This window comes from Maylandia zebra, linkage group LG12 (genome assembly GCF_041146795.1).
Source record: "Maylandia zebra isolate NMK-2024a linkage group LG12, Mzebra_GT3a, whole genome shotgun sequence".
In the NCBI taxonomy this organism is placed as follows: Eukaryota; Metazoa; Chordata; class Actinopteri; order Cichliformes; family Cichlidae; genus Maylandia; species Maylandia zebra.
In genome coordinates this window covers 28407912-28680878 of record NC_135178.1, presented here as the reverse complement: position 1 = coordinate 28680878, position 272967 = coordinate 28407912, and the positions used below count along the sequence as shown (strand labels likewise).

Genomic DNA, 272967 nt, shown 5'->3' with positions numbered 1-272967 from the left:
CAAGAAGTCGAGCACTCATTATATTTATAGGTCCAACAAACGATGCTGCTCAAACTTTCTGATCTCTGGAGGCTTGGTGGCTCTGACATGGGTTAAGTGACGTTTTTGAACTTACTTACTTACTTTGTGGAATCGATAAGATAGGCCTAATCACAAGAATAATTTTATATTTTGTGTTAAAAAAATAGAAATGGATCCTTAGCTTTTGGTCAAATTTGTAGCTTTTGCTGTTTGGGGCTTGCTGCCATAACCTTTCATCTCGGTGATCCATAAATAAAATATTTTATCTCCTTTGTTCAAAAGGCCAACTTAACATTTCACAATACTCAGCTATGTTTGTTCATAATATTTCTGAAAAAAATGTATTTATTATCATTTATATTAACTTCGCCTGAACTTTTTAGCATTCTGCAGCACTTTTTTAGTTGGTACTCATTGTGTTTAAACCTAAAGTATGCCAAAAAGTGGCTTCCTGTATTTAAGCTGTTGTAAATTTCTTGTTGGCATTTAATTGGTCAAACACTTATGATATAAAGTCCTCTTCAAGCAGAAAGAACATTCCTGTCATAAGGTATAGAAGCTGCACTTTTGAGCAAGTCTCGTTTACATTAAAAATGTCTTTTTCAAGATCAGTCTCAGAGGGCAGCAGAAACAGCAACAAACACAACACAGTCTGTTATGGCCCTAGCTGGGCCTCCTGAAACTGCCCTTGTGTGGTTATGGTGTTTTCTCTCCTTCTCTTCCTCTCTTGCTCCTCTCCCCAGGACACAGCTGCTGCTCATTGGCCTCATTTACCATCTGGGCCCAGTCAGCAATGGCCTCTCTGAGGTCATATAAGCTGGGGATGAACTGTATGTAGGAGGGTGGTTTTCTCTGGTGTCTCCGCTTTGTGTTCTAGGTGTGTGATTGTCCTGCCTGTGGTGTGGAGTTGTGGAAGAAGTGTGCAGTGTAGCTGCTACATATGAGTAGTGTGGGCTTGTGGGCCTCGGCAGCAGTAAAGCTAGCTGCTGCTAGTGACAGGGTGAGCTTGTGGGCCCCTGGAAGTGCCTCCTCGTGGTGTGGAGCTTTTTGTTTGGTTGTTGTGTTCTTTGTTGTTGCAACCTTTTTCTTTTTCTAGTGTTATTGGTAAAACGGCGTTGCTGGCTCTTTATGTTAAGTTTATCTATAATAAAAACTATTTTATTTACTAAACACCTCTGTCTGTTCTCCTTTCATTCTGTTCTGGACCCATTTGTTACCAGTCCCCACACACACCCCTAGACCTTCATCGTGGGGATGTAACACAGTCTGTTCTGCAAAAATCTTTTAAGTGGCTAATCTGATTATAATGTAGAACACTGAGTGGGTACGACGACGTCATAAAGATACTTAAAAACAAGTCATATCTTGCACACCTTCGTCAATCTTGTTTACTACAGCTTGTGTACCAGCAAAAGGAAACATTAGACATCACTTTTTTGGCATGCAAACGGAAACCCCCGCAAAGTGGTGGTTCCCCGCAGTTCAAACTGAGCCCATTTCCACCTGCCAACATCTTCAAGCACTATACAAAGTAGACTTAAGTACAGTACAGTTACATAGATGCATATCCTGATAATGCCTCCACTCTCAGAAGATAAGTTCTAGATGGAGAATGAGTCGCCACAGTAGTGTGGGCTTAAAGGAATAAATGAAGCCTCACAGATTCAGTCTCAGATTAGGAAGAGTTTATGCGACAAAAAATATACATCCTTCTCTCTGATATCTACTAATTATATGCAGTTGTTAAAGAACGGGCACACTTCTCTTGCCCACGACTTCCACCCACATGCTGCCAGTGTTCAATAAACTCAGCTCCCGAAAGAATCATTTAAATCTCTGGTGCTTATAATGATAATGAAATCCTGAGTACCCTGGATAGCTCCCGCAGTTATCGCCATAACACACTAGCAGGGACTTATAGCTTGTAGTCTGTGGCTTCGACAATAGAAAAAGCACTACCTGGTGTTCAAATGTGGCCTGGTAAATTTTGTTCAATCTGTCAGAAATACTTTATGTTATTCTTTTATTTGCCTACTCCATGCTGGCACACTACAGGGGCCTCCAACGGTCACCTGTTGGGAGCCCCTGGAGATTTGTTACATGCTTTTCACTGCAATTAACCCAGACGTTTTGACTAGCGACAAAACAATACTCCTAGTTTATAGAGTACAACATGGACGCAAAAACTGGAAGAAACTTTGTAATTGCTTTTAATCCAAACTTTTAAAAGTTGGAGTTTAGGGGAGACCGGGGATTGTTGTAACATTTTTGACATTTCTGTCTGTAGCTTGGAGCTCTTTTAAGGTAGTGGATTTAAAATGTAATGCAAAGTATTTACATGTCTCTGCTATTAAATAGTACAGTATTTTCTCTGCAGCACAGTTACTCATTGCATGGTATGGTCTCAAACACAAAGAGTGAAATGTTACAACTAACCCCATAGTCTGGGTTAGTTGTAACATATCCTGGGGTGAAATGTAACACAATGAAATAAGGATACTGACAAAATTTTAACATGTAATCTTTTTTATTCAACACAATCATGCACTTAGAACTATTTACGTAGCTATGTGTGTGTGTGTGACTGCAGAAATCTAACTTTTGAACATATTCCAACCCCCAAAAAAAGACTAATTATGGAATTTTCAGAAACTGAATATCTCATAAATTTTGGTTGGTCTTTCTTGAGTTTGGCCTCATTGGCTCAGTGGGCATTGTAACCTACAACTCTTGCACCAACGTTTGAACATAACAGTGAAGCTGAAAAAATGTAGTTGTGCACCAGCATCGCAATTCCACTGCGATGTCCATGATGTCCAATTACTTTTTTTTCATGGCTGACCTTGGTGTGGTTTGCAAAGTGCTTCAGAAAAATCAGGAAGTCTATTTCTTGCACCCATCATGATTTATTTCCACTACCAATACTTCCTACTGGCCCATCTCTGACAAAGTGGTCTGCATAACGTATGCGTCGGAACACAAACATTGGAAGAATTGTGTTGCCAATGGCATCAAACGCATATACAAAATGACCAGTGAACCTCTCTCTGCTGATGTCGTTGCCCCAACTTGTTTAATAAGTTAAAGTAATAGTGTGGTAAGTAGTAACATTTGCATTATTGTTACAACTAACCCAGACTGTTGCTGTTACAACTGACCCAGACTCCTATAGCCATGACCTAGCAAACATTACAGCCAACGGCTAAAACATTAGCACTAAAGACCTACACGGAATAAATCCCCATAGACATACAAATAACATAATGCAGATAATGCTATTAGAAATTGCAAATAAAGTAAAAAAAACAAAACAAAAAACAACTTACTTTTTGGCATGCAAATTACTTTCTTTCTTCTTAAATTGTCTTTGTTTGCCAAAATGTGCTCATTTTTCACATGTGATAGAAGACCTGAATTGGGCATGTACAGGATGAATCACATCATCTGAAACTTAGCCCTGATTGCAGAAATTGGAAGTGCTACAACTGACCCACATTACAACTATCCCCGGTCTCCCTACATAAAATCTGTTTTTATTTGTTTTTATTTTTAATTATTTGCTAACTTTTAGTCTTTATGTAGGCATAAGCCTATGACGTCTGTCGTCTGCGGCTGCATCATCCGACCAAGAAACACCAGCCTGTAATATCGGACTTTTAGCCACAAGGGGGAGCAATAAACATGTTGCTGTATTAACCTTTGAACCACCACACTTTTCTTTGAAACCATCAGCTGGTAAGGTAATCTTTAAAACATCAGTTTGAGTTCTTATCAGTGTCTTTGTTTCAGATGCACTGATAAGTAAGCAGGAATGCGCTTTTAGGGCCTTTCTTTAGAGAGGATAGTTGTAGCTGAGATAAGAGCAAGAGAGATTCTTTTTATTACAACTAACAATTTTAAAAAATATATATCATTTTTTCCCCCCGGTTGACCCATGGTTGCAAAGCAGAAGATTTAACATTGGAAGAGTTCACTATGTTGCTTTCTAGTTTCTGTTCTGTGCCCTGGAATATAAACCTAAAGAAACAGACGTAGATTTACAGACAAATTTACAGCTACAGCTGAAGTTCCAGTAAAGAAAGACGACGTAAAAATAAGAATTATATCACTAAATATTTAGTGGACGTACTACTAGTTTTTTTTTTTAAACCTCTCTAATCTTAAAGTTGCACTCAGGAAATGCAAAAAGGCCTTACATCTTACTTGTATATAAATATATACATCTATGTATTTATAGAATATGTATTTATATATCTATAAAATGTAGGATCAGCTGTTCATGAACTGTTCTGTAAAAGGGTGGTTTGCTAAATTTGATTATTTATTTCTCTTTTACATAACCTATAATATCTATCTATTTTTCATGAAAGCCTTGTGGGCTTGCTCTCCTTGGGAGTTGAAGTCACTCAGGTTGACGTCTTCTTCTTAGACTGACTGTGCTTGCTACATAAATCGGGCTTGAAGTAACCCCACTGTGCTGTTCGGGCACAGCTGCAATACTGCCAGCATTTGTCATCCGCCCTGATGAGAAACACCAGCCGCCCTTTGACTCTCGCGCTGCCCCTCACGAACTTTGGCAACGTGTTGATGTTCCTTTTCAGCGTTTTCTTGGCTGCAACCATCATTTTCCTCAACGTGTCTGTGTTTCTCTCCATCCTGCTGAACACAGCTTTGCGCAGCGAGAACCGCTTCATGTACATGCTGAGCACTTGCCTCAGTGACATTTGTACGGGAGTGTCTTATTATTATGTTGGTGTTCTCGATGTGAGGGATGTCTATGACTCCCCCACGAGAACCTTTTACATTGCTCCCACATTTCTAGGACTGTCTTTCATGGCTATCCTGGCCGCGCAGGCGGACAGATACCACGCCATCTTGTCCCCCTTTAAATACTCCCAGCGCATGACCCGAAACAGGACCGTGATGGTCATCGTTGCCTACTGGGCCTACGCTTTCTTAATCGTCGCTGTGCAGAACCTGGTCACTGTCGGTGTTGCCAAACAGGTCACAGGCTTTGGCACTTTTGTCGCGAACATATTCCTAGTTATCATAATGATAGTGCTCAATATCCGATTGTTCATCATTGCCAGGTTTCAGCTGGAGAGGGAGCAGCCCTCCGAGGAGAGAGACAGCAAGCGTTCGTCGGTGTATCTCATACTGGTGGTTGTGGTGTTCTTCTTGGGGACTTGGCTTCCTATATTTTGTCATATTATCATTTGTAATTTCATTGGCACGACCTGTTATACCTTTAAAAATGAGGGCACTGACCCTATTCGCATTTTGCCCCGAGTTAATGCTGCCCTGACCCCCATTCTGTACATTAGAGGGTGCTCTGCGCTCAGGGCAACGCTGCTCGGCAAAGTGTGGAGACCCTGCCGTGGGAAAAGGTGAGAGGCCGGTTGTGTTTCACGAGTCAGCTCATTAAGAAATTATACAGTGCCATTCAAATATGCTTTTCGCGATAGGGCTCACACCTGAGGCCAGAAAGGATGCACATAAAACCAGTTTTATTTGAATTGTTGTTTGCTGTCAATATGTAAGCCGTTACTTTGAATGCTCCTCTAATTATCTATCACTTTTCAGGGCTTACTGGTATAAATGTATGAACTGTGACATTTTATGTTTTAGACATGTTTTTCTTCTTCTTGTTGGCTCTTGATTGAAAGTCCTCATCATGTTTATAGAGTGAAAAAAAATTCTAGTTCCTCCTCTGTTAATAACAAGTAAAATTTAGTCCTTCTGTACACCGAGTTCCTCCTAAGAGTTGGATCATTTCTAAATGGATGGATGTCAACATGCCACGGCAGGCAAACTGTTAAAAATGTATTATTTTCTCCACTGTGAAAGGAAATCAACTGTAAAATGCGACACATTCTTGGAAGATGTTGTTTTATCATGGACTTCACAATGAAAATGGTCTTCCAGTGCAAGTAATGTGTTTCGACTCTAGTTTTTTAATAGCCCAACTGAATAAACAATTACAAAGTAAAGTGTGGCAGAATCTTGTAAGTTTATTTAAATTATCAACAAAGTTTTAATTTAATTTTCAAACAATAATTAGTAATTTCTACATTTCTTAGATTACAAACATAGCTGGGCAAACGATCCAACACCGCATAACACAAACTGTAGTCCGCCTGATAAATGATTTCTTATGTACATTTCCAGTGAACGTAGGCTGGGATAGAAGAGTTCTAGCAGATTTTAAACAGTTTTCACACACACACACACACACACACACACACACACACACACACACACACACACACACACACACACACACACACACACACTTGCTGGGAATCTTCTACCTGTGTTTACGTGGAGCACGTAAGAGCACCTTGATTACGTAACCCCTCGCGCTGAGTATGCAGTTTCCGCGGCAACCACACAGTGTCAGAAGTGGCCTTTGGCACGCCGCCATAATGCCGACTTCCACGGAATGTGACCGGCTCAATTTAAGCACATAAACACAAAAGGTTTTACTTGGGAAACGGCGAATGATTCCGAGAGGATGCAACCCCTTGCAGCTAATGCGGTTTTAAGATTTTCATTATTAACATCTGCATACTCTTCAACTATTCTGAATAAGTCGTGTTTCAGTGAAATCTATCAGTGAGGCAATAAGAAGCCTGGTTCTCTTTGCTAAGAGGAGGAGCCTGCGTATCGCAACACTTCCGCACATCTGGTCTAGTTTCTGAACCTCTCTTTCTGCTTTTCACTTGCTTTCATATATATATATTTTGAAATCATTAAGCCAGTTCTGTCACCAGGCATCACAGTCCCATTAAACAAAACAATAAATAAATGAATTAAGATAACTGCAAAAACGGGTATTTACACAAATTTAAGCTACGTTGTCTTTATTTAAAAATATGAAAAACAGACAGAAAGTCAATGGGTTCCCCTTATCATTATTTAGATACTGAGGCTTGAGGTTTTGAAGGCAATGCAGCCGTCTTAAGTCCAGCTGATAAAGAGATTTATCAAGTCTAATGCTGTTTTCTGTGGTGGTTGTGGTATGTATTATCACCAGTGCATTGCGCACCGAACTGGCATATTTTAGGAGTGAAGGCCTTTGCAGATAAAAGAGGATACACTCAACAGTCCGCTTTAAAACATACTACAGCTTTTCGTGTACAATCCCTTATGCCACATATAAAAATACCCCTCAAGTCTTAGTAAATCGATTCTAAAACTGCACATCACTTAACTCCCTTCTTCTATTTCTTTCCCCGTCACAGTCCCTTCATAGATTACACATATTACAAAATTAGTTTTAAAGTCAGGCATCTCACGGAGCATTTACCTGCACACAGCAGGATGGTAGGACTATAACTGGGTCGGTTTGCTCGGAGGAGAAGGCCTTAAGATGTTTGAACACAATGAAAGAAAATAGCACTCTTTGTTTCCTTCTGTGCCATCTTGCAGGTAAAGTTAGTAAGATTCCTGATGTAAAAAAGTGAAAACCCTCCCACATTAGGATGTTTTCACTGCTGCACTTTGGGGCTGGTTTCTATTCAAATGTGGGTCAGGGGTGAGGAAGCTAACGTCATAAGCTTGCAACATGGCGTCCCGAAGGCTGTGAGATGAGCAAGAGGATGGTAAAGACCGCTTGAGAACGACCATACCGATGTAAGAAGGTATTTAAAATGAATTCTTTCCTTTTGCCGCGGCGTGTAAATGTTTGTCGGAGCCGTATTTCTGTCGTTTTTTGATCGGATCGTTTCCTACCACCCACTGCAAGAATCGCAGAGGTTTTCGCTGTTACGCTGGTGTTTTTTTCCACGGCGTGCCAACAAAAAGGGGCTCTACCAGCCTGCTTGGCAAGCCGAGGATTCCCACATTATTTGTTCGAACATATCGCGGTCTCTGCCCAAACCTGTAACAATGCGCCGTTTGCGAACGATGTGCTCCTTTTATATTTTTAATTAGGCGTCGTGAGCTTACGAGAGATGTCCCACAGGACGAGTGTGTACCAAAGAATTACCAGGTTGGCAAAGCACATCAGGGGGACAGAAAGGGTCCACGGACGGCACGTCGCTACGTGGTATATGAACGCTAAAACGTTTCTACTCTTCACCTCATTTTCTCAGTTTTGCAGTCCAACGTGTTCAGTGAGTTGTTTACAAAATTGCAAGCTGATTAGTTGAATCTTTCTTTAAAACCAATCGCTTTCGCGTAAGCAGAGCAGATCTCTTCAGCTGGTATTGAATTGCACTTTGTGTGGTAAATGGAGCGGGGCAGATTCTGTGGATTTTGCGCATGTTTTTTTTTTGCGCAATCAGCTGATAGTCTTTGAGATGTTTGTAGATAGTATGGTACCACTTGTTTATTGTTTATATGTAGGTTAAGCCACTTTGGTCTTATGTGAGGCACATTAAAATCATTTAACTGGAGTGTCTTGCAAATATACCCATTAAAATGTTGGATGCATGCAGAGCCTGGTTTGAAACGTTGCTTTTTAAACGTCGATTCTAGCGATGCAGTGGGGTGTACGTTTTAGAAGCACTATAGGTGCGCTGGTGCTACCAGAGCTACCATCTTTGTAATCAGCTACAGCGTTGGTGTCACGTTACACTCTGACCTATAACTGCACTGTTTTATAGAAACACTGTTACACTGTCGTTGATTTCTGTCAGTAAATAAGCATCCTCATTTTTTTTTTAAAAAGGCGGAAAAAAATCACACCAGTACGTTAATTACTTCATCATTAACTTAAAGTAAGCCAATAAAACAATGCATGTACTCGGGTGTGAAGGCGGCTCTGCTCCTCATGATTACTGCTGTTAAAGTACCAAGGGGCATGGCGATAAGAAGGCATAAGAATGCCAGTAATGTGCGTTTCCTCGACTGGCTGCTGTTAACCAAAGTGTAGTTCTGTGGAAACATTTCCACTTTAATTAACAGTTGACGAAATGTACTTACCCCCTTGTAAAACGGCTGTAGAAAAATGGTCAGTTGTCTCATATTTTGCCAGTTGGTAGGGAAACGAATGTTCTTCATTTTACACATGATAAAATTATTTTGCACACATTTCCAGTAGCTCAGCTGCACATTAACTGTTTGTTTCTGCGATCATTGGTGTGAATTCATTTCAAGTTGGCATTGTTATCATTTTTTTCAAGCTCTTGCTTTGATAGTAGAGTAAAGGTAAGATAAAATCCAACTGTTTTCATGGCTTCTTTTTCTGGTTAGAGTTGCAGGGGACTGCAGCCTGTAATAAAAAGATTACAAGATGTTATTTTGGCAGACTACACCCAGCCCAACATATAGGTGTAGCGCTCAGCTGCTCTGTCTGCCAACCTCAAAATTTGGCTGGAGGGGTAGCTTAGGTGTGTTTTTCAACAACACACCTAAAAGCTGTATTGTTAAGAACGGGACACATGCAAATGTGTATTGCACTTTATAATCCAATTTGGAAAAGCCTCTAAAGGAGAAATGGGACTCCTGGCTGTTATGCCTGAAGCACTTGATGATATCAGCACAGTAAAAGCACAGTGCTTTGATGAGCGAACTGCTTAATCCATTGTGTTTAAACCAGTCCATCTCATAAACCTTGAAGAAACTGAGTGAGACTATTGATCGCTTTACTTTTATAGAGTTGATCAAGTTTTACGCTGAAAATGGATTATGTGGGCAAGCTGGTCTCTCCAGTAAATCCTGTAAAATATTGTACAGTAACCGCTGTACTTTTTGATGCTTTTGTCAAATGAACATTTTAGGTCAGAGATCAAGTAGCAAGGGTCAAACAAATAAAAAATGACCAAGTCAAGTGGTCAGTGTGACTAGTTTCATTGATTACTATGGACTGCAGAGTGTGGCCTGGAGGGTAATTTGAGGTCTGTGTGTGTGCCTCATGATCGGCCAGTTGGTCTTGTCCTTTCTCTTTCTCAGCACACACATAGTGTATTGGATGCAGGCTTACAGCAGCATGTATGGGCAGTGCAATACAGTAAGAAGGCTACTTAGGCTATATGTGCTGACATGTTGGATGGGGACTTATAGATTGTTCTGGGCTATTGTATCTATGTGTAGCTGTCTGTTCTATTTGGTGGTTGCCTGTTCAGAGGCTGTTTGGTTTGTTCAGTGGATAAAGCACCTCGGGACAGGGTTGTTGTTGTTCTTTAAGAAGAAGAATGTGGAATGTAGTGCTGATAGCCAGAAGGTTGCGCAGTGTTTAACGGCTGAAGGAGGGGGGGGGGGGGGGCTGGCAGGTCTGTAAAACCTTGGACCATACAAGATCTCTTACTCGCCCAACATGATGTCCTCAGTCAAAGCATTAGATATCAGGTCATGTGGGTTGGGGGTTGTTGTCTCGCAAGACAGAGGTCACTTTATCATACCAATCATATGTTCAGTTGTCGGTGAAGTGGCTGATTACTGCGCTTTTAGTGAGGGCACGCACTGTGATGTATGTGGGCACCAGTTACTAAACAGGATTGCTGGTGAAGGTCTCAGTGTTTATTTAGTTTTTTTCCTGAGGACATTCTAGATGAACACGATACTCAAGACACAGCAGAGATGCAAAGTTATTCATATAAAATCCATGGCAGCAGGAGAAAATGGTAGTTGGAACTCTTTCAGTGCATAAAGCAGATTCAGGTTTCATGTTTCAAATGAGAGTTTAACAAAGTCCTTTTTCAGCAATGAAAACTGTTACATATAGCCTCATCTTAAATTCCATTACCTCCAACTGCCAGATACTAAATGAACTAGTACTTTTCTGGTGTTTCTGACCACTCACAGCAGCGTTCCCATTATAAGCTATAGCCTCTCATTCACACAGATTCATATGGCACTCGATCCAATGCATACAGACACACACACTCACAAAACTGGGGATCGACTCACAGACCTGATTAGCAGACAGTAAGTGTTACCTCCTGGTAAAGAAATGAGTTAATACTGCATGTAAAGAAATTTAGACATAACCAATAGATACATCAGCTAGTTTGAATTTTTTTTTTTTTTATAAGACTATCATCTTAGTCAAAATCAGTCCCTTACAGTTACAAAGAAATAAACCACTTATATGTAGACTTTAAATCTCTCTTTTTAATCTGTGTTTTTGCGTTTTAACCCGTACTAACAAGAGAAACATCAAGTTTAATAACAAACGAATGTCTCTATAAATATAAGAGAAATGTACTATGCAAAATCTACTCATGACATTTTTCTTCTAGCGCTGTATTTTTAGTCTTGCACTTGCATCTACACCCCACGTTTACAAAACAGCTGAAAAACTAGAGTTACTAAATCATCTCATTAAATGAGTTGATGACAATTTATAAAATAAAAATTAATCTGGCACTGGTTGCTGTTGTTTTATTAGCTAAGATTACCTCCAGATATCATTCATACCACAGAATAAATTGATTCATTTCCCATTTTAAAGGTATGTGGTAAGGAAAAAAGGATTTAATCTCATTTTTTTTCAAAAAATCAGCAAACTTCTCCTCCTCCTTTTCCCTGGTGTTACACGACAATCTATGGTCTGAATGCCAGCATAGCTGTGTAAGGTTTTAGGATGTACACATGTGGCCACAGCTTTCTGATCGGTGATAAACAGAATGAGGTTCTTGTCATTCCACTGCACTGTGGGCAGGACTTGTTTATCTTGCTTAACTATTGAACTCCTCACTGGAAGTGTTCACCCAAACTGTCAGGGTACTGTAGTTCACATACATACTATAATCATGCACCTGTTCACCCAGCAGTCCAGCAGTTCTGAAAAACGGAATGTTCCAAAAACAGGACAGAACCGATTTGACCTATTGAGCTTTTTCTAATAGCAGGATATGTCCTCTGCAGCTTTTCTGAAAAGATTACATCCAGAATGGATCCAGCACTAGATGCACTTAAAAATCTACCACTGAGCCTGCAAGTTTAGGCAGGCTATTTCAAGAAATGACTGAAGCTAGTGACTTTATATGTCATCTTTACCTTCTATATTCTGTCTTATGCCTGCATTGCCAACTTGCCTAAAAGACTTGATCTTACTACAAGTGAATGATTTTATTTTATTTTTTAATTAAACTGTAAAAAGGTTTTAGATTGAAGGTTGTGGGGTTTTTTTTTTTCGTTGTTTATTGTGTAAATCTGAAGCTTTTTCTGAATCTAACCAAGTTGAGTTTTGTGGAGCCTTTGCTGTAATGTGATTTCTGAAACTTTATGGAAACAGGAGAGACCTGATTTTTGGATCATGTATATGCCTAACAGATGTTCTAAATGAAGTTTTAAATGTGTGTGCGTGATAGAGTAATGCAGTGTAAAGGCCGTGTAGCAGGATGAAAAAACAAAACAACGTGCGTCTTTGTAACCAATCAAATGAGACTAAAATGGAAATGATTATGTTAATTTGCATGACTAACTAGCATTACATATCACCTGTAATAAAATACTGTGAGCTGCCCTGCTGCACAGCTCTGCTAAGAAAAGAATTTAATTCATTGTCAGAAATGGTTTAGAGCAACCTGATAAATCTTCAATGTGTTTCGTATGTAGCTCACATGTAATGTCTGTTAAGAGCATACATAGTAGTTAGCTTTTTTTTTCCTTTTTTTTTTTTTTTAAATTAACTGTTTACTTTAATCTCATTTTATTATGAGCTGTCCTTCCACAGCTGGTCCTTGCTGTACCCATGAGTCCTGCATGGACCAGCCTTACCCATGCAGCAGTGTCAGCCATGTTGAAATGGCTCAGAGGTGGTTGCTTGGTGTTTGTATTTCAAACTGGCTTTGTACCATCCCCCCCAACCCCTCCCCCACTCTCTCTGCCCACCAGCATACTCTGTTTGTGTGTGTGCACACACAACACATGCACACATCTAACACACACACACACACACACACACACACACACACACACAGTGAGGCCTTTTGCTCCTGCCCTTGATTGCCTCTCATTCTGTGTCTACTTCAATCGTTCCTACCTATCTGTCTCTACCACTGATCCTTTTATGCAGGTTCTGATGTTGTGTGATGGCAGTTCTACAAACCCAGTACTATCTCTTGCTTAAATGAATCTCTGTGAAAGAAGCCCCAATTAAACAAAAGTTGCATGTAAAATCCTGGTCAATCCTGATTTCTATTGGTTGTTAGCAGATGACCTTTCACAGCAGTAGGGTGTGTTTTGTTATTGCACCACAGGACTTTGGCTCACCTCTGCCTTCTCTTGGCTTTTTTACTCTGTGTTCAGGAGATTAGTGCCACAGCTCTCTGTCACCTTTGCTACATGAACACCGACTTGCTGTTGGATCTATATGCGCTGGAAAATTGTAAGCAGAAACAGGGGTGGTAAATAAAGTCAAACCTGATCATCCAAATTTCAGGTGTAACCAGTTTTAATTCAAAGGTTGACATTAATTCAGTGCCCAGGGCTCTTTGACTCGTTCTACTTTACAATCTGCACACGCGTGCATGAGCCTTGCCGTGTTTGTGAGTTGTGTGTAAACCTCTCTTCTCATCTCCTGATCATCAGGCTCCTGACACAAGTCAAGGTTGAGGATAAGTAGCAGGGCGCTTTGTTTCTTCTCTTTTTTTTTTTTTAAGATGAGTTTGCCCCTATCATTATGTCATAGTTTTTGAAGAGGTTACACTGCAGGGAATGGTAAGCTGATCCACTGTGTGTGCTCAAAGACAACAACCTCCCTGGGCTGAATTTAGTTGGTATGTTGTAGGGTGTTCAGCCAGAGAGAGAAGTCTTTCTTACAGCCCTTCTAAACCAGCTATCATGCTTTCTCTCCAATGAGCTACCAGCCTTTTTGTGTAGGGCTTAAAACTATGGTGATCGAACCCTGCAGACTGCTTTCTAACTTACTAATATTATCCATAGAAACTAGTCTTTTGGCATGCTGGAAATAGTATTATTTTTTTGCTGTTTTTGTCAGTTGATACATCATCCCTGACTCTAACTGCGGAGTTAAACGGGAACAATGGTGTGGTTTGTAGTATTGAAATGTTTCTAGGTGGAAAGGGTGCCATGCAGTCACACTTGGAGCTACATTCATGGTGCAGGCCTCTCTGTCCCCTGTGGTATCATGCCTCTTTTTCCTGGGCAGCATCGTTGGAAGGTGAGCCGGGCCTACACGTGTCCTACCCTAGCTGCATATAGATCAGCCATAATCCATTAGCGGCTCCCTGGAATCCAGCCGGCACAGCACAGCAATGGAGGGGCCAGGGGGAGAGGGTAGCTGGGTGGGTGATGGAGGGGAGGAAAGGGAGACAACGAGGGATGAGAGGTGGAGGGTGATGGGGGAGGGCTTTTTTTTTTTTCTTTCTTTCTTTTTTTTTTTTCTCTCCTGAACTGGCTTCTCTACTGTGAGCCCAGCCCCCTTTTATGTTGGTCCGCTGGAAAAGCCTCTTGAATCCCCCCATAAAGCCTGCAGAGGTGTGCGTGCGTGTGTGTGTATGTTAAGAGAGAGACTTGATATATGGCTTCCTGGCTGGCATCACAGTAGAGGCCCTTCTTTCTCTAGTAGCCCTCTTCTCCATTACCGCCTGCAGGGCTGAGTGCCGTAAACTCCCCTAGCTTGTTGTACGATTAACACATCTGGGTTGTGCTTTTCAGAATAGCTCATTATGATTTACATTGGGGACAGGACAGTGAGCTGTTCCTGGGATGTGTCTGCATGCCCGGTGAAAGGCTGGTGAGGGCTGGAAGATAAAGAGAAAGGAGAGGTACAGAGGAGAAACGGGGGAGGGGAAGAAGATCGTGAGTAGAAGTGTCAAAGCAGAGGAGGCAAGCCCAGGCCTGGACCTGGGGGTAATGATCACTTCAGCTGATTGTATCAGCTAGTCTGTGACAGAGTCAGCTTGGCTACATACCGGATACACTCAGCACTCTTTACCAGGTTAAAATTTTAACCTTCTTGTTCTTTGATGGTGTTTAATTTTGACTATAATAATGGGTGGTCATTACCATCCTTAACAAGTCTCTTATGTCTAGTGTGCCATCTTCTTTAGTGATACTTTGTTTTTCTCTGTAGTATTTGAAGGGATACTGGAGGGCCTTAGCCAGGATATGTATGTCTTTGTTTAACGCTGTGATGGACTCCTTAGTTGTGCTTACTTACTGTGCAGTTAAAACTATTTTAAACAGATACAGTTACTTGAATTTTAACTTATGCTTTTGCCCTGATGGCGTTTTGAGGACAATTGAGGATAATTCACATCTATTACAAACTGAAATATTCTTTAAAAGCTTTGCTTTGATCTAAGACCAGGTCAAATGCCAGTAGTAATGTGTCGTTATCAGTACCTGATATTTAGTTTGTTGCTTTCAGCTGTTCGTTGCCGTTTTTCCTGCTACTGCATATCTCATACCTACAGCATTATACAGAAGCTGTATGATTGTTGAAGTTAGGTTAAGGAGATGGTATACACAAGGAGAGAAATTCAGAATTTTTTTTGATAATGTGTGCTTTAATTTTACTAAAAGGTATCTAAGGGCATCATGCTTAAGATATATTAACCTAGAATAAGTTCAAGTTAAACTATAGAGCTAATGTAACTACCTCTGTCGATAGTTACTACGTATGTCATTAATATAGTTCGTTTTGGTCAATTCATATTATTGAATCAATATTAATATTGTCTCCTCTTTTACTGGTGTCTTAACTCTAGAATGTTTTTTTTAATCTGGTGATCTGTGCACAATATTGATATCAGCTGGTATTTTTGCCCATAGAGTCAGGATTTTGAGCACAAATTAAACCATGTTATTGTTTATTTACAGTAAAAATGATTTTTTTTTTTTTTTTAATTCAAATGTTGATTCATCCACTGTTTGAGATGTGCACACTGCAATCACTAAACAACATGCAGATCCATTTCAACCCTTGGTGCTGGGTGTTTTTAAATGTGATTTCAAAGCTCTTGCTTGGCACTTAAAATGGCAATTTCTACATGTGTTTGACTTGAATTAAACATTTCTTTGTCTTAGATTGTAATCTCTTGTAGTATGGCATACCCTGTTGTGGTTATTGAAAATTTGTGTTGTCTAAGCTTGCCTGTGGCTTTGAGGGAACGTTAAACATGGACAGACTGCTGCCTCAACCAAATCATACCACTGATATTGCCCTCAGAAGTTTTGCATCTATTGCATTAACACAAAATGTGTGTTTGTAGAGAAAACTAGAAATAGAAGTACTGTGGTGTGTACCATTAGGCCATCAGTATGTTGTTTAGCAGTGAATTGGATTCACTCGTCCTATTTCCATAAATAAGGGCCCCTCTGGAGGATCGAGTGGTGCTGTCCTTGCCTTGGGGCCACACCCTCCCCCTACTCTCTTGCCCAAGCGCCTGTGTAGTTTTTCTTGCTCAGGTGTCACCTAATCCCCCCCCCCCAGCCCTGCTCTTCCACAGATCTCCAACCCCCAGACAATAGGGCAGGGCTGACATTACCATGACCTAATGGAGACTAGAGTTAGCTGAGTTTCCAGAGAGGGCATCCCATCGAAACTAGTTACTCTGGTGAGATAGTGGAATGAGGCAACTTAGGAAAGAAGTTACTTTACCCATTCTTGTCCTCCACCCCTACGACCTTTGTGCCAGATAAGTGGTAATGTGTACAGTCAGAACTTGATCCATGTAGGGTTACAGTTTGTTTAAAAAGAAAAGTCGGACACAGAGAAGGTTCCAGTTTCTAAGCAGCTGTGTGATTATATGGCATGCACTGCTAACAGTTTGCTAATTTCCCAGTGAGCTCAATTTTGCCATTAGAGAAGCGTTAGCTAAGCCTTTACAGCACATTGCTTATTCAGCCTTTTTTTTCCCCCTCATCCACCGCCAATGCCACTAAATATTGATTTTTGCGTTATCTGTTAAGAAACACCACTCTTTATTTCTTTTCTCAATAACCCATTATTTTTATGTGGTTTCAGTGTAATAAAACTATTTTTTTTAATGTAATACTGATCATGTCCTTGTTTTGTTTCTTTCAGCTTGAGGTGGTGCACGTGTAGGAAGAGAGAGACGAGAGAGAGGGGAAAGAAGGGCGGAGGAAATGGAACTGCCAAATCATGCCAAACAACTGCTGCTGCAACTCAACCAACAGAGAGCCAAGGGCTTCCTGTGTGATGTTATCATTGTGGTGGAGAATGCTCTCTTCCGTGCCCACAAGAACATCCTGGCGGCAAGCAGCATCTACTTTAAATCTTTGGTCCTCCATGACAACCTCATCAACCTCGACACAGAGATGGTTAACCCCTCGGTATTCAGACAAGTTCTTGACTTCATCTACACTGGGAAGCTACTGTCCTCATCAGACCAGAGCAATGAGCAGAACTTCAGTGCCCTCTTAACTGCAGCCAGCTACCTCCAGCTCCACGACCTTGCTGCTCTGTGCAGAAAGAAGCTTAAGCGCAATGGTGGGAAACCCCTGCCAGGTAAACCCTCCACTCCAGGTCCCCTTAGCCGCTTGCGTCTAAACAACCAGCGGCTTTCCTCTTCTACCCCTACTGGCCACAATAACCACTATCCTCCAACCCTTTCCGATGCCGACCAGCCACAGCCAGATGAAGGCCTTCGGGACAAGCTCTCAGATGACGAGATGTTTGTTGGCACCTCTGGGAAGAACGGGAATGGGGGGAATGGAAGCAGTAATGGTAACCTCAGCAGCGGAGGAAGTGCGGGGGAACCGGACCTTGGACTAGACCTCTCCAAGAAGAGTCCACCCTCTGCGGGCACAGCCACAGATGCCCTCAGCCCACACAGCAACTCCCAAGGATCCCCTCAATCTGCCTCAGTATCGACAACCAACAGTGCCTCACTGGATGATTCGTCTACCACCTTGCCGGGTGCAGACACCTGCATCTCAGAGACCATGGACCTCAACTCCTCCTCTAAAACCTCAGAGGAAATCCAAAACCAGCCAGAGGGTCCTCCACCACAGAAAAAGTCCCGACAGGGAGCTCGAAAGAATGAATGGCCTAAGAGAGAGGCTTCAGGGTTGAAGTCTGAAGATCACAGCAGGCCCCTGGTTAATGGGGTAATTGTTGGTCCTAAAGATAGCCGCTCATCTGGGATTGGAGGTGGCAGTGGGAACAGCTTCACATCTGACCAGTCCTTCCAGTGTAAGGACGAGGAAGAAGGAGGAGAGAATGGCCAGGATCACAGTGAGGAAAGTGGTCAGAGTGATGGAGAGACTGCAGGAGGTGGAGGGGGAACAGCAGGGGGGCACCACAGCGCCAACTATGTGTACAGGCAGGAAGGTTTTGAGCCAGCATTTGGAGACAACCTCTATGTGTGTATTCCCTGTGGTAAGGGTTTCCCCAGTTCTGAACAGCTCAATGCTCATGTGGAGACGCATACTGAGGATGAGCTCTACATCAAAGAGGAGGGAGGAACCTTTGTGAAAGAGGAAGATGAGGAGGAGGCCGAGGACCTTTCTGCCACTGTAGGTCCTTCTACCTTTGGTTCTGAAACGCGCCCGTTCAAGTGTACAGTGTGCAGTAAGAGCTACAAAGACCCAGCAACCCTGAGACAACATGAAAAGAGCCACTGGCTGACCAGGCCTTTCCCCTGCAACATCTGTGGCAAAATGTTCACCCAGAGGGGAACCATGACACGCCACATGCGTAGCCACCTCGGCCTGAAGCCATTTGCATGTGAAGAGTGTGGCATGCGCTTTACACGCCAGTACCGTCTGACAGAGCACATGCGTGTCCACTCTGGAGAGAAGCCGTATGAATGCCAGCTATGTGGGGGGAAGTTTACCCAGCAGCGCAACCTCATCAGTCACCTGAGAATGCACACCTCACCCTCTTAGAAATGCATCAAGCCAAAGAACTCTGGGAATAGAAAATACAAACCTTTTCTCCATCGCAAAAGCAAAGAAATGCACACATACACATAGTTCTACATATTAATCCAGTTTATGATGCCCTGGCTAAGTGAATGATGTAGCCGTTAGCCACAGTGTGCTCTTGGTGATGGTGGGATCTTGTTGATGCAAGGATTCAGTTGTTGTTTATATCGAACAACGTCTGCTCACCTCTCAGGAGCTCTAAAGGGACAGTTTACTGCTGTCTCTCTCCAAAGTCACAAAGCAATGGTGGAGTTGCATAACGTCTGGTCTGTTAAATGTGAATGTGGGTACTGATATAATGTCAAGCCTCTCACTTCATACCCTTCAGCAGCTTTTCTCTCTTCTACCTTTGAGTCTCTGAAGTTTTCAGATGACTCAAGAGTCCCCTGTGTACTCCAGTGCTACTTTGACCAAAAAAAACCACGTGCAAACAATACTGGCAATAATTCAGCAAAAAGATTATTTTAACCCTGACAGCTTTATATGCTTCGTTGTGTTGGTTGGTGATGGGTATCTGTATATAAAGCCCTTTTCAGACATGGGATATGTAACATTGCTCGCTACCCCAATCTGTTAAAGTGATGGCCTTCTGGCATACAGACATGATGACTTCTACATCCATATTTCTCACAGTTATACCGTCATAGATGTGAAGGTGATGAAGAGAGTTGCTAGATTTGGCAAAAAATCCCAATCATGATTATTTTGGTCAGTATTAAAAAATTTATTTATTTTGCACAGTTGTTTCCAAACGATTGTGTAAAATAAATCAAACTATACACAGTTTTTACAGAGGATTTCATTTAAATCGGAATATAATGTAAAATAATAAGGCTTGAAAAGAGTTGAGGTGGTGGGCCATTAGGAATAAAGAGCTCGAACTTTTGGCAAGGAGCAAAACTGTACTACTGTAAAGGAAAGCAGTGCACTCAGGAACACAATGTAAAATCTTAGAAACAAAAACAAACACAGAAAAGTAATTTTTTTTTCTTTGCCAATTTTGTTTTTGTAGTTCTCTTTGCCACTGACACTAAGTGTGCCTGCTAAATAGTGCTGCTGCATGGGCTGTACGCCACCGCTTTCCCCCAGAAAGATCTCTCCTCAGGATTGGGAACAGCAAAACTGTATTAGAGAGTAATTGTTTTCATCTTACTACCACAAAGAAGCAGATCTGGTGGGATAAAATGCAGTTATGTGCATGTTATTGTTTTTCTTATGGGCTAAGCAACTCACATCTACGCAGGTGTTCAGTCACAATCTCATGTCTGCATGCATTCAGACTTCTGCTGTGTTAAAAGCTACACATAAACGGTATCTAATGCGAATTCTGTCACTACTTTTACAGAGAAGTAACTTGGTGTGCTCATTGAGGCACTCAGAAAACATGTCTGAAAGGGGCTTAAGAGGAGGGGTAACTGGGTTTGGGACCATCTCCATGCTTTAACTGGAAGTTCTTGAAAGAAGGTTCACGTTGGAGGACACTGATTTAAGTTTTTGTTTCACAGATGACAAACACTCAGTCTTCTCTACAGCTGTTTGCATTAATATAGAGAAGATTTTCATTGTTTTCAGATTTGCCTGCTAGTGCTCCCAGGAATGAAACCTGGTTGGACAGATGAACCCTTGAGGTACTTGTTTTTTGCTTAAACAACTTGTCATGTTTCAGTGAATGTTTAAACTGGAAGGTCTTGGGACTTTTCTTGTGGAGGGGAGGGATCTGGGTTGGGTTGGGGCAGGGCAGGGCGGGGCGGGTGGTTTCATGGGGATAAGGTGAAGAGGGTGTTTTTAGACTGAGCGTTATGTTCAGTGGGTACGTTTATTTTTCTGTCTGTATAGCTTTCCTCCCCTCAGAAAAAAGAAAAGTCTATTTATGTAGGCTTGTGACCTCTCTACCTCTGATTACTCTTACAAACTCTATGTTGATTAGTTGAAAGTTCCTATGTAATTAATTGTAAAAAGTGTGTAGATTATGGTAAGTTTTTATCTAATGCTTTAACCTGCCCATCTCTCAACACAGGTTTTTAATGCTTATAGATTTTACACATTAATATTGTTTTTAGCTGTTGTTTGTACTTGTCAGATATAGCTTTTGGGTGCCCTGTTCATTGTGGCTCCACTTCAAAGTGTACTGTAGCTTCCAGCCTGGAGCAACTAGTGCTTAGTTGGTTAGTTTAGATATATAGAGTTCCAAAGATCTTATGAATGTTGAGGAGAACAGAGCTAACTAACAAACTTTGCTAGACAAGTTCATAACCAAAGTTTTTAAAAAGATGTACTTAAGATATATAGCATACTAAATTATTTCACTTTTGATTTCTTTTTGCTGTATAAAACAAATTATGAATTATATTCAAAGTCCAGAGAAAGAAATCCACTCTTTTGATGGAGTTTTTGGCCAATGACTGACAAAGGGTCTTGTGGATTGCAAGGAAAGCTTGTGCTGATTGGTGGGCTGGTATGACGTAAACTTTACCACCCAAAAAAATTGGTAAAGTTTATTTTAAAAAAAACAAAACAAAAACATGTGCCCTGAACATGTTTCCTGTTTCCTTTTCATTTATATCCAGAGTCCTTATCACTTTATATTCCATGACTTTAAAAACAGGACTTGATGACATTTTATGTGTTCTGTTCAGACCAAAAAAGAAAAAAGAAAAAAAAAAGAGAAAATATAATCAGAATTTTAATGTGAAGTTCAACTTAATTGTTTTGGTTTTGTTTTTTTGTGAGCCAGACATGTGAAAACTTGTAATAAGAAGGGAGAAGCAGAGATGCACTGGACAGCTGGACAACTCGCTGGTCTCTTGCGGCATCCTTTTGTTCCTGATTGTATTCCATTATATCACAGAATTAGTTTTAACTTATTTTTAAACTATTTCAAGCTTTACCTCATTGTAAACAATGACAAGTTGAGAATGGCCCCCCGTTGTCTCTTCTGTTTCACTCAAACCTGTCCAGTGTATCGCCTCTTAACAGTTAATGTAGAGTATGAACCCTCACTACAAGTTTGGTTTATTTTTTTATTTTTTTATAGGCATTCCTCTGTTATGTTGGTTTACCTGTCCTCATGATTATTTTTTTTGTAATTCCTTTTCGTCCTCATGTTATGGTCTGTGAAATGTTTGATTATTATAGGGATGCAGCTACAGTTACACAAACATCACTACCGTTTTAAGGTACCTGCGTCTTGGGCTCCCAGACTTGTTACTTATGTTGGATGTTGGTGTCTTGTTGTTAGGCAGTTGCTGTTTAGTGATTGCATGGTACATCTGAATTTTTCACACTCCTCGATCCCCACCCACCCATTCCTAGATCCACAAACGTGTTATTTATCGCCTGATACATTGTTGCTTGTGACCTCTTCTAGCCGAAGAGGGAGTCCACAATGCATTGCCTTCAAACGTTGTTGTACTCGCAGCCCTTACTGCAGTACAGTGTAATGTCTGTAATGCAAAAGGTGTTTTGTACTACACGATCTCTAGCCATCTCTGCAAAGGTTTTTGCAGCTGCATTTGAATGCTTGCTTGTTCGACGTAACGAAGAAAAAAAAAAAAAGGAAAAAAAAAACATACTACGAACTCCAAACTGTGACCATGCTACTATTACTACTATTATTACTACTATTACTACTACTATTCAAATACTTCAGGGATTGTTCTGCATCTGTGAATGCAGACTCTCAGCTACATTTGTAAAATATAGCATTGTATCAATTTCTCTGTATTTTGATCATGGGAAAAGCAAAACACTAGTTTCATATTTAAGACAAACAGGGGGCTACTTTTTTTCAACTAACACAAAAAGCCTTGACAAAGGTGAGGCAGCTCAAAACAAGTCTACGTTTTAGTTAGTAACACACTATGTTCAGAAATAGTTGCAACGTTGTACAAAGAACTAAGAAGAAAAGGAGAGAAAAAAAAAAGCTCATACCCAAATCCACAAACTATTTTTTAAACCAAAGCACATTTGAATGATTATGGAACCATGTGTGGCTCTAAAAAGAAACATATGTATTTATCTCATTGTTTACATAAACTTTTACAGTTTTACAGACCTCAGTCGAGGCTCGGCCAGTTAGGGAGATGGTTTTGTGTGCGTTATCATTTTTTCTTTTCTTTTTTTTTTGTGAAAGATGCTTTTCCATAGAGGTTGCTGCCAAAACAAAAGCATAGCGTTAAACATGGAGTGAACTACTGCATATTCAATTAAGGGGAGGGTGTGTGGTTTTAGGGGCACTCCCCACCCCTCCCCTCCCTGCCAGCTGGCTTTGGGATGACCCTGCGCCCCAATCCTCCTGCCCTCTGGCCTGTCTTCAGATGGGACCACAGAAAGTGTGTTTGGGGGGGGGGGGCTGTGCATCCTTGACGTATTAATCAAAAGGCATTGTTAGTCAGGGTCTTTAGCTCAATGTTTGTCTCTTTGTTTACCCAAATACACTCGAGGAATACCTCTGCTGCTTGGGTCTCTTAATATGTAGGTGTGGGTGAATGATGCTTGAATATTTTGGGTTGTTTTCGTAGTCCGACGTGGTACATCTCTTATGCTGGCGGTTCTTGAAACCTATCTGGAGAATGTAGCTTTGATTTGTTCACTGCATGTAAACAAGCCTATCTGGTAGTCTTAACTGTGAATGTTATTGTCAGTTTTCTGCTTTTATGATGTTGTTTTGAAACTTTTTTTTAAAGCTGCCTGTGTTCTGTGGGTAAAAGCAGCACAAAACTCTGGCTGGCTGAGCCTCAAAGAAAGTTGGTGCAAACACTTATTGACAGTGTTCTTATTTTTTTTTTTTTTTTTTTTTAATCAAATGTCTATTGTCAGTGATGAATGTATTTATTTCTGGGCCTGCCCTCACCTTTTTCAAAGAATTTGCTCAGTGTGTGAGACTGAGGTGGAGGCAGGACCCCCCCCTTTTTTTTTTTTGTTTTGTTTTTTTGTTTTGAGGATTTCAAGCTGAGAATCAAAACTAAGACACAAGACATAGCCATTAACCACAATCTGTGAAGCTGACCTTATTTGTGGGAGAATCGAATTTCTTTTCTTTGTTTCGCTTCCTTTTTTTATTTTTTATTTTTTTTAACTCAAAAACAAAATGGTCTATGGCATTAATTATCTGCTCTGTAATACCTGACAGTCTGTAGGGTTTTTAGTTCAAGTAAGTCACTATGGGTGTTTTATTTTATTTTTATTACATTTCTTTTGCCCATTTGTTCTTGAGGTCTCACTGAATGACTGCACACCAGTGGAAGTAAACCCTGTGTGTGCGTGTGTGTGTGTGTGTGTGTGTGTGTGTGTGTTTCTGTGGACACAGGACGCTGTCCCTGCCTGTGCAGCGCAGAGGCTACTGTATCTTTTCGAGCTTGCTTTCCCTGGGTGTTGCCATCCTGCTGACATTTTATGTATATTTTAAACAAACAAACAAACACACAGCAGAAATGTGCACGTAACCCACAGATCTCTCCTCTCAGCCGTCGTTTTCCTCTCAACCATTGTTACATTTCTTCTATTAAACCACTTGCCGCTACTCCTTTTTTTTTTTTTTTTTTTTTTTAAATCTAACTACATAATGTTTTTAGTATCTGTAAGTTTAACATCAGAGGATTTTTAGAAACGTTGAATACGATAGCTTTACTAAGTGCACTTTGTATGTTTTTCAAGGTCTTTGGGAAAACCCAGATGCTCTCCCATCAGTTCCGATTTAACTGACGGTTTATTCTTTCTTTCTCTTCTTACCTCATCTATGTTGCTGTGTTTGTTGAGCTACCATATCAATATGCAGTTGCTTTTGTTTTAAAAAAAAAAAAAAGCTTTAAAGTGACATATTCAAAGCGGGAAACTCACCAGAGAGACCGTACTTGGCTTTAAACTTCCAAGTTTCCATCTCATTTTTCGTCGTCATTAACTTCTGCCATCCTCTCCAGGCATTTTCTCTAGTAGAGGGGCTGGTCTGTCTAGATATTATGGAGATTCTTCTTCTTACCTTGACAGACTTAACCAAAGCCACTTTTAAAATGGCCTCCAGTGCCATTAAACCCTGTTTATTAGCTTTATTGTCCCTTGCTTTATCTCACACGCACACGAGACCCTGGCTTTAGCCTGTTGACCCTGTGTTATTTCGGTTACCACACAGTGGACTTTATCTCGCTCCTTGCTGAATTTTTCAGTATTTACTGTACTTTCTGTGACTAATAAACTGAACACACCAAATTACCTCAAAGCTTGTGTTTACAGAAATGCACTCTCTTGCCATTACCTTTAGACTTCTTGTTTTTCTGCCGTCCTTCTGTAACAAGAATATCCTGTTTTTGAAGTAAAGTTTCCAGCAGCGTATTTTCATCCATAACTGTTAATTTATGTTTATTAATTTTTAAAGGCACGTTGTCACCTTCATGTGCACTACATTAATGGAAAGACATAATTAGCTGCTAAGAAATACTGAAGAGTCGATTAGTGGAGTTGCCCATAAAGCGGGCGTATTGACCCTTTCTCTTAGGTTTTCTTCGGGAACAGCCTCTCAATAATGGATCAGGATCCATGGCCTGAGAGGCTCGCGACTGGACATGTAGGGACTTTGGTCATAAATAATTAAAGGGCAAGAAGGCCTCCCCCTTGGCAAACACACTTCACATGCAAAAGTGTATATGCCCAGGTACACTTCAGCAAGCATGTGCATAAACCTTCACCAATGTAAACACACGTTCTACCGTCTGGACTTCTAACATGCTCATACACTAGTGTTTAACGTGAGATTCTCTCACCTTTTGTGGCTTTTGGCAGCACCCAGGCTGGGCTCTCTTTCTCTCTGTCTTTATCTCCACTCCTCAGAGAGCTCTTATTCAGGTCAGAGCCACAACCGTGTGCAGCGGCGTGGCTCGCAAACTCAAAGTGTCATAAAGTGTAATACAGCTGACCTCAGCACTCATAACCTTGCAGTCTTAATGTACAGCAGTGAGGAAAAATAAACTGTTATTTTATGATCTTTTCATTAAAAGCTTGATTGAAAACCAAGACTGTGTTTGAGTTATACTTCATCTTTTTTGGCTTCCTCTCTTAAGAAGTTTCTGCTGCCGTGTTGGCGTAAGTGATCCTGTTCATAGATCATAATCTCCCAGGCTAACATCTCCCTTCAGGTATTCCTACACCGTTCGCTTTACCTTAGATAAATTATGTATATTCGACAGACATGTCGAAGTCAGTGAATGATGTGAGGTCTAGCTTATTCCTTCGAAATGAAAACCTGTTGGCAGCTTCCCTCTCAGATTATAGTTAGAAACCCAGAACCGGTAAAGTGAAGAAGAGAACGGAGTGAAAAAAGCCCCACTATAATTATTAATTAATTGCAGTTCACAACATTAATTGGTGGACATCTTTTCACTTGAAATTCCTACCTTTTCTCACCATTTTCTTGCATCTGTGAACCTTTCATTTTGGTGACAGAGATTGTCAGACCTCTTGTGTAGCTGATACATTGCTATCTGCATTTGTAGTTTTCTGCTGCCTCAGTTGTTTCTGGTGGAGCACTGAGAGGAAAGAAGGGTGTTATGTGGTAACAGGAAATGTCTCTTGAGGAGAAATGCCAACCACAGGAAGACTCTAGTTTCAGCATGTGGTCACAGGAAAACTTTCCTGATCACCAACTCAAAGATATAAATAACAGTTGTTAACAACTTAACAGGTACTCTCTAAAGCCCCAGGTCAGGGTTCACTTTCTTGCCAATACTTCACATGAAAAGACTGACCATGATGCCTGTGCAACACTAACAATGCAATATTAATATCAGTAAGCAAAAAATATATAAACATAGTATTGAGGAATTAGGGTTTAATTTCCTGCCAGGACCGCATTGTGACCTGTAGGCACCCTACCCCTCCATTCTTTCATGGGTGTTTCCCCATCATGTCGAGCTTCTGCATTTAGGACACACCCAGCCTTGATAAACTGGGTGAGTCTTGTTCAGCCTGTTTACAGCCCCTTTAACAATGTCTCTTTCTCATATTACTTTCATGCAATGAACATTCCTGGCACCAAAGGTCTTCTAGCCTGCCCATCACTTACACTGGAAGTGTGATAGATCACACATTCTCACTGACCCACCCTCTTCAGGTATGCAGATGAGCTCCTCAAAGTGCTTTGTCTATGTGGTTTTTCCCACTACCTTCCTTCTGTTCTCTTTCCCCTTGTTCCCAATAGCAAGTCCATAATCTCACTTTCCCCTTATCTATTTTGCCTTAGTGTTTCTTGTGATCTGGGCTCAGGTCAGAGTAGGGAGCTGGCACATTTATTTATCCTCTGTGCCATTAGTATTGCACTGTGCCCCTCGAGGTGTCACATGCTAAATGACCCTGAATGGGGGTCGCTGAGAAACAATGGCCCTGGTGTCGATAGCCCTACCCAGCCCTCCCCCATCAGAGCCCCTCTCTCCACTAACATCAGCGCCAAGCTAACACAATAGTGATATCAGAGGGGGGTTGATGGGTACAGAGTGGACCTTACCCACAGAAAAGATTGGATGGAGGGCTTGTCTGCCAGCCAGGGGTCATTCATGTTGAGTGCAGTTTTGGCTCCTTGAAAACAGTCTGGCACCTCTGCTGAATACAATGCTTTTTTAGTTGGTTTATTTACTGGGGAACAGCAAAGAGAGACATTCACAAAAATGCCCCCCACTTCTCCCCAGTTTTTCTTATCTAGTGGGTCTGCGAGCATGAGTGGAATTTACCAGGGTCTGCCCAGGTGGGTCCAGACTTGCCTCTGCTTGTCTGGGATGGCTTTCTATAATCTGAGGAATGTGGATGAGAGTTGACTGGCTTGCCCATGTTGAGCCATGGAAATGGACAATGTCTGTTATAAATTGTATACACACTAAGCCACACACAAAACCTACGCCTAACTCTATCTCCACTGCCAGATGACCTTCTGGTCTGAATGCTGATACTAAGCAGATGAATGGACTGTAGTCCTGCCCCAGTCCCTAGCTTTGTTTAAAGTTCAATGTCCAGAATAGATTAGCTTTTTTGAGAACTTATTCAATCATATATTGGTGATCTTGCTGAAAGTCATATGAGAACACCATAGACTGCATATGTAAGAAAGGCATAACCATTGTTACGTGACCTTTGGCTGTTGCCATGTTTGCTTTCTGGAGCCAAAAGTGACCATAATAAGATGGGAGGGTGCAGTGCTCAGTTATCAGCTTAAGGCTGGTGAGCTTGGTTAGCAAGCTGTAACCATAAACTGTGTGGGTGTGGCGCATAGATATGAAACCTGCTAATCAGTGCTAAGTAACAGGCTAAACAGTTGAATCTAACTGTAGCTCATACGTTCAACTATAAAAAGGTTAAAACGATCAGTTCAGTGTTTGTTTGTTCTTTGCACTTTTACCTTATCTTATTTTTTTCAGACCCAGAGGTTGCTGCTTTTACCACCAGTGTATCTGCAAAGTACGTATAAGGTAACTGTGAGGAGTTATAACCACTCCTACATCTACTTTATTCACCTCCTGCTGCAGTCTGAGGTCGATCCCAGAACTTAATGGTAAAAGGTTTAGAAACTTCACACACTGCCTAATTTCTTTCACCATGTTTCATGTCTGCACCTTTTTTTTTTCAAATTTAATTTTATTTATTTATTTATTTTTTACAAAAAGTTGGATGTATTCAGTCAAGCAAAGGTCAAAGTCCCCCATGAAACCAATTTCCACTCATTGGATTTCCACTTCAAACATTTTTCGTTGGTCACAATTTGTCCAGATTTTTGCTAAATTTGGCACTGATGATCTACAGACATGTCACAATATTGTCAAGTGGATATTCAGTGTTTGAAATTGTCCATTAAACAGTTGAAATCGTCTTCATAGGAAGTGAGATCATATCTCATCAATCCATCTCCTGTATAAAGATATATTAAGATTTGTGCAGTTTTGTGAACTTCTGCAGTACAGTTTAAAGAAAAGGTGAACTTTGTGTTGGCGCCGAGATTTATGAAACTGTATGCAAAGCATTTTCTATAAAGTTCATGTGATGAATGAATAAATACACCAGCTACCTAGAGACTAGACCAATAAAACTCACCCATGAAAGCGCATGAATCCGCCCCAGGTAAAATGTATGAATTCTCAACATGTGCATATATCTTCAATGTTTTGATGCACATCAAATATTAATAATATGTTGAATTAATGCTGCACAGCCCCAGGTTGTCTGAAGAGCCTTTCTAAGATGCTCCTGGTAGAGCTGGGGGGAGATCTGGGGAAATGTTGATTCAGTGCTGCTTTCCTTTCTCATACAAAGCTCTGTCCTGTTTATCCTCTGCTTGAATCGCTTCTTCTCTTTTTCATAGTTGCATCTTTTCATCTCCCAGCATGTGCCTGTGGGGCTGTTCCCTCCATCCCTGCAGTTAACTATGCCTTCCTTCTTCCTCAGGGAACTGGGTAGAGGGTCACGTCCCACTGGGAAGACAGGGGTCTTGGCACAAAAGTGCAAGGCTCCAGGCAATGTATACTATATCTCCATTTTGTGGGATTTCATTGATTTTTGCTGCGTGATTGTGGACACGTATTTATGACAACACCTTGCTGTAGCTCTGTCTCATTATTTCATCACACACACAGATGTCTCCCTGCCAGTACAGGTCTCATGACGGTGTGGTGCAAGGATTCACTCACTCCCTCATCAATAACCCATCAGTATTGATGGGAGCTGAGCACACTCTGAGCATCAATACCTGATCTTAAATTCAGTGTGTCTGCTTATATAGCATTGGGAGTATATCCAAGGTCTGTGTTGCAGCTGTGGCAGGAGCACAAGGCCAAAGCAGGGGTGGAAAAGGTGAACTGTATAAGATATACTAACTTAAAGTAGCATGTTGGGTTAGTACGCTCTTGAAAGTGCATATTTTTGCAGCATAGTTAGATAAATCTTTTCCACTTTTAACAGTTGTGAAAATCACTCCCAAATCCTGAGCCAGGTGCAGCTTAGGTATCCCTTTTAATGCATAAAAGAAAAACAGTACCTATGTATCTGCCTACCTCTTTTCTCTCGCTTTCACTCTCCCACTCAAGAAATTAATCTTCTCTCTCTGTTTTTGTGCCCTTCTCTTTTTTTTTTCTTCTCTTGTGAGGCCTCACAAGAGAATTGAACCTGGACTGCTGAGTCACCAAGCGGTTGATGGTGAAAGGCAGAGAAAGAGAGCAGAGAGCCAGGGAGAGATGAAGGAGAAAGAGCTCGGCAGGTGGTGGGCACCGCCGCAGCTTCAGCCCGCGGAGTCTTTTCAGCTGGCACACAACTGCTAGGCTGCCACAGAGGCCCTGCTTTCCATCAGAATATTCCCCCTCTCTTCCCCCTCTTTAAACGATAAATGAGGAGAACAGGCTTGGGCCGGAATAATAGGCTCCTTTCTTTCTGCCTCTGCCATGTGTGAGGACAGGAACAATGGCAGGGACCGGGAGGGGAAATGATTCAAAGTGAGATTTTCACCTGCTCCCTTCAACCCCAGTGCTACCCCTTTCAGTTGATGCTAATGCCAGTTCATTTACAGTGTAGTACTGTAAGCTGTAACACACAGACCCGTGCAAAAAATGCTCAGAACCCTTTTTTCTCTTTGTGATGGACAGTTTAGATAATTGTGCTCCAAGACGTCCATTTTGGTAATCATACTCATTATCATTATTATCCCATTTTCAGAGCTAAATAAGAATTAGCGGCTGGCTGACCTGCTTCGTGGTACATTCTGTGTTTGGGGTCTTGTTCTATCAGAGTGGCAGTTGTTGAGTCTCTTTATTTGTTGCAAGTCTTTTAGTAGACTTTCTGTAGATTTTTCTTCACACCCTAGAACGTGGAAATTTCAAAATATAGGATGAAACAAGTCCACTCTTTTATACCCAAATCACTCTTCCTCAGCCTCAGTCTATCCAAAAAATAGCACCCTCCCAAAATACTTTAGAGTCCTCTAAAGTAGCTTCGGTGGATGTAGCTCAACAGGCTTAAACGTTTCAATTTCCTCATTCACACTCAATCAAGTGTTGACTAAATAATCCCTGAAAATATTATAATTTCAATTTAATGTAGTTCATGAACAAAACCAAAGCCAACTGATTGTATTCGTGCAAGAACAGATACCCCATTACTTGCAATTTAATCTAAAATGTGGGCAATGGCATATGAATAAAGATAATAGAAACAAAACTATGAAATTAAACTGAATTGAAATTGAATGGAAAAGTTCTATTTTTCATTCAATTTCTGTCCAGCTTTTGTACCTGACCATTTTAGAGGAATATTCTTTTTTTGTTTTTGTTCATTCACTTAATACCGATCCATTAATCATTGAAACATAAAAAAAGCACTTAATTCAAGGAATGAACCAGTGTTGTGTCAACACAAAACAGGCAACTTGACAAAAGTATAGCAGTGACTGTGTATAGCCATCTGTAAAACACGGTGGAGGCTTGGTCATGGTTGGGGCTGCATTGTTGCTAGCAGTGCTGGAGATCTAGTCAGAAGTGATGGTATTATGAACACAACAAAAATATCAGATTTTGGTCCACCATGCAGGACCACCTGGAAAGCTGGTAATACTTATTTACTGTCAATACAGTAAAAACATATCTGGACAGAAAAACACACAGTGGAACACTATCAGTCATGGATTGGCCTCCCCTGAGCCCAGACCTCAACATCACTGAAGCAGTGTGGCAACATCCAAAGACGAGTTTCGGATGTTCTTCAAGAAGCATTGAAAACTATTCCTGAAAACTAATAGACAGAAAAAGAAAATGTCCAAGATAGTTCAGTTCACTTTATGCAAACCTGAGTCTGACTGGCTTCCCATGACAAAGTTCGAACAGTAGGTGGGTGAGGCTTCTGTGCTGACAGCCAAAAGTTGTCCCCAATGTGACCATCTAAGTCCTTCCACTGTCATTGACCTCATACAGAGTCTGGAGAGGAAAAAACTTTGAAACCAGCAGTCTAAAATACACGTGAATTAGATTCTGCATCAGATCTATATTGTAACTCCAAACAACTCAAACTCCTCCACATGATAGTGCCTCCTAAGTACAAGGCCATCCACTGTATTTCAGTGATTTAACCCCTACTATATGATGTACAATATATTCAAGTCATGAACTGTCACGAGGGGGCGAACATATTTGTCTCAAAGAGTAATCAGTGTCATGGTGTGTGAGTAAACTCATTTCTTCTCTAATCTCCTCCCCTTTGTAATAATTTGTTTATATCTCTCCCTTTTTCTCATTCTGTGTGTGCGTGTGTGTGCGTGTGTGCGTGCGTGCGTATTTGATTGTAATTTCCTTTGGTGGCCAGTGAATTAAAACTTGCCCCTAATTTGTCATTCACTGCCCGACTTTCATTCTTAATCAAAGTGTGTGCATAAACACACTTATCGCACACATGCGCAGCCACAATCACACAGATAAGTCCGTGTTGAAAAACACCCCAATTAAATTACCTCCTGCTGCTTATATACAGTTAAACATAAATGTACATTTACTAATGAGATCATGAGACATTTTTTGTTTCTGTGTCTCAAAACGACTACACAGAGAAACTACAAAAGGATCTCTGCATTTACTAAAGATTTTACATAAGAAGCTGTATGTATTAATCTCTTGCACGTCAGTTCTCTTTCACTCTAGTTTCTAATCACTTCTGAGGATATGCCAAAGTACAAACAGAGAAAGAAAAAAGGGAATATGCTGAAAGGATGAACCCTGCCAAGCCATGAAAGAGCCTCAGAAGATCTACCAGCGATACTGTCAAGACACACACTTCTGTTTCTGAGGAATTCTTCTTCTGTCCTTTTTTTTATCCCTAATTAAAGGCGAACAGGATGTTGAGTATAGGAATCCTTTATACGAAGCTGTTATAATTTTGAGACTTTGTAAAATTAAAAAAGAGGAATCGCACACTGCACATTCATTTGGAGAAGTTCGACAATTAATTCTTGTTCTTCGCTCTTCTCATGCTTCGATCCTGTCAAAATATCGTTATATCTCACCATCACAGAAACATATTATTTCCTATGAATTTTCAAATATTTTCTCCTTTGCAGCACAACACTCTGTTTTTTTGAATAGCAAAAGGATGTCATACACCCAAACCGCTTCTCATCATTACTGGGAGTCTTTGTCCCTTGTCTGTCTTGTTACTTTTGTCACCCCTTTATCTCCATCCTTCAATGACCTTTTCTTTTCTCACATTTCTAGGTCCAAATGCCTCAGTCCTCCTCTCCTCTCTATCTGGTTACATTAGGTTACTGAGAATACCTCCTCCATCGCCAAACCATTTCACTTTACGCCTCAGCTCCTGCTGTAATTGGACAGGATTTGATCGGCTTCCCTTTCTCTTTATTTCTTTCCCTTTTTTTTTTGCTTCTTACCCATTTTTATTTCTCTCTCTTTTTCTCTAGAATGCGGTATATTCAGTTTTTTGCTTTTTCCCTCTCAATCCTTTGTCCATTTTTTTTCATATGATCTCATTGAACATTTTCCTCTACTCCCCTTGGTGTCTTTACTTTGCATTCAAAGACAGAGGAGGTGCAGGAAAAAAAGAAGAAAGGAGGACCAAGATAAAGCTAAGGGCTGTGTGTTATAGGGTAGAAGGAAAGCTTTCTGGCTGCAGAGAACTACACCCTTTGCCCTGAAGCAGTAAGAGTGCACTGTGAGAAGGAGGTAAATGGTAGCCTCAGTTACACTGTTTGTCCAGTTTCTCAATCAACCACTCAACAGTATGTATTTATCCAATGAAACTATCATGTAGTTATTATGTTTGTTATTTATTACAGTATAATTACAATGTCTTCTCATTAAATGTTAAATTAAAACCATTAATTTACAGTAATAAGGGACCTAATTTAACCAGGCTAAAGCATGAGCATGGTCAGTGGTTAGTGCAATGATATATGACTCACTGGGCCCTTTTTAAAATACAGATGACAAGTGGTTTGTATGTGTGGCAGACATGTATTTTGTCCTTTTGAAATATTCCTCATAATCATGATAAGGATTGCAGTTGGGATTGCACCCACTCATAAAACTCAACCAGTAACTAAAAGTATTTCTTGCCCAAAACTCCACCTTTAATGCAGATAGAATGAATACAATACTAAAGGAAATGGAGCCTAAATTTTCTACTTACCAATGCATTCAAGCCATTTGCCAAATAAAGAAATACTGTAAATCTCTTGGTTGGCCTCCCATTTTTTTCTGTCCAAGCAAGAATCATAAATAATCCTCTCACGCTGGAGAACATCTGCACTCTTGTGCATTCTTTATACACAATTAGATGAACTTCGTTAATATCAGTAATCCCTAAAAGAAAAACGCTGCACTGACACATAAAGCCTGAAGTCACAGCTGAATAGGGTCATTTTTAGATGGAAGGCACCTGGAATGAGTCTAATAATGTAAGAGCAGTGCCTAGCCCTGTATTCAAGACACCATTACTATGCTAATGCTTACACCGCAGTTGTGGCCGCATTGTTCACCGAAGGATTCCTTGAGTGCGAGTGCATTAGAGAAGTGGGGAGAAAGAAAAGGTGCTGCATGGAATAAGTGTGCATGTGCACATCTGTGTGCTTACCATCCACAGTTTGTGCTTGTGGAATTAGATATTCCCATATCTGGTACTTTACAGGATATAATGGAGTCCACGGTGGGTGAGTGAGTGGCAGCTTCTTGCAGAGTCCATGGATTCATCAGCTCTTTCTTCTCTCCCAAGTTTCTCCATGCCCTCCCCCAAGCGAAGGGGGGTGTGATGATTGGCTGGGAGCAGGAAAGGATGTTATAGTGTATGAATAATTGAGGGGGGAGAGAGCAGGAGAGAAGGGGAGATATGTGTAAACTGACCCTTAGCTTTCCTCACCCACAGCCAGCACTGCTCAGGAATCCACCTTCAAATGTACATAACAAATCAAAACAGAATATACCTTGTAGTTATAGGAAAGTGTTAAAGATAGAAAAGATGGTGTTGCTAGATTTCCCATTGGAAACATGGTGCTTGATAATTTTAGTGTGTATATGTGCGTGGGTGCGCACAAATGCATGCACCGTCATTCACCAAGGGTCAGTCTGAGGTTGCATTGCACTTCTTCTATTCCCACGAGATCACCACATTCTGCGGCTGTACATGTTGGTTTCTGTGCATATGTGTTTGTGTGTGTGCAAGAAACAGAGAGGGAGTGTGTGTCTGTGTCCTTGTGTGTGTGTGAGAGAGAGTGAGTGGGTGAGACAGTGAATGAGTTTTATGCCCTCCTGGTTTCTTTTAAGAAGCCCAGAGATCCACAATGGAAGAAGAGATTGTTGCCATGCAGGCTTGACCCTATTCAACTGCTGAAAGATGTGGAGTGGCTCGAGCAAGGGCAGGACTGTGTCAGACTATGTGAAGCTGATGGGTATTGGAGACCCTTAAAGGCAAGTAAACACACCACACACACGCTCTTGCTATACCTTGTGAGGTTGCCATGGTTTCTGGGGAATGTCTATGGGCAAGTTGAAGCAAATCTCTGGCAATTCCACCCTCCTGGCGGCAGCGCGTATATATGTGGCAGGATGGTAAATATGCTGTGGCTCGCAACCTGTGAGCAGTTTTTAGATTTCACACGAGTGAAAGACGAGGAGCTTATCTATTTTGTACTAATATGTGCTTCCGCAGCAATATCAATTTTCCTCAGATGAGCACAAAGAGCAGATGATACAATAAGTCATAGAAAGGACTTCATGTAATTGATTAGAGCAAACATTTCAGTTTCTCCATAATGTATAACCCCATGTTTGGAGTTAACATTACATAGACCCAGTGTTATTGATTATTGATTTACTGTGGGAGGGAATCTGCTGGTCATAAGACGCTCTGCTGTCATACTTCTTCATTGTCGTGATATTGGTCAGTTCTCTTTCAATGGTGCCACATGACTCAGAAAAATCAGCTTCTCTGGCCTCTCATTTCTTTGCAACTGCAGTTTTTAAAGAAGCTGTTTTTGGGAGCTTGTGAAAAATTAGGTACGAGGCTCTCGTAACTCTTGAAACAATGGAATCAATTACTAGAAGCAAAAGGATTTGATAACGTGACAATATAACTGTGAAGTCAGCAACATTTCAAACCACTCTCCACTACACAAGGGATTAACTACAATACAGCAGAGCAAACTGATAACAGTGCAGGTAACTTAATTAGATTTATGTTCTCAGAAGACAAAAACGTCAGTTGGATTCTTTCAGAATTATGTCACAGTTTCTTTAGTGAACACACAGACTTCGCTTTTTGTTAAAAGTTTGATTTGAAAAAATCTTTGTACCAATGAAAAACACAGAAAAATGGTTGACAGCAGTAATTCTGCAAGTGTATTGTTGTTGTTGATGTTTTGATAATATTGGTCCTTTTGGTTTTATTATTTATTTCTGTCAACTGGGATGTAAAAAGAAAAAAGAAAAGGTAGGCAGCACAATATTTCTTTTGTAAGTTGGCTGGCACACCTCTCTAAAGTGCATTAACATGACTGACTTTATGAAAAACTTGCTGGTTTCAGGACTTTGCTTTATGTTGTTGACATAAAAGGTGAATGTGACCAGATCGTGTTCTCATAATTTATCATCTACATACAAATACCTGATAATTGGAGCAAAGTAACAGACGAATTAAATCCTTGAATTTTAATCACCAAAAGTGAAGCAAAGACTTTCAGTACAGTTTACCATGAAGCAAGTCACTTTATTTGTAGCATGATTCTATTAATATGTTCCAAAAGGAAGAAAAAGCATACAGTACAATACTGTTGAGAGGTCTGAATTAGCTGGAAGTGCCAGAATGCATGTAAATTAAATTAGTCACATCCTTACTTTTAACACCTTACCAGTATCGAAATGAATGAAGTTATGAAAGAACTCCCCCATACAGCTACAGAGTCCAAGTTTACCAATTGTTTTCTTTAAATATGATATTTTTATTGTTGAGGTTTTGCATATTACCATGGGGGTGTTTTAGTCTGCTAGTCTTTAGGTGACCGCTCAAGGAACTGCTTGTTTAGTATTGGTGTCATTTCTCATCCCTTGAGATTGGATTAACTGTTGCCACTTGATTACGATCCAATCATTAGATAACTTAGAACAAAAAATATGTTAATTTTATGGGATAATAGCATCATAGTCTTAACATTTGCATTAATGCAGTTTTGTGGCTCTATTTGTTAGCATTGCTAGTTTTCTAACTTTTGGAAAGGCAAAGTTGTTCTTAGAAGTTTAGCATTTTTAACCAAACTGCCACTTGTACTAACCCAGAACTAGCACCTAAGTTAGTTGCTAAATTTCAGAGAAAGCATAGACTGTATATAAAAGAGGGGGGGGGGGGGATAATCTTGATATTTTTCTTTAGAAATGTTAAGTGACCGTAATTTGGTAGAGGGTTAGCTAGATAATGCTAGCTTGGTTACCTGCAACTGTTAACTGCTTTTAAAAATGCAAAAAAAATAAATGCAAACACACCCGAGAGATCGCTTTAGTGACTAGAACTGGCTGAGGTGAGACATAACTGATGGCTATCAGTTACAGACAGATGTGTTGGTACCCATTTAAAAGTCAAAGTGATCACACAAGCTGTAAGTTATAAGCCGTGGTTTAAACTGCTTATATAAAAAAGCCACCCTGTGGAGTTCTCACCAGGACAAGAATAACTATAAATACCAGAAATGTTTGTAAACATGTTTTGTCTGTTTCTGTATTTTGACTCGTTCGTTTTTCAAGCTGCCATTTAGTGGCCGTAGAAGGATCCGCCGTTTTTAGCACTTCGGTGTTAAAAACCATTTTTTTTTTGCCATGGAGTTTGACACTTACCAGAGAGTCAGCCTCACAAATGTAACGAAACAGGCGTACACTGATGAACAATCTGATTATTATATCAGTAATTTGGCCCAGATAGAAAGAACCTCAATAACCACATTAATGTGAAATATGTCCAAATGAAATAAACTGGAAGTATCCTATAAAATCTTTTTTTTTGTCATGGCAATGTAGCAAATTTCAGGTCATGTATGAATAGAAATCTCTGAGTCACTGGAAAGCATGGAAAAGTACTGAATAAAAATCAGACAGAAAAGCCATTTTAAAGCACTTAAAGGCTTTCAGCATAAAAAGTGTACATGATAGTTTGGAAACCTTGTGGTCTTTAAACACTTGTCGGGGGTAATTAAGTGTGTTTGCACAAGGGTACACCTGCAAGCCTATAATCTCCCAACAAATATGTTCCAGCATGTAAAAGTTAAGTGGCACTCATTTAATCTCTATCTTACTATCCCAAACGCACACACACGCACACACACATCTATGCAAAAATCTGTGTGACTATCCTGGCCTCTTGACTTCGAACATTGAGCTAATAAAAGACAACTTCATTATGGTCTCACCTCCAGCAGTTGGACAGTTACACCGTGGCAATAAGTCGAAAGGCAATAAAATCATGAGCTACCTCAAGGGAGCAAATGAAGACATGCACGTACACCCTGTGTGAACACACACACACACACACACACACACACACACACACACACACACACACACACACACACACACACACATTAGATTAAAGCTAAACTCAGCATCTTTTGTGGTTACTGTGCCAAACCACATTTTCTTTTTGGATTTCCTCAGTAGTGTGGTGAACCTCCTCCCCTCAAGACCAGACTCCACAGCTGTACACAAACTGATAGGATTTGCTCCAGGCTTTCAGTGCGGCCCTTTTCTCCCCTAGTGTTTAAAAGGGGTCGAGGTCTAAAGCTGTGATGGGCACTTTTAATGCTGAGTCTCCCAAGCAGCGCTTCAAACCCTGAAGTTACATAACATCGACAGGATTTTATGTTGTGTTTTCTTTGGATGTGAACATTCACCAAATGCAGAGAGAATGGGGATGTTGCCTGTAACCGCTTCACTCGGCCACACCTCAGCAGCTCGTCCTCTTGGTGGGGTCTCACTGGCCCTGTCCCCCTTTCGCTCTACAATCCACAGCGCCCAACACCCACCCTCTCTTTCCTTAATCATAGTGACCCAACCCACCTTGAGCCTATGTGCTTCAGCATACTCAGCAGTACTGTGGTAATCAGTAATCAGCCTAGGAGTCTTAAGCTTCTCTCTACACCTCTAGCACATCAGCGTGGGCTCTTCACTCATCTTATCCCAGACAGAAGGTGAGAGCTAAAATATTACTTGCCTTTTCTTCACATAGGCTACAATTTTTTTTCTTCTGGATTAAAAACGCTTATTTCCAAACTACTAAAGACAATTGTTTTCTTTTACGCCCTCCAGATAAACATAGAACACAGACAGCACAGTGTTTGCAGTGTGACACCAGATGCATCTGCATATTTATGCAAATGTAAACACACATTCAGCAAACGAAAAACAAAAAAGAAGTACACGTAAATACTGAATATGACACTTGCATAAACGTGGCATAAACACACCAGTGGAAAAAACACACCCCTGCCGCTCTGCTCCTTTCTGCGCCTGAAACAAGATGCTTTTTAAACTTAAAATGCACTCAGAAAATTACAGCTAACAATAACAATACACATTTCTTCAACTGATTATCCTTTTTTGTTTGTATAAAATAAGCAAACCATCAAAGGAACATAGATAAAAGTAAGAAACTTCCTTATTGTGTGTTTGTTTTAGCATTTCAGTCTGGTTGAATTGCTTTTATAGCTGCACATACTTTCAGTCAGATAATGAGACCATGTTCCATGTGAAGGCCTTTGGTGTTTTGTTTGCGTTTTGCTTATGCTGCAATAGCCATGCTGTTGTTACACCTAATTAAATCAAATATATCAAAGTCTTGGCACTGCCATCTTAAGCCTGTGGCTGTCTCTTACTGGGGAAATTCCTTATCAAACATAGGCATACTTGCCAGGTTAAACCAGTTATTTGTTTTAATAGGGCTTTGTACTACCAACCTCAGCATAGCTGCAGTTACATGTACGTTGAGGAAAGAGTCCGCACACAAAGACAGTGGGGGTGGGTGTCGTTAGTGTTGCCACAGCAACCCCCCTTTCTCATTTTATGAATTTCTCCCTCTAATCTAGTTCAGATACAGCGAAGAGCCAGAAAATGATTTATTAACAAGCTGATGGAATTATTTTTGATCATCATTCATGGACGTTACATTTCAAAGTCCTCAAATGTGACACTGTACATGCAAACATTTGCTGTACAAATAGCCATTTACATCTTGGGCATTTACAAAGGTCATCATCATCCTCTTACCTTGGCTCACTTTCATTTAACACGCAGAATAAAGGAGCAGAACATCTGCAGGGTTGTCAGAGTTAATAATCTTGTCATCACTGTCTCGCTCCAGTCTCACTGCAGCACTGTGCAGTCTGTGAGGTATGTGGTCGGCTTTAAAGGGGGAAAAGGCAACTACTGCAGCTGTTTATTATGTATTTATATAAGTAAGTGGTTTTTGGGGGTTTCTAGGTAAATGGGGTTTAGTGAAATTCGGTCATCAGGTCTGAACAGCTTGTCACTCAGAAAATGACACCAGTGATTGATGTACTGTATTTTTAAGTGATGCTTATGCCACAGCTCTCTTTTCTTCCTGCAGTCGTTACAGTCATGAAGGATCAAAAGTAATTAAGCCTAATGCCTCTTTTTCATTATGTTTATCCACTAACATCAGATAAACCACCATATCAGCATATAAATTAGGCTAATCTTAATGCTCCAATGTCTCTTTACGTATCAAACCAGGAACAAATTACTGAAAAACCATCGCATCGCAGTTTGATGTGATTTGCTTCAGACCCAGAGAAGAACTTCTTTGTTTGGTAAAAAGAAACTTAACACTGTTACTGTTTTCTGAATAAACCCAATTTAGTTTTTTGGTTTATCCACCTGTTATATACTTATTATGTATAATAATAGTTATATTTGCTCATTGTACTAAATTTCTGAAACAGTACATTAAACGAAGCCAAAAATTTTTTGGCTTCGTTTAATGTAACTTTTCTCCTATATTAGATCAAGCTAAGATTTTCCCCTTTTCTCCCCTCTTTTCATTCCTTCATTAATATCCATCCACATATCTGGCAATCTTCCTCTTATTCTGTATCTTTCTTGACCACCCCCCACTCTGTTTTTCCTCCCACTCTTTTCTCCTTCTTTGCTTTCTCGCATGTTCATTAGCCTGACAGGAGAGTGTTTTTAATCGTGGCGAGCGGAGGACGGAGATGAGAGAGCCCCAGGTCCATAATGGGAACCAGCGTGGTACATGTGCTACATAAACACATCAATGCTGCCACCTCAGACGATCGACAGAAAGGGAACAAGAAAGTGTTTGTGTGCACGTCCAGTGCAAAATAGTCATTATAATGACCATAACAGGCACTGGGTACACACATGACTGAGAGCTGATCCACCAGATATCTGGGGAAGGAAGACCAATGATCAGCACTGTGCCCACACAGACAAACAGCCATAGTGTACATTATAGTGAACGTGTATTTTTATTAAGTGTTGTGTTTTATTCTCCAGCTCATCCAGCTGTACTTATTAAATCCTGCTGGATAATCACATCAGATGGATGTTAATGGAAGTCACTGTGATCTTGAAGTGCTACCACTCTGTATAAAAAACCTTTCATCTGCTGCCGTTCTGTCTCAACTATTTTTTTACACAACTATTCCTAAACAAATTTGTCACCTAGAGTGTTTTACCAAATGTTATTTGCTAACTATGTCACGAGTGGCTTTGTGCGTTTACAAAGCAAACACAGTAAGAACTGTGTCAAGCCAAAAATGACACCAGCTCCACAGCAAACTGTGATCCAGTTAGACCTTTTCCTAAAAAGCATAAAATGTTAATCATGTTATTGATTAAAAAAAGAAGAAGAAGTGAACGTGTTCTTGTTTCTTATACAATAACATCTGACAGGCTGCTTCTTTGCTAATGAAATGATCGTGACCAGAGAGCCACACAATGTTCATTCTAGTTACATATTTTATACTCGATACGTATAAAATTCACTTTACAGCCTCACACAGTGACACGAAATACTTTCCTAATAATAACACACACGTGATCTTTCTGTCATGATGCTCAGCTTTTTATCTTGTTTTGAAGTTTATTTAGATTATGTGTTGGTATTTTCCTGTTTTCGTGGTTTACTTTTATTTTTAAATACTTTGGTTTCTGTGTTCTATGTAGAGACAGTTTTGTTTTCATTTACTATTTTAACCCCCCAAGTGTCCATGTGTACAAGTGTGTATTCTTTTGGGTCATGAGTTGATGGTTTGATTATGTTTTCTGTTTGGTTTTATTGTGAGTCTATTTTCTTTGTTTGTGTTTCTTTTTTCCCCAATTGCATTTTACAACTTTTAGTTCTTGTATGTGAGGTCTGGTTATTGCTCCTGCAGTCTGCTATTTGTGGTTAGTTTCCTTGGTTCCATTTTTTCAGTATAGTTTGCTTATCTACTGAAGTGATTATCCTTTGCATTAGTTATTGTTAGGCAGTTGGTTTACGCCTGTGCCTAGTTTTCCCCAGCTGTTTCTATTTCTGTGATCACCCCATGTGCATAAATAATCTTCTCATCACTGTTTGTCGCAGTGTCTGTTAGCCTCCCAGTGTGTCCCCTGCCTGATTTGACTCCAGTCTGCCATTTGACTTTGAACTGTGGTGTTTTTGTTGGCTCGCTTTTTTGTTATTTGGTTTATTTTGGAGTTTGCATTTGGGTCCTCAGTCTCTAACTCATGATGCTTGCTTTTAGTATTAAAATATTAACACAACGCCTGGCTGAAAACCAGCCCGTAGACCCCTTAACAATAGAAGGAAAGGCTGCAAGCACAACTTCATTGCTTTTGTTACTTGTTGAAGATCAAGCTTTGGCTGCTTGGCATGGATGGGCAGGTTTAACCTCATCCTTGTTACCACCTTTGTGTTAGCATGCTGCCTTCTCAGTTGCTTTCATGTTAGCATCAGTTAATAGCTGTTTCTGACGTGGGCACCGTTTGCACTTCATGCCTCGTATTTTGCTGATTTGTGAAATAAATTAAAAGTATTGTCCATATTCTTGCTCCACAAAAATTGTTAATTTCGCTACCCTTTTTCTCATTGCGCCACACAAACTGAAATCAGCAAATTTAGTTTTTATTTGTGGATTTAGCACAATGGTTGTTTAAATTACAGAAAACTGTAATTAATTCAGTACTGGAAAATACACTGCATACTTCAAATACACACTTCAAATGCTTTCACACCACTGGAAATATTCCATGTGATTTAAAGCAAGGAAACCCTGGGAGAGCACGAAGGAGGCACAAAACTCGAGTTTTCCAAACATTGGGATATTAATTGCACTATTTGCACATCACACAAACTTTGTGCATTTAGCTCGGCTGTTTTTATTTTTACAAAACCCTGAATCCAAATTGTAAAATTACAAGGCATTGCATTCTTTTTTAGCACTCTACATTTTAGTGCCAATGATTATTGCTTTAAATTGGTAGATGAAAATCAAAAACAAAAACAGGCTCTGTTAGTCAGAGAGACAAAGATCTTAGAATATGTGTAAAGGTGTTTTTCTGCCTTTTTGCATGTTTTTTTAAGGTTATCATTTGCACTTGATTTTTTTGTTATGTCATGTGGTAGTAAAGGCTACAGTTACCAGCAGCCCAGCAAGCAACCAAAACTGATCATGCTTTCTTATTTTATTTATTTTTTAAATTAAATATTACTCCTTCAATTGCACAAATTAACCAAGGGCACCAAAGATGAATACTTTTGTTCTTACCTCTCTGACATGGATATGTGACACTGAGCACATGAGGAGAAATCATGAATAAACCTTCTTATGAAACCTTCATTAGGACCCGTCAGGGCTGTTTTGATTAACATTAATAGGACCAGCACCCATTTCTCTGCTTGCCCTTTCTCCTGTTTTTCCTTCTTCCTCCTCTGCAAAACCCTGTCCTGTTCATCACTATCAACTCTCCCTTCATGGTCCTTTTGCTATACCTCTGAAATATTTTTGTCTATCTTTAGTCATTCTCTTGTATTCACCACTCTCTTACCTAAATGATCTATTCCATCCTCGCCTCCAGTGGAGATGCAGTGCCAATTAGGAACTGGTTGCACAGGGTGGGGGTGCAACCAGCCTAGTCTAGACTGAGACCAGCACCTGCATCCTCCCCCTTTCAGTCCTTTATTCACCTGATGTTATCTTTCTTCTTCTCTTCCCTCCTCCCACCCTTGCAGTCTCTCCTTTTTCTCCCTTTCTTCTGTCCTCACCTACGCGTTCTCCATTCCTTCCCACTTTTTGCTTCATGCAGATAACTCCCCTCACGCTGGAACACTCGTTGCTGAAAACCGTGTGGTCCAGGTCCATTCATCTCTGTCAGACTGCATTAGCACCATGAGGAGCACGTACACACACAGGTCCCTGGTTTGGCTTGTCATGGGGGGTGGGGAGGCCATGACAGCAGGCCTCACCAAAGCTGGCCAATGAATATAGATCACCTAGCTATTCTCAACCACTGGGGCCCTGAGACCCTCGTTGGCCCTGCGGGATTCCAAGCCTTAAGACTGGATCAGACCTGTTCAATGTGGTCATGCAGATAGTTTTACCAACGCAGCACCACCAGTCTTTGTGTGTGTGCATGTATGACTTATATAAACCCTTTGCTTGCGATACATGTTTAGTTGCACAATCTATTCAAGAGCAGATTCAAGTTTTATATTCTCATTGAAAACAGTTGCATTACACCTCTGTTTGGACACAATGTTCTTGGGTATAATGAAGAGGAACCATGAGCTCTGTGTTTGCAGATAGGAAAGGAGCGTTTACCTCCATATCAGTCATGTATCAGTGATTGCCACAGAGGACACTGAATTCAGGTTGTCTACATTACATGATGCAGTGTTTCTACATCACAACTGTTATTGAGACTTCTTATAGCTTTGGTACATACAAATCTCCCATGACTGTGTTTTAAACATTTATTACTTTCATCACTTTTTTTTTTTTTATCACTGCTTAGTTTCCTTTGTTGTGGTGTTTCTGTTTATAGTAAGTCGTTTATAACAGTAAAGAGCATTGGTGGCATAATCCCTTAAACAAAAAGTGATCCTGTCATCTTCTAACAGCAGTTACTGAGAAATACATTCATCGGTTTTCTATATGCACTGCGTACACTTCTGTATCATTAAAAGCAAAAAACAAGGATTTAGTATTTAGAGCGTAAAAGGACACATGTTTATCTACTGAAAATGTAAATGTAAAATATCCTTAAAACATTCTGAAGTTAATTTATCTTGCGCTCCTGAGCCCATTTTGTCATTTGCTTGTGTTCTGCCAGTTTCTCTCCATGTACTCAACAGTCATAAACAGAGAATTCATGCTGTATATAACTCTCCAGTGAGTGCAGGTGCAATAGACCAGCATACATTTGATCCACAGATGTTGTGACTTGAATAAGTGCCGCTGGCTCTCCATTCTCTGAGATGTATATTACCCCTATTTGCTGCTTTTAGCTGTTCTCTGCATGTACAGATGAATGGAACGGGGTCTCTGCAAAGCTCTAACATGTGTTTGTGGAAAAAGAAAACACACTCTCCAGAGAGCACTGTCGAAACCCAAGACTTATATTTCCCTTGGAATGACTGAAGCCAATAATCTCGGATGTGAAAACAAACACTGAATTAACTGTGCATGCTTATACAATTATTTTTATTGTTGAATGTAATTTGACCTCTGTTCATACAGAAGAAAGAAACACCAGGTGATCGGGCTCAAGTGCTCGGGTATTGGTGTGTGCTATAGGCGTGTCTTTGGGTGTATGTTCGCTTGTGCCACATATCTGAAAGGAGTTGCGTCATGGTTGCATGCTTGTGGAAATAAGAGGAAGAAAATCTGTAGCTGTGGCAGCCATGTGCCACTATGGATAGATAATCTGTCTTTCTGCATTGTTCGAGTCTGTGCTTGTTTGCTCAATCCTCTGCAAGCATGCAGTAGGTATCCTAATCTGCTTGGAGAATTGTTAAACCATTTTAAAGCTAAGTGTTGCTGTTTCTTGGAAAATGCTAAAGAAAAAGGGGATTTTGGACCTAGTGTTTAACCCACTGGTCATTGTATCTATTGCATGTTCACTATATTAAATATATATCGCAGTCTTAATCATCACATTTGTTTCATCATATTTTTCTTACTACTGCAAACAAAAAATACATTTATTTTGTGTCTTCATACAAAGAGAAATAAAAAGTGCTGCTGATGTGATGTTTTACTCAAAAACTGTCTTCAAAAGAAAAGATTTAAACATCTGAACCGAGAAAAAACTGCAAGACTGTTTCAAAAAGTAAGTAATCCAAGCTTACTTGAACTAGTTCAGTGTTTCCAGTAGTGAGGTCTACAGGGAAAGAGCAGGCAGAGCAAACAGAAACCTAACTTCAGTTCACTTTATCACATGATCTCAAACACCAATTGTTTCACAGCAGGAGCTTTGCTCTCGCTCTTTGTCACTAAACAATCTGAATGCATGTTGTGTTGTGTGCTTTATGTTGAGCGAAATTACAAATGTAATCTGGTGATCTCAGTTTGTCTTACTTGTTTTAAGCATGCCTGGACCAAAGAATCAATCAATGTTAACCAACTGTTTCCTTCTTTTAGATTATTGTTTAGTGTAAGACAAGAAAGAGCCATCAGATTTTTGCTTGTAGTTATGCACACCTTACATGTATCCAGATGCATACCGCAAACACATACTGGCAAAAAAATAAATAAAAAAAATAAATATAAAAAAAATAAAACACTAGAGGACTTACATCAGTTATTTATCAGGGTCCTGATTTAACGCTCTAATACAGTAAATCATAATTGTGTTTGGACAGGCCCCAAGGTAGTCAGTGCCATAGCTGAAAGTATTTTGTCGTTTCTTCAAGAGGCAGAATTGCCACCCAGTGATGACTAGTACATCCCAAGGCTATTTGACATTCAAATAGAGACAGCAAAACTGCTCACACACCCACTTTTAACATACAAATATAAAGGGAAGGGCCCTCATTCCCTCGGGCTTGCACAGGGTAGTTATTAGGGAGGGGGCGGGGGGATAACAGACTAAACAACGAAAACAGAGCAGAGCAGAAACAGCAAGGAGAATGTTTGCAGCAGAGATAAATAGATAACAGAGATACTTCCTTATACCAGCGATTGTAACCACTGCAAAACCACATATTAAAACCTGTGGTACATGTTAACCTGCTGACAGCTCCAAGCTTGTATTGCCAAAAAGACTTACAGACTTACAAATTAAGACTTACAGATGATTATAATGAGTGTAAAGCTGTTTACATGTACTTTTAACACACTTTAACGCATACTATGTGGTACAAGCTAATAGCTGGAAGTCGTTGACCTAGAAATAAACAGAGAGCAAACAAATAAATAAAAATGCTGAAAGTATTAATGCAGTTCATGTATCTTATATGCAGTCATGCAGATAACCTGTGGCGTTGGCATGTGCCATTTTAAATACCAGCCTGCTTTTGACATCAATAGAAATCTGACATGATAGATGATAATTACTGAAATCAAAAGTGAAAGAGTCTGCAAAATGATTAACATTTGCATCAAGTATTCTCTTTTAAATTCAGTTGACCCGCTGCTTTATCCCAAACCTGCATGATCATGTCGTTGCTTGTGGGGTTCTTTACTACTTGAAACATCTTTTGCACAGTGTTACCTTGTTGACATGCAGCTATCAGTTTCACAAAGAAAACTTAAGACATTGCCTTTCATGTACATGTTAGCAGTTAAGTTTGTGTTATATTACACCACAACTTTCATTCATTTGCAGCAGAATTAAGATTCTTAATATGGCAACAAACTAACTTTATGGTTTCTAAAACTAACTGACGCTAGATTATGTATGCCTTACACACAGTCTGACTTGAAAGACCTGAAAATACATGACATCACAATAAATTAATTGAATCACATAATAATTTTATGAGTTTTTGTAGTGCTACCAGTCCATCATCACCCAGAAAGACTAAGTAATAAACAAATTAACTGTGCAGGGCATAAAGCTGCACGGTTAATTTGTCAACACTTTATTAAAATCTTTAAAGGAAGCTAAAGTCATAGCATAATTTAAGAGTCCCTCTGTATGTCTTTATTACTTACTAGCCTCCAATCTTGTTTGTGTTCACAGTATTTCATGTACAAAACACATATATGTGTAAATAATTTGAAAAAGCATAATGAAAATCTCTGACTATCGACTATTGATTACTCATAAACATGAAGTGCCCTAAGGGGAAATAAATACTCACAGAGTATTTTTGATCTTTCAAAACCTTTAGATAATTATATTTTGTCTGATAAGATATTCTGATGCCATTAAAATGACATTCATTTCAGTAATTACACCATGGTAAGCAAACAAACAAAAATATGACACCGCAGCTACAATTTCATGAGGAGATAATTGTTGTATACAGTTTTTGTAAATTATACAAATTTCATAATTTACCATATTACATAATATTATGATTTTATGTAACAGCCTTCCATTTGTCCCTGTTTACCTTCTTTAAGGATGGCTTTTTCCCAGCCACCCTGCTGATGAGGCTGAGTAACAGGATCAGAACCAGATCTCTCAGGTTCAGGTTTGGGGGTTTTTTGTGTGGTTTTTCTTCTTAAGGATGTGACTTACAGATACTGTTCATCTATGTTTTGCTACTGGCTGCTACAATTTTCAAATTAGTTCTTTGTTAAGTTGTTTGTTATGTGTGGACACATCACTGGTTCATCCCTTTTTTATGCTTGAATGACTCACAGTCAGTGTTAAGTGGCTTAACAAACAAAAGAAGGTCAGTCACCATGAGTGGACTGAAAATAAGTGAAAAAGCAGACAAAAACATTTTTTTTCAAAGACCTTGAGAAAGCATGGTGAACTATTGCACGAGACCACTTTAAGAAATCACAACTGGCTGAATGTCACAGTAACCTCATTAAAATATCTTGTTCAAAAGCATGATGATGTTATACATGTTCTGGTGAATCTGACATTAAATTGCACCTATTGGGTTTGTTTCCTCGCATTTTTCTTTATCCTTGATGACTCAAATGTTCAAAATAATCCTTTTTTGAAAATATAGGTGTAGCTCCCCACTTCACCCAACTGTCCAGTCAGGCCATATTCCTAGAATAGCAACAACTACTGTATATGCCAGTAAAGTCAAGCTACACAGATTCAGCAACCATTTTCTTAGATATGTCAGTTCATTTGCTTATTAAGGCAAATATCTAATCAGCCAATCATATATCAGCGACTCAAAGCTTTAAGGCATGTAGACTTGGTCAAGATTGCCTGCTGAAGTTGGCATCAGAATGGGAAGGAAAGGGGTTTGAACGTGTCGTTATTGTTGATACCAGAGGGGCTAGTCAGAGTATTTCAGAACCTGCTGATCGCTGGGATTTCCCCACACAACCATCGCTTCGAGTTTACAGAGAAGAAGAGAAACTATCCAGTGGGCGACAGTTCTCTGGGCGAAAATACCTTGTTGATGTCAGAGGTCAGAGGCTGAATCATCAGATTGCTTCAAGCTGATAGGAAGACGACAGTAACTAAAATAACCACCTGTTACAACCAAGGTAGAAGAACAGAAGAGCCTCGCTGAACACATAAGCATCAAACTTTGATGCAGAGGGGCTGCTGTAGCCCACAGCAGCAGAAGGCCACAGCACCACCTCCGATGGATGGATGGATGGATGGATGGATGGATGGATGGATGGATGGATGGATGGATAGATAGATAGATAGATAGATAGATAGATAGATAGATAGATAGATAGATAGATAGATAGATATTGGGGGTTTGTACTTTCTCTGAGCATTGTATGGGGCACCTTTGCTGGAATGTCCACTCCACACAAACCTCTGGTCACACTTGCTGATGATCAGTTACACAAGTGCATTTGATTACTTACCCTCTTAATTCCTAAGGAAGCAGTAATGAAGTACTTTTCACAGGACTCTATGCACCCCTGTGATAAACCTTCTCTCTCTGATTGTATGTTAAAGCATGTGTCATGTGTCTTTCTTGTTTGTGCATAGTGTGTTCGCATGTTTGATGTGAAAGAGAGAGAGAAAGAGCTATTGCCTGCTCCATGACCCCTTTCGTGTAAACACGGACACACTCCAAAGAGGTGCTGAATGGCAGTGATTATGAGACAGAGCTTTATATCGCACACACACACACACACACACACACACACATACACACACACACACACACACACACACACACTGGGAGCTCTGCCAAGGAGGGAAGACCTGCAGAGTAAGGCTTCCCCTGGCTTGCTGCCAAAACTCCATTAACAGGCAGGGGAGGAATGGAGTGTGGAAGTGGGATAAGGAGGAGCTGAAGAGCAAGGACGAATGGAAGAAGAATAAGCAGAGGTGAGGCCAAGTGAGAGGGGAAAATTATTTACTGGAAAAATAAAGTACAGAATAAACTTCTATGTGTTTGTGTATGTCTGGGCTTATAGGATTAGAAGGATAATAGGGCTAATTACTTTAATATGATTAGTTTAAAATCAGTTCCTGGTTTCCATTTATCATAATTTATCACAACATATAATTGACTTTTTATCATTTCGATCTTGTGTACATTCTATTCGAAAGCCTGCCAGAGGGAGAAAATCTGAAAACTCACATCTTTTATGAACTAAACTTTTCTTTTGGCCACGTTGACTGAAAGTGGATAAACAAAACAAATGTACTCATGTGTGAATGTGTTTCCGACCAGGCACCATTGTTAGTGTGGACATGTCAGTTAAATGGAGCTGAATAGCTAAAAGTCTCTGGCTATAAAACCTTGAGAGAACTACAACACTACTAAGAGGAGCTGAGCATGACACACTTTAGAACTGAGATTTTTACAGACTATACAGGACAAACAAGAATAACTGAAGATCTTTGTCAGGATCACGTGTTGTTTGCCTGGTCATGCTTCGCCTTGTCCTTTGCCCGTCTGGTCTCTTATCAGAGAGCGGCTCAGCTTGTCAGCTGGCTACAGATGACCATGTGATGACCCCTAAAACCTCCAATCAAATCACGTATGGCTGCATTTGCCCCAGGACCACAGTCAGCGGCAGGCTCATCTTCCATTTATGAATCCCCTTAAAACAGCTGAGCTCAAGTGAATGAACGGCTATCACCAGGACACCTCAGGTTATGGTCTTACCAACAGATCATAGATAACTTTAAAAAAAAAAAACAGAACAATATTGTCTTTTATAATTGGTTCTATCATTTTTCGGCCACTTCGAAGCATATAGCTGTAAAGGAAAACACTGAAGGTATGTCCCTCACTAAACAGCACGTTCACTCTGGAGTCGTCTTCTGTCAAGGTGATCTGAACATGACAGTTTTATTAATAGAAAAGATCCTTTTTAGTGAAAATGTAATGATAAGTTGTTGGATCCGGAGTCCTTCCAAAGGGTTCAGTTAGAATATGTTCAGTAGGAGCAAAACATTAGCTCAGTTCATGCCAATTATATCCTCTAGACATGTTTATGTTTACCAATGTAGTGAATGTAGCCACCATGACATCAGGATTCCTTTCAAACAAAGTAATCATACCCGTAACTATAATCCTTATTAAACCCAAACGGACGATTTACACAGGTTTCTTGCACAATATCATGCACACATTGTTTGAGAGTTGTCTGCCATAGTGGTTGTGATGCAACCACTAATTGTAAGAGAAAAATATGTATTCCTCAGCTCCTGGGTGAGTGGTTCTTGGGGGTTGCTTAGGAAATGCTGGGTGACATCAATCACAAAGGAGATGAAAAAGCTACTTTCAGCATCATTTTCGACCTCATTCAATAGGTTTTCAATAGAGTTTTACACCTGATTCCTGATACTGTAATCTGATTACTTTTTTCGAGTAACGAGTAAAGTAAGGGATTACTATTGCAAAATGGGTAATTAGATTACCGTTACTTTCCCGTAGGAACGCTGCGTTACTGCGTTACTAAAACCGTAAGCGAGTGCGCCGTTAGTGACAACAGCTGTGTGCAGATCAACAATGGATCACATATCGATTGTGGGAGAGAGTATGAGCATGCAGCGTTTAAAGCGTGGAAGTACTGACCTTACTTTGAGTTTGATTCCATAAAAAGTGACAAAAACATTAGCGTCCATCGTGCGTGGGAAGAAAACTTCTTTTTACAGCGAAAAACCCCCCTAAACTTCCAAGCAAGCACCGAGTAGCTACGACATAATGGGAAACTCACAGAGAAACTCGCGGATTCTTCAACTGACCGCAGCACACCTGCACCAGGGTAAACCTCCGCCTACCGCAGTCCTGCTTTACAGGTGAAAATAGAGCAACAGGACCGCTGAGTCTTTGACTTTATTTATTTTCTGCTGTGTTTTACTTGCATCTATTTGAAAGAGTGAGTGTAAACACAAAAAATATTTTATTTTATGTGGTGGAATGTGCAGAAAATAGATTTAAATGTTAAACTAATTTATTCAAGTCAGAGAATGTTGCATATAATTAAATTTTTGCTTGATGCACAAAGTTAAAAGATTAAAACTGATAAAACAAGTTAAAAAAAGAGACTTTTCCATTTGATTACATTTTGTATGATAGATTATGCAGAAAAAGTAGAATTGGACTGAAAGATCTATCGCTTTATCACCTCTTCGGGTTGTAAATCGTGTTTTTAAAAGGTAACTAAGTAACTAAGTAACTAAGTAATTAATTACTTTTGAAAATAAGTAATCAGTAAAGTAACGGGATTACTTTTTTGGGGAAGTAATCAGTAATTAGTTACTGATTACTTTTTTCAAGTAACTTGACCAACACTGAAAGGGACACACACACACACACCTTGTGATTGCTTTAGTTGCTAGCAGATTTCTGCGGACACTTGTAGTTCCCATGAAAACACTGACTTGTCTGTGAATGCTCACTACAAGCTGTGCAGTAGTAAAATTTGTGCAACAGTTCCTGCAGACAAGTCAGTTTTTTCCATGCAAACTTCTGGCAATGAGCAATCAAAAGGAAATTCTCACCAACTAGCGACTAGTGGATATCATTGTCATTGGGACCCAGCCCATCTAGGCCTCTGTGACTGAGGTGTCATTGACATAACCTAAGTTAGCATCATGTGGTTAGTGGACATGCGATTGCAAAACCTCAATCAAGAAAACTTTTACTTTATTACAGCTGACACAAGGACTCTATGAGGACTGACTCCCTTGTAGCCATTAGAGGAACTGCAACTGTGGGACTTGATTTTCACAGGAAAAACACAGCTGACTATGAGAGTGGGGCTTTTTTCTATCATTGTTTTTGTTCTTTTTTACCCTTTAAAATAGTTCAGTGATTCGGTCATGGAGCAGGCACTGGTGCACAGAATTTTTATAGATTTACTTAATTAAAGCCTCAGTGTTGGGCAATTGTTTTGCAGAAACAATAATCTAGCTTGGGTAACAGTAATGTAATAAAATGAAATGTAATATCTAACTGTGTGTTTAAACCAATGACTGTAGAAAATGTTTTCTACAGTCATTGGTTTAAACAATTACAAGTAAACTGAAACTAGTACAGCAAACAGTCTGCAGGACAAGCAGATTCTGCAGGGGTAACAGAGGCTGAATAAATCAGACTAAATCACCCATCTAAAATCACAAGACCAATGAAGGAAACAGATAATAAGCTCAACTAACAATTACAAGACAGCACACAACAAATCACAGCTATGTCTGGATCCACAATCAAAATTTTCAAAGAAAAATGCCACATTTTAAATAAAGTTTAACCCTCTTAAGACCCGATGTGGAGGACACCGCCAGTTACTCCTCACGATGTCATAATCCATTGTTTACTGATGTCTATCAGAGTAGCTTCCTTTGAACGAGGACTGGAGCACAATAGCTTTATTGCAAGGTGTCCCATTCTGTTAAGTGAGAAAAGGATGACCAGATGCTCTTGGAAAAGCAGATGTCCGATAGGTATCTCCTAATTACCAGAATGAGTCCTTTCGTTTGACAGCTTGTGTATTTTGTTGGTTTTTTCCCCCACTTGACCGATGCCATAACCAGAGCCATCAGGGGTATTTGGGTGCCTCTCCTTGACTCACACAACAGGAAAATATTGCCCATCTTATAGGAAACAGCTCCCGAGGACATTGATCGATGTAAATGGTATAACTGGAAGAAGAATAAGGAAACGTTTGTTCTAGCTGTCACCCCAGATACACTATATGCTTATCACAGTGCTATGTAGAAAAATACAAGCTCTTTGGAGATGTTTAACCTGCACGCTGTTCTCTCACCATCCCTAGAAACCCGGGTGTCACTAAGCTTGCCTTGCAGGTTCCCAAGGGTATTTATATTTTATCAGCCATTTAAGTATAATGTCTTAGTCATAAACTGTAACCTTGCTTTTATCAACTCCATACCTCATGGGATTTAGTTGCTGTTGACTATAAATAAAAATGAGGCTCACTCATTTCCCCACTTCTTTTAAAAAAGATTTAAAAAAAAAAAAAAAAAGACAAACAGGACAATAAGTGTTTTCCTTTCATTGGTCCCCTGAACAGTACTCATGCAGTACAAGCCTTAACCACTCTTTCTCTGTGGTTGTGTTTGTATGTGAATGGATTTGAAGCTCAGGTTTATTTGATGCTGTTAATCTGCACTGACAGAGTGCAAAACAGAATTTGACCCATGTAATGTCCTTTTTAATCAGCGGTAATTGACATAGATACCCCTTCATCACATCTGCATATGCCCTTGTCAACCAAACATGAAGCTTGTAGTTTGATTCCTGTGTGTCTCCATGTTTCCCTACAACTGCACCTTCATTGTGAAATAGTTATGAAGAAAGAAATGTTTCAATTGGGAACAACATGGGCAAAACGAACCCTCTAACTCTTATAGAAATCTCGCAGAACTGCTCTCTAAACATCTTCTGTTGCATATTAAACTGTACTGCTCTCTTCAAGCTCCCTTTTTGGTTAGGCCTGCACAGTTATTTGAGAACTTTGTGCCACTGGATGGTTCAATTAATATACAGTAACCAGTTTCTCCTTTTACCCTCCAATCTCCTCCCTCCCCTGCTGAGGGGAAAAATGTGTCTCATTCCAATTTAATGCATGGCCAATTCCCACCTCGACAGAGGAGTAATTAAAATCTGAACGCAAAGCCCCATTCATCAGTGGAGATGACAGAGAGAAGAGAGGTGGGGGACCGAGGGCTCTGTGCTGTACCCTTGAATTTAGGAGTCCAAACTAGCTCGGGAAGAGTAGAGAAGTGAGCAGGAAGAAGCTGATGCTGATTTCTCCACACACGTGATTCATGTTGTTTTCAGTTCTGTACTCATTCCTGAAGCGACCACATGCCCAAAGCGTGCTTGTGCGTGAAAATGAATTTGTGCGCGCACATAAACATGTTATATTCCTCTGTAATTGGAGCTGTGCTTATGCTTCATCTTCCAGCACCTGCAGTGTTGTCGTCTCATTAGCGTAGCACCCAGGAGTTTAAAGCCCCGCCCATCATTTCAGTAATTTCTCCCCTTCCTTATTATGGATCCCCCACCTTTTTCACCCCATGGCAGATTTTCTGTTTTGACAGAAGCCCTGCTGGGCCTGCTTTACACACACACACACACAGACACATACAAACACTCAGAGCACAAGCACTGCATGACCGTGACCCTCAGGGAGACCTGTGCATATCCACAATGTCCTACATGGGTGTGGGGACACCAGTGTGTGTGTGTCATTGTTTGCTGTCTGTGATTGCGCGTGTCGCCACCCAGCAGCTGTTTGCATGTTTTATCCTGCTGTCTATCTGCTCAAGGTTGGGGCCAGCTCTGGCGCCTTGGTGACATCACAAATCTTAAAAAGAAACTGCACAACAAAAATCTCCGGTAGTAGATTTTTCCATCATTTTTAATAAGACATGAAAAATCAAAGAGGACTCTATTCAACAGGAATTAAATTATGGGGGGAAATGTGCACTGCAGCTTTTTGATCCGCACAAATGTTTCCAAAAGAAAGATTTTAGATGCAGCCATGCAGTGTCTTCAGTCCCAGTGGTGGTGGCATATGTCCAAGGCTTTTACGCCACCCTTTCTCCCCCCTTCTCTCTGTCTGCTCCTTTTCTCTCTATCCTGCAGTGGACTGCACTTGAGCTTGAATGGTCAGAGCAGGATAGGCAGCTGCCTGGTCCCTGTGCACCAGAGAGAGGACAGGAGGGGAGAAGGGGGTGCACAGATTTTAATGAGATGCACAGTGTCAATGGCCACTCTCTCTGAAGAGGGCAAGAAGAAAAGGGTGCTCTCTTTTTCTCTCCACTCCCCTCTCCTCTGTGCCCCTTCCTTCCCTCTCTCTGTATCTCCTGCCCTCCTCCCCAGCTGGCGAGGGGCTTTGTTAGGCGCCAGATGATACCCCAGATGCCCCAGCCCAGCCGCCCCTTTTTAGCTACATTCACCAGCCTCCCCTCAGGTCAGAGGTCACCACCGGGCATCTGAATGGGTCTCCGTGGCAACAGTGGCCATGGTGGTTGAGAGAGTGGCAGAGGCTTTTTGTTGTTGACTGGTTATGGACAGTGCTGAATTAATCTGATCCAGGCTCTATGGGGAAAACTGAAATATGATTTGGGGCACGAAAAACAAACAAACAAACAAACTAAAAGTCATTGTTTTGCTGCAAAGGCATCTTTATTCTTATTTAATGTGGAAATTTGTTTAGGTCGTAGCAGTTAAGTGGAAAAGGAGAGTAAGCTGAGTGTTTTGGAGAAGCCTTGCACATTTCATACCCAGCACCTAGCTGGTTGGGATGTACTAGAGTTTATATTCTGATGTTCCTATACACTGATCCTGTTCTAGCCCTCTGCTGGGTAAATATGCAACAGCATGATGCAGCTGCCCCAAGGCAACTAATAAAATGTAAAATGGGTCAATTAAAACCTAATTTTAATGACTGAAAAAATGCTGATTAATTCTGTTTTTACAGCCATGAAAGGTTTTTTTATTGCAGGGATCCCAGCTGACTGGAAATTCTTACAGATACTTGTGTGTGTGTGGTTTTGTTTTTGTTTTTGAACAAACCATACCATGACAGAAATTGCACAGAAATTTATTTTATGAGAAGAAAAGCTTCTGATAGGAGTTTTGCTTGTTTTGTGTTTTTTTGTTTTGTTTTAACAGTCAGAGGTAGGTTTACATCCTGAGTACAGTGAGTAGGTCGGTAGTATGTTTACGGCACAACTTATATGAAAGCACAAAGGCAAACTTTGATTTGCGAGTCATGGTTTGATATTTTGATATCAATACAGACCTCATAAAGAAGACAAACCTTTACATACCACAGATTTATTTATTTTTCTTTTTTATCTTCTTAAAGAAATGATTTAATCTGATTTTAAACTTTTACAGACAAAATGTGCCAGCTTCTCTCTGCTGTGACTCAAGTAGTTGTGCTGCAGTTCTTCTGTCGGTCACGCTGTCCAAACAGATCAAAGGTCACATGATAAGGAGTGGGTGAACACTGGTTTCCATTCAGCAGCCCAACAAATAGCGTTTAACACGTGGGCATCGAGAGAGAAAAAGAAGCTTTGGCTCCAGTGTGTGTCCTGACAGGCGTCTAGGTAGAGGAACTTTTTCAGCCACTGATTTGTTATGCAAATACGGTATTTTCTACTAAATACAGTGGAATATACCATTGTGATGGATTTAGTCTCACTGTGCGTGCTGGATGTGTGTGCATACACATGTATGTTTGTGTAAATGTTTGCTACCCACAGGGAAACAGTGACTCTGTGCTTTTCTTTAGTCATCACAACCTTAGATAACAAAACTGATCAGCGTCGGCAGCACAGACGAGAGGCTGCCCCTGCAAAATGCAGCCTCATAAAAAAAAAATGTGACCAATTACAAGGAGTTTTTTCCCCCTTCTGATAGTTTACTCAGCTGACAGTTTTAGTAGAAAGCTTAAGCACAAAAGTCTTTGCAATGAATGTTACCTTCAGGAAGGCTTTATAAATAAGTTCAGTTTTTTAAGAATGGCATTAAACAAACTGTAATTGTAGTTTGTTGTGTTTTTAGGAAGCTGTTCACTATTTTCCAAATATTCAGTTCTTGTATACTGCTGTACATGCAAGTGTAGGCGTGCAATCCAAAGATGGATTGGGAGGTTTGACATTAGCTTATTAATTGTAAACGGCAAAATTAGTGACTTAATATATATGCAAATTACAACATGTGCTATTAATAGACCAGCTGTCCATCATTGGGGAAACCTGCTTGCTGTCCTTTTAAACACCCATAATCTAAGCTAAGTCACGCAAACATCAGGGTGCAATGCATTTTGAAGTTGCACACAGAGATAATTATGAAAGCAGTTTTTCTCACCCCAGATAGATGGGAATAATATTGAAGTTTCTGACTAAACTCAATGGCTTTCATCTGTTTCTATTTCTTCTATTTCTTCAGTAATAATTTGGTCTCGAGGTCTGTGAAGTAGGTAATATGATCCAGTAATCCATTCGAAGCTACAACGAAGGGCAGATACTATAGTATTTATTGGAAATTTCAAGGATAAAAAAAAGTAATAATAAAAATTTAAAGAAATGTGACTTTAGTGTGGCACTGGTTTCACCCATGAAAAAAAAATGAATCAGCACTGCTATTCGCCACCCTGCAGCCACTATTCCTGATTAGCTCCAGCTTCTCATTAAAAGGCCTAACTGTCTGCTCTGGGCATTTGGAGAAATAGCCCTTTCTACTCAACTCCACTCCTCACATCTGTGATGGCTGGAACAATTGAGAGAAGAGTTAAATATTGCAGAGCACATGGCAGGCATGCAGGGCTGCTGACGTTCAGGAGGCACGAATATGTCACAAGGAAGCCTTCAGAGCGATACAGAGCCACATCATCTGTCTGTTTAGAGACAGACAAAGGAAAACACATCACAGGGTTTTCACCAGTTAGAGGCTCATCCAGAAAACCACAATGTGTGGTCAATTTCTAACACGTGCTGACATTTTTATACCAATCACTCCATCACAAGTAGCAACCTAATGGCATTTAGCATCCACAGACTAAGACATTAACTCAACTGCACTTCATACTGTCAGCATCAAAATACATCCAGTGTGAAATCCGTATCTAATGCTCAAAGCATCGTTCTCTTTTTGTGATTTTCCCCATTTGCACACATAAAACAAACAAAACATTATTTGAATGAAAGACAGGTTGTGGGAAACAGATATGTGCCAGTCTGGTGTCATTTAGACACTTGCACTGAGTAATAGATGGACATTATGATGGCTCTTAGGTGCAAAATGCAACAATATAACACCAAATAAAACACAAAACAAAAAGCTAAAGACAACTTTTCACTAGCTTTTCTAAAGGGTCATTGAACATTTTGAAATCTTGTCTTTTCTGTTTTGCATTTTGCGTTTGTTGTTTTTTCTGTCTTATTGTGTTTTCTATAATAATGTGTTAGGGCCACAATAAATGTGAAAAAAATAAATGAAAATAAACAAATGAATATAGATAGATAGATAGATAGATAGATAGATAGATAGATAGATAGATAGATAGATAGATAGATAGATAGATAGATAGATAGATAGATAGATAGATAGATAGATAGATAGATAGATAGATATACATATATACATATATACATATATACATATATATACGTACAAAGATCCTAACTTTGAATCTCTTGTATGGTCAAGGTGTGTTGCAGTGATGCAGCAACATCAAAATTACATCAGTGTGTTCCTCTCCTGTGAATCAGTACACAATAAAATTTTAACCAAACAGAGTGTGACGAGTACACCAACATGTAACCATCAGCATCTTTTTTCCCACATTGAAATATGTAGACGTTTGACGAAAATCACTGCAAAAAAGTAGAAGAAAAAACTAAGCAAGTGTGTTGTCATGGGATCTTTGCCACAATCACTCACTGCATCTGACTGGTTGGCTCCAGCGTGTGCTGACCCTGAGCTGGTTCGGCTCGATCACTCCCATCTGGTAATGCAACCAGCAGCCCACTCCAAATGTACTCTAAGCTGCAGTCTATAAAGGCTGCCCGTTTAAAAGTTACATAAATAAGTCACATAAGCAGACTTGGCTGAAACTTCATTTCTAAACAGAAAATTTAGATTATTTTTCCAACTTCATCTTTTATTAGCTGTCGGACTATTGTTTTTGACGCATGTGTCCGATTATTCACCTAGAGCTGCTGTATGAATCTGAAGTAAAACCTTGGTGTATTAGAGTATTTCATACGCTCCATACAGCAGAAACAGGAGTGTACAAGTTCACCTCCATTTAAAGTCAAGCTGCTGTCAGAGGGCACCATGTTCTCCAAAAGCAGAATCTGTCAGTGCATCTCTAAATGCTTGAAGCACACTTGAGGTCACTTTTATTAGAGGGAAAAGGTTTGGTAGCATTCTTGTTAGTGTGTTATGACAGAAATCAGCAGTATCTTTTTGAGCAGCTCGAGAACCTGGACACAGATTAAATGATGCCAGTATGTGCTGCCCTCTGGTGGATATACAACCAACTGTTAAATCAGGGCTTTTTAACAGAAACGAATCACAGATCGTCCCGTGATCACAGTACTATTTGTTGGCCACAAAAGTGATGGTTTCATGATAAAGTGATTATCCAATACTGGGTATATAGCACGCCTGTCATCTATGATACATTCACTACATGGTGGTTAGTGTGTATCTGTGATCAGTAATACAAGGTCGTGGTCTGGACTTTGGACATTGCAAAACCTTGATTATTTTCTTTTTCAGCCGTTGTGTTGCTGGATATTTGATATGAGGTGTTTGTGCTGATATGCTGTTTGGCTTTCACCAGTTGATGTGCTGTGCAAATGGCCAAATGTCTTAACTTTGTTCTCATCTGTCCTACAAGAGGAGAATTTCTCAGATGTAACTTTGCAAATCTACGCTGTTTGTTTTTAGAGATACAGCTTATTTGGTTCCCAGGAGAAAATGTATTTGCTCGATCTTTTCGTAATTGTACTTTAATGAACAAATAACAGCTGCAGCTCTTGGGGTTTATGCAGTTTATTTACTGGCCTTGGGACAAATCTGCTGGGACATCCACTCCTGGGAAGACTGTGGCATTGTGTAAGTACACCTCAATGTTCCAGACCAGCAAAATGCCAAAACATCTGGTTTAATAGAGGTGCTCACACTTACTTGTGATCAGTTAATTAAGTGCATTTTACCAGGAGCACCTAGCTGCTACTTACTCTCTTAATTCCCATGGAAGCAGTCAGTTTTTAACAGGACTGAATAGAGTTGTTTTCACACGACTGTATCACTCTGACTCACTTCCCCTGCTGTTGGCTTTGTCTGAATTATTTCTTCAGTGCAAGTTAATTAACTTCTGTTCACTTGATCCTCTCTTGCTTGATAAGTTCTACCTAAAGAAGTCATACTGTAGCAAATCTGAGCAGTCAAATTGCATGATAAATCAATTTAAATATAAATATTGGCATTTTGCACCAATATAATCATATACTGCTTAATATTTTGTTTCAACTTTACAGTACCACCAAGTGTAACGCCTTCTGTTCTGGTCAGTTTGTTTCACAAGGCATCAAGAAATACTGTGATAATTCTTTATTTGATTTCATATCTTATGCATTCTCATTCAAAAGGCATGACGATAGAAAAGGAGACAGAAAATGGGTCATGGCTATAAATATATAAAGAGGCAAAATCTTTACAACCAGTAACAATACATGAAGGCTTACGCTGACCGTACAGAAATGGGGCACGGCACTGTGGATTGCTAAAATATCTTTGAACAAAAGCCACATTGGACACAGGCTACATGGTAGTTAACATTTAACTTCATGCAACTGCCCAACAATGAAGCTGTGCCTTACCTTCACAGACAAACAATAGAAAAGACTGACTTATAACCATTTATTACCCCTCCCCATTTGGCAATGCTAAATATACAAATCTCAGCCCCAGTGTTTCCCAGAACATGTGAGCATCATTTCTTCTGTTGAAAGTGGAAATATGAAAAATACATACAGTGTAACTCACGTCTATACAGTCAAGTCTCACTGTAAATACAAGTACCATGCCACAGATCAAAGTACTCTGACTGGTCCATTAAAAAGAGAAGCACAGTAGTACAGTCAAGTACGAGATGACAGAATAGGCCACAATGGTCAGAACTGAAACTGGTCTACTTTAGCTACTTTAAGTATCCAATTACATTTCAAACCCCACCTTAAAATCAACAGAAAGCACATTCACGGACATTATAAATTATTTAAATTTGGCACAAATGCTAATAAAGTATTTTACTTAACGTGCAGATTAACAAGCATTTTTTTTTCTAAGTACACAGAAGTCAAGATGCCAGTGCAATAGAATAATAATTAATAATATAATTGATTTTCACATGACATAATAAATAAGAGAAAATGCAATGTAAATGTAAAGCAAAGACATTTTTATAATTAAACAAGACGCTGAAACAAACACAAGGGACAGCAGCCAACAATCAGCAAAAACAGTGAGCCACAATCTTCATTGGTGAACATCATCAAAGGCACACACGCAAACTCACGCACGCACACACTATGTACCAGCCAATATATGCACATGCTTAGGCACAAATGTTTAATATGGGATCTGGTTTTGGTAATACTGGAGCATGTCGTAGGTCCTACTCCTGTTTAACACAAAGGGAAAAAAAGAAGGATGCAATCAGAACTCTATATATACATATTTTTTTCTTAAACATAGAAATAAAATCTACCAACCTGTTGCTGAGGAAGCAATTCTGGATGACTTTGATGATGAAAGATGCTGCATCTTTTTCACTCAACCCTGGGTTGAATCGCTGCCTAGATGAGGAAACAAGATTTTTAACAACAACAGCAACTAGCATTGAAGGTTCTAATCAGCTTATTCATATCAGCACGAAATGCAAAAACATTCTCACTCACTTGAGCAATTTGATGGTCTGTCCTCTGAAGCAGGGAAGACCCGTGTCCAGCATGAGCGTGACCAAGGAGACGACTGCATCCATGTAGGGCCTGATTCACCACAGAAGCTCGTCTTAATGTTACATGTTACTATTCAAAGATCAGTTATTATTTTCTACAGCACTCACCTGACCGCCAGGTATCCCCTAACGCACATCTCCATGAACCACTTGAAGGGTGTCGCCTCCATTTTTCCACCCATGATCATCACCATTTCATCGGTTATCTTGATATCTGGCTCCCAGCCGAGGTTTCCACCGGGAGAACTTTCAAACATGAACCCAAAGTCTGGAAACAAATAAGCACACAGATGTAATTTCAATAAATTAATAGTTTTTTAAAAAAAAATAGGAGTTTGGTTGGGAAAAGATAATTTTATGTAAAATTTATACAACTATGAATATTCAGAAGAGTTTTCACAAACTGCAGTCAGAACTTTGGATGAAAGCCATCTTTTACATTTTTCTAAAGCATTTTTCTCTATGCCACACAGTAATTGCTTTTTATTGATGTATAAATGTTTGTAGAGCCTTAAAATTCTTTTAAGAATGATAAACTACTAAACAGCTGGACTTTCATCATAGATTAGTGAGACACAGTTCATGGGAAAAAACTGGCAATTTTACTTGAAAATCAAAAAAAGCAACCGAAATGACAGTTTCAATAAGAGAACCACACAGAGAAACACACTGAATACACACCAATGTGAATGAGGTGGCCCTGGCTGTCCAGCATGATGTTGCCATTGTGTCTGTCTTTTATTTGCAGCAGGAAGAGCAGCAAGCTGTAAGCTGCCATACTGCGAATGAAGTTGTACCGTGCCTGAAAGGACAAGAGTTGGAGGGAACATGAAAAAAATCTGTCAATAGGAAAATGGTCTTTTAACTGACAGATTACTAGAAAAAAAACTAAGATTCAGTATTTACCTTCTGGAAGGCTAGAGTGGATTCATCTCCGTACTGGTTCCTGAAATAGTCGTACATGCCAAAGTCTGTCTGTCGGCCCAGTTGGTCACGAGACTTGCAGTCAGGGATGCACTCAATCACTCCACACTGTGGCACAACATCGGAAAGAGGAGGAATAAGAGGAAGTATAGATTTGCACATTCAGTAGTTCATGTAAGGAAGGAGTTGGTGTGAACTTACTCCTGGAGCAGTGGCCACCACCCTGTACGGAAACACATAGAGGTCAAGGCCCACCATCTGGAAGATGTTCTTAAAGAGGCTGATGATCTGAAGGGCCAGCATGTCCTGTGAACACAAATCAGCAAATAGTAGAGAAAATTAAATCGGGCTAAAATAGAGATAGCAATGATAATTAGGGAGAGGTTAATTATCAGGAGTATGAAAGTGAGACCTGTCTGCAATCATCTCCAACTTTGAAGATGGCTGCCTGCCAACAGATCCTCTTTGCCTCCTCTTCACTCTTCCCCTCATCCACCGAATCGGAGCGACACAGTAGACCTGAGGGAGAAACGTTATGGCACACTTTTAATCTCAGCGCAACTTTAATAAATATTTGTACAGCAGTTTTAATGCACCTTAAAGATAAGCGTACATATCTAACAAACAAACACACAGTCAGACACATGATCGTACACTCATCCTTCAAACAGATTCACACACACACACACAAGAGGCAAAAGAATAATGGGCGAAAGATTAAGGAAGAGCTAATTCTTAGAAATTAGTTTTCAGCAGTCATTTAAAACAAAGCACAAATGTATCTGAATCTATTAGATTTAACAAATATTACAATTATGTATAAAGAAAAGAGATATGAATCAAGGATTAAGCCCTGGGTGATTCCACATACGGGTGGTGCTGATGACGACGACATACAGTTGTTAATATGAATTCTGATGTGTCTGTCAGATAAGTGTGACGAGAACCACATGACCAGTTTCAGAAGCATTAAAACTACTCCCTATCCCCTGTTCACTCAGAAATTGTGTTTTGGTCCTTACTGCGCTCGAGCTTCATCATACAGAATAATGCCTGTTTAGAGTTTGAGTCTAAGATTTGCATCAATAACACAAATTATCTGAAAGCCAATCCCAGTCCAATAGATCTAACTAAAGGAAAATTAAAACCCTGCATTACACACTGAAGAGAGACTTTAAGTGATGCAGGACTAATCTTGTAACCAGTAAACACTTTATGATTGGAGGAACTTCAGTTAATTTGTAACAAGTTAACTGAAACACACATTGTTGTGCACAGCAGAGCAGCACATGTTTGAAAGAGCCCTTTAACATAACCAGTACCTTCTTTTTCCAGCTCAATGACTCCACACCTCTTAACTTTGAATTTGGCCAGGTAGGGAGCCTTGGCAGCACTAAACAAAAACACAAAGAGTAGAAGAGCATATTTTTACACTTTAACATTTCACTGTTTTATTTTAATTCTAAAAAAAAATGTAAAAGTTGGTTAGTATGCCCACCTCTGCATAGGAGTACCAGATTTGTAATCTATATCCAAAACTATGGCCTCTGGGTTACTGGGCAGATAACAGCCAGGCTGGACTTTGATCTGTGACATGGCTTCCAGACAGGCCCTCTTCCTCTCCTCTCCTTTGGGAAAGGGTCTGACAAGGACAAACAAAACAACTTAAACTCACAGAGTTACAACACTTGTAGGTCTATTACCTCTGTTACTTAGAAAAGCATGCATGGGTATCTCCATGAATGACTCCAGATCATATGTGACAGCCAGGCTCTGCTGTTAACCACAGAGGGGAGCTGCCAGGATAGAGTTTTGAAGTCAGGGGACAGACCCTTCTCCCCTGGCTTGTTGCAATTAGTGCTGTAATAAGGGCAGAGGGGAATTTCCCAACCTCTAGTGGCCTGACAAAACACTCTCTGTATCAAGGTTGTCAGAAAACAGCTCATCAGCTGCAGAGTGTACACACTAGTGGACAGGCGGTCGGGGGCTGGGGAAACACAGCATAGCCTGTTTTCCAAAATTAAGTATGATGGGAGTGACAGCGAAGCAACAAATAGACAAATAAATGAACAACAAAGGGATTTAAAGAGCAGAACACTGGAGCCAGGGGAAGGAACAAAGCTTCTTGGCTCATGGGAATAAGTGTTATCACTTCATGAACACTTTGCAGATTACCAAGAGGGCTTGGATCTTTTTAAACAGAAAGGCTCAACTCCAGCAGTTACTTTGAAATCTCTGAAAAAAGTCAGAACATTAACTTGATATTTTTCATCTTTTGTCTCAGGTGTTCATGAGTTTTGAGATTGAGGAACATAGTTAAGGACAAAAGAAGAAAAAATAACTTGAGAAAGCAACACTGTAGCAAAAGTTCACTTTGGAAACTCCCTAAAACGTAAACAACTTAAAATTCATAAAAGCACAGTGAAATAAATAGTGTTTTCATACTTTATAATGGCTGACACATTGGTTATTTCATTGAAGAAGTCAAACTCCCTCTGGTAGAAGTCTTTGGCCGGGCCAGACAGTGAATTGATGATCTCCTCCACCATCTGTTCCAACAGTTCTCCTATGTCAGCTGCAGGACAGAAGATCTTGAGTTTTTGCAACTGTAACAACATATTGCAATATTTACACTGAACATTTCACATCTGGTAGTTGCAGCAACCAAATGGTCACCCAGAGGTTGAACATGCAATACTTTCAATGGCAGATTGCCTGGTGAAGGTTGCCCAACCTCCAGACAAACCGGTGAAGGTTTGCAAATAACTTCCATGCCAACTGGTTGTATTCTGGTTATAATCCTATATAAAAGAAAGGCTATGCATTTATGTCACTTTGCAGTTAAATCATAATCCTGCAGCAATCTGCGAGGTTCTGTAGTTAATACGATAGCAAAAGATTTGTGGTTTCTGAAGATGTAACATGGGTAACCACTGTATTCTCATAAAGAGATTGCATGTGATTTCCAAGTTGACCCAAACTGACAGAAGACCGTCTTTATTAATGTTTTATCGCCATCTTGAGGCACCAAGATGCTTTGGAGAAAACATCAGACTGTGAGTGGTCACAGATGTGGTCTGGTCCATTTCAAAAGGCAACAAGATTATTGGTCATTGCACATGTTCTAGACCCACTGCTTTTTTTAGTGTGAGTGTGGCATAGTGAAGAAATAATGAAGGTGAGCATCTCACGATCTTTTTGGTTTCCTTCCTCATCCAGGTATATGTTCGTCTTCATGTTCCAGATGAACTGGTGAGCCAGCAGCTGAGACTTCTGAGCAGCCCACAGGATGTACTCTCTCACATAACCCATCTGCACCAGGATGCAAACAGGGAAATTCGATCATTTATTCATGTTACGAGGGCTCTGAATGTATTTGCTGACTCAGAAAATATGATAATTACCTTGTCATAACGAAGAGCTTGTACAATTTGAGGAATGTAAAACAAAATGGCATCCTAAAAAGAGAATAAAAACAAAAAGTAATTAACACTACACCAACAATTTAGCTTATTACAGTAAACTTCACTCAAACGTCATTTCTAATCATGTTTAAAGGAAAGGAAATTTGTAAGGGGAAATGAAGGTACTTTCCCAACCCTTTTTCATCAGATAACCTAAAAACCGTCTATCATGCATATAAATCTTCTTTAATATCAACATTAGAAATAAAATAAAACTATAAATTTTCTGTAAACTGCATCTGGACAACCATTAGCCCACCACTACTCAATTGTAACTGTAGCTACTGTATTTAAACTGTTATTCTTGAGGTTTTTTCAAACTGATAACATCATTTGTCGATCTATAGCAGCCATTACCAAAGTCGAGCCGTGGCCCACTTAAATCCAGAAAACCCCATGGGGCCCACCCAATCTTAATCTTCACTCTAATCAAAATACAACAGAAAGTGATGTGTTTCCTTAAAAAGGAACACAGGCGGTTGGCTATAAATTGCTAATGCAACCGAGTTATCTGCAAAGTGTTATGGCTAATGTGTGACCCACCTGCCACAGGGAGGTGGGTCACACATTTCACGAACCTCAATGAAAGAGCAGTAAATTTAGGTAAGAGTAATATCACAAACTACCTCCTATTACCCAAAAAACAATTTTTATTCACTTTTTATATAAATAAATGAATAAATGTTTATAAATCTACATACTTGTAATTTCTTCCTGAATTTCTCTTATTAATTTGTCCCACCAGGAGACCTCACCCCACGGTTTGGGAATCATTGATCCATACAATTAACTTACATGATCAACTAGCTATACATTTGTTCATCCTCCATTTAAATGTACTGTTTTCCACTGGAAGTTCAACTTCTACCACCATGTTTGCAGATGTGGAATTGTTATTTGAAGGCCCTGTCTCTCTCCTATAATTTCTATGGTTAACCTACACTGTTATCCCACACTTTAATAACTTATTTTAACTGTTTATCCGACCGTATTAACTGTTTTCAAGTTTAATTGTTTGCCGACAGTATCAGATGTTATTTTCAACTGTTAAACCAGTCCCATGAGATTTATGGCTAACTATCCACTCACTTTTTAACCATCTAGTTAACAGTTATGAATTTCCTGTCGCTGCTCATTTCAACACTTTATCCATTTCTGGTAGTCAAATCTTAACTTTTCTTGAATTAACTGTAACAGCTGGGTTCATCTTTACACCCATGTGAAAAAAATGAAAATAATTGTATATCTCTACACACGGGAGGAAAGGAGCGGAGCACTTTGACCCCATACTGGGCTGTGAGGGGATGAGGAGGGTACATGGACGAGAAGTAGGATAGTCCAGTTGGTGGATCTGCTGGAGCCCAGCACAGGATATGACTCAGCTCTGGAGAATCAGCATCAATTGTGTGCCATGTCACCAGAAACTGCAGAAAAACATCAAAAAGTATTAAAATTGAATCCACCCAAAGGTGGATTACTATGATAGGTCCCATATAATGTATCACAGAATCAGCCCTGATTGTGTGCTAACTAGCCACCAGAGGAAACTGTGTTTATTAGTTACTAAATTAACTGGAATAAACAAGTATGATCTGTCAAAGAGCATTATCTGCAAAATCACAGTGGTCATTGGGGAAAGCTGTGTTTTTCCTCCACTGCTCCTTCTTTAAACAGGTACAAGACTCATTAAGAGTTCAATCACGCAAAACTAAACACAAAGGACTGAAGAGGGCTGGAGGGAAAACGATTACTCAATAACACAATTTCTCATGTGACACTATAGCCACTTAAAAAAAAAACACTAAGTGACAAACAAAAACTTTTTAGTTTGTTCATAAAATGTGTTAGTTTCATGATGACAGTTACTGTGTCAGTGGTACTTTGTTCTGGAGGTTTAAGCCTTTACTGAAAACCAGCTGAGTTACAGTACTTTAAACCATTCACTCTAAGTTTGTTCTTGCACACATGATGTTTGCTCGACACTAAAATAAAAGCATCATGAATTAAACCAAACAGACAATTGTCACAATCCACCTGGTGGTTTGTGAAGACAGGTGGTAGATCTCACCTTGACTGCCTCAGGAACGTCACACACAGCAGCTGGATCCATTCGCACTAAACGAGTCACCTCAGAGACAATAGCCTCTGTGTTTTTGAACCTGAAACAAAATAAATAAATAAAAATCAATAAATGGCTTATGTCTTTCCATAAATGACACATGACACTTACCTTATTTCAACAACAAAATTATTTAAGTTGCTAAACAAGCCAAAGTCAGCCATCTGTTGCTGTCTCATGTTATTTTAAAGCAGTTTCATGGCCAATGAGTTTTTTTCCCTTGATGTTTTATTCATATTTTGATATTTAATTACCAATAACTAGATTTTTAATTTAGCAATGGTGAAGATGAGTGTCAGAGGTGACTTGCGACAGCAAGAAGTGCAAGAATGAAAGGGAAGAATTTACAAAAAAAAAAAAAAAACTGTTAGTGAAAACTGCCATCATGTACGGTTTGGAAACGATGGCACTGACAAAAATACAGAAAGCCAAGGTGAACATGTGATGTTAACATTTTCAGTGGGAGACCAAGATGGACAAGACTAAAAATGAGTCTCTCAGAGGGACGGCTCAGTTTAAGCATTTTAGAGACAAAGTCAGAAAGGCGATGCTGAGATGGTTTGGACATGTGCAGAGGAAGGATGGTGGATACACCAAACATTATTTTATTATTTCAGAATTTAAAACAAGATTTTTTTTTTAATTTATGCTTTTTACTTTAACTGTTTTCTGTTGAACACAAGCATTCAAGTTTTTCAAATTTTCAAATTAGACAGAATGTATTACATTTATGAAACAGGATGCAAAGCACTTTGATGTTCTGTGTACCTGGCAGGCAGCTGGAGGGCAAGGTAGGGTGCTATGCTCCACGCTAGATTGACGTTGTCCTTCCACTGTTTCTCCGTCAGACTGATGTATCTGGATCTCCAGTTAGCAATACTTGTCTCCACTGACTGTTCTGTAGTAATGGCAAGCTCTTGAGTGGATAAGGGATTGTACCATATTGTCAGCCGCTCAATCTCACTGGCCTGGAAAGAAACATACAAGTTTAGATCAGTTGGATTTCATGTAATTTGCATTATGAAGATTGTGAAACATAAAGTAGCTAAAGTAGAAGCCCAAATTAAAAAGATGACCTATTATGCTTATTTACATTTGTTATTATTGATCTCCACTTGAATGATTTCCAGTTCAATTTAACCCTTATTTATGTCATTCAAGTTTATTGTCTCCCTGAAACAAGTTCCTCAATGTTCAAGCCACTCTCCCTGCAAGTCAACTACTTCTTACTGGCTGCCCAGTCAGAGAGTTTGAAGAGCAGACAAGTGGAACTGCTGTGCCTGAACTGACCATATTAAGGCTACCCGCTGTCAGTGACATCATGCAGAACCAAGAGTAGAAAAAAAAGTCTAAAACCTGAGCTTATGGCTCATAGAGAATACTTGTATATACTCTGACTTCAGGATTTTTACATTTTATTCATGTTTAATATAATCATGCAGCACTGTAACAGAAAAAGCATAATAGGTCAACTTGCAACTATCTATTCATAAAAAGAAAAATATACTAAAGCATGCGCTTCACTTTATTGCCACATATTTGTGAATAATAATACTTGTTGAAATACCAGTAAAGCCAGAAGAAGAGTCCTGCGTTTCATGTAATACTTGTGCAGCTGGGTGCCTCTATTGCTTTTTTTAGACAGTCCTGAAATGTATAAAGAAAGAGTGGTGAAAAAGAAGTCACTGCATATATAATTTTAACACACTGCGTGTTTTACCTGATTTCTTGGATATGGTGGACATCCCTGAGGACAGAGGGTATGTGTTGATCCATCCCTGAGCGACCTGCTGCCTCTGACCCACTGCTACATCGAGACTGCTTCGGCTGTCTGTCACTGCCACTACAGACAGGCTGTTCACAGACATGTCTTGGGGATCTGTGTAACAATAAATACCATCAGGCCCAGATCTAAACATCAAAACATAAACTTTAAGAAAATAATACTGATGACTGAAATCCTGTGACTGTTTTTTTCTGTTCAAAGCATCAGTATAACATCACAGAGTGATGACAATGGCTGTACAAAATAGTTATTCATTAATAATTACTGAAGTTATACCTGGAGGAACCAGCTGGTTGGCAGTCAGATATTTCTTGTCAGACTGCAGGCTGGCATAAAACTTGATCATTATACTGATGTCTTCTCTCAGCCTTTTATCTGTTTGAGTTGGAAATCTGGGAGCAACACTACACAGAAACAAACATAAAAATAAGTCATTAAACAGCTTTAAAGACACTAAACAGAGTTTTCTTTATCGCAAATAAAACTAGTTTAATTACCTGAAGTAATCAAAAGCTGTGGAATAGATTTTTTCTCGCAGTACGTTCCTGATGGTAGCATTTGTCACCACATCAGCATGCAGAAGATTAAGACCAAGAGTCAACAGCCTGAAATAAAGCAACAGTTTAGGATTATGCATATGGCGATGCTGCTGATAGATTAGAATAGAATAGAATTCAACTTCATTGTTATTGCACATGTTACAAGTACAAGCCAACGAAATGCAGTTTGCATCCATCCAGAAAGTGTTTTAGCAATAATATAGATTTAATACAGAATATAGATCTATTATAGGTATGTTACAACGTACACGGTATGAAGGTGTGTTCTGAGTATACTATAACTATAAGTATGTACAGGCTATAGCCGTAGTGAGTGTACAAGCTATGTACAGGCTATGAATAGGTTATACATGTAGTTAAAAATATGAAAACTATACAGATTGTAGATTACAATTGTCTATTTATACTCGCAATTGTATAACAGTTGTATTTGTAAACAAATACTATGATTGCCACAGTATTTCAAAGTAAACACCTGAATCTTGGTCCAATGGCAGCAACATGTTTGTTTATGCTGCTTTTGGATCCTCCTACATTCAAAGACAGAGATCGCTGTAAAATGGCGGTGAAAATCTCCACTTGGTCAGCACTGGAGTACTTGGCTATCTCGAACCTCTGCACCAGAAACTTGAAGAAAGAAAGAAAAAGAAAATGTTTATGTCTCCAACCTTTACCAGTTTGTAGAAACAAATAAGCTTTGTAGGTGATGAGATCCAAAATTCTTGGGCTGATCGACTCTTCCAGATGTAGCATATTAAAATAGATTTAAAAACTGATCAGTATTGACCTACAATATGCTGGACTCACTCAGCACCGTCTTTAATTAGATATCTATCCATTAAAAGTCAGGACAAGTGATGAAAAACATTCAGCAAAGAAACAGTTCAAAAGCAGCTAGATGGCCACATTACTTTTAAAAATGAACATTAAACAGCAAACAACACAATATTATTCTGTATAACTGACCTCTATCCAGAGGAAGTGAGGCACGACATCAGGAGCACAGGGTGTAGGTTGACTCTCCTCTGAGACAGCCAGAGGGCCAGCCTCGACCTTAGCCTCCAAGAATAAACCCATTTTCAGCTCTACTGTCATCTGCCAAGCTCCTGCCATTTCACGCATGAACTAAGAAGAAACATTAAACTTAAACTTAAACTAAACATGCATTCATGTAATTATTTAAACGATTTTAAGAGAAGTGACACATACTGGCACTTCCACCCCATTGTGCGCAGCCAGTAGCCATTCCCAGCAGGCAATGGCAGTTTCCATGCCATGTTCTGTAAACATCTTCAGAGGAGACCAACAAAGATGGTGCAAGAGCAGTGGATCGCAGTCTGAAAGCCAGACATAAAAACAAGAAAATTACTAATGAAAAGTGAACTTTATATAATAATTAAATGAATAAATAAATAACAGGCGTGATTTAAGAGAAGCAGAGCTGCTCACTTTTGGTAGTTATAAGGAGGGCAGCCATCTTGAACATGGCCTGGGTGAAGGCCTCGGGGTCTTTTTTATCTAGAGCACTGGTCATCTGATGGATCATCAACTTGTTGAGATCCGACTGGCTGTGAGTCGCCTCTGAGAACTGGATCATACCAGCCACCTAGACAGTACATAAAAAAGACAGGAGATAGCATCAGAGAGCAGAAGAGAATAGGAGTAGCTGTGCTTTTAAATATTCCCAGTATAGTTTACCTCTCCTGTGTACCGGTTTCGCAGATTGAGTGACGCCATGAAGTTGGAGTAGTCTTTTTTCACACATGCTGGTCTCTCTGTCAGCTGGGTGGTCTGAAGGGGGGAAAAAAACACAATGTAACTGCCAAATAACTGCATGGAAACTATGGAAGCATGAGCGACAGCTTTAATGTCACACTTGGATATACTGAGGGTGTCATGCCTGAGGCCTTTTTCTCTGTATTTAGTGATCAGACCAACCTGAGGGAAAGCAGCCTATGGTTGGGCACATGGTGGAGGACAGTACCGGCATAACCAGTAAGCCAAATGGGCAACCAGCCAGCCAGCCAACCAACCCACCAGTCCATTGCAGGTAAGTAACCAGGTAACCAGCAAATCCGTACACAGGCCAAGCAACCAGGTAGGTAGTTCGGTGCAGTTTAATAAAGACAAAATACAACAAATGAAGCAAATGAAAAGACAGATATAGCAGAATGCAGGCCCAAAGAAAATATAAGAAATGCCTAGCAAGCAAAATAATGTCACACAGACTAGTAAGCATGCACACATGAACATAGACATCTACAAATTGTTTAAAAAGCAACTAAATAAAACACACAAGCTATATGTGCACAACAAAAAAAATCAACAAGGACCTTTTTCTGAATACAAACAAAAAGCCGACGTCTTTGGCAAAGCTGCTAAATTGCACATGGCATGTTAAAAAGCACTTTATGTTGGACAGCTGTTAATGAGCATTCAATCAACAAACCTGGGAGGCCATTTAGAATTAAACATTCTTAGTTTGCAGTTTGCTCCAAGTACAGTGTGTTACTAAAATGCTCTTTCTCCTGTCATCTACTGTGCTCTAAGAATTCTGACTACACATATCTTTGGTAGAACTGTGTCTTTGCACTAATTTGCATCTAAACTATATATTAAAAAAAATACCGTATTGGTTTAGTGAATGTTATCTTTCTGCAGAATTGCTAAAATGCAGTAGATTCTATCTCACCATCAGTTTGGTTCATTTTGTCTACATTTATCTTGACATTTAGTTGGGGGTTAAATCCAATATTTACAGTATGATAACTGCGGTGATCAGAAGGATTTGTGTGAAGCCGTGGCTGTAAGTGTATCTGTGACTCACGCCTAGTGTAGTACTCTGTCTGTTGTAGCCTGCAAAGTGAAGTATGCTCTCTGTGGCCATTGCAAGGCCAGTGTGCTGTGACAGTCCTGACACCCAGATCTGATGCTTGTTCAGATACTCCTGCAAGAAAAATCGAAATAGCAGATATGACAAGAATCATTTACAGTCACTTATGCCTTGTTTACTCAAAGTAAACACTCCTTTTCAAAATGCAGAGGTAAAAGTTAATTGCTTGCTTAAAATAAATTAATAGTGGCCATCTATTAAATAAAAACTTAAAAGAAACTAACCTGTAGGTGGGACTTTGTGACCGAAGGAGCCCATTTCATTGCTTCTTTCAGGATCTCACCACAGCGAGCAGCAAAGTCTTTTACTATGCTCTAAAAGGAGTTGGGAAATAAAGGCATAGTGCTACTTTATTAAGAACAAGAGTGGCAATAATATTCAATATTTAGTATTTACTGTTATATTCACATAGATCATTGCAATGATGTTGTTTATTATATTGCTCTCTTTTTCTTTGCTTGTTTTCTCTTTTTTCTTTCTCAACAGGTGATCCAGGTGATTGATATGTGTATTTTTTGTCTGTTTGTTTTGTTGGTTTTTGTTTTTTTGCCCTTCATCACAGTTCCTCTTCCCCGCTGTTTTTCTTTCCCTACCTCTCTTTCTTTCTCCCTTTTCTTTCCCCCAGTCTGTCTGTCCCGTGTGTAGCAAGTGAAAATAAAATAAAATAAAATAAACAAAAATAAACAAAAGGTGAATCAAATAGACCGATACGGCAAGGCCGGGATGGTTCATTTGGTAAAGTAAATTCATTGGGCATCTTTCTTCTGATGGCAAAAAGAGTGGCGGACATTCACTGAGTAAAATAAATTCTAGCACAAACCAAATGCCACTTGTTTATTTAACTTCTACATTTTTTTAAGAGCCCAAACCTCAGTCCACCATTAAAATACAGTTTACACTTGATATGATAAAAAAGAACTCTCTCCCTACTATTGTTGAAGCCCATACTGTGCTGTCCTCTAGTGGTCAGAAGTGTAATAACAGCCCAAACTCACCTCTCTGGCTTCGTATGTGTCAGGAACAGTGATCCTGTATGGGGTGTCGGGAATGTCATAGTATGGCTGGTCCTTATGAATGTCCTAAAGTAAAGGAGAATACATTTTGTTCACATGAAGTCTATATTTGCATCTATTTAAACACTTCCATGAGATCTAACTTAAAACCTCTTTTATTCGACCACAGCACACCGACTTGCTGACTCTGCATTATGTTATCGGTACAGGGACCGAGAACCAGGCACTCAAACAGAGAACCTGGCACTCTGTCTATCACATCAACCCTCTCCTCATACTCACAGCACTTAGTGACAGAGAGAGTGTCTGCAGAATGTCCAACATGGTCTTTAACACACGACCGCTCCAGAGTAGATGAGGGAATCTGGTTCAGAAAGAAGGATGTAAAAATACTTAGAAAAAATGATAAGCGAGAAAAAAGCAGACAAGGTAACTAAATGATTTATACTCACGTCTCAGCCAAACCAGAGAGGTATTTGTCTGCTACTCTGCGGATCCTCTTGTGGGTATGATTAAAGTTCACCAACAAGAATTGGGCATGACGCTCTAATTCTTCTTCGTGTTCTTTGGTCTTTGCCTGAAAACATTAGAAACAAAATGATTTTTTAAAATCTGAACTTAATTAAATGTTGCAAGCTCCACATATTTTACTATTTAAATACCCCCTACCTTCTCAGCCATCATCTGAAGGAAAACATCAAATACCTTGTCGCCAACACAAATGATGCACTGCATCATGCCTGCAAAAAAGGAAAACTGAGAAAATGGGTTCCATATATTAAAAAGACAACAGGATGATTAAATTGATTCGGGCACAAAGCTCTCACCAGATTTGTCTTTCTGGATGGCTTTGTCTTCAAAGTATCGAAACATGACCTGGAACCTATCAGGATCATTGGATCGCAGCATCCTGAGAGAGATAACAGGAGGAAATTATATTTTTGCACATTTTGACCTCGCTTAAGCAATCAAAGTGAGAAAAGATAAGGAAATTAAGCTCATGCCAATAGAGCTGACCTCATGTATTCTAATCGGTAGACGGAGAGCAGGTATGTGGACATGGCAAAGTCTAGCTTGTTAATGAGGGCAGACCCTTCAGGAGGTGGGTCAAGGAGATTGCTGATGGTTGCCCGCAGTTCACTCAACTCCGCCTGGAGGAAAAAAAGATTTGAACACCTAAAGATTCATTCTGGTATTCCTTTAATTAAAAAAAAATAATCAAAACTATTTTGAACACTGTACCGGGGTGACTGTGTCGTTTTTCAGAGCCGAGTTGTACTGTAGCTCAGACCGCAGAGGTTCTCCACTGGGGAAGGTGAGAAGAGGAGACTTGGTAGCAATCTCACACACACCTTCATACCACTCCTCTGGCCAAAGCCCTAAAAAGACAAAATATATTTCAAGAAATACAGAAACATGTTGGTTTGCTGCTGTGAGCCTTTTTCATTCCACATATCAACACAGCTGTGGCAGATGTACCGGGACAAAAAAAAAAATAAGCTGAATCCATTTTGAACAGAATTTGGAACGTTTCTTTTATTTTTAGAATTTTACTTAATTTAACATCTATTACTGATCAGTTTCACTGATTTATCCTCAAAGTTTGTGCAACAACTTTGTTTTCAGAATCAGAATACTTTATTAATCTCTAAGGAAATTATACACAATCATGTTTAATAATTTTACTGTAAGCCAGCAATTTCATTCTAATTTATAACTGTTAATGTATTTCTTTTAATAACTTCTGACTACAATGTACTACTGACTATGCATCTATTACCTTTCCCTTCTAGATCTTGTTAAATTCTACTCAGTTCTTCACTCCACATACCCCTGGCTACTGCAGAAGCACCTCCTAGTACTTCTGGTTAGACACTGACACAGACCTATGAATCTTATGTTTATGGTGAATCTTAAAATTAAATTAAGTTTGTGACAATTGATCTATCTTTATATTTTTGGTATAAAATCTTCATGATTATTATATTTCTTGTAATTGTGCTTGTTTAAGTCTAAACCAACAACTACATGATCTATGTTTTATAAATGAAAGCTACAGATGCCTTGAGATTCCAAAACATCAGTGCTGAACAAGGCAAGGAGCCTCATCATGGGAGGAGCTTAACATATGAGCTTAGCATATGAAAATTACTTAATTCTTTGCTTACCTGATCCTTCCACAGCAAAACCCATGACCACTGAGTACAACCAGAAGTCCCTAAACAGCTTCTGGAGGCGGGGCTTGGCCTCTTTGATTGGTGGAAGCCTCCTGGTCAACTATGAGTCAAAAAAGCCAGACAAGACAGATAACAATGATTGATTTAGAGCAATTATCGCTTAAATCAATAATTTTATGCAAAAAGTGAATATAAAAAAAATCCCCCAAAATACTGGTACTTCCTTTGAGTACAAAAGGTTATTACACACTGGATATTATGCATACTAAAAAAGTGTAAGGCTTACAAATAAATTAACAGCTGCAAACAATGTGTTACTGAACTACAGGAGATTTAACTGTTAGTAAAATATATTCTTAACAAGTGAGCAGAATGGTGAAGAGTTAAAGGTTTGAGTCAGTCACAGGACGTTTTGGTCTGTTTGATCTGGTTTATTTGTTCAAGAGAAGCCCACATCAAAGTTCAGTGGTGTATTCAATTCTTTGCTCTTAGTCCTACAAACAGAAGCAACAGAAGACTTTACACCACGACTCGGTAAAGGTAAGACATTACCGTTATTATAGACAAACTGCTGTTATCATTAAAAAACTAGGTTAAATTTTTCAACAGCAAGCAAATTATTTCACATCTACAGATTTTTCAGCATCTAATTGAATCAAATCTATTTAAAGTGGTCGTGCTAAATATGCATTTCCTCTGCCTCAGCCATTAGGATGTGGGTCATCACTCTCATCTCAGCAGTCTGTCTGCTGGCTAGTCCATCTCGGGCTGGAATCAAAGATCTCAGCTCTCACTTCAGTGACCCCAAACCCGACCCCAGAGGCTTCGAAGCAGATGGCACAGTGGACATAGAGTCCCTACCCTTGGAGTACCACAAGGAAAACACTGTCACTAATGACCTATTTGATGGCTTTGAGGATGAAGATTATATTGATTTCGATAAGATCCTAGCAGCAGGCAGTGATGACTACATGTAAGTATTAGTGATTTTTTTTTTTACTAGGGTGGATTGTTTAAATATGTTTTTGTAAAAATACTTAAAGTGTATATTAACTGAAGTTAGTTTACAACATAAACACTTGTACACTTGTGATATTTTTCTTGGTAGTGTTGATGATGTAACTGTGTATACACATCACCTATGGGACACATGAACAAACCACAATAAACAGTTACTCATTATTCTACTTTTAAATGTTTAGATGATGACTCTAAGCATGTCTTTCAGTGAAGGGGATGAGGTCGATGAGATCGCCACACCAGCCCCCGACATTGACATCTTTGCCGAACCCTCTGACCCAAAGATTCGGCGTGCCAGACTTCTGCGACTGTTCCACGGTCGTTCTCGCCTTCAGCGCCTCAACATGGTGAATGGCCGCTTTGGCTTTAACCTCTATCGAAGTCTTCGAAACAACGTCAACCAAACTGACAACATCCTGCTAGCACCCGCTGGGATCTCCATTGCCATGGGGATGATGTCTTTAGGAGCGAGATCTGAAACCCATGATCAGATCTACAAAGTTCTGGGATTCGCTGAGTTTGTCAACGCCAGTCATCACTATGACAACACAACGGTGCACAAGCTATTCAGGAAGCTGACACACAGGCTCTTCAGGAGGAACTTTGGCTACACATTGCGCTCTGTAAATGACGTCTACGTCAAGAACAGCATCTCTGTGAAAGATACTTTCCGTGCAGAGACAAAGAATTACTATTTTGCAGAGCCTCAGTCAGTGGACTTCAGAGACCCTGCATTTCTGGCTAAGGCAAACCAACGCATACAAAAGCTGACCAAAGGGCTGATTCGGGAACCACTGAAGAGTGTGGACCCAAATATGGTGCTGATGCTACTCAACTACCTGTACTTCAAAGGTGAGAAAAAAAAATATGACATGCTTTCAAAAGACCCCTATGATTTCAACATGGCTATTTGACTTGATTTGTTTGACTAAACAGGAACTTGGGAGCAAAAATTCCCTAAAGAAATGACTCACTATCGCAACTTCAGAGTTAATGAAAAAACAAATGTACGTGTGCCAATGATGACAAACAAGGGGAACTATCTAGCTGCTGCCGATCACGATTTAGACTGTGATATCCTACAGGTGGGTGGCCAATCTTTAACAAAAATGTTCTCCCAAACAGGGACGCGTAAACAGCACCACAAAAAGATCAAATTTCCTTTTTTCAGCTCCCATACACAGGAAACATCAGCATGCTCATCGCCTTGCCAAGGAAGCTCACTGGCATGAGGTCTTTGGAGCAGGAAATCTCTCCCACGGTTGTCAATAAGTGGCTCAAAAACATGACAAACAGGTCAGCAGCTGAGACATTCAATAATGTTTTTCAGTAGAGGATCTTTTAAAGCTACTGGTTTATGTGGAAAAGTGGGGAAAAAAGTTCAGATATTGTTGCGATTTAAAACGATTCAACTATGACAAACTTCTATGTCCCCTTCAGGACACGTGAGATTGTGCTACCTCGGTTTAAACTGGAGCAAAACTATGACTTGATTGAAAACATGAAGAAGATGGGCCTCACTGGCATGTTTGAGGAGACTGCCGATTTCTCTGGCATGACCTCTGAAAGAGTTTCCATGAACTGGGTGAGCAACACTAAATCGCTGACAAATAATCTTGATCTGTGATCCATTCAGTCACTTGGACATCTTATTAACAGCACGCAATACTTCCTTTCAAAGTAATGTACAGATTCTGATTTCTCTCTGTAGCTGAAGCACCAAGGAATCATCACTGTGAACGAAGAGGGAACAGAAGCTGCTGCTCTGACTCAGGTGGGCTTCATGCCGCTCTCCTCTCAGATTCGCTTCGTCATCGATCACCCCTTCCTCTTCCTGATCTACGAGCACCGCACGAACTGCCTTGTGTTCATGGGCCGGGTGGCCAATCCCTCCCAGAGCTAAACAAAAAGTTGTGTTGCACAGCTAAACTATTCATGACAAGCCTGCTTAGAATGACCGACTAGATTTGGTTGATTCTAGAAGTTGACATCAAGTAAAGAATTTTTCATGCGAGTATAGCCTCTAGCTGAACATTTAAAGTTCTCCCTTATATAATTCAAAGCACAGAGTGTCTCTGAATAACTCAATAAATTCTTATCAGTCTGTTAACGTTTTATCTTCTGCAATGACACTAATGTAGAAGCGTGCTCAGAAAACAGAATTATGAAAATGTTCTTACTCTAAGGCTGAAGTGAAACAGTCAATTCTGTGAATAAAGCTTAATCTTGTAAAATTACTTTTTTTTTAACAAAAGGGGGGGTGCTCTAAAAAAGAAAATTTCAACTTTACTATTTAAATATTTAATATGTTAAGACCTAAAACTATTACTATTAATGGAAAGTACTAACTAGCACACAAGTGGAGGTCTATATATACACACTAAAAAAATACAAACTGAATAGATTGTATTATAATATTACAGTAGGCGCATAATGTTTGGGGGGGCTTAAAGCAGTAGCATTCAGCATTGAACTATAACACCGATGTCTGTACTGCAACTGACTTGGTAAATATTTGTTCATACAGTTAAAACCTAACTAGCTAACACTTTGTATTCCCTTGCAAGAACTCAAACATTGATGTAGCTACCTCAGCTAACCTACGTACGGGTATTTTAACACTTACAAAAAGAGCCGTTAAAGGGAAACCCCCTATAACGGCTACTCACCACAGCAATGACTGGAATGAGGACTCCAAGATTTCCAGCACTACTTGATGCCTAGGGTGATAGAGAGAGCTATTAGCATGCCATCAATGTGGCTGTTACCAATTTCCTGTGGTGTTTGGATGTTTATGTCAGGAACCACGTACCTTTAGTGCGGGGCCCTTGTCAGAGGCCCTCTCGCTGGCTCTCTTTCCTTCAAGGCCCAGTTGAACAAACAGTTCTAAAAGGTTCACCAACAGTTCGTCCACAAGCTGCTCCCCCTGCAGGTTGGCTGCAATGTTGGCAAGTGCATTTATCACTGCCAGAGAGCAGTGCCTTGATGGGGAAACAACAGCACAGATGGAGGAAAAAGTTAAACACAGCTGCAGTACATATAGCCATAAATGTAACCAAGATAAACAAGCCTGTAATAACTAATCAGGCAGAAGTATAACATAGAAGTCTAGAACTGTAAGAACAAAGAAGAAGAATTTTTAAACACTGTTGCAGCCGCTGGTCACTCGTTGAAAAATGTGAGAGCAGATGCTGACCTGTAGCCATGATCTCTGTAGTCTTTGGTGGCTGAGTAGACCACTGAACTTGCTTTCACACTGATCTGCTGGAACAGATTCCACACCTCCTGGTAGATGTATTGCTACAAACAAAGAGACAAATAAAGACATGGTTAAAAGCTGGAATGTAAGAACCAGTTTTTAATAGTGGGAGAATGACAAGATAACACGGTGCTGCTTACAAAAGTTACAATTTCCTCAACAATAAACATTAGTGGTAATAAAATGCAAAAGATCTATATCAGTTGGGCATTTTTGGTGAGATCTATTTTCAGTACTTTTTTTTTAAATGTTGTTTGTCAGAATGAGGGCGGGCTTTTTCCAGAGCACCTGGTTACACTCCAGTGGAGTGTCATTAGTAATCTTGGAATCCTTTCTTAAAGCTTAAGTGCACTGAAGAAATAAACACCAGCTGACAAGTTTACAATAATTACGATGTGTCAGCATCTTCAGCAAAAGGAGCTCGAATTAACGCCTCTGTATTCCTCTACCACCAAATCAAGCTGCAGTTTATATCAGGGTAACCTCAATCGCCACTTCATTAGGTATACTTGTTCAACTTCCTGATAACATAAATATCTAGTCAGCCAATCACATGCCAGGAATTCAGTTAACTTAAGCATGTAGACACTGTCAAGATGGCCTGTTGACTGAGCATCAGAAAGGTGATTTAAGTGATTCGAACATGAAAAGGTTGTTAGCGCCAGACAGACTGATCTTGTTTCAGAAACTTCTGATCTACTGGGATTTTCCCCACACAGCCACCTCTAGGGTTTATCGAGAATGGTTGGGGGGGGGGGGGGGGAGAATATATCCAGTGAGCAGCATTGCTCTGGGTGAAAATGTTTTATTCATGCCTGTGGTCAAAGGGGAATGGCCGGACTATTTTGAGCTGACAGGAAGGCAACAGTAATTCAAATAACCACTCTTCACCAACCAACGTATGCTGGAGACATTAAACCAGCACATTAAACCTTGAAGTAGGTGAGCTAAAACAGTAGAAGACCGCACAAGGTGCCATTTCTGTCAGTCACAAAGAGGACACTGAGGCTATAATTGGCACAGGCTAACTAAAGTTGGATACCAGAAGACTAGAAAAATGTTTCCTGATCTAAGGAGTCTCAGTTTCTGTTGTGATATTTGGATGATGTGATCAGAATATGGCACAAACAAAATGAAAGCTTCAGATCCTTCAGTCAGACTGGTGGTGGTGATGGCTTGTATCATAGATGTGCAGCCAACTAATCTTTTAATGGGTCAAAATCTCTGAGTAATGTTTTAAGCACCTTCTTGTATCTTTGCCACAAATAATTAAAGGCAGTTTTGAAGGTAAAAGGGGGACTAACCTGGTACTAGCATGGTGAACCTAATGAACGGGCTGATGAGTTTATATGTACTACACATTTTGTAGGCATTTAAGAGCGTGGGACCAAATATTATGTAAACAGCTCAGTAGCCCATCAAATAATAAGTATGGTCACAATCTCCTTTTCTGTCTGTGGTGTTGAATAAAGCCAAGTAAAGTGTCAAAAGTTGAATATTATAAAGCTGCAAAACAATCTTTGATCTTTTATGTAGAAATATTTACAGCTTAATCATTTTATCCTGACAGACATTGATTTGATATTTTGTGATAATTAGTATATGAATTCCTGAGTTGTCAGTCTTATGTTTAGTCCAAGTGTAAGGTTTGTGCCAATCTTAAAGGAATTCCCTCAAAGCGTTCCTGAGGTATAAATATGAAGGACAGGATGACATCAGGATAGACATACCAACCAAAAACATGTCCAACACCACCGCTGTCGTGGGTTGGCGTAGCAGCACAAAAAGGGTTACTTTTGTTAGTATTTATACTTTTGGTATATTTAAGCAATAGCAATTACCAGAAGCTAGCAGTATTGTTAGGGAACATAGATTTTGTTAGGGCAAGCAGTTCACCTATGGTTTAATTTGTTAGATAATTATTTACTCCTTTCCCTATATGCCCTGTCCACCATGAAGACATCTAAAAATTGGGAGCAAGTTTCTCTGCAATGTCTACATACATTTCCTGTAATGACCATACAGCCAAGCTGGTCTATGATGAGCACATCCAGCTGTGAAGGAGGCTGGCAGAACTTTTGCTGAAGGATCTGAAGAATGTGCTCCATGACTTTCGGAGTGTCTCTCAGAGCTACTGCAATGTGGCCAAGTGCTCGAATGGTGTGATCTGGAATTAGATGGGCATCCCTGGAAGAAATTAGATTATTTATTTTTAAAGCAGTTCATCAGGGTATCTGTGTCAAGGACTTGGATATCACTTGGGTGATTCTAAAGCCTAAAGTATTTTGTTTTTACTAGAAATGTTGCTCACTTGTCATTCTCCTGTGAAATGTATAGACGGTTTGAAAGACTAGCCAAGAAAGCCTCGACTATGACATTGTCCATTGTCAAACCAGCTTTCAGACATCTGAGAGAGAAAAGGACAAAAATGTAAAAACAGAAAGTTAAAAAAAAACAGTTGAATTATTTTTTAAATCTCAGAGGAGCAGTGCTAGGTGTGTTTGTATCCAACCTGCAGATGTTGTCAATGGAAATATCTCTGAGCTGTTCGTACATGGAAGGCTGGTCTTTCCTGTTTGACAGTAAGTTGAAGGTGGACTGAGAGTGCTCATTGGTCACATTTATCCTAATTTCTCCTGTGCCTGAAAGAAGTGTATCAGCAGCACAAACACATAAATATTAGCGCAAACAGAATACAAGTTATAACACTATGTAAAACCAAGCCAAGTGTAAAATCTAAAGAGCGCATTTTGTAATTTATAAATTAAATGACTTGTCTATAAAAACACAGCACTCTGTGGTCAGGCAAAAATCTATACCCTGAATTACATTTACAACTGTTCTGCGTCTGTAGCCACTCATCAATGAACATGTCTAGGCACGACAGGCGCTGTTAACAATGACATTGTTATTGATGCATATTTGTCATTGTGCTCTTAGCAATATGACTCATTGATCTTTGCACCAACTGTGCTGTTCTTTGAATAAGATAGATGTGTGCTGGATGCTGTTTTCAAAGTGGCAATTGAAATATTAATTTCACTGTACTTTCACGCAGAAGTTGCAGGTTTACCGCAGCACAGTCATAGGAAACTTTGGTGCTATTAACCCGTGTTCAACTTAGAAAACGTCCTTTCTGTGTGAAGACTTGGAAGAGACTATGCTCTTTAAATTAAACTATATATATTTGCTGTGAAAAAAAATCCTAATTATGCTTCATGGTGTTTTTAGAGCAAAATTCTTATGAGGATAGGAGTTTTGAGTCTTAGCTCAGACGTGGATTTGAAGAAACCATTTTACACAGTAAGCACCTGTGTTGTACTGGCTGTGGTACTTGTAGAGTTTTATAAGAACAGGAGAAGGAACCACCAGGAAATCCTTGAGAGAGGTTGTGGCAGAGTGAGCAACTACTGGAAACCTTTCACACAGGCGACCCAGGCCCTGAAATGAAGTAGAAGACAGTCATAAAACCATTAAACCAATGCCCAGCACAGAAACAAAATGTCCAGAACCTTCTGTAACACTGTACTTTTCTACATTTGTATTAATATTATTATACCTGTAGGCAACAGATGAGCAGAGGCATATGAGCAATGATGACTTTACTGGAGGTTTTTGACTGCAGTTTCTCTGACAGTTTGGTACACAAATTCTCAGCTCCTGAAGAAAAAAAATATAACAGCATCAGCACCAGCAAACACATCCAGATCCCTCTGATTATGATGTCTGAATACACACTGTTCACTTTCTGCTGCAATCCATTACCTTGCTCATCTTTAACGGCCCACACCATAAGGTCCACGCATGCAGCGTTGGCTTGGCAACGAAGCTTGAGGGGGCTTTGTTCCCCTGGCAGCCCTCCAGTGTCATGAAGAACCCTCTGCAGCTCCGACTGACTGCTGCTAAACTGTTCCAGTACAAAATCGTGCACTTCCCGCACAAACGTTGGCTGCAGAGCTTTAAAAACATAAAGAGAGAATGAGTATTTGTAAAATAGTGTTCAGCACAAAATTGGCTGGCAAACAGAACAATAGCAATGGCAGGGCTGCCTGCTGTCAATGCATAATAAATACGCTCTCTTTGTTGTTTTACCTTTCATGTAATATAGTGTGTCCCGCAGCATTTTGAACACACACACATAGAGAGGGTCACTGAAGGTTTTGTAATAGAGGTTGATTCCAGGATTACACTTAACAACAAACAGAGGAGACATTGACAGAACAGATTACTTAACTGATAAGATCCTGTGTCTAACTTTGAATTTACCATTTACAATTCTGCACCGACAGCGGTCATATGCTTACCTCTATGACTTCTGTCATTGTGGCATCCAGAGTTTTCAAAAAGGACTCGGACACAAACTTCTTCACCTGCAAGCCAACATTGCACACAACTACTGTAAAGGCTCAAGATACATATACTGGATAAGAAGCAAAAGTAAAAGATTTAAAGGGTTGTAAGCGGTGTACGGGTAGTAGGCTACTGCACCATGGCAAGGAGCTGTCGGAGCAGATCCACAGGCACCTCCACCTCATTTTCTCCTTCCCCCAGGAAGAGTGGAGATACCGAGAAACTGGAGCTGACTGTAGAGAAATAGTAGTCAGGGTCGACTGTGTTGCTGTCTGGAAAATAGGCACCTGAAATCAGTGGGAGCAGAAGAATTATTAACAAAAACAAGTAGGATGAAATATGACTGTTTCCATTAGATCTCAGTGGGTACTATTTCAATAATATAGAATTAGTTCACTTTGGAAAATAAGGGTTTTTTTGTTGCACATTATTCTACTGAATCTACATTCCATAGCAACAATTAAACCTTTCTGTGTAACAGATTATGGCTTGTAATACTGCAGATTATAAGTGTAGAATTACTGAAATAAAACACTTTTTGAGTCTGTCCCAGACAGTTTACAAAAAACACATTCCCTGAGTTTGGAATGCAACATAGTTAACAGGAAATCTGTGGAAATACAGCAAATGTTACAAAACTCTTAATCTGACCACAAACAACGAATGAATTGGCATTTCCAAAATTATAGAGTAATACAGGATTGGAAATACTACTTCAGGCATAAAGCAATTAAAGGCCAATCTGGCATAACGTAGCAGCTATAAAACTCGGCATGAACCCAAACAAAAAAAGGCTAACTACAGTTACAATGTTTTTATAGTCTGGCTTATTACAAAGTTACAATATGGGGGATATTGCAGTTCACCCTAACAAACCTAAAAAAAAGTGCCCAGTTGTTACATAATGTTGACAGCTGATAATAATAAGCTGAGCTGAATTGCCAGACTAAACTAAAAACTAAGACACAAATATTTTTAAAGTAACTTCTGTTTCTTCAGTTTTACCTTCCAAGTAATGTGGACTAGGAGTTGTAGGAGAGCAGGGTGAGTGGCCTCCTGGATCTGTACTGATCTGTTTGAAACGAAACATACCACCATTATCACTGAATAATATGAATTAACAAAGCAAATAAAACTATGATTGCTCTGGATTGTCCCCTAATTATCCTGAACAAGCAAAACACGTCTGGAATCCGGCAACATGTACCGACCTGTGCAGATGAATCTAGGTTGGTCCCGGTGCGTCTGCGCAGAGTATCACTCTGGCACACTGTAAGAAGTGAGGACGGCAGAATAGAACGAAAGTCATTGAAGGATCTGCGCCGTACACCCTCTGTTTCCTCTGTAACGCATCGTGCCTGCGGAGAATCTTTGGGGAACAACTTGGATAACAGAGCTTCATCTGTGTGGCTGTAGCGGCCAAATGCCCGAGTCATGCCAAGCAGGCTGGGAACAATATACTTGCACAGGAAGACTGCAGACAAAAAAGAGCAGCGTTAAGGTTCTTTTTTTGTTTTAAAAGCTAAAGTCAGAATGTTTGTTGCATTTCTATCTATACCTTTGTCATGATTATCCGGTGTTTGGCACATATCCTGTAACGCCTGCATGACCTCCATTATAGTGTTCAAGATCTATAGTGAAAACAGTGCAAAAACAGTGAGTTAGCACTTAAATGCAATGCACCCCAACCCTGTGAATAATATAACGATTTATCACCACTTTTTAAACAGACCTCTTGTCTTGAGTCTGGATCCTTCTGAGCCACATCTGACAGAAGAGTCACTAGACAGAAGCTGAAGTTGTCTGCTACGGGGAGAAATTCTGAGGAGCAGAAAGTTACACAGACACAGTTGAATTGAATGCCTCATAAGGTTGAACAAAAGAAAAGAAATAATGATAAGCAGATTTGCCAAAAATGTAAACATCAAAATTAGAGCAACAGAGCGTTATGCTGAACAGAAACAGCAGTTCACAATATGCAATTCAAGTATAAATTAACCCATCTGTCTAGTGTAATATATCTCAACACAGTACAATTAATTAATAAGAATTGCTAGAAATTCTACTGCCACAAGTAAAAGGAGTCTATTGTAAAACTAAAAGCTTCACTATAAGAGGATTCTTCTTACCCTTTCCTTTCTTTCCTGAGCTTTCCTCGATCCATTGGACCCGTGGCAGCCCTCTCAGTAGGCTCAGCAAGTAAGAAACAAGTATGTCTTTGTGCTGCAGGAGTAAAACAAATCATTACACACCACAAACAAGTGCACTCTGCAGCATAAAATCAGCACTTTTGCATGCCTGACAAGCACTGACGGATCAAAACAACGAGGTTATCTCACACAAGAAAATCTGGGTCAAAGAAAGTGTATCACAGCTTTAAAAATAAAAGTAAGGCATCCAGCACTATGCTGTCAAACAGAAGGGAAGCTTTCCCAACTGTGTCTAAGTGTGATGAGGTTAGAGGCTTACACGGCTAACTGCATGTCTAATCGCCAGATTAATCAGATTATGAGAATAAGCTTATCACAGGGATACATGTAGTCAGAGGAGAGCACAGGAGCAAACGTGGACTAATAGTTCTAATACAATATTACCATTGCTATACCTGTGAAACAGAGTTTGATAAGCAGTTAGGAAAATAGAAAATTAGTATTGTGTCAATATGCAATGCCAATACTTCACTATCTAATGAACTAAACTATGAAATCTTAAATCCACTGTATTACCAGAACAGCTTGAAGCGAAATGAAAACTGCTCAGCTTTTTACTGACATCCACCCACCTGTAAGCCAGATTCCACCAAAAACACAGCCAATGCAATAACAGCATCTCTGCGACGCACATCCAGAGTGAACACACCACGGACTTCCACTGGACACATACATTGCAGCTTCTGAACCTAAAAGGCCAAAAATAAATATTAAAGTAACAGTCCAGGCTGCTAATATTCACACATCAAGCTGATTTATCTCACTTGACAGCCCAGTGTGTTTGTGTCACACAGTATATGAAAACATAACACTACAGGATTAGACAATATGTCAAGTGTTAAAACCTGTTTGTATACTGAAAAACAAGCATGTGTTACCATCCATAAGTCAAAATTTTGGGGTTATTTTCTCAAGTATTAGCCTTAATGACTTGAAATTTCAAGTTATTTTCTAATACGTATAACTTACTAAGGAAAAGTTTTGAGATACCAAAAATTTAAAATTTTAGATAATTACCAAAGATTTGGACTTACAGATGGCAAAATACTTTTTTTCAGTGGCGGAAGCAAACTTCCAGATGTTTCAGAGTGAGTGTGTGGTTCAATGAGAGTAATATTTGTTAGTCTTACACTGTTCAATTAAGTTCTACTACACTAATAGAGAGAAATCCCCAACAATCAGACAACCCTCCTATGAGCAAGCAAAAGTAGCAAGGAAAAACTCCCTTTCAACAAAAATAAACCTCAAGAAGAACCAGACTCTGGGAAGGGCAGCCATCTGCCAAGACAGCTTGGAGTGGGGAGTGGGAAACAGGACAAAAGACACTGTGAAGGAGAGCCAGATATTAATAATAACTAAGGGTTAAAAGTAAAGGGAGATATAAACACAGGGAAAGTGAAAAGAAGAAGAAGAAGAAGAAACAGTGCATCACGAGAAGCCTCCATCACCTTACCCTATTGCAACTAAGGGATGGCTCAGGGTCACCTGATCATCTACCGGAAGACATCTGGAATCTGTACACTTCTATGCACACTGTATAACCCAGCAAGCAAGCAAGATACAAGCATTTATGATATCTGATAAAGTGCCAGGCAGTTTCCTCCCTACAGCTCAAACACACAGTGGAACTGGGCATTACATAACATAACCCATGATAAAGTTACAACTCTTGGTGACAGCTTTTTGATAATGGCTTCATTTGTTCCCTTCTAACCCTTTACTTTCATTTACAAAATTTACCCATTGTTTTTTTGTTTTTCAAAATTAAAAACCTTTCCTATATTGGTAAGACCCAACTATCAATCTGCAACAGGTTTCCAACTATATAACACATGTAGGCGGATTTTGGTAGCAGTAAAGACAAACAGAGCAGCCTGTGAATGAACTCCTGTCTCAAAGATTTCTCTGTAAACCTGTTTGACTGCAGTGCCGATCAAGCTTGACCGCTCTGTCCGTCTGATGCAGTAACAGGCACCACACAGCGACGCCACTTTCCTCTGCACTGCCCACTTTTCTGATTCAGTGTTTTGGAGACCACTGCTCGCGTTTTAGAGATTTCTAACCACGGAGACTCGCACACAAGCATACGAGCATAACTGTTAAATGTTAGCTTGGTTGTCATGTCGTTGATCAAAATAAGCCACCGCCTGTGCGGAAGCGCAGCTACACCCTGAACAACCCTGCCACTGCTTCTAATTACTAACATGGTTAATTATTGCGTGTTTTGGAGCTCACGCTTGTTTTCTCACCTTTTCGACCGGTGCGGGGCGGTGAGCGGCTAAAGAGCGGGCCAGCGACAGGACTGTGTTAAAATAAAACCCCCTCGTACCACCTCCCATTACGGACATGTTTACCCCTACATTAAACCAGCGCAATTCATCGCTGAGAGGAAACAAGCGAGCGGGGCTGCCTGGGAGAGCCGCAGTACGGCAACTCAGCAGGGACATTTCTAACAGGGGCTCTTCGTTACCGCAGCAACTCACTCACAAAGGGCTTGAAATAGATCAAATTAAGCAAATGTATGGATTGTAGTTTTATTATTTACATTACAACCTGCGTGGGTTTTTATCAGTGAGTAACCCCAATATCGCCCTGGTGTGCGTTTCCTTTACGCAAGATCAGCTGTCGCGAAAGTGTGTGTGCAACGTCATCAAACGTGATAGGAAGAGTTCAGTCAGCTGATAGAGCAACAACATCGTCTGCCGCGGCTCCTGTGGTCAAAGGTTTGTCTGTTAAGTTAATCGTTACTGTGTCTTTTTTTTATTATTTTACACTTTTAGACAGCATTTGTTCAATAAGAGAAAACTGCCTGTGGTGACTCTTGCGGATGTGGTCGTTTAGTTGACTGGCAGTTAAGCTAACGGTTGACTAGCAGACCAACACCCCGGCGATACATCAAACATTTCTTGACTTGCAATACTGTTTTATTTTTCTCCTCTTAATATAACACAGCAGGTATTGTTGCAGATGATTAATGTGAAATACGTTGACAAACCTAACTCTTGCTCGAATTACTTGTTGGACAACGTTGAAGTTAGCCGAAGCTAACACGCTGGAGCTTTCGTAATCGCACGAGTTCAGACAAGTTTCGAAATGAACAATTAACCTTCTTTTATCAACAAAAACGTACTGTTTTAATAAAACTAATTATTATCTAAATAGCAGATGTATTATGTTACGCATCGTTTAATTATTCAGCTATCCGATCCCAAAATATAATAAATAACGTTTCTTCCCGACGAGGTGCGATCTATCTATCGATCTATCCATTTTCCTCCGCCTATTCGGTTCATGGAATTCAACATGTTGTGCCAAAGAGTCTCCTATGTGTTAGCTCTGCATTTCTCCCTATGACTCCTGAGATGGGTTCCAGTCCACCGTATGACCCTGAATTGGATAACCAGAAGAAAATAGATGGAATGGCTAGATGTGTGTGCAGCTGATCTGCAGATGCCTGTCCTTAACTGAGCCTGGTTCTGCCGGAGGTCTCTTCCAGTAAAAATTGAGGGCAGGGGAGGGGAGGGGATCTCCTTTGGGTTATCTCTCTACTATTATAGGCTTTACCTTGCAATCCAAAGCACCTTGAGACAACTGTTGCTTTTGCGAATTTAGTTGAAGTCAAGATAAATAACACTCAGACTGTTTGAAGGATTTAATCAGTGAATAAGTGAACTTAAAAGATTATCAAGTTTTGGGAGACAATGTTTAAGAGGTGTAGTTGAGATGGTTTTGATATATGTGCAGAGGAGGGATATTAGATTCATTGGACAAAGCATGTTAAAGATGAAGCTGCCAGGCAAGAGGAAAAACAAGAAGACCATAGAGAAGATTCATAGATACAGCGAAGGAGGACATGCAGAGGGTTGGTGTGGCAGAAGAGGATGCCAGGGAGAGGGTCAGATTGTGGCAGATAATCTGTTTAGGGAACCCCTAAAGGGAGCAGCTGAAAAAAGCCAAAGATCATCAAGACTGGAACCAAATATATTATCTTTTATTAACCTGTTTATAGTTTGATTGTGTTCCAAGAAGTTGTTCCAGTTTTAAGCAATGTAAAATCCATTATTTACAGGTAACAAAAACTCCTTGTTGTGAAGAAAAGCTCATTCTTAAACTGCATGTAACTTGATGCTTATAGTCCTTTAGCTAAAATTACCAAAACATTTGTTTCTGCTCCACAGATGGCCTACCCTAAATCCCACAACCCGTTTGCAGATGATGATGATGAGGAGGATTTCAAGCCTAAAAGTAGGGGGTTTGATGACGAGCCAAGTGACAGTGGGTTGAGTGAAGCAGAGAGGAGGCAGAGATGCCTCCAGCAGGAAGTGATGCGTACAGCGCAGTCTGCTGTGGATAGCAGTTACCGCTCACTTGGCCTCATCTATGAATCGGAGAAGATGGGTGTGGAAACTGCAGAGGTATCTTAAATGAATAAGGTTCACACTACTATACAAAGAATTGACACTGTCTGTGAAAAGGTCATAGTCAACAAAGAGTTATTTTTAAAGGCCCCGTCTTCCCATACCTCATCCTGAATTAGTCTCTTCTTGTCTGCAGGAGCTGATGCGACAGGGTGAGGCTATAAAGAGGGCAGACAAGATGCTGGATAACATGGATCAAGACCTGAAGACCAGTCAAAGGCACATTAACAGTATTAAGAGTGTGTGGGGCGGCCTTGTCAATTATTTTAAGGGAACGCCAGAGACAAAGCCACCACCTGAGCAGCCAAAGGCCTACAAGGCCAGTGAAGGGTAAGTTTGTTTTTATTCTCTGTGTCAGTGAGGTGTGGTAGCATCATCCAGTTTCATTTCTGCATGTTTGAACTCCTAAACAAATCAAGGAGTTCTGTGATTTAGAGGACTTTCAATATATTAAAGATTGATATGCTGTTATGTGTAGGGACAAGTTATCATATTTTACAACAAAGCATGAAAACAGTTACTCTGAATTTGTGTTAAAGTAATGTTCACTTCTTTTAGAAGTTCAGGTAATTCATTTTTATTTTTTACTTTCATGCGTACAACTTGTTATTGACCGTCTCTCCCAAAATGTTTGAACAATTCTTATCTGACTTTCTCAGATTACAGACTGCCTTGTCCAGCAGCAGAGAAAATGAAGATAAGTACCAAGCTAGCCACCCCAACCTAAGAAAACTGGATACAGGAGGTAAGTGCTGGAACAAGAACCTCAGCATTACGGTATCTTCCCACCACTTACTGGCTCTCACTATTTCTTACTTCATTGTTTTAGGATTTGGAGCTACTGCATCAATAGATGATGGCTCATCTCAACAGAATGGATACCCTAAGAACAGATACCTGAAGGAGGCTCACCACACTCTTGACAAAAATTTGGGTAGGGAAATTCTGCACTTATTTAGTTACATACCACGTTTTTTATATAAAGTTTGTCTGCTGTAATTGAACTGATGTCTTTTGTGAATGTCTTAGATGAGATGTGTGTAGGCTTGGGTAGACTGAAGAATCTTGGGCTTGGTCTGCAGTCTGAAATTGATGCTCAGGACGACTCCATTGATGCTCTGCTAAATAAAGTGGACAAAATGGATACAAAGATCCACAACACAAACCAACAGATGAAAAAACTGTAATAAACACTTGGATTCAACTCAAGGAAACCAAAACTGACCGCAGATCATCCTCTCACCTGGGCCTTCATTTTTTTTCTCCACCTCCTTCTTTTAAAGGAAAGACTATTCACTGCTTGTTTTGGATGTCACTGTCTGTCTCTTTCTGCACTGGAGTTGTTTATTTTCTCTGTTAAGTTTCTCTCAAACTCTATCTGAATGTATGTAGTTGGACTTTCATTGATTCCATTCTGTTTTTATTGATCACCTTAGGTGTTTAATTGGCTGTTGGTTTGCTCATCATTCGTGCTGAACAAACAAATTCTGTTACAAATGAGGAAATTAATTTTAATGATTAAATATTCACTTAAAGGAGAGTAACTGGATCATTTTTTTGTGTGACATTCATATGTCAGTGCTAACTGTGATTCCTAGGCCTGCCACGCCACAATTATATTAAAAAAAAAAAAAAAATACAAGCAAGCAGCTAGCCTAGCTCAAGTCACATTTGCCTTATGTGTAATTTGTATGTACAGTAGACTAGCTTTTGAAGCTGTGCCAAGTCCATGTCACCACTGGCACCGCTCACCATGTGAAGCTTCCCTCTGACATTTCTGAAATTTGTTTTTGAAGTTTATTCTTGTTTTTGAAGGATTTGATTAGCCTTATATAAATCCTGTGTATTTATGGTTATTCATTGAATGCTGCATTATTGGACAAATAATGTGAACAAGCTCATGTTAATATAAAAACTGTCACAGAAGGAATATAGCCCTTATACTACTTATTGTTGTATCTTCCATTTCTGACTAAAAGAACCACTTTTTTTAAGTAAAACACAACGCTATTCTACTAAGATGATTAAAAATATGGTTTTATGGTTATAATGTCTTATTTTTGCCATGTTTATCATTTGTTGTAATCAAGTCTGCATAGCCAATAAAGCGTATAGAACAAGTCTGAGATGTCCTGTACATTGTTTGTTACAAGTGAAGCAGGAAGCCCAAAGCACCACAGAGGGGCGCCACATTCCCAGGAATTAATTTCTCTAGATTTTTGGGTAGTATGTGTCTTACTTTTGCATGGGCTGATAGCAAGAGAGAGATTTGGTTTGTTTTTTTGTTTTTCAGATCAAAGAAAGGATTTTGTTAGGAATTTACATACAATTCACAAATATAGTTATTTGTTTCCGTTTTCCTAATTTTGTCATTTGAGGATGTGTGAGAGTTTGTTGTATGGCTGTGTACCACTTGTGTCGTGCTCAGCCGTCTATTCATTATCATTCCTCTGTGTTAGACCAGCTGCTCCTACAGAGGCACCAAGCATTTATTAGGATAACTACTAATTACAGTACATGCATCCTGAAACCACATGCAGGCTATATACAAAGAAACAGAGGTACCAGCTACCCAAGGGCCCCAAGCTGACACTCTGCGCACATGTAGTGCACACATACAAACCAGTAAACAAAGCAAATGGAAGTGCTGGATAAATGTGGCATCATTAGCACAAGACATGGGGAAGAAATCAAGAAACAAGGCAAGGAAAACACTATGAAACTTTGCAATTAAATGGAATAAATATTTTTGCATGTGCAGGATGAAATGTTGAAACAAAGTTTTATTATCATCAGGGCAATGTCAAATGTGAAGTTAAGATGGTCGTGCAGTAGCAGAAGAAGGGGCCTCAGGCCAAGTCCAGCGATGCCACCAGTAAACGGAAGTCACCTTTGGGTTCTTTCCCTTTACGCCCTACGCTGGGGCCAGGAGGGCTTTGAACAGCTGTCTTGTCAAAAGTAAACAGTGGCCATGCTGTGACAAAAGCCACCAGTGCTGGAATGCCCCCCTTTTCAGTGGCTGTAATCCCAGAACACACTGCTGTCGGAGCCCATCAGGCACCGGGCCAGAGATGGGCCTTCCTGCCCTTTGCAAAGCAGGTTAGCAGCAGTGGCAGAGCAGCACAGGGGATGCACTGGTCAGGCAGACAGCACTGCCGCTGTTGTAGTACGAGAAAATAAAGAGTTGTGCTGACGAAGGGGAGTTTAGTAGTGAGCTAGGATGAGGAATCAGGGAGGAGAGCAGAGAAAGGGGGAGGAAGGCTGGAGAGATTGATGGAGGAGGTGAAGTTCAAGTACTTCTGACATGAAGTAGCCATGCACTAGTTTTTTTAAGGAATCGATGTGTTGGAGTCTGGTTGTTTCACATCATTGAGAGCCAAACCAGCCTGAGCTTTTGTACATAAAGATTTACCTGTACATATGATGGCACTCATAATATTGGTCATGTTATGAGCATTCACCCTTGTAACAGTGCTAATTCATGCTTAGGTGGAGGCTGGAGCCTATCTGAGCTTCTACAGCATAACAGGTCTATCACAGGACCTAACATGCATGTCTGGGGACTAGGAGGAAGTCAGAGTAACTGGACAAAATCCATGCAAGCAAAGGGAGACCAAGCAAACTCCACACAGAGGAAATGGTTACAAATAAAGTTAGAATTATGGGGAACAAAGAAGCCTCTGATAATGTGGTTTAATTGGTATTATTTATGTGACATATGGTTGGAAAAAAATTAAAAACTGCCAAGAGTGACAAAAAGCACAAGCTTTGTAAACATGAAGAGTTGCAGCCTTTCAGAGTGAATCTCAAGGTTCATCCATCCCAGCTGTCATAGGGCGAGTCTCAAGGTTCAAACATCCCTTTCTCCATATACACTTAACTAGTCTATATATCACCTAAATGAGGAGGCAAACTGGCTATCAGAATATGCAATCCGCAAAACCAAACCAAATACCAGTATGAAGATACTTTTACATATGACGTAAGCTGCCACATCTGTCATGTTTCGTCTACACATAATTACACATAGTATATATACATATACACAAAATTCCCAGAATTTACATGACAAGAACATACCCCAAATTTCAGTAGAGTGTAACAACAAAACATGATTATACACATTAGTTGTCATTTTGTTTGTCGTCATCCCGTTTACAGCCCACGCAAAAATGCCAAGAATGCCAGAAAATATGTTAATGGACATGTTTGCGTTGAAATGGTGTGAAATGCTGCTTGTAAACTCAGGAATATACTTATCAGTGTCATGCTGATGCTAGTAGTTACTGCACAGGGGAGAAGTCAGATATGTTGTAGGTGTGTAAAGGAAAACAGTGGCAAGGATTTGCAAACTGAATGCAATGATGCAGTGAAATCCACACATCAATAGAAATACAATAGAGGGAGATATGGCGGTATAGTTTTCTTTATTTCACTAATGGACAGTGTACAGAAAATGCTGTGCTGCACTTATAAAATTACCACATGGTTTATAATAAATAAACACACAAACACAGACATGGGGGATGTAAAGAGAAAGTAACAGGTTTCCATAACATGACTGCACCTGCCTTCTTCTTAACCCAACAGCAAAAGAGATGCAGGAATTTATGCTGTGTCGTTTAACTCAAGAAGGTAAAGCTGTAGTTAGTCTGTATTTTATTTGAGGGAAAACACAGAGTCAACAGAGACAACAAAAACAGAACTGAAAAAAGTAAAGGAACTGTAGGGAGCGCTGGGAGGAGATTCGGTTAATTAAAAATATAGGAGTTGGCTGTTCACGATATTTATCTTGGATCATACTCTTCTGATAAAACTCCCCCGTGAGCAGGGCGAGTAATCATGAAGCATTTTTTAAGTCTTGGACACAAGACAGACAGAACCACAGTGAATTCGCTTATATGGCTCTTTTTCCTCTCCAGCAATATTAAGTCTAAACAGATGTGATTGATCTCCGCTATGAGTCATGTTACTGAAAACATCTGTGACTGACCACCAGAAGAGGCAGACATGAATGAGACTTGAAATCTAAGCACCTGAGAATCAGTACCTGATATTCAACTTTGCCCTTTGGGATAAAAAAAGATACAACATCAAAATACTGAGCGAAGGATCCTAGTTTGGATATGACTTTGATGATCAGTTTTAGTATCTCCAAAACCACTGATGACTTAGGACTGTTTGGGGATAAATGACAGATGTCTGATGTTTACACTGTTGGATACAAATTATTGAAGCTATATAGACACATATACATTACATAAACCAATCATAAGTAGAAAATGTATAAAGCAAAATAATATATTTCTATATTTATACATTATGCATTAGAAAATGCACTTGTATTGATGGAGGTAGATAGCAAAGACTCAGAGGTAAAAAGGCAAATAGATGCTGTGCTTTAGAGGAGAATTACGTGGCTGTAAAATCAGATGTTAAATGCAAGAATTTATGTGTGCTTTAAGAGTTTATACAGTACAGAATATGAGGTGAAAGAAAAAAAGTGGCAGGATGCTGCTAATATCCTTGAGTTACCCATCCAGTAATCTGGATTGGAGGGTCTGGCTTGGCTGGCAGGGCTGTCCTGCACTTGGCAGGATGCTGAGAGTAGCGTGCCGCCTCAAACAAAGAGGAAAGAGTTGTCAGAACACTGGCAGCGCTCAGAAGAAAACTGTCGAATCCAGGAACCGTGACAGCCCGCGACTGAAGCTGCTGACCAGAAGGTCCTAAAGAACAGAGGAGCCCATCAGGCATGTAACAAATTCCTTTTAACTTAAGCTTGAGTTAGGAATGTAATGGATGAACATATCTTCAGTTATCTTTCAGTTAGCTTGTTTACCTGGTGCCCCTTACACCATCGCCTCCACAGCGATCTGACTTTGCCATGGCATCACTTTGACACTCCACACAGACAGCAGTCTCTCTCATCAGTCGAGCGGTCCACAGTTTGAGTCTACATGCCGCGCTAGCCTGTTTCACTTGCAGATGCACACAGTAACTGCAAGCAAGGGTAAAGAAAGGGAAAGAAGGTGTCAAAGTAGAAGACTCTGTTTACCTGCATTCATTATCAAGTCAAAAATATAATGCTCAAAGGCAAATAATATATTTGAGACTCAGAAACACATCAATGATCCAGTCAATCACATCATTCATGCTCACATATGAAACCAGAGCATTTCAAACAGAAAACACAGATGGAAAATGTTCAGATGAAGAAACAGGGGCATGTGCCAGTTTTAAGCTTTCCAGTTTCTGAAAAATATCCTGCTTTGTTTAAAGTTACACTAATGGTACAAACAAAGTATCTCTTCTTTGAATTAAGAGGTTTTACATATCAAGGCATAATAATCATCTGGTCCTTAGCTGGTCTTAAAATTAATTAAATACAACCTCAGGTGAATAAAATGTGACATATTACACTCTGTCTTTGTTTATTTAACAAAAATAAAAGCCAACATGCAGACGCACTGTGTGATAAACTTATAGCTTAACCCTTCACCCCAAGATCAGACTGTGCAATGCTCAGAGAAACTGCATCTCAGACTTTAAAGTTCTCAGTGCTCTCAATGCTAAATGTTAAAACTCGTGACAATACAATCAGAAAAAGTCTGAAGAAATATGGATGGTTTGTAATGATTGACAGGGAAAAGCCTCTTCTCTCTAAAAGGAACGTGGCAGCATGGCTTAGTTTTGCAGAGTTGAGATGTTTTGCACATCTAAATGCAGCAAATCAGCACAAACGCCTCATACCAACTCTCAAGATATTGCTGCTAAATATGCTTTCACAAGCTATAAAATCGTTGGGTGTGCTTATTTTTCACATTTTGCTTCTTCTTCTTTGTCTTTTCACTTGGTGCTTTTTAAATAAATAATGACATGGAGTAATATCTCATGCATTGCTGTTTATCTGACACTGTTTTATTCCCTGATACTTAAAAAATTAAAATTCAAAAAGGTGTACTTTACTTTTATCGTGACTGTATCTGGTGACCCAAGTTTAATACTTTAATTACTTAACAAAGTAAAAATTTGCTGATAAGTAACACAAGTGATTCACTTGTGTCTTGATCGCCTGGATTATCCCATCGTAATCACAGCTCAGTCTGCACAGTAAAAGGGACAAATAAAGCCTTGTTTTTCTGATAAATGGGTTAATTCCGCTATTTATTTTGCAGCTGATTCAGACAGGTGTGACAAAATATTACCCAAATTTGGGTGACTTGTCAAAGAAAACATGAAGTTTCCCTTTATTTCTTCCTCAGATTATTTCAGAAATATTTCAGAAAGTTGTAAATATGTATGAAATCCTTACTCTGTTTGCCTGTAAGACATATATATATGTCTGCATGTCTGTAGTGGGATGTCTCTGCTTTGTTTCCTTAACTTTTCCACAGTGAAACCTTCTGTTAAATACTTGTTTTTTTTGACTAAAATTTCTGTCTTAAAAATTGCAGACAGATATTATTTTCTTTTGCTGAGCTTTTACAAGCTAAATCTGCATAACAGCCTTGTGTTATGGTCCATCCTCCCTTATTTTATAATGACCTTGTCTTAATGTCCAGTCTCTAATATCCACTAATATCCAGATTTAAATATACATCCAAAGACAACTGATCATCATTTCACTGTTATCGCTGTTAACCCTCACTTCTTCAATTAATTTCAAAGACACCACTATTAATATACCAGATGTCTGTGTGAAATTGCTCTTACTCTGTAAAATTCATGCTGAATCAATGCCATTTATGAGTAATGCACTCCCAGTCCCCTGATGTTTTGTTTCAGTCAAAACAAAAGTATCCAATGTCCATTTTAATTACTGAGAAAAGCTGTAAGCTGTCAGGAAGCCAGCTCAGATTTTTTCCCAGAGAACATAATGAGAAGATTTGTAATCAGCTTAGATCAAAGATCAAATTTATACAGCGAAGGCTTTTCTTTTTAAATTGATTACGTCTGACTTATCAGGAAAGGTCAGCTCCTGATGCAAATATTCAATGACAGAGTTCATGTTACACACCCAAAGTAATTTTGAGGACGTGCTTGCTATAGCAACCTCAGTCTTTGCCAGTATTCCCTAATCTTTTGGTGCTCAGAGTTGACCTTTAAATAAAGGAAAAACTGGGGGAAAATATGGTATGAACCTGTTGTGAAATCCACCAGCCTTGGAGTTAGCGGAAGCAAGGAAAATGTTGAATAAGTGCCTTTATTCTTGAGTGAGATGCATCTGAAAGTTTGCTGGCAAGAAAAGAAAGGCTACTGTTTGTATAATTACGGTGATGGTATGAACTCAAATATGCATATTAAATATTTAATCAAAGGTTCTACAGCAGTGCTGACTGACCTGCCAACTATTTTGCAATTCACAAAAAAAACTGTTTAAAGAAGTTCCAGCTATAATCAATGCTGAAAAAATATTTCAGACACAACCAAAGCACTTGCAACTAAAATGTAGTTCAAGCTACTGAAAGTACATAAAAGATTTTATATTTTAATAAAATCTTTTATGTTATTTCTATGTAATAATTTCGCCAGACAAAGCCGTTAACCATGACTCACAGGCTAAAATAACTCAAGTAAATTACCAAACATTTAAAAAAGGGCATCTGTAATCACCTGCCACTGCCCCGACAAATCCTACACTAGAGACATGAAACAAAGCTGGTATCTTGCGGTTTGATATTAAGGACTTACCTGGCCTTCTCCTCCTTCATCAGCATGTGTGGTCTCCTCCAAGGGTCCTTGAAGTTCCTCTTGAAAGAATTAGGCAAGATTTTTGCGACTTCTGGAAGTCAGGTATAAGCACGGGCAGATGAGAATTAAAAAGAGGGCAAATAGGTCTAATAAGCTGTTGCATCCAGTAAAGATCATACTTATAAAGGCATCTACTGTTTAATCTGAGCAACTCAGCTCTAAGGTAAAGTGAGTTCAGCTTTCCTTGTAAGTTTTCAAAATGTTTTCCTGTCTTAAGGTTTTTTAATTACTTGGAAAAGTGCACAGCTGAAGACAGAATAGGAATATCCTTTATTATTCCTCAGTGGGGAAATTCAGTTGTTCCATCAGCAAAGTGACAGGCAGATGGAGCATGCAGACTCAAGATTTGTTTCTTACAGCAAAAGAAAGTTAACAGTTGTCCCAGATAATACCAAAGCGCTTGTTTAATTTGTAACAGTGCTAGTGAACTGAACTCTGTAACATACATAAATGCAGAAAAAGTCAGGCTGTCACCTTTCGCGGTGCTGCATATGGCGTTGTTTCCGAAGCATCCTCGACGTTGTTTGAGATCAGGACAGGGTGTACCTCCATTTCTAGGGGGAACAGATACTTGGCGACTCCTTTCCGTGCTACCAATTCCACATGAAGATGTGCATGATGACCAGGGACCCCATGATCCCACCACACAGTCAATGGCTGCTAGGGAATCAGAAAGCCATAGATTAGCTTAAGATTGCAGGAGTTAAATGGATTATAAAGTAATATTTCTTCATAGATTCTTCAGTGTTACTGGTTGTTTAATAAAGTTAGGGGATTCAAGGTGAGATTTACATTTATTTAAAAAGACTGAGGTGTTTAAGAAGAAAAATACCCTTCTTTCTGATATAGTAAAACAAGAGGTCTAATTATGAAAAAGAATTTATCTGTAGTCCAGAGGGAGCTGCAAACTTTCCCCTAATCTTTGCTGTCATGTACCATACAGCTTAAAGTGTAGCTGCAACAGATGCCCTGATATAGACTTTGATGCCAGTCCACTGAACATTTACTTGGGTAGGTAGGTGGCGAGTGACTGGGTCACTACCATGTACTTATTTCAGATCAGCCTAACCCCAGACTCAGGAAGTCTGCAACTGAGGTCAAATGTGGGGGGACCATTTAAATAAGAGGCTAATTTTGCATCCTGTTCTCTCTGGTTTCCCTCTACCCCACACTTACACGCAAACACACACACGGACGCCCGTGAACTCAGCACGCCACATAAACACAGCAGTTTTAGTAATCATACTTCCTGTTCAGTAGGCTGATTTAGTTAATTACATCAAGCAAAGAGGAAGCTGTATCACTTAGATGACTGCCTTGATCAAAGCCCCAAAACTCCAGCAGTAATCAAGAGCTTTTCAGCACAGAGATTAAATAGGAGCAGACATTTTAATAGTCTTGTTTTTACAAGGAAGGGCATACTTCACAAACACATAAACAAATCAGGTAAGTTCAACACAACAGTGAACAGCTGTAAGCATGTATACACCATAATATTTTTAGAAAGCCTGACATTTGTGGTTTAGAGCTTTTTCTGTTTTCATCCTTTAAAATAAAAGTTTGCGACAATAAGAGCAGGTGCACCCAGCTTGAAGCTTGTAGACGTTGGTGGTGAAATTACAGGGAATGGGCGGATAAATATACCATAACTGAATCTAATCCTCCCTCTTCATTTAATCTCCCTTACACTGTCTTTATAATAGACACTCACCCCACTATACAATGTCGTGAGTGAATAATTATGTGTGTGAACATGAGACAGAGAGAGAGAGAGGGAGAGAGTGCTTTCAAGATGCCGCCTGTTTGGTTCATTCCCATGGTCCTGTTGGGGGTTCGGAGAGGGGGGGGGGGGGGGGGGGGGGCAGCTGCCTCAGTGACACAGCCGATCCACAAAGCCACAGTGGAATCTCTGCATTCCTGCACATTAGTGCTGCCCACCTGACACTCGCCTTTCCCAGATCACCACACACAGCAAACAATTTCTGTCTGATAAATCATCCCACTTAAACCTCTTCTATCCTTTCCCTAAAATACACAGGCATGCTCATTTGCCTCTGTAAACGTGATGAGATACATGCACTTTCTTGAAAGATTACTCAGGGTGGGATGGCATTAGACACTACAACCCTATCAGCTTCCTACCCTTGCCTCCTCCACCTCTTCTTATCCTTGCTCCTGTCTTCTTGCCTTTCCTTCCCGCTGCTACATCCTCTGACGTTCACGGGCAGCTTTCATGCCGCTGTTTTCCTTTCTCATGGTGGGAAAAACACAAGCAAGGAGTCCAGTTGAGGTATTTGCTTCATAGCAGAGCGTGCAGTGAAATCAATAGGGTTGGCTAGTTCCCACACCCGGAGGAGAAACAGCTATTATCCCTGTGATCGACACCGACATACACATAAGCAGGACTAAGGCCCTGTCTGGGAGTCTCAGCCATTTGGGCTGATTTGCCAGAGGTCAGAAGGCAATTACCAAGCTGTGGTGGTCCCTCAGTCTGCTTCTGGCACAACCAGTGCAACAATTCCACCACCCACATGTCAACCCTGCTGACAGTCTGACAGCCTAACCCACATAGTCACTCTTGTCCCCTGTTTGCATTGTTAATGAGAAAGTCTTCAGTTCGAAAGCTTGCCACCACCTCTGACCTCTGACCCCAATACAGGAAACAAATGGCACTTGTTCCCAGCATGTTCAGCTTTTGTCTTTTGGAAAAGCTGATATTTTTAACAGAGTTTCTGAGATAGATTTTAGATGTGCGTTTTCTTATTTTTGGAGAGCAATTTAACTGCATTATTCTGTCCAGGTTAAATCTATTTTTGTAATTTAACTAATGATATTTCTCTATTTTCTGTTTTCATCAAGATTATTTTCACCAGTTTACCGTAAGTGTCATTAATATGGAAAACAGGGAAGTCGTCCGTTTCAGTGAACCAGCAGCACCACAGTACAAATCTGGTTGCTGTCAAAGTTTAAAGTGAAAGGACTTTGCTTGTCTATGACTAATTTTTCAGGCAGCAGGCAAAGCCTCAGACAGCATTAAACTAAACAGAACCAATGACCAATGATCCAACATAAGCACTTTTATCTCCCAACTTCTGCCAAACTCCAGTCACTCTTGTTTCAGTGGGATAATAGCCTTTTGGGATGGCATTCCTTTGCCTTTCCTTTTATTCTCCTTGAATTCTACCTCCATTTTAGGGTCTCAGACCTGCCTGCCCAATTTGCTTTATCTTCCACTCCTTTGATTACGTTGTCCCCCACTCTCCCTTGTTCTTCCCCCCCATCTGTCTCCTTTTTTTGGTTCTGAGCTTCACTCACTCACCCACCCCCTCCCTTTCCTTCCAGCCCCATCTCTTCTCTGATGAGACCCAGATGTCCAGCTGCTCTGGAGGACCACTGCACCTCAAAGCCTCCACGGTCACCCTCCCTTCCCTGTCTGGGCCTTGGTCCCATCAGACAAGCCTTATAATCTTCACCAAAACAGGAACCTCAAGCCTGTTAATAGGAGTTGAGAAGACTGGACTGAGCCCTAATAGCAGGTGAATGTTTCCTATATACAAGCAGGAAGGGCGGCCATCTGCTGCAAATGGCTGGGGTTGAGGGGAGAAAGACAGGACAAAGACATGCTGTGGAAAAGAGCCAGAGATTAATAATATCTAATGCTTAAATGCAGGAACTTGTATAAACACATAGTGTGTGAAAAAAAAAGGTAAGTGAAGAAGAAAAACTATAACAAGAAAGAAAAAGAAGAATTACAGTTAGAGGCTTCACAGATAAGGCGATCTTTGTCTGTCTGTGAAACACGATTAAATTTTTCCTTTCAGGAATGGAAGCATTAACAAAGTTGAGTAGATTACTCGTGTAGTTGCTTCAACTGAGCTTCGGATTTGACATACACTAAAAAAAATGGAAGTGCTGACAAAAAATAAAGATTATCTTTGTATTTTTCGTCAAACAAAAAGGTTCTCTGTGTGAAAATGCTCACTATTTGCTCACCAACACCATTAGTCTGACAAAAACCTTGAAGCTGCAGAGGAAAGAAGTCTAGAAAAAGGGAATAATGTACTGAAATTACCTTGACCTTTACCTGATGATAGGTGGACAGAGTCAAACACAGCAATCAAACACTACAGACAGCCAAGGCAGGAGTTTCCCTTTGCAAGCCCCCTTCGATTTAGTGATATGCATATGCACCTTCATTTGTGCGTACAGTAAGTGAGTGAAAACTGTTAATGCCCTTCAAGCTCAGCAGTGTTTTCCTGTCAAGAAGAAACCAGATGCTGCACATCAGATTTGCAAAATGTAGCATGTGAGTGCCAAGAGGTGTTTAACATATTTGTCCCAAAAAAAAAAAAATCCAACAGCTGGCCTGTTTAGTCTTCATTATGTAAAGACATTCCCTACTAGCAGAACAGAGAACATGTGGGATGCAAGGAAGAAAAAGAGGGAGTGAACTTAGGTGGAAAGAGGGAAACATTGTGGCATGACAACATACTGCACAGTGCCCTAGAGAAAATAAAGAGAAACAGAGAGGAGAGAGAGAGATGAATGATGAGCAAAAGTCTCATGTACCAAATGCAGAGGCTTTAATGTATTTTCCTGTTAGGGTGAGAACCACCAGAGGCTGCAGTAGAAGAGAGAAGCTGCCCCTTCTTGCTTCATACTGCCCCAAATGATCTCTAGAGTCAATGAAGAGGAATGGGAGCTTATCGTAATGGGAACCATAGAGTTAAGATTGAAACTGGTGTATGAAAATCACTTCTATAACAGGAGACAACATCAAAGTCCTTCTGGAAGCAAGTGTTACCACGCTTCAACCATCCTTTAATGCCTCTGAGACCTTATTTGGCAGTTGTTTGGGGGCATTATCCAGTTTAATTTCATACATGAATGGAATAAACAGAGAAATCTGACAAAACCAACTTAAAAGGTGTGCTGATTTTGACCAATACAAAGTATGTCTTTAAAAACTCATTTCCTCCTGGTAGTTAAATATCTATCACAATCTTTGCCAATGCAAAAACCTTTCAAAGATTTCAAATAAAGATTTGGCACGTCTCTATAAAATATAAGCAAATTTTCTGAGGTGCTGATGCCAGAAGCAAAAGCTCATTGTTCCTTGGTTCTTAATCTTACTGTGAGATGTTTTCCTTTCAGATAAACATTAATTAGTGAGAGGTTTAAACTTTTACTTTTGTTTGTGGCTAGAATAATAAAAAAAATGGTGGCCAACAGCTCGACCTGCTAAACCAGCCAAAAGATGCCTACAAGTAGTTTTTGCTGTGAGGTGTACATTTGGAAATTAATAGCCTGCAACTACTGAAGTTATATAAGCCAGACTGATGACCAAAACATGAAGTTCATAAAATAGAAAAATCATGTCAGCTTGCTATATGTTATAACAAGTTGATTTTGCTCAATCATTACTTTAACTTGTACAGTGTCCTTCTGTGTTTACACACAGTTCACACTCCTGTCAAATCCTTCATTTTAACAACATCTCTGAGTGTTTATATCCATGTTTTTTTCTGTGTCTGCTCTGATGTCACCCACTCAAAGCACTGTGTTGAGCTCCAGCAAACAGGAGGTAATTACAGCCTCCAATAGTGTCACACACAAACTGCTTGATGTGTTGCAGAGCTTCAGGATCAACTCTGAGTGTTAAGTGGGTGAGGACATATCAGGGGGCTAGGATGGAGCAGAGCCAAGCCTGACGATAAATGCTGTGTTTTTACTGTAAAGATTTTCAGATTGCATACAAAATGTTTATTGATCCATGTGGGTTCGTTCTTATGTTCAGACTGTGAAATAAAAATTAAAAAAAACTGCACAGGGCAGCTGTGAGCTGTGATAAGAGCTGAGATAAGAGGCTGTTACAATGATGGCTCCACACTAACCTGAGCTCATTTCCTGTTAACATTCAGCTTGTCAGACACATGGATCTGGTTTGTGAATGGCAAAATGATGTTTCTGAATGGCAATCTAGCTGATTGTTAAATTAAAAAGAAATCTGGGTCTGTTCACAAAGTGTTGCTTCCTCCCTTGCTTTCAAAAAGTCACATCTCTGGTTTTACAAACACTGTAGAGTTTATTTATTTAGTTAAAAAAAATCCACTTTCTAATGTTTCCATAACAATAAAAACAGCTTGGCATTGAGAGCAAAGCCAAAAGAAAAACTCATGTGTATGTTAATCTTAACTCTTTCATGTGCAATTTAAAGTAATATACTGATGTTTATGAATACTTTAGCTTATCTACCCCCATTTCAATTTCAGTCCAACATTTCCACCACACTGCAGTAAAGGACCACATCACTACAACAGTACTGTAAACAAAATAAAAGCAGACATGGCACTTACTGAGATGAATTGCTTCACTTGAGCATATTTAAAGACAAACAAACTCAAGTCTAATTCAGCCTAAATTTACAGAAACTCAATTGTTTAATTTAAAGTAAAGAATCCTGAAAATGCAAAAATGGCTTAAACCTAATGATGCAAAAGGACTAAAGATGAAATAGGGTAAATCAAAAAAGGAGAATTTTTTTTAAAGTAGAAGAAAAAAACCTCCCAATGTTTGGAAATAAGCAGTCCTCTCTTTTCTAAGCCCCTCCCACGTAACTAGAACCAGCATACGCAGGTGGCTGAAAAGGGGAGTTAATACTGACCTTTGGTTTCGCAATGCATTCAAAATTCTTCTCTCTACTTGTTTACTAATATGTCTTCATTCCTGAATAATCCTCTTCATCCTTCATGCTACTTTATGCCACCAGCCTGATCTGTTTTAAAGACATTGAGTGAAGTCTCCTGTCATGGCCTAGCTTTTCTAAAGCCTGACAATACAGCAAAGATGAAATGCTGGATCCTTATTCCATTTTAGATCCCTTGTATTACCATATGCTCCTTAGCTGAGCTTTAACCTGTACAAAAACTAGTGTAGCTCTGATAACGGCAGTATTACAGCTAAAATTGATTAGCAGGTGTTTATGGGCTCTTTATAGTAAACAGTGAGGTCTAATGAAGTGTATTACAACTGTCCTTGTGTTAGTTGTGTACACAGTTTTAAGTTAGTGATTGAAGTCTGGATGGGGCAGCCTATTCACATCACAGAACAGATAAAATACTCAAACCAGCTTGTATATAATAGTGGGATTGCTCCACAGTTTAAAAGCTCTTTTCCCTTTAGGACTGACCCCTCAAGTGTGCTTAAGAGGGTCACATTCTCAGGGTATTTATGCCAGAGAAATCTCTTTGTGAACTTGAGTAGTGCCAAATACTTCACTATAAGAGTTGCTTTTGTTACAGGTCAGAGTGTTTCCTGTCTGTCACATCTAAGACATAGCTCCACTGTAATTCTGACCATCTTTGGCAGTCTGTTTCCATGGTGTCTGTTCCCTCATTTGTCCATATATAGCAAAAGCCTGGTTGATGATGGGGGGTTGCCCACAAATACGTTTTAAGGAATAAGCAAATGAGTGTTTCTAATTTAAGGTCATTTTTCTGGCTTTAAGACGAAACTAATGTTGTTATGGTCTCTCAGACCACTTAATGTCCAGGCTGTGCAATGTGAAGCTGTGATGTGAAGGTCATGAGTCGAAGCTACAAATGTAAAACCACACAAGGCAGACAGTAGTCACCTCTCGCTGGTCACTTAAAACAAAGAGCCATATTGGGCATATTAAAAACAGCTACGTGTAGTATGTCTCACTCCCTACGTGTCACCTCAGTGGCAGCCATCCCTCCCCAAAACTAAACAACAATGAACAGCAGCAGTCATTGGATAGGATTCAAAACATATATACACTACATACCTTATTTCTTCCTCGCTCTTTGAGCTTTCAAACTTCAAATAGACAAAACTGCTGTTATCTGATATCAAATGTCAGCGAGCTCAACAGAGCAAACAACTCACCAGATATTTGGCAAACGCTCTGATAGTCCTCGCAACAGTCTCTTGTTTTCTGACAGTAGGTATCGCAGTAACACACTGTTTTCCTCCTGGAGTACTCAAAACATTCGTTGTTCCGGCCGGTGCAGCAGTTTGGGCTCTCTCGCTCCCTGCAGCCTGCTTCAGCCTGTGGGACAAATTCTCCGCAGAAAAATGCCAAAAATCCCCAAACGACAAAGCCAAGACGCGCTGAGCTCCATCCATACGCTCCCATGACGGAAATCTTTCTGGGACCACTTGCTCCACACACGCTGTTGCTGCTCTGTGCTGTTGTTGCCTTTTTAAAAAAAAAAAATAATAATCAAATAATGTTATTAAGGTGAAATTTGTATTTTCTATATAAAATCCAAGTGCAGCATGGTCCTGCTTGTGCAGAAAACGAGGTATCTTCTGTGTAAACGCCTGGACGAACAAGTGAGGCGTAAAATTTAAGTGGAGTCGTGCGCGCTCACTAACTCCTCTTTTAGTGAGCAGGACACCGCCCCCAAGCTACTGTTCGGTACTTACAGACTTACAGCACCAACCTTGCGCTCTCTCTCTAGCTTGTGTGTGAGGTTTCAGATACATAAATAAATATATGAGTTTCAAAATATTTTGGCCCTCTGCTGCTGCCAAGATTACAGTGGAAAAGTAAAGTAAGCCTCAACGAGGGCCTGTATAAGGTCTGGAATCAGACACATTTCAATAAAACAGCTGCATACACCTGAAATGAAAAATGCATGCTACGCGATTTCTGTTGCAGTGAGTGTAAATATTGTGTAACAGGTTTTTGTCCATATCAGCTCTTCCGATCACAAAATCGAATTCAGCACCACGGACAGCGGCCTGGTCATTTTAATGTTACGTTAAAACTAAACGAAAGAGAAATCAACATTCAGTCTGCAGCCACCGTGCAATTTGACGAGGTCCTTTTGAGCCGCAGCAACAAAATAATGTCCACTCATGCCGAAGAACTAAGTGCATCCATCCCGCTGAGAGAAAGACTGGAGAACAATGAAATTACTTTCTCTTCACTGGCTCTGGCTGGAGAAAAACAGCCATGGCGGATACTGTAAAAGCACAAATGCAAAGACAATAGCTTTCCTCCACTTTAGTTACGGTCACAAACGTATAGAAAATGCTGGATCTGCAACTCTTTGTCCTGCTTTTGAATCCAGCGGTATCTGATGTACAAATCTGTATGAAGTATTCTAAGGAGTTGCGAGTCCTTTTTGGAGCTTTGTTAATTATTCAAGCTCCATGTTCTAAAATTGCTTGTTTTAATGCATTGCTTTATAACCATGAAAAGATTCAAAAATGTTTGCCCTCGAGAAATATTTAAGTAAAAAGTTGTGTGGGGGGCTGGGGTTAGGGGGGCAGTAGAGTGAGACATAAACTTGCGCTAATTCTTTGGAAATGTTTTTCATTAAACATACTCAGTTCGTTTAACCGCCTACAAGCTGCAAGTTGGCAACACAATCAAGCTACTCTCAAGAAACAAATTTTTTTTTATTGTTTATTGCTCGTTGCCGAGCAGCAGAAAGGGAGAAGAAGAGGAAGACAGCGTTATGATGCCGCTCCTCATAAAGCCCTATTGTGCGCACTCGAAGGGGCTGGGAGGGGGGGAGGAGGGGGCGTTCTCGTCGGTGAAGTGTGTACGCGTGTTTGATAAACAGCGCCCCCTAGTGCTTAAAGCAGATGAAATGTGTAGTATACAGTACTTCAGTTCATTTCCTTTGAACTATATTCATGTATAATCACCAACTTGAATAATCTGTTTTTGTGATAAAGGTGCAAAGTTTAGTTTCTGTCAGGAAAAACAGCATTTGGCTGTCAATGTTTGTTTTAGGTTTGTTTTTGTTTTTTGTTTGTTTCTTTGTTGCCCTGAGAAAGAAATCAAATATCCACTGTGATTGAAAATGAGTGTGAATCTGTGTGGAGGCCATAAATGCAGGATGTGTAAGATAAACGTATACAATGATGAGAATGAATTACAGTAGAAACAGGAGAAAAAGAATTAATAAAATCAGAGAAAAATGTTTTTAGATCCTGAAATTAGGATAGCATTTAAAAGAAAAAAGAAAAAGGAAAAAGAAGGGAAAAACCAAAAAAAACATGAGACAGAAAATATCACAAGACTGCACAAATGACACAGGCTGTGTGTGAGAGAGAGACACATGAAACAAAACTAATCTTCAAAGTAACACAGGGAATAAACCAAAGACAAATACTAAACAGGGAGATCAGAAGGATCACAGTAGACATGAAAGAAACAGAGGAACAGTCATTAACAAGACATGAGAGAGAGAAAACTATCAGTAGACTAGTCATAAGGTAAAACCAGGAATCACAGACTCAAAAGCACATAAACTAACACTCACTCACAAAATACTGGAATAATAAAATAATAGTAGGTTTAACCTTGTTTTCTCAAGGATAAAGAAACAACTTAAAATTCTAACATAATAACAGAACTGAAACAAAAACCTAAAGTGAAGTTATTCACAAAATTTTCAAGTCCCAGAAACACAAAAACCCAGGACCATGACAACGAGCCCAGAATTGGATTGTACATCACATTTGTTTAAAGTCAGCATTTCACACGTGCTCCTCTATTACCGTAAAATTGTGAGTGTAAAGGAATATCCTCAAGATGTTTGCACACAGCATGCATTCCTTCCACCTACTGATACTGAACAACATCTCTGGAGACGCTGTTATCACACTCCAAGGAGACCTTCGGTGTTTGCGCACACCAGTTCCTAGGCCTTTCTAATGTCACCCACTAAAAGCTCTTTGTTGAGTTTCAGCTAAGATGAGTTAATTACAGAGTGAGACAGAACATTTACAAACACCTTGATGTGCTGAAGGACTGCAGGATCTGGATCAAGTGATGTCCGGGAGTAAAGCGTGTGAGAAAATGTCAGGGTGCTTCGATGGAACTGAGCCAAGCCACAAGAATCTTTATACTGTAAAGATGTTGAGGTTGCACAAGGGGGAAGTCAAGGAATTATATCACAAACATCACAAACGCAACATTATGACCCAATTAATGGATTTATTACAGTACTGCATTAGATAGCTTCAAGTTTAGCTGGACTCTCCCAAAGAAGAAGAATTCCCCACAGTGAGTACTTTTTTTTTTTACTTTGTTGCTTGAGTTTTACTTATGAGTCCTTCTACTTCCTCATTCAAACTAAAAATTTCAAGTCATCTTCTGCAGAGAGCTGTGCATTCCTGAACCAGTGTTTTGAATAATGCGTGAGAGAGAGAGTAACGAAATGAGTAAGAAAGAGAGAGAGAGAAAGCATGGATAGTTACAGTTCACTGTACAGGCACAAGAGCCAAAACTAGAAGAACGAGTTCCTTGTTCGATTCCTCCCCTACCTGCCTGCCCCCCCCCCTTTGTCCTGATGTTATCTGCAGTGAGGAAAAGGGCAGAATAACAGTTAACGAGTGAGGAGGGCAACAAAAACAACCAGACTGCATGCTTCAATGTTTCAGATGTTTATTTTGATTTGTTTTCAAATCCCCCTACAACAAACAACTTTACATTAAAGCACAGACATTAAGTAAGGGACATTTATTGCACAAGCTTCATCAACATGACCCACACACACACGCACACAAACACACAATTCCATATACACAGCATTGGAATACACTGATTTATTATCACAGTATAATGTTCTCTTGGTTGTCTGGCAGTGGTGAACATGAGTACTTTGTCTGGCTGCGCAGAAAATACAGAATAATAATAATAATATTTTCATGAATATTAAATAAAAGACAATTTTGAGAATTACAATACTCGAACAGTGGTAACAACTAGAACAAGCAGACCCCTTGTTGTTATTATAAAAACATGTCCGGACCACACAGTTTTCTTGTATGATGATTAAAGAGCAGGTTAATTAAACATGAAATAAGCTATTGTCACACCTAAAAGGACAGAACAGGGTGAATGCCAGTCAAAAAACAACATTCATGAGTGTTTACAGAAACGTTAAAAATTAGGGTTTCTGGATTTGATGGCATGATGTTGGTTATGTAAACGTTAACCGTTTTAACCACCACAGAAATTACTGTCACCCTGGTGAAGCTGGATAATGCATGAGGATACTGGTCAAGATGTTTTCGCCAACAAACACACCCGCAAAAGGCACATGGAGTTCAACTTTGAATGAAACATGGCACTGAAACAGAATGACGCTGGAAACTGAACAAACTGATTTCCAACAATCATCCAAAAATTTGTATAAGAAACAATTACTGCCCAGAAAAAAAAAAGTCACCACCTGGAATGAAGCAAATAGTTAGCATCCTTCCATTGGACAGATAGTGAAGTTTCAGATGGCAATAGATTGAACCCTAATTGATGCAGTGAGTAATTTCTCTTTCTTAAAGAATCGTGTGATATCCTGTGGTCGTGAACTTGATTTAATGCCACTTCAGGAGGATAACAATTTAACTCTGGAGCATTGTAAAAAATAAATAAATAAAAGGCATGTCGTCTGATGAGGTCCCTGTTCCAGAGTCATTGGTGCACTGGGGTAAGAAAAGAGGCGGATGAAGTGATGCATACATCATGGCGAATGCCTCGCACGGGGGCAGTGTTATGATCTGAGCAGTTTGAGTTTCAGCAGCATTACTTGCCCAAATAATGACGTCAGCACATGACCTGAACATCCTCCAGGTTTTTTCAGTAATGTTTGTTTCTTTCCTGATAGCACGGTCAGATTCCAAGATGACAATGCCAGGATTTGTCAGGCTCATATTGTGAAAGAGCAGGTCAGGGAACACAAATCATTGTTTTCACACATGACTTGGCCGCAGACTCATTGAGAATCTTTGTGATGTTCACAGTGGCCTGACACTGCTATCATCAAGATCCTGGCAAAAAAAAAATTAAAAATTAAACCAACCCTGGATAGAAATAAATGCTGTGATATTCCATAAGCTTATCAAAACCATGCCCTGATGATTGCATGCTGTTATCAAAGCTAAAGCTGGTCCAATAAAATATTAGAATTTGTAATTTTTTTTATTTATTTATTTTTTTTAATTTGGCCGAGCAGTGTATTTAGCAGGAAAAAATAAATAAATAAAATAAAAAGTAAAACTGTATCTAATGTAAACAGAACAAAAATCCACACTGGGTGGAGTCAGGTTGGTAAAATATGACCCAGTTAGAAGTGTTGTTTCCACTAAAAGCAAAATAGAAGCCCGATGTTACTTTGTCTAAACAACTCATTGTGTCTTGTAGACTCACAGTGATCTTAAAAAAAAAAAAAAAAAAAAAAAAAAAAAAACCCCAAACATTTATACACCCGATAAAGAAAAAAAAAAAAAACAACAACAGTGTGGCACAGATTAACAGCAAATATTCTCTTAATTCTCTATTTAATAATTCACTTCCAAAAATTATGTATCTCACAGTACATAGTCATAATATTTACTATTCTCTTAAGATAATTAGGTTACTTTTGCTTTCTTCTGAACAGACTTTCATAACACAATAGGTTTGACATTTGGCACAGGATTTAAAATATATAATATTCTGTAAGTTATCAATAAATTAAATTGAATCTACACTGTATAAAAATACATGGCAGGTTATAAACCAATTTTATTTAAGGCCCAACTATGGAAGTTGCTGCAGCTTGTGTGACTGCAAACTGCAACCAGTTGCACTCTGGCTCCTCTGGACTTTTAGAAGAGACAGAAAGCAACGCAAACTCAAGAAAATCCAGCCGGATATCTGCATATTTGCAGTAAAACAGCTGTGAATGACTACATATAATGCTCTTCCCTGACAGAGGCTTACAGAGAAAGTAAACCAGATAACTTAAAATAAAGGTGCTGCTGCTGGCGATGCTATTGGCCAGTATTTTTATATATATTTATAAACTGGTGATGCATCTTTAGAATAAAGGTTCTTTTTATTATTATTTAATTATCATTTATCTTTCTTTTTCTTCAATCTTGTCAGGGAATGTTGATGCTGAGCATCACTTACACCAGGTGTAGGTGACGCCAGGCCCCCTTTTCTTCTTTTGTCTCCGAGTATATTGACTTCCTGCTCTGCATACAACACTAATCTAAGTTCAGCTCTCTTTTTCACCCCTTCTGCTGTTGGTTTCATGACACAAAAGAGGCCTGCTGAAGTCAGATCTATGTCTGATGCTTGTGAAGGAGGAAGTTGCCACCTTCGTCGTATGTCCAACCACCTATTCTGTTTTCCAGACCATATTCAGAACCTTTACGACCTCCTCATAGATGATGAAAACTATGGCCACATCAAGACATACACGGCCAAGCCGGGGAACTGTTCCTTTATAGAACCTGTAGAGGGATAAAGAAAGAGGGAGGAGTATGTAAGACATTAATTGTTTAGGGTGGAGCCATATTCATCTGCGGTTAGGGTTATATTTTCCAGTATTTTGATTAGTTTTTGTTTTTTTTAATCATTTGGCACATTCTTATTCTTAAAGTGTTTAAGTTTAGATTTTTTCATTCAAGTTCTTTAGAGTAATAAACTAAAGCCAAAAAGCATTTCTTATACAGTGTTGACAGTAGAATCTGTGAAATAAAGAAAGACACATTGTTTTTTTAAAGCTGTGTTGTTTTAAATCAGCTGTGAAACCAACACTACAAGCCAAACCAAACGAAATAAAACATGGAGGTGTACTTACGCTGCCAACCCTTCATATCTCAAGATCTTCATGGCACAGTCCAGCGTGCTTTTATATTTATGTGCTTCTAGACCCTTTAGAAAAAGCAGAAGAGCATTAGTACATCTGTCCACGGGTTGCAAGTTCGTATTTAAAAACACAAGTAAGAAAAAGCGTGTGATTTGTAGCATCTGTTGCATTATGTACCTGCATCCTTGTCTTGATGACATCTAGTGGAGTGTTTCCAAATACACTGGCTGCTCCTGCTGTGGCTCCAAAGAGTCCAGTCACCAGTGGATTTATTGCTTTGTTGGGGTTATCACCTTATGAATGTGACAGAGCAGTATGAAGGGTGGGGTTAGCTCTAAATCAGAGTTAGTTCTAAACTCATTAACATGAAGGATACTAATGTGCTAATTAATTTCACATCATAAATATTAAAAGAAATACTCTATATATATATCAATCTCCACACACTGTATTATTACTATGCAAAACAGCCTTTGGAAACCCAACTGGGGTTCAAAGAACTGCACAATGACCTACAATAACCCTTCAGACCATTTGCAGAGTTGGTCTCTTTTTATTAAATATTGTTTATAGTAATAACAAACCAGCTGTACTCGTGTACACGCACCTTTGTACCAGTTCTTGAGAGAAGTCATCACGAAAAATCGAATAGCCTGGTTGGAGCCTTGCTTCAAGACTGTTGCAGTTAGACCCTGATATGTCCCTCTTAATCCTGTTCAACCCGGAAGCCAGAGGATAAGTTAATAAATCCTTCTTCAATTAAATTAGACAGCACATTGAATAGAAAAGAACCTGAATACCACAGTCCAATCCCAATTTCCAACTTAAGGGCTAAGAACTAAAAGCCTCACAATCTTAACTGACATCACATCTCAGGTGTTTCAGTATGAGAGGCTGTAAATGTTGTTGGAGGGGGAGGGCAGGGGGGCAGTCTGTCTGATGATTTACACAATGATATGAGAGTGAATATTGTTGTTGATGCTTGACCAGGGTCAGTGTTTCCCAGTGCATTACCCTAACCAACCAGCAGATGTCAGGTGAATGTCATGCATGAAGCCCACGTTTACCTTGAGCCCTGATCATCTCTCTGACTCCGTGGAAGAATCCCTTGTATTTGGGGTTGGCTGATGTCTGGTCATGAATGAATTTAACCTTGGGAGATTAAAGACACAAAAATACAGACGATACATTTTACAGATGTGGGAGTGAAAACTGAAGAGGTTTAGTGTAGTTCTCTTACAAAGAATATTTCTCTAAAAAGGTTGGTAACTTTAACCTTCAGTCAGTGGTTTTCAACTAGTTTTACTTCATAAGCCGAAGACACAATATGACAAAAATCATGATGAGAATAATTTATAAGTCATTCTTAACAATTCTTCATAGACTCTGATAAAATTGTTGCTATATCAAACTGTATACAAGCCACAGCCTGCACAGAATGTGGCACACATTATTTTATCTCAGTAATCTTTTAATAATCGCTGGAATCCAAAATTGCAGCCGAAATAGCCGCAGTCTCTCACAGGGCTAAAACAGTGAAGCAGAACACCGCACCCTCTCACATCCACACAACCAAACCTGTCTTTGAGCTGTGGGAGGAAATCCTCACAGACACAGCGACACACATGCACACTCCCCACAGAAAGGCCCCAGCAGACAAAAATTACAACCAGAAACCTTATTGAGGTTTTTCAGGTGATGTGAGCTCTAACTGCTGCACCATCATGCTGCCCACTTTCTGAAAACGGTCACATTTAACAAACGGTCCATTTAGACAACAGATTATGAACATCCCAAGATGTCCATCTTTGCACTGAAGTCCCTCTAACATGAAGTGATTTTAAAATGCACAAATATCTCTTATCCCATTTAGTAAAATTTCATTATTTGCAGTTCATAATTTATAGATTATAATTCACAGTGGACCTACAAAGGCACCAAACTATTGCACTTTATCTAAGTTTTTATACATTTTCATACATTGACACTGTTGCTCTCTCTATATTTGAGGGTCAGCTCAGATGAGCTTCAGTAACACACCTTGACTGTTTCCATTGGGCAGACCACCAGAACAGCCTCCATGACCCCGGCTCCAAGCCCACACAGCAGGCCTTTGGTGCTGTCCAGTCGACCGGACTCATCCTTGGCGTGGTTACTGAGGAACTCAAACACCCCAAACCTAACAAGTAGGAAAAAAGCCAGCAAAGAATTATGGGAAATGTAGACATAGGAGTGTCTGAGAAAAACAGACTGAATAACAAAGTTAATCTCATTTAATAATTACATGTGGGCAATCTTTGTGATTACACTGTGAACTGTGAAATAATTTCTTCTACAAATACTCAGATTATTTCAGTCTTTCACATGGCAACACTGCAAGTTCAAAGTTGATTTAAGAAATTAAACTACCCACTGTAGTCACGTTTGTTTTTACTAAAATTGAGTAAACTAAATAAATTCAAATAGATAGTAATACTGCAGGCAAAGGTAAGGGTTTTCATGTCTCAGTGAGCACAGATGAAATTAGAAAGCTTCTTCCAACTCAGATTTTTGGAGAAAGCAAACTGCTGTAACAGCCTAATGTGTTCAGGCGTTTTAATTTTATCGTCCTGCATCCTCATTAAAGATGAACCAATAAACTGCAGAGTCTCAGTAACCAATGTGTGACCAGCAACAGCTGCCATGGAAGCCAGCCCAGCTACAGAGAGGTGTGGTTTGTGTTTCTCTGCAAATGGTGTGCCAGCAAGTCCTTTGCAAGAAAGGTTATTTATAGATGGAATTGAATTGTGGCGGCGGGAGGACACTGCCTGGTACATTTAGCAAAGAGGAGGGGGAGCACAGACATTAGGTCTTGATGAATGCTTTGTTTTCCTCTCTTTTCTCAGTCTGCTTGAACCATTTACCTGCTGTTGTAACAGGTCTAAAAAATAAAAAAAACTAGACTCGCTTCATCGGATTTTAGTTTTCTTCTCCATCTGCCGTTCTAACCAAGACTTACTTCTGCTCATTAACTCTCCACATCTGTTCCTGTCTCACTACTCGCACTGATTCAGATTGTTTTGAAAGACAGGCTCCCCACAATAAACTGAATCCTTAGCAGCACCTAACAGTACATAAACATAAATTCCTGTCTTTTCTCACACCATTTGCTGACTACAAACACTGTTTTAGCTTAGGGCAAATTAAAAAATAAAGCTCTTCCGCACAGCATGCTAGAATGATGGCAGAGCACTTAATGACTAACCTTGTGAAACAAATGCTATTCATTAAAGTCTGCCGAGGAGAAATATGCTACTGTCAGGCTCTCTCCTTTGCCAATTTACTCTATAGCCTCTCCCCGACTCATTTAACAAGTGGACTAAACTTTACAGTCAGAATGTGACACATCGTTTGGCTGACATCCACAGTCACAGATGAGTCATCCTAGATAGTGGACTGCTGCCCAGTCTTCGTTAGGGGGTCGTTTTTATAGGGTCACTTTTTTCTGTCGAGAAGACGAAGGAAAGGAAAGGAAAGGAAAGGGAGAAGAAAGAATGCTGATGCTGATATGGATGAAGAGCTAAGGAGAGACAAAGGTCAAAAGCTCTCTTGCATGTCCCTCTCTTACCTCCCTGACAACCTTCCAGCATACTCCATGGCACATGAGGGTGCACAGGCAATCAGTTAATGGAATGAGCGGGCTGGAAGAAAAAGGAGTGATGGAAAAGACGAAGGGGAAAGAAGATGGAGGAAGTAAGGAAAAAAAAGGCAGGGGTAGAAAAACTAAGCAGACCAAGCAGTGCTTAATAGAAAAGTGTCAAGGTATTCTCCATTAATCAAAACTAACTTTCCAAATCTCAGCAGTTTTTAATTTCTCATATTCATTTTTATTTTTATTTTTTTAAACTCAAGTATTTATTTTCTGCAGTATTTTGAAGTCACTGGTTTTCCCTCTGATCCTTTTAAATATACAGCTTTTGCAGATTTAATTACAACTATAATAATCATTATTATTAGACATTTAAAGGGGTAAGAATCTTAAATGAAAAAGACCAAAAGACATGTAGACAATGGAGACAAAGGCATTTCATACACATTTCTGTATAAAATGTGACCACTTGTATGCAGTTTTAATTTTCAAAGTAGGCTGATCTCAAGAGCAGAAATAGAAGATGACCTTACCCATCACAAAAAGTCAAAATATCCTTATCAGTTTGTTTAGTCTCTTCTATTTCAGTATCAAGTAGAAAAAGCATTTTTGCAGGATCATTTATATGTTTCAAATCTGCTTTTAATTTTGTCCTTTTTGTGATTTTATTAAGAATTTTTAATATTTTTTCTTTAGGGCTGACAAAGTATAAAAAAAAGTTAAACAGCTGATTATAGTCAACAGCTAAATGGGTCACAAGCTTAAAAGATTCCTGGCCTAAATGTGTATACACCACAGAGAGCATGTTATACGAATGCTAATATGCAATGTGGCCATTTATAAAGATTTTTAAACTTCACTGCACAGTAGAAAGTGTCCAAAATCCATATATAAATGACATCATATTCCCTTATAACATTTCTATGGCAATAAACGGCTTTTCGCCACCCTGCCATATTCCCTCACAGAAAATTCTCCTTTGAGCTGAAACAAAACCATTCAGACTCACTCTTAAAATGATGCTAAAGGCTGATTGACACACACACAAACATATACACTGTGCATCAGCATAAACACACCCAAGTCTCCCTGTTTGTAACCCTATTGAGACCCTGTCGGAGTTTGAGTGGCATCTTTGCTCCGCCTGGCTGGGCCTGTCTCTCTATTGTACAGACACACGTTACCCTCCAGCATAACTAACACACACACACACACACACACACACACACACACACACACACACACACACACACACACACACACACACACACTTAGTTTTTTGTTCTTCATTTTAATCGTTTCCCCTCTCTCTTTTCTTTATTTTGTGTGTGTATACGTATGTATGTAGAACCAGGGGCGGAGCGTGGGGGTGGCTTACTGGGCTTAAGCCCGGGTTGTTTTGTCAGAAGCCCGGGGTCTTTTGGAGTGTAATTTTTTCATAGCTAGATGCCTGGCTGACAACTGTATAAAACAAAAAGTACACACAATATTCGAAGCACATAGTGCACACTGTGGGAATTTACGACTGTGCGTGAATCCCCCCTAATATTGGTATGATCCGAGCTCAGGCACTAAGCGACTGAGCGAGGGGGCGGGGCAGCTGCTGCCTGTGAGTGCGCTGTTGGAGAAACGGAGCCAGCCATACTAAGGAGAGCTTAAGTTTGACCAGGTACCAAAGCAAATCATTCGTACTGTACAAATAATGTAAATATGACGGTGTATCACAAAAGATTGATATCAAACTGATCACTTGACCAATATTACGTTACTTGCTCTTCAAGTGAATCAACAAATGGCGAAATGAAAAGCCGAACAAATGCTATTTTTTTAAGAGTCTTAGCTTAAGTGTGTTTATTTCATATTTTCAGTTCTTACCCTCCCCGACTAAATCGGTTTCAGTTATGTACTGAAATATAAGAATGGACATTAGAGGGCTCTTTCAAAGAAAAAACTCAGGTAAATGTTATTTTATATATTATGCTTTGTATGTTGTTCAGTATATTTCTATGCAAAACAAGAGGGATTTCAGTACACAGCAGGATATTCACATTTGTAACCAGATATTTACATACACTTTAGGGAGAAAACATAAAACATTTTTACTGTACAACATCAATTTAGAGTAAACTTTTGTTTTAGATAAATATTGAAATATCTTTTGAATTAGTTAAATGTCAGAATAAAGAGAGACAGAGCTGTCTATTTTTATCACTTTGATCAAATTTAGGAGTACATATACACTAAGTTTATTGTTAATTAATAAGAAAACTGCAGGCGATTCCATTCTGAGCTGAAGAAGCTTCTGATAGGTTAGTAGAGTCCATGTGAGTAAATTGGTGGCACACCTGTAGATGCATATAAGGCAAAACACAGAGCCTGTTTCTGTGACATGGGAACATCAAGAGATGTCAACCAAAACACCAAGAAAAGAACTGTGGAGCTCCATAAGTGTGGCTCAATTTTGAATACAATTTGGTGCCATTTGCAATTAAGAAATACAGATAGTTTCTCTCTTTACTCTTAAAGTTAACAAATATGTTTTTTATATTTATCAATCTAAAAAAATGAATATTTAGTCTGATTTGATGTTACAATTTAAAAAAGTGTTTGTGTTTTGATCTGAAGAGTACATAAATATGTGGTTTCAACTGTATATTTGATGATTGTCAGCACAAAGAGGGAGATGGAGGAGAATGAGGACAGAACAGAGATGGAACAAGAGCAGGTGAGACACACATGTTAGTCAAATGGTTGTTTACCAAAAGTATCACCGTATCATAGGTCCTCATGTATCTCGTACCTAGTGTTTCTTTTTAGGTTTGCTATTTTTCAAATTCTACATTTATTAAGTTATACAAGGCTAAATAATTATATAAACTTTTCTCAATCTAAATAGTGGACATTGGTAGAATTAAAAAAATAAGTGTAATACAGGTCTATGATGATTTTTAGTGCTACTATCATCTAGTTCTGATTCTGGTTCTGTCTTGGTTAAATCCTAAGTAGTCCTGATTTTGAACTGTTGTAGTCCTGTTTTAATTCCGGATCAGTTTTGGGTCTGGTTGAATTGGGGTTTAGTCCTCGTGTCTTGATACAGCCCTGACCTTGTTCTGCCTTGCTGCTTAATTAAAAAACTAGTTTAAGGTGTCCTGCACATGTGATATATATTTTTCCCTATATGAAGTCATTCTTTTTTGAACAAAACTCAAAACAGAGCCTATTAATCTTTCAGTCATTTCTACCCCCCCCCCCCCCAAAAAAAAAAAAAATCCCACATGCATACTACCCTTTAGGGCTAAGCCCCGGGTGTTTCAAATGTCTGGCTCCGCCTCTGTGTAGAACTATCTTTATGAGGATCAGTTTGAGTTTTAGAACAATGGAGTGAGGACACAGTGAGGAAGTGAAGATTTTTCATTTTCCCACACCCCTTCAAAGGGCTGTTTGAGGGTTAATACTTTCACTTTCAATCTCTGTCAGTCTGCCCCAGGGCAGCTGTGGCTACAACTGTAGCTTGCCTTCACCAGTGTGTGAATGTGAGAATGAATGAATAGTGGTATTGTAAAGCGCTTTGAGGGGTCCCGAAAAGCACTATGTAAAATGCAATCCATTATTATTATTATTATTATGATAAAAGGTAAGAGTTAGGTTTCTATTGGGTAAGGCACTAGGGAGTGTAATATGTCCATAAATGTTCTCACAAAAATAGCTACAAAAATATATGTGTGTGTGTGTGTGTGTGTGTGTGTGTGTGTGTGTGTGTGTGTGTGTGTTCACACTTGTCTGAAGATAAATGTCACTGCTACAAAAGAATAACATAATTATACTGAATGCTAGTGTGGCATTTATGCCTTGCCTTGTGGGTAATGGACTAGAATAATTGGAGTGTGTGAGTTAATGGTTTCAGGTAGAAGATCACAGCGGCTTTAGCTAAAAGGGTTCCTTTCATTCCACGTTCCTTCAGTGCATTTATATTTGTACATATGTACTCTCTACCAGTTTGTGATTATTAGAATATAAGCATGCGATCTAAGATTTTAATCAACAAAGTTAAAAGCAAAAACTTTTTTAGAAAGCTTTGAGTTCAAGTGTCATTTCTGTCTGATATCAAGAAAAATGTCAATGAGAAGAAAGATGGGAAAAAGCTTTAAAAAAATGACACATGGGTTAAATTAAAATGATTCTTATTTTATGTTCTTATTATTATTTATAGAATGATGCAAGCAATCTGAGGAAAGGGTGTATCCCATACATAGCATAAAAGCTGGGTGTAGCTTCTAGGTCTAAAAAAATGAAGCCACTGAGCAAGTAACTTAAACCTCCATTCTATCTAATAGACAGCAGGGGTGATTCCTCACGTTGCAGGTTACTGTTGTATAGAAGTCTATGGGAAAACAGCCCTCAGCTCAGTTGCTCTGTAACCTCAGTAAACACTTTCCTGATGAATTTATGAGCTCAGTCTTTTGTTTCAGAAATGAAGATAGTCTCACTATGCTGTCAATCCACCCTTTGCTCGTCAGGTACTTTCAAAACACCATGACGAAAATGCTCTACCCTAGACCTCAAAACAGGACTTTCATAACAAATGGTCACCATGGCTACCTCTGCCTTTAATGCTGTGTACATGCTCAGTTAATTAACAAAGTGAAGGTATCTAAAATGTGTCCTCTAAAACAATTCCTTCACACTAACTGCTGTGTCATGTGAAAATAGATCTGCTGACCACACATCCTCCTAAAGACAATCAAAAAAGTTTTTTTTAAAACAAACAAACAAAAAAACTGATTTTATACAATGATGATGAGGAAGAAAGGAGAACTAAGAGGGGCAGAAGGAGGAGGAGTATATACAGCATCACTGCGATTCCATTTTTGATTCCATTTTCTTACACCGTAACAAAGTAGAAGTGCAGTAAATCTGCAAGCAGCATTTACTGTGTTGTGACTGTGGACATTGCTCTTTACGTCAGCCATATTTTAACTTAATAAACTGAGAATATTACATCACAAATTATGCTCAAGCAAATGTATTTACCTTGCACATGACAGACCTCTGCTTTATAACATACCTGACAGCAGATTTGGGTATGGATCCATACAGCAGAGAGCTGAGACCTCTGTACAGCCCTTTGATACCGTGACTCTGTACTGTCTGTTTCACACAGTCACCTAAAGCAGGTACACAAGCAGCAAATATTATAGAATGAACATGATATGCATATTTGCATACAACACAGTTTGCTTTCTAATTTTCAAATATAAAAATTCTACAATTTGTCTGTTTTTCAGGCTGAGTGCATTAACCCTTTAGAGAATACACCAATACACTTGTCATTTACACCTCAATCATCAACATCACAAAAGAGCATGTAGCAACAGTAATTAAATATAACATATATATGCCGCAGATAGGCTGAACCTCAGCTGATATTTTCACAAAATCTGGTGTTTTACTTTAAGCTTTTTCCTGGCTCTTGGCTGCATCAGTCCAGCAATCAAAGTTCTCCAATGAAGCCAACTGAACAAGAAAAGCAGCAGCTGTCTTGAGTGCTCATTAGCACGGTCTCCAATCCTCAAATCCTCAAATGATATCCACAGATCCTGGGTGTGTTTGTGTACACTCGTATGCATGGATGGCGAGTGTGCATTGGTCTGATCTAAGTCATATAAACAAGCACAGTGACAGCCTGCCAGAATCACTAATGTACCTGGGGATGATGGGTAATTAGATAATGAGCTCCCGAGAGTGTTGCTTTTATTGGATTATTGTGTGTTTTTTTTATCATTGTTTATGCTCTCTTGCTGCAGAAATACTGTTTATTTTATTAGGTTTTGCTGAAAATTTGAATAAAAGTAATAAAGAATACCGTTTTTGAGCCTGTAGTAGATGTCTGCCACCAGATTAAATCCTGCACTCCCTGGTCACTTCATTAGGTACACCATGCTAGTGTTTTGACTTGCTCAAATGCCACGAATAGAGTTATGCTTCCAATTTTATAAATATTAACAAAAGCTTAACAGATTCAATAATAAACATAATGTCTGTAAGTACATATCATTGGTGTAAAGCAGTCCATTGATGGGTTGATGAAATGTGTTGCATGTAAAAAAACAAAAATTAAAATGATAACGCAACCAAAAAGAACCAGATAGGATGACATGGGCCGTGCATGCACTGCGTTCCATCATCTTTTGTCAACTACCCTAGATTAATCCCAGAAAGTTGATTTTGTGCATCTGGATGTTGAAACTGAAGAAGCCACTTGGATGACTGACGAAGAGTAACAGAATCAACTTTCTGGGATTTCCTTGCCTGGATGATTGAGCATGCATCGAGACATTTTTATCCCATATTAAATTCACATTGTAATTCGTGAGTCTGTTTTCCCCCAATTGAGTTATTGCTATCACTTCCTGTTTTATTCTGATCGTTACTCTTTTTCAGTGTGTAGTGTTTAGTTGTCTTTCTCCTCCTTATTTTCACCTGTCTCTCAATACCCTGCTGTGTCCACATATGCTAATTACCCTCATATTTCTGTTACTGGCCCTGTGTGTCTAACAGTTTTTGAAGTGCTATGAGTTTTGAGTTCCTCTAATCAGCCTAAATAAACGTTTGCCTTCTGTTTACATCTGCCTGCTGATGAGTCTGTCCTCTTCTCTCATAATTCATGTGACTCTTGGTTTGAACTTCAGGAGGTTGGCCATATTTACATGCTCAAATGCACTGAGCTGCTGCTATGTGATTAGCTAATTAGATGTTCACATTAATGTGTGACTGAACAAGCATATCCAATGAAGTGGCTGGTGAATGAATTCCACTCATTTTACACTATTCCACTCACTGCATACAAACCTATTCCTCTATATTTTGGTGGATTGGCCTTCTCATCCAGCTGTAACTGGGTCTTGACATACTCTGTGGGAAAGGTGATGCAGATCTCTATGCCACCTGCGATTCCACCTGGAAACACAAAAGAAATCAGACCCAATCATCATTCATTCAGAGAACATACAAGAACTGCCACAGACAAAAGTGGCACCAATTTAAAAGTGAACACTGAAGAAAGAAAACCAGCTGCTGTGTCTGTTTGGGTGCAACCTTACTTAGACTGCTGCTCCCCTTAAGAATTACAAGGTACGCCATTACATCATGGATCATTACAGTGACTCCACAAATGGCTCTCCCTCCATAAACATTAAAAGCGCTGCTGTAGAGGGAGGAAGAGTAACGAGCTGGGCAAAAATGAATCAACTGTTCCTGTCTCAATGAAGAATGAATAAACTAGAAGGAGGTTGTGCAAGAAAATTCAGCTGCCACTTACACGTTTGACTATTTTCTTTACCTAAAGCATTAAATGAGTGTTTGGAGAAAGAAAAATAGGCAGAAAGAAAGCAAGAAAAGGGTGATTCTTAAGTGATTCTTGCAGGGTTTGGCCTGAAACCAGCCAAAGACAGTGAGTTACTGCAAGTAGATGAGGACAAGTGTTCAAAGCCAAAGAATAACACAGATGAGTCACAAGGAAAGGAGGAGGGATGGAGAGACGGTTGACATTAATTAAATTATCCACGGCCTACAGGGAGGGGTTCCATTACCGAGGCCAAGACCCTCCATTAACTCAATGACACAGATGAACACACATGAACAGCGTGCACGAGAGGCACAAGCAAGTCACGGGTTTACACAGACACTTACAGAAATTAGTGCTTGAAAAAAAAATCTAATCAGAAATGAGAAACCTCTTACAGTAACACATCTAAATTTGAGCAAAGACCAAAACAATTTCCCCAAAGACCACAGGAATCCAACACAGTGAAAATCAAATCATCTCACTCAAAGTGAAGTACTGACGTCATACAAAGTGCAGGAAATGGACATTTTAAAATCAATATTGGGTGTGACGACCATTTGCCTTTAAAACAGCATCAACTTTTAGCATTAGTTGACTCACTCGTGCTGGGACACCAGGAAAATGTGAGCAAAAGAAAGCATGTATTTTCACCACTATTTTTGACAACAAAATACATTTTAAGAATGCAAAATCATGACGTTTTCACGTTGATATATTGACCATAACAATGAGTAACATGAGGGTCCCCGTAATCAGATTCTGTAAATATGGGAGAAATATTTAGTGGGGAAACCTTCCTGGTTTCCAGTCTAGTTTCTAGCCTTTAGTTCAAGTACTATTCACCATTTATGTGCATGCTGTTGACCTTTGAGCTTCAAGTAGGTGCCTCTTAAAGAAAAACTTAGCAGCACATGTACTTTTTTCACAAACTTTGTGGTGTTTATGTTTCATTGAATCTACTCTTACATCCACATTTGCCTGGTACATGTCACTGAACCTTAAAAAAATAAAAGTAGACTGCAAGGTATCATCAACGTGTGCAGCAACATTGCACATGAGCCTAGGACTTCCAAGAAGCCCAGTCAGTCGTGGCTGATCTTGGCCCTTTTTCTGAGGAGCTCACGTTGCTTCTGTTTGACTTCAGACACAGTATACCAACACAAATGGCAAAGACTAAACCTTATCTGCCTCGGCTGCCACTGGCCTTTTAAATGACACACTAACTTTATAATAATCCTACTTTATTCTGGACTTCTACATTTTTAGTAAGTTTTCATGTTTCACTTGTTGTTTATTTAAGACTGCGTACTTGAAACCCTCTGTGCGACTTCTTCTGACTGTACAACAAATTGCCCATTAAGGTAGATAAAGGCACGTTTGGTCCTTGAATGTTTAATCCACCAACTATGAGTTAAACTTTTTATTAGCTTTAATATTTTATGTGCTTTTATAAACAATGACCCGGAAACAGGTGATTGTTAATTAACTTTTCAGCAACATATTTCATTATTAGCAATTTTCCATTTAGCTGCCCTTGATTCTCAGGAGTCTGCTAAGCCGAATGCCAATGTAGCTGCCCATGCTAAACCAAATTCTAACCTCATCTCTAAAATCAAGCATGACAAACTGTCCTCAGATCTGAAAGCCAAACACAAGATCACCACACACAGACAGACATACATTTTAATCAGGAGGCTCGTGAGCTGTAATGCTGCTAATCCTGCTGGAGTAGTAAGTAATCGTACGCCAGCTGAGGTGTAACAGAAATCACATGAGCTTTACAATACTCCATTCAGCGACATCCATCCTGATCCAGGATCAGTGGCCCAGTGTGTCTTGGATAGAAGACTAAACAATCAACATTATTCTTCTGCTTTGTGCCAAGACGTCTCTGCATGTAAAACCAGCCAGCACTCACTCAGAACACAGCGACTCAGCAGCAGAGACAAACACAAGATCAATCCTCATCAGACACAGCGCCTGCGGAGGAGAAGCTGCCCGTTTGTCTCCTAGTCCATTTTGCAGCATATACCCAGTACTGAGGCACACACGTGCCTCTACACACATTTACAGATGACACCCTAAATGACTCCTGTGAGCTGCCAAAACTGGGTTACATGAGAAAAATGGCCATTAATCTTTATCTTCCCGGGCTCGCTCTCCCTCTCCTGCTCTTAATTTTTCTCTCGGCAGCACCTTCCTTCCTCTCTCCTCATCCCCCCACTACTCTTCTTCACTCTGTGTCATAAAATCGATGCATCGATATGGATTTCTGACACTTAATATTACAAGAAAGGAAATTGAAAAGAGTAAGCTGAACCCAGAAGAGGGTAAAAAAAAAAAAAAAAAAAAAAAAGGAGTCCCTGATACAAATATGCTTCTACAGACTGTTAAAAACTTAGACTAAACAGCAGTTTATTAAATCAGACACAGATGTGCCATTTCAAGGTAACACTGTCACTCTCTGGGCAGAGAAGATAAATTTATAACTTAATCAACACCTCTCCGATTTCACAGATGGGCCCTGCACAGCTGAATGCCTGCATAGCCAAAAATGTGTGAGACATAAATCTCAGAATTATATGCATATGAGGCAAGAATACACTTTTGTAACACTTTCAGGATTTCCCTGAAACTTTGGATCCTGGTTGCAGGAATCTCCTTCCATTCAGCTACACCGGTGCTGTGACTAGGCTCAATCAGCCATCTGGTTTCAAATTCATTCCAAATTAATTAATTCACACCAAATTAGAACTAGACCACAAACCAGACCAGACAGCCACCTGGTGCTGAAACATTTGCACATTTATAATTATTACAGCAATCCGCCCAGACACTGTTAGCTATACAGTTACCTTTTGCTTTCTTGCATTTTAGTTTTCCTGGTGTTGAAAAAAATAAGGATACAGTGTGTTATGTTGTATGTTTTGCTCATCCGAGGTTGCATTTAAATGAATTTAAAACCTGAGATGTACCAATTTTTTTTTTTTTATTTCCTGATATTTACAATCTTAGAATTGAAAGGCAGTTTTCTTTTTTCACATGACTATGTATAAAAATCCTTACCAAAACACAGTCTGTTCACAATTATAGACGATAAAGAAAAGGGTTGCATCCATAGAAATGAAAAGATGGAATAGTTAAGGAAGGTTTCTTTTATATAAGAAATGTTGGCACACCCAAAGAGGTTTTGTGCTTTTTCCCCCCAGAGGGAAATCACCAAGATTGTAGTACAAATTTTTTCAGACATTTTGACAAGCGAACATCATTTCACTTGCAGAAATAATAAGATTTCTGTTAATTAATGTAGCACAGGCCTGCTATCTTTATTATATGTGGTACAATAGTGCTCAGTCACCTCCAAAGGTCCATTTAAGCCAGGAGAAACCCTTTAGGTGCTTATTGACTTATCGCTTAAATGACCCACCATTTCAACTCCACCTACTTTTGAACTCATTCTTTATGTACACATTGACCAACTGAGATTAACGAATGAAAAATCCACACATACACAAATTGACGTCCATTGTTTGTAGTACAGAGAGACACAGAGGAAGCCAGGTGAGAAGACAGCCAGGCAGCCAGCTGACAGGGAAGAGCAGCTTCTGAAATCCTGTCCTGTCTGCTATGGTGACTAATGAGCACCCAGCACATCTGGTGCACTAAAAAAAAAAAAAAAAAAAGAAGAAGGAAAAAAAAAACAAAAAAACTTCCTTTTTAGTTAGGAAGACCTGGCAATGTGGCATGTTTTACATATATGGGAAGTACCGTTTCTATCGGTATTTATATTTTTTTCACTAGCAGTATAGGGTTAGCTCTTCAGCCTGCTGCACTAAATCACTGATGCAGTAAAAGTTAAAGACAATAGAACACACCCAAAATAATCTGTGTCGGTCTGTGTGTTTTGCATCAAAATGTATTATTAATTCGGATGTTCTTCATCAGGATGGTTATCGGTTACTTCCAATTCTCTGGTGGGGAGAAAACACAGGAAAGAGTCTGAGGGAAAGATGTTCTTACGGTCAAATCTCCAGTCAACATGAAGAACGTAGCCAGAGGACTGATGCACTTCAAACAGGAGGTGTCATATTAGTAGTGCTGCGATATTTCTGTTTGACTTGCGCAAAAGATGAAAAGAATAATTCATCTGACGTCTGGCCTTTTAGGCTTCCTCTGTCCTGGATAACACTCTGTAATTCTCCACTGATGCTTAATTATATGAGGGGGATGTTGATTAATTTTACATAGGAGTCGATTCAACTGCCTAGAACCCTGCAGCATGAAGGCTGTACTCTTCTTTACATGAGCAGAGCAACTACGCACAGGTTGTTGTGACAAGCTGTACATCTGGAGACAAGGCTGAATTTGTATTAGTTATGTATTTATGTTGAATGACAACCAACTTTCAGCATCGGTTAAAGTAACGTTTGCAACAGTGTCAAAAAGGCATTAGGTTGTCTACGATGAAACAACTTCTCAACCAATCTTTGACCTCAGGAAACAGCTTCCTGATGAGTTTATGCTCTCACTTGTTTGATACAACACAATGCATGGCCCCAAATGGAGACAGAAAGGGGGATTGAAGGGGACGATCTTGGCTGTCTTTACATAGACTGCTAATTTCCTGCTGTATAAATGTTCTGTACTCTCTGATTTCTCAGTGATTCCCAGCCTTCATCTGTGATCCCTGGCCCCAATGTAGCTTTGATACTGAACTAATGGCTTTAAAATGGAAAGCAGTGTCAGAACAGATTTGTCACTCTTTCATACAGAGTCTATGTTTACAACACATTTAGATCGTGTGTGTTCTGGCATCTTTACGCTCATTGTTTTATTTTATTGCTCTCTTTAGTGTGCCTTCCAGATGCAGGCAGCTATTTTTAAAAGCCCTGTACACAGCAAAGGACCAAGAGCAGACAAAGGTTATAGGTATCTCCACATACTGGAAAATTTTGCCACTAAGAGTCAGATATTTCCCTCAGGACCTGTCTGAGGAAATAGGATATGAAGGCCTTTAAATTATTGTTTTGAGCTAGCCATTTTTCATCAGGGTATTTTTGAACCCAACACATTAGTTGTAAATTAATTACCCTGCTATAATTAATATATCATATTTAACTTTGACACAACTTTATAGCAGCTTCATGTTGATGCTGAGTGATCTCTTTTTTTTTTCTTTTTTTTTTTTTAAACAATGTGGTACTAAATCAGATCTGCAAAAAAAATCAGAAACACAATGGCAAAAACAAAACGTGTAATATTAAGCTGACATTAAACTGGCGCTCTGTATTTTAAATTATTGCAATCTTTTTTCTGTGATGTTTATTCGCGTGAGCGGGAGTGCAAGCTGTTACAGTGGGGTGGCTGGGGGCTGAACAGACGAGTGCACTGTGAATTATTGTCTCGCCTCCTGGTACTCAGGGTCTGCAAGCAGCAACCACAATGGATGGGAGGGGACACTGTGTGTCGCCTGTGACGCGAGGAAACAGGGAGTAAGCCACAGTTTGATGAGCCCTCTGAGCCTGAGAGCAGACAGCCACTCAGAAACCTTAACTGGCTGCCCCGAGGCTGGAGCGAGAGTGATGGAGGAGAGGAGAAGAAAGGGGGAAAGGAGGAAATGTGATATTAAAACTATCAGAGAAATACCCAATCTATCTAGGAAAGCAAGAAAAATAAAACTTCCTCATTCTTACTGCGGCTCTGAGTCCGCTTCGCCAGTACAAAAAGGTTATTAATAAAAGCTACAACAGCACATGAAATCACAACAGCCTGTAAACCAGGACCAGAGAGGCATTTAGATCGCGCTCTCCCTGAGGCTTCACACAGATAAAATTCTCCCTCCTGTCGTGTCTCAACTTCAGTCATCACCAGTGGCTGTGGAGAGAGGAGCTGAACAAACCAATGGGAGCAGAAAAGAGCTCAAAGAAAAGAAAAGAAAAAAAATAAATAAATACCCCGCTTCTCTCAACCAGACTATGCGGGCTCGCTAAGCCATTAAGCTTTGACCTTCTGCTTCTTGCTTTGTCTTCTTTTGAGCCTTTGGCCATTTATGTGAGTGACTTTCTCTGTGTACACAGACATACTGTTAACCAAGAAGGATACAAGGTAGCATTAGCATGGCAGAAAACCAAAAAGAAAACCTAGTTAGGACTGTTTAAACTATTATCTTTCCTTTTGGTATCTCACGTCAGAATCACACATTTTATATCTACTGCTGAGTCATCCTGTGACGCTCTGATGCACCTTCATTTCTAAACTGTAGACAGAGAATGATAAGTCGCTGGTTTCTACACAGGATGCACAAAGTTGAGACAGAATGCAACTGTGCGGCTGTTGCAAAACTAGACAGACAGGCCTGACTTGAGCTAAACAGCTAAGGGAGCAGGGTACAACACTGGGCCATATCCAGTCAATCAGGCTGCACAGGAGTGATGGGGGAAGGCAAAGATCTCACCACGACCTCTTTTCCATTTCTATGCAGCTGACAGGACATGAGATTTTTTTCCTCCTCCTCTTACTCCACCTCCCACCCTAACACAAAATCTTACACTATTTGGCTGTTTTTGAATTGACAGCTTCATTAGTCAGACTAGTGACACGATTCAAACTGATATAAATTAGCTTTAATGTGCACAGGAAAAAAATACCTAAATAGCCTTAAATGTGAATCAGAGGTTCCCAGTTCCCAGTTCCAAAATAGTTGGGAAGCTGTGTAATATCTATTTATTTATTTATAAGTGACTTATGTATGTATGTATGTATGTATGTATGTATGTATGTATATATATGTATATATTGTACTATTCTTAGTTAGCGTATTGTCTGTCTTGTCTTAATGTTGGTTTAAAATGGAGCACTGTAACAAAAAATAATTTCCCCCAGGGATCAATAAAGTATTCTGATTCTGATTCTGATATACAAAAAATACACAAAATGCAATGGTTTGCAAATCTCATTACCATATTAAACCCATAGTTTATTCACGGTAGAACATGAAAAAAGGTTTAAACTTACCATTTTAAGAAGAAACTAAGGTCATTTTGAATTTGATGGCAGCAACACATCCCCAAAAAAGTTGAGACAGTGCCAAATGCTCCAAAAGTTCTAAACTGATAAAAGGTCTGGACTGCAGGACTGCCCGCAGTTCAGCACCCAGGCTCTTCTAATATGAAGCCATGCTACTGTAATAGATCCAGTACAAGATTTAGCATCGTCTTGATGAAATTTGTATGTATGACCCCACGAAAGGGTATGTGGATGTGTCAATACCATTGCTAATACCTCTCAATGGTATTGATTCCTCTAATCAGAGAACAGTTTTCCACTTGTCCCCAGAGAAGACATAGCGTTTGTGGACCATGATCACATATAGCTTCTTCTTCTGCACGAAAGACCTTTAGGCGCCATTTGTGTTCACAGATAATGATTTCTGGAAGTGTTCCTGAGCACATGAAGATCACAGGCACCCTCAGATTTTCGGCCTCGTCCCTTTCACACAGATTTCCCCAGATTCCCAGGATCTTCTAATAAGCACTGTAGATGACGAGATAATCAAATTCTTCACAGTTTTATATTACTCTGAAATTGTTACACAATTTCTAAGATACTCTTTTTTTTTAATCCAGTCTTTTACTGGCCTGTTGTTAATTACTGCAAAAATGTTTCTCCAGCCATTTCTTTGTATTGTCACTTAATTTACCAGCCTTTTGTGTAGCCAGTCACAACTTTTTGGAGGTGTGTTGCTTACATAAAGTTCAAAACGAGCTAATATTTTTCACAACATTCTAAGATATCTCATATTAAAGCTTTAACGTGTTTTCTATGTTCTACATTAACATTGCATTCTGTTCTTATTTACAATTTACACAATATCCCAACATTTTTGGAACTGAGGTTGTAACTTATCACATTTATATTTATTTAAAGTATTTAAAAAAAAAAAACAGCAGCTGGTGTTTTTAAATCTACAATCAAAAAGAATTCCTTCAGAACTATAAAACATTCAGTATGCGACAACTGCAGCAGCTCAGGGTTGAAAAATCAGTGTGAGTGCTGCCAAATATCAGCATGTAGCCTTAATACAGGAGCACCTCAGAGAGGCTTTTCATCAGCCGGAGCTGCTGCAGCCTGATCATCATCACACAGGGAGGTCGAGGGGTTTTGGAGGGGAGGGGGCAAAAGGAGACAACTCGGTACAACTCAAGTCTTGTTGAATAGTAAGTTCACCAGTTGATCTAGATATCAGTTGTTTGGAGATAATCAACCATTAATGGCCTTTTTTAAATTAGATGTTAAACCATAACTCCCAAAAAACTCAACATTGATTGATAAACCATTCAAATAATTGTCAGTTGCAAGTATTGAGTTAAAAAAAAATGACAGAATACATACAAAAGTAAAAAATATGTGTAAATTTCTGAGTGCAAAACCTCAGGTGATGAGATCTGCTTAAAACGCCCCCCAAAAAGAGCAAAATGTAAATATGTACAGTTTCAAGAAGACTAGTGGTGTACTTTAATGAAGAACATACAGCCTGAAGCCATCTCTTGTGCTCTGATGGCCCACTGCACAAACCCGAGACTCTAAATGGCTCAAGTGTGCGTGGACGACTGCCCACTGCGCATTATGTTAAGTGCAGTGAAGGTGATCTTTAGATAAGTAGGATAAAAATCAAGTCAGTGCAGTGGGTCAAACTGACCTAACCATGACAGCACAGATGGATTTGATAGCACAGAAACACCGAAGAATAAAATCCTCCTTTTGTAGAAGATTCAAGCAGCACCAGATTAGAGTGGCTTAAGACATACAGGCTATAACTTTGTTTAAAGATCGTTTCCTTCAATCTTACGCTCTACTGCCTAAACTGAAGCTGGGACACATTAGTGCAACTCCACTTACTCACGTCCATGCAAGAAAACGTGTGACGTGTCATTTAAAAGGAAAGCTTTTATCGGAAATACAAACCAGTGTGGTACTCCTTTGGCTCATAATAACTTCTTCTAATCCCAACATAGTGACATTTCTGCAAACTGTACGCGTCTTTGCTCGCTGACTTTTTTAAACCTCCCTGGCTTCTGACTCGACAAAGTTTTGCTTCATAGCACAGCCAAGTAGAAAGAAAGAGGCGTGGATGCTTTCTTGAACTGTGACTAACACTAGAGTGGCATTGTGTCCATGTGAGACTTTTCCGTGTGGATTGTGATGCGCTTACCTGCCAGAATCGCTTTTCCCGGATGAGTTAATTTCGCTTTCCCAGCCGGTGCCGCTGCCGCCAGACACCGCGGTCTGTGAAAGGGGCTGATAAAAGTGCCTTTACCCTGCATAGTTACCGGATTAAACGCAGTAAAATTCTAAAAACAAAGCTTCCAGTCTAGTGTGGCTCGCAGTTTTTTCTTTTAGTTTTTGTTTTTTTTTTCTTTTCCAAATAGAGTATAGTAGCGCAACACCTGGTCGCCTTCAGTCTGAAGAGCTTTCCTGGATTCAGGTGGAGACTCCGGCGGATCTCTGTGTTGACAGTGGGCGGATACTGGAACTGTCAAGGAAGTTGGGATCTTCTATATCCAATAAATGTTATCTGTAACCATGGAAACCCCGTGTCACGACGATAGTACGTAAGAGAGCAAAGCAAGCCGGAAGCACAGAAAGGGGCGGATAAAGACTTGTGTCCGTGTATCCTGCTGAACTTTATGTCCAATTAAAGCGAATGAACTTCAACATCCGCCGAGCGGTCAGTGAACGTTACACCGGGTGTGTAGCTGTAGCTGTAAGAGCGCAAAGTGAGAGACCGGCCACTTTTCCCCCACACACAACAGCGAAAAAGGGCGGGGCACAGCCTCGCCTCACTGTTTTCCTCCAAACAGATGATTACAGCTGAGCGAGGAAAACAGAAATAGGCTAAATGAGTCCTTTGTTATTGTCTGCTGTGAAAATGGTGAGCATTTTTGACTTCGCCGGCTAGTTACAGGTCCAGATAGTCCAACCACACCCTCTCCAAACAAAGAGGCTCGGAGGCACAGACAGAAACCATCAGTCAGACAAATGACAGCTCGGTTACCAAAATGTCAGAGTCCAGCGGAGGATGGAAATTACAGTGTAGCAAAAAATGGATGTAAACCATGTTTAAAGGTGAAACTCCATACCCTCTTTTGCAAAACAACAAAACAGGGAGGGGAAGAGCCCTCCAGAGCAGTTAGGTTTTCCTGTTTTCCTCCATTTTTAAATCGGTTTAGTGTAAGTTACCTTTCAGAGTAGGTTCGTCCATTTTTGTATTTTTTAAAGCTTATGTTTTGTGTTAGTTTCTCCTTTTTGGATGTGACTTAAGCAGTTCAGAATAAACACTTTGAAGGTATTTACAGTGAACAAGCACGCGCACCAGTGCCTCTGCGAGCGTGCTGTGTTGATGAGAAGTAAACACATTTCCACTCATGCATTTTAATTCTATCCGTCCACTTTTTTCGTAGTCTAACTCTTAATTTTTGTTTGATTCAACTGAAATGTTTCACACCCAGTGTCTCCTGATGTAAAATAACAATGCACGAACACACACAGTGTGTAAACTTTATTCCTCTTTCTGTATGCAAGAATTGTGCAGATAAAATAAGCAACTGGTGTGCAGCTCAGATTATTTGCATTTTATCTTTGACAAATCCAGTGCCGGGACCACGACGGGCCAGAGCTCTGCTTATCACATGGGGACGTTGACATGAAATAAAGTCAATAACTCATCTTTTGTTACCTTGAGCAGCCTTACCTCAAGATTTTGGCATTTATTCATCTGCTGTTTTTGCATTTTGTCATTTTCTTACAAAAATCATTATGCTTTTTAAGACTACAACAACACACTATAGACAATACATATTCCATAATACTTTGATTAGTTAGGTATTTCAATATATTTAAATTATACACTGTTTTCAGTACAATAATGACACTTGAACCAGCCGGCACCAGGACGTGAGCTAACATTCCCCTGTTTTCATCTCGAGTGTGTTGGAGCTTCGCCACACTTTTGTTTGTTTTTTTTCATTAGTTGGATCAGAAAGTTTCATCATACATAACTGGTTTTTTTTACTCAACATTAGTAATACTTCATATACTTGAGTGTAACATGAAAATTGTGCTCCTGGTTGCAGCATTATAGTTTGGCAGCACATGCACAGTCTACAATTCGCCTTTCCGTTTTCACCTGCTTTCTTTCAGCCTTTTTGCCACAACCGTTACCGAAACTCCAAAAAGTCGACTGATGAGATCAACCGCTCTGACCCAGCAAAAGGTTTGCAGCTGCAAAGGAGTGGAGATATCATTGAGTGTGTCTTGATTTTGGTGACGAAACCCCCAAAGGCTTTAGAGGCTACACGCATACTCCCACACATACATACGCACACAGAGACTGTAACCTCATAAAACAAGTGTTCTTAGTCCATAATACAGCAAACAATTTGTACCTGTTGTGAAAGGACAAATAAAACTATTGCACAGTAACTGTCTTTCTAATCAGAACATGAGACAGTTGCAAAATTAAACATGAACAAATGAGCCCGTTTTGCCGCCTCATCAGAATGTGTAAGGCTGTGACAGTGCTTTAGGAGTAAGGTACCCCTAAACTCTGCAGTAAAGTCTCTTCTTCAGTGCTAAAATTAAAAGGAAAGAAAAAAAAAAAAAAAAAAAAAAACAGAAAAAAAAGCTGCTCTATGGTTAATAAAGTCTACATGGAACAGCAACATGACAGAGTGGTTTGGCGCAACTAATGTTATCTTCAGTATGCTAATACCTCTAAGGAGCTGAGAGGTGACTTCATGCCGTGTAGATCAGTGATGCAGTTATAATGTCTGAGTGGAAAATACAACAGGGGGGGGGGGTCCGACAGACTTGATGCCACCCTTCTAAAGTGGGTGTGGAAAAACTAGAGACAAAGTTTCTATTGCAGTTTCTGTGAATTCACGTGGAGCCTCACTGGAAAATGAAGGCCCAGCGAAATTTCAGGAGGCTGTACGCCACCAGTCAGCCAGTTGAAACCCAGAGCAGCAGTGTGGTTCAGGGTGGGTGGATGTGTGTAGGGAAGAGGGGTGGAGGAGAAGGACGAGTTGGCGGATCTACATGCTGAAGCCGTAAGCGGGCTGAGCGGGGTAGCCTGCGGCAGCAGCGGGAGGGTAACCGTAGCCAGGATACGCTGGCTGGGTAGCCACTGGAGAAGGAGAGGCAGTCAACATCAGCTGCTGACCTGATCACATAAACAAAAACAAACACAGACAAAATAAAATTTTCCCCCGTCTTTATAAGAAAGTACACATGACTGGACTGTTTTGTTGAACTGCTAAATTTGTTTGTTCTATATCAAACAAAATTATGGGGCTTTTTTTTTTTCCACTTAGGTTTTCTTTATGTGCTGCTCAATGAGCCTGTAATTCTTTTGGCGGTGTAAAGCTAATTACACAGCAACAGCTGCTGCTGGTTTCAGATAATAACAGAAAATGCAAGCGTGTCCACTTATTATGGGTAAACTAATCAGCTAGATTATATCATTGTAAAGTATAGCCCAAGCTTCATTTGGGGAAATCATTTACTTTATCCAGGAACAACAATGTTCATCCCTCAGTGAGCTGTTCTGCCTGTAAACCTACCGAACACCATCGGCTGAGGTTCTGTCACTTCCTCTTCAGTTTTTCTTTGGCTTTCGGCCTCCTCCAGTTTGTCCACCTGAGGGCAACAAAGAAGAGAGGACGGATTAGACATCACTCACACGCTTACTGTTGAAAGAAAGTCTGAGTTTATGGATTCTAGGTATCGTGCAGAAAGTATATAAGCTCAAGTTGGCTCAATCTGTTTTTCATATTTCATAGATTTTTGGCAAAAACTTTGCAAATTACAACATACACTCTAATACCTGAGCTTTAAAAATACACTAAGGCTTATCCCACATCAAATTAATAAACACTGACAAACACAAGCAGTTACAGAAGATATATGATCTTCATCTGTGAAAGACAAAACTACAATCACCACTTCACAGTGCAGCTAAAGGTGAGAAGATGCCATGCAGGTTTGGTGAGAATTTCTAATAAAGCTTGCAGTAAAAATGTTAAATGAAAATTTAAGGGTCAGTTTACCCAAATCACATTAAATAAAACCATTTAACCTTTTATCACATCTAGTAGCATCAAATGACTTGTGACACTCCTGCTATCACCCCAATCCAACAGGTTCTGCTCTGAGCTTTAATATACCATCTTTCATTCAAATACCATCTGTGACTCAAAGCTGTTGTTTATTTTTTATATTCACCAGTAAATAATTTGCCTTAAAAAAAAAAAAAAATAAAAAAAAAAAAGTCTTTACATGGTCTGCATCTTATGAATTCCAGATAACAATGAACAATGACAAATTTGGAAAGGTGCTAATTTTCTAAAAGCTAAGTGCTTTATGCACCAGGAAGAAAAGCAGATTAACATCAATCCAACAGAGCAGCAACAAATCCAAAATTGCATCACAACTCGACACCAGCAGGTTGATTTTATTTAATTTTGATATTTTATTTTAGTGATTTGTGTAAAATTGACCCTTTAAAAAGAAGAATTAAGGTAAGGTTTAAGGTTAAAGAAATATTTGAATACAAGGAGAGCAAAAGCTAAACAGTACGTTTCTAAATTCCAATTTTGTGCCATTAAAAAAGTGCTACAAGATTAAGTGGCAGTCACAACTTCAACGTGCACCTGATCACAGCTGCAAGCAGACCCTCCTGACTGAGTGTTTATCACTGCTGGCCTAAAAATCAAGCTAAGGGCTCGCAGGTCAAGCTCATCCTTGCCAGGCGTACAGTAATTGTGAATTGTTTGTAGCACTAATCCTAATCCCTAAGTGCAAAGGAGTAATCAGGCACTGTGCTTTAACTGTGGAGAAGGCTGAATACTGAAGGTTTATAATTGAAGCTCGGTCAGCGCAGAGTCATGTTGAGTCAGAATTAAAGAAATAAACATTTCTTAAAAAGTTGGGACAAAGGTGTAGAGAAAAGAACATGATATTTGCATATACAATGGTATCACTGGGGTAAGCTGCCTGTTTAACATGTATGTACTGAACTACTTCATGTGAGGCGGGGTTGGGATTTCTCTACCTGATTAGCTGCTCAAACTGGCTGTTAGATTCCACCCCAACCTGTTTGACCAGTACCAAAGGTTTACCTACAACAAACCTAAACTGAAAAATTAAAACTAACTGAAAAGACTTCCACAAACTGAGGAAAGGGCACTACATAACCTTTGAGGTTATTGTTTGCAGCCCTGCACTAATTTCAACAATAAAAACTAAAACAAAGTGACCTTTAGTTAGAAACATGGGGGTGCATCGAGCAAGTCTAAAGCCAAAGCAGCTTTTTCTCTGTGATTGTCTTCTTTTCTGGGCTTTCAAAAAGCCTCTGTCAGATGGAAAGATCACAGTGTTTCAAGGCTTTAAAAATGCCACTTGACACAAGATGCAGCCCCAAGAGAGAGAAAAGTTAGAGGTATCCGTTAGGCCAGGACAGGCTAATCCTGGTGCTGAAGAAGAAAAAAAAAAAAAAAAAAAAAAAAAAAATATATAGTGTACAGGCCTTGGCTCCAGAGTTTTTGTTTTAGACTACATTTACCTTCTTGCACTTGACAGCTAGAAAACACTTTATAATCTACCAAACGTCCCTTTACTGCTGCATATTTACCCAAAATTAAGATGCAGACTATATACTCAATTATAATAGTCACTCTTAACTTTAACCAGTAAACATTATCCATTAAAAATTGTTATGTTTCATCTCTGTTGCATCAGATTTGCGTCAATGTCACTAAGTCATTATTATTTAGGCTCTAAAATACAATTTGGAATAAGAGGAGGTTAAAAATGTTCATTTCACCTGGTCTAACTCATATACTACTGCCACATTTAGCCAGATGTTTTATTAATGTTTTCACTGAAAAGTAGTTATGTGTCTATTTATTTTTATTTCTCATGAACTTGTGTCAAATGGCTAAAAACCAAGAGAAATAAATAACTAAGATTAGGGCTCACTGGAGGGAAACCTGCTTAATCTGAACATGTACTGGCACAAGTGGAACAAAAGCCTGCACACTACTACAGTTCTCCAGGACCAGACCTAGTTAGGCCAAATTCAATCTACAGTCCATGCTAGGTTCCTACATCAGAAACCTAAGAGATAAGTTACAGGAAAAACAGACAGACAGAACACAGAAGAGAATTTTTTTAAATAAAAAGGGCCAGAGACCGTCACCTTCGCTGCAAACTCATCAACCTGGAAAAGAACCCAAAGACATGACCTCACATATCTGCAGGTAGCACTGGCAAATATACTTAAAGGTCATTATGAAGATTTACATGTTTCACTCTGGCTTGTAGTGATTTTTTTTTTAAAAATCCATCTAGATCGTTTTGATGGTATTTGCATGGTTTTGGAAATACAAGCTGTGGTGACATCGTCGCTTGAAGGCTTGAATGTAACAGAACTAAATGACACTTTTAGTGTCTTGTGGTTCTTAAAGTGCCAAAAAAAATTTCATACGACAAACTCGACATTAACGCCTTTTCCCAGAAGTATTGACCTAGTTGCACAAAATAATTGCACAAATCTTGTTGTGAGCACTTTCATATAGGAAATTACCTTCTGCTGAGCAAACTACACCGGCTAATATAGATGGACAAACAGCACTGCAGGCCAGAGGGAAAAAAAAAATGGGCTGAACTGTCCCTTTAAATATTATTACTTAAGAAGGCCTTAGTCTCTGCCTTCTTGTCTCACCATATATGTTTGACCTGTTTCTCAGAAATCACAGACATATTACATCACCAACACCACATATTCTTCTTAAAATTACACAATAGTGAAATCTATTTTAGTGGTAAAGCTGACATCAAATAAACTCCTGGTGTTGATTGTCAGCACCAACCTTCGTGAAGTACTCTCTCATGACCTGGATAAAGTACGGCATGGCAAAGTCCATTATGTTGTGCCTCCAGGCCAGCTCCAGCACCACGTCAGGGTGCAGGAGATCATAGGAGGCAAACAGGCAGGCAGCAAAGCACTCCTTCCTGCCCTCCTCTAGGAACCACTGGAGTAAAGTCTCTGCCAGCTCAGCATCCTTAGACTCCGCTGCATACAGCATGGCATCCTAGAAGAGACAAAAATGTATCTCATTCACATGGCTGAGTGAAAGATAAAATCCTTTATCTTCAAGTGTGAGAAATTAGCCAAAAGAATCATTCCTGTGAAGTAAACAAACACTGCCATCTATAGGTACATTGAGGAAATGGAACCTTTTAAAAGTCGTCTGTATTTTTAAGAGCTTTTCTATTATTTTTTTCATTACCTTGTATAGCTTGTCCTTCTTGCAAAGCTCCACGCTCTGTCTCCAGCGGTTGTTGCCCTTATACAAATAAGCAGCAATACGCCTGAACTCAATCAGTTCATGCTTTTCTAACCTCTGAGCCAACCCGATGGTGTCAAAGTTGTCATAAGCATCAATGGAGGCTCTCAATCCCTGTGGATGATACACGGATAGAAATGCATTGCATTTGAGATCCAGAGGTAACAGCGTCCTGGGCACTGCTTCCTGTACCCATTTACACCAGTATGATGTCTATCCTCAATCCATAACTGGCTCTGTGGATTTCAACATAAAGAGACTGGTGCTGGTGTGAAAAAGCAGGCGTCATCACAGCAAAACAAAATTGCTACGTCTAAAATTGGAACCGCTGCTATCAGTGGCTACGAGAGGGGCTAGAAAATCACCTGCGATTTACAGCCAGGCCATAGGTTATATCCTTATGACTTTCTTTACACAGATATTACTCTTTTTTTTTTTTTAGCTTTGTAGCATTTGATTGCCATACTTGTTTGAATGTCTAAAAAAAAAAAATTGTAAATAATGCTTACAACACAGTAAATAATACAAAAGCGACAAAAAAATGGCAACAAATAGGTCACATATTTGAGCTCTTTGTGTTTTACATCACGTGTTGTGATCAATATAAGTCACAGAGCAGGCTGGCAAACCTGGTAGTCTTCCTCCTCTGTAAGCAGGTTGTTAAGAGCTTCATTGACAGACTTGTTATTGTGATTCTGCACAGACCTCAAGTAAGGCTTGACCAACTTCAGCTGGTTCATCTAAGAGAGAAAAAGCAACCCATGTCACACCATATCAGCAATGGGTCTAGTTTATTTAGAAAAACACATTTTATTTAATATATGTTTTAAAAAGTGAAGCTGGCCATGCTGGTTGTTACCTTGCTAAAAAAGATGACAGCCCGGCTGTGGTCCAACCGAGGAGACAAAATGGTCAGCAGATCATTCAGTAGGAGGGGTTTGTAATCCAGATAGAAGGATAGAGACTTATAGTAGAGCTCCACGTTGGCAACCTAAAGGATAAAAGAAAAAACACAAGAAGTGATCAATTGATCATGTAAGCAGTTTGTGAAAATAATAAACATTTGAAAATAGCCGTGTTTACCTTTGCAATAATATCTTTAAAAAGCCCTTCTTTCCATGCGTCAGTCGGATGAGTCATCATAGTGATGACAGCGTTGTCATACTCCTCGTATTTATCGTAAAGGAAAACCAACTCTGCCCATAAATGAGACTGCTCTGCAGCACGAAGAACCTGGTAGACAGAAAACATTCATTACTGTCAGAGATTTGTTTGGCTGGTCTAATAGATTTGATATATTTGAAGTAAAATGTCTTGAAGCTTTGAAAGGCTGACGTCAAATAGATGATTTATTTTTTATGTAACCTACTCTTTTTGAGAGGGAGGGGGGAAACACACACACACACACACACACACACACACACACACTGAGCCAAAAAAAATAAAAATTCATATCAAAGCATAATTATTTTTTAACCATTTACCGGTATATAGATGTATTAATACACATCTTTTGAAATTAGCAAAATATTAAAATAAAATAGTATTTCATGCTTTTAACCATTTTTAAAAAAAGATATTTAAAGTTTTTAAAAGGTTATTTGAGTGCAAGATGACAAACAGTTGCATAAAGCTGGTAAATGAAAGTTTAATTGCTGCAAGTCACCAGAAATGTGTCAGTAAAGAACTAGCTGTAAAAGACAGAAAAACAAGTCAATTAATTTTCTGTCTGCCTCCTTTTTCATGGCGCTGATGAGAAGCAGAATGTTCACGGAGTAATGAATCAAAAGATTTCATGGCACACAAGCAACCTCTTTGATCCGACAAAAGAAAGAACAGTTTTGAAACGGGCAAACGCGCACATATAGTAACAGAAACACTACCTTTGGGATGTTGACTCTGGACCAGAAGAGCTCCAGGTGCTCCCTCATCTTCTGAGGTTTGAACTTTGAGTACAGGATGGCGAGCTCGGTGAACATACCCATATGGGCCCGCTCCAGACCCAAAGCAGCCTCGAGCAGAGCAATGAGTTCCTCAAAGTACCCGCGGTCCTGGTAGTAGCTGATAAGGTCCTCCAGCTCGTCAGCATGGATCACAATGTGAAGGCCGCAGATTTGTGCCAGACGAAACTCCTCGCCGTCCACGCATGCAAAACATACCTGAAAAGAAATTAATGCATGAAACTGGAGATAGCCAACGATAAACAGAGGACCACTTCTATCATTCATATCATCATATCCTGTGTTTTGCTACCTTTTCGTGTAATCCTCTAATCATCAAGAATCTGTCATTTTTTACATGAAGTGACTACATTAGAAACACTGAGGTGACCTGAATTAAAAGCTGTAACAATAACATAAAAACTGCAGCAAGAAAATCACTCAATTTCAATCTTATATCCACAGAAATAAAACAAAACTAATAATAAAATAAAAATTAAAAAAAGCTGTTAAATCAGCCCCTTAAGTAGTTTTATAAATCTTGTTTATGACAGGCTCAGACTGCTGGGTAGCCATAGTGCGTTTCTCTCCCTCACTTTCTGTTTTTTTCCCCATGCATTTATAAGCACTATTTATATTTATATCCACTATTGCATGTCACTGACATTTTGTTTTGTCCTGTTTTTGTTTACCATCCATCTCTTTTGCTTGTAAGGAACCGTGTGATCATTGGGGCTTCTGTCTGTAATGTCACAAAAATAAAGCGCCTTGAAATGACTACTCTTGTAATTCGCCACTATATTGATTCAGTTATGCTCAATATAGAATTACGGCATTGTTTCCCCATGTCTTTTAAATTAATCAGACAAAGCGGAGACCTGTAATTATACTAGAAAATGTTTTTGCGCCTGTTACCTCCTTCCATGTCCGTGTGCTGTTGGCTTTCCTGGCGCTGTCCACAGCTGCCTGGTACTCTCCCAGGTGGACTAATGTGGATGCAAGTCGAGCAAAGTTGGACACATTGTTATACAAAAGTTTGGCTGCTTCGTACATACCCTCCTCATAACATCTATCGCCCACCTGGAGAGGTAGAGATCAGATGATGAATATATAGATAGCAATCATTTTCTGGCAAAGAGCAAAAAGCACATTCTGCAACAGCTACACATCTCTTTAACACTACAGCTGGAACTTTTGTTGTTGTTTTTTTTACCTGCTGTATGTGAGCATTGTTGGGCCCGCTGACAAATTCTTCCAGCTCAGCCAGACGGTTAGTTTTAGCTAAAGCAAAGATCAGCTCCGTTTCCACGTAAGACTCTCTGGCTTTCTTCCGAGCCATCTGTAGAAACTTCACCAAATCCTCCCAGTTATCTAGAAACAGCAACACACTACAGATCAGCTCAGACCCAAGACTGATAAACACCATTAGCATGTTTTACCTGTAAATCAAAAACGTACTGTTCTTGCTGGCTGCGTTGACTACCTCCATGTACGCTGACGGGTCAACGGCTTTTATGTATGAATCAATGGCTTCCTTGACCAGGTCTCTGTGCAGCTGGGCTCTTGCTAACTGACTCCACACTGCAGGCTCATTACAGCGCTCCGCAAACTCATAGGCACGGTCTAAGTTCCCTATGTGCTCTATCAGTACCTAGAGGGATACAAAATAAAAAATAAATAAACAAGAGATGGCTATATTCTATGAGCCAACATGAGATAAAACAATAGGACTAGCATTTTTAAGGCTCGTTCGTTTTCACTATTGTGCTAAATTCACAGTGATTAAGAGAAACTGATGAAACCTGCTATCATTGGCAAATGACTTTGTTAGTTTAGTTAAAGGGCTTACCCACAAGTACTTTTAATGGCCCGGATTTAGGAAAGGTAAATATCAATTCATTCATTAATCCATTGATTTTCTTAAATGTTTTTCTAACTTTGGTAGGAGGGCCCGGGAGATTATGCCAGTTCTTACAGGTCGAGAGATGAGGTATACCCTGACACATGAAATATAAACATCAAATGTCGCAACAAATTCTTTTACAAAAAGAAATGGAAATTTGTACTTAATTGAGTAAAATAAATGCACATATTAATGTATATTTTTACAGAGAAAAGGTTCTGTGATTAGTAACTTTAGCTTACTGTAACTTCGACCTCCAGCATCAGTGCAGTTTTAGCAGGATTAGGTTTGTTTTTACCTGTATGGCTGAGGTGTTCACATCAAACTTCTTGAAAATAGCAAACGCCTCTTCAAAGAGCTCGTTGCTGATAGCGATGTTTGCAATATCCGGAGCATCGTAGTTGTCTAGCCTGTTAATGTACTCCATCACACGAGTGCGATCTGCCTTGATGGCCGTCAAAATAAGCAAGTTCTGTAGGTTTCTGCAAAAAAAAAAAAAAAAAAAAAATGTTAGAAAAATGGTTGCACGTAAATGATCACCATGAATAAGCTGTGAGCCTGAAGTACCTGTGTTCACTGAAGACTGAATTATCAAGTACGATTTTCTCCAGAAGTTCAATCAGCTCATTGGGCAGGTCTGCAGTCATGAAGGCTTTCACTGTGACCGACACCTCCTCTGGGTCTTGGGTTTCTGACAGAGCTGTCTGCACCACCTGAGAGGAGGAAAATCGAAAATAAATGTTGAAAGAAAAAAAATATATATACAATTCATGTTTGCGTGCTTTACTTTAAAAGAAGAGGTGGAGGATCCCATACCTGGTCGATGAGCTGTCTTCTAAAAGGATTGTTTTCTTCTAACACAGTCGCCCAAAGCTCTGGATCTTTCCGCCGTACCAGATATCGAGCCTCACTCTTAAATAATGAATTCTCATTGCACACCTGACATGAACAAATAGTTTAAAATGCATTCATCATAATTATTTAAACTATGACACTAAAGCCATACAATGTGATCTACATACTTTGATGAGGTCTAGATCACACTGCCCTCTCTCATAAGCCACACAGGCCAGGTGGGGGTCTCTCTTCTCACAGTAGCGTCCAACCACGGCGCTGTCATAGAACGGGTTCTCCTTCAGGAAGCGCTCGGGTGTGTTGTTGCTGTCAATGTAGATCTTGGCCAGGGCGTTATGGGTAGCTGGCTCTTCACATCCTTCATGGATACGAGACTCCAGCCATGGCAACAGAAGTTTCAACCTGATAGCAGAAACTGTACGTTAATATAAAGCTTCATTACATAATACCTAGGAGAAGCTTTTAAAATTCATTTCATGGCAAGGACTGGTAAAAGCACACATTACATTTCTAAGATGATGCTACAATGTAGCTTTTTCCTGTGATGTAATGCACAGCCAGAAGACTAGATGGCAGCATTGTCCACTCAGCAGGCCGATTGAGTCATGTTTTAGGGTTTCTCACTTCCACCTTTGTTGATACAGACTAAATAGCTTCATTATATGAGACAAAGTTATTCTGCTGGTTGATGCTGAGGTATCAATGAAACACAATGACAACCTCAGAGAATCCACTCTAGAAATCACCTTTGGTGTTAAAATTAAAACATTAATTTCAACTTCATGTATGCATTAAACTAACAAGAATGCACTGAGCAAACACAAAGATAAATGTCTGTATATTTACATTCATGTATTCCACTCCTGTTTGTGAATGCTTAAGGATTTATAGGCATCAGCTAAGGAGATCATGATTCTTTACTATTGATCGCCTCAAGGTTTATTGGAAAAGAAACAATTTTCAAGTTAGTATTTGTTCTTTTCCTTCAATGACTTGAGGGGAAAACACACATAACTAAGTAGTTCAGCAGAACCGCAAACATGGCTTGCACTCTGATCTATCATTTAAACTCATTCCTACAGAAGTTAGATTTAACAGCTTTTATGTACCAGCATGATAGAATAGAATAGAATAGAATAGAATTCAACTTTATTGTCATTGCACATGCACAGGTACAGGGCAACGAAATGCAGTTTGCATCCATCCAGAAGTGCTTTAGTGATATAGATATATTACAATATATATTAGCAATAATATAGATATGTGAGTATATTACAGAAATGGGTCTATTATGGTATGTTATAATGTACACGGTATGAAGTATGTTGTGAATATTCTATAACTATAAGTATGTACAGGCTGTAGTGAGTACAAGCTATGTAAAGGATATGAACAGGATATAAATATGAAAAACTATACAGAATATGAAGATACCTGCGCATTAAAGGCCAGGTCATTTCAGAAGCTGCTATAAGAGATGACAGGAAATCGTTTTACCCTTTAGTCTTACCTGTTCCTTTTCTCTACCTCGTCCACCAGCTCATCAGTGGAAAACTGCCCTCTGACCACCATGATCAGGTTCTTAATAACATCCTCAGAACAATCCACATCCAATAAACCTCCAATCACCACTGGTAAACGACTGGGGTTGACCTGAAAGTAAGTGGGTAGGATTCAAAATAGAGAAGCATCATGCAGCTCGATAACGATAACTAGATAATAATCAGATTATGTATAAAGTCACCCGAACTGTAGATCTTACCTTCTGTACATAGATTTCAATGTATTTCTGCAGACTGTTGCGGTAAAGGTAGAGAACTAGGTCGTGGACAAAGTCAAAGCGATCACAAACAATGATAAGAGGAAGCTGGTCCGTTAGCTTTGCTTCCTAGAAGCAGAAGAAACATGAGGTTTATTATGAATTAACTCTGGAAGATGCTAATATCAGAAAAATATGCTAGGGGATCTTTATACCTTGAGAAAGTTTTTAACCCTGTCTGGGTCGTAACAGTTGCTTTCTCTACAGATTCTCTCCACTTCTTTGATCTGGCCGGTCTTACAGGCAGCCTGGATGTATTTAAAGTGAACATCGGGCTCTTGGCTGAAATTCACAATCGACCCAAGGAAGTAAAACAAGCCTTGTAGAGATATGAGATGGGAGAAACAACACGGTGGTTAAGTTAATCTAGTGTGAATTCAAACCTGCAGAAAATGAGGAAAAACCACTCCACCTACCTTCATAGCTCTTGAAGGATTCAAAAAGCTCCACTAACGCTTGAGTTCCCAGTTGTTCGTGATATTTAGATGCTACCTGGACACACAGCTGCAGGTTCTGCCTGATATTAGCCGACAGCATGGCCCTTAAACACTCTAAAGAGTCTTCAACTGACAAGGAGCCAAAAAAGTTCACCAGCCACTAAAAAGAAAAAAGAAAAAACGGGGAGAAAGTAAAGCAACATGTTGAGCACGGAGGAAAAAGGAGTCATTTCAGGAAGCATTTTCACACATTAAAGAGTAAAATGAAGCCGCTCCCAAGAGAGCAGTATACAGGCATCATTGCCCTTCTACAGGCATACCTCAGGGTTGAGCAGATGTGTGTGAACCACGGCTCGTTTGATATCGTACAGGTCAGTGTAGTGTTCAAGAGCTCTCTGTAGTAGTCCTGCCTTCTCACACAGCTGAGCAACATGGGCACGGTCATAGTGCGTGAACATCTGGTTCCCAAGGATTGCATCTGCTACCTAAAACAGCGCATATGCACACATGAGCAAACACATTGTATTTAACATTAGTAAAGAAAAGGTTGCAGGAGAGTCTGAACATTAACATTCACCTGGGGGGCGTGTATTAGGTTCATCTCAAGCAGACGTGTCTGCAAGTGACCTTCTGCTGGGCGGTTGTTCTTTAAAGCATCCAATAGGAAAGAGGTGCACTGCTGGATCAGACTACCCTCCATAAACACATCAACAATCTACCAAAGAGCATGAGAGAAAAGAGCAGTCAAAACACAAATAGCTAGACAAAGTTCTCTTTTTTTTTTAAATTTTATTTCAGACCATCTGTGAACAATGATTTGAGTTAGCATGCAAAGGCTTGAGTTGCACACTATTAAACACCACAGGCCCGGCAGCCAGATGTTTCTGTTTTGCAGATGTCCTTAAACATGAAACGCTCACATCCGAAAAGCAAAGGTCGCCTTAACACCATCACTTTTCATAAAGTCATCATCTTCCCTGTTTGAGATTAGGACAGAGCGGAGTGATGATGTGGCTTTAAAGGGAGGAGAGGGTGACTGACTCAGTGAATTCCTGGCATTGCTGCCACATCTGGAATAACACATATGTAGGCTCCCACACTGGGCACTTTGTGCGTTAGCGTGCATGTATAAGGCTAAACAGGCACATGCATTTTAAAGGGAGCACACGAGCAGGATGTCTCCAGTGAGAGAGGCGTTCACGTTTGTGCGGGTTTACCTGGTTGATGTTGGCCAGCGGTTCCTCATCCTGGACCAGCATCTGAGCAAACTGCAGACCCTGGTCTGGATTCACACGCATCACATTCCGCAGCAGAAACACCCAGTCTGGGGTATATCCCACCTACGCGAACGCAGAAGGATAAAAATGCACTTTCAAGCATCAATGCAATACTATAAACATACTGCATGCCTGCCATTTGTGCAATGCTCAAAATTTAAATGGAAACACAATAAGCCTTCCGATTACCTTTTTAGCATACAACACTATCTTCTGGAATTGGCCAGTCTCTGCAAAGCACTGAATGACCTTGTTGGGGACATTTGCTCTGAGGTACACACTAAGAGCGAGAGTGGGGTCAGAGGCCTTCACCAGGTCTCCCAGCTCCTCTGAGCACTCCAGCTACAACACAAGAGGAGGAAAGCTACTTCACTTACACTGGTCACTGTAAAATAAATAAAATAACTGTATATCTACAAATCTGCCTCATTTCTTTAATCCTCCAGTTATACCTTGTCCTCTTTCAGCCATTTCTCCAGTAGTTGCTTGCGGCCCTGTTGCAAGACAGGCCTGCACAGCTCCAGAGACTCAAACTTGTTGAGCTGGCCCTGGTCCAGAAGAATACCAAAGTACTGCAGCAGTGGAGAGGCTTGACCCGGCTGGGCCGGGACGCTCTGAAACTTGCGGATGGTTTCTGCTGTTCGCAGGATACCCTGAGGCGAGGAAAGACATCAAAGAATGAAGGAATTATTAGTCGTAGAGTAAAAAACAAAACAAAAGCAGATTCCATGAAATGTTTTGAAGGAGAACTTCATGTTTATTGCAGTGTTTTCACATTAACATACACGGGATTCTTTTTGGGTTTCGTTTTTCAGTGCTGAATCACAGTGTGTGTAACTGTCATAGTTTTAAGCACCAACAGAAAAATATTTGACAATTTGATTCTGTGCAAATGCAAGACTCCTTGTGCAGTTCTCACCCACACCTGGTTCATATTAGCATAGGCAAGAATGACAAAATGGCAGCAGAGACAGGCGTACCTTGGGTGCTGATGCAGCAACCTTCGCAGCCTCTGAGTAACTTCCCTGGGCAAACAGAGTGTTGAACTTCCTAGCAAAAAGCTCCTCTGCCCCAGCAAGGTTTGACCTGACAGCTATCCTCAGGGCGAGATCAGGGTTCTGCAGCACGTTGGTGGCATAGTTTACAATATTCTCCTCTTCCACACATACTGACAAAACCTATAATAAAAAAGGAACAGATAATAATTAAGAACTGCACAGTAAAAATAACTAAACTTAAGAAATGTGTCCAGTTAACAGTCCAGTTTCTTAAGAATGTCTGCCAGGCATAGCTTGCCAAAACATTACAGTCATTACAGTCAATAAACATTTCACTTGGGAATTTGTTCTGCACACACTCACTGCCCGTTTGCTTCTCACCTGTCCCTTCTTATTGACACCAATGATTCCCGAAGTGGCTTCGTGAGGAGCGGTTACAAAGATGGTCTCAGCACTGATTCGGTTCATGTAAATACACACTCCAGACTCCAGGTCGTACAGGTGAATGTAACCATACTTTGTGATCAAGTATATTACGCCATGCTTACTACCAATCTGAGGAGAATAATTAGAAAGAGAAACATTCAGGAGTGACCCATAATGTGGTGAGCAGAGTACAGTAGAAGCAGCCTCATTTTCTTTACCTGCATAGCAACAGGAAAGTCTGTCTGGGCCTCTGGTGGGAAAAACACATCCACAGCTTTCTTAGCAAATGGCTGGTTTCCTGCAGCTGGCTGACCAACTTCGATGATGTGTAACTGGTAGAAGTAAACCAAGACAACAGTACAGCAAATGAGACCAAAAAGAACATCACAGTTGAGGATTTGTACATTAAATAAACTTTCCTGATGCTACCATATAGGAACTTCAATTTTAACCAAAAGGCATGACGCATAAAAGTTATTTCATAGGATTCTAACATAAACATTACTCTTTCAAGGCACTTCAAAGCAGTTTGCTCAGCAGCTAAAAACACAGATAGCATCATGGGTACATTCGAATGGCCTTCACCTTTCCCCCAGCCTGTGAGCGCACAGCAAAACAGAAGAGAGTGGAAGGTTTGGCATTTCCCTCCACTTTGAACTCCCCGAAGGCAGCAGCGTGGCCCTCGATGGGCTGGGACACTTTCCTGTCAACGGAGTACAGCTGCATTGCTCCGACCACACGGTTTTGCTGGAGGACAAGGAAAAAGGAAAAAAAAGGGTGGGGGAAAAAAATTGATATGTTCAAGTCATTAAGGATCAAATATACAGGTTTAAAATTCAGGCAGTGTGTTTGTATGTGTATGAACAAATGGTAGGTATTATCTGTGCATTTGGTTAGATGTGGGTAAACAAACTGTTTGCTTATTTGATTTACATATACATATAAAACAAGTTCACTTTGAAATATGTATGCATGTTGTCATACTTTGACATAGTCCTCTAGATCCAGACTCCTTTAGAAAAACAGAAAAAGAGTGGTGTATTGATTTTCTTATTGAGATTCAGCAAGTCAGCAAAAAAAGACATCTGTCCATCCATTTTTCTTTCACCTATTGAGGGGCAGGTCACAGGGTGCAGCAACCTAAGCAGAGAAGCCCAGACCTCCCTCTCCCCAACCGCCTCCTCCATCTCATTGAGGCGAGCAAAGAGATGTCATCTTTGCAGCGTGTCCTACTCTTTGATCTCCTCCCACTATGACATGTCCAGAACACCTTGCCCAACAGAAAATATCCTAGTCTGATACCAGAACCACCTCCGCTTGATCCTTCAGACAAAACGTATTTCTTGTATTCTTCAGTTATTACCAAAAGCTTGTGACCATAGCTGAGGGTAGGGATGATCAACTGGTAAATGCTTCACTTTTACATTCAGCTCTGTTTACCACAACAGACCGGAATAGCATCCTCATCACCAATCCATCTGTCAGTCTCCTGCTCCCCTCACTTGTGAATAAGACTCAGAGATACATAGACTCCTTCACTTGGGACAGCAACTCTGACCTGGAATAGGCACTCTACCCTTTTCCAGCTGCAAACCATGACCGACTCTTTGTGTAAGAGAAGGATAAAATGCTGCGAGGCTGGTTACAGCAGAAATTTCTGGGAAGCTTAATTGTTAGAATTTCATGCCACTGTTCTCAGAATCTGTCTTTTATGTGTTCCTGGACTAAATTGTTTTTTCTTTTTAATGACATTATACACCCTTATTGGCATAATACAATGGCATAACTGCTTGATCTCTTTATCCTCCCCTTCAGTGAGCAAACAAATATGGGAAGTGATGAAGTTCCAAGTTTATTGGTTCCTGTAGAAAGTAGATGATCCAGTCATTGGTTAGGAATGCAGATTTTTTTTTTTTAAAGCTAATTCACTGTCGCACAATAGCTAAAGGTTTCAAAACTTAGTGTGGTAAAAACAATTCTTTTGCTTTCCAGTGTGTACCTGCTCACAGCCAAAACCTTCCAGCCCAGTGAAGAAAACAAAAGTTGACCTCAGATAAAGTGTTCTTTGTGTGATCTTTTGTCCAATAAGGCTATAAACAGGGATCGGAGAGATAAATATTCCTTTCACAGAAAATGTTTATATCATCTGTGCTTTCATACCTGTGCAGAAATCCCTATCAGCAGTAACCACTTCTGTTGTTCGTCAGTTCTGTAGTTAATGATCTGACATCCGGCCAGACTGGCGTGCCGATCGAATACTTTAGTCGGTTGGGAATCCCCCTCCATGCTCCAGTGATAGACGGCAGTATCTGTCACCAAAGCCACGGTGTTTACAGAGATCCACTTCCAGAACATGACCTCCTCTGACATGGTGTGAGCCTTCATCTTACTCTTCATCTCAATGTTGAAGATCTGCAGCGTCTTGGCAGCTGAGGGTCGGTAAAGAAACAGAGACGTGAGACGAAACAGGCAAGAAAGAAGTCGTCAAATAACTCCAAACAACAAATTAAATAGCTGTTCTGAGTAACACACAGACCGGCAGATGAACATGTCTGCCTCGAAATAGTTAGAAAATAAATAGAGCTACTTTTAATTGGAACTATTTATTCATTGAGGAAACGTTTTAATAGCTTGTTCTTTTGATTATTTCGAGTGGCGAAGACCTAGTTTCAGCCAAGACTTGATGATTTTCTTTAATGTAACTACTGTTCCGTGCTGTGAGCACCAGTGTAATGGGGAACCGAGGGAGATTTCTGACACGAGTGTTCAAAACTTGTGTCAGAAATAAAGAGCAAATAAAAATTATATCTGAACTGCTCGATATTGTTCGGAAGCCAGGGAAGCACCACTCTTTACTGAGTGACCTGACCCGCAGCTACAGAAAGCAGACGGCAGCTTTTGAAAATGTCACAATTGACTAAACACAGATACAACCTCCATTTACCCAAAATACTTAATGAAAAACAAACAGGTGATGTAATGCATGACTCATGTAAATACTAGAGCTGCTGTACAAACTTGCAAACACAGAGCCTTTACGATACATAAATGGCATCCCTTATGTGCAGGAAGGAAAGATCTGAACATTGATTACGGCTGCTGGCACACGCTCACAGAGGCGAGCAAAGGTGCACAAAGAGTGCCCCGACTCCTCTCACTGTATAACATCTGATGATGCATACCACACATACACATCTACCAGCATACAAGTCATGCTAACACATGTGCAATTCTCATAAAAGTAGGGCATTTGCCAGAAGATTAGGCTGGAGTGTGGGTGTGCGTGTGATATTGAGGTGCCTTTCTTGTAGCCATCTGTGTTTTGATTGATCAGTGGTCGAAATAGATGTGCATAGTTAAAAGGGATACAGGGGATAGCTTTTATGAGAGAGACATGGCCAGTGTATCATCACAACAGCGTGCCAGACGGGTAGACAGACAGAAAGCAACTCACCGTCTGAGAAATGACAGAAAGCAAAGGAGAAAAAGCAAAGTGTCAATCAGGTAAGAATGAGAAGACAAAGATAGACCATAAGGAAAGGGGCAAACAGGGAATACTGTGCTTAGAAGGAGGAGGGAGGGAGGAAGGGGGAGGAGGGAGAGAGAGAAGCATTATAAGCAAATCATCCTGATCAGCGCTTGTGTTTGTGCTCTAAGGGTTCGTTTCAGTGACAGGCGATCAATTTTCACAACCAATTTACTACACTGGGTAATAGATGTGAGTGCACTCGGCATATTTACAACATTGACAGGCATTAATCTTTGCTGCGACTTTCCCACAGCATTTCTAGTAAACGGCTAAATCTGTTAAAACTAGAAGCAAATAAACAGTGCAGAGGCCATGCAGACTTCATTCTGGGACTTTAAACAATAATAAAATACTTTGCGCTTAATATAGGGCCACCAGTAATAAAAGCCAACAGACTTTCTTTTGCCTCAGAACAATACAGTATTTCTCATCTATTGGCCACTGCTGCCTAAATGTGTTGTGTCATTTCTATATGCGTCGTCATCATCATACCTTTGAGGGCGATGACTTTGCTGGCGGGGTTCATGATGGCACTGTCGGCAGAAATCGGTCTCCTGATTGGGTTGGTGGGATCCGACATGTCCACAATCACCACCTGGTTCTGCTCGCCCACCTTCTCACGAATGCAGATGAACTTGTCCGACTCCATCGTCAGATAGCTGAACCCAATGTTGGCTGGGTTTACGCCCAGGTTCTGCAGCTAAAAAACAGTTTTGAGGAAATAAAAGTGAGAACCTTTAGCTTAATTATGTTACCCCATTTTACAGTGGTGGAGTATCATATAACGGTCAGTAAGCTAGTCAGTAGCTGGAAACAGATACAAGTACATTTCCAAGAAATGGCTAAACAGTTTATAAAAATGACAACACAGATGCAATCACATTTAAAGAAAGAGTATGACCACAGACATGTCTTCACATATACACAAAAACAAAAAGGGTAGGAGCTAATGATATATCAGAAGTATACCAGATGACAGAGCTGTAGCTAGTAGTATATATGTGTTTGTTTGCTACCCATTTCATCTAGATGAGCAGGAACCTGTACCCTGAAAACCCCCCAACACTTTTTAGTAAGCACTGTTAGTTAACTGGAAATTGTAGTTTAAAGTACTTTGAGTGGTCAGTACGACTAGAAAAGGCCTACATAAATGCAAATACACTGTAGTACATTAATTATTATAGACTGTATCATAGATAAGAGAAAATTGCATTCAGCTGGCAGACACATTTTGTATGTATATTTAGTATACATAGTATACACAGTATAGTACATTTTGTAATAAAAGTACTTAAAAATTAATTATTGGTCAGTGAGCCCATCCTCATTCACAGGCGAACAGCTGCAGCCAGTTTGTGAGAGATATGCATAAGGTGACACATAAAGCTATAAAACAGAACTGCATTTCATTCTCTTTATTTTAATTTTTACACAGCATCCTGACTTTTACAGAATTGGGGCTGTGAAAGCAAAACTCAGCCACAAGCACAATATTCCTGCTTTAATACTATGCTTTTGTTGCAACAACTTAAAATGTGGTGAGAAAATATATGTGGGAGCAGCTGCCATTTGCTTTTTAGGGGAAGAGAAAGTAGTGAGCGATGGATCATAACATGGACTTGATTAAAATAGCAGCAGGTCTGCTCAAGTTTTCCAGGGATACTCTTAAAGGTCGTTTTCCCATACAGGAGGTCTGGTCGGTGGTACATGGAGCCAGGGGACAAGCGTGGGCACACAGCTGGATGTTAACTAAACAGAGCTTTATTTTACACAAGCTGACAATAATTTCCAGAATTTCCTATGATATAAATAGTAATGCTGTCATTGTACTTATCATTACATCTCTAATACTTAATTTTATTAAAGCTCGACTGGACCTTGACAGTGTATTTAATCATCATTTTAAGCAGCTAGCTGTAAATAAAGTTTAATTACCACTAAAAAAAAAAAAAAAACTAAAAAAAATAACAACAACAAGAGATTCACTAAAACCAAGAACACATTAGAAAATTTTAATAAAGCAAACCTAATGAGAACAAGTCAACACAACATCACACATTTGCCTCAAAACTAACAAACATGAAAAAGTCCAGTTTGGTTGAATAGAGGAATTACTGCACACATTGTCAAACTAACTGAACTGAGAGGACAGACAGAAACATGCACTCTCCCTCTGATGACTGAACTGACTGCATTATGCAGTCTGAGGCAAGCGGAAAGGAATCCTTCTGCTCATCACAAGGACTGTACTATCTCGCAGTTGGCTGATAGAGCAGGAAAACAAATCATGACCGCTGAGCCATTTAAATCATGTCATCTCCAAAACAGGAAGGATGCAGCAGTGTTCAGCCTGGGGTGATCAGAGGGGCTGCTTCCAAAGAAAAATAGAATTATCCTTAATTAATTATATCCAAAATATTTTTAGATTTTCACTTATACCAGGTGCTAGCTTTAGCATAGGCTACGCTTATCAGTATTTTCATGTGTACAGTGGTTAGTCACTTTTTTGGGGGGGGGGGGACATGTAGTTATTACCAAACACAGTTGTTAGTTTTTTGCAGTTTTTTGGCTTCTTTTTAGATTTTGTTGTTGTTTTCGAGACCTACAGTCCTGTGACCAATCAAAAGACAGAACTGATGCAGACCACAAAATTCAGTTTCTTCCCTTAAAATGCTCTGCCAGGCCTTTACAGCAGCCACCTTCAGTTGCTTCTTCTTTGAGGATCTTTCTACCTTCAGTTTTGTATTTAACAACTGAAAATCTGCTCTGCTGGGTTGAGATCGAGTGACTCACTTGGTCACTGAAGAAGAATTTCATATTTCTTTGCCTTGAGGAACTCTTGGGTTGCTTTTGCAATATGCTTCAGGTCATTATCCATCTGCACCATGAAGTATCATCCAATCTGTTTTGCTGCATTTGAATGAATGTGAGCAGAGAGTATATCCCTATACAATTCACAATTCCTCCTGCTGTTTCTATCAGCAGTCACATCATCTAGTAACCCAGTTCCACTGCTAACCATACATGCCCATGCCATAACAATGCCTCCATCCTCGTGTTTGATAGAAAATGAGGTATGACTCCTCATTCTCCACACTTTTCTCTTCCCACTATTCTGGTACAAGTTCATCTTGGTTTCATTTTCATGTTCTCAAGCGTAACCAGTGTTTTGCACCTTTTTGTAAACCCTGTATTTCCATTCATGAAGACATGTTTTGATTGTAAATCTTAACAATGGTACCTCCATCAGCTTGAGAGTGCTCATGACTTGGTTAGATGTTGTGAAATTCTTGAGCTGGTCAGTGCGTTCATTCTTTTTAAGAATGTACCAGATTGTAAAACTTCAGGACAAATCAACAATGTCCAATCGTAAAATTTTGTGCAGCAAATCGTGTTGCCACACTCGAATTTGCATAAAGCAGGCAGCCTCACTTCATCCAAGGCCAGGGGCCGTAACAGTTTCTGATAGGCTTATTTTGGTTTTAGCAACATCTCTTTGGACTTCATATTAAGAGTTCCAGTGAAAAGCAACTACATGAAAGTTCAACATTTGTCTGCCTAATTTGTCATCTAATAATGAGGAAACTGGCCTCACTTAATCAGGCACAAATTGAGCCTCTGAAAACTGGGCACCATGTATGAAAATGGCTGTAATTCTTAAACAGTTAATGCAACGCAAACCACAGCCAGATACATTCTGTTTGGGACAGCCAATCATAAGAAAGCTGCTTTAAAAGTAGAGAAACAGAGTTAAAGCAGCTTGTTTCATGCAAAGGATCACCTTTGGGGTTGTGCCAATGTCCAAGAAAAGTCCAAGAATAAAAATATGGAGCTGCAAATTAACATAATTCCCCTTTCACAACATTACAGAATCAACTTTAACTGAAGCATGTTTGCAGTTTATAATAAAGAGACAAATATTTCATTAAAGATCAATATTCAAGTGCTGCTTAACCGTGGAACAAGTTCTTTAAGCCAGAGAATTAATTAATTAATTATGCAGTTGGCATTTTTTAATGTTTATTGTCCCAATGATTAAATAATAAAGGATGAGAATAATAATATTTTCATTGTTTAAGGCATCTTGTAAAGGCCACAGAAAAGCCCTGGGGGAGGAATGGAGCCATATGCTGCATCTCTTCAAGACTGCCAAAACTATCTCTGGAAGCAGAGGGAAGGGAAGTTACAATAAAGATAATGGAGGAAAAGATAAGGTTGGGAGTGAAAGGAGGAGCTCAAGACACTGACCAATATCCTGTTGGCAACGAAGAGAGGGAGCAAACCATTGTAAATAAGAGAAGTCAGAGTGATGTATGTGCCTCCTGCGAGAAATGAAGAACAATGGCCAAGAGGTAGCAAGGTATGTTGATTCTAGTTCCAGTAACACAGGCCTCTGGCATTTTACAGTACGATTCAGGGTGGAGAGACCGGCTCGCTGTAAGAACACTCCCCCCCAGCTGATTCTTAGTCGAATATGCCAGACTAAAAACCCACTTCAGCTTCATCTTACTGTCTCCAGTGATCCATTTAAATACTAACCAGTGATACACTGCAGACTCCTCTAAGCAATCTTCGCTGCACACATGAGACAATAAAAACAACGTATTAATACGTTAATACCGCAGTAACAAAAGGCAGGAGATCTTAACTGATGAAGCAGCATTGACGGTATTTGGTGAGTCACAGGATGGGTGGACATCTTGCTGAGGCACTGACACGTTGAATCAGCAGCTGATGGTTTTGGGCTCATGACGAGATTACACAAGCACTTTTTTTTTTAATAAATCGAAGAATGTGGGGGGGGGGGGGGGGGGGGGGGGGGGGGGGGGGGGAAGTGGAACTTGCTCGCAAAGCGCGTAGCCTTTATTTTAGGAAATCAGAGTTTGTTTTTTGTCTTGGTCTCTCCATCTTTCTCTCCTCTTGTCCCCTCCCCCAAAACCAGTCGCACCCTTCTTAACCCATGGTCTACCAGAGGGTTTCTTCCTGTTATCAGGGAGGTCTTCCTTCCTGCAGTCGCAAAGTGCTTGCTCATGTGGGATCATCAGATTGTTGGGATTTTCTCTCAATTTAGTTGGATCTTTACCTTGAAGTATAAAGTGCCTTGAGTAAAGTGTTAGTGTGAATAGTGCCTATATAAATAAACCTAAAGTATATAGCTATGGCGATCATGAACACCTTAAAGTAGCAATGGATTCTATTAATATTCGAACTTCCAAGTCAGAATAAACACACAGATATTTATCTCTGATTCTAGTGTGGATTGTAGAACAATCCGCACTTGTAGTTAATCCAAATTTCAAAGTTCATGACCCATTTGAAATTACAGAAAGACACAATGTGAGTGTTGTATGTGTTGGATGACTGCTCTTTCAATGCATTCATGATCGAATTCCGGTGACTGAACACAGACGCTCAGCCTTGTCCCTGCCAGCCACTGCTGCGGTCACAGATGTGTCCTGTTAGACTCGCTTAGACTGTTCTGTCATCCTGCTTCCTATCCTGATGCAATTTGCCAGGCTTAAACGGGGGCCTGCTTACCTCAGTTGTCTATCAAACACATCCGGTGGTTTGACGTGGTGGCGTCATTTCATTAGTACAAATACAGCAGGTTCACTTCTCCCGACTCAGCTAGACAGGACAATTTTCAGGCACTTCAGAGCTGCGGGAAATCTTTGCACTTACACAAGCTGCTACAGTACGTAGGCTGCTGCACCGACAGCCAGCACAAGAGCCACAAAAGCTGTAAATGACTCTCGCCTTCATAATTCACCAGACCATTCTCAGTCCCTCATCTTTGTCTCCATCATAATCCACAGAACCCAACTCTGATCCACCAATTACTGCATTGATTTAAGGACAGATTCTGCCATGCTCATGCACAGTATGGTTCTAGAATCATAAAGCAAAGTAAAGAGAATTTACCCCACAGCTTAGTGACAGTGTGAGGTTAGGCAGGTAATCCATAGCTGGCTTTAACACTACAGAAACCCCAGTCCTTCATCTTATATGTCTGCACTAAACAGAGGAACATTAAAGCGATTTTTTTAATGCTCATTTATCTCAACATTAATCTGGTTGAAGGTTTGAACAGTAGGTGGGTGGAGCTGCACATTCACAGACCTCTTCTGAAACTTGTGCCATGTTATCAGCATTTAAATAGTATATGCATGACAGAAGATGAGAAAAAGCATAATCAGGCCCATTTAAACAACAGTTTTAATAGTCAGGATATTATGGCATTTGCTGTACTCTGTATATTATGCAAGTGCTAGCTCAACAAGCTGGTACCTCATCACAAATCTAAATCCATGTTACACTTGTGAACCTCGGCCCAGACTGCAGACACTGAGCTGTAAATACCAGGCCAAGGAAAGGAAAAAAAAAAAAAAAAAAAAAAAGCTAAACAACTTGAGGCCCAAAGTCCTGGGTTTGCAAATTCCAAGCATTTTTCACTCTGCTGGAGCCACCTAGACTCACAGGAAGATACGACTGTAGCAGAGCTGGGATTTCACGGTAGAGGTGAAACATAAAGCTGCGGGCTGCTTATTGCCGTCTCAAGGCCTGATTTTCTTAAGACATGTATAAAGGGAAAGGTCTGTGCTGTTGTGAGCAATCTGGACTAATAACCAGACATTGCCAGGTACTGCACTGTGCTCCATCAGTGAGCAGCAGTGTACCGCTCCTGTCAGTGAGGAGAGGAGCCTGCTAGGCTGCAGGCTCTTTTGGCTGGCAGTTTTTTAGTGGATAAAGGATCTTTGGCTGAGAAAGTGGGGCTACTGGCCAGAGGAAGGGAGCAGAGGGAGAGAGAAGGGGGGTTGGGACTCTGAGCTTTTATTTTTTTCTAGTGAAAGGCCATTTCACTGCCTGCTGTTACCATAACAACAGACTACAGACCAGGGGAGGTGGAGGGGTGCATCACAAAGTTTCTCTTCTGTCTGCAAGACACCAAGCACTGGGGCTGCTACGGGACAGCGATTAAAAATCCATAGCAGTGGAAAAAAAGGGGGCCATAGTGCAAATTGTTCCCCCACAGACGACTAAATCACTGGCTGCTTGTTTTCTTTTCTTGTCACAGATTGTAAAAGGGCATTTGTGTTGTGTGTGTGCACCCGCGTGCGTTTTCTCCACCAAGAGTCTGAGGGGCTTGAGTTCCTCTGATATATTGATGCAAATTGCTTTGAAGCTGTGCAGATGCTCCCTAAGACAAAACCAATACAATAAAATAAATAATCACCATGAGTTTGGAGACACATTAAATCAATATGATATTGACGCTGCATTATGGAACTAGATGTCATATTGCGTTTTGGTCATGGCAAGATATCAATCGAATGATGCGTTTCTGGTCTTACGGGCTTCATTACAACTGATTGAGCAGCCAGTTTCCAGAACTTATTCAACTGCCGAGTGAATCCAAACATAACCGCTTTTTACATCCCCCTGTACACCTACATCCAACGACCAAGATCTAAATAAAGCGCACAGTTTCATGTTGTTACTTGAAACACATTACGGTGATTTTTATCAGTTACGCCCAGCTGTGTGCAAAAGCTGGGCATTTTGAGAGACACTGGTTGGGATTTTTGCTCCTGAAACTGGGAGTATTTGGCTGCAGGACATGACAACAGCGTGGCAGCAACAAAGATTGAGAACAAGTGCCATTCATTTCTCAGATACAACGTAGCGCGAACAGCTGAGCTCAGTTGTCACAAAGTGTCAAAACACCGCAGTGAAAATGACAGCGTCGTTTATAACTTAAACGGGAAAAACTGCGGCGTATCCCCCAATACACACACACACACACACACACACACACACACACACACACGTACGTACCGGTCCGCATTGGGGCTGTGTACGATCTGACTGTTCAATTTTTACAAGTCATCATCTGCCCGGCAGGAGAGAACTAGGCCTGTAGCTATATTGAGCACCACCCCGCAGCCCTTTTTCAGATTCCATTTAAATGCGACATGTGCTGTGTGTGTGCGGACCCACAAGGGCGAGGAGTGGCGCAAAAAGAAAGGAGCTGGGATTAAATTTAGGGATTTCTGTATGTCTGCTTACCTGCAGATGCTCCTGAAATCGTATCGGCAGTATCTGAGCCATTTCTGGAGGGTTTCTCTGCCTGAAGAGTCCGCGAGGAAGGAAAGGGGAAGGGGACAACAAGAGGATAAAGGTGGTGTTCTTCTTTGTGTGCCCTAAATGCCCAAAAAGTCAAACTGATGGGCAGTAGTAGGTAGTCTGGGTGGCTTGCGTTGGTATCACACGAATCCACTGACTGCTCCCATTCAGTAGCCTCCCTTACACCAGTCCTGAATCAAAAACTCCGCACCTCCGCTAAGAAAACTAGTCCACTTCAACTACTACTGAGCCAAACCATCTCCTCCCTGAGCCTTGTAAGGATATGGGCAGTCTTAAAAGCCCGTGCTTACTTATTGAAACGGATAACTTCACATGTGACGCCCTACCCTTGGATTTTTTTTATTATTATTATTGTTTTCTCTGAGCTGTCAATGAATTCAGTTGAACGCGCATTTTGTACCCCTCCGCCGCAGCCCCTTCCCCCTTCCTTTCCACCAACTTCGAAATCAGGGCTCGTGACATGCGCCCCACCTTTGCATAATTACCACACAATCACACATATGCAGTCATCTTTCTATAAAGTGTGCTTCTGAATGGGTGATTAGAGGACTTCAAATCCTGCTTTTTTCCAAGCAGCTTTTTACGTCAGTGACCCTCTCCCATCATCACCGTGGTGCATGGAGTGCAGCAAGACATGCACAACTAAAAAGTACATTTCAGTATTATGTCAACATCAACAACCTTTCTGGCGTGTCATCAATGAGAATGAGTCTATGAGGGTGAGGAATAGAAAATGTGGTTTCTGCTTTATTTAAAAGTCAAACCATTTACACCATAATTTCTGGGTTTGTGGTTTCTTTGAAACATAGTTCCTTTGAAAAACAGCAAAGCCTCATTTACATTTCAGACCAGACATGAATCAGTATAATGTGCAGTAATATGAACATCATTTAAAATGCCTGTTCCAGAAGGGTAGTCTTGCTCCATGTAGTATTTACTAGTGACATATTAAAACTTAAAATGAGTAGCTTTGAAAAATATGAAAATAGTAATAGTAATAATAATAATAATAATAATAATAATACATCTTTTAAATGCAGATACCACATGTAAAAATTATGTGATTTTAGTCCAGTCCATGTATCAAAGTCTATGACATCCTAAAACTAAATGCAAAAATGACTGGGGGAAATTTTAATAGAAGTTATTGTTAGCTACTTTTCATTGACTGAAATGAATATTAGACCATGAACACAAGTTTGTCATACCAGCAGTCACCCTGTAGCAGAGCTTAAAGATTCAAATTACACTCACTGGGTCCAGGAAGTTATTTAGCAGACTTTACTTATTTATGCAAATATTTCTATTTGCAGTCCCACAAACATCTGTGTTTTTAGCCACTGCTGCAAGCTTTTGTGTGACATTACTAGACAACAAAGCATTTTAATTCCCTTAAAAACATTAGTCAGTCGGTCAAAATTAAAGAGCGCAGAAACATGATGATGCCTTGACTGATAAGCAAGGATATGAGTGTCATATGTAACTGCACCACGTATAGGTGCATTACATACATAGGCTAAAACATTGCATTGCATCTAATCCATGCAATGCAGGTAACTTCAGTGATTCATCTACAGGGAGTGCAGAATTATTAGGCAAATGAGTATTTTGTCCACATCATCCTCTTCATGCATGTTGTCTTACTCCAAGCTGTATAGGCTTGAAAGCCTACTACCAATTAAGCATATTAGGTGATGTGCATCTCTGTAATGAGAAGGGGTGTGGTCTAATGACATCAACACCCTATATCAGGTGTGCATAATTATTAGGCAACGTCCTTTCCTTTGGCAAAATGGGTCAAAAGAAGGATTTGACAGGCTCAGAAAAGTCAAAAATAGTGAGATATCTTGCAGAGGGATGCAGCAGTCTCAAAATTGCAAAGCTTCTGAAGCGTGATCATCGATCAATCAAGCGTTTCATTCAAAATAGTCAACAGGGTCGCAAGAAGCGTGTGGAAAAACCAAGGCGCAAAATAACTGCCCATGAACTGAGAAAAGTCAAGCGTGCAGCTGCCAAGATGCCACTTGCCACCAGTTTGGCCATATTTCAGAGCTGCAACATCACCCAAAAGCACAAGGTGTGCAAAACTCAGAGACATGGCCAAGGTAAGAAAGGCTGAAAGACGACCACCACTGAACAAGACACACAAGCTGAAACGTCAAGACTGGGCCAAGAAATATCTCAAGACTGGTTTTTCTAAGGTTTTATGGACTGATGAAATGAGAGTGAGTCTTGATGGGCCAGATGGATGGGCCCGTGGCTGGATTGGTAAAGGGCAGAGAGCTCCAGTCCGACTCAGACACCAGCAAGGTGGAGGTGGAGTACTGGTTTGGGCTGGTATCATCAAAGATGAGCTTGTGGGGTCTTTTCGGGTTGAGGATGGAGTCAAGCTCAACTCCCAGTCCTACTGCCAGTTTCTGGAAGACACCTTCTTCAAGCAGTGGTACAGGAAGAAGTCTGCATCCTTCAAGAAAAACATGATTTTCATGCAGGACAATGCTCCATCACACGCGTCCAAGTACTCCACAGCGTGGCTGGCAAGAAAGGGTATAAAAGAAGAAAAACTAATGACATGGCCTCCTTGTTCACCTGATCTGAACCCCATTGAGAACCTGTGGTCCATCATCAAATGTGAGATTTACAAGGAGGGAAAACAGTACACCTCTCTGAACAGTGTCTGGGAGGCTGTGGTTGCTGCTGCACGCAATGTTGATGGTGAACAGATCAAAACACTGACAGAATCCATGGATGGCAGGCTTTTGAGTGTCCTTGCAAAGAAAGGTGGCTATATTGGTCACTGATTTGTTTTTGTTTTGATTTTGAATGTCAGAAATGTATATTTGTGAATGTGGCGATGTTATATTGGTTTCACATGATAAAAATAAATTGAAATGGGTATATATTTGTTTTTTGTTAAGTTGCCTAATAATTATGCACAGTAATAGTCACCTGCACACACAGATATCCCCCTAAAATAGCTAAAACTAAAAACAAACTAAAAACTACTTCCAAAAACATTCAGCTTTGATATTAATGAGTTTTTTGGGTTCATTGAGAACATTGTTGTTGTTCAATAAAAAAATTATTCCTCAAAAATACAACTTGCCTAATATTTCTGTACTCCCTGTATAATGCAAATTGACACTTTTGTTGATAAATCACATACTAATTCTTCTTCTTTGTCTTCTTCTTTTGGCTGCTCTCTTTAGGGGTCGCCCCAGCGAATCATCTGCCTCTTTTCTTCCTCCCTGGTGCTCCATATTCCGCATCCTTTATCCAACATATCCACTATACCTCCTCTGCACACATCCAAACCATCTCAGTCTAGTCTCTCTAACCTTATCTCCAAACTACTGTCACGCTGATGTATTCATACCTAGTCTTATCCATTCTGTTCACACCCTTCTCCAAGGGTCTGCCACGTCCAGCTTGGCCTTCTGTGTTTTTATCAGTGCCACCATCTCCAAACAATACATAACACATCATACGAGGTCTCACCACCATATTTTATTCTTTCATCTACAATATTAGAAAGAAACACAAATTAGACAAAGATGTGTGAGCAAGCACCTGGTGAGTGTAGGAAGGAAAAACACTGTAAAAGCAGGAAGAACCTCCAGTCCAAAACCAGACTCAGGGAGGTTCTGCACACAGTTGGAGACAGAGTTTAATCATTGATAATGGTTAAATGCAATAGTGGTGTATAAGCACATTGAAAAAGAAAAGCTGCAAGTGAAGAAGAAAGTCTCAGTGCAACATGAAAAGACCCTCACCTCCACAAACACACACACACACACACACACACACACACACACACACACACACACACACACACACACAGCGTATGAGGAAAATGATAAAATGTAAAGTTTTGGTCTGTTTTGCACAAATTACTACAACAATACACTGAAAAGGCAGAGTACACATAATATAATAGGTCAAAGTCATTAAAATAACCAAATGGAAAGACACAATTAAATTCAAACTTGTAGTGTATACAGATAGATAGATAGATAGATAGATAGATAGATAGATAGATAGATAGATAGATAGATAGCTAGATAGATAGATAGATAGATAGATATTAGCTGCATTCTGTGAAGCTCTTGAGACATTTTAATGCTTCATAACAGCAGAACTTTAGCTTTTGTATTTTTAAAAGTGATGACAGTAAGGCTAAACATCCTCACAGCTAGAGCCTACCATCAACAGTTACCTATTCATTACTATGACAATATGGTGCAAACAGGCACCGAAGTTGACGAGCTCTGAACTTCATGCTATCTTGAGGCAGTGTGTCACTGAGGATTTTTCGACCACTCGGTGCACTGAAAGTTACCCTGTCTCCTTTCCCTTATTTAAAATGAAAAAAAGTACTATGTGTTATAGATTCCATAAAGATGAAACTACATTTCTGGGATTGACACCCAGTAGCCCTGCAGTAAGTGATTGTGCCATTATCCTCATGATTCGTCTGAACAGGTTGTTTCAGTGTAGTTTTAAGTGCATACAGGGTGGGTTAAATGTGCTGTGTGCTTGGCCTGGCTCCTGCTGTCAATCAGCAGCAGTTGGTTATTCTTGTGGTAAGAAATCATTTCATCCAGGCTGTTGAAAGTCTAAGAGAAAGCAGAAGATAAAGAGAGAAGTGTGATTAAATTATGCCCGGAATTCTTCATAGGCTTCAGTAACTCCTGAATTTTTATATCCTGCTTTGTCTTTTCACCTCTTCGTTCTTTTTTCCTTCCTTTCCAAGGGCATAGGCTTTAGTTTCCACCAGGAAGCGAATGGGAACATTGTACACCTTCTGCTGGTAAAGCACGGCAAGGGTGTAGGGTTGGTGAGTGCTCTGGGCAGAGCTGTATCGGATGAGAAAGGCACCGTCCTGCAATAAGGAGAAAGGGAGGAGAAGAGGAAAATCTAATAAATAAAACTAGATGTAAAAGAACATCTTAGGAAACCTTGACAGATATGAAAGCATAGTCAAGCAGGCTACAACTAAAACTGATAAATGGATGAATCGTGGAATGAATAGGGGGAATGTAAAAAAACTCCACATGCATCAGGGAGAGTAAGTGGAGGAAATGGAAAATAAATCACTGCCATGGAGCCCTGAAGCTGTCTGACTTAGGTTTAGCTTTCGTTTGAGTTTTATGTTTGAGTGTCAGCGAGACATACCATCATTATTTTTTTTTATATCACTTTAAAACTACCAGGTTTACCTTGTTGATTCTCTGTAAGAGATCCTCTGCTGTCTTTCTGTTGCAGTCACCAGCAAACCATTCTCTATCCTGAAACATAAACATACAGCAGATATATCAATAAGAGAATCAAACCCACTTTAATGCAGGATTGTTTATGTAGTATAATCACAACAACAGTCTCATGAAGTCACTTCAATACTGTAAGGTAAAAAACTGAAAGTATTCAAGGAGGGGCAGCCAATCAGCTGGGAGGTGAGGGGAAAGACACAAAAAGAAAGCGAGCATAGGGAGACAGAACAATGTGAAGTATAAGTGCATTTACTAACCTTCTCTACATGAGGACGAATTTGAACTATACTATTTACTAAATCATTACATTTCGTAGTAAATATTCTACTACATGAATGTGAAGTTTACCAGTCATTTCTCAAATTAAGATTTTCTGTCTAAAAATGTTTCTCATGCATCTTAAACATCTCAAACTTGGTTAAATGTTTGGTTCTTATATAACACTTCTCTACCTGCGCACCTATAAAACATGTCTCATATTGAAATTTGCTATGCGTAGATATTTGGGATTGTGTCTCCTTCGATAAGTGAATGTGTAAACCACTACACTAAGAATGATATACATATATAGAGAGGTTTTCTTTTCCTTAATAAGAGAAATTGTTTTGTTTTGTTTTTGGGGGGTTTTTTTTGGGGGGGGGGGGGGTCTTTTGAATTCAGGATTTTTGATTTTCACATCATTGTATAAGTACTTTTAGCTAAGTTACAGTTCACCTCTTACCTCCAGGCTGTTATGTCTGGTTACCCTCATACCACCATAGGAGGCTTAAAACACATAAAGATAAGTTGTTTGTCAAGCACAAGTTCATGGGAAATCTGTATTTGGCAACAGTCAAATGTTTTGTTGGTTGTTTTTTGTTTGTTTGTTTGTTTTGTTTTGTTTTTTCTTTTTTTAAGTATGATGAAAACTGTGTTTCGATTACATCAAAGTGCAAATATAAATATACTCAAAATGATCATCAGTCATCCCTTTGGATTTAATAGAGACTTAAAAAAGAAAACTGAGCTTACCCACAGGCTTAGTGTCTGGTATTGGGGGATTTGGAGGGCTGAAAAATAGAAAAGAAGGCTAACATTAGACACTAACTTTAATTCTGACATGCACACACTTGCAGGTCTTGTGGATGGGGGTCAGCTCTAGTGATAAGGTGTCAGGGTCAGGTGCTGTGCCAGAAAGTGATAATCCACCCAAAAAAAGCATTGCCTGTATTTAAGGTGTAAATTATTTGTTGGCTTACAATCTGTGAAATACACATCAAGTATATCTATCATTAACGAGATAAAGGCATTCTGAGCCTATCACAGGTTAGAAGTCTATAAAGAAGTTCTAGAAGTTCTATAAAGATGTGTTTTTGTGTAGAAGGGAGTGGTTTGATTGTAATGTAGGTACAATAACCCAGTGTCATAACAATACCTGTAAAATGTGTCATTTCTTTACGTTATATATAATCCCTTCATATACTACAGTCTACACTAACATAAGCAATGACATTACACTTAAAAAACACATCTGAAATTACTTTTTGGCACAACACTAAAGAAATGTCAAAAATTGCAGTTCCTTTAATGGCCACTTGAGGCTAGCACTAAAAGTGAGTGAATCCCTACAAATTCACAATGTAACAGCAGAAGCAAGCAGCGATTTCCTCATACAGAACAACTGTAAGAAAAGAATAATACTTTCTGCGAGTCCATTAGGGTCTCAGTGAAGTAAATTTCATCATCATACAATTATGGTGTTCCTGAATAACTTTGAAATTTGAGTTCCCAGTTGCAACTGAAAGTAAACAGTAGTAAAACCATAAAACGTTTGTGTATTTGTGACTCACTAAATAAGCCATATGCATGCTATGCTGTAATGCTAGTGACACATGAACAGCTCTACCTATCTTAAGAACCAAAGCAGACATAAAAGAAGTAAAACAAAATCACCAGACATGCATGTGAAGCTGACTTTGAAGGAAAAAACCACCCAATTAAGGTGTTCCCAGAATGTTTTAGTCGCAAGTTGTACAATATATACACAGTATATATAGATGCACAAATTCTTTGTATTTGTCAGCTCTTACCTGGCTTTAGGTTCCTTCAGGATTGCTGGCAGATGCGGCTTAGCACCAGGAATTGGTGGAGGGGGCTTTGCAAAAGTGGGACGTTTCTCTTCTGCCGAAGGACCTATAGAAGCAATGTATGTACTCCTTATATCTTTTGACTGTGAGCTGTCTGGATCTATTTAATTAGCAAGGAAGATGTGGTTCTGACCTCTTTTTCTGTCCTCTAATGGAGGCAAAACAAAATTCTGGAAAAAGGGAATAAATGTTACTGCTGTGTCATACCTGTAAGTTTAATTTCAGACACTGGAAATGGGAATATGGGGTAAGAATTTAAAACTCATCTTGTATCCTGACAGCTTACTTTAAATCAGGACCCAGCTTAGCATAAGAAAATTAAAGATGAAGCACAGAGATTAATAGACACACTCACAGACTTATCTCTGGGGATTGAAGGCTTCTTCCTGCAGACAGTGAGAGGGCTAATGTTTATTGCATATTTACTACCAGGACTTTAACACATAATTTCCCTATTATAAATACCATATTTGCATAAAAAAATGCACATGATTGTCTAGAATGCACAGCTATAAAGACATATTGTATCATAGCTTGCCTGCAAATAGGATGAAAGCTGCTTTGAAACAGAGTGAGATGAACTTACAAGGGTATTTGAGGAGGTGCCGGTGTCCTGGGAGACAGAGGCATCTTCATGGGCCCACGCGGGGGAGGAGAGCAAGCTGGAGAGAGGGGGGAAAGTAAAAGTAGCTTCCGGTTTTCAAACACTTTCATATAAACTTGTAATCAATGCCTCAGAACTACTGCCTATGTAGTGTGTTTGAACTTACCTGCTTCTGGTTCTAAATAAAGGTCATCATCATCATCGTCCTGTAACGCAAACCAACAAATATGATATGCAAAGGGGCATTAACCTTCTCCATACAGAAGAAAACATCAAATTACATTCATGCAGCTGTGCAGGTATTATTGGCTTTTGGTATTAGTGACTTATCTAAGATTTAATGTTCATGTAAATGTTTATCTAGGCATGGTTAGCTCTGTTGCTTCACACTAAGACAGTCCGGAGTTTGACCCCACCATCTGACCGGGACCTTTCTGTGTGGACTTTGCATGTTCTCCCCATGTTTGTGTGCATTCTTTCTGGCTACTACAGAGAAACATGCAGTTAGTGGGTTTAGGTTATTTGGTGATTCTAAATTGCCTATGGGTGTGAATGTGCGTGCGAATGGCCGTGTCCTGTGACACACTGGCGACCTGTTCAGGGTGTACCCCGCCTCTTCCCCTATGGTAGCTGGGATAGGCTCCAGCCCCAGAATACCCATCCATCCAGAAGAAGATGCATGGGTATTGGTACATTTATGTAGTTGTTGGTGTAGCAAAAGACAACCGACTGCTTATAAAAGGCCCTTAAGAAACAACAGCCCCCTCTGAGTGCAGACATGTCGTGGGTGACTCCTTGCACCTCCCACACACACACTCAAACTGACACTCTTTTGTGTGTATATTATTACACATAAAAGAAAAAGAAAACATAATAATGTTTAAGTCACCGGTTCTTCAGTTGGATCCAGGTACACATCTGAAATGCAGAAAAAAAGACTAGTGATCTATGTTGCCATATCACAAATATACAGTGGTGATGCTTACCAGCATGTGCACACAGAATGAAGCACCTATTCAGTAAGTAATTAGAATAATCCTTAATCCTAAGACCCGAACTCTTCCACGGCATGCATTTTTAATTTCTCTTTGATATTTGGGCATATTGGGGCCCGATGAATGTAAAAACAAAGAATTATCAGATTTTTTTTTTTTACCTTATTTTTGTTTTTAAGAAAAATAAGAGCCACATCTGACGATACTTATTTAAAATTTTGATAGAACAGTAGCAGTATAATGTCCTTGTAAGTGGATATCAGGCCCTTGCAGAGCAAAAGTGAGTATTTTGGTCTAAATAAGCCAAAATGTGATGTCCACTTATGTGGACGCCAGGTAGGAGCTTAAGTTAGTCGTCTGTTTACGACACAGCACCAGCAATGAAAGTGACTACCACAAATCTATTTACCTATGTAACATACTTAAAATACGCAATATTCAAATGAAAAATAGGCCTGTTTACATTTTCAGATTTTTTTTTCTACTTCACTAAATATTAGCATCAACATCCTGGTCGTTTTCCCATTTTACACAGCAATCAGTGTCAGCTGAAGCTCTTCGTTTCCATAAGAGATGCATCAATACAAACTGGGGTGAGCAATGGAAAAACCCATTCTGCTTAAAAGCATTTTCCCAACCCAAAATTATTGAAAGAAAACACCGTATGTAATATGATTTATATAATACTGAGAAATATCTTTATATTTGAGTGAATGTATTTGAGTGTAGATTGAAAGGAAAAAAACTGAGATATTCATCATTTTGAAATGCAGAAGATTGTTCTGAGGCCTGCAGTTTTTGGGTTCTTGCATCTTATTTTGTAATGTTTAATATGCAGCTCAGTGGCACTACAGCAGGTGGCACTCTCCTCTTTGTTTTGCTCACAGCTCCAAATTATGTTGCTGCTGGAAACATCAAGCAGAGGCTACAAGTGTTTGGCAACCTGAGTTTATCAAGCAGCTTTTGGAAATACCACATGGCTAATAAACTCATAAACATAGTATAGTCTTCATTAATATTATTATTATTATTATTATAAGAAGTAGTAGTAGAAGCACCCATATCACCCCTTAAAGAATCTTCCTCACAGTCAGTTTTCACTCAGTTACACTCTGGTGCGCTCTTCCTTTAAAATAATATTTTGTGTTGGTGCTGATTACCTTCCTCTACAGGGACTGTCTGAAGCGGCATCTTCTTCCTCCCTGGCTTATCACTTCTAATGACCTCAGGTGCTGGAGAGAGATAAATGTATTTATGTGATTCATTAAAGTACACAAATGAAAGCGTAAAAATGTAGGGGGGAAAAAAAGGACTGATGAGATTTTAAAAATCATCAAACAGAGCTGAGTTACTTACGTTTGCTGATGGCATCCTGCCGTTGCGAAGGTTTCCGAATGAAAAAAACAGTTACAACATGGTAAAACATCTATGTTGACAGGCACAAAGAAATAGACCCTGAGCTTTTATTACCGAGGATTTGCTTGGTCTGGGTGGAGGTGCAACCTGCCTCGGTGTTACACCGGGTTTGGAAGTCCTCTCTGCAAAAAGCAGAAAGAATTTCAGGGGAAAAGACCGTGTTTCACTGTCTGCGGTATCTGTGCTGAAGTTTGCCAGACTCAGATGTTACCCAGATAAACGTTCTCCTCCACTGCTCTCGGTGGCACTTTGACAGCCGGTCGCTCACAGGGAGGAGCTTCATACATGTCGTTGTCATCATCCTGCCGTGAGAAAAGGTTGGTAATCTTAACAATATTAACAATTATTTCCAAACAAACTATAAAACTTTAATATTTTAGCAGTATGGCTGCCATGAGATAGACTGCTGTTCTGTTCAGTGTGTACCCTGCTCTAATATTGTAAAGCTATTTAGCTTTATCATGATAAAGCATTGCTGCGTATTGTTAATATTAAGACCGAGATGTCTGCTTGATTGTTCGTCAGCTCCCTTCACAATACGTATTGTTTTTGGCCTATTCAGTACTTAAATCCTGCCCCTAAAAATGCCCAAAACTTGAATGAAAAAGTACAAAAATTTAAGAACTTGTTCTCTTCCTACTTACAAATTCATCCTCCGGCCACCCAAATGCTGCATTGTTATCTGTAGGACACAAACATATATGAATGAACATAAGAGATGTACAAAAGGCATCAAAGCAGCTTTAATAAAGTGAAAACAAATCCCACCCGTCCTCCTAGGAGGAGCTGGAGGTCTGAAAGGAAGAAGGGAGAAAAGACATGGACAGAGAATACTTTAATACAATAAGCATTTAGCAGGAAAGAATGAGAATGAATGAGGTTTCTGTCTTGGTCATGATACTCACAGGTTCTTCAGTCTTCCAAAGAAACTCTGAAAAACACCAGAAACCACAGAAATTAGTGAACAAATACCCAGATTTCATGAGACGAGTAGATGCAGAGCGACAGAAACACAGATATTTAGCTGTCTCTATGTGACACAGCCCATTATTCTTAAACTGCATGCCTAATGATTTACTTTCAGTTACTTATCAGCTTCATCTGTCTGTCTGAATCAGTTTCCCTCTTTGGATAAGGTCACATAACAATGGAGCTTTATTTGGTGCAGAAAAGGAGACAAAAACACAGTACAAAATAGCACCTGAGGTATCACTGTATCATTTTACACAGGATGTAAATACTTCAAAATGTTTGTAGGGTATGTTTTTGTGGTGTAATTTACTCTCAGAGATATATTAATCTTTTATCTGCCAATATAATATATGAAAATACAGTAGGATAGGACACAGTTCTGTAAACAATCATATAAGAATATCTATCTTTTAAAACTTCCCAACATTAAATAAAAGACATAAAATTGTCTTTTTGTAATTACCTATAAGCGCTTTCACTGGCCAAGCATACACTGTTTTTTCTGTAGACATTAGATAATTATTATATGACATAATTTGCTTGATAATCTAAAGCTGTTTTTTCTTCTCTCCTGAAACGTGCCTCCTTTATTGTCCATAAAGCCCATGATTACAGAACACCTGCTGTATTCACTGTTTCCACCACCCTAAACATAAAGTCCCATAAAAAAGAAAGTTTTCACAGGGCAAGTATGAGCAGCTCTGTAAAAGCAGAAGTTTTGGCAACTTGTTTCTTTACAGTTTTCACGATTGTGTTAACACAATGTGACAATCTTCCCAGACATGGATGTCCCAGCAAATTCACTCCAAGGTCTGACTGTGCAAAGCTCAGAGAAATCCCAGGAGCTACATCTGTGACTCAGCAGGTGTCAGTTTTCATGATAAATGCCAAAGTTTATAACAGTACTATCCTGTATCGCATCCTATGATGCACAGTGCCACATTTGGGAAACCAAACACAACACATCAGCTCAAACAACTAACTGCTGCAAGTGTGATGATTTGGGTTTGAAGTGAGTTTCAAATTGCCGTGAACAGAGAGGGTGCTGACAAAAAAAGAAAAACAAACCTGCTGCAAAATCAACAACTTCAAATTCAACTGACATTTACAGCTCCCCACATGGACAAGCAAAATAAGTTTTTTTTGGTCACATTAGACAAAGATTTAGCAATTTGGCCACAATATTAGGAAGGACATAAAGGTGAGGCTTTCAAAACTAAGGACACTGTACCACCTGTCACACAATTTGTTGGAATAATAGAGAATGAATTCTTCAACTTCACTCCAAATCAAACAGCAGACAGTTAAAACTTGGTTAAGTTGGATGTTCCAGCAGGGCAATGATCCTCAAAACACAACAAAACTGGTTTTGGACTTGATAAAGCGGGCTAACATTGACCTTCTGATGGCAACCCATCTGAAAATTTGTGAGCAACACTTAAAAGCCAGGTCTGTGCCAGGAAGCCAGCTAGTGTAGATAGACTCTACCAATTCTGCCGTGAGGAGTGGTCAGCCTTGAAGACAGACTATGCTTGGTGATGGTTAACAAAAGTGTCTGGTTGGCGTCCAGCTTGATTTGGAACATTTAACCAAATACCAGCAGGGTCTATCAATATTTTTATACTTTTGACCCTGTGTGCATTAGAATAAATTGGACTTTTTGCATCCAATTCTTCTTTTTTTAACTGTGTATGTTATACAATCATTCCCACCTGAAAAAAGGAGCAGTTTTTAAAAAGCCAAAACTGCCATGACATTCATGTCCATGATGAGGGTATGTCAACTTTTCCCAACTGTATCCTCATGAATGATCTGTCTGGCTTTTGATTGCTGCTACATCTTAATCAAAATAAGCTTTGAAACAAAAGTGTACTAACAATATTTGTGAAATTCAAGTTTATGTGTAGCTGTTTACAACTGAGGTTACAGAAGACGGTGGAATTCACTACAAAAGTAATATCAGGAAGTTGAGTTCGTCCCAGTGCATGAGGCAGCTGTAGAGGAAGTGCTGATGTAATGTAAATGATGATAAACAGGCAGGGAGAGATCACTTTCGGTCTGTACACACAACACGTCAGGAACCAGGTGTTTCAGTCCTGATAAATGGGGAGCAGGGGAAAGGTAATAAAAAAGGAGAAGTAAATCACTAGTCAGCTATTCACGACATTCTCTCTAATCCCAAGCATGTCTACATGTTAAGGCTGAGTTAGGTTACAGTGACAATGCTAAAGTTTGTCTTAAAATAAGAGCTGTGTTAAAACGCTACCTGTAGATGAGAAATTTTATAAAAAGCGGAGCATTTGAAAAAAGTGGTGTCAGAGTCTGTGGGAGTAAACAGGAGGAAAGAGGAAAAAGTCACGCAGCTGTGGAGCGAAATCTGATGCAAACAAGGACTAGACACGCATTATTCAAATAATACACTATTCATCTGTTATCACGAGCAATTATATTTGATAGGAATTAAAAAATACTTTTCATCTCAGAAACTATCTGCACAAACAGCTGCCATGAAATTTAACATTTGTTTAAGGTGGAAAGATTATGTTCTGCCTTTTCTGTACTAGTTATATTGCAGTCAAACATCAAAAGCTGGAGCTCGCCTTTGTGTTTAATGTTTGTTAATGTACAGGAGAATGTACCTGCAAGAACTGTTTGCTAAAAGCAAGAGGAACTTGAACCCTGTTGAATCACATGTGCAAAGAGACTTTTTGTGTTGCCAAAGTACTTCTGTAGCTCTATGTCATTTATACAGTATGAGCAGATTTTATGTTTAGACATAAAAGAGTTAAACGTGCAAAGATTTCAGTTCGAACGTCAGTCGGTGTCTCTACAAGAACCTCAGAGAGAGTTGGGAACGTCTCCACTAAACTGTACAAAAAGATCACAACAACAGTCGTTTAATTTCTCTCAAACCAGGAAGTGAAACTGAAGCGCAAATTAAAAATAGCACCAAACCCAAACTGCGATTCAGTGTTTGATCCAACAAAATCTAATAACTTCAGGAAACCATCAAGCAACACACAAACTTGTTTGATTTGCCAGAGGACATTTATTTGGTCGTTACAGATGCCTGCAGGTAAAAGTTTACCTTCAACTTGTCTCTAAACGCTAGTTTTCTGGGATATTTTCATTGTTTACCCTTTAAACTCTCATACAATCACATCTTTAAAATGATCTCTGCCGTCGTATCTTTCCCACAGTCCGAACTCCAAAGAAGAAATAAAGGTGAGCTAAAAATAACTACATGGAAGTTTTACAGTGGGCCTCGACAACACCTGCTCGCTTCCTTCTCACTCCACCCAAAGTTATCAGACCATAAACCAAAATATAACAAACTTAATTAAACAGTACTTTACCATTTTCACGACTTGGGGACCCGTCTCACAGCTCAAGTCATGAGGATATGTCTTTGTTTCGGTCCTTGGATGCAAATGCTTTATAGATTAAAAGCGTGTGAGCCAGAGACCGTGTGAATCAGCTCTAGCTGGACTCATTTGCATTTCCTACCTGTAACAGTAAGAGAGACAGCCTCACCTGCTGCTCAAATGTCTGCCTTTAACTGACCTCCTGCACAGCTTGAACATGGCTCCAAATTTCCCTACCTAACAGTCATATAACCAACTGAAATTGCTGATTTGTTGCAGGCAGCAAAGGACATTCTCTTTGTATGCTGTAAAAATAAAATATTAACACAGTATATATGTATTTAATGAAGCTATTACTCCTAACTAAATGATAGGACCTCGTTTAGCATGTGATGTTGAAGATACTTTTATTTACTTTATTGAACCTCCAGGAGACAAAATGCTGGCATCATAACTTTAGTGATGCCATTTCTTCTAGCACTATTATAAAAGAAAACTGTTGTGTTTTTTTTAAACTAGGAAAGTGAAGGTTTAAATAATGCTTCGGTATGTTTTGATGAATCATCACTCACATTTGGTGTGTAGTAATACACTGGATTATTAAAATACAAATGCCTTTACATTGGTAAAAGTAACCTATACCTTGTAAGAGTAAAACATTACATTTGCTGCTCTAACATAATAAAATTGTTCCCAGTTTTGACAGTTTAAATGGATCTTTCAACCAGTTTTGTTACTTTTTCCATCACTTTATAATTTTATTATTGTCAAAGATCATTATTTCATTAGGAATACTTGAATTTCCATCTTCCAATATATGTTTGAATTTTGACTATGAACCTTTCTGACTGATAAATAATTGATTGGTAGGGTTAAAAAAAAGCCTTGTAAATCATTTTAAAGAGGATGTGATTTAGAAACAGGCAATGTTAGAGACATAAATGATCTCAACTCTTTATTAGGTGCACTTTGCTACTACTAAGACCCTCTTTTGCCTTCTGAAATGATTCAATTCTTGTGTCATAGATTCAACAAGGTGCTGGAAATGTTCCTTAGAGATTTTGGTCCATGTTTATGAGAATGAAACACACAGTTGCTGCAGATTTGTCGGTTGCACATGCATGATGTGAAGCTTCCATTTGACAGCATCCCAAAAGTTTTCTAATGGATTGAGATCTGGTTACTGTGGAGGGCATTCGAGTACAGTGAGCTCATGGTCATGCTCAAGAAACCAGTTTGAGAGTCTGAGCTTCATGACATGGTGTGTATCCTGATAAATGCAGCAACCAGCTGGGATTGGTAAACTATGGTCATAAGGAAATGGGCATGGTCAGCAACAATACTCAGGTGGGCTGTTGTGTTTAAAAAATTCTCAATTGGTACTAAAGAACACAAAGTGTGCCAAAGAAACAGCAGCAGCCTGAAACATTGATACAACGCAGGATGGATCCATGCTTTCATGTCGGTTGTGCCAAATTCTGACCCAGCTATCTGAATGTAGTTGAAACTCAGCAGACCAGCCACATTTTTCCAGGCTTCTACTGTCCCAGTTTAATGAGCCTGTTTCTACTTCCTAGTTGACAGGAGAGGTATCCAGTCCTGCTGTAACATTCCTGCGTTAAGGCTCCACGTTATACTTTCAGACATGCTCTTCTGCATACTTTGGTTGTAACAACTGTTTTTTAGGTTATTTCTGCACTCTAGCCTTTGATCTCTGTTAACAAGGCATTTATATTGGGAGGACTGCCACTCACTGAGTTTCTCCTTTGTGGACCATTCTCTCAGCAGTTTATGAAATACTCAGACCAGCTGGTCAGTCACCAACAACTATGTCAAGTTCAAAGTCTCTTAAATCACCCATCCTAATGCTTGTTTTGAAGTTCAGCTAATAGTTTTGATCAGGTCTGCATGCTTAAATGCACTGAGCTGCTGTCCTGTGATTGGCCAGATCGATGTTTGTAGCCGTTGAACAGGTGTACCTGTTAGGGTGGCTGTCGTTATCTATAAATGAGACTGAACATACTTAATTTCCTCCAACAGAAAGAAAAAGATGAGCTTAAAATGATCTGATAAAATGATTTCAAATGTTATTTATTGACAATGGTATTACTGAATATGGTAGAAAGGCAATAACAATTATCAAGCAACAATAAATTATCAAGTGGCAATACAGGGATAAGTAACATATTTAGATTTCTACAAAATAATATAAAACAAACATGAACATTAACTTAATACAAAACTTCTAAAATCCAGATTCTCACAAAAGACATGAGTTTCTTACAGATTTGAGTTTTGCAGTCAATAAGCAGTATACAATATATAATATACATGTTACATACAAGTATGGGCTCAGCCCAGGTGCAGCTGAACTCTTCCTAAGACACAGTTTTCCTTCTCCCACAAGTTCAAATCTACAGCGCAACACAGCAGAGTGCCAAACTATTAAAATCTGCAAAAACAAGCAGAATCTGAACCAGCAGATTGTGGTTTGGATGAAGGCCCTTTTGTGAGCAAATGCAGAACATTTTGCATTAAACTAATTAAGTAAATGTATCTCTCAGCTATAAGACAAGTCCTCCTGACGAAGGACTTTAAAATGCCCTGTGGAGAAACATCCCCATGTGTTTCACTGTACTCTGCAAAGTAAAGGCCTGCTTTGAGTGAGGATTAAAAGTGCTTTTGATCTTAAGCGTGCCACTGTGTCATTTTTGTATAAACCAGCATAAAGTCAACCACAAAAAGCAGAGGGATATCCATATTTTTTCCTATTTATCTAGATAGGTTAACTGCCAGTGCTCAGGGGGGGAAACAGCTTTAAAACCTCCCAGAAAGAAGGTAAAAAATGTGTTTTCAGTTCATCTTTTCACTTTCACACTGAAGACTGTAACGAACATAAAACCCAGGAGCACAAAAACTCCCGATTGAGGTCTTTCGTGTGTGTCTCTGTAGAAATGGGCATTATCACATAAGCTTTCTGTCTGGTGGGATCTAGAGCCAGCCCTCAACAGTCCAGTGGGTGTCTCAGTCTATCAACTTAATGATAAACATATTTGTTCCACCCTCTGCGTTTAGTCTCCAGCATCTCATTTGCATCTTCTTTTGATTTAAACCGGGTTTGCTTTAACTATGTTGTTAATCCAGTCAATGTAATTGGTGACACGGGTGTAGACTCCAGGTTTATCTTTCTGCCCACACCCATCGCCCCAGCTGATCACACCCATCAGAGTCATCCTGTCATTGTATCTGCAGACAAGCGGGCCACCAGAGTCTCCCTGTAATTGAATCCAAGAAGCAAATTTAAGGGAAAGTGTAAAGAAAATAAAAGTTATAATGTTATGAGCATGATTTAACTGTGAGGATAAGTGTGGGTGTTCTCACCTTGCAGGCGTCGTCCAGGCCTCGAGTGTCACCAGCACACAGCATGTTTGAGGTAACTGTGCGTCCAGACAGCACCCCTGGGACACAGCGCTCTTTGGGCCACAGGCGAACATAACCTCTCTTAACACGGTCAGAATACTCTGGAGAAACTGTGAAGAGAGCGTTGCATTAGTTTAGATTGCCTATACTGTCCCCTGCTGCTCAGATACTTAAAATGACACCAACTTGTCTGTGCGATAAGTACAGTAGTAGCCATAAAAAATGAAAAAAAAAAGGCTATGATTTAGTTTTCTTACATTCTGCGTCTTTTCCGTAGCCTGAGATCTCACACTCAGTCCAGTCGGGCAGCACCAGCCCACGTTCGGGCAGACACGCCGGAAGAACTTCTGGAGAGTTTACAGCACAGATGCCAACGTCCGTCTTAAGTTTCAAAATGGCTGCAAGTGGAAAGTGACCAAAGGAAAGTCAAGGCAATGTACTGGGAAAATGTGGGATGAAGACTGAGAGTTGAGTTAAAGTTTTAACAAGCCTCTGCCTCCCACTTAAGCTTCCATATCATTACTGCTGGAGGAAAACAAGTTCACTAAAGCGTCTCATTCTGTTTTCATTATTAACATTGAAGTATGACTAAAGTAGCCTCAATTCTCCACACAAACAGTTTGACTAAGAGCTCTTTTTTTTAGTCTGGCAATGATTGTGTGCTTATAAAGAGGATCTTGGTGCAGCTTTTCAGGTCATGTTCTTAAAATTAGACATTTTTGGCCCCTTTCACCCTACCTTCTTGCAGAAAGTTTGAAATACAGTCGGGAGGGGCTGCTGTGGCTCAGACTAAATCATACAAAGCCAAAAGCTCAAAGACATGACCAAAAGTTCAATTGTGTATTTGTGTCTCTGGATTAAGGTACAAGCGATACCTTTCTTTGTACCGACTATGAAATTAATCTTAAGTTTACGCACTGTATTGAAAACCTAATTTGGGCTATAGGTTTACACTGCTGTGTTTAAAAGTTTATTTTTAAACTTTTATATTAATAAATGAAAAGTTCGAAACAAAGATAAAAAAATATTGGATTATTGTTTCTGTTACAATGAAATGTTCACTCACCGATGTCATTGTCGTATGTTTCCTTGTCATATTTCTCGTGGATCCAGAGTTTCTCGACGCTGAAAATCTGCTCGCTGCTGGAGTTCTGTTTCCGAAACGTTCTCCCCAAAATTACTTGCAGTTTATTTACATCGTTTCTGAAAAGACAGAGCGCACTCGTTTGTTTGCTATATGGCAAACACGTTCGACTAGTGTTTAGTGTATGTGCGTGCATGTGTGAAAGCTGGAAGTCAGTGCTACCTTTCTTCAAAGCAGTGTGCAGCAGACAGGAGCCAGCAGGAATCAATGAGGATTCCTCCGCATAGATGAAAGTGCTTTTTGTGACGGGGTTGGTAAAAATTAATGGCCGCCTGCCACGGCTGCTCCGTGATTTCACTCGCTCTGCCTCCAAACATGCGGAACGATGGTTGGGATAAAGTGTTGTCTAAACGCTTGCCACATGTTCCTACAGAAGAGACAGGTTGGAGAATGATGGTTGAACGACAGTAGGATTAATCGACACCCAGAAGGAGGGACTTTTGGTTATGTCTGAGGTGTTTTCACTGGCTGTGAAGATATCCTACCTCTGTTATTGTTATTAGTGGTGGGAGCACGCGGGTCAAGAGTGGGCATAGGCGGACGTCTCGCTAAAGAAAGGAAAACTATGGTTATCCTCAGTCTCAATATTTAACTTCTGTCTTTGCTATCGCTGCCAAATGAACTCATTGATGTAAAGGAACTCACAGCATTTTGGTACGTCGCACAGCTCCCAGGTCAGAATCATATTTTTGTAGGTGTGACACCATGGACCTGCGTCATTGTCTGGATTTCTGTTGAATAAAAAAAGAGATTTTTTTTCTCATTTAAAAGTAGAACATCAAATGTACTGCAATTATAAGGAAGTTAAAATAGGTGCTGGCCTATGTACCTGCAAAAACTGTGGCTGCCCAGTCCCAGCTCCAATGCGTCCGTTCTCCAAGCATTGTACATCTTGCGCTTGACAGCGGGAGAGTCCCACGGGAGGCAGCGAGAGCCGCTCTTGGTGACAGATGCTGTGCCTCGGTATTGCTGGCCAGAGCCGAGCGCACATTCTCTGTGCTTATCTGCTCCAAAGAGCACATATGGACAGATGTATGTAAGCCCACATTTAATGGTATTTGATCTTTCTACATGTTAGGATTTTGTATATCTATACCTTCTGAACATCTGGGCAAAGAACAGAAGTCCCATTCAATCTGTGTGCCTTTATAGATGTAACACCAGGGAGAGCTGTCACCGTCAGGGTTCCTGACATAAGGAGAAACACAAAGACAATAAGGGAACATCTTCATAGCTTCCGTAAAAGGCTCGGATATTATGTTTTCCAGTCTACTCCAGTATTTGTTAACACCAGGCCACCAGCTTTCAAGACGAACAATCCCAGTCTTGTTATTTTTTATAGATAGCAAATGAAATATTCACGCAGACGCTCCAGCACAGGTACCTGCAGAAGTTGTGATTGCCCAGTCCAAGGCTGATGGCGTCTGTTTTTCGAGCCGTGAACCTCCTTCCTCTCAGAGATGTTGAGTTCCAGTTGATGCACTCTGCTCCTGATTGGCTGACACTCGCGGTGCCACGGTACCCATCACCCTGCCCCACAACACACTTCTCATTGGTGTCTGTTGGAGAGAGAAACAGACAGTGGTAGTCGCTAATTTATATATGAGACTGATATTAACGTAATAACTGGTCTGAGTAAGTTGTTCCGACATAATATGTCTTGTTCTTGTTTTTTTCAGGGGATTTTTAGATTTGAAAAAGCTGTAGACTATTAAAAAGCTTTTGGATAAATTCTGAAAACATTGCTATTTCTTACATAAGGCTTTAAATTTGTGCCCTAATAGCATTTATATCGCTGTTTTCCAATTAGTGGTTTTAAAACAGTGACCAAACATAACCTATGATGATTGTAAATGCATCAGATTTATAGCCTGGCCATATTAACTCGTAGTTTTTTTCACTAAAATCATTTGCCTGTGACCGCTGAAGTTCAGATAATTATTCCACTGAGAGGGTGGAGTGTCCTTCAAGTGATTAAAAGTGGGCCACAGAAACAAAAACATTCATATCCCAGAATGTCTTTCCATCCTTTATGATCCTTATGTCTTCCCTCCAAACCACAGGCCCATGACACCAGTAGTATGAGTCACACAGTCAGACTGTGATCTTATCAAAAGTTACTAACAAGCTTTAATCAGACCACCAGTTTATGGACACACCCGAAGTCACTGCTGCTTTAAAAGCACAGTACAAATCAATCGCATGTGTTTTGCTCCAGCCTGTAGTGCTATTTGTCTATTTTAGGTTGTTTAGGTGTGACCTGTCCAGTATTGGAGACTCTGGTTATTGAAATGTTGCTTTGTCCTAAATATAAGTGACACTCGCCTTATGGGCCTCATAGCTGTAAACAAAAAAATCATCTGAAAAAGTCAGTGTCTCTTTCCAGAAATCGTGACTTTGTTGCTCATGAACATCTACAAATTTCATGTAAGACCTACACATTACACCTACAGGAGCTGCTGGGCCATGGAAACCCATGCCATGAAGCTCCTGGTGCACAGTTTTTATACTGATGTTAATGCTGGAGGAGGTAGAAAACACCTGAATTTAAAGCCAACCTATAAACACTGATCATATAAACCATCGGTAGTGTCCATCTACCCATGATAAAAGGTGTATTCTTGTGACAGAAAGGAAGGAAATACTGAGTGCAACCACCCTTGGTTGAGCTGTGTTGCAGCTTCTTTGGTTTGGCAACCAAAATTAGTTATTACTATAAAGTTTTCACAACAAAGTTTGTGGATTTCTTTCCTTTTTTTATTTACCATCATTTGAGTCACCTAGGTCACCAAAAAACGATTACTGGCGAGTTTTATGTTGAAAACTTGGAGTGAACTCTTCTTTAACAGCTTTTTCATTGTTGCTTTTTTTTTCTGTTCTGTAACTGTAAACTGAATATTTGTGGTTTGGGATTGTTAATTAGAAAGAATAAGATTTTTGGCACTTTTGAAATTGAAATGAAAACATAATGAAATTATATTAATTGTTATTTTTATATCTCTGGTCGTTCGCTAGCTGAAAACCCACGATTTAGGTGTTTAGGTGTTTCTTGAATACTCACTGATCTCACACTGAGCCCCAGTGAAGCCTCGGGGACACTGGCAGATGTAGTCTGAAGTGTACACAGCTTCCTTGCAGGTTCCTCCATTATAACACTGAGACACGTAGCAGTCTGGAAGAGGCAGACAGAGCGCCGTTTAGTCAGCCACACGTCATCCACTAACAGTTTAAATAGTTAGTATATGATGGATGTGCCATGACCACTGCACAGATTGGGTTTGAGGCTTGTGTGTCATATACTACAGTGAAACATTGAGGATTATGCAAAAGTCTTTGTGCATGGTTCACCCGGACTTTCTTGTTACTTGTAGTAAATATCATCATAGTTTCTTTTTGAAACTTTTTATGTCAGGTCAAGGATTTCTCTGTAGAGCAGAAGTGGTTTCATGCCATCTGCAGTCCTCGTTTTCATTTATTATTTCAACATTTCCTAAAGGCCGACGCTTAGAATAACAGCTCTGCTGTCACTCCCAGTGGTATGAGCTCACAGATGTTGCAGTTTGGCAGACTGAAAATGTGGTTGTAATTTGACTGAGGGAGGGGTAATCAGCCTTCACAGAATTCGTCAGTGGGGGTGAAAGTACGCACGAGGGCATGTCTGGAGAATCTAGTTCAAATAATCTCAGACTAAACGACGCCCACTCAAAAACACAGAAAACCCAGTAGCTCTTCGTTTGGATGCACTGAAATAACAGGGATTTGGACACATAACCGAGGCAAGCCAACAAAAAATAATCATTTGAGGTTATAACAGCCCGTTAGAGGTGAACTGAAGTTATAATAGAAGGCAGAGGGCAGTGAGGGCAGGAAAGAAGACTGACAGACAGATAAACAAATAGTACATTTAAATTCTGCTCAATGGAAACAAAACACTGATTAGAAAAGTCAGTCAGACAGTCTCCTTGTGTTTGTGTGTATGTGCATTCATGTCACACTCACTGATTACGGGCACAATATGACAACGCGCTCGTCCTCCTAAATCACAACGGCAATACTCCACACGCTGCCCCTTCCATTGTAGCCAAGTGTCCCCAAAACTACGCACAGCAGACGTCTCACTATCCATGCAAAGTACTGAAAACACCACACAAACATAAGTATACAACCAATAAAATGATAGAAAACACAGAAAAACATAACTGTCATACTGTTAGAAACATAAAAACACAGGAGGGAGGAACACAAACACGTGGCTGACAGCAAAAAATGAAAAGACTGATGATTATGAAGAAGAAGTTGGTGTTATTAGAGGAGATGAACAAAAGTACAATGAGGCTCACAGGAGGTGTCAGTGGAAGGTGAAGACTTCTGGACATGAATAATCAAAAGCGTCCCTCTGGCTGGCTGCCTGTAAGGCTCACCTCTGTAAAAACGAGTCCCTCTCTTAGTGCGGAGAAGCTCCACCTGCAATAGAAAGGACCAGTAAAACATGGAGCAGACATGCATGGGAACTGGATGAACGGCTTCAGCCTCCAGCTCAAGCAACAGTCAGCGTATGAACTTTAAATTAGACAATTTAAAATAAAATGCTGATGAATGCTATCGCTAGTCAGTGGCACACTGTCATACAACAAAAACACAAATTCAAACACATTAAACGGGCTAAATGTTTGCTCAAGTGGATAATAAACCACAGGAATTGGACTGTATTGAGATAAGCCCTTGTAAAATATGCAGGATTTTCAGTAGGTTGAAGACAGCTTAAGGTACTGTTCTGTAGTACTTACATTGTCCGCTAGGCAGCAGCAGAGAGCACAGAGGAGCACTATTAGTTGCAGTGACCTGGTCATGGTTTTTCCAGAGGTCTTCTGTTTGCTGGAGTGAGAAAACACATGCACATATTAGAAGCAGTTTTATATGGACATATGGATGGATCAGGGAATAAAACACAGACAAAGAATAGCATACATTGGCAGCTACGTGACTGTGTTTACAATGGTTTATGAGAAATATAAAAATTATGAATAGTCATTTCCTAAAGCTGTGAAATAGGTCATAAATAAAGACAAAACCGACTCCTTCTTTTTCCACTTTCTCTCAAAGTTAATATGTTCTTTGCATATCGAGACATTAACCATCGCTGTCATTGTCACTACGTACACACAGTGAAAACACTTGCAGCTGTGCAAAAACCGGAACAATTCAGATCACTTCAAATATTCGACATTCAGTCAGGTGACTGACTTGAAAGTGAGGTCATGTTCATGTTAATCTAAGCTTTTCTCCTTAATCTGTCACCAATACTAAGCCAACAATCACAGGAAAATGATGAACACTGGTCACCTCCTCCCAGCTGTACTGTAGGTCCTTCCTCCATCCCTAAGCTTGTTTCTGAGAGGAAAGGGTGGGGGGAGGTGGGGTAGCTGTGGGAACCTGGGGGTCATTCCTTGTTTCTTGAAGACGAGCTGACTTCTTGACTCAGAGAGGAAGTTTTAGCAGCATTTGCAGAGCTGTCTCATAGGAAAGTGAATAAACTCAATGCTGACCTATATTCAGTTCACTTATTTTTACGTTCCTATGAGGCCATATCATCCTATTTATTTAAAAATTTACATACCAAAAAAGACTCTATTATCACTGTCTGTCATTTAATCTACTTCTTTCCCATTGGGAATAAACAGGACACAGATAAAGTCTTTAAAAAAAACTAAAAAAAATGAAAGCGTGATCGCCACATCAAACAACACAGTCCAGACAGCCCTCGAGCGATGAAACGCAGCACACTAGAAAAACAGTTTCTGAACCATCCTGTGAGCTTTCCTGCTCTACCAGAGCAAAGCAGCAGCTGTGTGAGGACAAAGTGACTCAGAACTTCAAAGGGAAGTTCAAGGAAAAAACAAAAGACCAAGAAAAAGTAACTAAATTTATATTTCCTTTTTTTTGTTTGATATCCCACTTGCTCCATTTCTGTTATAGAAGAGTCTAATTATGCAGAAAAGTGGTAGAGAGGAGCATCTGTAGCTCCTCAATCAAGTGTGAGTAAACATGAGTCACAGAAGAAGGAGGGGTGAGTAGAAGCAGGAGTCGAAAGAAAGAAAAAAGGACAACACTGGACACAATTGACCTGAAAAGTTAAAAAATATCCATATAAAGAATTTCCAAGTGATTTTAAAATAGTCCAAAAAATCTCTGACATGAACAAGCATGCAAAGACCTAGACACATCTGCATACATTTTGCCCTCTCTTCTCTTTTGGCTTGTTCTTCACTGAATCACCTTCTGCGGTTGACTGAGCTAATAGAAAACTGCATTGTGCTTTCATATATCAGTATATATGAAACACCCACACACACACACACACACATACACGCACATACACGCACAAAGTGCTCAGGAACGTGGAGCTAATCAACACTCCCACACACAAAGATTTAGTGTTCATTCTCCTCATTGTTTGAACAAAGACTCCCTCTCAGAGTTTGACTATGAAAACACAAATTCACACACTCACCATTAAGAACGCAGGTCTCTTGGAGGCTGTTCTTGACTCTGACAAATAAAAACCCTGTTGTCCTGTGCTGTAACCCCCCAGTGGAACCTAACTGGCAGGGCGACAACAAAACACTACTTTCTTTTTTGTTTCCTTTGTGTGCAGCTGTTCAGCTCAGTGCAGTCGCCCCTCTTTCTCTCTCTGGCCCTGTCAGCTTAAAACATGTGTTTCCTGCTATAACACAACCAGCACAGGCCCCATGTATTTAGGAAACGGGCGTACATATCAACACACGCAAGCACGAAAACACTTGCCGACAAACACTCATCGGATGTTAACATATGTGCATCCACCCTTTCTAGTATATCTTTCATGCGGAGGCCCAATTGGGGGCCATAAAAAAACAACATTCCTTTGGTAATCTTACAGTACAACTATATGTTTTATATGGTCGGTTTTACAACTTTTAATGCATCTATGTGGATAATAATGCAGAAGCATGGACAAAAAGTCAGACATTTATCTGTCTGGCCTATTTTAATCTGTTTTTAACTAAAAAAGTGGCTATTTCAAAAGGAAAATATCTGATATGACTTAAATTTAATGTTGTAATAATAATAAAAGTGTAAAATATGGAATCTTATTACAGTATTCCAACTAATTACAGATATCTATGTAGTCTTTGGTCCACTTTGCAGTAGCAATGATCTTATAACAGTTTATAACCCTAGCTGATCTAAAACAGTATCCTAAGCAATAAATAGCAGTAAACTCTAAATGAGACACAATACAGCTTTCTGGCACTGAGAGGCTTAACACACTGGTCTGTTACACCCAGACTTTTAGTAGCTGAAACATGTACAACCAAGTATGCACTCTGTGGAGAGTGTGGTTCCCCCAGTTAGTGGGTCAGTTATGAATGGAAGAAATGAAAGCATTTTCAGAGTAGCAACAGTCAGACTGTGAGTCATAACAGCTGCTATGAGTTGCAGCACGTGAAAACAGCAAACATATGCAGCAGATGATAAGATGCACACAGACACAAACACACACATAGAGCAGTTATGTTCATGCTACTTTGGTGTTTTTAAGGAATCGGTCTTAAGTGCTGTCCACGGTCTCTGACATCAGATTTTTCAGCAAAAATTAGTAGCAACTGAGTTTAAAAAGGGTCAGGCATGCTTCTCTACTAGAGACAAAGCTGAAATGTTAAAGTTAGAGACTGTGAAGGAACAAAGTTTACACCTCTGTGTGAAATTCAAATTTCTAGTACTTTGAGCATGTTTGTGGTCACTCTTCCCGTCTCTCATCTACACAAATATCACACTTGATACTTAATAAAGTAGTGAAGAGTGGGAGGACTGTTCACACTGGTGCACATGGGGGAATTAGCAGAGGAAACACCTTTACAGCGTAAAAATTTACAGTTGGTTTCTTACTGGTATTTCTCAGAAGAGGTTCTGAACTTTAAAGCGTTGAACAGGTCTGACCTGATGGTATTGCTGAATCTTTACCATACTTTCAGTAGGTATTATTCTTTTGAGTAAGAGGTTTGCATGTGTGTAGAGTGACTGTTAGGATCTGTCATGGCATGTGATGTCATGTAAGATGTTTCGAAGGTATTATGCATTCTTTACTCGGGGGATTTCAGTCAAGCTTCAACAAAGCAGCTGTGATCTGGCTCCGTAAACTCCCACAGAACAGAGAGCAGCATTGTTGCCTTCCCTCTGTGTGCAATATGATACTTTGCAATCTTTATCGGAATGAAACCCAAGCTCCTAAAATGAAGAAATGCAGGTTATGGGAGCAGTTGCTGATGTTAGAAGTGGCGAGATAGTGGAATCTGAGACAGCTATGCAGGACAGGATGCAAGGATGAAGACCTCAGAAAGAAACCGAAGAAAGGCAAAAAAACGGTAGGGTGTTCTGGGGAATTAAATCCCAGAGGTCAGCAGAAAGAGAATGAATCCTCCTGAGTCACACCAGCTCGAGGTCTGCAGAGACACATGTAGGCATTGATGTATTTTACATCCAGTCTCGAGGCCATTGTGTGAAGTAAATGAAGGTTTGGTCAGAAAGGAAGACTACAGATATATAAGAAGGCTTAAAGCTGTAAGACCCCAGGTGCTGATCCTATGACTCACAAACATAAGTGTAAGGCAAAAATCCAGCTGACCACACTGCCAGGAAAGCAGATACCAGTTACAAACTCTACTTTCTCTCAGCACACAGCAGTACAGATTATCAGTGCGATGGAGAACATCAGCGCTGACAGATGCTAAGGAGGAGAACGCTCTCAAGGGCGCCAGCTCAGACGCAGATCCAGCTCATTAGCCACACTCGGCTTGGCTCAAGCTGGTACACAGAAACACATACTGAGGCATTGTGGAATCCAGCTTGATAATACACACACAGTCCAGCAGCAAAGCACGATATCACCATGTTTTAAAGAAGCTGTACAGCAATTTGTGTCAGTTTTGATTACGCAAATTGAAAAGTGCTGTATGTGATTTTAGACTCCCACCAAACTTAGCAGGTGGAGGAGGATGTAGAGAGCTGCTGAGGTCAGGGTGAGAAAAGTATGAGATGTTCCACATAAATGACTTCATAGGCTGCAAGATAGTTTTTTTTCCTCACACAGCTTACCCAAAACTTTTATGAGTGGTGCTGCAACGTGCATGACATTAAATAGACAAAGAAAAAAGTCACACCTTAACCGACATCCTGTATTAGCTGAAACACTTGTTAGTACAGTTTTGGCTGTTTATGCTGTACTATTATTCTAATTGTTTTAATCTATGGCATTATATGCCAAGAGACACCTTAATATATCTCTATCACAAGACTACACACCAGTTAAAAAAATGTTCAGTTCCTTTTGATTGTTTTTTTATAAAACATGATAATTAATTCCAATTGACACGTTTAGTTGGAACCGCGCAAAATCCCTGCAACACCATTATCATCATCACATAAAGCGGATCCAATTAACTGAATAACCTTTAATAATTACTGTTTCATAATAACGAGCGACAGGGAAACGTAGTAAAACGGAGTTTGTTGCAGGAGAATCCTCTGGTGCATGTAAACCTCCACCGCGGTGACATCTTAATACAAAGGAGGAAAAAAGCTCTTACCAGACACGAAATCTTCTGAAAGGATCTCTTCTCGTTGTCTTTGCAGTAACTCTGAGTGTTCTTGTATTTGCCGCTCTGACTGAGCTGGTTGTCCCTCCGCTCCAAGTTTATACCGAAGCGCTCCGGTCGGACCGGTGCTTCAGGGGAGCGGGCTGACGTCAGGGATGTCGGCTCCGGCCCGGATGATGCTTGATGATGCAGCCGGGTGGGCGGGACCATTCCAAGTTAACAGGTTAACAAGTTTTATTCTAAGGTATTTGATGAGGAAATCTGCATTCGTCATTTCTTTCAACAGAAATACGCCCGTTTTATTGCATAAAATAGATCAATATAAACGACATGCTGTTGTTTTCAAATGTATGCCTATTTATTATTTAAAGGAGAATCAAAATGCGTTTACATTTCAGGACAACACACATAAAATGTGTGTGTAACAGAAAGAGAGAGACATATGCACGTTATAAATGTTTTTAAACATTTTTAATAGATAGATGGCATATTTAAAGGATGTAAAGGATGTATGTTTACATATAGTGAATGCTATGCAAATGTGTTGCTACCGCGTTTTTATTATTATTATTATTATTATTATTATTTTATTATTTTATTTTAGTTGGAGTGCAACCAAACCGAACAAAAACTACTGAAGCTTTTAAGCAGACGTGTAAAGTGAAAAAAACAACAAAACACTAGTAAACAGCTCATTCTTCGCACAGTAGGTCGCCTCTGGGAGGCTGTGATGGGTTGTGGGTGGTACTGTATCACTGTGGCTAACCACCTGGCACCAGGAGCCCTTTGTTACAACCACAATCCCCTTTATTCAACCCATCCCTTCCTCAGGAAATCAATCATTTAGCCTGAAAAGTAGCTCCATGTCGTTTTAAGAACACTTAAGGTTTTTATTTTCTTGGAATAATCCATGTTTATTGTTTTTATTGGCTGTTAAATCTACATTAAATTGCTGAAAATACAACAATTTGGGGTGTAATGGCTTAGGGGGGGAAGTTAGTTTGGCGTCTGTCCCACTTTGTCTTCATCTGTGTTGGATTACAATTAGCTCTCAAGTCTCATTAAGGAAAATTACAAACAAAGACACGCATTACAAGAACACAATCTACTACAGAGGAATAAGTTACATCAGGTCATGTTACAACACAAGACTCTTATCTCCTTGAAATTCTTATGAAACTGACCAATTAAGGCATTCTTCCTCTTTTGTGTTAAGTAATGAAAAAAAATACGTACTTTTTTTCTTATTTTGTTTGTCCTTATTTACATTGTGCCATAAATGGTAAGGTATTTGTAAATCATGCAGAGTAATTGTAGCATCTGCACAAACCACTGTTTTAAACATTTTAGTTTGCTGTCTTAATGTGTGGGTAGATGTTTTTATAATTCCTGGAGCTCGGATGCTGCAAATCCACAATCAGGGTATCGAGTGTCACATAAAATGAATACGAGAAGGTTTCTCGGACACAGTTCACAGTTACTGATTTTCCTTGGCAGCAAACCTGAGATAGAGTGAAAAAGACGACTGTGCAAAACTTAGACGTGTTTTAGTACAAGTTTTTTTAAAAAAAACGAAATAAAAACTGTAATATAGAAATATTCCAGCAGTTTTTTATTTTGTTTTTATGGCTGAAGCAAACAAAACATAACAAGGTAAACAGCTTTAACATAATCCGGTGGGCAAACATTTTGTGCATTCATGAGCTCTACCAGTGGGAACAAGATAGTTTACCTAATTTTGATCAGATTATTTGCTTTTTAAAATATTCTGAGGCACTCTGTGCTGATAGAAACCTTCAGTTACAAAATTTTACTTTTAACTAATGGTTACAAATGTTATTACATTAAAGAATACAAAATGTAACTTTGAACACATCAAAACTTACTTACTGTTAACTAGATATTAAATTTTTCACTTACCATGTTTTTTGTAAATATTAACCATGTACCTCAATTTTCTCTGACTTTCCAGTGTTTGTAGTTCAATAGACAAGGAATAATTTTAACAAGCTGAGGATACAGCTGTTTCTAAGCCAAGACAGACTTGCCTTAGAAGACTTCTATCTTCTTGTATGGGACGCAGCTGTGTCCTTGAGGTAACTAGGTGTAAGTTTAAATTTAATTGTCTGATGTTAGTGTTATGTCTCACTGATGACAGAAGTCAGAGGAGAATGGACAGATTGCTTCAAGCTGAAAGGAAGGCAACTGTAACTCATATAACAACTTGTTATAGCCAAGCTATGCCGAAGAGCATCTCTGAACAGACAGCATGTCCATTCTGGAAGCAGATGGGCTACAGCAGCAGAAGTTTTCACATTACTCCATGCAAAAACAACAGGTGATTAAACAGAAAAAAACATCATTGGTATACTCTGGAAACTCTGAAGTGCATCTTCTCCAAATATAACACCCGTTATATCAACAATGATGTTGCAAAGTCAGAACATGTGAAACACTGAGATGAACACTTTAACAGACGTCAACAAGCTGATTTTAACTGATCTAAAAATATCCAACTTTGCAATAGTAGGCCTGCCCCAACTGGATCACCCCAAAAATAGTAAAACCTGTAGTCTTATTGATATTAGCTGTTTTTAAATGATCTATACATTCTGTTTTGTCCTGTGATTAAACCGGCCCTGCATTGCTATTAATTATTTTGTTGTAATTATTCTTAGTTCTTGTTTTGTCGCTTTATGTCTATAAAAGGCGCTTTATGTATAAATATTACTTTTTTTGTCATTTATTTGCCTCACAGAATCTGAGCATCTGATTTGATTAAAGATCTACAAGGGCACGATCCAGACAGAAAAGAAACCAATGAAACTAAAGAGGGGCAGCCAAGAAGGAGACTTTCAGTAGGTTAATATGAGCTGTCAGGTCATGATGCAGATGAGAGGGGTGAGTCAAGCAGTTTGGGAAGTTTGATTCTACAGTAATGGTGCTGCACCCTTAGCAGTGATATCATATATACATTCATGCAGTGGTTCAGTGTTTACTGCCTCATAACAAGAATGTCCTGTATTTGAAACCAGGTTGTTTTTCTTGTGTCAGCGTGGGTTTCTCCCGCACTCCAAAGACATGCACAGAGTTAAGTTAATTGGAGATTCTAAATTGAGCGCAGGTGTGAATGTGATAGCCCAGACAGATCCAGGTGTACTTATTTCTTGAATTATGACAGCTGGGATGGCATCGCCCACAAAAAAAGATGGCCATTGTTTTTGAAAGCGTTTGATCCGCAAGATTATTTCTCAGAAAGATTAGCTAGGTCACATTCTTTCTCGATGACCCCGTGTTTCATTTTTCTAGTTAAAGAGAGACACTAAAGTGACCTTTATGTGTACGGCTGTTTGGATGCCACATTGCTTATGTAGAAAGACACAAATGACGCCAAATTATTAATGTACATGACATAATATGATTTAGGGGTTACGATAATTCTTCACTTAAACATTTAAACTAACTTTTAAACTAAAATAATCAATTTTTAAAAAATGTAATAAGGGTTTTTTGGATTAATGTAGTATTTGTTTCTAAATTAAGTGACTTTCTACAATTATGAGTTTACACTTATGAGTTTCTTAATTTAATTTTGGGGAATTAAAGAAAATTTCCGTTTAATGGTGATCAAACTCATAATGTGTGGTTGAAAAGTGCATAAACCTACCAGCAGGACATAATCCGAGGACTTTCCCTACAAGTGGGCGGGGCTGTTTCTTCGTCAGGTTAACAGGAAATATCAGTATCAGGAAGTTGAGTGTTTGGAGATTTGTTGTGTCGCCAAAATTTGCTGCAGTAGTTTTTATTAAAGTTTTACTGATTGAAAGCTCGGATACACACAGTAAACCTGCCGTTCAAACACAAAAAAGGCGTGAAAACGCGTGAACGCTGCGTGTGGAGTCTAAGGTAGGACTCGGGAGTTGAAATGTTGACGCTTTTCTCCTTGAAAATAAAACACGAAGACTAGTTCCAGCTCATTTTATATGAACAGAGAAGTACAAAAGGAAAGTAAATTTTTGTGTGTCGGTGAATAATATTCTTATAATGAGTAAAAGGTCGGCGGTATATTTACTGTAAGTCAGTCTATGAAGCTTAAAACGAAACCCTTCAAGCATGTAGCGCCCCTGTAGTGTTTAATGGGCCTCTTAATAGTCTGCGACTATATGACAGTTAGTTTTCTTTATATACACGTAGCGGGCTTTTTTTTAATAAGCTAGACTCGCCTATAGGAATGTTTGTATGTATGTTTTGTCTGTTTTATTGCAGCTGCTGTAAAACATAAACTCAGTGTTTATGTAGTTTCACAGTTTGGAGAGCTTTTATTTCATCCATCAGACCCCTGCAGTCACATTTATAACAATACTGATAATACAACAAGTTCCCAATGAGATTTTGTTTTTCATTTTTTATAATAGGTTAATTAGCTTATGGGAATTCATACAGCTTTTTGTTACTTTTTTGCTGTTTAGAAGCCACCAACACTGTTGTTTCTGTTTCTGTATACATATGTTATCACCTACAGGACAAACACAGCATTTCTTTTCTTACTGTCCCTGACCAATAGGCAAGTTACTCATTTTACCAAATTAATGTTTTACTCTTGGACATTTTACTCTTACTCTTTGGACATTCGCTGCTTTTTCTCTCATTTTTAGTCTAGTCCTTGTACCTGATCATTTTCAGGGGAATGTTTGGTTTGTTAAGCCACTTAACAGTGACCTATGAATCATTCAAAAAGGCACCTAACCCAAAAATGAGCCAGTGTTTTGTTTACATATAACATAGCAAAGAACTAGCTTAAAATAGTATATTCAGACGCTAAAGGTCTTTTGCAAAAACACATTTGTTCCCATTCCTTTAGATGAATTTACAAACAAAACAAAACAAAAACAAGGGCATAAATGATGGAGATAAAATGTTTATATAATGTTTTTGCATCAACTGAGTGATTCCCAAACACCTATCAGTCAAAAGGTTGGCATATTCTGGCATAGTGTGCAGTGCGTTTGAGGAAACTGGACAAGTGGAAGACAAAAGATGAAGTGGCACGACTAAAACTCGTGTTTTTAGAAATGGGTAATATTCCAGCAAAGACCTGACACAGAAGCTGTGAGATGCATTCTGACCTTCAGTTGATCCATCTACTGTTCACTGAACCCTCATCAGAAATGGTCTCAGTGGAAGCGTGGCTATTCTTAAGGAAGGGAAATGGGGAGAAAAGGCTGAGGTATGCCAACACAAGAACTGAACTGAAAGTCAGTGGCAACAGCTCCAATGGAGTGATGAACCAGATCTGAAAATTCTGGTTCCAGTCATCATATAGAGTGTCTACAGCCATCTATAAAGCACGGTGGAGAGTCAGTCATGGTTCTGGGCTGCATTTAATGGAATTATGAACACAGACAAGTACTGTCAGACTTTGATCCATCACACTGTACCATCTGGAAAGAATCTAATTGTCTATGGCTTCATTTTTTTCAGTACTCCCAAACACTGCTAATGCTGGAAAGGCAGATCTGGGTAGAAAAACACAAGATAGGAAGCCATCGGTCGAGATACTTTCAAGCTTGTCAGAATCGTACAAACTGTTATGTTATTTTGTATCTCTATATGTGTTTGCATGTTTCACTTAAACAATGCACCTATTATCAGTTTTAAAAGGTATAAAGGTATAAATATAAAAGGTTCCTGTACAAACCAGAAAACACTGTAGGTCTCAGAGCTGAGAAGCTTCAAACAAGGCTTTTTTTAGGCATTTGTTCGAGACGAAGCAGTTAATTATTTGCTTGAGTACTGGTTGCGTGCTCAGACAAATGCATACTCCCATGACATTTTTCAGGCCAAACGTAACATTTTAGCCTTAGTAATGGGTCATGACGGATCCACTATTTTGTTGTTTTAGGTGTAGGTGAGGAGGTCATGAATCGAGTCCCCCTGCAGCAGCCGCAGAGCTGTGGGCCCTGGGAGCTGAAGGAGCGGCTCGGCACCGGGGGCTTTGGAAATGTCACAAGATGGCAAAACAAGGTATTCACTCCACATACTTCTAGCATACTGTTACATCTTTGAGAATCTTATATCTTTAGGACATAATAGACAGGAAAGAGGATGTTTGAATAACAAACTATTACACTGACAAGATAATTATACATGTCCTGCTGAAGTTTCTGGGAAGCCATCGGCTCTTACCTCTGCTGATCAAATTTTAAAGTTAAGGTTTTGTTTAGAGGGAAATAGTCATTTTAAAATGGAATCAGAAATGAAAGTTCACTTGTGTGTTTCCCTCTTTGTGTTTAGTAAAGATTTAAGATGAGGAAAACTTCCTCAACCTGCTGAGGCAAAGCTTCCTTGTTCCTCCTACAGCGAAAGCTCATGTAAACAGTATAATGACCGTGGAGGTGGATTAGCTGTTGGGTACAAATTAAACTCATCTTTTAGCTAATGTCTGTTTGTATTTCACTAAGATCACACTCGTGGAATTGCGTGAAAGAATGTATAAACAACTCTCACTGGATTATTTTGATACTACAGAACTCTTGAGGATAAAAATATTAGGTCCCCTATGAAATTCAAAGCTTTTTACTTTTTAAAAGAGTAAGGGATTTTCTAAACTTGCTAGTTTTCTTTAGAAATCATAATTTATTTCTATTTGAACACAAGAACTATTATTTCATAAAAAAACTAATTTATTATGGTCATGATTACCACCCTGAAAAATGTTTTAGCAAGCCATAGCACAAACCAGCGTTGTGCACTGTGGTGCTTTAACTTTGTAATGTTCAATTTACACACAATATCAAAACGTCAGCACGGGTTTAAGCTGTCACTTTGGAAAGCATCCTGCCAAAAACAAATGTAATCAGTCATCATCATAAGAATTGGTGATGCTCACAAAGCAGGAGATAGATACACAAAGCTATCACAGCGTTCCCAAGTTTAAATAACTGGAGTTAGAAGTATTTTCCCAAAATTTAACGAGACCAAACAGTTCAGAATAAGCCTGACAGAGGTTGGAAGTATAAGGTTTCAACAATTCTGGAAAGAAACTGAGTGAGAGATGTCTCCAAAGACCCCAGAACAACTGTGAAGACACTCCTGAATGACTTCGCCAGCTCAGGAATTATCGTCTGGAAGAAGATAATCAGTAGAACACTGCACAGGAATTGACTGTGAGGCTGCAGACCGCGACAAACTCAATTTGTCATCTTCAAGCCAGACTGACATGTGCTAAGGACAACCTGGAGAAAGATTATGACTAATGGAAGCTCAGAAAGTGTTATTTATAAAATATGGGTCTGATGAAAAGAATGAAGGTCTTTGAACTGAACAAAAGAGCATTTGGGATTTCACCTTCATGGGTTTTGTTCACTCCAGGAAGCTCTTCTTTGTGCACTCAGCCCATGTGAAATAGTGTCTATTGTAATGATGTCACTCTAAGTCACGGGATGAAACCATTTGAAAGTTACATCACTGAACAAGAGGGCACTCTGGGAACCTGACAACACCCGATTAGTGGCTCTTCCTTTTCCTATCTTTAAAATTGTACTTTAGCTGTGCTGTTGTATGACTCACATTTAATATCGTTGCATTTTTAAAGCTGGCTTTGAGCCAGGAAGTGATTTAATATAGTGTCTGCTCTGTGGTTTGCAAAGGTGTAATGATAGTTGTGTATTTTTCCATTGTTTTAGTCCAGTCCATCCATCTATTGTTTAACTGGTTATCCAACCAGGCTCACAGGCAGGCTAGCACCAGCTGACAGTGGGCATCCATACCTATGGCCAATTTGTGATTCTTTTACCCCATTTCCCCTTCAGTTTTTCATGTGACTACAATCCACAAAGGAGAGTTAAAATCATTTCTGTTGTGGTTTCATTATGAAAGATTTCAGCACTTCTCATTCATTAAATAAAGAGCTGTCCAATTCTCTGTTGGTGGCTGTAATTCAGGCTTTTATAATTGTTTTCCTGAAGCTGCACCTGTATTTTGCAAAATGTGTATTTAATAATATACACTCATTGGCCTCTTTATCAGTTGCACCTTGCTAGCTCTGGCTTGGACCCAATTTTGCCTTCAGAAATGTTTTATCTCTTCGCGGCATAGATTCAACAAGGTGCCGGAAACATTCCTCTTTTTAGTCTGTGTTGACATGATGGCATCATGCAGTTCCTGCAGATTTTTTTGGCTGCACATCCACGATCCACGTTCCATTCCGTCTCATCTGAAAGGTGATGTGGAGGCTGTGATGTGCTGCTTTTAGAGATGCTCTTCTGCATATCTTGTCTATGATGACTAGTTATTTCTGTAGGGCTCTAGAGTGTAACCAATATGGTCGCAAATGCGGCCAAATTTTTCAATGGTGCGACTAAAAAAAAAATCTTAGGTCGCACCGGTGCGACCAACTGTTCGACTAACAAAAGAAAAAGAAATACTCCGCAACTCTGAAAGTCTCCGTGTGGTCAACAGCAGACACACATTATGCCTCTATTGTGGTCTAAACCAATCAAAAATAGTCAGGGGCGGGCCCTCTCTGATTGGTCGTGGTCCAGATATTCGTGTAGTCCATGTGTACGTTTGAAAGTGCAGGTTTAACATTGTCTACAATATTGCCAAAGAGTGCCAAAGCACTTTAAGCACAAGATTGTTAGTTAAACATTTACAAATCAGTATTGTCTGTATGGACAGCAATCCCCCCCCCCTCCAAAAAAGTGCATATGTAAAACTGCTGTGTTAAGCAATGCGGTTGAAACACCAGTTAAACCGTGGCAAAAAGTTAGTCTAGAGCCCTGTTCTGTCTCCTCAACATCACATTAACTAAGAATTTTGACCAGAAAACTGCTGCTCACTGGATATTTGTTCTTGTTCTCTGGAAAGTGGGAAAATTCAAGTAGATCAGCACTTCCTGAAATACTCAGACTTTCCCATGACAAATAAGTCACGACAAAGTCACTTAAATCACCTTTCTTTCTCATTCTGATGCTCCATTTGAACTTCAGAAGTTCACCTTGACCACGTCTACATGCCTAAATACATTAGGGTGCTGCCATGTAATTGGCTTACTGGATATTTGCATAAATAAGGTGCTGAACAGGAGTATCTAACAGAGGGGCCAGTGCGTGTGTCTTCCATAAACGTATTTGTATGATTTACTTCCATTGCTGTTTACAATAATCAGTGAAGCATTCAAAAAAAAGAAGTTTAGCATTGTAATCACAGTGCTAATCATCGGTGCCACTGCAAATTGACCTTTAGGAGGGAGAATGATTGAGGACTCTCGTGGCACTGCCGTTGTGATGATTCAACTTCTTCTGCAGGAAAGGTTATGTCTTCCTGCATTGGCGACAATACTGTTGGCTAATAATAGCTCATATGGGAAGTGAAACGCCTTCATGAGAAACAGGTAGGAAGAAGTTGTTTCTCATCATTTTTAGGGAAGTGATTTAATATAGTGTCTGCTCTGTGGTTTGCAAAGTTGTAATGATAGTTGTGTATTTTTCCATTGTTTTAGTCCAGTCCATCCATCTATTGTTTAACTGGTTATCCAACCAGGCTCACAGGCAGGCTAGGCCCAGCTGACGGTGGGCATCCATACCTATGACCAATTTGTGATTCTTTTACCCCATTTCCCCTCATTTTTTTTCTGTTTATCATAAAGTAGGAATGTCTGACCACTCTGTTTCTTGAATACAAAGTAGTCATGGTAAAATATATAATTAACATTGAAGATCGCACAAAGGATCGTTACGCTCATTTCCACTAGAGCAGCTTTGCATGATTCACACTTCAGATGAAGCTTTTTTCTGTCTTTTATTTGTATGTCCACTTTAACTCTGTAATGCCATGTGTATTATATTTGATACATGAGTTTTTGAGGCTCCTACATCATTATTGTGATTTTTATTTTTTAAATCTAATCCCAACAGCATCATATTATTATATCAATTGCAAGAAAAGCTGGATGGAGTAAATAATACAAGTGGATATAAATTATATGAATTAAAACTCATGTATCCAACTTGATATTAAATGTATTTTTTAAATTTGTTAGGTTCAATAAGCACTCTAGTTGGACTTTAGTTTCAGGTTTAATGGTTCAGACTTTGTAGGTTTAATGTATTATCCTGATGTATTTATAATTTATTTTGCTTTTGTTACTCTTTTCTCTTTCCTTCTTTTCTGTCCTAACCGCCCTTTCTTTTTTTTCTTTTCCTTAAGCTTTTTGTCCCCGACATATGAACTCTGAACATTTCAGGAGAATCAGGTTGAGACATTGTCTGCAGTTGCTGTCTCTGACTTGCAGCACAAAGCAGGAAACTATCTGAGTCAGCCTCATTGCTATTATGGGAAATACTGTCTTTTGGCAAGGTTACTGCCAGGTTAGCGAATGTTGAGGCACTGCAGAGATTGTTTAACATCTCAAATGAATTGAGAACCTCTATTGGATATTGTGTAGACAAATAAAAGGCTAAAGTTCATGTGTGAAAACAGCTTTTCAGTGTAATGTCCTCTGAAATGATGGAAGTCTGACTTTGTGTCTGTCTGTTTTCAGGACACAGAGGAGCAGATTGCTATAAAGCAATGTCGGCAAGAGCTGAGTGACAGAAACAAGGAGAGATGGTGTCTGGAGATCCAGATCATGAAAAGGTCAGAAGCTGCATTTGAGATTATGTTGAGTGATTATCAGTATTATAACTCCATCCAAGTCCTATACAGAAACTATAACTCATTTAAAATGTGGTCAGTCACCTGTTCCCTTGCAACTACAGTTTTTTTTCCCCACCATTGCTTTTGGAAGTCCCAGTCTGACTTGCACTTGTGTGCAAAATGAGCAGCAAACTGTCAAGGAAGCTTCAAGAAAAAGTCTCTTTTTCCACAGTGATGCATCTCAGTTTGTGACACATCAGTTTTTAAGAAATTGGTGATTTTCCCGTGCAAACTGAAACAGTTTGCTGCGTTGGTTTAAGGCCGTTTTTGGCATGTTAGCCTGGTTCAGTCTGACATGTTGCCGTGACTCACTTTGGTACATTCCATGACAAACTGGGTGCTTATGAGTTTGACATTTGACTTTTATGTACCCATCTGTTTAACAAGTTTCTCAAAATATAAAAACCAATTTTGTGCCCTGAAATAGTAAAAATCACACATTAGATAATTAGAACAGCATGAAAGTGAGTTATTTTGGTGACTTTGGTTATTTCTGACGTCCTAGGTGCCACCTCCTCATTTTGCTCTGCTTTGGCAGTCATTCTCTTTCCACACCAGAAGCCATTCTGTTAATGGCTTCGGTTTTGGTGTCAGGTCCCTGGATGCCAGTTTATGCAGGGTTTGATTATGTTTTGAGATGTGAAGTGCATGTGCTTTTTGTCATTTGGTAGTGCAAACACACGCATAAAACCTCCCCCCCTTGTCTTACTTTAACAAGCGTGTTGTTTTCAGACAGACTCGGTCACAACCGCAACCCTTCCGTGCTCCCACGCTCAACTTGGGGAAAAAAACACTGGGTAGGGGACATGGCAACCTACCATTATATTATTACAGCTACTTAACACAGATTTGCACACGAACATCTACTGAAAGACACATCACTTTGTTTTTGAGTTATAATGTGTTTATACATCTGGTATTCTGTTGCTTTTGCAAATGCAGAATGTCTTTTTAAAACCAAGGAAAAAAAACATTTCCAAAATCTCATGCAGGCTTCATCCCACTCTTTCTCTCATTGTGTATTTTTTTTTCTAAACGTTTTCTCAAATTCAACAGTTTCCAGTTCATATGTTATAATAATAATAATAATAATAATAGCTTTATTTGTATAGCTTTAAAAATAACCCCCAAAAACTGTGCCTTACAGTTTGGATAAAACTATACATTAAACATAAGTTCACTTGCCCCAGCTGACAGACACACAGTCAAACGTACGTTCTTACATTCAGTCATACACACTCTACAGCCAGAAGTAAGGGATTAAAGATTACAGAAAAGCTAAGCTATAAAATGAGTCTTCAGCAGCTGTTTAAAACAAACTGCTGATTCAGGCTGACGCAGGCTGTTACAAAGTTTTGGTACGACAACTTCAAAAGTGTGGACCCCTCTAGCTTAGAAGAATGAAGAGGTTGTCTGCTGGAATAAATTCTCATGATGTCTGCTATCTGTGCAGGAGCTTGGCCATGTGGATTTATGTTATTAATACAATTTTAAAATTATTTCTAATTTCAGCTGGAAGCCATTGAAGACAAGTAAGAGTAGAGGTGATGTGACCACTGGCTTGTTTTTGTTAGCAGCCTAACAAAAGTGAAGAGTCAGTGACAGTAAATGAGTTGGGAGAACATTAAAGCATGTACTTTTTTGTGATGTTTCTTAGTTTAAAGAAACAAGACTGGATGAGCTTGGAGATGCTGGTTAAAAATAATACCAAGATTCTTAGATGCTTATTCGATATTGCTGGTGAGGAGGCTAGTATAATGACTGACCACATAAGAGAAGCTGAACACAAGAACCTCGGCTTTGTCACAGCTGAAGACACTCAGTCTTTAGTGACAGTAAAGCTGAGGTAGGAGAGGCTGCTGAGATTGTTAGCCTTGACAGAAAAGTATAGCTGTGTGTCATCAGCATAGCAATGATAGGAGATGCCTTTGAAGATGTTAAATAGATGGCCTAATGGTAACATAAATTAAAAGCAGAAATGATCCAAGGATTGAAGCTTGAAGGACTTCATATGAATCCTTGTATTCCCAGAAGCAGAAAACATCCTATATTAAAGAAATATAACTATACAGCTGAATGTATTTCGTTTTGTTTGATTATTTATTGCTTTAACTGAACACTTGCATACGTGTGAGGACTCATAATAACAGTCATTTATTATTTCAGTGATTGCTATCAGTCTTCTGCTATTCGAGTTCCTACAACACGGATTACATGCAGTACATCATTTTCTTGGTCAGTCTGATATCAGTTGGAGTCTGTTATCTTTACACTCTCCTTTGCTTTTTATATGTAATGAATACTTGAGTCAGAGGCAATCTGAAACACATTGTTTCAGTGACACATTATGAAACCACAAAGCTTCAGAAATGGCAAAGGAGGAAATTGAATCAGATCAAAAAGTAAGACTTTTAATGATCCAGAGATTGTGTGATATAAACAGTTTTTTTATTTTTAATGCAAGCCAAGTTTTAAACATTTTTCTAATAAAGTTTAAATGAAGAACAGCACAACATATGGTAGCGTAGAGTAACTCTGATGCCAGGCGTCTTCACTGCAATTCATACAAAAAACATAGAAAAGAATCAAAGAGTAAATAGTACAGTATCTATCTCAGTCAGTTATATGAAATTACAAAAGCATTGTTTGCATATATGAAATTTAGAGTACTCATGTATCAGCAATTGCATCATGTTTTGTGTTATATATTAAGTGATATAAGAGTTGTGGTGTGTTCTACTTCCAAGGTCCAACTGGGTCTGAGTGAGGTACATTTTGTCATCATAGGTTAAACACAGCACTTCATGCAGAAGTTTGTGAGACTTGTCCACACAGATGCTGAACTACAGTTTACAAGGATCCAAGCGCACTTGTTGTCCTCACAGAACTGTGTCTACAATCAAAAGCAATCATAATCCCAGCCTGTGGAGAAGATTTTTGTGTCTAATGTGGAAAAAGGTGGAGGTGAATGTTTTCTATGTAAGACAGGATATGGTAAAAGAGCAGTTCCCAGGCAAAAAAAATGCAGAAACAACAAATTGTATTTTTTTTAGATATCACAATGCGTAACTTCCTTAGAAATGGCTGCCAAGAACCTGGAAATTAATCAGTGCAGTCAGTTGAAACATTGGAGCGTAATTCAAGATTAATCTCTGTGTATTTGCTTGGTTCTTACTGGATATTATTGGTGCAGTGATGCAAGACAGGGAGTTTATTCATGAAGTTAACTGCATGCTTGAATAGGCTGGGCTGAAATGGCTGCCAATGGCTGTCCAAGTCTGATGGGGAAAAATGTTAGGCTTTGGAAGTGGATGCAAGATAAAGACTAATATGTACCCAGGTGTTTTTGCGTTGTGCAGGGGGAAAAACTGAAAGCAGAAATGAGAGTTTCGTATGAGGAAAGGGAAGGATGTTCCGGAGCTCTCAAATGCAGAATTGAAGCCATTTACTCAGACACTGAACCCGACTTTAACGCACTTAACCAAAACCAAACCACTAGATTTATGTCACCAAACATGGAAAAAGAAATGAAAAACTGCAAATCCATTAATTCAACTGGAAGCAAAATGGAAATAGCACTTAGTACAGAGTTAAATCTTTCAATGTTTGCTGAAACTTTTTTCACAAGTGTTTTTGAGATTGTTGATTAAATAGTGATTAAAAGTTTAGCATTTTATTATAGCTTAATTCTAATATCCCCTTTTACCAGTGACAGTTTCTAAAGAGATAGCATTAATAATGAGCAGAATTGAGTTTACCTTATTGGTGCCACCCTCCACAGCACTCCCAATTTCTCATGAAACCCCCTTGGGAAGATCAGTTGCCCTTCTCTGATTTGTCATTTTCTTTTGTCATCAGATCGGTTTCAGGAACATTTTAGCAAAAGATGATTTCTTGTGGTTAAAGTGATAATGAATTATATTGCTATAATACATTGTACAGTTCTTCTAATTAGTTTTTCTCACTTAGGTTGGATCATGTCAATGTGGTTGCTGCCCGAGAAGTTCCTCAAGGAATGCAGAAACTGGTGGCCACCAATGATCTGCCGTTGCTGGCCATGGAGTACTGTCAGGGTGGAGATCTGAGAAAGGTAAAAGCCGGTTATGTTTGCGTGTGTATATGCATATACAGTCATGTGTAAAAGGAAGTACAGCCACTTTCAGGCCTAAGGTTTTACACGTCAGGATATAATCTGAGTCATCTGGTCCTTAGTGGGTCTTAAAGTTCAGATGAACAACAACACATCTCACACAGTACTGTGCAAAAGCCTGAACCACCAGTGTTATGTACAGACATACACTGAAATGCAGTAAAAAAGGTAAAAAAAAAATAGTTTTTACAACTCTAACAAGCCTGAAAGTCAATATTTGGTATGACTACATTTATGCTTCAACATACGTGTTTATGCAATACCTGCTAGTAATAAGTGCATGCATTTTGATTGACAAAGTTTTCTATGTGTAGACATAACACAGGCTGACATTGAATGGATTATAGGTCACTGTTAAGATGTCAGGTACAAGTGCTAGATTGATGAGGCATCAAAAAGTTACCAGTGTCCATAGTGAAACTGTGAAAGACTACGAAAGCCAAGAGGACAAGTCTGATTCCTTGGAAGCAAAATTTCAAGGAATGAGGGTTGGCTCAAGACTATTGCACATTACTGAATTACATCCTGTCATTTATTAGTAGAAATGTAGAAGTTGTATGTGTAAAGAGAATGTAGCAAGAGTGGTGATCATTTTAGCTGGTTTTGCTACTGTGGAACCCGAGCACTTGCAGTCACTAAGTTTACAAGGAAGCCCTCTGTATACCAGATAATTCAACAATCAAATGGGAAGCCAACTTTCTGACAGAAATGATCCAAAGCCTAGCAGCAAATCTAAAACAGAGTGGCTATAAAAGAAAAGAATCAAGGTTTGCAAATGGCCCAGTCAAAGTCCAGATCTCAACCTGATTGAAGTGGTGCAACTTTCAGAGAGCAGAGAGCAAATGTTTGAAAACCTCAATGTACTAAAGCAAAATCTTTAAGGAAAGCAGGGCAGATTTCCTCCACAACAATCTAAGAGACCAATAAAGTCATACAGAAAACAGTGATTTCAGTCATGGGGTGTACTTAGTTTTCCACACACTGGTTCTTCAGTTTAGTGTTTGTTAAATAAATGAAGACTTAGTATATGTTATGTCTTGTTCATCTCAGGTTGTATTTACATATTTTCTTTAGATAAAACCTTGGAACTCAAATGGGTTGTACTTTCTGTTTCATATTACTTGATTTGATGTGGTTTAGGTCACTGGATTTGAGCCCGTAAACCTACATTTTAATAAAATTAAATAACTGTGAATGGTTATCTTAGGTTGGTAATATTTTTTCTCATTCTTAACATGAGGAAATATATGCTTGTCTTTTGAAATCTTTTGAGTCACACGTATGTATCAAGTTTAGAAATAATGCTAGTAGCACAAATTTAAAATGGCAAATGTAACAATTACTGTACATGTATGTTTTTGGGGTTTTTTTTTCTGTTTTAAGTCTGATTTATTTGGACCAACAGTTACTCAGCTGTTTGCTCTTCATTCTGTGGGATAAATCTGGTGCAGTTTTTAATTTGAAAACAACTGAGTGTTCACCCCGAGGCCAGCAGAAGAGGAAAATGCCAACCACTGCAAACCGCAGTGTCATAAAAATTTCAAAGCATCCCAGATGGTCGAAAACTAAGCAGATGGAGCGCAAAACTGCACCATCCTTTTTTGTCAGGCTTGACACAAGTTACCAGCAGCAAAGTGCTGTAAAATGATTTGTTTAAAAGAAAGAAAGAAATCTGCTTTTACTACCAAAATTGTGATTTGTACGTTTGCAAAAGGGCCTGAGAGCCTTTTGAAAAAGATTGGTGCTTATATGTCTGATCTCTTATAAAGATAATGTACTTAATGGACGGAAAGTAGTTTTTATAGAACGATAAAGAAGAAAACATTCATAAAAAGGACAGAGTAATGAATTCTTGCCTGTGTAAACTTGCGTTGCATTCTGCTCCCTGGTTCTTGTCACTGAGGTGTCGAGTGTCTGTTTTTGTGCTCTCTGCAGTATCTGAACATTTTGGAAAACTGCTGTGGAATGAGGGAGGGGTCCATTTTGATTCTGTTACGGGATATTTGTAAGTATTTGGTTTCACCGCCATCTCCATCATAACTACGCTAACCTTTTAAATTGTCAGTGTGAAAGACTGATAGATTAGCTGGGAGTGTGATCTGTTCTCTGTAGTAGGGAGGAAATGGTGCTGGTGAGTATCGTGATGTCATCACTGACTATAAACCGCCATCCTCTTAGTCACCGTGGCCCGAGATCATACTCATAGCAGGGCTTACGTCAACAATCAGACCCCCATGCTCTTTGGTTTAAACATTATACATGAATACTAACATCAACATGCACTCTGTGTTTGTCTCTGTATAAACGACTTTGAGCTAAGAAACAAATAATATGGATTAAAGATATCTCGAGTGCATATTTCACTCAAACACGTGCGCATAAGTGGACACAGACATGCAGAAACTCCTTTTCCTGTGACCACTTTGTGGACATTTCCTGATAATGAGTGATCCACTTTAAACTGTTTCATGAGCGAAAGCAGTGGCCCAGTCATGTGTATCCACACCCACAAAGTCGCACTCACTCACACGCCCCAAACTTATGTTCCGCTTCAGTCACCTCTTTTTGTTGACACACCCGCAGGTTAATCACCCAATTAAAAGTGATATTAGAGTTTCAGCTGCGCTGCCTGTTACGCTTTAATCTTTTACAGTTGATGTTTAAGACTTGATCAGGTGTTTCAAGACTAACTAATTAAATTGTTTATTAAACTATTTTATTGGTTTATTAAAAATAATGTTTTTATTGATCTTTGGTGGTTTAACTTCTCACTTTGCTGTAGTAAAGTATGAGTGTGTCCCAGTGTGGGTCACAGATTTCAGATCAAATCCACAGCATGTTCCACACATGCACTGCAGCCGTGAAGGTTATGACATTAGCAGATCTTATTGTCTGGCATTTTCTGAAGTTTATATATGAAACCCAGACTCTATATAATAGAGACAGCCGAGCCACCATTATGCCACCCATTGGTTTCAAGGCTACAGATTTTTAAGCTTAGCATTTTAGGTGGCTGCCATGTGGTTTTTGGTGCCAGATATGACTTTGTTTGGTAGAAAAACAAGGTTTTTTAGAGAGCTAAATAAATTGTACATCTAAAATTCACAGCTGCACATGCCTTCTTTTGGTGCCAAATTAGAGGTTAATTAATTATTAGAATTTGACTAACCAAATCTTCTTGGACGGGCTATACACCTGAGAATACAATTTTATCCATCCATCGTCATCCGCTTTGTCCGGGGTCGGGTCGCAGGGGCAGCAGCCTAAGCAAAGAGGCCCAGACCTCCCTCTCCCCAGCCACCTCCTCCAGCTTGTCCGGGGGAATACCAAGGCGTTCCCAGGCCAGCCGAGAGATATAATCTCTCCAGCGTGTCCTGGGTCTGCCCCGGGGCCTCCTCCCGGTGGGACATGCCTGGAACTCCTCACCCAGGAGGCGCCCAGGGGGCATCCTTGTCAGATGCCCGAACCACCTCAGCTGGCTCCTTTCAATGTGGAGCAGCAGCTGCTCTACTCTGAGCCCCTCCCGGATGGCCGACCTTCTCACCCTATCTCTAAGGGAGAGGCCAGCCACCCTTCGGAGGAAGCTCATTTCTGCCGCTTGTATCCGCGATCTCGTTCTTTCGGTCACTACCCACAGCTCGTGGCCATAGGTGAGGGTAGGGACGTAGATCGACCGGTAAATTGAGAGCTTCGCTTTTACACTCAGCTCCCTCTTCACCACGACGGACCGGTGCAACGTCCGCATTACTGCAGCTGCAGCCCCAATCCGTCTGTCGATCTCCGGCTCCCTTCTCCCATCACTCGCAAACAAGACCCCGAGATACTTGAACTCCTCCACTTGGGGCAGGAACTCAACCCGGAGTGGGCACTCCACCCTTTTCCGGCTGAGAACCATGGCCTCAGATTTGGAGGTGCTGATCCTCATTCCCGCTGCTTCACACTCGGCTGCGAACCGTTCCAGTGCGAGCTGGAGGCCTTCACCCGATGAAGCCAACAGAACCACATCATCTGCAAAAATCAGAGATGAGATTCTGAGGCCACCAAAGCGAAAGCCCTCCGCCACTTGGCTGCGCCTAGAAATCCTGTCCATAAAAATTATGAACAGAACCGGAGACAAAGGGCAGCCCTGGCGAAGCCCATCACCCACCAGGAACGAGTCCGACTTATTGCCGGCAATGCGAACCAAGCTCTTGCAACGGTTGTATAGGGATCGAATGGCCCGTAGCAATGGGCCAGACACCCCATATTCCCGCAACACCTCCCACAGGACACCCCGAGGGACACGGTCGAATGCCTTCTCCAAGTCCACAAAACACATGTAGACTGGTTGGGCAAACTCCCATGCACCCTCAAGGAGTGCGAGGAAGGACGCTAGCATCAACTAGCTAGCCGGTCGTCACGGCAAAGCTACAAGAGCGTCTCTCAGCATGGGCCCGAAAAAAGTTCTGTCAGCTGAGGAAGGAGACGATATTAAGAAGTCGCTGGAGTTTATGACAGAGGAGATTTCTACTGTCAAACTGCAGCAGAAAGCCATCCTGGACCTGGTCGAGGAAGTTAAGGCTCTCCGCATCCAGAACGCCGAGAAGGATCGGCGGCTGGCGTACCTGGAGAACAGAGTGGCGGATTTGGAGCAGTACACCCAGATGAACGATGTTATCATCACGGGGCTTCGCATCAAACCCCGGTCATACGCCCGGGCGGTCGCCACTGACAATGTAGGAGGGCCAGGAGAGGAAGATGTCAACTCCACGGAGCATCAAGTGGTTACCTTTCTACGGTCCAAAGGTGTGGAAGTGGATTATAACAACATTGAGGCTTGCCACCCTCTACCCCGAAAAAATGACAGTGACAAACCAGCCATCATTGTGAGATTTGCAAACAGAAAACAGAAAACAGCACTGTTAAAACAAGGAAAGAAACTGAAAGGATCCGATGTCTTCATGAACGAACATCTGATAAAAAGAAATGCGGACATTGCCAGGAAAGCACGTTACTTGAAGAAACAGGGAAAAATTCAAAATACATGGACCACCAACTGCAAAGTATTCATTAAACTCAATGGAACACCGGAACAAGCCAAAGTGTTGGTCATCAGAAATATGGAAGAGCTGGACAAATACTGAGGTCAACTTACTCTGGAGGTATGAATACACATGTGACGTGACACACAACACAACACATGGCACAGTCCAAAAGAACTTCATCTGCATCCGGCAACAATATCAACATAAGTCATTGGAATTCTCTTTATGATAATCTGGAACTGAGAACATTTCGATACACAGACCATAATGTTCTAGACTTAGAAAAGGATATAGACCCGGAAAATAATTTCTTCTACAACATCAGCTGTAACTGCTGCTACTTCACTGATGAACAGTTTAAGCACACCATCAACACGGAAAATAAATTATCAATAATCCATTTTAATAGCAGAAGTCTGTATGCCAACTTCAACAATATAAAGGAATATCTAAATGAGTTGACAAATCCATTTGGAATTATTGCCATTTCTGAAACATGGATCAATGCGGAGAAAGGAATGGACTTTGGACTGGAGGGATATGAAGTGAATTTTGTAAATAGAAGGAACAAGAGTGGAGGGGGAGTAGCTGTGTATGTGGATAAAAACCTAAACTACAAGGTGGTAGAAAGTATGACAACTGTAATTGATAATTTACTAGAATGTATAACAATTGAAATTTATAAGGAAAAAGAAAAAAATGTAATAATTAGCTGTATATATAGAACACCTGGCTCTAGTATTCAAGTATTTAATGACTTCATAGAGGAAATATTCTCTAAAACAAATCAAAAAGTTATGTTTATCTGTGGTGATTTTAATATTGACCTGTTGAATCCAAAAAAGCATAAAATGACCGACGAATTCCTAAACACTATGTACAGTTTGAGTTTACATCCTAAAATAACCAGGCCTAGCAGAATTACACCACATTGTGCCACCTTACTTGACAATATTTTCACTAACAATATGGAAAACAACATTGTGAGCGGAATATTAATTAATGACATCAGTGATCACCTACCAGTTTTTGCAGTTTATGACACTAATTATAAGAAAAATCAGCATGAAGAACAACTGAGATACAGACGTGTAAGGACTAGAGATGGCACGATACCACTTTTTTATGTCCGATACCGATACCGATATCATAAATTTGGATATCTGCCGATACCGATATGAATCCGATATAGTGTTTTTTAATCAACAAAACTGTTTTTTAAATATCTTGCTGCATTTTGTATAAGTTCATACTCAAGTTTAAAACAACAACTACACTAAAGCTATTCTGTTATACCTGTATGCAAAAAAAAATATTTCATAGTTCAGCAATACTGATCAATCTAATAAACTTAAACCTACACCATCCTCCCTATTCTGGTATTTTAAAGAGTACTTAGCATAAATATTAAGCAACCTAACTAATAGGGTTCCAACTCCCAGCAACAACAAAAATAAATAAATAAAAAATAGGGAACCACCCCTCACGCTCCACCTCATGATGCTTAATCGCCGTAATCAACCTTAATTTGATGCAGTGTGAAAAAAAATGCACAGAAATCAATTATTTTTCAAGAAATATTAAATAGATTCAACATCTTTCTTCAACAAAATTGCAGACTGCACAGATGGTACCTTCCCAAAGGAAAAAGTACTATAGCTTACTAGGGTATATATATTAGACTTAATAGTTACTATATACAATAATGGACTTCTATTCATTTTGCATCAAATTAAAACTTTGGGTGTCAGATAATTATTTATTAAAAGCTAGACATTTTAAATGAGAATAAGAAAGAAAAGTATGTCTTTGTGCCCCCTTTTCCCTGTTAATGCCCTATCGGCCCCCCTGGCTAAACTTTGCTAGATCCGCCCCTGCACAGTTACCAGCCGTCAGCTACGTAGAAAAAGATCCTGGAGTAGAAAGTAAGATTAAATACATTCTAACAACAGCTGATCAAGCTTAAACGTGCTGCTGTTGTTCAGCCACTGGTTTCCTCTTTCTGGTGCAAAGTGGCCCAAAAGCAAACTAGAGACACGGACTCGCGACAGAAAAGCCGATCAGCTGATCGTTAAGCAGTTTCATGATTGAAGTAGCAGCAAGAAGAGGCAGTCGTTTGTTAAGCTTAACGCAGGAATGCTTTACAAACATTCAGAGATGGACTTACACACTTGCTTTACTTCTCTCGGGATAACTTTGTCGGAGATGAAATGCCGGGTTGCTAGCGAAGCTCCAAATGCTATCCAGACCACCGACAGGTCCTGCATGCCACAGCCGCTCTATCACGTGATGCATACTGCTCCGACGTGCTAACGTTCTGAGGTGAGTTACGGCGTGTTGCAAGTTTTTTGAGGTGCTTTCGTGATATTTAATGGATCGGATTACATTTTTTATTTTTCTCCGATATCCGATCCAGTAATTTAGGTCAGTATCGGACCGATACCGATACGTAATATCGGATCGGTCCATCTCTAGTAAGGACAGAAGAAACTATGACTGCATTTAAGAACGATCTATTAAATCAGGACTGGGACAATGTGTACAAAGAAGCTGATATTGATATTGCATATGGCATATTTTTAAGAATATTCATGGAGTTGTACGATAAAAACTGTCCAACAATAAAATACAACAGAAAGCACAAATATTCAGATAGACCATGGCTCACTAAGGGTTTACAAAATGCATGTAAAAAGAAAAATACACTCTATAGGGAATACCTAAAACAAAGAACAAAAGATGCTGAAAATAAATATAAAAAATACAAAAATAAGTTGACCAATATTATACGTGTATGTAGAAAGGAGTATTATAGTAAAATATTGAACAACAATAAACATAATATGAAAGGAATATGGGATGTTTTAAACGGTATCATTAAAAATAATTCTGGACAACAAAGTTATCCTCAATACTTTATCGATAATGGCAATATTATGGAAAACACTGCTGATAAGGTCAACAGCTTTAATCATTATTTTGTAAATATTGGACCAAAACTGGCAGAACAAATTCCTGAGTCACTGCCATCAGTAGAATGTAGTGAAAACCTGATTGATAGGAACCCTAACTCAATGTTCCTCACATCAGTGGAGGAAAAAGAAATAATTGACATTGTACACATGTGTAAATATAAAACATCTACTGATTGTAATGATATTGACATGAAAATCGTCAAGAAGGTCATTGAAGGAATTGTAGGACCTCTAACATATATTTGCAACTTATCATTTCAGACGGGAAAAGTGCCAAACAAAATGAAAATAGCTAAAGTTGTGCCGCTGTATAAAACTGGGGATAGACGCCACTTCACAAATTACAGGCCTGTTTCTTTACTACCACAATTCTCCAAAATCCTAGAAAACCTGTTTAATAAACGATTAGACAAATTCTTAGATAAATATAAATTACTCTCTGACAGTCAATATGGATTCAGATCAAAAAGATCAACATCTCTGGCATTAATCGAATCAATTGAGGAGATTACGAATGCTATAGATCAGAAACAGTATGCAGCTGGAGTATTTCTGGATCTCAAGAAAGCATTCGACACAATCAATCATGACATATTAATTAATAAACTGGAACGGTATGGGATTAGGGGGGTTGTACTGCAATGGGTGAAAAATTATTTAAGTGACCGGAAACAATTTGTGAAGCTGGGTGTCCATTCCTCATCATGCTTGGACATTGCTTGTGGTGTTCCACAAGGCTCTGTACTGGGTCCAAAATTATTTATTATTTATATAAATGATATTTGTAAGGCATCTGATATATTAAAATTAGTATTATTTGCAGATGACACAAATATTTTTTGTTCTGGGGGGAATCTAAAGGAGCTGCTGGATACAATTACTTCAGAAATGTGCAAAATTAAAAAATGGTTTAACAGGAACAAACTATCGCTAAATCTAAGTAAAACTAAAATTATCTTATTTGGGAATTCCCTTAGAAATGCACAAGTGCAGATTCATGTAGATGGTGTGGAAATTGAAAGAGTACTTGAACATAAGTTTCTTGGTGTGATTATAGATGATAAATTAAACTGGAAGTCTCATATAAATCATATACATAACAAAATTTCAAGAAGTGTCTCAATCTTGAGTAAAGTAAAACACATTCTGGACCACAAATCACTCCACATTCTCTATTGTTCCCTGATTGCACCGTATTTGAATTACTGTGCAGAGGTTTGGGGCAATGCTTACAAATGTTCGCTATCATCAATCTTTATATTACAAAAAAGGGCCATAAGGATAATCCATAAAACTGGTTACAGAGATCATACAAATCCACTATTCTTAAAATCAAAAATTCTAAAATTCACAGATCTGGTTCATTTTCTCACAGCACAAATTATATATAAAGCAATAAATAACCTGCTTCCTGACAATATTCTAAAAATGTTTTCTAAAAGGGAACGGGGATACAATTTGAGGGGGGAATTAAATTTAAAACATCCTCGTATCCGTACAACATTAAAGTTTTTGCATCTCTGTGTGTGGAGTGAAGCTGTGGAACAGACTAAGTAAAGATATGAAGCAATGTCCAAGCATGGCGCAGTTTAAAAAGCGGTTTAAGGATATGGTTTTTACAGGGTACAGGGAAAAGGTAGAGATTTGATAGGGTGTTCTTGTCTAATATTTTCATGTGTGTGCGCATGCACGGGTTTGTTGGTGTATATATATATATATATATATATATATATATATATAAAAAATTGTAGGTTGTGTATCCTTCAGGTGTTAATGGGGTTATTGAAAATGTGTATATGTGTGTATATACGTATGTATGGATAGATAGAAACATATATGTGTATATATTTTAAAAAAAAAATTACACATAACATATAATGTAATTGGAAGGAGGTATTTCTGTAGTCTATTGATACTAGATAGTGGAAAAGGGGTGGGATTAAATAAGCTTATGCTTCTTCCTGCTCCTTTTTGAACATGGACGTTATTTGGAGTTGTGGTTGCTCGTTTTCCTTTTGTTTGCTTTGTTCATTTGTCTCTTTTAATTCTATTTTTTTTTATACTTTTTCAACATGTTCAAAATAAAGATTCAATCAATCAATCAATCAATCAATCAAGTATCCTGGAGAGGATAAAGAGCTGGTCCAGTGTTCCGCGACCAGGACGAAAACCGCATTGTTCCTCCTGTATCCGAAGTTCGACTAACGGACGAACTCTCCTTTCCAGCACCCTGGCATAGACTTTCCCAGGGAGGCTGAGGAGTGTGATCCCCCTGTAGTTGGAACACACCCTCCGGTCCCCTTTCTTAAAGATGGGGACCACCACCCCGGTCTGCCAGTCCACAGGTACTGCCCCTGATCTCCACGCAACATTGCAGAGGCGTGTCAACCAGGACAGCCCTACAACGTCCAGAGCCTTCAGGAACTCGGGGCGGACCTCATCAACACCAGGGGCTCTGCCACCAAGGAGTTGTTTAACTGCCTCAGTGACCTCGCCCCCGGAAATTGGCGGGTCATTCCCCTCATCCCCAGACTCTGCTTCCTCCTCGGAAGACGTGTCAGTGGGATTAAGGAGGTCCTTGAAGTATTCCTTCCACCGCCTGACAATTTTCTCAGTCGACGTCAGCAGCGCTCCGCCAGCACTATACACAGTGCAGGTAGAGCACCGCTTTCCCCTCCTGAGACGTCTGACGGTTTGCCAGAATCTCTTCAAGGCAGTCCGAAAGTCTTTTTCCATGGCCTCTCCGAACTCCTCCCACACCCGAGTTTTTGCTTCAGCCACTGCCCGAGCCGCATTCTGCTTGGCCTGTCGATACCTGTCGGCTGCCTCCGGAGTCCCACAGGCTAACCAAGCCCGATAGGACTCCTTCTTCAGCCTGGTGGCTCCCTTCACCTCTGGTGTCCACCATTTGGTTCGGGGATTACCACCACGGCAGGCACCCACCACCTTGCGGCCGCAGCTCAATGCAGCAGCTTCGGCAATGGAGACGCTGAACATGGTCCATTCGGACTCAATGTCCCCGGTCTCCCTCGGAATGCTGTTGAAGCTCTGCCGGAGGTGTGCGTTGAAGATCTCGCGGACTGGGGCCTCTGCTAGACGTTCCCAGCACACCCTCACTACGCGTTTAGGAGCACCAGGTCTGTCCAGCGTCCTCCCCCGCCAACTGATCCAACTCACCACCAGGTGGTGATCAGTTGACAGCTCAGCCCCTCTCTTTACCCGAGTGTCCAGAACATATGGTCGCAGGTCTGCTGATACGATTACAAAATCGATCATCGACCTACGGCCTAGAGCGTCCTGGTGCCACGTGCACTTATGGACACTCTTATGTTCGAACAGGGTGTTCGTTATGGCCAAACTGTGGTTAGCACAGAAGTCCAATAACAGAGCACCGCTCGGGTTCAGATCAGGGAGGCCGTTCCTCCCAATCACGCCCCTCCAGGTCTCGCTGTCGTTACCCACGTGAGCATTGAAGTCTCCCAGCAGGACAACAGAGTCTCCAGGTGGAGCACCCCCCAGGGACTCTAAGAAGGCTGGGTACTCTGAACTGCCACTCGGCGCATAAGCGCAGATGACAGTCAGGACCCGTTCCCCGACCCTAAGGCGCAGGGAACAAACCCTCTCGTCCACCGGGAAAAACCCCAACGTACCGGCAGCAAGCCGAGGGGATATTAGGATACCCACCCCAGCCCGCCGCCTCTCACCAGGGGCAACTCCAGACTGAGACAGAGTCCAGCCCCTCTCCAGGAGACTGGTTCCAGAGCCCAAGCCATGCGTAGAGGTGAGCCCGACTATATCTAGCCGGTACCTCTCAACCTCACGCACTAACTCAGGCTCCTTCCCCACCAGAGAGGTGACATTCCATGTCCCTATTGCCAGTCTTGGCAGCCAGGGGTCAGTCCGCCAGGGCCTCCGCTCCTGGCCGCCACCCGACACACAATGCAGCGCCTCCTGCGGGTGGTGGGCCTGCGGGAGGATGGGCCCATGTCTCCTCTTCGGGCTGTGCCTGGCCGGGCCCCATGGACTAAGGCCCGGCCACCAGACGCTCGCCCTCGGGCACCCTCCCTGGGCCTGGTTCCAGGGCGGGGCCCCGGTAACCCTATCCCGGGCAGGGTAAACTGTTCCCTCGGTGTCCTTTTCATAAGGGTCTTATGAATCGCTCTTTGTCTGGTCCCTCACCCAGGGCCAATTTGCCATGGGAGACCCTACCAGGGGGCAAAAGCCCCCAGACAACATAGCCCCTGGGATCCCTGGGACACACAAACCCCTCCAATACAATTTTACTTGTTCAATAACTCCAATGAAAATCTCCCAAAAAGGCACTAGCTCTAAGTTACCCACAAAAGTAAGACCAAGGGGAAAGAAGATAAAGTCGCTTTTGGAACCAACCTCACCAAACGTTACTCCTCGCTTCACTTTTCAGTCCTGGAGGTTGTTGTGTAGTGAAGAAAACTGCATATCAGCAGGGCGTGTGTAGGAATGAAATTCACTAGAACTTTTCCACTAAAGAGGAAAGTAGCTTTTAGGAAGTTTGCATTACATAAAAATAATGTGCCTCAAACCCAGTCCCAGGGGGTCACAGGCTAGTGTACTCCCAGTGCTGGTCCCAAGCCCAGATAAATGGGAGGACCATGTCAGGAAGTGGAAGAATCTGTACCAGGTCATATAAGGAGATTCATTCGCGGTGGAAACCCCTCGGGGAAATAAAGGTACTTTGGGCTGCTCCCTTATGTACACAGTTTGGACCTCAGCACCTGAGAAACACAGTTTTGTGATTGGAATTATCTGTTATCACTTTTCATATGCACAAGTATGAATATACACTTTTAATGTCTTTAATATAATAATGTTAATTGACGTAATACCAACTAAAAGCCTTTCAGTTTTCATTATAGTTCTGTCTTCCATACAGCACTGTACTCTTACATATAAAAGTGAACCATGAGCCTCTGATAAACTTACTAACATTCCTCTATATCGTCACGTGCTGTGCTTTTTTCCATCAGCTGTAATGCATGCAACTACAGTTTTACATTCTTACTTAATTGTGACTGTTGTTGCTTTTTGTCCCACAGCTTCAGCTTTAACCTACCTCCATAAGAAGAGGATCATTCACAGGGATCTGAAACCAGAAAACATTGTGCTGCAGCAGGGAGAGAAGAGAGTGAGTTAAAGACCCAGTGAAGCCCTTTGGTGGGATAAATACACCCAAACCACATTAAAGAGGCTTTTTGCCTCTATGTGGTTTGTATTGAATTAGTACAAAACACTTGCCTCTGTTATGTGCATTTATCCTTGTACTGAATATTTAATGTGGAAAGTCCATTTTTATACTTGAACTTGGAGTTACAAGGAACCTTTGGGATCGCCCTACTGCTTAGCTTCCTCTACGGGCCTCTCTTTTATTTTGTCCATTATGTAATAAATCATTGCTTGTTATCCTCCTCCGCCTCTGCAAAAGGGTACAGGAAAGTCAAGAATGTTATATAACCGAGGGCAGACATATTAAAGATGTTATAGATGCATGTTTATGCAAAGACTATTGTTTATAGAATCCAAGCCAAATTTAAGTTGGCTCGGATTCTGTTAAGTTTATAGATTTGCATGAACACTTGTTTTCCTCATGCATGGTAGAGAAACTGTAAAATTGGAATACAGGCTTGGTTTATGGCTTGGAAGTTATTAAGGTACAAGTTGTTGATTTTTCTCACTCATGTAGTCACTCAGCATTTAAAGGAACATTTCAGCATTTTGGGAAATATATTTATATTCTTTCTGTCAGAGAGTTAGATGAGGAGTTTAATGCTGCACTCATATCTTTGTATTAAATATGACGCCAGCTGGCTCATAATACTAGAAATGAGGGGAAACGGGAACCCTAGCTCTGTTGGATACTAAGAAAATCACCACTAACGATCATGTTATACATTGTTGATCCCAAAAGATATACAGTATCAACATTAATTTGCAGTTCTGTGAAGGTTGCATGACTATTTCTCGGATTTGAGCACTTATCAGACAGCTGCATATGAATGTGCTAATGATGCAAAAAAAATTAATAACTTTCATTAAACCTTGAGTGGAGCTATCATGCTTTTCCCTTTTGTTTGGCATACATGTACTGTTACATTGGTGGACGCTGGTGTTAAACATGGGCAAATGAAATTATGAAGTCAGTGTCTGTAAAAGTAATCTCTGTGATCTGAACACTCAATTTTGCTCTGTAATACAAGAAAGAGAGGGTATACCTTTATTATGGACCATGTCAGGCCCACCCACCTACATCCTGTTTAAACCTTCTGTTTTTAAGGAAGCAGTGAATGAACAAAAGGTTTGCCTTAAATGTTTCAAACAGTGGATGATCTGTTTACGATAAAGAAGTGTTATTTTGAACTGTGAATCATACAAAGGAACTCTACAAGAGTTCAAGAATAAAACGTATGTAGCCGTCTGTCTGTAATTTTAAGAACAAATGATTCTAACTAATAACACTTTTCTTCTTTCCCCTCACTCCTAATCTCAGTTGATCCACAAGATTATAGATCTCGGCTATGCTAAAGAGTTGGACCAGAGCAGTCTTTGCACATCATTTGTGGGAACCCTGCAGTACTTAGTAAGTACTAACAGCTAAAACTGTTACAGCACCCTCCTCATCACATTAGCTGAACCTTAATGCTTTTTCTTTCACTTCTTTCAGGCTCCAGAGCTCATAGAAAGGCAGAGGTACACGGTCACTGTGGACTACTGGAGCTTTGGGACTTTGGTGTTTGAGTGTATCGCAGGATTTCGGCCTTTCCTGCCAACGTGGCAACCTGTTCCCTGGTATTGCCACATTTGAAATGCTCCTATATCTGAAGTTGTCATTTGTTCTATATTTGCATCAGTTAAAATAAGAAAGCGTCCAGAAAATGTTCACTATTTCAGCTTAATATATATAATATGACCAATTAATCTCAAATCAAAAGAAAAAGAACTTGGAAACAATGGAAGGAAATTTTAAAACAACAAACCTGCAGAACCAGCCTATCATTCCTTTTTAGTCTTTATTTTGGCAGTCTGGGTCCATACTCGAGCTTAATAACTTAAACAATGTTGTTATCTAGGGTTAAGCAATGATAAGCTTTGTTGCAGATAAATATTATTTTTCCGTAACAAGATTTTAACACAGTGAATATAAAAATAAGTAACAGTTGTCCAAGAATTGCAGGATGTCACTTGTGCCAATACCAGTGCGGCTTGTTTCTCACTCTTGCGATGAATGAATAACATGAAACTCTAGGGATGTCTGCTAAATAGAGAGGAAAAATACTCTTCCCATTGCTGGAAAACCTAAGTGTTAGTGTCCAGTTGCAACCAAAGTGAAGATAAAATAGAAAAAGTACTGCACTTTTAAGAGAATAAAATATTAAACTAAATTGTATACAATTGATTTTTATGTTTTAGGCACAACAAACTCAGGCAGAAGCTGGACAATATTATTATTGTCTACGAGGACCTCACTGGGGACGTCCGCTTTTCCGAACACATCCCTCAGCCCAACAACCTCAACAGGTATGTTCATACAGGACAGACACATGAAAGTGCTGGATTTAAACTCATGTATCTCAGTCTAATGCAATAACTGTTTGGCAGTCTGTTATTAGAGAAGATGGAGAGGTGGCTGAAGCTGATGTTAAAGTGGTCTCCTCAGGAGAGAGGCAAAGACCCCAGTGCTACCCCCAGCGACTGCTTCTCCCAGCTGGAGCTCTTATTGCAAATCAAGGTTAACAGAGAAATTAATTGATTTATTTGACTGATTTATACAACAGTGTCCCTGCATTACATAAATAACCTCAGGGACTCATAATAGTGCTATAATTAAAGGAAACTTCTGTTCAAATTTTACAGGATGTGAATCTTTAAAAAAATAATACTACTAATAATAAATTTATGTAACATTCACTTGTTTAGTCTTATGCTTTTGGATCTCCTCTGTTCCCTCAGCTGGTTCATGTCTTGAACATGTCGTCTGCAAAGATTCTCACTTATTCAGTATCCGATGATGAGACGGTGGCCAACCTGCAGCTAAGAATAGAAAAGGACAGCAACATCCCTGCAGCCAATCAGGAGCTGCTGCTCGAGGCGGGGTTGGCCTTGGAGCCTCATGCGTTGGCCACACAGTGCGCCGTAGATTACGCAGTAATTTCCAACAAAACAAAAACACACTCCTTTCACAGAATATTCTACATGTGACTATGAAAATGTATTGATTTGTTGCTTTTGTTAATGTTTGTCTTTAGGAGATAGATGGGAGAAGAACAGACTTTCCTCTGGTTTTCCTCTTTGATCGTTCCTCTTGTGTTTATGAACCTCAGTTTGCTCCCCGAACTCTCCCTGAAAATATCCGCTTTGTCCGTAAGTCCAAAGATAAAACCTATTTTATCTTATGATATGATTGTGATTGTGTCATTTCTGTTGCTTTCACTTTGTTTCAATTTTACAACCACTCATATGTGAGTCTATCCTTCTGTCTCTCTTTTTTCCTAGAAACCGACCCTAACTACGTTCTGGCTTACAGCCCTCTGAGGAGGACTTGTGGCCAAGCGTGGCACACCATCCGCTCTCTCAAGGAAGACTGGCAAAGACTGCAGCAGGGGCAGAAAGCTGCCATGTAAGATGTACACCAGCGCACATGCAAATCTCGTAAACATGCTTCTATTTATTTAAAAAAAAAAACATCTTATCCTTTTTCTTTCAGCATGAGCCTGCTGAGACACAACTCTTCACTGTCCAAACAGAAGAATGAGATGGTGTCCATGTACCAGAGACTCATTGCCAAACTGGATTTTTTTACCACCAGCCTTCACATAGACATGGATAAATACCAGGAGCAGACAGCCACAGGGATCGGTACTGTTACAATATTATGTTGGTAGATAGTAGCAACTTTACACTGCCACTACCAGGACTGCATTAATCTATCCTTAAAGATGCACCTTCTTTTTTAACTCTCTTTATGAACAGTCAGATTTAAGATAAGGAATGTATTATAATTACTAGCAGAAATGCTATAACTGGTATTGGTCAATAGAACATTGACATTATATTTTTATTTATTTACAATTATTTATAATTGATACTTTCAGACAGCTAATAAATATAAGTATCTGATAATGTGAATTTATAGTAAGAATAGACCGTGGATTCATACATTGTCAGATATATCATCCTTACATGTTCTTTCACTTAAGCTATTCAGGATAAGCATATCCCAGCTGTCATGGGACAAAAGGCAGAGTACACCCAGTCTTCTGCAGGCCTGCAGACTGTGCCATTGCACTGATAGAAACAACCATGGTGGTGCACCACCATGCTCTGTTAGGCTAAAGATACTAGACGTTACTGCTGTTTGACTGATTAGCACCTCTTCGGAGGTTTTTTTTTTCCAAAAACACGAAATTGTCCACTTATACTTGTGACAAGTTTTTACAATCCACATAAAGGTTTTGTTATCCAGTTAATTTCTGTTGAATACAGGTAGTGGAAATAAGCTTCATACATACAGGGCGTGCCCTTAGGGAGCTCAGTCATTCAAGAAGGGCTTAGATTAAAGCTAATACTCCTCCACATCGAAAGGCGGTTGGGGGTGAGGTGTTTCAGGCGTGTCTGGGAGAAGTCCTGGGACACAGCTGGATTGGAAACAACTCAATGTCCCCAGGTAGTGATACCCGGTTTAGCGGCAGAAAATGAATGGAAAGATAAAATTGACCAGTCAACAACTAATGAGAGCATAAACAGTTCTTAGTTTCAGTTATTTGACTTTAACAGGAATTAAATTAATATTTTGGACAACAGTGGTTAATTGTTGTAACACAGCAGAATTTTTTTACTTGTAATTTCAGGGTTTTGTTGGGAACACGATGATCATATTGGAATGTTGTGGGGATGTGTCCCCTTCAGTGTGCGTATCCATTGCATGTATTGAACCTGGAGCTTGGTGGTGTCTATAAATGCCTCACTGTCTCCAAAGAGATATTATCAGTGAGATATTATGCAGACACGTTACACTTGTAATGAAAGCTGAGTTTAAGGATCGGTATACTCCGACCCATGAGTACTCTATGCTTAAGTAATCATGCAATAATGTAGTACAGAGTATTCAGGGCTGGGAATGTCAGTATTCTGGCGTCACAGCGGGTGTGAGATAGTCTGCAGTTATTTATGGCTTAATTTGGTTGTCTGTGGCTTTTACCTCAGGGGGAAACATTTATCCAAACTTGTCTGTCTAGAACAATGCAGTTTGCCACTAACTAATGACTAATGTCTTCTTACATTTTTTAGCATCAGACAAACTGCTGGGTGTGTGGAGAGAGATGGAGCAAACTGCTGTCAGCTGTGGTCAGGTAGATTTGACTTTTTCTCTCTGTGCATGTGTGCATAAAGAGTATTTATGTGTGTTTCAATAAGACTGAAACGTGTGGCTGTTTCTAGGTTAAGGTGAGTGAGTTGGAGGAGGAAATGATGCAGCTGCAGCCAGACATAGTGGATGTGCAGCGGCAGCCATGGAGGAGTGGAGAAGCCTTGGATACACTGTAAGTTTGAACCAAGCTTTATTGTAAAAAGAAATACATAAAAATAACAAAAGTGACTTCTCTGTGATTTTGTATCCTGCTCTCCTCCCCTCTTTGTTCCTCAGTGAAGGAAAAGCCATGGAGCTGTTCCGAAAACTCAGAGAGAAGCCCAGAGGTTTGGACTATTCATGCTTCAGTTCACTTTTTATTTAACAGCGGTCACAGCATCTCCTTGTGAAAATAAACCTCCTTTGACATTGTTTCAGTTTTCTTCCTTTTCCTTCCACAGACCAGAGGTGTTCAGGAGACAGTCAGGAGGTGGTGCGTCTAGTGGTCCAGGCTGTGCAGTTCTATGAGAAGAAGCTCAGAGATTTCTACACACACCTCAGGTAGTCAAACACATTTTTAAATCATTAAACAATATGCACTGGTGAGCTTTCATTTGGAAACTTTTGCTGTTAAACTCAAGATCCATTATTTGGTGTTGAAGAGCAAAGTTGGTATCAGTTTTCAAGGATACTCATCATCAGGCTGGGAAAACACAAAGGCATTCCCAAGCCAGCTGAGCAATATAATCTCTCCAGGGTGCTGTGTGTTTGGTTCCCCTCCTCGTGGGACATGCCCAGAACACCTCACCAAGGAGGCATCCTTGTCGGATGCCCGAAACACCACAACTGGCTCCTTCTGATGTGGAGGAGTGGTGGTTCTAGTCTGAGCCCCTTCCAGATGGCCGAACTCGTCACCCTATCCCTAAGGGAGAGGCCAGGCACTCTTCAGAGAAAGCTCATTTCCACCCCTTGTATCCGCAATCTGGTTCTTTCGGTTACCTCGAGCTGACAACCCTAGGTGAGGGTAGGGATGTAGATTGACCAGAAAATCGAAAAGGCTTTGCTTTCACGCTTAGCTCTTACTTCACCACGACGTACCAATACAGTGTCCACATCACTCCAGCCAAAGCACCAATCTCCCACTCCTATTTTTTCCAAAAATATTCTGCATTACTTTACATAATCCCAACCATTGGTGGCTGTCAAACTGGACCCATGCAAAAGTACAGATGAAATAATGTTTAATGATGAATCAGTACTGTGAAGCCTTCTGGTGCTATGGCAGTCACTATGTTTCCATGAAGCCCAACACTACGACCAGAATTCTAGCAGAATAAAAATGTTCCACAAACTCAGCTCAATGAGAAAAAATGATGTCAAAGTGATCAAAATTTACAGTTTATGAAAACTGGTTTCAAACCTTAAACCTTTTTATAAACCAATCAGAAGAATAGCTGTTTCATGTGAGGAAAAACTGATTACACTCAAGCTGTTTTGCTTGTGCACATAAATGGGGATGTGTGCCAAGCGTGGCAGCTTCTCAGTTTAATTTGAATACAAACTCTCGCGTAATTAAAGAATCAACAGGAGCTCAGCAGTGACACCTACTGTGCTGAACAGCTGATACACATAAATATTTGGGGTATTAATCAAGCAAAAAGACAAATACACTACATATTCGTCATTTTCATGCATGCTCTATGTTCCAGTTATATGTGTCAGCACGTTAGCTACACGGGTGCTTCACCTTCAAATTCTGTTTTTATGTGTTATGCAGTAAGACTGCACTGTGCCGCCAGCGTGTGATGGAGTTACTGCCAAAGGTGGAGGGCGTGGTCCAGAAAATGGCGGAAAGCGAACAAGTGCTGATGAGTCTGCAGGAGAGACGACAGAGGGAGCTGTGGAACCTGCTCAAAGTCGCCTGTGTGAGCAAAAATGACCTGTTCACAAACACAAAGACACTTCCAATTCTGATCATAAGATAAGATAAGATAACTCTTTATTGTCATTGCACAGTCATACATAGTACAGTAGTACAATGAAATTGGAAAACTGTCCTACGTCGGCACTACATATAACACAACACGACACGATATGACACATCACAACGCAACAAACAACACAACACAGTATATTAACTTAGTATAAAAAAGAAGAATAAGTGTATGTGTATTGCACACTGTTATTATTGCACAATAATTATTATTGCACCTTGTTATAAATATAAATATTATTATTGTTATTGTTTTAAACATTGTTACCTCCCCCCTAAAAAAGTCCAGGGAGGCAGCCAGTCAGGTGAGCTATTTGCATTGATCAGGGCTATTGCCCTGTTGTAAAAGCTGTCCTTGAGTCTATTTGTTCGGGACCTCAGCAGCCTGAACCTCCTGCCAGACGGCAGCAGCTTAAACACCCGGTGTCCTGGGTGTGTGCAGTCCCGTAGGATGCTGCGTGCCCTCTTGAGACAGCGAGTGCTGTACAGGTCCTTCAGGGAGGAAGAGGATGTCCAATGATTTTTTGGGCCATATTGATGACCCTCTGAGGGCAGGGATAGCTCAGTAGGTAGAGTGGTTGCCCCATGATCGGAAGGTCGGGGGTTCGATTCCCCTTAACAGCTACCCTGAGGTACCCCTGAGCAAGGTACCGTCCCTACACACTGCTCCCCGGGCGCCCAATGGCTGCCCACTGCTTCACTGAGTGAATGGGTTAAATGCAGAGAGCAATTTCCCCACGGGGCTCAATAAAGTACAATAATGTACACACTTTCTTCTTCTTCTTCTTCTCTGGAGTGCCTTTCTGTGTGCTGTGGTGCAGCTGGAGAACCACACACCGATGCAATATGTCAGCACACTTTCAATGGAGCAGCGGTAGAAGACGGTCAGCAGCTCCTTCTTCAGGTCCATTTTTCTGAGGATTCTCAGAAAGTGGAGACGCTGTTGGGCCTTCTTTAAGACCGCAGAGGTGATAGAGCTCCATTGGAGGTCTGTGTCTATGTGCACACCCAGAAACTTGAAACTGGAGACCCTTTCCACGCACTCCCCGTTGATGCTGACAGGCTGCAGCTCGGACTTCCTCCTTCTGAAGTCAACTACCAGTTCTTTTGTCTTGGTGGTATTGAGGTCCAGGTTGTTGTCTACACACCAATCTGACAGCCTCTGAACTTCAGCTCTGTACGCAGTCTCATCTCCCCCTGAGATGAGCCCCACCACGGTGGTATCATCTGCAAACTTGATGACTGTGTTGTCTGGGTGGGAACTAACACAGTCATGTGTGTACAGAGTGTACAGTAGGGGACTCAGTACACTCACATACATATAGACTCATATACACTCACCAGCCGCTTCATTAGGTGCACTTTGCTAAAGCTGATTTAGAATTACATTTTGAGAAACACTGGAGATTTTGGTCCATGTTGACATGAAAGCGTCACACACAGAGTTGATGCAGATTTGTCAGCTCCTCATGATCCGTGATGTGAATCTGGAATTCTGAGATTTTATTATGTTCAGTAAATAAATTTGAAATGATTTGAGCTTTGTGATATGATGCATTATCCTGTCTGAAACAACATACTCAGGTAGACTGTGGCATTTAAACAATGCTCTGCTGATGCTGTGCCAAGATAATATCCCAACACCGTTACCCCACCAACAGCACCAGCAAGCCTGACACGTTCAAAGTTCCTTAAATCACCGTTCTTATTCATTCTGATGCTCAGTTTAAACTTCAGTAGGTTGTCTTACACAAGCCTAAATGCAATGAGTTGCTGCCGTGTGATTGGCTGCGACTTATTTATGTTAACGTCAGTTGAATAGTTGTACTTAACAAAGTAAGCACACAAAATACAATTTGCTTACAGTTGTAGCCAGTAGTATATGTGTAATTTCTGTCTACTGTGATTATCAAGAGTGTTACATTTACTTTATCAGCTAATATTGACTAAAGTCCATCATCTTGTCTTACATAGAGTAAAGTTCGCAGTCCAGTGAGTGGGAGTCCTGATGGATTACGTACCCCGTCGTCAGTACTCACTCCCAGACACAGCTTACAACAACTGTGAGTGCACTCTCTCTCTCTCTCACTCACACACACACGTGAGTACTGGGATGTGAGGGTAGGCGTCCATTCAGACCCTAAAATTAATGATTGTAATATTGTTGAGGTGGTGTAGGCTTACGTTTATTTTTACATGCCTATACATGATGACTAACCAAAAGAATTTTAAACTAATTATATATTGTGGGATTTTGTTTAAAGACAACTTTTCAGAACATCTCAGATAGCACAGACACATAACAGGAATCCTAACAAAGTCGTCAGAGGAATGCATGAATAACTTTGGGTGTGTTTGCAGTGATGAGTCTCTTGTGGAGGAGAGCAGGACATTTGAGAGCCGCCTTCAGAGTTTGCTGCACGACACCATCCAGGAATCTGAGAGCAGTATGGAGGTGTGCAAACAGATGCATAGCAGCTGCATGGAAGTGTTTTGTGATTATTATTATTATTTTTTTTTTTTATTGTTTAACTAAAACAATTGCCTTTTGTTTTTGTCCTAGATGCTGAGGGAGTGGACGTGGCTGCGTGGAGGCCAGGATTTCTCCAGTGACCTCTCATAAACTGAGTTTCCATCTTTGCAGATATGTAGTACTCTGCTGCCTCTGTGTGGATGGGCTGTCAAATTACACGTGGGATGTATGACGACAGTCTGAAGTGAATGTGTAGCAGTTTAAAAAAAAAATCTGTGAGATCGCTAACACCTTATTGGCTTTGTGAAAAAGAATAATTAAATCTATGTTCAGGATTAATGTCAGAGAGATTAATTGGAGTGTCATCTTTCATCTTAAACAGAACATTCTGGCTGTAATTCCAGTAAAGATTAAAATCTTAATCTCAGATTACATATTTGTACATTCCTATAGGCTTATGGTTTATGAAGCACCTTGCACAGTTCTGACCCAATATCTGCATACAGCATGATTATTGTAAATAATCTTTTGCTGGATTTGTAAGACGATCTCTTTCTTAGTTTAAGAACTAATTTTGTTTCATCGTGATTGTTGGTCTTTGGAAACCACAGATGTTATTCTTAACAAATGTGTGCCTTGAGCTGCGTGTTCATATCTGGAACACTACTTTTTATTGCAGGTTTTATTTGGTTTAAGGGTGTGATTTAGAATTGAAAAGAGGTCTGTTTTAACCGTTTGCTCAGTAACTGTATGAATGTGTTTTTAAACCCACTTATGAATGCATGGGGAAATGAGGAATATCTTCAATAAGAGGAACATGTATCAAATGCAGCACAGTCCAGTATGCCACGAATAACTGCAAGTGTTTTGTTTATACTGTTGAATTGTTTTGACATGCTGGGTATGGCAATATTTTATACATTTTTTTAATCATTACCTTGAAACAATGAAAAAGAAGTTAAATGTGTGAATTTATCAAAACTGTGAATTACCACAAAACTAACATATTACTCTGGTCTGGTGTTTTGGCCTCATCGCAATTGTTTCCACATTTTTCTTCTCGTTTTCATCTTAAGCCCAACAATTAGAGGTAATACTGTAAAGATCACACAAGGTGATGCTTATTATCAAGTATCTCGGAATTATTTTGTGTACAGACTTTATGCTGTTAAGATTGTAAAAATGTCAAACAAAATTAAATCTTGACTCTGGTAAGCAGGTTTAATGTGACCTGGTGTTTTCTTTGCTTCATTTCCAAATAATTTGTTTGGACACAAGGACGCTGATGGCCTTGACTGTTTTATTGCGATTAAGAAAAATAATATACAGAATTAGTGCTTGTAGTACTCTGCCATCCCATGATTCATTAGGCTGTAGAACTTTTAGCAGCAATAATTTGTAACCTAGTAATGCAGGTATTCCATCTTACTTCCTTTAGTAATCTTTTTCTATACAATTGTCTCACTCACATTCTTGAGGAACTGAGGTTTGCAAAACATTTGTTTTTGCACAGCTCTCTGTGCATAGATCTCTACTTTGACTCTTTTAAATCATTGTCTCCTTGAATGACTATTTCAGCCAAGCTTTGGCTCTCAGAGGTTCTCACGTGTGACTCTAGAATACTTTGTTAGACACAGGTTTATTCAACTTGACTGCAAGGTTCCCAGATCCTGTGGCTGCACCTCAAGCTCAATTCATCACCCTCCAACTGCTGTGCTCGACAGTTATGAGGCGTTTGTGTTGATATGTTGCGTTTCGTTTTCCCCAAATGTAGTGTTGTGGGCAAACATCTCCACTTTGGTCTTACTGGTCCAAAGGATATTGTTCTAGGAGTCTTGTGGTCTGTTCTGAAGTCACTTTGCAAACTTATGTGCCACCAAGAGCAGAGGATACAGGGCTGCAGAGTACTGTGAAAACAATTTTTCACATGACTAACATCAGTAGGGTGGGGGGGGAAAAAAAAGAAAAAAAAAAAACAAACAAAACAAGAAACCAAGCCAAAACCCACTACAAATCTGTTTTTAAAGTCTTTATTTCATTCAATAAAGCCAGTTTGAGGTCCTAACTGATGGCTAACTTCCTATACAAAGCACAGCACAGGTAAAGTGAAATGTAGTGCTCAAGGTTTAACAGTTACAGGACATAAAACATGACAAAACAAAGAGGTCATATAGAGATCCTAATTTTTTGACCAAACAAAACCTGAAAACAAAACTTTTAGGTAACCAAGGGCTCACAGTGTTTAACTGTTTTATTTAGGTGGAAACAAAAGCAATCCACTCAGACACATGACCCGTTTTTTCCTGCTTATTTCTCTCTAGCCTCTATTGCATCAGTTGTAAATATGACAATGAAAAGTCTAAAATAAAAAAATTAAAAAAATAAAATAAAATAAAAAAAACCTTAGCATTTAAAGCGTGCAACAAAACTACAATATACCAAAACAAGCACCCTCTAACAATCTCACTGATGTCTAAATCCTAGAGTATCTGAACAAAACCTGCCTGAATAACACAGAATGACAGGGTGCTTCAGACATGCTATTAAAAGTGCACTTTGTCTGGCCAAAGCAGCCGAGAAGTAGCACAGTATTTAGAGAATGGGGTATTTGAATAAACTGGCTGCGAGACTGTATGCAGTACTCTGGTAATATATGCTAAAAACTGATGTGTGGGTCATGTCAATAACACTGTGAAATCCTTGCTTTAGAATTACAGTACTAGAGGTCTTAGAGGCTGTTTGGAGTTTCAGGGTTAAGGCCAAAGTGTGTGTGTGTCTCAGAGAGAAGATTTGTTGATGCGTTGCTGAGTGGGGCCATAGTGGTGTAGTCTTCTCCTTTGTTTGCTTTCCTCTCCTCTTGCCAGTCCTGTTCAATCCTTACGCCTCCAGCTCGAAACCGAGGCCGATTTTGTGTCCACCGGCGTTCACGTTCTTCCCGTCGATCAGAGCAGAGAGGGTGAGCTTCACTCCTGCAGGAAAGAGCGTCACATTGTATCATGTAACCATACAGATGCTCTTTAGGCTGTTATCACAGAATACATGTTTTTTTTGTTGTTTTTTTTTTAAAGAAGTCAAACGGCTAACCTGGCCTGAGTGTTTGTGTGTATCCAACTCCAACGAGACAGGCGTTGTTAACCTTGGCCTGTGAGGAGAAACAGATCATCAGGTGAGTTAGTCATAAACACTGTATGGAGTAGGTTACATAATATGGAGTTTATCATAAATATGAATATCAATCAGCCTCAGGCTGTAAGATAATGATGTTTGAGAAGCACACAGCTGTAGGGATGACTCAGTAGGCAGCTGGTTCCACATTCAAATATTTGAACAACTATTGAATGGATGCTCATAAAAAGAATGGTATCCAGTGACTTCCTCCAGCATGCATTTTAGAGTTGTATAAATCTCTTGATGATTCTGGGATGGGTTAAAACACGTTTATCCTTTTTGTCATTGAACTTTTTTGGTAAAAAATAAGTATGGATCGTAATTTTTTTTGTTAATTGTAACTTATTAACAACAATATAAACATTTTTTGTGAGCCTGGTGTGATCAACCAACAGATGAAGACTTTAAGCGGCACCCCTTTGCTCACAGAAAAGCAAGGATGCAGTAAATAAATAAATGCATTTAGGTAAATCCATGAGTTAATTCATGCTAATAAAAATCTGTTCAGTGGTCTTTGTGATTATCAAAATATCTGAAGTCTAGCAGGAGGTATCTTTAGAGCATTCACATTTTGCTTAATCATATCCCTATTCCCTAAAAAATCCCTTATTTTATTGTCAAATATCATTTATTTCAACTCAGCTTACTGAGTTTGCTTCTTAACTCATTATTTACACAGTCCACCCAATGCTTATATAATAAATACAATTTTATTTGCATAGCACCTTTCAAGATTTAAAAAAAAAAAAAAAAAAAAAAAAAAAAAAAAAAAAAAAAGGATCACAAAAAGCTTCAGACCTTCTCAGACCACTAAGTCCACAGATCTCAAGCTCAAAGGAGAGAGTTCCAGAGTCTGGACACCACCGTTACAAAAGCTCTGTCACCTTTCGTTTTCAGCCTCATATGCTTACTACCCAATATTATTGTGCCAAAACAGTAACTACCATAGTGGGCATACTGCAACACATGCATTCATAAATTTTCTTAGCTGCTGGAGCATATCACAGCTGTCACTGAGCACATGGCAGAGTACAACCAGTCTGCAGGGCCAACGCAGAAACAGACAACCACTTACACCTTCAGCCAATTTAGCAACACCAACTAAACTAACATGCATGTCTTTGGACTGTCGAAGGAAGCTGGAATATCCAGAGACAACGCATGCACAGACATAAATAACAGGGAATCTCAATAGAGAACCTCCCAAGCTAGACAGCAGATTTGAACCCACAACCTTTTTGTTATGCAGATCTAACCACTGCAGCACTGTGCCACCTCTGAGTACAGTTGTACATTTAACTCAAACCTCCAGCAGAGTCCCACAAAAGTTATAGCGTGATTAGCTAGCAGGGAAAATGTATCATTTATTTATGTATGTTAGACGTGTGCAGGATGTTTTGTCAGTTCTCACAGAGAGGGATGCATCCTTATCCAGCTGGTATTTGGCTCCAAGTCCAAAGCGTGTGTTATTGCTGCCTGCTGTCCAGGCTAGGTTGACTGCTGTTTCCAGGTTGCTGTTCACCTTTTGGTAAATGGAGCCACCGAACTCCGTGCCATCATTACTGAAATACAACACCAAACAATTTAAGAACTGAGGGGAAAAAACAAAAACAACAAAACCCCTAAACTTTGTGCTATGCTGTAGTGACTCACACGCTGGTATGAAGTTGGAAGTCACCAGTCTTGTATCCAAGGGCAAAGTTGTTCTTGACAAGTTTAGATTTGGCAGTGTCGAAAGCCATCTGGTAACCAGCCAGCCAGCCCTCGAAGCCAAGCACAGCCGCTGTGTGGACAGTGGGGCCGGCCATGTCGAAGTCCAGGTCACAGCCCACATTCACAAAGTCCCGCTTGTAGCTGGTCTTCAGTTTGGCACTCTTCTTGCTAAAGATCGTAATTATTAGACACATGTCCTATTGAGAACATTTATTAAAAACCCTGAGAACAACAGAGCGTTACTCTTACCCAGTGTTCGGCACAAATGACGTGTCCAGACCGAGCTTCAGGCCGTTGGCCAGCTACAGACAGACAGAAGACTTAATACATTAAGTACTGAAGTATTAGCCACCACATATTATTAAACCTTTCCTTATTTTCTGTCATACGTATATGTTTTAAAGAGGTAGGTACTTATCACCATCATCCAAACACTCAAAACTATGTTTTTTTTCCTACTCTTTGATGTCAATGAGAGCAGATGTCTATAATATTATCATCACAGACACAAAGCTTTAATCGTGAGCCACACACTTGCTATCCAAATTTCTTGTCATGAGGAGCAACCCATCAGTAATAATAATATTATTTTTTCTTAAAAAATAAAAATATAATTCTGGCAGCTCAGCCTCCCAGTAGATGCACCTATGGTATAAATTTCAAAATTTACCTAGTTCTTAAGATATCACATTCACAATATTTTCAGAAAACATGACCTCTGACCTCTAACCTTGAGGCAGAGGTCAATGAGATTTAAACACATCTGAGGTTTTTAGTAGATACACCAATGCTATTTTGCCCCCCCCCCAAATAAATAAAATTCCTGTTTGTTTGACTTCACCTGGTCCTCCAACGTGATTTCTGTTGTAAGAATGTTGTCAGTGTTCCACTTCTGGTTGAAGGTGAGCCCCAGATCTTTCATTTTGTACTTTGTCTCCAGGTGGCCTCCAGACCTCCCTGTATCTGTGTTGTTGGAGCCAGAAGTGGTGAACTCCTGTAGGAGAGACGGATCGAGTAATGAGGGGAAGATGGAAGATGAGGTGGAAGGGAAAGTAGAAAGAGACATCAGAGCACAGCTAAAGACACTAGAGGCCGGGGGGAAACGGAGACAGGGATAACAAGCATTACGTTTTTGGCTTTTCCTCTGCCAAACAATCCCTCACAGGGTTGCATGACTGGTTATTCAAATAAATAAATAAAAATCTAGACCTTTAAGATGGAGAAGTGAGCTGGGAAGGTAAACTGAGGACTGTGAGGGAGAGGCTGGTCATGAGTGTTTAACGATCAGTGCTATTACAGCTGCGGTTGGGGTAATGCTGTCACTTAGGTGAGCCGTTACTGCAAAGAAATAGTTGGCAGAAAGCCTGCACACAAACACACACTGCTATCACTCTTGCACCCTGCAGTGCACCTGTGTTTAATGATTACATATGCACACACACTCCCACTCTTACCATCTGACAGGAGCATCCAAAGAAGAAGCAGAGAAAAGAGAAAACAGAGGAAGTTAGGGAAAACCACAGTCTACATGTGACAGTTTGACTGCTTGCTGGGAAAATGAAAACCAGAGCTACAAAAAGTAAAAGTGGATGTCTTTTCAGTGCTTTTTGAGTGAGGCTTAAAGCTGGATCAGATTTGGAAAACTATGCAAGAGCTCATTTGTGGTTTTACTATGGTAACCGGTTTATGGCAACACAGATACATGGCACGTTTTGGTGAAACTCTTTCCCTTCGTGACAGAACATGCTGCTTCAGAGGAGAGAGTAAGGAATAAACTCATTCGACAGAGTGTTTCTCTGCTGACTCTGTATGTAGAGGCACGTCAGGCACTCTGACATGAAGACCTCCAAAGCCGTGAGTCAGACCTTTGCTCTACATCTAAGTGCTTAGAAAGACGTTTGAAACTAAATTTAAACGCATCCAGTGACAACAGTAATACTTACAACTCCACTTTGAGACTTGGTCTTAACATCTAGCTTCAATATTCCATAGCCTGTGGAAAAGAAATTAGGATATTTAATAAAAAAAAAAAAATACATATATATTACAAGGAAGGGCAGTAAAAATAATCTCTTTGCACTGGCCAGAAGAACAATAGACACCTGCAGCACAGAGCACACAAAGCATTCTCTGAAAATCAGTCCTGCACCATAGTTTGAGCCCAAACAGCTTCAGTATGATAGCAACAGAAGAGCAGCAGTTACATATGCATGTTAAGTAGATTTCTTCACTTACCGAAGCCTTTACTGAAGATGTCTTTGGCAGATTTTCCCAGATCCGAGTATGCAGGAGGGACAGCCATTGTGCCTGAGGAAAGAAGTGTACCAATAGTTTAATCACAGCAGTGACACACATACACCCACACATGTGCACTTTTTATGTAAAGAGATATTCAATTTAGAAATACACTTAGAAATACACTTTTACAACACTGGTGAAATTGCAAGATTTAAGAGTCTGTCCAGCAGAGCACTAAATATGCACATTTCCAGCTTTCCAGTTTGGATTAAAGTACAAATCTGTTGGATCACACATTTGCCTTTCATATCTCAACCTCTGAAACATTTGTGCCATGTAGAATAGCACAATATGAGCTTTCAATCGTTACTGAAGCACATATTGTGTAGTTTTTCAACAAAGATTAAATGGATACAGAAACAATAGCAGAGTGTCCCTTTAAAAAATTAAAAATAAAATAAATCAAGATGCTAACACAAAATGAATTTTAAAGCTCTGCACTGGAAGCTGTGCTTTGCAATGCAAATAGCACTTCTGAGGCCACACACACGCTGACAGCCCCGCCAACAGCATTTTCGATCAACCATCTACTCACCAACAATCATTACACATCAATACAAGCCAGTAGGGGGGCTGTCTGGGTGCTGGTTATAGCCCCTCTCCTCCCCCTCTATCTTCCACAGAAACCCTATTGATTGCCTAGCAGCAGTACATGAGCAAGCAGCAGAGGTTGTTAAACCAATGAAACTGTTTCTCTAGTTTAGGAGGACAGTATACAAGTCTTATTTTTGCAATAGCTGTTGCAGAATGAACAAAAATAGCATCATTACTGGGAACAAATATCAACATAGCATATTTTTTTTTGCAGACTGCGGCCAGGGCCCTATTTCAGGAAGCCGGTTTAGAAAACTCAGAGTGAAAAACGATACTCAGGGTTGAGTAACCCCGAACTGTCCAACTCGGAATATTCGGTTTCAGAAAGGCTGATAACAATTAGTTCAATCAACGCGGAGTTGCTTTAACCCCAAGTTAAGCGCGCGCACGAGGATACATAAAGCCCTGATTAGTGGAGCACAGATTAAGCGAATTACCATGGAGAAGGAGGGAAAGAAGGCGCGGTCAATGTATTTTACAGCGCTTGAGGCCGAAATTCTGATGGCAGCATATGCTGATAACATGCAAATTTTGCAGAAAAAAAGTAACACAGCCTCAGCTGCAAAAGAAAGGGAGCATGCATGGCAAAACATAGCCGACAGAGTCAATGCGTGAGTGTTAATTTAAACATTGATCTAGGGATTTCCACCCATTTAACACGTTATTTTATTATATTTTATTTTGTATTTTATACCTTTTATTTTGTGATGTGATTTGAGCGCAGGTGCAACCCAACAGGCCCCCAACGTTCCTGGCAGCAAGTAAAAATGAAATATAAAAATATAGTCCAAACAGGTAAGGTGTAATTGTATTATGAGCCATAGTGCTTGGTCTGTTTGTCCGATGTAAATCAATTGCAGTTAGAGGCTACATTAATTTCCCCTCTGTAAGCACTTATTGAAATTATCTGAGCACATTATAAGTACATATTTGCTTACTCTGTATGCTCAAATGTGACCCATTATGGCCACTAGAAAAAAAGCGGAGGCCCGAAAAACAGGTGGGGGTCCTCCACCACCACCACTCACAGAGCCTGGCCACTTGGCTTCCACATTTGTGATAATGTTGGCAGCATCACATATGATCTTCACAGTGCAGAGAACACAAATTAGCATCCATTACTATAATGAAATAATTTGTTAGTTTGAAATGCTACAGGGAACTATGTACCTGTACATTAATGCTGTGGAAAGACTTCCTGTTCACATAGTCTCCTTCATTTACTGAAGGAGCAATGCTTGGAATGTGAGTGCCATCTATACAGCCAATCACGCCTGGGAACAGTGAAAATAAATGTAAAATTTAAGTAGTAGTTCAAGTATCAACACATCATGTATTAAGTTTTGTTCATCCTGCTACCTGCAATTTTGTGGCATCCCTCTTTGATAAATCTTGTGGGTCTATGACCGGGGAACACCACAGACGAGTACAGGAGACGTTTCAGTGCAACTGTAACATTCCTGACTGCCCGACAGACGGTAGCCTTGGGAACGTGCTCAGCATCACCAATATTATACAGAAAGCTCCCGTTTGCAAAAAACCGAAGTGCAATACAAATAATATGTACAGAACTGAGAGAATGTCCGCGATGTGTCACATGCGCAATATATGGCCTGAGGATGTTATCCAAATAACTTATTGATTGTGCTGAGAAACGGTAACGTTCGCACAGGAAATCATCAGGTAATGATAAAATGTCCATACGCGCTCTGATCACTCTCTCCCGGCGGAGAGCTCTGCGGAGTATTTGGGCTTCAAGATCTACTGGCTCTTCAAGGAAGGGACACGCCATGTCTGACACTTCCTACTGTCAGGTTTCCGACAAAGAGGCGGGGACAGTCAGGGTTAGTTGTAGTAAACCTGCTAGGGGGCAGGTTAGCTTCACAGAGTGTGTCGTCATAGTGACTCACTCAGGCTTCAGCTGAACTCGCTTTGTGAAACCGAAAACCCAGAGTTTTCGTTAACTCAGGGTATACTTACTCAGAGTTTGCACTAAACCGGCTTTCTGAAACAGGGCCCAGGTCACTGCAGCAGAGCCAGCACAAGCAGTGGCTGGTTTGGTTAGTCAGCAACTACCACTCCTGCACACCACTGCACTGTAGTGTAGTGTTTCAGAGGCATCAGTGTCCCCTGGGTCAGTGTGCACGTGTCTGCGAAGAAGACAGCCTTGGCATTGACTTATATCCTATAAGTGTTTAATAAGTGTTTAATATTTTACTACCAGCACACCTTTTTGTGGCTCCTGCACCCCTCACCTAACTGGTCTCTTCTACAGAAGATGGGAAATGCAGCTAACACGTGCATGACTGAGCCACTGCAGACAGATCAAATACTGTCACTTGGGGGGGAAAAAGGGGAAAAAAAAAAAAAAGAAAAAAAAAAAAGATAACTGAAAGCAGATGAAAACCGCTTAGACACAAAGACCCCTTCTCTCCCTGTAATGAAACCAACATGCAATCCAGGGACCCTGATGATAATCCATCTGTGTTTTTACATGTAACCCCCAACACCACTCACCATGTCCCTTTGGTGCGTGGCTCTGACACGTCACACAGTGGTCTTTGTTTTCTGCATGTTTGCCTTTTCCTGGCATGTCCTGCTGCAGTACAATCCCAACATTCTGTGCCATGACTCTTCAGAGGGAGAAGTAAAAGCAGGGACAATGGGAAACTTTTGGCAAGAAGTCCTTCGCCACTTTAATTAACAGCATCATCACACAATACAAACTCTTGTTTGAAAGTGGTTCACAACATGTTACAGCTACTGTAGCCATACCTAACTTATGTAAACCAGAGCACTCTGTGCACTGCATGCAAACCTGGCCTGTGTGTAGACGTGAAAAGACCTTTTGAAATACTTTTTCCTCCATCCCGCACACAAAAGTACAGAAAAACAGAACAAATCATGAAAGTAAATCACATTGATAAATATGCACTTTAATGCCAGGTTCCTTAAAGTCTGGCGCATCACCTACAGAGATTTATATTTACAATAACCCCTCTCCAAATCCAAATGGGGAAAAGATGCTTAAACAGATGAACTCAATGTGTGCACCAAAGCCCAGTTGAAAAAAGTGTGAATAATGCAAAGCAACTTAACAGAGTCCGGGGGGAATAGCAAATGCAGTAGGCACCAACTTTTCTTTTAGGCTGATATGGCCAACTTTGTGATAAATCCAATAGGAAAAGTCTTTTTTTTTGGTGTTATGTGACAAATGAATGTTCAATATTCACTCATTCTCCTCTAGCTTTCTAATATTTTCATTGTGTCCTTTTTTTAATAGATCAAGGCAAGAGTAACCCAAGTTTAAGTGTTCATTAAGGCGTTTGTCACATAGATTTAAAATAAGTTCAGAGATAAGCGGGTGTTAAACACAGGGTGCTTGGTTTATGTAAACATGTAATTTGTTGTTGTTCTGGTTTACGTGCTGAAAATGGTTTTTTTGTGTGTATGTTGTGTTAGACTTGTACATAGTTAAACATATATGGATCAAATAATGCTGAATTCTGGATATGGATTTGTAAGCAATGAAATTTGAAATAAGGGGGAAGGAACAGGAAAAGTGTAAACTTCATCCGACTCCTTTTCGAACATACATTCTGTAGAAATAGATATATACATGAAAACTTGATGATTTTTAAGTTTTGTTTTTTCCTCTTGTTATTTCAATTATATTTGCATGTTGGAAATAAAATGATATCTATTTTCTATCAACCCCCGAGTTAAAACGTTGACTCTTAAACTAAAAAATAACCTCTCCAACTTTTGGATAAATAAAGCTTGCGTTAGGGCTGCACGATTTTGCATAAAATGAGAATCACGATTTTTTTGGCTTAGAATTGAGATCACGATTCTCTCACGATTTTCTTTTCAATATAAATATTTATTGCACTTATTAACTGCACATCAACTTCGTAACAGTTGAAACTGAACATAAAAACAATAAATAAACATAAAAACAACAAATGTCTGACGTTTTGTTGCTGCCGCAAAATGTTGTACTGCTTGAAATTCCGTCTCCACCATTGCTCGACACTGCGTGTATAGAGCAGGTAGTGCAACAATAGAAAAATAGTTGCGGGATGGCACTGTGCAGCATTTGTCTAGGGTGTTGATTATTTTCCTAAATCCCTCGTTTTGCACAGTGTTGATCGGAGCCATATCTTTGGTCAGGTGATAAGTGATAGCCTCCGTAATTTCTTTGTGCCTGCGGTAGTTCGACGGGTATAGGGAAGCGCTGTATAAGGTTCCCGTTATTGATGTTTGGGTGGTTGTCCGGGACGGATTTTCTCCTGTCACTTTGCTCTCCGTTGTTTTTTCCCTGCTAATTTTAGCATCACACGGCATAGCTTCTGTATCACGTGGTATAAGGCTCCACCCTTGTCATTTGTTGAGCAGGAAGAGTGAGCGCTTGATTTCATGCAGATTACATCCCGGATCAAAATGCAGTACAATCGTCGTCATCTTTTTTTTTCTTTTTTTTAAAAAAAAAAATCGTTGTCATTTGGAAATGAGATCGCACATAAGTATGAATCGAGATCGCGATTTTCTAACGATTAATCGTGCAGCCCTAGCTTGCGTTATCTTAAGATTGTCATCATTTTCACATAATACAAATCCATCACCTGTGGTCTCAATATTCATTTCCCAGACACTCAGCAACTACATGCAATTCCCAATCTGTCTTTGTCATTCCACCCGACAGACAATCCTTCTCCACTCTCTATCCCCTCACCCCCCCACCCCCCACCCCACTTAGTTTCCTCACCAAGTCGCAGCTCTAAATTTAGCCCATGTGAACATGACACTGAATTACATGTGACTTGGCTTTTAACATGTGTCCTCCTCCAGGTTCAGCCTATTAAGATCCCTATTTTTTTTTTAAGTACCAGCACAGTGTGTTTATGCACAAACACCTGCCACTCATCGTATTACTTACAATGCGCATACGTAATTATATGCAAGCTGTAGCCAGGTGATAGACTGGAGTAAGCGCAAAGGTCAAGATGACCCCACATAAATGACATGGACGTATTTGAACACAAACAAAATGTTAAATGACTTAAAAATCCATAGAACTGTCCAACGCAACATGCTTTTAGTACATACTGCTCAATTTGCGAGCAGCACAAATTCCCAATGTTTATTATAATAATAATAATAATAATAATAATAATAATAATAATAATAGATTGCATTTATATAGCACTTTTCGAGACCCTCAAAGCACTTTACAATTGCACTATTCAGTCACTCTCACATTGACACACTGGTGGAGGCAAGCTACAGTTGTAGCCACAGCTGACTTGGGACAGACTGACAGAAGCGAGGCTGCCATATCGAGCCATCGGCCCCTCTGGTCATCACCAGTAGGCGGTAGATGAAGTGTCTTGGTCAAGGACACAACGACCAAGACTGACAGAGCATGGGATCGAATCGGTAACCTTCCGGTTACAAGATGAACCTCCCAACGACCTAAACCACAATCGCCCCGATGTTGCACAGCTGACTAATTTGAGTATTGTTTCTTCTCTTAAATACACTGTGAAATATAAAAACATCTAAATATCTAATCTGAGTCCAGATTAACTGTGGAGAAGAGCAACTTATATATATATTACATATGTTTAACCCCTCAAGTTGAACTGGCATCGTCTGCAGGATTAAATGAAAGGAATAATTCTGACATTCGCATCCAATAACAAGCCATAAAAGGGTGTCAAATATGCAATTAGGCAGTTGCACAACTCTAGCATAGCGTACAGATAACCAAACCAAGAGTGTGTGTGTGTGTGTGTACCATAATGTAGGGAATGTTTGTGAGAGATAAGGTGAAGTGCAGTGAAGTTATAGCTTAAACGTAAAGTGAAATATGCAGCTCTGTCCTGCATTAGAGTCACTTTTAATGGGTGTTTTAATGTGTACAGTGACAACAAAAAGACTTCTGCTGTGTGTAAGCATGTGTTTATAAGTAGCCTTAGTTTATACAATGCTTGCATCATCCAATAGGGCCTTAATAAACCTTTTTACAGTGACACAATAAGGTATTTAAAGGCCATCTTTATAGTTTCCAGCAGTGCTTTTCACTATCTAGTTAACAACTTAAGTTAAATACATCACTAGACTTTGCACCAGCTCCTGCTACATGTGCTGCAGAAAGTGCTGAGATAGGTGTGAACCACGTTTTCTGAACTACTCTGCTAAACACACCATGTGAGGACACCATTTCTAAATTAACCCAGTTATGCTTTTTATTTCTACATAACACACACCGATGCCAATAACAATGAACAGCAATGATTATCAAAATATCGGCTGATAGCACTTTCACTGATTGCTTTATCCAAATAACCTAATAAAACTGTGTCTCTCTAGGCCATTGGCAAGGATAAGATTCTATAATTGAACAGGAAGGAAAGTCTGAACAACAAGTTACAATCAATGACAAAAGATAGCGGTGCTAGTTGTTAATGTTCTTTTGTGTTTCTCAACAAACACACAGATAAGACGTTTAAAATAGATTTATGGTCTCCCGTCCCCCGGTCCTTAGCGAACATGCTCATGGCCAGATGCGTCCACCCTTTCATATACATCTCCTTTTTTTTTTGTTTTTTTAAAAAGCACAATCTCTACTTTAAGTTGTGTATTTCAAATGTTGCAGCACAACAGTGCAATAAATCGCACTTATTATCGCTCATAAAAATTTGTTTTGTTGTTTTCGCTGCATGCCGTCAACACTCGTGGTAAGTTTTGGGAAGAGGGCTAAACTTCAGTTTTTCGAGGATGTTTTATGATAGTTAATTTTGGCTAACTATGGGAACACACAGGCCCGAACTGGCATTAAAACCTTGGCATAGCCGTCTGCGGTGGCTACTCCCACCCATGTGTGACTCATATCTCACTAAAAATCAAGCGGTTGTTGACAACAACTACCAATGCAGGAAAAAAAATCGCAAAACAGTACCTTAAAAATAAAATATAATAAGGGACTTGCAAAAGAATCTTGCTTAGCTTACCTTTAGTTTTGTAGCGGAGTGTTGCAGAGTTTCAAAGGACTGCTCACTGCAGCGGAGCACAGTGAAGAAAAAAGCAGAGGGAACCAGACTGAGCAGGCGCAGGTCAGACCTCCAGCAGAGGGCGGGGCCGTTGTGCAAGTGACGTTGGGCACCAAATCTCTCTTTTATTATAAAATGTTTGCAATATGCACATTGTGTCCATGACGCACACAGGCCTAATCATTCATTAGAGAATAAATTAATGCCCAGCAGCATTTGAAATAGAGAAAAATATGTTGATATGTTGAAAAATGTAACTAAGAGGTCTGAGAGGTTAGTAATTCCAGTGTATATAAGAGTCTAAAAATATTTAAACACGGCCATCTTCATACATTAAGAGAAAATGGAGGGGAGAAAGGATATATAATGCCTGAGAGAGAATAGACAATAATTTAGAGATTTCAGTGTAAATGTACCAGCTCACAGAAATAGAGGGACTTTGGTTGGAAGAATCTGATAAGATTTAATGCTTTATTACACCTCTCTCAGAAATAACGCGATACTTCAACCCCACTCCCCACCCACCCTTTCTGCTGAAACCCAAAATCCAAAACCCAAAGTACAAACTGCTACGATGTTTTGTTTTGTTTTTCCTTTTATTAAAGACTATTGGACACATGGTGATCTGTGTGGTCTTTAATTGTGAAATTCCCTGAGAAAGTACGATTATATGTTTCTGAGTATATACCTTCAGAATGGAGATCTGGGTGCTAAAATACTGTTACTGAGAAATGGATATTATTACAGGAGAACCCAGTGCACATGGACGGAACTCACAAAGAGCATGTATAAAATGGAGATCACAACAAAACGTTTCATTTATCCATCCAAATAATTTGTTTTATACTGGCGAAATTTAGTCTGTTCTTGGCAATTATTATTATAACAATAATAATAATGAAAACATCTAAAAAAGAAATAGGGAAGAAAATCATGTCATATTTGGTGAAAACGGCATGTGGCTTTATTATAGTACTCTGTTTATATAAGTGTATACTATATTAGAAAATTAGGGTTGCTACACTGAATAATTGTTTCTATAATTCCACAAACACTAACCTTTCATATTTTTGTTAAAGTTCATGGACTCCAGTAACAAAGAAATGTGGTAAACATACTCTCAGTACAAGTACCTTAGTGAAAAGTTTTATTCTCTGTAGTGCTGGAAAAAAGGGGAGAATAATAACTGTGAAACTGCTATATTTACTAGAAGTGCACTCTGGAGTCAATGACAATGACCTCTACCTAATGTCCCCTTCGAATGATTGGGTTTATAAACCCTGAGTTAAGCATGTCAGGCAAACTGGGTACCTCCTGTGTACTTAGGCTGCACGCTCTGACAGACATTTGGTCATATTTATATTTATTTTTGCATTAGCTAAGATTAGGGGGATTGTTAAGATTTGAGTGTAGCTCGATAATTAATTAGAAGAGAGTACTGCTGATCCTGAAAGACAACACGCAGGGTCACTATACCTCCTTATACAAAGCGACAGGATTAAAGGTTTAAAACTGCAGAAACCATTGGATTTAGAGGTTTTAGTTCTGATTACAGTTACTATTGTGTTTTAAGAAGCCCAGCGCTTTGTATTTGTCTTATTCTTTCAGGAATTTGATCGCTGTATACGCTTTTCGATTAATAATATTTGCCCGGCAGCTCTATTTCTGTGTGCGCCTGCTCCGTTGCCATGGTGAGGAGTACTGCAACAAGTGCCGGCGTCATCAGCGTGCGTGAAAACAATCAACTGATAAACAACAGGGGACAGAGGTAAATAGATTACCGTCTCTTCTTTAGCCTAAATGGAGCTGGTTGCAGCGACGTTAAGATTACCTGCAAGTTATTCGTGACTAAACACGTGTGTGTTTTGTATCTTATCCTGAATACGTCGAAAGAAAAGGTGTTGAGGAGATAACTTTACAACGAGGTAATTAACATAGCAATAGTTAGCCTTTAGCAAGCCCTGAAACAGAGGAAGAACATGTATTTCCACTACTATATTCTGAAGAATCACTGTATTCCGATCAGCTGAATTAGGTACAGAAGCTGCTCTTCTGTATAGTCTATATGAGTTGGGTTAATTACTTTTTATTAGAAAGGTGCAGGCCAAATTAAATCAGCAGTCTTACGTGTTTTTAAGTAACATTAGCAAATAATTCACATCGTCTTTTTCAGATGTGTGAGGGACCTTCGTCTATATCTGGGCCAATTCCCCCGGATCCTTCTCTGTTTCCCCAGTACTACAAGCGACCAGCTTCAGGTGGGGTGCAGCCACGTGACTGTGGTGTAATATTTTTTTTTTTCACACAATCCTTTATTTAGATATTGCAGCATTGAGATATGAGTTGGGGGGTTGTGATAGAAGGATGGCAACTAAAGTGAAAAGGGAAGTTTATAAGATAGTAATGAGACCTGCTGTGATTTGTACTTTGAAGATGGTGGCACTAACAAAAAGACAGGAGGCCAAGTTCGAGGGTGCACAGCTGAAGATGTTTGTTTATTAGAAATGAGTCCATCAGAGGGTCAGCTCAGGCTGAATGGTTTGGAGACAAAGTTAAAGAGCCATAGGGTGAGTTGGTCTGGATAAACCAATATTTTTGGTTTATCCAGACCAAATAACCATGAAAATTGGACTTAAGAAAAGAAAACTAAAAAATCTATAATTATGATCAAAATTAAATACACAGTGGATTTTTAGTGCATGTTTTCTAGGACAGGAATGGCACTGAAACTAATAAAAACTAAACTGAAATGACCAGGCCCACTTTGGATATTAAAATTTCAGTAATTTCAAATAAACTAAAATGGAAAGCTAAATATTTATAATTAAAGGCTTAAAGCTACCCAAAATACTTAAAAACTGCAACAAATATTAAACTCTAATAATTCTAGCTCAAGTTTATTTTATTTTTCTCTTCTCCTCAAGCTCGGGGTCGTTTAGAGGGAAACCACGATGGTACTTTGGCCCTGCTTTCAGGGCCCCTTGCTCCAGATCCTGTGTTGTACCCAGGTTGCTACAGTGCTCGTACCCCAGCACAACACCCCCGCATCAGCCCCAATGCTACCCATATCCTGGAACGAGGTCAGAAAGGGGTTGTAGGGGAATTACTAAAAATAGACAGTATTTCTATCTCTCCTGTTCCAAAACAGAGTAAGTGGGGTTTTTTTTTTAAACTACTAGTTATTAAGATTAAACACTGATGTATTAGCTTTTGGTATTTTTTAGCATCTTATTATAGAAAGCATGAAAATAATGAATTTGAATCATTGCATTTGTTAAAAGAAAATTAAGACAGCCTTTCTTACCCTCAGAACAGCGAGTGATGCATGATTTTGGTAAAGAGAACGTCCGTCGACTGCGAGAGATCCAGAAACGTTGCAAAGAGCAGGAGGCTGAGAGAGCACAATCACGTGCTGTTCCAGTTAAAGCTCTTTGGACCGCCTCAAAATACCAGAATGTCCCATCGAGGGTGATGGCTCAGCTGCAGGCAAGAAGCATATCTGTGAAAGATGCCCATCCGTGAGCACTTCATTTTTCCTCATTAGGTTTTGACCAGTCTGTTTCTTTTGTGAAGGTTTCCAGTCCAAGTGTTAAGCCACAGTGTCAAAACTTTCTGAAGGCGCATTCCTATGGTGGGTCTGCTTCCCCACAAAGGCCACAGTCCAAAACTTCACGTGTAGCTGAGCAGCGTCGGGCCTCCTGCAACTCTACACAGGACCTGGACTTGCAAGTGAGAATTGCTAAAGTTTTATTGGAAGTTCACATCTACATTTTAAACATGCTTCTAGAGATTGTTTAAATTGCAGTTACAGGTTCAAGGTCAGACAATAGACTTCATAAAACATAATGCCCGGACTGCAGGAAAAACTGTGATTCGACGGTCCCAGTCACTGACAAACCTCAGAGATAAGCCTGTACCCAGTGCAGTCAAGGGCCAGGTTCCTCAATAGTGAGTGTTATTGAAACCTTCAGTGTCAGTGTGCTTAATGCTCATGATATTTCACCACTAGATACTTTTGACTTTTCTGACACCCTTGTTTTTTTTTTCTCTGCCCTTTGACATTGACACTAATATAGCCTTCAGGAAAGGAAGGAGCAGTGGCGTAAAGAGAAAGAAGAAAGGAGGAGGAATACTCCTGATCCTACGGTCCCAACTGGACACACCTTGATGCCTGAGAATGAGAGACAGGAGACTCTGAAGTCCCTAAAAGAGAGTATGATTCCTCCCTTACATTCATACATGTAGATAACTGCCACGGGAATGCCCGTGATCTCTAAAGATATTACACAGTGCTTTTAACTTGGCAGTGTTGTGTGTGTGTACTGCTTGTACATTAGTCCTAAAATCTAGTAATGGGATGTGGTGGCTGAGCCTTTGGAGTGTGTGTTGAGAAATCCAGGAAGTCTTTTATGAAGCGTGTATCAAGGCTTAGTTGTTGTTGGATCACCACCTTTAAGTTGCAGAAACAATTTTGTTTCTAGTAAAATTCTTTTCTTGGTTTGATTTTTCGTCAGCGATTGTTTCGCCCAGTCCAAACAATCTGGACTATAAATATGGCAAACTAATCCACTGCTGTAGGAAAAAAAAGACTGGGCTGTCAGTCTGTTGAAAAGCCTATTATTTCTTCCTCCGGTGCTCAGCCATCCATCATAATAACAGCAGCTTAGTAAGTACAGTAAATAGTACAGAATGAACATCAGTATTTGCCTCACTAATTATGTGTTTCTGACATTTTTTTTTCTTCAGCCCACCGCTCCCTGGTGACCGAGCTGCTCTCCCTGCCTCTCAAAGCTGACAGTCTGAGTATTCGCTCACGCCGGGCCCAACTTGACTGTAGGCTTTCTGAAATTGAAGAAGCCATAAAAATTTTCTCCAGAGACAGAGTTTTTGTAAAAATAGATTCCTAACACACGAGGAAAAGGAGGGAAGGAAGTGGCTAAGTAAATGTGTTGCTTTATTGAGATTAACTTTCATTTTTTAGTTGCATTAGGTAACATTACGCTGATTGTTGTGAAATTTTTATTTTTTCAAATGTGATTAAATCATTTTGTAAGCTTATTACAAAATACAAAAAACAAAATATTATTGAAGTGATACGATTCTTACGTGAAACTTGTCCTTTATACATGCTGCTCACTTGTATGTAGAAAAGAGAGGCAGATATTGTCCAAACTTACTATCGGAGCATCTTTAGGTGTCATTTGCTGAGATGTCATTTCTTTTGTATGGATGTGCTAATGACTTATGATTGTGACTGCTAATAATTTATAATAAAGAACATTTTTGTGAAGTTATTGTGTTTGTACTTACATCATTTTTGTAACGTGGAATATTAAAACCTACCAAACAATACACTACAGCTTTTTTTTAAGTTAATTTGATTTCATGAATAAATAGAGAAACACACTAGAACTCAGTAAATTTTGATTGTTCCGTTTCATTTTGTGTCACATTTATACTATAATTATACTAGTTGAAGCAGATGTGAACGCCGTGGCTAACGATGACGGTTTACGCACGCCCCGCCCCCTCTACATTATCGTTCATTGTTTGGCGTGAGAGCTAGCCTAAGCCAACCTGCTAGTAGGAGGCTAGCTGGAAATAAAACGAGCTTCAGGCTCTTGTGCCTACATAAACGCTCATATATCTTTCCAGCGTTTATTTGAGAGACTGTCAGATTCAAAATGAGCAAGAGGAAAGCGCCACAGGAGTCGCTAAATGAGGGAATAACAGACTTTCTCGTCGGTACGTAAGAGATTTTTGAACTCAGCTAACCGTAGCTAGCATGGAAGTTGGGTTCTGTTATTGAATAAAAATACCCACCGTGCTGGTAAACTAACTTTGCACGAGTAGCGGGTATCAAAATATTTTAAATATGGAGTTGTAGTTGTTGGATCTAGTTATCTGGATTACTTACACGTGTGATTTGGTTCGCTCGCTATCTGCCTTGTCATTTAAATGCCTTCTACCTTCAGCTGAATTGGCAGAAGATTAAACTAGCATGAGGGAAATGTGAAGTCTTGCATTGTCCTAACACTGCCTCTGTTTCCAGAATTGGCCAACTACGAGAAAAATGTCAACAGAGCAATACACAAATACAATGCATACAGGTAAGTTCATAATTATGTGAAAACCTGTCCCAGTCACTGGTCTTCATAAAACAAGCGTTTCAAGTGTATTACGTCCACTCAGCCATCAATGATGGTGTTAGTACAACGCCCCCATATTAAAGATTACAGCGTTTATATGACTAAGAATAGACTCATGCTAAAAGAAACATTTTATTGAATTAGAATTTCTTTAAAACACTTAGAGTTAAGAGAAATAACTATTTTTTTCCTTTTTTTTTTTAGTTGCTAAAAACTACATTATTAGAGTGAACCCCACATGATCGGATATGCAGCACTTCACAGGAAGAACCCCCTTTTAACAGGGGGACCTCCAAAAAGACCTCCAGTAGAACTAGGTTCGGGGAGCCTGTCTGTAGTGACCTGTTTACAACAACAGGAACTTGGAGGTGGTAAAAAAGGAATCATAACATGCATTAGTGGTATATAACACATAAAGTGTTAAAAGAGGTTAACTGAATCATGGGAAGCCCCAGAGCAGGCCTTGTCGTTATCAAAAAGGAAGTTTTATAGTGGAGAGGGTGACTGTCTCTTCAGTAATAAACTGGAAGCTGATTCCACTGGAAAGGGGCTGATGGCTGAAGTCTTTACAACTTTGTTATTTAGGGTCCAGTAAGCCAAGTAAGCCTCCAGTCCGAGAGTGAAGGACTCTGCTGAAATAATAGGCTAGAGTCCAGTCATTCAGGACTTAAAAGGATTTTAAATTTGATTTTGTATTTAGCAGGTAGCCAATTAAGATAAACTATAATAGGAGAAGTATGATCTAGTGTTCTAGTCCACCAGAAAAGCATCGAGTGCAGGATAAACTTTCTGGATTTATGATTAGGTTTTTGCTGTATGCTGTATCACTGGCTTGGTGTACATGATACATTGTTAATTTAATATACAATACACTAAGTAGAATAGCATTGTCATGTTTACACTTATGATCTAAAAGAAATTAACCTAAAGAAAAAGTGGCCTAATTCAATTTTACATATGTTTTTTGCTAAGACTTACATGGTCCCTTTTTTCTGTGCTTAGGAAAGCAGCATCTACGATTTCTAAGTACCCTCACAAAATCAAAAATGGAGAAGAGGCCAAGAAACTGGTATGTATGTATATGTTGTCATAGGCAGACTGATAGATAAAAAATATAAATGAAAGAAATATCTTCTTTCTTAACAAAAGAATTGGCATATAGGACAGCAGATTTCTCTTTGCATGTTGTCAAATCAGAGATCATCTTTGATCCTCTCCATGTGCTTTAAAATCTGTGACTTTCACTGTCACAATGACATTGTTAAACCTGGCAGCACCTCCGTCATTATTTATCTTGTCTACCACTAATGTGCTCATGCTGCTGTTTATGTGATGGCCTCTGTTGTAGCCTGTTTGTCAACAGCTTCTCTGCACATCTTACATAATCACTGCAGATCACACTGCTGAGCAGCAGCCTCATGATTGTTGTCACATTTCAACAGGATGGTGTTGGAGCTAAAATAGCAGAGAAGATTGATGAGTTTCTGCAAACTGGCAAACTTAGGAAACTGGAAAAGGTGAGTCTAAGAATGTGAGATCACATTACTGATGTCACACTGTAAAAATATTTTTTTAATAGTTATTTTTATGTATATGTACTGAGTTATTACACTGACTGATGCGCTACATTTATATCTTCCAACAGATCCGAAACGATGACACTAGCTCTTCCATCAATTTCCTCACCAGAGTTACTGGAATTGGGTATGTTGTTTGGATGTTCAGTCTGTACTTATGATAAAAAAAATTATATGTTCATATTCAGAATTAAAATATACCAAGTATATTATTCACTTTCTGTTGTAACATTGTATGTGCTTTATGTTCACTTCAGACCTGCTGCTGCAAGGAAGTTTGTTGAAGAAGGGGTGAAGACTTTAGAAGGTTTGTGTAGCATTTGCCTCAAATTAAAATTGATACATATTTTGTGTGGTTAGTATAATTTTTTCTTTTTTTAGCTTAGTGCCGTGAGCAGGCAACCACACGCCACATGGCTAGAACGCAGCAGGCAAGGTTCAAGCTGACCTGTGGCCCTTTGCTGCATTTCTTTCCCTCTCTTTCTCTCTAATTTCCTGTCCTCTCTACTTACAATCCAGAAAAAAAGGCAAAGACCAAAAAATAAGTAAATATAGAATAAATTTCAATGAGAAGGATTCTTGATTTTGTTTTTTTGTTTGTTTTTTAGATTTGAAAAAGATCGAGCGCAAGCTAAACCATCATCAACAGATTGGCCTGAAGTAAGTGTGACTAAATGTTCTCCAGATGTTGTCTTGTAGGTTCTTGGTCATCCAGATCATGGTTTGATGTATTTTAAATATTTTGAAAAAATGTTTCAGATATTAAAGTTGTTTTTTGCTGTCTTTAGGTACTTTGAAGAGTTTGAGAAAAGGATTCCAAGAGCTGAAATGGAAAAGATGGAGGTGATCAAGATTTTTATATTTCTAATATCTTTACATGCTTTTTTTTCATACAGACTGCCCTTACACTGTGATTTCTTGTATTTACCCAGACTCTTATTCTTGGAGAGTTGGAGAAAGTTGATCAAGAATATATTGGAACAATCTGTGGAAGCTACAGGAGAGGTATTCTTATCAAGTTACTGGTCCATAGGTTTTAGGTTGCCTTTTTAATACTGTTCATAACTTCCAGGTGCTGCATCGAGTGGTGATATTGATATTTTGCTGACCCATCCAAACTACACCTCTCAGACTGAGAAGCAGGTAAGACTTAACTCCATCACTCAGTTTAATTACAGGGTGACATGTCTTTTTAATCTTATTTTTTCTTCTGTTTCTGTTTTGCAGCCAAAACTCCTTCATGCTGTGGTTGAGCATTTGGAGTCCATCGGGTTTGTGACTGACACACTGTCCAAAGGAGACACCAAGTTCATGGTGAGGCATCTTGTTTATTTTCTGTCTTACTGAAGGAGGTACTGATTTGTAATGTAGTTAGTACTGTAACTGCACCCAGTCGCTGTAGCGCATGACTGTGGTCATGATGTTTTGGATCTTGTTTTTCTAGGGAGTCTGCCAGCTGCAGCAGAATGATGAGGATGACGAGGAATACCTTCACAGACGTATTGACATTAGGTGCCCTTCTTTAAATTGGTCATTTACATTTGAAACATTTATACAGGCTCATGGGATTCATTTTGTTGCTTCAGGATTCTTTGTCAAGATTATGTGTAATCATAATTAAGCACTATGCTCTTATGTTTAATTTTGTGTATTTATGGGATCTATTTGTGATGCTGTAATTAAAACAATGCCAGTACTGTTTTTCAAGTACCAGGCATTCCCAGTTATTCAGCACAGACAGTAAAGAGGCAACCCTATTTTTGTATTTGATATTTTAACATGTAGTTTGTTCCTGCTCACTGACAGTCTTTTATTTATTCTCAAAGGTTAATTCCCAAGGATCAGTACTACTGTGGAGTTTTGTATTTTACTGGCAGTGACATCTTCAACAAAAATATGAGGACCCACGCACTGGAGAAGGGCTTCACTCTCAACGAGTACACTATACGACCACTGGGGGTCACTGGTGAGTGTTAGTTCCAAAAAAACAACAACAACGACTAAAACAACAGGAAAAAAACGGAATTTCCTGAACTCTTCTCTAGCTCTGAGCAACATATATATCATTCATCACCAACCAGTGATTCATACTATAAGCTTTTAACATGAGCTGTTTTCCTTTGTGCTTCTGTTGTAGGTATGGCAGGGGAGCCTCTGTTGGTGAATAGTGAGAAAGACATCTTTGATTACATCCAGTACAAATACAGAGAGCCGAAGGATCGCAGCGAGTGAAGCAAAGGACAGCTTTACAGTTAGATCTGGAATTAAAGCCACAATTCTCCTAAAAGAAAAGAACTAAAAAAAATAAATGTTTCCTGGTGTGTTACTCTTATCCCTGCTTAGCCATGACATTTATAGAAAATAATGTGAAACAATTTTAATTTGTTTTAATTTTCTTCCCCAGTCATGATATTATGATATAAACATGACAATGCTTTGAAAGAAAAATTACCTGAGGTTTAATTCTTCACAGTCAGGCATTTGCATCAGTTTTTAAACAGATTTTTAAAATCATCTTCATTAGTAATTTATTATGTCTTTATTTTACCTCATATGTACCTTTTAATTTTTGATAAGCCAAAAAAAGGATAATGACCTGCAAGAAGTAATTACTGTTGACTGGCTCCTGTTACATTTGTTCAGCATCACAAACGATGAAGACTGTGGTCATCAGAGCATTCCCCTCGACAACAGTGCTCTTTAACACTTTGCTTTAGTTGTGCAAGGTTTTTAAATTATAGTTTTTTATATATTATTGTATTTTTGTTTTCTACTTTGGGCAGACCAATTGGAAATTATAAGGGAACATGCAAGGAATTTATGATTCACAGGCTAGGCTGGTTATTTACAAATACAACTGGTTTGGGACAAAATTGGCATTGAAATCTTTTGACAAATTAGTTGTTTTGGTGGGGTTTTCGTTTGTATATTTGTTTTACTCCATTGCTGTGTGACTGCACTGGTAGAGTTGAGTAATCTATTTTGTGTGAAACAAATCTATGTAGTGAAGGTTACCACAATCATATCTTCAACGCTTTGTTTTTGAAAGGGGATAGACTAAAGATGCAAAACTTGAATATTTGAATTAAGATAAAACTTAACAACTTACAATATGTTTTACATGTTTACGCAAACGTGTCAGAAAATATTTAAGAAAAAAAGGATCTGTGAGGTTAATGCAAATTGTTCATTTTCTGTATGTATGAGTGTAGTAAATGCAATACAAAAACCATATTTGTATTTTTATTTATTTATATTTATTATAACATTTAAAATCTAATGTAAATCACTAGGTAATAGTTCATATACCATATTCATGACATAACCCTTGGGATATAAGCTGAAAGCCATATTTTCAACGATTATGGTTTGTTTACTGCAGGCAACTTTTTCCAGGTACGTCGCATTTACCAAAAACTGTTTCTATGGGCTATTTGTGTTCGTTTGTTTTTCCCCCTTATATACAACAGGTTTGTTTTTGTTTTTTTGTTTGTTTTTATTTCGTAGGTTTTAAGTTAAATTATGTTAATGTAAATATGAGTGAATAATTTAGAGATATATTATTTTTCTTATGCTACTCTGGCATTAAAAATAATGTCGTAACGACGATAAGACGACTAGAAAGAAATTTCAAGTACTCTGGCATTAAGTTTTTTGGTTTGTTTTTTATTTCTCTTACAAAACAATTAATTTAAACGACAGAAAAATACAACTTTTTAACTTAATTGTGAATTTTTTTTGTAAAAGAGGTAAATTAATTTGTTGTACATCCTAATAGTGGTATAAGTTATTTACAACGATTGCCACGGCAACAGCAGCAACCGCAAGGCATGATGGGTTGAAATAAAATGCAAGCAGAAATACCAGCAAGATAGGCCCGAGTCAGCCAATGATGGCGCTTTGTGCATTAATATCAGCCAATCGGAACTCGTCGAGCCAGCAGTCTCTTACTGCTACACACCCACGTTACTTTTGTGTCAACCACTTCGCGGGAGTTGTCACTTCAGGAGCGGTCATCTCTTTAAAACTAGAGAAACAGTATACGAGAGACTAGTAGGTAAATCAACCAATTCGCATGCAGAAATTTGATTTTAATTAAATATCTTGCAAATGTTACTGAAGCCGTGATGTTTGCGTGTAACGTTAACTGATGTTTGTTCCTTTTTTCTTATTCGGGATGAATGATCAGCTAGTTATGGTGCTTGAGCTAATTAACGCATCATCATCGCTTGTGCATGTGGCCATGTGTTTGCTAGGAAACCACTCTCCTGTTGACACCTTACTTCAGATTAAGTACTGTTTTTGACAAACGTTACGTTTTAACGGGAGCTGTGGATGTATTATTTTGATAACTTATGCACCGAAGTAGATAGCGACAGGCGTCCATTCTCACTGTTTTCTAACGTAGGGCAGTTGAAGCAATGTGGTTTAATTTGTGCAGTCTGATTTCACAGGCTTGTGGCTGAAATCTCGGAAAATGTGAGACTATATAATCGCAATGTCCTGCGTATCCATAGAAACTACGCAGAGCGCGCGTCCAGCGAGCCTGCAGCTGATTGAAGTTATGCAACACTCGTAGAAAAAGCTAGCTCAAATATTATGTATCAGGTATTATGTAATACCGGCGTCGTCACTAAAATAGGCGTTTTTCCCCTTCTTATTCTGTCGCTAGTCTTGAAGCAGTTAAAGGCTTGAGTCAGACAATGATGAGGACTCTTAGGATGCTCAGGCTCTCCAGTCAGCGGTATTGTGTGCGTGCCAGTGTGCCTGTGAGGATGATGAATTCACCGCTGTGTTTTGGTTTCCCAGGGCAACCATGTCTGACAGAAAGGCAGTGATCAAAAATGCCGACATGTCGGAGGACATGCAGCAGGACGCCGTGGAGTGTGCCACTCAGGCCCTGGAGAAGTACAATATCGAGAAAGACATCGCTGCATATATTAAAAAGGTAAAGCTAAACAGAAAACATTTTTAAAAAGCACAAACTAGGCTGTACTTAAGCATGCAGGCAAAATCTGGAAGACTGAGGCTATTTTTGCACTCAACCATCCTGTGCATCATTGCAAGTTACATACCCTGCCCGGTATTTGCAATTGTTTCCTCTCTTCCTGAGGAAACCTGTTCCTCTCGAACTGTCTGTCCTTCAGAAGCCTCATGCCCACATTCTTTAGCTCTGTGGTGTAGGGAAAGAAACCAATATCATAAGGAATTTGGGATCAGTGATTTCTTGCAGCTCTTTTTGTATATGTTTGTATCTGACCAGATATTTTACCTTGAATGGGTGGAAAATGTCATCTAAACTTAGCTGTCACACTAGGCCACCCAGTGTATTTCTCCAAATTCAGTGCTTTCCGTTACCCCTGCCCAATGATTGGGGGGGAGGCTTAAATTGGATTTCTTGATTTTTTTTTTTTTTTTTTTTAAAGAATAATCTGAAAATATGGTTCATGATCTGGTCAGATAATTTTTACTACAATGTAATCAGTGCAAGAAATCTTCACCTGTTTGAGAGGGGGGAAAAAAACAAGACTTTTGACCATCACCTTGTCTTATATAGGATTTGCAGGCATTGTCTTACCCGCTTAACATTTGTGCACTTTTTTTTAAAAAAAATTTTTTTTTATTTTTTGTTCCACTCAGGAGTTTGACAAGAAGTATAACCCAACCTGGCACTGCATCGTTGGGAGGAACTTTGGCAGTTACGTGACTCATGAGACGAAGCATTTCATTTACTTCTACTTGGGTCAGGTGGCCATTCTGCTGTTTAAGTCTGGCTGAGAGGGGAGGGGAAAGCGTTTTCCCGACACCAGCTGACCATATACAATACGGACTGACTCCACAAAAGGCACTTATCATTCCTTGGCAAGGGGCCGCTGCCTTTTTCTGTGCTGCTTTCTACTTTGTTGTTTTTGAAGATTTAAAACAAAAAAAACAAACTAAAAACTAAAACGTGGCCATGTTAAAGAGATGAAACACTTGTATTTATTTTTGTCTTGTTACATTAGACATGTCATTTTTTTAATTAAAGTATAGCTGTTAAGCTGTTTGGGTCCAATGCCTGCTGTGGTCATTTCACTCAATTTCAGTTTTCAGATTGGTTAATGTGACTATCTTGCATACTGAGGCCACATCTATAACCCCGCCATCAACAAGATGATCATGACTTGTGCCACTCCCAGTCTCTTTCCAGGATGGTGTAATGGGGTTACATTTGTACAGGATGAGCGGTTTCCAATCTGTGCTTCCTCAGGTCTTGATATGACAAAGCGTCTTTCAGTTCATTAAATCCATTAAATGATGAGTCACAGGGTTCTGTTCCAATGCATTATCCTTGGATAAAGCGGGAAAACATTGCATATATATCCATTACTATTCAGGTGACGCCTAGCTTTAATCATAAAGCCAGATGTTTCAAATTGAAGTACATGTGTTTTTAGGGTTTTATTCTAAATTGACACAAAAGTGAGGCTATTGTACTAAGTCATAAAAAGTCTTAGAAATGTCTACATTTACTTTAAGTAACATTACCTTGACCGCACCCATGACTTTGATCATTATGTCCTCAAATGTTCATATGTAGAATTGCTTTTTAACATTTGTTCAGCATCCCAAACAGAGCCTTCAGCTCTCTCTTCTGTGGAACCAACTTAGTTTGGAATTAGAAAGACAAACACCATCTTTACTTTTTAGATTAGGCTTAAAACGTATCTTCTTCATAAAGCTCTTAGTATGGCTTAATCAGTTGATCCTGAATCCTCCCTTTTCATTGACCTCTTTGTCCTTCCACTCACCTGGTAGCTCACAGGTGTCAAACTCCAGGCCTTTAGGGTCTGTCCTGCAGGTTTTAGACGTGTCCTTGATCCAACACAGCTGATTTAAATGGTAAAATCACCTCCTCAACATGTCTCGAAGTTCCCCAGAGGCCTGGTAATGAACTAATCATTTGATTCAAATGTGTTGAGATCTAAAACCTGTACGACACCAGCCCTTGTGGTCTGGAGTTTCCACACCCCTGTAGGCTCAAGCTTCAAATTCTGGTGAGTTGCAGGTGAAGATTTTTTCCTGGTCAGGAGAGCAACCAGAAGATTGAAGGAGGGGTGTATCATATACAAGACAGGGTGAATAGTTTGGAGAACATAAGAGGCAAGACATTAATGCCAGGAGAGAGAGAATATATTGTTAAATTTGTGCCAAACATGAGACCAAGGAGGATGAAAAGTGCACGCAAAACAAAAAGGCTATATGGAGAGATTATCCACTGTAGTGACCCCTTAAGAGTACAGCTAGAACACTTCTCTGCTCATCCATATCATCTTGATCTCACCTCATAGCCAATCAACATGAGTTGTCCATAGGTTGAACTCACCCCTAATCCTATTCATCAACCTCATCTCCTGTCTTCAGTGTTTGTTTCAGTCTCCAAACCACAAACATAGCTGGCCTCAACCACCTTGGTAAACATTCGCTTTCATTGTTGCTACTATGTTTTTAAAATCACATCACTTCTGATACTTCTCCACCCTTTGTTGCTTTGGATAGTTGACCCATATAGATGGACATGTATATTACAATGTGCTACTGAATTGGCCAGGTTAATTATTAAGGACCATATGCAAAGAATTTAAGTAAAAACCAGATGAGACATGGCATGAAGCGGTCACTGTTTATTTCAACACATTTAGAAAACCAGCTTGTGAGGGTAGACGCCATTAGACAGGAAGAAGGAAGAGCGCAGGTACCCTTGCAGCTGAGGTACTTTCTTGATAAGGGGCAACAGCTGAGAATCAACGGCTTTCTGGTCCTCCTTCCTCTGCTCTGTCAGCTGGAATTTCTGTACGTGAAGAAAACCAACGAGTCAGTCGTTTTTAATCCAAAAGCTCATTTTCAGTACAGTAAAAATTCAGAATGAATATATATATATATTAATATTACCTCTTTTTCTGTATCAAAGATTTCTCCCTCCTGGTGACGTGGCCTCCTCAGCTTCTTCTTCTTGAAGTAGGCATCGTTGAGGGTTTTGGGGATCTTCATACCAGAGATGTCAATTTTGGTGTTTGTGGCAATCACAAACTTCTGGTGGGCCCTGCGCACGGGGACTCTGTTCAGGGCAAGAGGGCCTGTGCAAAGGAAACAAAGATGACAAGAGTTTAATAGATGCTCAACATCTTTTTTGTAATTTAATTTATTACAGGTTCTACTGCCATGTGCATAACTGTGAAGTAATGACAGTATTTAAAGAAGAACAAAACCCATCCTTACCAGTGACGAGCAGGAGACCACTGGAGAGCTGCTTCAGGAAGACCACGCGCTGAAATAAAAAGTGCAATTTAAGCATTAAAGAATTAAGAATTAACATTACGGCATCCATTGCTCCATATATCCTGTGTCAACATGAATAAGACCATTTTAACTATGGTAGTGGGTAGACCAGTTTAATAACCTCAGTCGGCTTTAATGCCAAGTTATTAAGATTGGAGAAAAGTAATCTTTTTGACGTGCTCTCCTAATTTTAATGAAGGGCCTCTCTGCCTCTCAGTTCCACAGCTGAAGCATTATTTAGGTCAGCCGCAGTTTGAAGTGTGTGGGAACGCTCGCTTCCATAACTCGCCCATGCAGCATTCAAGAGTAGGAGCGACAATGTCTGTGGTAGTGAGGGTGTGATTATGGTGATGTATCCAGTGTGTTTGATAAGCAACCTTCAGCAGGTTTATTTTCAGGAAAAATGTATCTGATACCATGTGTTTTGCATCTATTCACTGGTTTGTTTGTTTTTTTAAATTAAAGTTCTATGATAATTCATGGCAGAAAATAATGCTCAACAGATCATTAGCAAACTGCTGAAATATGCCTCAGCTTGGGTTCTTTTGGTAAAGTCCATTAACTGTAGACTGAGTGCTTCACTGGCGTGTTCATGCAGTGATGCAGTTCACGTTCAATGTAGTTTATATTTGACATGAACTGCCTGCTAGCCCTATAAAACGAACTCATTAATATTACTATGAAAATTCTTCTATAATGAACTAAACTATGAATTGCAAACAAAACATGACCGACACCAAAGCTATCACTGCTATGGATCCTTCATATGGCATGAAGGCAGTTTCCAACTGTGGAGGATTTGTTTTTGCTCTTCTAGAGTAACAAAGCCAACAGATTTACACGATATTAAATTTTTCATGGCTCAGAATGGGCCTTAGAGGGAACCACAAATAGGTACCAATCTAACTTCCAGTGACATTTCTGTCCATTTGAAAAACAAAAGTGTCCATTATGGTTCAGTATACAAGACCAACATTAACAAAACTCATGACTATGCCCTTTGGGGTTGACTAAGTCTTCTATGGGTGACAGTTTTTGTTTTGTTTTTTGATTACATAATACCTAAAAATAAATAAATAAATATAACACCTCGTGATTCCAGCAAGTTTTAACTTATGGCAAGCAGAGCTGATTTGGTCCTAAAGCAAGATCCTTGCTCTTATGACACCCAGAGTGGACTTTCCACTAAAGATAAACCAGGTGACATTGAAACAGAATATTCATCTGTAATGTGACATCATCAACTGATGCTACAGCCTGAAAAAGTCAGCCTGTGTGAAGCTGCAAGTGCTCCTGCTAATTGATGAGACTGACTCATTATTGAGGCATATGCCAGAAACTGTTGTCACCTTTCCACGGTGGCGCCCAGTGAGCAGAATGAGGACAGTTCCTGGTGTGATGGAGGCACGCAGGTTCCTCTTGTGCTGGGAGAAGGGCTTGATCCCATGGCTCTTCAGTTTACGGGGCACGTCCTCTGTGGGGTAGTAGCGGGGCTGTCGGAGTAGAAAATAAAACTTTAGATTGCTGTTGTATGTTGTTGTCAATATATAAACTTTATGGACAAATGTTTGCCTCCAAAAAACCACAACATGACCACAAGGCAATAAACATACTCTATTAAAAACACTGTGCATTAACTGTGTCTGTGTTTGAACAGACAGAATTCCAAATTTTACCTACATAAAACAAATCTTAATAGAAAGGACAAATGTATATGCATTACTCACCATCTTGCGCAGTTTGACAACACGAGTGCCTCCGTTCTTGTCTCCTCCAACGGTTTTGACGACAGTGGCCTTGGGTCTAGCCTGGATCTTCTTTTCCACCTGAAGGAGAACAAATTACCATCAAAACAAGTGGCAAAGAAAAAGTGGCATGCCTTTGACCATTATTAAACAATTTGTGTGGTGTCAAAGGTCTGCCCTTACCTTGGTCTCAGTGGTTTTGGTCTTCCTCTTGTACATGGCCCTGCGAGCATACATAGCGGACCGGGAGTAGCGACCGATGCCCCGGGCCAGAACCGGGTTCCGGCTCCCGTGCTTCTTCTTCTTGGCAGCTTTGTCTCCCTCTGCCATCTGACACAAAGTAAAAAGAAGGTAGATTTTGTGAGGGTCTCAGATGAGCAATGATTTATGATACCACAGTGATGTTATTGGAATGTGTTCCTAGGTTTATTGCACTAACAACAGCAGAACAGCAATGTATTAAGACCTTAAACTCTAAGCTGTTGTGCTGCTTGCATTTCTGCACAAACTATTAGTAAGCACCAGTAAACACTAATAAACTATAAAGTACTATGAAAATGATTTGGCTGGTTACTACCAAAGAGCCATCATAAATGCAGAAGCATGACAAGTAACGCTGGCTAGCCGTTAGCAACTTTCCGGGCTAACCAGCCATTTCTCGTCTTCATTTACAATTAGACAAAATTGATTTCTTAACATTTCCAAGTTTAAATGAAATACCCAAACAACGACAGCGAATAAGTGGAATGAATAAAACCGAAGACTGAAGAAAGACGACACGTTTCAACCACCAGCCTTGCTAACGTTACAGGCTGTACGGAGGCTAGCCGGCGGCCTAAACCTGCACATCTAAGCATATCTACAGTAACATGAAGAATAAATCATGGCAATAATGATGTCTACCGTATCGTCTAAACATAATGAATCGTCTCATGATAGTTGGAGAGAGTATTTTTTATTCTCTAACACGGATGAAAGCAGATTTCTTTCCCACAGTAACACGAAGGCAAGGCTGTCTTACCTTTGCTATGAAAAAAAGACCGACATCCGGGCATGTGACGTATATAAGGACGCTGGGCAATGGCGTTGACGTAATTACGTTGTTTACATGACGTGATGGTACTTGTAGTCCACATAATGATTTTCTGTTGCTCTAGTCCCATTTCCATAAATACCTCCTCGGATCGACTCGGCACGGTTCGTCACGGTTTTTAGGGTTTTTCATTAGGTCATAGCACCTGGTACCAGGTATTATTTAGTACCTGTTCTGCCAAAGTTCCAAGCCATCTGAGCAGTTCATAAATTGTGACATTGTCAGACTGCATGCCACCGATTGGCTGGGTCACAGGCGTTACTCAATGATTAATAAGAGCATTTCGTTCAACACCGCCATTTTTGAAATCCTGCAATGAGGGAAATGGCTACAAAAACAATCCCATGTTCCCAGAGTCTGACGAAAAGACACAGACAGAGCAGCAGGTATATTCTTGACTGGACGTCCACCTTTGTTGTAGCATTCATCTTGCCTTGTCTCGAGACCATGCACATTTCGAGGTACTACACTGTAATAGAAAATCATTTGATCCAAGTCTAGTGGCGAGTCGGCCCAAATAGGTTCGAATGGAAAAGGAGCTTATGTAGCATAGGCGAGTTTAGACCCTTCTCCATAAGAGCACCACAAAAATAACTATATTAAAACTAGTTATGATCGCATATTTTAATATTCTTTTCTGACTGTCTTCAAATGTTATATTTTCCTAACTTGTCTGCTGGCAACAGTACAGGACAGAATGAAGACAGGTTTTATGTACAGTATTGTTGATGTCATGATGTTACAGTGTGCTTACAGAGGCATTGCTACTTCAACAGTGTGGCTTGTCATTAATATCCTTATAAGACTGCATTAGAAAGAACAGTGTCACCAGAGTCACCTGCAGTGGACTCCACTCCAAATCAGTTGGTCCCTCTCCGCTGCCTGCCACGGACTCCACGACACCTGCCTCGGATTCCACGCCGCCACCTGCCGCGGACACCACCGTGGAGTCCACCTGCCAATCCTCCAAAGGGTGCCAGCCACCAGCTAATCCACACTGCAGCAGACCACCTGCCAAGCCACGCCACCGCTGGCCGCCTGCTAATTGCCACAATCCAAGCCACTTGAAAGGTCCCGCCTTCGCCCCGTCGTTGACCTCTGGTCCTGTCATCCATGGGTCTTCGCTGTAATGGTTGACCCCTAGACCTGCTGCGCTTTCTTTGTCGGCTTCCAGATCACAATTGCGTCTGCCGGTGGCCTCGTGACCAACCTCCTGAACAGTTGTCTCTTCCAACAGTCTTGAGGACAGTGGTGTTTGTTCTAGCATTAATATTCTTCTTCTTCACCTGAAGCAGAACAAATTATCATCAAAACAAGTGGCGAAGAAAAGTTGAAAAAAGAAAAAAAAGAAAAAAGTTGCTAAATTGACAACCCTGTGTCCAAATTCATGGGCTGCATCCTCCTGAGGACCTGGCCTTCGCGGTCTACGTGGGCCGGGTCCTCAGAAGGTCGGGTAGGCCAGAAGTAAACGGCTGGGGAAATTGGACGGTCTAGCCTTCAGATTAGCGTCGCCGCTGTCTCGGTGGAGTTTAATGAACTCAGCCGTCTGCTTCTTGCTATCTAAAATATAACAGGACACTGCCGTAAATTCTCGACCGTCTCATACTTCTGTTTAATCAGTTTTCTGTTTGACGTTTAGTCAGCTGTGTAAAAACCAAGGAGGAACCCACCCGGGGGATTAATAAAGTTTTATTTTATCTAATCTAATCTAATAACTTTAATCTCAGCCAAACCGATTTACTCACAAACAAACAAAACACTGAAAAAAGCCCAACAATAACATTTTTAGGTTGTCTAAGTGACTTATATATTACGTTTAACCCGAGTAGTCCGCGGTGATCTGAAAATGATGTGCCGGGAGTTGTGCCGTTCTCGGCGGCTTCAGTGACCCTCGAGCTCCTGGCTAGCTGTCGAGCTGGTGGGTAGCAGACGTCTCTGAAAACGTCGAAGCACTTTTGCAAATATGCGATATCTTGATAAACCGAGCAGATATTTGATGTTTACACAGCTACTTTCTCGCCTGAAAATATGTTAAAAGTTTGTTTTGTGACCCAGAAAGATTAGTAAGAGTAATTTTAAAACTTAGTAGAGCCCGCCATTGTTGGAAAATGGAGTTTGGCTGGGCCGCGCTATGAATTCTAGGATATGATAGGCCACGAAGGACACACCCGACCCATCCTTCAAATTCGGGGAAAAGGAGGACGCATTTGTTGGCTGCATTCGGAGGAGTCTACAAATTTGGACAGCCTTCGGTGCGTCGCTGTGACGTAATCGGTCTACAAATGCTGCCTCAGGAGGATGCAGCCCATGAATCTGGACACGACAAGTATCGCTAGCTAGCCATTAGCAACTTGTTACAACTTTCCCGGCCAACCAGACATTTCTCTATGAAATAATGCTATCTACTGTATCATCTAAACATAAAGAATCATCTCATGATAATTGGAGAGTGTTTTTTATTCTGTATCATGGATGAAAGCAGATTTTTTTCCTACAGCAACACGAAGGCACGGCTGTCTTACCTTTCCGAAGACCAAAAGATCGACATCCAGGCGTGTGATGTATATAAGGACGCTGGGGAAGGGTGTTGCCCAGCGTCGTTACGTTACGTTTACGTTAAGTTTACAGGATGTGATGGTACTTGTAGTCCAAATATTGATTTTCTGTTGCTCTAGCCCCTTTTCCATAAATACCTCTGCGGATCAACTCAGTTCGGTTTGCCTCAGTTTTCAGGGTTTTCCATTTGGTCATAGTACCTGGTACCAGATACTTTTTTAGTACCTGCTCGGCCACAGTTCCAAGCGGTCCGAGAAGGTCTTAAATTGTGATACTCGATGATTCATGAGAGCATTTTGTTCACAAATATCAACACCGCCATTTCCGAAACCCGGAAAAGAGGGAAATGGCTACGAAAAACAATCCCGTGTTCCCCGATTCTGACGAAAAGACACAAACAGAACAACAAGTATATTCTTGCCTCGACGTCCGCCTTTGTTGTAGCATTCATGTTGCATGTTAATTGCATTGTGGGACGCTCGGATGCCACACCACCCGCTGCTTCTTGGACCAAACCTGTTGGTCCCTCTCTGCTGCATGCCACAGACTACATGCCAGTACCTGCCATGGTCTCCATGCCACTGCCTGCCACAACGGTGGATTCCACCTGCCAAGGATATCCCAAGGGTCTCCATCTCAATTGCTGCCAGCCACCAATGAATCCACGCTCCAGCAGGCCACCTGTCAATCGCTGCAAGCCACCAACTAAGCCACCTGAAGGATTCTGTTGTCGGTTTCCAGTGCTGTTACCCATTAGTCTTCGCTGTAATGGTTGAACCCTAGGCCTGCTTTGCCTACTTTGTCATCTTCCAGATCACCATCATGTCCAATGCTGGCCTTGCGACTGGCCTCCCAAACTGTTGTCTCTTCTAACAGTCTTGATGACTTGCCTTAGGTCTAGCCTTACTCTTATCCTCCACCTGGAGCAAAAAAAATTATCATCTAAAAAAGTGACAAAGAAAAAGTGGCATGTCTTTGATCAATATTAAAAAAATTGTATGGCACCACAGGTCTGCCTCTTGGTCTCAGTGGTCTTGGTCTTTTTCTTATATATAGCCCTGCGAGCAGACCAGCAGTAGCGACCGATGCCCCGGGCCAGAACCGGGTTCCGGCTCCCGTGCTTCTTCTTCTTGGCAGCTTTGTCTCCCTCTGCCATCTGACACAAAGTAAAAAGAAGGTAGATGTTTGGTAGAGTCTCAGATGAGCAATGGTTTATTGCACCACAGTGATGTTATGGGATTAAGTTCCTAGGTTTATTATTCTTCTAACACTGGTTTTTAGCAGCAGGACTCCAGCACCAACTACAGCAGAATAGCAATGTTTCAAGATCTCAAACTCTAAGCTGTAGTGCTGCTGGTCTAAGCACCAGTAAGTTCCAAGAAACTATAACATACTATGACCCAGTGTTTTCTAGTTTGTGTAGTTTGTTGCTTAATATTGAAAACTTTTTTGTTCTTCCAAGGTTCATGATAACTTTTAAGTCTTTTAATAAGTATGTTTGAGTTAGTCTTCAGTTCCTTGTGATTTTTATGTTTCTTTCCCTTAGTGTCTCGTCTCCTCCTGTGGTTAGTCAGTCTTGTTTTTACATTTGTTTGGTTTTTTTTTCATCTCAGTGATTGGTGGTTCTTTTGTGTCTATTTAGTGTCAATCACGTCCCCATGTCTGTTTCTCCCCTGGCCCCAGTGTCAAGCCTGTGTGTCTTAGTCTACCTCTCAGTGTGTTTCGTTTTATTTTAACAGTGTCTCGTCCTGTGTTCTGCATGTTCAGTTTTGCCTCCCCTGTCTTATTATGTGTGATTTGTTCCTCCTGTGTTCCCACCTGTCGCCCATTCTTTCGTTATCCTGTGTGTATTTAAATCCTCAATCTCCCTCTGCTCATTGCTCATTTTTGTATCACAGCACGAAAGCTGCCTCTTTTGTTTTATTTCTCCCGCCTCTGAGTCCTGCGCTTGGATCCTACCCTTGCCTGCCACATAGTCTACTATGACAATAAGGAAGTAATGTCACAAATCCATGATACAGATTTAAAACACACTTTAACTGAAATATACCAAAAGTCCAAACGGTTCTGGTAAAGCGAGGACATTGCTGTGACTTATAAAGCGTCTGCTTAATTTTATTTTTTTCTCTAAATAGGGTCCAAAACATGCTGTTGTAGCTTAAATCACTAGAGTTTATTAGCAAGGCCTGACTTTATTATTATTTTAGTTAAACATTTCTATTCCTCTTTTGGCTGAATTTGGCTTCAGTGTTTGTAAGTCAGTGTCCAGCAGCAGTCTGTATTCAGTTTGAATATTGCTGTAAATTGATATGGATCAGTTTATACCTTTTATTAACTGTAACATTTAACTTTTGGGTGACAGCACAAGGGAATAGAGAATGAGAGAGCAAGATGAAAACGGCAAAGAGAGAGAGCAAAAAGAAACGGGTAAGAATGGACTTGTGGTGAAATTCACCAAAAATGATAAAGCTGTAGCTTCCATTTTTCTACATTCATTGATGATGATTTCACATAACTAAGTAGTGTGCTGTACTGTTATCAATTATGGATCCCTAACCTGCTCTTATAATAATTATTATAAGATTATATTTTTCTTTTTTCCTGTGAATATAATTCTAGTTGAGTGGTGAGGAAGAAGAGAGAGATGTTGTAGAACATAGGTGTCAAACTCTGGCCCGCGGGCCAAATTTGGCCATACCAAATTACTATTAGAGCTGGCCTACTGGTATTATACAGCTAATATATATATTGTTTAGTATTAAGCTTTGCTTGTTCCAGATTCAGTTTTTCAGCAAAACGTGTTTGAGTCCATAAGAAAAGATTCATTCTTATATCTGGAGGAATAAATATATTTCAATAAATATTAACGTTAGCCCGCGACTTTGTTTCAGTTTTGAATTTTGGCCCACTGTGTATTTGAGTTTGACACCCCTGTTGTAGAAGAACAGGAAGAAGGAGAGAGCAGGTAGTAAAGTTAGGTGAAAAATATATATTTATAGAATTAGTGTATATTTAAAAAATATACACTAATTCTTTGTGTATTTCAAGGATGTTCAGTAGCAAATAAAAGAAAGAAAAAAAAAGTCAGTGGACGTTGTAAACAGAGCATGTTGATATAAACAATGGCATTTTTTCACTCTAAACATGTCTCATAAAGGATGGCTGCCATTACATTGATATGACGGACTACAAATCTATTCTCCACTAGTAAAATTGGGGTACACGATGCTGTGTTCTGAGACTGCATACTAAAGGAAGTGTTTGTATAAATTCAAAAACTTTAATAAAAAGCAACTCTATTACCAGTTTGCTTCATGTACAGGTCTATAGACTGGTGATTGTCCAGTGTCCATGATTCAATAGCTTGCAGAATCTCCTTTAAGAGTAATAATTTGAAATAATCTTCTTTTAAGTATGACATATTCAGTCTCCCGTGTCAGATACCTGTGGAAAAAACGTTCTCTACCCTTCTTTAATTTATCACTTAACTTCATTGAATGCACAGCCCTATTAATTCAGTCTGGTTGACATATGGACTTTTACTGAACCATTCCAACAACTTGATTTTTTCTGCCAGTCTGTTGTACCGGTAGTTTGTCCTGTTGCATGAACCAGTTTCAGTGTGAAGGCTTCACATCTGACAGTAGAATACTGAGGCTTGGACCTCCTCCAGTTTCTCCAGGGGGACACCAAAGCGTTCCCAGACCAGCTTCAGGCTTCCTCTCAGTGGGACATGCCTGAATATTCACCCAGGAGGCATCCTTGTTAGATGCCCAAACCACCACAACTGTCTCCTTTTGATGTGGAGGAGCAGCGGCTCTATTCTGTGCCCCTTCCGGATGGCCAAACTCCTTACCCTATCTCTAAGGGAGAGGCTTTCAGATGCCACCTTTCAGATGAAGCTTCTGCTCTCATTCTTTCGGTCACTACCTACAGCTCATGACCATAGGTGAGGGTAGGGACATAAATCCCTTGACCAATGTTCCCTCTAAGCCGCAATTGCACACTGCTGGCAAGGTCTCTGTGCACAGAAAATCTGCGTTGCGTACCCAAAAAAAAATCTAACCTGAATTGAAATTAAGATAAATACGTTAACAATTCATTCTGTTTTGCAGTGTTAGTCAGTAAGTGACTGGCTGCTCCAGTATGGGATTAGAACGATGCCACCTTATCCCATAGTCCAGCCAATGATGCGATTCACATTCGTATAGCTAATCAACGTCATTGACAGGCTATGACAGCATCCTTATGTGCCGACACCGGTGTTTTATCTAGCAAAGCGGCGTGGCTGATGTGGAGTGAAGCCACGTTAATGACAACGTGTACAACCATTGGAGATGTGAGCAGGACAGATGGAACAACTGTGTGAACAAAAGTGTGGACTTTATACCAGTTTTTAAATTGTGTTGATAGGCCACGTAAAACCAGAGTTATGATAAAAATATATGTAATGTTTGGTTTTTTTCCTGAATCCTATCTTGTTTATATTTATACTGCAAGAAGAAACAGTAAAAAAGGCGTTTTATAAGGAAAGCGCTGGAAAGCACTCTCAGCCTGTGAGCAAAAACAACCCCCCCCTCCTCCCCCGCGCCCCCCAGCCTTTCCTATTGGTGGAAACATGTACCATGTGGACCAATAAAAAAAATGATATGGCAACATGGCATTTAGTTGTTTAGGAAGGGGGAAGTTTTAGGAGTGACAGAGGTGTTTTGAGATGTGACAGATTTGCAACGTTTAGCGCAAATCTTGTGTAGTTAGTGTGTAGTGTAGACAATAGTTTTGTTTTGTGTGTCAGAACAATGAAGCGACTGCTGAATGTTACAGGTGTTACAGGAGTGATACATCTCCTGTTGTCAGGCC

At 39.8% G+C, this 272967-nt stretch overlaps 15 protein-coding genes and 1 long non-coding RNA gene across 30 annotated transcripts; 8 read left to right on the top strand and 8 right to left on the bottom strand.

The window, feature by feature from the left end:
• Window positions 1-7568: 7568 nt before the first annotated feature.
• On the top strand, window positions 7569-25836 carry hic2 (hypermethylated in cancer 2). Of its 2 annotated transcripts, none has more exons than XM_076891009.1 (2): window positions 7569-7656; window positions 16967-25836. In XM_076891009.1, the coding sequence occupies exon 2, from the start codon at window positions 17029-17031 to the stop codon at window positions 18790-18792; it is 1764 nt and encodes a 587-aa protein (XP_076747124.1). In that variant the 5' UTR covers window positions 7569-7656; window positions 16967-17028; the 3' UTR covers window positions 18793-25836. The 2 variants fall into 2 exon arrangements, with proteins under 2 accessions (XP_076747124.1, XP_076747123.1); XM_076891008.1 differs by having other exon boundaries at window positions 7569-7664.
• A 13078-nt stretch (window positions 25837-38914) lies between these two features.
• Window positions 38915-42877, top strand: LOC143421507 (uncharacterized). Its single transcript, XR_013101176.1, has 3 exons — window positions 38915-39013; window positions 40575-40651; window positions 41010-42877. It is a non-coding gene; the product is annotated as an uncharacterized LOC143421507 (long non-coding RNA).
• Window positions 42878-61500: 18623 nt separating this feature from the next.
• On the bottom strand, window positions 61501-91145 carry pi4kab (phosphatidylinositol 4-kinase, catalytic, alpha b). 2 transcript variants are annotated; one of them, XM_012918032.3, is made up of 55 exons: window positions 90948-91145; window positions 89271-89387; window positions 88618-88711; window positions 88221-88309; window positions 88047-88119; window positions 87700-87962; window positions 87494-87560; window positions 86627-86775; window positions 86443-86508; window positions 86231-86327; window positions 85904-86095; window positions 85698-85798; window positions 85450-85579; window positions 84651-84780; window positions 84450-84545; window positions 84142-84325; window positions 82076-82179; window positions 81692-81860; window positions 81549-81599; window positions 77851-77959; window positions 76925-77061; window positions 76700-76833; window positions 76510-76592; window positions 76352-76422; window positions 76135-76259; window positions 75965-76046; window positions 75665-75748; window positions 74894-74983; window positions 74604-74723; window positions 73715-73729; window positions 73475-73567; window positions 73226-73382; window positions 72986-73113; window positions 72743-72901; window positions 72252-72403; window positions 71714-71821; window positions 71493-71620; window positions 71151-71309; window positions 70998-71077; window positions 70199-70398; window positions 69380-69470; window positions 68568-68735; window positions 67252-67305; window positions 67039-67159; window positions 66293-66422; window positions 65346-65489; window positions 65170-65240; window positions 64260-64366; window positions 64049-64153; window positions 63830-63955; window positions 63605-63725; window positions 63032-63191; window positions 62865-62954; window positions 62679-62762; window positions 61501-62587 (listed from the first exon to the last, which is right to left on the bottom strand). In XM_012918032.3, exons 1-55 carry the CDS (start codon window positions 91143-91145, stop codon window positions 62536-62538), a joined length of 6408 nt encoding a protein of 2135 aa, XP_012773486.1. In that variant the 3' UTR covers window positions 61501-62535. The 2 variants fall into 2 exon arrangements, with proteins under 2 accessions (XP_012773486.1, XP_004547060.1); XM_004547003.4 differs by lacking the exon at window positions 73715-73729.
• serpind1 (serpin peptidase inhibitor, clade D (heparin cofactor), member 1) lies at window positions 78290-81113 on the top strand. Its single transcript, XM_004547002.3, has 7 exons — window positions 78290-78399; window positions 78565-78832; window positions 79088-79731; window positions 79816-79964; window positions 80051-80175; window positions 80320-80464; window positions 80591-81113. The coding sequence occupies exons 2-7, from the start codon at window positions 78573-78575 to the stop codon at window positions 80780-80782; spliced, it is 1515 nt and encodes a 504-aa protein (XP_004547059.1). The 5' UTR covers window positions 78290-78399; window positions 78565-78572; the 3' UTR covers window positions 80783-81113.
• A 136-nt stretch (window positions 91146-91281) lies between the features above and the next one.
• On the top strand, window positions 91282-95237 carry snap29 (synaptosome associated protein 29). Its single transcript, XM_004547001.6, has 6 exons — window positions 91282-91421; window positions 92877-93113; window positions 93253-93446; window positions 93776-93861; window positions 93946-94050; window positions 94146-95237. Exons 2-6 carry the CDS (start codon window positions 92877-92879, stop codon window positions 94301-94303), a joined length of 780 nt encoding a protein of 259 aa, XP_004547058.2. The 5' UTR covers window positions 91282-91421; the 3' UTR covers window positions 94304-95237.
• Window positions 95238-97526: 2289 nt separating this feature from the next.
• si:dkey-178e17.3 (somatomedin-B and thrombospondin type-1 domain-containing protein) lies at window positions 97527-110253 on the bottom strand. Of its 2 annotated transcripts, none has more exons than XM_004547005.3 (5): window positions 109776-110253; window positions 102342-102527; window positions 101808-101898; window positions 98956-99114; window positions 97527-98842 (listed from the first exon to the last, which is right to left on the bottom strand). In XM_004547005.3, the coding sequence occupies exons 1-5, from the start codon at window positions 110023-110025 to the stop codon at window positions 98737-98739; spliced, it is 792 nt and encodes a 263-aa protein (XP_004547062.1). In that variant the 5' UTR covers window positions 110026-110253; the 3' UTR covers window positions 97527-98736. The 2 variants fall into 2 exon arrangements, with proteins under 2 accessions (XP_004547062.1, XP_004547063.1); XM_004547006.3 differs by having other exon boundaries at window positions 102342-102524.
• A 3028-nt stretch (window positions 110254-113281) lies between these two features.
• Window positions 113282-137238, bottom strand: si:dkey-178e17.1 (tricarboxylate transport protein B, mitochondrial). 2 transcript variants are annotated; one of them, XR_191077.4, is made up of 10 exons: window positions 136679-137238; window positions 126972-127079; window positions 125188-125287; window positions 118535-118673; window positions 117562-117646; window positions 117102-117206; window positions 116672-116787; window positions 116486-116559; window positions 115810-116135; window positions 113282-114683 (listed from the first exon to the last, which is right to left on the bottom strand). XR_191077.4 is itself a non-coding variant. In XM_004547007.4 (9 exons), the coding sequence occupies exons 1-9, from the start codon at window positions 136788-136790 to the stop codon at window positions 116021-116023; spliced, it is 954 nt and encodes a 317-aa protein (XP_004547064.1). In that variant the 5' UTR covers window positions 136791-137238; the 3' UTR covers window positions 113282-116020. The 2 variants fall into 2 exon arrangements, 1 of the variants encoding a protein (XP_004547064.1); XM_004547007.4 differs by having other exon boundaries at window positions 113282-116135.
• A 772-nt stretch (window positions 137239-138010) lies between these two features.
• On the bottom strand, window positions 138011-165412 carry cltcl1 (clathrin, heavy chain-like 1). 2 transcript variants are annotated; one of them, XM_012918040.5, is made up of 32 exons: window positions 165125-165412; window positions 157550-157757; window positions 155689-155957; window positions 154114-154275; window positions 153747-153860; window positions 153484-153657; window positions 153085-153282; window positions 152557-152757; window positions 152294-152446; window positions 152045-152167; window positions 151405-151542; window positions 151148-151312; window positions 150807-150987; window positions 150546-150709; window positions 150334-150459; window positions 150082-150224; window positions 148739-148973; window positions 148533-148655; window positions 148284-148429; window positions 148015-148198; window positions 147272-147464; window positions 147027-147184; window positions 146729-146893; window positions 145757-146032; window positions 144957-145106; window positions 144733-144864; window positions 144503-144613; window positions 143817-143987; window positions 143397-143618; window positions 142718-142744; window positions 140088-140163; window positions 138011-139687 (listed from the first exon to the last, which is right to left on the bottom strand). In XM_012918040.5, exons 1-32 carry the CDS (start codon window positions 165164-165166, stop codon window positions 139560-139562), a joined length of 5058 nt encoding a protein of 1685 aa, XP_012773494.3. In that variant the 5' UTR covers window positions 165167-165412; the 3' UTR covers window positions 138011-139559. The 2 variants fall into 2 exon arrangements, with proteins under 2 accessions (XP_012773494.3, XP_004547065.3); XM_004547008.6 differs by lacking the exon at window positions 142718-142744 and having other exon boundaries at window positions 165125-165410.
• A 3292-nt stretch (window positions 165413-168704) lies between these two features.
• Window positions 168705-180049, bottom strand: si:dkeyp-117b11.1 (SH2 domain-containing protein 6). Its single transcript, XM_004547011.5, has 19 exons — window positions 179942-180049; window positions 176519-176544; window positions 176382-176407; window positions 176258-176295; window positions 175825-175915; window positions 175668-175735; window positions 175554-175569; window positions 175358-175429; window positions 174092-174120; window positions 173369-173408; window positions 173185-173260; window positions 172954-172984; window positions 172732-172768; window positions 172542-172644; window positions 171484-171521; window positions 171194-171237; window positions 170422-170490; window positions 169926-170084; window positions 168705-169818 (listed from the first exon to the last, which is right to left on the bottom strand). The coding sequence occupies exons 1-19, from the start codon at window positions 179942-179944 to the stop codon at window positions 169702-169704; spliced, it is 1083 nt and encodes a 360-aa protein (XP_004547068.4). The 5' UTR covers window positions 179945-180049; the 3' UTR covers window positions 168705-169701.
• A 1976-nt stretch (window positions 180050-182025) lies between these two features.
• On the bottom strand, window positions 182026-194304 carry plat (plasminogen activator, tissue). Of its 5 annotated transcripts, none has more exons than XM_004547012.4 (15): window positions 194141-194304; window positions 189302-189389; window positions 188855-188978; window positions 188514-188648; window positions 187576-187686; window positions 185899-186073; window positions 185611-185702; window positions 185344-185518; window positions 185160-185245; window positions 185000-185062; window positions 184677-184881; window positions 184437-184573; window positions 183628-183768; window positions 183332-183480; window positions 182026-183225 (listed from the first exon to the last, which is right to left on the bottom strand). In XM_004547012.4, the coding sequence occupies exons 2-15, from the start codon at window positions 189362-189364 to the stop codon at window positions 183058-183060; spliced, it is 1824 nt and encodes a 607-aa protein (XP_004547069.3). In that variant the 5' UTR covers window positions 189365-189389; window positions 194141-194304; the 3' UTR covers window positions 182026-183057. The 5 variants fall into 5 exon arrangements, with proteins under 5 accessions (XP_004547069.3, XP_004547071.3, XP_004547070.3 ...); XM_004547014.4 differs by having other exon boundaries at window positions 188936-188978; XM_004547013.4 differs by lacking the exon at window positions 194141-194304 and adding an exon at window positions 191026-191318.
• A 3564-nt stretch (window positions 194305-197868) lies between these two features.
• ikbkb (inhibitor of nuclear factor kappa B kinase subunit beta) lies at window positions 197869-233060 on the top strand. The gene is made up of 22 exons (XM_004547015.4): window positions 197869-198055; window positions 200052-200173; window positions 204693-204787; window positions 208817-208937; window positions 210933-211002; window positions 222072-222160; window positions 223520-223609; window positions 223694-223818; window positions 224440-224547; window positions 224629-224758; window positions 224980-225174; window positions 225276-225390; window positions 225523-225646; window positions 225734-225885; window positions 227317-227378; window positions 227467-227567; window positions 227672-227721; window positions 227836-227935; window positions 229152-229299; window positions 231342-231430; window positions 231729-231822; window positions 231931-233060. Exons 2-22 carry the CDS (start codon window positions 200069-200071, stop codon window positions 231988-231990), a joined length of 2223 nt encoding a protein of 740 aa, XP_004547072.3. The 5' UTR covers window positions 197869-198055; window positions 200052-200068; the 3' UTR covers window positions 231991-233060.
• A 799-nt stretch (window positions 233061-233859) lies between these two features.
• vdac3 (voltage-dependent anion channel 3) lies at window positions 233860-246778 on the bottom strand. The gene is made up of 10 exons (XM_004547018.6): window positions 246630-246778; window positions 242131-242246; window positions 238957-239028; window positions 238665-238714; window positions 237563-237715; window positions 236971-237023; window positions 236662-236889; window positions 236420-236570; window positions 234925-234982; window positions 233860-234809 (listed from the first exon to the last, which is right to left on the bottom strand). The coding sequence occupies exons 2-10, from the start codon at window positions 242240-242242 to the stop codon at window positions 234718-234720; spliced, it is 969 nt and encodes a 322-aa protein (XP_004547075.2). The 5' UTR covers window positions 242243-242246; window positions 246630-246778; the 3' UTR covers window positions 233860-234717.
• Window positions 246779-248325: 1547 nt separating this feature from the next.
• Window positions 248326-251962, top strand: enkd1 (enkurin domain containing 1). 5 transcript variants are annotated; one of them, XM_076891004.1, is made up of 9 exons: window positions 248418-248436; window positions 248562-248593; window positions 248842-248926; window positions 249593-249817; window positions 249979-250154; window positions 250242-250397; window positions 250474-250616; window positions 250745-250881; window positions 251415-251962. In XM_076891004.1, the coding sequence occupies exons 3-9, from the start codon at window positions 248842-248844 to the stop codon at window positions 251573-251575; spliced, it is 1083 nt and encodes a 360-aa protein (XP_076747119.1). In that variant the 5' UTR covers window positions 248418-248436; window positions 248562-248593; the 3' UTR covers window positions 251576-251962. The 5 variants fall into 5 exon arrangements, with proteins under 5 accessions (XP_004547078.2, XP_076747120.1, XP_004547080.2 ...); XM_004547021.5 differs by lacking the exon at window positions 248562-248593 and having other exon boundaries at window positions 248326-248436; XM_076891005.1 differs by having other exon boundaries at window positions 248401-248593; window positions 250480-250616.
• A 210-nt stretch (window positions 251963-252172) lies between these two features.
• polb (polymerase (DNA directed), beta) lies at window positions 252173-257626 on the top strand. The gene is made up of 14 exons (XM_004547024.2): window positions 252173-252413; window positions 252721-252778; window positions 253820-253886; window positions 254260-254334; window positions 254463-254521; window positions 254652-254701; window positions 255003-255054; window positions 255183-255237; window positions 255327-255399; window positions 255467-255537; window positions 255622-255708; window positions 255839-255906; window positions 256221-256360; window positions 256532-257626. Exons 1-14 carry the CDS (start codon window positions 252353-252355, stop codon window positions 256624-256626), a joined length of 1011 nt encoding a protein of 336 aa, XP_004547081.1. The 5' UTR covers window positions 252173-252352; the 3' UTR covers window positions 256627-257626.
• A 670-nt stretch (window positions 257627-258296) lies between these two features.
• dynll1 (dynein, light chain, LC8-type 1) lies at window positions 258297-260449 on the top strand. 2 transcript variants are annotated; one of them, XM_004547025.4, is made up of 3 exons: window positions 258297-258451; window positions 259204-259342; window positions 260035-260449. In XM_004547025.4, the coding sequence occupies exons 2-3, from the start codon at window positions 259211-259213 to the stop codon at window positions 260170-260172; spliced, it is 270 nt and encodes an 89-aa protein (XP_004547082.1). In that variant the 5' UTR covers window positions 258297-258451; window positions 259204-259210; the 3' UTR covers window positions 260173-260449. The 2 variants fall into 2 exon arrangements, with proteins under 2 accessions (XP_004547082.1, XP_023007922.1); XM_023152154.2 differs by having other exon boundaries at window positions 258301-258447.
• Window positions 260450-262043: 1594 nt separating this feature from the next.
• Window positions 262044-264809, bottom strand: rpl6 (ribosomal protein L6). Its single transcript, XM_004547027.5, has 6 exons — window positions 264642-264809; window positions 264441-264539; window positions 264063-264206; window positions 262654-262702; window positions 262327-262511; window positions 262044-262225 (listed from the first exon to the last, which is right to left on the bottom strand). The coding sequence occupies exons 1-6, from the start codon at window positions 264786-264788 to the stop codon at window positions 262073-262075; spliced, it is 777 nt and encodes a 258-aa protein (XP_004547084.3). The 5' UTR covers window positions 264789-264809; the 3' UTR covers window positions 262044-262072.
• Window positions 264810-272967: the final 8158 nt, after the last annotated feature.

Coding starts and splice junctions, on each gene's coding strand:
- hic2 (XM_076891009.1), top strand. CDS start 17,029: ATGGAACTGCCAAATCATGCCAAACAACTGCTGCTGCAACTCAACCAA.
- serpind1 (XM_004547002.3), top strand. CDS start 78,573: ATGTGGGTCATCACTCTCATCTCAGCAGTCTGTCTGCTGGCTAGTCCA. Junction 80,176..80,319: donor CTCAAAAACATGACAAACAG/GTCAGCAGCTGA, acceptor TGTCCCCTTCAG/GACACGTGAGATTGTGCTAC. Junction 80,465..80,590: donor AAAGAGTTTCCATGAACTGG/GTGAGCAACACT, acceptor TTCTCTCTGTAG/CTGAAGCACCAAGGAATCAT.
- pi4kab (XM_012918032.3), bottom strand. CDS start 91,145: ATGTCCCTGCTGAGTTGCCGTACTGCGGCTCTCCCAGGCAGCCCCGCT. Junction 86,328..86,442: donor CAATGACAGAAGTCATAGAG/GTAAGCATATGA, acceptor TTTGTTGTTAAG/TGTAATCCTGGAATCAACCT. Junction 84,781..85,449: donor CCACAGCCAGTACAACACAG/GTGCTTACTGTG, acceptor CACTTCTTTCAG/GCACAGGAGAAATTAGGATA.
- snap29 (XM_004547001.6), top strand. CDS start 92,877: ATGGCCTACCCTAAATCCCACAACCCGTTTGCAGATGATGATGATGAG. Junction 93,862..93,945: donor AAGAAAACTGGATACAGGAG/GTAAGTGCTGGA, acceptor TCATTGTTTTAG/GATTTGGAGCTACTGCATCA. Junction 94,051..94,145: donor CACTCTTGACAAAAATTTGG/GTAGGGAAATTC, acceptor TGAATGTCTTAG/ATGAGATGTGTGTAGGCTTG.
- si:dkey-178e17.3 (XM_004547005.3), bottom strand. CDS start 110,025: ATGGGAGCGTATGGATGGAGCTCAGCGCGTCTTGGCTTTGTCGTTTGG. Junction 101,899..102,341: donor CATATGCAGCACCGCGAAAG/GTGACAGCCTGA, acceptor CCTGACTTCCAG/AAGTCGCAAAAATCTTGCCT. Junction 98,843..98,955: donor GATGGTGTAAGGGGCACCAG/GTAAACAAGCTA, acceptor TCTGTTCTTTAG/GACCTTCTGGTCAGCAGCTT.
- si:dkey-178e17.1 (XM_004547007.4), bottom strand. CDS start 136,790: ATGCAGGGTAAAGGCACTTTTATCAGCCCCTTTCACAGACCGCGGTGT. Junction 117,207..117,561: donor AGAGATGATCAGGGCTCAAG/GTAAACGTGGGC, acceptor CGGGTTGAACAG/GATTAAGAGGGACATATCAG. Junction 116,560..116,671: donor TCATCAAGACAAGGATGCAG/GTACATAATGCA, acceptor CTTTTTCTAAAG/GGTCTAGAAGCACATAAATA.
- cltcl1 (XM_012918040.5), bottom strand. CDS start 165,166: ATGGCTCAGATACTGCCGATACGATTTCAGGAGCATCTGCAG. Junction 147,465..148,014: donor TGAACACCTCAGCCATACAG/GTAAAAACAAAC, acceptor GTATCCCTCTAG/GTACTGATAGAGCACATAGG. Junction 144,614..144,732: donor CTGTCATCTTTTTTAGCAAG/GTAACAACCAGC, acceptor TTTCTCTCTTAG/ATGAACCAGCTGAAGTTGGT.
- si:dkeyp-117b11.1 (XM_004547011.5), bottom strand. Junction 171,522..172,541: donor CTGAAGGAACCTAAAGCCAG/GTAAGAGCTGAC, acceptor TCTATTTTTCAG/CCCTCCAAATCCCCCAATAC. Junction 170,085..170,421: donor TCTTACAGAGAATCAACAAG/GTAAACCTGGTA, acceptor TCCTTATTGCAG/GACGGTGCCTTTCTCATCCG.
- plat (XM_004547012.4), bottom strand. CDS start 189,364: ATGACCAGGTCACTGCAACTAATAGTGCTCCTCTGTGCTCTCTGCTGC. Junction 185,519..185,610: donor TTTGCCCAGATGTTCAGAAG/GTATAGATATAC, acceptor TCTTTGGAGCAG/ATAAGCACAGAGAATGTGCG. Junction 184,574..184,676: donor GCACACTGCTTTGAAGAAAG/GTAGCACTGACT, acceptor CTGTCTTTTCAG/AAACGATGTAAATAAACTGC.
- ikbkb (XM_004547015.4), top strand. CDS start 200,069: ATGAATCGAGTCCCCCTGCAGCAGCCGCAGAGCTGTGGGCCCTGGGAG. Junction 223,819..224,439: donor ACGTGGCAACCTGTTCCCTG/GTATTGCCACAT, acceptor TTTATGTTTTAG/GCACAACAAACTCAGGCAGA. Junction 225,391..225,522: donor TGAAAATATCCGCTTTGTCC/GTAAGTCCAAAG, acceptor CTTTTTTCCTAG/AAACCGACCCTAACTACGTT.
- vdac3 (XM_004547018.6), bottom strand. CDS start 242,242: ATGGCACAGAATGTTGGGATTGTACTGCAGCAGGACATGCCAGGAAAA. Junction 238,715..238,956: donor CATCTTCAGTAAAGGCTTCG/GTAAGTGAAGAA, acceptor TCTTTTCCACAG/GCTATGGAATATTGAAGCTA. Junction 237,716..238,664: donor CCAAGTCTCAAAGTGGAGTT/GTAAGTATTACT, acceptor TCTCTCCTACAG/GAGTTCACCACTTCTGGCTC.
- enkd1 (XM_004547021.5), top strand. CDS start 248,842: ATGTGTGAGGGACCTTCGTCTATATCTGGGCCAATTCCCCCGGATCCT. Junction 248,927..249,592: donor CTACAAGCGACCAGCTTCAG/GTGGGGTGCAGC, acceptor CTTCTCCTCAAG/CTCGGGGTCGTTTAGAGGGA. Junction 250,882..251,414: donor TCTGAAGTCCCTAAAAGAGA/GTATGATTCCTC, acceptor TTTTTTCTTCAG/CCCACCGCTCCCTGGTGACC.
- polb (XM_004547024.2), top strand. CDS start 252,353: ATGAGCAAGAGGAAAGCGCCACAGGAGTCGCTAAATGAGGGAATAACA. Junction 255,709..255,838: donor AAGGAGACACCAAGTTCATG/GTGAGGCATCTT, acceptor TTGTTTTTCTAG/GGAGTCTGCCAGCTGCAGCA. Junction 256,361..256,531: donor ACGACCACTGGGGGTCACTG/GTGAGTGTTAGT, acceptor CTTCTGTTGTAG/GTATGGCAGGGGAGCCTCTG.
- dynll1 (XM_004547025.4), top strand. CDS start 259,211: ATGTCTGACAGAAAGGCAGTGATCAAAAATGCCGACATGTCGGAGGAC. Junction 259,343..260,034: donor TCGCTGCATATATTAAAAAG/GTAAAGCTAAAC, acceptor TGTTCCACTCAG/GAGTTTGACAAGAAGTATAA.
- rpl6 (XM_004547027.5), bottom strand. CDS start 264,788: ATGGCAGAGGGAGACAAAGCTGCCAAGAAGAAGAAGCACGGGAGCCGG. Junction 262,703..264,062: donor CTGGGCGCCACCGTGGAAAG/GTGACAACAGTT, acceptor TTTTTATTTCAG/CGCGTGGTCTTCCTGAAGCA. Junction 262,512..262,653: donor TGGTCTCCTGCTCGTCACTG/GTAAGGATGGGT, acceptor TCCTTTGCACAG/GCCCTCTTGCCCTGAACAGA.